We start from the raw sequence: 252,271 nt of genomic DNA, 5'->3' as shown, positions 1-252,271 counted from the left end.
CTGACCAAGTCCAGCCCCAGGAGCTAATAGCCGGGTATGGGAAGAGGCACAGGACGCAGGAAGGACAAACAGGTACAGCTCCCAATTGCCACTTGGGACCTCTGACCTCGCTCCCTTCCCGAGTGGACGCGGCACCGTCAGCTTCCAGCAAGAAGCTTGATGCCCTTCCCTCCGTTTAGACGTCGTCAGTAACCGAGTTGTGACGATTTGGCCTAAAATTTCCCTCAGAGCCATGTTCTTCTGCTCATGGCTTCCTCCTCCTGCCTAGCTCAGGCCTGTTCCCTGCAGATGACTGCGATGTCTTCACCCTGGCTCCCCTCCCTCACGCCCTCTACATTCAGTCGCCTCACCTCTTCCCTCCTAAGCGCCCTCTGTTAGCCTGCTAGGGCTGCGCAACAAAACACCGTGGGCCGCGTGGCTTCACAGAAATGTACTTCATCACAGCTCTAGAGGTGTAGGCAGGGTGGCTTGCAGACCGCCCCCTTCTCGTTGTGCCCCCCTATGGCTGTTCCTTGGTCTGTGTGTTGCCTGCATCCTAATCTCCTCTTCTTGTTAGGACGCCAGTCATTTCAGAGCGAGGCCCGCCCATGTGACTTCATTTTAACCTCACTCCCTCTTGAAAGGCCCCTTCTCCTCATCAGCCATATTCTGAGGTACTGGAGGTTAGGGCCTCAACCTAGGAATTTTGAGGGGACACAATTCAGCCCATAACAGTCGTCCTCAATGGGCTCCTCTCAAAGTATCAATATCTTTTGGTATCAAATGCCAAATTCAACTCCAAGCAGTGTACCTTTTGCTTAAGCAGAGAATTATTGCTCATGGAACTTCGTGGTCTGCAGGCGGAGGTACAGCTGGATTCGGGGCTCACTCGATGCCATTTGGATCTGCCTCTTAACTCGAGTTCTTCTGGGTTGGTGTCACATTCAGGCTGCACGTGGTGGAAGGCGCAGCTTAAGGCCACGTCAGAAGTGGAAGAGAGAGTGGGTCCCAGTAGTTAGAACAGATGTCCCAGAATTGGGTCTTACTGGGATTGGCTTGACTTGGGCCTCATGCTCTTCCCTGAACCAGTCTCAGTGGACTGCAGCCAGTTTGTATCCGCTCGAATCTCGGCTGAGCTAGGAGGTCACCAGTTTCCTTGGAGAAACGAAAGCACAGACATTAGTCACCCGAAGGACTGCAGACAGTGGCAGGTCTGCAAACAATATAGGAGTTCTCGAGAATGGGAGTCAATGAGTGAAGGAGATTTTCTGAGGTCTTCTCTTCTGTGCTATAGAAGTATGAGCTAGAGCTAGTCATCTGTAGACTTAATTTCCCAGTGTGGTTTGGTCCCACTGGCTTTCCCCTCCGATGCGATGTCTGCCCATCTTCCTTATTAAGTCGGCTTCGACTCCACCGCCAGGGCATTGCTTTGTCTCGAACCGGAGGTTTGAGAATGCAGAGGGACTGAGGGCAGACTAAGCGTCTCTGTTCAGGCTGGGGTAGGACCTTTAATGACTCCTCGCTCGCATTAAAAAGAAAAACATTTCTGCCCTGGCCAGGTTGGCTCAGTGGTAGAGTGTTGGCCCGCTGTGTGGAAGTCCCGGGTTCAATTCCTGGCCAGGGCACACAGGAGAAGCGCCCATCTGCTTCTCCACCCCTCCCCCTCTCCTTCCTCTCTGTCTCTCTCTTCCCCTCCTGCAGCCAAGGCTCCACTGGAGCATAGTTGGCTGGAGCACTGAGGATGGCTCCATGGCCTTCGCCTCAGGCACTAGAATGGCTCTGGTTGTAATGGAGCAACACCCCAGATGGGCAGAGCATCACCCCCTGGTGGGCAGGCCGGGTGGATCCTGGTCGGGCACATGTGGGAGTCTGTCTGTCTGCCTCCCCACTTCTCACTTCAGAAAAATACAAAAAAAAAAAAAAAGAGAAAGAAAAACATTTCTCAACCACAAAATACATGCAAGGAAGTCTATTTTCCCCATAAAGACTATTAAAATTCCAAATATATGTTGATCAAATTATTTTTAAGAAAAATGAAATTATTTTCTCCCGAGCCTCGGCTATGTCGGCTCCAGCAGGCGCTGTCTGCTGATGGGAAATCTGGCCCGCTGTCCTGGCCTGACCCTGGAGTGTGGGCCTCTGGCCTTCCCCTTGCTAATGGGTGGACTGAACACAGTTCCCGAACAGACTGGACACAGTTCCCCCTTCGAGCACTGAGAGCAGAGAGGCGGAGGCACCCACGTTCAGGCCACTCGCAGGCACTGTCTGTTGGGTAATGTGATGGTAGCAATCACCCTGGGTCACTGCAACCACAGTCTCAGGTTGGGGGCCAGGGCGGGGCACTCCTCAGGGGAAGTGGTGCATCCTGGCGGCCCCTGCTGGCTCTTCTGGGAAAGACAGAAGCAGCATCTCAGGAAATGGGCTGCTACCAGGCAGACACATCCCAAGTCCTTCCTGATGGATAGTCACAGCGCGCGGAGGAGAGCGCGGGAGGAGAGCCTGGAGGTCCGAGAGCCAGAAGGCCTGGTGCCATCTAGCACGGGCACTACAGAGCCCTGTCCTAGAGTTCACAGCAGGACAGCACGCCCACTCTCTGACACTGATTTCTTTTTTAGGGACCTCTCCTTTGAGATATACCTTCCATCCCCAGGGATGTTCATACTCTGTTGGCAGCCAGACATCCTTTGGAGCGACTCTGGGGTCCTTCCTACCCCCGTGTCCCCACCCCAACCAAACGGCCAGGGACTCAGGCCTTCTGGAGGCAGCTGTGCGTAGGACCGTGTTCTGCGGTGTGGTCTCAGGACCACGTATATCAGAGCCACCCGGCCAGACCTGCTGGGTTTCTGCGTTGGGCTCCCGAGCTGCTGAGTCACTGCACTGCCTGCTGAGTCACTGCACTGCCGGACTAGCTGAAGTATAAGCAAACGCAAAAACAAGCAGGCTCTGTAGTCAGCGTGCCCTGGGCTGCTCTGTACCCTTAGCCGTCCTAGGCCTCCTTTTCTGTAAGATAGGAATAACGTTTCCCTCAACAGAACTGTCAGCATGAAACACGGTAGTGTGAATAAAGTGGTAAGCATAGTGTCTAGCACACAGGAGCTAAATGCATGTTCCGCACGGTCATCTGTCCATCCACCCACCTGTCCCTTCCCCATCTAATACCACTGAATGCCTCCAATGAGCCAGGAACTGCTCTAGGCACTTGGAATGCAGCGGTCATCAAGAGCAAAGCCCCTTGTCTCCATGTAGTTTACATGCTAAGGGGGGAGAGGGGGAGACGGACCACACACAAACACACGGAAAGTGCCACGGAGAAAAATAAGTCAGGATCAAGGGCATCACCAGACTCCCCCAGCTAAAGCAATGATTTAATCTGAAACCAAGAGGCATTATTTATCAAACACTGGTGACAGGGACTTTGGGGGAGACCTTGGGGCTTGTAATTAAGGAGCTTATATATAGGACTGGAAAACAAACACGGAGCACACACAGGAAACAACGGGAAAACAACGAATCTCCTGGCCAACCGGGCGTCGCTGGTGTCTGAGGGCTGCTCGGAGGGACCGGTTACCGGGTGCTGGCAGTGAGGTGGACGGGAGTAGCTCCACCAGGCTCCTTGTCCAGGAACAAAGGCAGGAACTTGCTTAGGGGCCGTTTACCTGCCCTTCCTTATTCTGGAGAGGCTAGTTCATACCCAGTGCAAGTGGAAAAAAAAGCTTGGACGCTTGTAAACCTCTGCAATCTTTCGAACGTAACCAGGGCTTCTGAGAGATCGTGGCACAAGTCAGAGGCTGCGCACAGCAGGTCATGGGAATACTACTTGATGGGGAATTCTTTATCTCTGTCCAACTCTTTGCCAACTCCCAGCTCTGCGTAATGCCCAAGGTCTCTGAAGGTTATTAGCTTCCAGATGCAATTTTATTATAAACAAATCACTTTGATTTGGAGAACAATGAGTGCACGCAGCAAAGGAGCTGCGCAGACGCCCGCGGAAGGATGGGACATGCCCATTGATGAGGCTGCCGGAGAGCCCGTGGGTGTTTGCAGACTCCGCTTCTGTTTCTCTGAAATGGCATGCGGGCTTAGGGGTGTGCAGGAAGACACCACCTGGGCGGAGTGTGGATACAGGACAGGCAAAGAAACGGCTGTTTGCCATTTGTTGGTTGCCTTTGGGTCAAACAGGCCCAGAACCTAGGCCAGAGACCAGCTTCATGAGAAGATGAACTGAAAACACAACTGGGAAAATGGCTCTTGATGCAGAACAGGCCACCTCACTCTCAAGTGTCCTCATGTGTAAAATGAGGGGTTAGGCCGTACCGTTCTGATTCAAATAACATGATTCTCAGTGGCGTCCAGCTCCTAGTGAGCACTGAGTGATTCACAATTATCCTTTAATCCCTGCACCAACTCTGAGGGGGGCATAATTTCCTCTGTACAAATGAGGAAACCATTAAGGAACAAGATCAGGATCTGAACCCAAAAGTGCATCCATTATGCAGATTGGGCTAGAAGGGCCTTTAACTTTTTTTTTTTTTTTTTTGTATTTTTCTGAAGCTAGAAACAGGGAGAGACAGTCAGACAGACTCCCGCATGCGCCCGCCCGGGATCCACCCGGCACGCCCACCAGGGGGCGACGCTCCGCCCACCAGGGGGCGATGCTCTGCCCCTCCGGGGCGTCGCTCTGTTGCGACCAGAGCCACTCTAGTGCCTGGGGCAGAGGCCAAGGAGCCATCCCCAGCGTCCGGGCCATCTTTGCTCCAATGGAGCCTCGGCTGCGGGAGGGGAAGAGAGACAGAGAGGAAGGAGAGGGAGAGGGGTGAAGAAGCAGATGGGCGCTTCTCCTATGTGCCCTGGCCGGGAATCGAACCTGGGACTTCTGCACGCCAGGCCGCCGGTCTACCACTGAGCCAACCGGCCAGGGCCCTTAACTTTTTTTTAGTGAGGGGGGGGGGGGAAGAGAGAAAGAGATGGGAGGAGGAGAGAGATGAGAAGCATCAATTCATAGTTGTGGCACTTTAGTTGTTCATTGATTGCTTCTCATATGTGCCTTGACCAGGAGGCTCCAGCTGAGTCAGTGACCCCTGGCTCAAGCCAGTGACCTTGGTTAAGCTTTTAATTGTAAAAAATGAAAGAGCAGAAAAAGAACTTGAGCTCTAGAAACAATCAAGCTAAGCACCTGTTAAGGGATTTTCTGGAGAAAGTGGAAGTATTATCTCGTTTATGATGGTGAAGAGGGCTGGGGAGGGGTTTGGGACAAAGCCACAAAACCTTCTTTGCCCAAGGTCATTTTTTCTCATCTTATGCCAGCTAGAGTTCAGAGACACGGTCTTACCTACCCACACAAAGAAAAGCCAGGGTTCTCAAAGAGTAAAACCAATAGAAAAATAGCCCTCAGCAGCAGCGCTAGTCACAGCAGAAGAGGAACAGACAGACATTTAGCTCCCTGGGGACGCAGCTCGGAGACAGATAAATTAATCACCTCTCGTGTGCCCACAGACTGTCCCTACTGCTCTGAGCGCTGACTTGTGGTTTTCTCTGTTCTCGACAATACAGGTAGCCAGCAAACATGCGATCAGACACCATGTGCTAGGGTTACCACGATGAGCAAGACTAACGAGGGGGAGGACGGCCAGGTCAACTAGGCAACAGATGATGATATGGTGACGGGAACAACAGGGGGCAGTCCTGCGTGCTGGGAAGCCGAAAGACTATAGTCCACATCTGGGGGGCAAAACTGGGGTGGGTTTCTTGGAGGAAGTCTGTACATGGAGACCTAAGGACCTAGAGGGAGGGGGAATGAGATGTGCAGACTGGGAGATGCCCCAAAGCCCGAACCTCTGGAGGAAGAGAAAGTGGTTCCGAGTGGGGGAGGGGGAAGAGTGGAGAGAGGAGGCTGGAGAGGTGACGGCTTACTCCTGGTCATAGCTGTGAGCACACAGCGAGGTGGCTGGGCATCATTTAACAAACAACCGCTAGGAGACTCTAAGCCAGAGACCAATGTGACTTGCATTTTTAAAGGATCAATTTTAGAGAATGGATTAAAGTGGGCAGTCTAGAGGGAGATAGTTAAGTGCTTACACCAGGGGCAGTGAAGAGTGGGGGAGGGTGGGTGGACTGGACAGACCTCTGAGGAGTCCAGGGTGAAGCCTGGTTTCTGGTGTGGCCTGCCCGCTGGACGGGGCGTCATTAGCCCCGAGGAGGAGACACAGGGGCTGACAGTACTGTGGGTGTGCTGTTATAACTGCCGGGAGGCAGCCCAAATGGGGTGCCCAGAGGTTGGATACACACGCCAGCTCAGATGAAAGGTACGGGAGGGATATGGGTTGGGCGTCATCAGCACAAAGAGAATGAAGGTGAGGGGGGTACGGAACTGCCTGCAGAATGAGGAAAACCCAAGACCAAATTCTGAGAAGGCTCGAATTAAAAAGCAGCTTGAGGGAGTGGGACCTGCCAAAGAGGCCAAGAAGCCCTGCCCAGAAAAATGCTCAAATACAGCTAAATATTTAGTCGATCTGTTAAACAAAGGGGGAGGGAGTCAGGGACAGGAGGAAAAGACTGGCCTTGGACGCCAAGGAAAGGGTACTTACTGTTAAGAGGCAGGGCCAGCAGTCACTTACCTGCAGGTGAGGAGGAGAAAGATGACTCCAGGATTAAGTCCAGTTTAAGAAATCAGTTTCCTTCCATGTGCGCGCCCCGCGGGCCTTCACCTGTGAAACGATGCGCTACCACAGCTTGCGGAGTCACTGCTGCCACTCTCCTTTCTGTTTCTTCAACCGAACTGTCATTCTAGCTCCAGGCCTGTCTTCACCCGACTTAAATATTTGACCCTGTCCTATGTCATTTGGATCTCCTTGCTTCTGGGTCATCTCAGTGCTATGCATAGCCTAGGAAATCTAGGGGGCAAAGCCATCAGAAAAAGTCTCATATAATCTGATCCAAGTGGCCATTTTATAACTTGTGTGTGTGTTTTTTTTTAAAGCTAGAACCTCTAGATTTAAGACTAAAATATAAACTCTAGATTGTACTGCATACCAGGAACTAGTGTTGCCTGTTCCCTGAAGTTCAGTCTATTATTCTGGAAGAAATTTAGTAACTTTGGACAGAGGCCAGTGAATGTGCCACTTCTCCCAGACAACGCATTCTGGACAGTGACATCACTGAGAGACTTCTGTTTTTTAAACATTTCATATATTAAGGGAAATGTTAGAGACAATTCTGTCTGAAACACAAGCAATGTTAGGAGCTTGAACAGGAAGGACATAGCTAATTAGTGTCTAGGAAATGAAATAATCTCTTTTATAGAATCATCTGATATTGAGGAAATAAGGAATTCACAAAGGAGGGGATACAATGAAATTAACCAATCCTTTGGGAGCAGTAACCTTTAGACTCGGACCTAACAGCAAAGCTGTGGTAGGCCAATGTATTATTAGTGCTGATAAACTCAAGAGTTTGTTTCCTCTAAGAACAGTATTTTATTTTTCAGACACAGTAGGCTATATGCTACATCAAGTGAAAGAATCGATGCTGGAGCAAAGACCCATTCATGTATAAATGTTACCACCTATTTTTATACAATTGAAGACCAAGACCCCCCTGCCCCCCATCTAGCTCTTACTGCCACATCCCAGTAAACTAGAGATCCATTTCATATGCCAAGGACACAGGGGAGTTGTCAGAATGATGACAGCCCCTGCTTCATCCAAAAGCTCAGCATCTAAGGCCTGGTAACAGAAATCAAACGTGTACTTGGCAAACTCATCGAACTGTATATATATAAGGTCTACCAGAAGGTTCTGTCCGTTTTTGGAATAAAACAAAATACAAATTTTTCTTACCGTCAATAAACTTTATTAAATCATGTAATTGCCATTATTACTAATGATTTCTTGCCAGAGTGAGGGCAATTTGTATATCCCATTTTTGAAAAATGTTTTATCTTTTGATGTGAAAAATTGAACCAGTGCTTGTTTGATATCTTCTTCATTTTTGCATTTTTTGCCCTTCAAAAAGTTCTGTAAGGACAAAAACAAGTGATAGTCGGAGGGTGCTAAGTCTGGGGAATATGGTGGATGCGACAGACATGCTTCTGTAGCATTTCTTCCTTGTTGAAATTCGTAAAAATTACAGTGGCATAAATGAACTTTATCAGTAGCCATGGGTACACTATTGCTTCACACATAAGACTAACGTGAATCAACTTTGTTTAACTTAATTTGCTACGTCAGTATGTATACATTAAGTGATAAAAATAGAGGCACACATGCGCCAAATAAACATGTGCTTACGTGTCGAAACTTGTGACAGAAACGGACAGAAATTTCCGGTAGACCTTATACTTCACATTTCTGTGTTTTTATTATGTACTCTGATTTAAATTATAACTCAATTTAAAAATAAAAGGTAGAAAAGAAGAAAGGGAAAAAAGGTACATTATCAAATTCTGTAGCTAAGTGAAACTAAATAATTTATATTTATTGTCCTTAACAAGGTCAAAGGCAGGAAACAATAAGCAAAGCTTATTTAAAAAAATGCATCTGAGCTGCCTAAACAGACGACATCCTCTCAGCTCACTGGAGGGGCTTCTTCAGTAAGTGACGGCACCCCACACCCTCAATACCTTAAAACAAACATGGAAAGAATCCTTGGAGAGATGAACCAGGTTTTTTTTTTCTTATTTTTTGCCATTGTTTCTTAAATAATCTATAAAAATAGTTTAAGTTTATCCTCAATATAAAAGTCATGCATACTATCCCTAGCAATCAAGGATTTAGCTCTTTGGGCTTAGGCATTTCATGGTGGGGGGGGGAAGGGTATTAGATTCATTTATTGAAAATCCAGGCTGAAAAACAAACAAGAAGTCCTTGTCCATCTGGAGATTTTAACATATTTATTTGAAAACCAAGTTCTGTGAAAGAGCACACTGAATAGTCATATATCTTCTCTCAGCCGAAGACCTGGAGACCAGGTTCCTCGGGTCAGCTCAGAGGCAATGATACATGCAGTGAACAGCAGGTCTCCACGAATCTCCACCGGCATTCCAACACGAGCCTGGACAACGGACCGTCTTCAGACGAGCAATGGGATCCTGGGCAGGGGGGGGGGGGGGGGGGAGGGAAGCTAGAGTCATTCTTTCTTTATAAGACATTCTTTTTCTTTTAAGCAACTAGCTACTGAATCTGAAATAGCCCCTAACCCCGCCTCTGTAGTCCTGATGTGCCAGTTTGTGCTAGACTCCAATTTTCAAACTTCCATTGCACTAAATATTTTATCCTTTTGAAAACTAACAAGAATCTAATTTTCAACTAAAAACTTCTAAGCCCTCTTTGGGGGCTGCCCTGAAAGACGCAGTCAGGGACTGTGAGTAAGCACTGTGCGAGGCCCGGGGCTGACGGAGCCGGGGCCGCACAGACCGCGAGCCCGTGTGCAGACTGCCCTGTGCTGGCCAGAAAGCTTAGGACCATCAAGGGTTCCGGAAAAGAGATCGTCTCGGAAAGAGAGTTTTTAGGAGCAAGTTTAGATAACAAGAAAGTTAGTATAAATCACCCTCTCTCTAAGGTCCAAACTATCTCTCAGAGGTTTGAATATATTCCCCCACTAATGGCAGGGTCTCTGCCTTAACATAGAGCTGCAATTTCTGTAAAAGCTTTCATTAACTTCAAGTCAGTGTATAACACTGCTGCTAGATTTGCAACCTGACATTTAAATGTATTTTTCTTTTGTAATAAATGATACTGCTCTTATTTACTTTAAAGAGTTGAATAAATTCCTATTTTTCTGACAATGTATTTGTACTAGGGTGGAATTATGGAACCTTGCTTATACATTTTATATGCATCTTCAAATATGTAATGACCATTCAAAAAAATGGGAAACTATGAATGACAATTTTGTGAAATGAGATTATTCTAATCTTTTGCATCTAAAGGCCCCCTTTCAACATTGTTAGAACACTGGTATAATAATAACAATCTTTTCCAACTGGACAAAGCATTGTGTTATAATCTAACTCAGGGGTAGGGTAGTCAACCTTTTTATACCTACCGCCCACTTTTGTATCTCTGTTAGTAAAATTTTCTAACTGCCTACTGGTTCCACAGTAATGGTGATTTATAAAGCAGGGAAGTAACTTTACTTTATAAAATTAATAAAGCAGAGTTACAGCAAGTTAAAGCATATAATAATTACTTACCAAGTACTTCGTTGGATTTTTGCTAAGTTTGGCAAAATAAATCTTTATAAAACAACTTACTATAGTTAAATCTATCTTTTTATTCATACTTTGGTTGCTCCGCTACCGCCCACCATGAAAGCTGGAATGCCCATAGTGGGCGGTAGGGACCAGGTTGACTACCACTGGTCTAACTCAGGGGTCCCCAAACTTTTTACACAGGGGGCCAGTTCACTGTCCCTCAGACTGTTGGAGGGCCAGACTATAAAAAAAAAACTATGAACAAATCCCTATGCACACTACACATATCTTATTTTAAAGTAAAAAAAAAAGGGAACAAATACAATATTTAAAATAAAGAACAAGTAAATTTAAATCAACAAACTGACCAGTATTTCAATGGGAACTATGGGCCTGCTTTTGGCTAATGAGATGGTCAATGTGCTCCTCTCACTGACCACCAATGAAAGAGGTGCCCCTTCTGGAAGTGCGGTGGGGGCCAGATAAATGGCCTCAGGGGGCCGCATGCAGCCTGCGGGCCATAGTTTGGGAACCCCTGATCTAACTGATCCCAAAGCACCTATATGCCCCGTGTCTTACAGATATTGAATGTTCAATAGTTTCACTGAATAAATGAATGGTACGGCTTTTAGTGCTGAAATCTTGCCAAAGGAAAGGGAGAGAAGGACCGGTGAGAAGGCCAGACCTGTGCTACACCAGTACACCAGTACACCGTAGGTTTACGGACTGTGCTGGCCCACAAACTGTAACCAAATGTAAGTTGACAGCTCCGCTGAGCAAACTGTCAGTGTAGCTGACTTCTTCTGGGACGAGGGGAAGCAAGGCTTTTCCAATAAAAGCAGCTCCGAGCAGATTTACATTCTGAAGCCAGCTCTCTACTTCCCCACAGATGTATAAAAACAATTTGCAGACCAGCTACTGTGAACAGCGTTGTTAGTACACAATAGGGTAGAGTCAAAGAAGAAGGAAAAAGGAATTGGTGGTTAAGATTGCAAAGAGGTGAAAAAAGGGGGGAGTTTTACTACCGTTTAGGTAAATAGGGATTAAGCACAAAAGAAGGGAAAAGCGAGACAATGTCCCCACATAAAACAATTGTGAAGAACCAAGAGATTGTCTTTGATATACAATTTTGTTCCACACACACCTCTGGTCCTTAATCATCAATATACTCAAATGGTTCTGGGGGTTCCGGCTCTTGTTCCTCCTCCTCGATTTTTGGGCCATGGGCTGCCACAGGTTCCACTAGCTCCTCAATGTCTTCACTGGTGTCCTTCAGAATGATGATGCCTCCGATGGACAGCTGTCAACACAAAGCAGGGCGTAACGAGGCGCTAGCTCCACTCACTCTCCAAACTGCTGCCGATCTAGAGCACACGCTTGTTAAACGGTCCCGCGAGACTGCCTGAACAAGGAAGCAGAGAACTGGGATAGGGCTGCACTTTGCTAGGTGTCAGGAAACCTGGGCCTTTGTGCCTGTGTGATGCTACACTGCTGTCTGCAAGACGCGGCTAAAATCTTCCTGACCTATCCTTTCAGGTTAGTCTGAGGTTGAGTGAAGAAAGCCATGTCAATGTGCATTACAAACGATAGGGTTACTGTAATCTGTAAGGAGTATCTGCAAGCTTAACCCAGTGGCTCTGGATGGTACGAGTGGTACTGTTCTATTTGGATGATACATACCAATTTAAGAATATTTCCCAGTTCTAGCCGCACTCTGACTGCAGGGAGCATGTTTACTGTACAAATACACTCTAATGCCATATTCTAGGACCAGGCGTGGCGACTCAATGCTGGTCTTAGACCAGCAGCATCATTATCTCTTGGGAGCTATTAGAAATGCAGAGACTTGATCCTACCCTGGATCTACAGAACCTGCATTTTAACAAGATCTCTAGGTGAAGCGTGCTGGACTAATAGACACTTTATTATTTGTGAGAAAACCATCATTTTGGAGACAAAAGACAATCTACAAATAAAAAGTCATTTTTATTCTCCAGCAATTTCAGAATGACAGAGAGAACAACATAAATATGACAGATATCTGAGTATTTTTCACTTTAATCTACAAGTCCTTATAAAACAATGAAGAAAGAGCAATTCTATTAAGCCCTCCCCCAAACAGATTAGCAGAAGGTGAATTCAAACACCAAACTCCGGGGCACTAATCTCATTCTGTTTGCTCGCCTGTGTGAAAGGAAATGGGAAACTGCTCTCTGTAATTGAATCAGTCGCCAGTGGCAGGGCACATCTGGAAAAACCTATTTCTACCAAAGCACATTACTGGGAAGGAAAAGAAGCACAAGAACATTAGTTAAATGATTCACATATGTATAAGCATCTCTGCAGTTCAACCTAATCTGATTTTTTACTCATAAGAACTCTGCCCTGCCACGCTATAAAACTGGTGTGCCTTCATGAATCTCTAAACTATTTTCCTTCTCTCAACACACACATATCCATATCCATTAATCTAGAACTTTGCCCTTAAAAAAGGTGTTTTTTTTTTTTCTGAAGAGGAGCCATTTTATGAATGGACCCTACCTTTAGTACCAATATTCACCCAAGAACAATCAGAGAACACAGCCACTGTCCTAATCCTCCATGGCCTGAAAGTGCACTTAGACCTCAGTTCTAATCTAAGGGACCAAATGGAAATCCATTTTCTACTGAACAGAAGAAAATACCCACGTTCACAAAAGGACATTCTACAGTTTGGAAACATATGGTCCCAGTTATTGTTGTACTGTTTCATGCTGAAGTATAAAATCATCCAACTCAAATTTGCAATATAATCAAAATATGGAAAGAACTTTTTTATAGCTACATGGTGTAGTAGGCTGACTAATGCCTTTCATGTTAGTGAGGAAGTCCATCTCTCTAAGAAGAGAATAAGATATGTCACGTTTTCTGAGGCTAGTGACAACTGGAGACACAGACAAGGAACACTTCCTGCTGCCAAGCACGTCACATTCTCTTTAAGATATCTTTTAACATGGACAGGACACAGAACAGGAATGTTACCCACGTTCAAAACTACCACTGCCCTTTCCAATGCAGTATCTGAGGAAGGGTCTGATGACCTGCCGCTGAGGGAACGGGGACGAGGGGCACGGCTTTCCTCATTGCACACAGTCTCCGGGAGGGTTCCAGCTTCCCGCATCCTGGCTCACTTAGCCTACAAATCCGCCGTCTGCCTTTCTGATCACAGCCGTCCTAGTGGGTCTGATGTCCTATCTCCTTGTGGCTTTAATTTACATTTCCCTAGTGACTAATGGCATGGAACATCTTTTCATGTGCTTATTGGCTATTTGTACATTTTCTTTGGAGAAATGTCTATTCAAATCCTTAGCGCATTTAAAAAATATTATTTGTCTTCTTATTGATTTAGCAGTGTTTTTAAATGTGTTTTGGATACAAGTCTCTTATCAGATATATGATTTGGAATGATTTCCCCTATTCTGTGGGTTATCTTTTTACTTTCTTGCATGTGTGTGGAGTGGGGCGCATGCGGGAGTCTGTCTGACTGTCTCTCCCTGTTTCCAGCTTCAGATTAAAAAAAAAAAAAAAAAGACTATTCTTCCCCCAATGAATGGTCTTAGCATTCTTGTCATAAATCAACTGACTATAAATATATGAGTTTATTTCTGGGCTCTCAACTTAATCCATTGACCTGTATGTATCCTTATACCAATACCAGAGTCTATTTTTTTTTTTTGAGAGGAAGGAAGAGACAGACATTGATTGATCTGTTACCATATGTGCCCTGACCAGAGATCGAACCCTAACACCTCTGCGCATCAGGACGACACTAACCAGCCGAGCTCTCTGGCCAGGGATGCTTATACATATGTGAATCATTTCTAACTGTTCAAGTTGGAAAGTATGATTCTTGCAATTCTGCCCTTTTTCAAGGTTGGGCTATTCTGGGTCCCCTGCATTTCCACATGAATTTGAGGATCAGTTTGTCAATTTCTGTAGTCAGCTGGGATTTTGATAAGGACTGTGTTGAATCTGTAGATCAAAATGGGGAGTACTACCATCTTAATATTAAATTGTCTAACCCATAAACACCGATTATTGATGTACAGTTTTCTTTTCTTCTTCTTCTTTTTTTTCCAGTTTTCTTTTCTTGTAAAGTCTTTGCCTGGTTTTACTATCAGGGTAATACTGGCCTCATAGATTGTTTCTGTATGTGTCCTGACCAAGGATTGAACCAGCAACCTCTGTGTATCAGAACAATGCTCTAACCAACCAAGCCATCCAGCCAGGGCAACAATCCATTTCTAATTATAAAATTCAATGGTCTAAATACTTGTGCTTAATCTTTGCCACATTCCTATGAGGCAGGGATAACTTTTACATTACAGAAGAGGACACTGAGGCAGAGAGGTTTTGCACCTGACCTAAGGTCACACAGGTTATAAGTGTAGAATGAGGGTTCACATTCAGGCTCTCTGGCCCCAGAGTCCATGCTCCTAATCACTGTCGTGTATTAGGTACTTCTATGGTGTAAGCCTCTGGCAGATGAAGAATATTTACAGGGTCACACAAAGAGAAGTTCCCCAGAGCTATATGGAATCAAAGGAAGTGTTGTTTCTTTTGCAAAGAGATTAGCTTAAAGAGCTTTTCCAAAAGCTTTGGAGATCTATTCTTTTCTTCAACTTTCCACTGTCCTGTGGGTTAATATCCTGTGGGTTAATATCCTGTGGGAATAGTGCTAAGGGCCATCTAACTTACCGGTTTGAAGGGCTGGTATCTACAGGTCTCTGGCATAGTCAGAACCTTCAGCTGGGCAGGCATCACTCGGGCTGGGTTATCCAGTAACTGGAAGTTTGGCTCAGGTTCTTTTTTCTTCTCTTTTTCTTCCTTTTTCTCTGCCTCATCCTAGAAAATATAAACAAATAGCCCAAAAAAGGTTCACTTCTGTTCCATATCACTGAATAATACTTGATAAGTTTACTGAGCAACTATTAGCTACAAAAGGTAATTAGGATTAGATATAAAAGAGCTATATCAGGCTCGGGAGGGATAGGGTAACTCTACTTAGGAATAAGAATGGCATTTAACTTGGTTTTAAAGGATAAGAAGGTTTTTCTACCACCAGAGATCAGAAAAAAGGGTCTATTTAATAAATGGCATCTATTATGTTATTGTTTCCTCCAAGAACTTATTCCTGATTTGTACGACGCAACAGTCTAGTCTTCTCATGAATGGATATAATCTCTAAAGTCTCTTCCAATTAAAATTATGAGTCTCTATGCTTAGAACAGTATAATTAAAGGAAGCCAAGATCAAGGTGTGATAATGTTCAATTAAAGAAGAATCTAGACCAGGGGTCCCCAAACTATGGGCCGCGGGCCGCATGCGGCCCCCTGAGGCCATTTATCCAGCCCCTGCAGTACTTCCAAAAGGGGCAACTCTTTCATTGGTGGTCAGTGAGAGGAGCATAGTTCCCATTGAAATACTGGTCAGTTTGTTGATTTAAATTTACTTGTTCTTTATTTTAAATATTGTATTTGTTACCCTTTTTTTTTTACTTTAAAATAAGATATGTGCAGTGTGCATAGGGATTTGTTCATAGTTTTTTTGTTTGTTTTTTTACAGAGACAGAGAGAGAGAGTCAGAGAGAGGGATAGACAGGGACAGACAGACAGGGACAGAGAGATGAGAAGCATCAATCATTAGTTTTTCGTTGCAACACCTTAGTTGTTCATTGATTGCTTTCTCATATGTGCCTTGACTGTGAGCCTTCAGCAGACCGAGTAACCCCCTGTGCAAGACAGCGATCTTGGGCTCAAGCCGGTGAGCTTTAGCTCAAATCAGATGAGCCCGCGCTCAAGCTGGCGACCTCGGGGTCTCGAACCTGGGTCTTCCGCATCCCAGTCTGATGCTCTATCCACTGCGCCACTGCCTGGTCAGGCCCTAGTTGTTTTTTTTTTTTTGTATTTTTCTGAAGCTGGAAACGGGGAGAGACAGTCAGACAGACTCCCGCATGCGCCCGACCAGGATCCACCCGGCACGTCCACCAGGGGCGACACTCTGCCCACCAGGGGGCGATGCTCTGCCCCTCCGGGGCGTCGCTTTGCCGTGACCAGAGCCACTCTAGCGCCTGGGGCAGAGGCCAAAGATGGCTCAGTGCCCGGGCCATCTTTGCTCCAATGGAGCCTTGGCTGCGGGAGGGGAAGAGAGAGACAGAGAGGAAGGAGGGGGTGGGGGGTGGAAAAGCAAATGGGCGCTTCTCCTATGTGCCCTGGCCGGGAATTGAACCTGGGTCCCCCTCACGCCAGGCTGACGCTCTACTGCTGAGACAACCGGCCAGGGCCCTAGTTTTTTTTTTTATAGTCCGGCCCTCCAACGGTCTGAGGGACAGTGAACTGGCCCCCTGTGTAAAAAATTTGGGGACCCCTGATCTAGACCATACAGAGACAGATAAATCAACTCATGTGACCACCAAGTTATACCTACCACTTCCATTTTCTCCTCCTCTTTTTTTTCTTTTTCTTTTTCCTTCTTTTTAGCCTTGGCAGTAATAGATAACACAGCCGTGGAAACCTAGAGGAAGTGAAAAGGATTAATCATTGTGACCCCTTATCTACATACAAATGTAAAACTCCAAAGAGAACTCAGCCCTACAATACTATTCTGTTTCCTGGCAGTAAGTATCATAAAGAACAAAATAATTGAAGAATAAATGGAAAAAGCACGCAGGACATTTATGCACATAATTGCTACTATGGTCATCAGGTGAATTTAGTTCCTAGAGGTTTGTGCCCAATATAACTCTATTTATTTATTCATTTGATCTGCAGCTCACCTTGGATGTGGATTTTCTGAGATAGAGATATGGGTGCTGTACCCTTTATTACTTTACAGGGAAAGCACACATTCCCCCCAACCTCGCTGTAAAGATAACTCTCCCTGCACTAGCGCTACATTGGTAATATCCAGTGGGCAAGCGATCAGCCTGGAATTATGCTCCTTGATGGGTCTCAGTGAAATCAAAGGTGCAGCCAGGACTGTGAACGGCTGCACAGTATCGGTTTAAACTGACTTTGCTTCAGACCCAAAGGGCACAGTCTGGAACCTAGCTGATGAAACAAGATGTTGGCATTAAACAATATTATTCATTACACCCACTACCCTCAAATTAGGTCAATTATATATAATTATCCCTATGTACACAAAAATTTACAGCAAATAATCAATAGATGGCTACTATGAAGCATTATCTTGAGAGAAAGAACCAGTTTTCTAAATATAAGGTATCAGGAAGGGTAATTTTATTGAGAAAACTTTAGGGGCAAGTGTAGCTAATTCACCATAGTTTAACACATATCAGTGAGTGTCCTTATACACTGTTGGTAGGAGTACAAACTAGTTATATCCATATAATATCCATTTTGAAAGGAAGTTTAGTTAATACCTATAGAAATAAATAATGTATATTACTTTTGGTCAAGCAATTCCACTTCTAAGATCCTAACCTATAGATATACTTGTATAAATATTCATGTATAAAAGACTCTTGGTTCCAGCTTCATTTGTAACAGTGATAAACTAGAAATAACCTTCAATGTCTACTGGATAAGGAACTGGTAAGACAAACAACGGTGTACACGTACATAAAGAGACAGCTCTGCAGCTCGGGGAAACACAAGATCCATATACGCTTAAGTTTTAGCGATAAACTGTTTAAATGAAAATGATAAGAAGCAGAACAGTATATAGATAATTAATTCTATTTGTAGTAAGAAAGTATTGATCTATACAGCGAAAACACTTGGAGGAATTCACAAATTGTGATTCCTGAAACAGAAGAGAAAAAGGCTTTTACTTGATAGTCTTGTGCAATGTTATATTTTACCGAAAGAAGTATTACTTTAAAAATATCTAACTTAAAATATAAAATATTTAAAACAAACCCCAGTAAAACACTAAGTAGCCCTTATATATGTATAAGTACAAATATTGTTCCGAGGAACAAAGAACCTACCTTTTCCTTTTCTTTTTCTTTTGGTACTTCCAGAGGGGCAGGATAGGCAAATGTGGATGGTTTACAATTTGATTTATACTGAACTTTTGGCATCTAAAGAAATAAAACAATTTCCCTCCATTAAAATAATCAAAATCAAGATTTAAGTATTACATGCTCTTAATAAGCATACAAATGCAAAGGAATGTTAGAAGTTTCAATTCAGGTTAAATTTTCAATTACAGCGCTATTTTTTTAAGGTTTTTATTTATTCATTTTTAGAGAGGGGGGAGAGATAACTAGAAAGGGGGGAGGAGCAGGAAGCATCAACTCCCATATGTGCCTTGACCAGGCAAGCCCAGGGTTTTGAACCGGCAACCTCAGAGTTCCAGGTCCACGCTGTATCCACTGCGCCACCACAGGTCAGACCTCAATTACAGTGTTAATTATGTTATCAATTCCTCTCCTAAAGGCATCTGTTTTCTTTCAGTGAGTTAGTTTCGAGGGCTTTGTAGAACTCCCCATAGTTCCCTGTACTCGTCAAAGCTCTGTGCCTCTGAAGAGGCACCCTTTCCCTCCCCTTTCCTGACCACGCACTCCGCTCAGTAGGTGAAGGCCCACTTCTGGTGTGAGCAGATCAACTGTCGCTCTTTTGTAGAGTACTGTCTAGCCTGCAGACCTCACGGGCACATCCCTCCTTGTGCCACTCTAACAACCTGTGTCAGTCTGGATACAGCTTCCACATCATATAATCACACCTTACAAGAATCTAACATACGCCTAAAGGAAGAGTCAGCATCACATCACTTACCAGGGTTCAAGTTCCCTAATCTGAATTTTTCTCTTGACCCAGTTTGCATCAATAAAGAATGGTCATAAGCACATATATACCAGCACAGCACAGAGATCCTGTCTTTCCATCCCACTTTCACGGCAAAGAATGGAGCATCGTAAAGTTGTGGGCCAGAGGAAAAGGTCCTTAGAGAGTCTACTAGATGTTCAACCAAAATGTTCATGGTTAGGGATTAGGAAACCAAAAGATTCTCATTTTGAGAACTAAAACTGGTCAATATTTATACATGAGTAGTTTATTTATTTATTTTTCTAAAAGAATTTTTTAAAATTTTATTTATTGCCCTGGCCGGACACTTCAGTTGGCCTAGAGCATCTTCCCAAAGCGCAGAGGTTGCCAGTTTCATCCCCGGTCAGGGCACATACAGGAACAGATCGATGTTCCTGTCTCTCACTCTCTCTCCCTTAAAATCAATGAACATTAAAAAAAATACAGTAAAAATTCTATAAATTGATTGATTTTAGAGGAAAGAAGAAAGGGAGGGAATGAAGGAAGGAGGGGGAGAGAGAAAGAGAGAGAAATATTGATTTGTTATTCTACTTATTTATACATTCAATGGTTGATTCTTAAATGTGCCCTGACTGGAGATTGAGCCCACAACCTTGGCGTATTGGAACGACACTCTAACCTACTAAGCTACCCAGCCAGGGTACATGTGAGTAGTTTAATACTGAAACACTTAAAGGATAATTTGCTGAACAGCTATACTGAAAATAAAAATCAATTCAATAAAATAATCTTGATCAGTCTTTTTTTTTTTTTTTTGCCTAAAATTTTCCCACTCTGAAAACTTAACATTTTAACAACAGTGATGTCCAGATGTGAGCTATTTAAAGGTGAAAGAGGCCTCTGAGGTAGAAGAGCAAGAAGGTGATGGAAGAGCCACAGGACTGAGGAAGACCTAAGCACTAGCCCCAGTAAAAACAAAAAAAAAACACCCCAAAAAACAAAACAAAACAACAACAACAAAAAATACAGGATAGTATGTTAACAGGGGATGTTAAAGTTCTTGACTAAAGTGACCAGTTTCTGTCAGATTCCCTGGGTCCGTACTTACTGGTGGTTTTGTTTTCTGCCATTACCAAAGGGATGTTTTTCCCTTTAACAATAATGCTTTCCTCCATCAAATAATCCAGCATCAAGTAACTCTGAAATATGTCCTTGTCTCAAACCTTCATTCCTTGTTAAGATTTAGTTGCAGCTGCCTGACCTGTGGTGGGGCAGTGGGCAGAGCATCAGCCTGAACACTGAGGCTGCCAGCCTGACACCCAGGCTTGCCCGGTCAAGGCACACACAATAAGCAACAAGCAAGCAGTGAGCAGCCAAAGTGAAGCAACTATGAGCTGACACTCCTTGCTATCCCCTACCCCCATGTCTCTGTAAAATCAATAAATAAAATCTTTGAAGAGATTTAGTTTAGGTCCTCTTTCTTCCTTACCCAGATTATTGCAATAGCTTTGTAATGGATTTCCATTGATACCAAAATGATGTTTCTAGACTGTAAATGTCGTCATATACACTGCTCACAAAAATTAGGGGATATTGTATAGCTTCATATTCCTTTTTGAAATATCCCCTACTTTTTGTGAGCAGTGTATTTATCTGCATGAATTCCCTCAACAGCTCCCAGACTCTCAGTATTAAATAAAGTTCATCAGCGTAATCTACAAAGCCTTTTCATATTTTTATATTTTGTTCTTTTTCTTACCATTCCCTCTCAACTGATTTATCTAAGGTTATAATGTTAGTAAGAAGACTTGATTTTCAACCCTGGCAATCAATGCGGTGACAGATGTCACAACCAGATTGCCCTTACCTCCAAGACCTGACTTTTCAAAACTTCCACCAATATATTCCACTCAATAAGGTGATAACTTAATTTGACGGGGAAATACTTTCTTGATGGAATGCTAACTCATCTTTAAAATTTCATGGAAATACTCATGAGCAAATGAATGGTGAACAGAATGTGGTGAAGAAGATACACTGAGGTCTCACAGTGTATCTCAGAAGAAAACTGAGGTCTCACAAACTCACCTTTAAGTCCTTGTTAAGGCCGATGACACAGGTGGGAGTATAAGCCAATGACAGAAAGTGAGAAAGAGGGAACCAGAACCAGAACTGGGTAAAGACAAGGACGCCAACCACAGAAGGCATATGGGTGTGCCCCGTCCTGGACTGCAAGGAGATTGTGACATTATGACCACCTGTAGAAAGAGAGAAACCATGACCATGAATCCAGTAGGGCATTAATAAAGAGTTTTTAGTAGTGCACTAGGGAAGCATTTGGTGCTTACTTAAAAAGTACAGTTCATAACATCTAATCTGGAGTTGCTGGAACTAGTTAGCCAGTGAGCTATCTGGGGTCGCCAGAACTGGAGATGCTGTATTTTAACTGGATGGACTCAGGGTAAATGCAGACCTTCTCCCTATAGAGGTAGGTGTTTTCAAAAATCTAAGCCTGAGGACACCAAAAATGTAGGCTAAATTAAATATTAATCTTTATTATATATTGGCTTTTAATGAACTAATAAAAGATAAAATTTTAATACACATCATATTTGTAAACAATAGCAAAGAGGTGAGAGGTAGATACTATTTGCCTAATTTTACTTTTCCTGCCTTAATTGCATCTAAATACAGGCAGTTCCAATATTAACTAGCTTTGTGACATGGACAAGTCACTTTCCCTCTAAACATCTTTTGTCCCCATTGGCACAATGAGGGTTTGAACTTGAGCACTTGAACTACAGCACTACTACTAACCAAAGAAAAATTTTAATCTCCAATTCTTAATTCAACTGAAAAAATTTTTTGAGAAAGCACAATAAATACAAAAATGAAATCAGAGCTACTGCTAGTTAATCAGAAAAGCTGGGCTGTTGGGAGGCTATGTGGCTTGGAACCTGGCCTGTTCAGCTAACTACTGCCACGTATAGACCTTCCCTCGAGGGAGTGCAGAGAAAGTTTGCAAGCCAGCGAACAAGAGCTAAGAGCCAAGCATCAGTCAGACAGCTGGATCTTTACTGGGTCTTTGTGAGACAGAGATTCTAGGAAGCTCTTAGGTGCTGCAGACTTGAATGCGTTCAGGAACCAGTCAGGTAAGCAAATGAGAAAACTTGGGCTAGAAGCCATGGGGATTGCAGCAAACTGGAAAGTTCAGGTCCTATTCAAAGAGACATGTTACTAGGGATGTAGATCTAGGGTCACTAAGTAAGTTTGTTTTTAAAAATAGACTTGGATCTGGATTTTATCCAAAATTTTGTAAACTTTGCTAGGCAGACAAAACAAAACGTGTTGAAGTTAGATGTGGCCCATAAGTGCTGTGCTGCAGCCCCTGGTTTATATGCTGCTCTCAGTACTAGTGCTGAGCCCCAGCACTCTGAGACACAAGTCTTTTGGTTTATATAACATAGTCTATAAAAACGAGACTATCTGTGCTCAGTCACATCCTAATTTGAACTCCGGGTTCAAATGATCTCTATTGCCCACATTTTATTTCTCTTAACCTCAGTATCTCACATTTGCCTTCACATTTTGCTTGGAGTTAGTGAGTGAGTACTAACTTTGCTAAACCAAAAAGCATTTAGTTTTTATAAGAGTCAGGGTTCTTTTCAACCAAATAATCCAGATTTTCTTAATATTCCACTACCAGATATTTAAGATTTTATCTGGAAAAAAATCAGGTATACTTTAACTTTGTATTTCCAACAGGAATGATTTATATATATTTAGTATCTGCTGTACTGTTCCCTACTAACCCCCACATTCACTAAATCTTTACTATATACTGAGAATTCTGAACAAAGTGCAAAAAAGATCCCAAGAAGCCTCCAGTATATAGGAAAAGACAGATAACTAGAGTAATTAAAATATAGCATTCAAAGTATCAGAAAGATGTAATAAACCTGGGTGCTACTGGGCGCACAGCTAAGCATGACGCCTAACCAGGGTAAAGCTGGGTAGGACAGAGGAGGGAGACAGCTTCGCAGAGAATGTGATAGCGGATCGAAGTTTTGAGGCTAAATTCCCTTTTCTTCCGACTTAGAAACTAAACTATCCTCTTGTGCTAACAGTCTGAGATTTACTCAGTTTTACAAACTTCAATCATAAACCTAATCTTCAGCTTTTCTCCCTGAAAAGACCATATCATTGAATGAGTTCAAGTAACTTCAAGTAAGTTCAAGGAACTCCGTTCCTCTGAAGCTGTCCTCTGCAGACTGCCCCCACGACCGCCAACTTCCGAGAGAAGACGCAGGACACGGTTTTCTCTCGGGCAGCTGCAACACTTTTGTAGGGTAGGGTAGGATAGGGTAGTAACAAAGTAAGAAGTGGTGAGAATTACTTTATGCTTATAGTGGTGCACATGACAATACAGATTTTTAAGTACTAAACACTAAAATACCAAAGGCAAATCCATTATAAATAAAAAGAGAAACACTGGAAGCATCAACTTGATTGGAGCACGACAAACCCAACAGACACTCGGTAAAAGGTGGCAGGAGGGGGCTGAAGGAGGGAAGGAGGGGAGAGCGGAGAGGGGACTTCCTGTGAAGACTGAAGAAAGCTGAAGCACAGAATGGTCCTCCTCCAACCCTAACGAAAACTAATTCAGTAAAAACCAGCAAAAACTGTAGTTTACTAAGTGAACAAGTAAAGGGTTAGAGTCTAAATCTGCAAACTTCAAAAAGTGGCAGCTAGAAGCAAAAAAAAAAAAAAAAGGCTGTGGAATAGTAAAATGTTACTCCTAACTCTTATTTACTGATTATTACAAACAGCCAATCTGAAAAGGCTACAGACTATATGATTCCAATTATATAACATTTTGGAAAAGAAAAAACTAAAGCTATAAAAACAGTAAAAAGAATGTGGTGCCAGGGGACTGAGGGGAAGGAGGGAAGATAGAAAGGAGGGATGGGAGAAACGAAGGAGGGAGGGAGGAAGGAATGAGAAAGTAGACAGAATTTTTAGGGCAGCGAAACTACTCTATATGCTAGTGCAATGGTGGGTACATGTCATTATGCATTTGTCAAAACCCATGTAGAGCCTGCCCAGGCAGTAGTGCAGTGGATAGAACATCAGATTGGGACGTGGAGGACCCAGGTTTGAAACCCAGGTTGCTGGCTTGAGTGTGGGCTCATCCAGTTTGCGCACGGGCTTACCAGCTTGAGTGCGGGGTCACTGGCTTGAGCGTGGGATCACAGACATCAACCCATGGTTGCTGGCTTGAGCCCAAAGGTCACTGGCTTGAAGCCCAAGGTCACTGGCTTGAGCAAGGTATCACTCACTCTGCTGGAGCCCCCAGTCAAGGTACATATGAGAAAGCAATCAATGAACAGCTAAGGAGCCACAACAAAGAACTGATGCTTCTCACCTTTCTCCCTTCCTGTCTGTCTATACCTATCAGTCCCTCTCTCTGTCTGTCACAAAACACAACAAAACAACCCATGTACAGTGAAGCCAAATGTACTATAACCTGGGACTGATAAAATCCAGCCAATTAAACATGAAGTCTTAGGACAGATATCCAGGAAAAAGAAGCAGCAATAAAAAAAATAGTGGTGAGGTTGACCAGGTGGTGGCACAGTGGACTGAGTGAGTGTTGGACTTAAGACACAGAGGACCCAAGTTTGAAACCCTGAGGACCCTGGCTTGAGCACAGACTCACCAGCTTGAGCTCAGGGTTGCTGGCTTGAGCGTGGGATCATAGACATGACCCCATGGTCGCTGGCTTGAGCAAGGGGTCACTTACTCTGCTGTAGCCACCCAGGGTCAAGGCACATATAAGAAAGCAATCAGCAAACAACTAAGGTTCTGCAATGAAGAATTGATGCTTCTCATCTCTCTTCCTTCCTGTCCCTCTCTCTGTCTCTGTCTCTGTCACACACACACACACAAACACAAACAAACTTGTGAGTACTGAATCCATTTAAAAATAAAACTAAGACTAAAATGTGAAAACTATGATTTCACGAGAGGATGTAAATGTTGTAAGCCATGACAAGGTAAACATAATATAAGAATACTGGAGGTGAAGAAGAATGAGGAGGGAGAAACATGGTACATCAACGTCTATTGTTTATACATACATGAGAGAGAATTAACACCACCGAGACCGGAAAAGGCTTACTTTAAATTATCTATGGAGTATTTTCCTTATTTATATTCAGCTGCAAGAAACTGTCTTTAAATTAAAAAAAGAGAAAAACAAATTGTACCTAACACTAAAATTTAAGCAGAAAATTCTCAACTTCTTGGAAAATTAAAACAAAGCAGGACAAAAACCCCTCACTAGATATGAATTAAAAAGGAATACCTGCCTCAAAAACGTAGAAAAGAGAACCAATGTCCTAAGAAAGAAAAAGCAAATAAAATGTTTAAGCAAAAATAATTTAGAGAATAAAAGAGTAGCATCAGTATGTAAAAAAAACACCAACCTCTAGCAAACCTAATCAATAAAAAGATAAACCAAAATAGAAAGCAACAGAGATGAAAAAAAACCATATAAAGGAGATTATCAAAATTATAAAACAAGGACAATGAAAACCTTGACATAGTAAAAAAAAAACACTCAGCAAGTAGAAAACCTGAAAAGACTTAACAAAAACCTTTAAGAAAAATTTATTTTCCTGACTTCCTTCAGTATAAATACACGGACATTTCTAGCTGACCAAGACAAGAATGTCATAAATACAGCTACTGTGCTTTTATTAAAGAAATACAAATGGCTAAAAAAATTGAGAAAATGTTTATTTCATAACAGAACTACTATGAAAACCTTGAGTACTATTCATCTTTCAAATCAGCAAAGATTAATAAAAAAATTATCTTCTACATAGCTAAGGTATAGTAAGAAATGGAATCACATACTTGTACAATGAAATAGGTATGCTTGTTCTCTTATGCCCTATTTAGATGTTGCCAGTAAAAACAGTTAAACAATATGTCAAATGAACCCCAAGTCCAAGGCAGTATAAGCCCACCATCTTACCTTGGTTTAGAAATAAACCATACTGTAGCAGTGAAGAGTATGAATTCAGGAGCCAGATAGCATAGTGTGCTCTGTGTTAATTATGCAAATATCCCATGTGTCTTCTTTTAGATTATTTTGGTTGCTAGAATTTGTTTAAAACCTTATTTTTTTCCTCAAAAAAATTTCAATGTCAACTTGTTTAAAACTGAATAAACTAAGACAAATGGAAACAAAAATGAGCCAACACTCATTGAGCACTTGACTTGGTGACAGAGGCTATTCTAACTGCTTTATTTTTAATTCTCACAATAGCACAAGATACTTTACAATTTTCACAATACCTTACTTACAAAGCAAGAAAATAGAAATAGAGACAGGGAAATAACTTCTCAAGTTCTACAGCTAGTACAGTGAAGGAACTGAGACTCAAACTTTCATAGTATGGACTCTTCTAAATTATTTCTATGCACTTGTAGGCTCCAAATTTTCTCCAGGAATAATTTAGCCTAGACTAAATTTTTACCACATGATACAGTTATTTTATTAGACTTAGTGTAAACAGATAAATAAATCTGGAAGACTGAAAAACATTTACCTGCATCTAATATTCCCTGGGCCAGAATAGCGCCAAACTTGGCCATGACATCATCATGTTTATCATTGATGACTTTGGAATACAGTTGTCTGAACTGATTCACCTAAACAAGAAAACAAAATTGTAATTAATTTACTTGCTGTGGCATTTCAGAGCAGGGAAATAGGTTGCTCAATTGGTGACAAAACTTGAGTTCTGAATTTTAAACATTCGAAGAGGGATATGGACCATATTTGAAGGCCACCGAGTTCCACGGTTGAAATCGTGGCCTATGACTTTTCTGGTGAGGGAGCACTCGTTCTGTTTTCATCCTTCACGCCACAGGGAAGGACTCAGGCTCACAGGAATGCTGAGTCCACGCTCACGTGGCATCACTGTTAGCAGCTTTAACAGTTCACGGGAGCAGGACGGCTTCCATCACACTGGGAATCCCAGCTGTTCTGCTGACTGCCAGTCTTACAGATTTCTTCACGGGCACGGCCCTTCAGGTCCACTTTAAAGTAAACTTCCCTTCAGTGAAGTTGGGCGAGGTAGACTTGGGATTCAAGTGTATTCACATATACAGAGGCATTATGCACACACATTACTTTTTTGAGAACATGTCACAATAATTACTCTTGTTAAAAGGAACACACTAAAATCAAACATGTGCTAATTTAGAATGGGATTACTAGTAATCTGTTTGCTTCTTTATTCTTTCCTGCATTTTCTAAAATTAATATACAGGAATTCCTCAAGTTACGACAGTCTCAACATAGGACATTTCGTGTTTATGATGCTTACTCCCATAAAAAAAAATTGAGATGTTTCAACTTACTCATTTTTTGTCATTTTTTCTGTTACTACAGTACAGTGTACAGTACAGTATATATATGCCCTTTTCCTTTTTCTGTGGCTTAGTTGTTTTTTTTAAATTTTTTTTATTTATTCATTTTAAAGAAGAGAGAGAAAGAGAGAGAGAGAAGGGGGGAGGAGCAGGACGCGTCAACTCCCATATGTGCCTTAACCAGGCAAGCCCAGGGTTTTGAACCGGCGACCTCAGCGTTCCAGGTCAATGCTTGATCCACTGCGCCAACACAGGCCAAGCTTAGTTGTGTTTTTATGTTCTGGATAATAATTTTACAACTGTGTTAGGATAGGTAAGTGATTTAGACTAGGATGTGTTTCAACTTGCACCAAAATTTGGGTTACATCACTGTTGTAAAAACGGACGGAACTGTGTCGTAACCTGAGGACTCCATATGTGACTTTTTAATTTTATTTTTATTTATTTACTTTTATTTATTCATTTTAGAGAGGAGAGAGAGAGGGACAGAGAGAAAGAGAGGGGGGGGGGAGCAGGAAGCATCAACTCCCATATGTGTCTTGACCAGGCAAGCCCAGGGTTTTGAACTAGTGAAGTCAGTGTTTCCAGGTCGATGCTTTATCCCACTGTGCCACCACAGGTCAGGCCCGTATGTGACTTTTACAATTAGAAAATAATATTTATAAAATATATCAATATGTTCTGAACGTATTTGTGATTCTTTTAAAACGGTTTGGATGACAACAAGGGAACTATTTCATGCCTCTTCCACATCTTCCACCTCTGTTTTCCCACCAGTGCACTTCAAACTATAGGCATCAGGAAGAGTTCTGCTTGTGCAAGAACATCACCATGGAGCTCCTCAAATCTGTCCAAAGCAGAAAATGCTGAATGTGAGCTTCTTAATGTGGTGACACTATATGTATGAAATATTCTTTCAGAATCTCTTCCTGTCTTCATTCGCCCTGCCTGACAGGCACACTGTGATGCAGTGAACAGTACTATAGAATCAATCAGACAGCGCCGGCCTGTATATAGCTCTGCTGTAAGAAGCCGTGCCGAGTCTGTTTCTTCATCTCTACGGGCATTATAGCACCTACCCTGCGTGGCTGCTGTAAGGGCTATATAAGGTACTATATACACGTAATGTGTGTATAAAAGGCACTTTATCGTTCACTAAGCATGGCTGCCTTACCATACAGAGGCAGAATCCCACCCGTCCTCCTACTGTCTGTGCAACCTAAATACTGCTAACAAAACTAGATTCCTTCAGCACGGTTCTTGTTTTCATTCACAGGCTGCAACAGAATGTGATGGAAAAACAATGAACTAGCTACTCAGCACAGAAGCATTAGTAAGCTACTCACTTTTCAGTGTCAGTTTTCTTTAAAATTGATTTTCAGAGAGAGGAAAGTGGAGAGAGGGAGAGACGGGGAGGGAAGAGACAGGGGGAGGAGGAGGAAGGGTGAGAGGAGAGAGCGAGACAGAGAAAAACTGGTTTGCTGTTCCACACATTTAAGCATTCAGTGTCTGATTCTTGTATGTGCCCTGACTGGGCTGAAACCTGCGCCCCTGACACAGCGGGACAAAACTTTGACTAAGGAGCTGCCTGGCCAGGGCTACTCACTTCTCTCGGTCTTACTGTTTCCAAGTATAAGCCCAGCATGATTAGATTATCACAAATAACCCTGGTAGTTTTAAAAATCTTAAGTTTATTTTTTAATTAAAAAATTTAATTTATCATGTTAACATGGTTTTAAATCTTAAGTTTTGATGCTTTGATTCTGATTCAACAGGTCAAATTTCTTTGATTCTGAACTTACTTCAGATGAACACTGGCATTTCCTAATATAGGATGGAAATTTTATGTTGTAAAGGTTTATAAATATTTCAAGAACTTATAAAGAGGAATGCTGGGCATAGCACTGTATGTGCATTATAAGGAAAGATTTAAATTTAAAATTGCACCCCAAAGAATAAAAAAAATCCAGCAAAACTGAAAGATGAATTTAAAAATAATCAATGCAAATATATAATGGCTTTATCTAAGTATACTACTTTCAAAAGCTAGTTTTGAGTCATTTAAAAAAAATTCTTTTTAATTTTTTATTTTTTTTGTATCTTTCTGAAGCTGGAAACAGGGAGGCAGTCAGACAGACTCCTGCATGCGCCCGACCGGGATTCACCCGGCATGCCCACCAGGGGGGCAATGCTCCGCCCATCTGGGGCGTTGCTCTGTTGCAACCAGAGCCATTCTAGCACCTAAGGCAGAGGCCATGGAGCCATCCTCAGCGCCTGGGCCAACTTTGCTCCAATGGAGCCTTGGCTGCGGGAGGGGAAGAGAGAGACAGAGAAGAAGGAGAGGGGGAGGGGTGGAGAAGCAGATGGGCGCTTCTCCTGTGTGCCCTGGCCGGGAATCGAACCCAGGACTCCTGCACGCCAGGCTGACACTCTACCACTGAGCCAGGGCCTTAAAATTTTTAATTTTTTTTAAGGAATTCCAGGAATATTCTTTTTATTTTGTTTCTTCATTTTTAGAGAGAGAGAGTGAGAGAGAAAGAGAGAGAGAAGGGGAGGAGCAGGAAGCATCAACTCCCATATGTGCCTTGACCAGACAAGCCCGGGGTTTCGAATTGGCGACCTCAGCGTTCCAGGTTGATGCTTTATTCACTGCGCCAGCCCAGGTCAGGCTAATCATTTAAATTTTTTTCTTCACATTTTCTTACTTATGTAGCAGTAACTTAATTCTCATGATTATGATTCTTCATAAAGAATTATTTTTGTAGGCTAGGGTAGCACCTTAAAATTTGGAAGTGAACTCTGACGTCATCTGGGGTACTCTTCTATTTTCCCAGATGTGGACCGGAAATAAGAGGTGGAGCAACTGGCTTCCCAGCAAGAACAGAGGCTCACGGTAGTCATGGCTAGGGTCATGGTCTTCTGACTGAATCTTACTGTTGTGAACAGTATGTCCCCACATAAAACAAAGCAGAATCTGTAGGAGACAATCATATTAATGTCCCATTTTGGATTATAATAATCTCACCAAAGAGACAATTAAATTTTAGGCAATTCTGTGGCCCATGCATTCTGTTTGGTCTGATTATCTAAAAATCTACTTGCTCCAAATTAATGCATTTTTAGTATTTATCCTGTTTTGAATTCTATACCTGATACTGCTGGAAAAAGAACTACTCTTGGATGTCAGAGAAACAGTGAGGTGAGGAGAAGGGAATAAGGTTTCTTGGAGCATTTCTGCTGGCGCTCATCACCTGGTTGGTTGCGACTTGTCCATTTTCTTCTATTTTCCTGAATACAGAGCTATAGCTGCACATGAAGGATCAGTTTTGGAGTATTTTTTCCCCTCCTTCTATTATATCTGCTCTCATTACCTGAACTACTGCCCTCTAATTTCTTCCATGAAATCCTTGAGACCAGATGCATTTCAGAACTTAGAATTTGGAAAGCTAACATGGTGCATACACTATATATTATGTAATACAGTGGAGTGTAGAGGCAATACTTCATAATCAAATTATATTTCTGAAGCAGCAAAACGCTTGAATACTAACACTAAACAGAATAAAGGTTATAAAAGAGTTCATACTAGGTCGGGTTTTACAATCAAATGAGTCCTTAAAAACAAACCTCTTAGTTTTCAGAGTGTTTTGGCCTCTGGAATTGTACATAAAGAGCTCTACCCACTTATACAATTTCTCTGTGGCCAGTTCCCAAATATCTTTCTTCAGTTCTGTTTTGCTGTTCTCTCCTCTTATGTCCAGTGGACCTGCTATCATCGCAGACTCAACACTCCTAAAATTAAATTCTTTATTCTGCCTTCAAGATAGTTCTGCAGCACTGCCAGCATCTCCCCATTATCAATATTCTAAATAATACTGTTAGCTCCCTTCTCAATTTTATTAGTTTTATTTGGTCATGGTTAATTGGTTGCAGCCCTTTTTATATATTACCACTGACACTGTTAATAGTCCAAGTCCCTAGGAGGCAATAGTATGGTAATAAGATTACTATTTACAAATGTGTTAGGCTGTAAAATATCACTATATAATATAAAAATTTTATGCTTAAAATTTTTTTAAATTTTATTTACTGACTTTTAAATAGGAGGAGGGAGAGGGGGGGAGAGAGAGAGAGAGAGAGAGAGAGAAGAGAAGAGAAGAGAAGAGAAGAGAAGAGAAGAGGAGAAGCATCAACTCACAGCAATTGCTTCCCATATGTTCCTTGACCAGGCAAGCCCAGGATTTCGAACTGGCGACCTCAGCATTCCAGGTCGATGTTTTACCCACTGCGCCACCACTGGTCAGGCTATGCTTATACTTTTATCTTATAAAAGCTCACATATTTCCCCATAGACATATTTCTAGGTTACTGTAGTAGCTCACAAAAGCCTAATCTACTGAAAATTATTTTAGAACCTAAAAGCTTGACCAAATGTAATCCTACGTCAAAAAAGGGTACCTTCTCAGTGGTGGGAGAGGCTTCCCTGCAGCAGACCTCAAGGCAGATGATACCGGTGAGGAGGGGCACCAGGTCCACTCTTACACCGGTATATTTTTACCTGATTCTATAGATAATACTTACCGTGTACATGTTCAAATAACCACTAAAGGCAGATTTCATATAGCAAGAAAAACAAAAGACAGAGTCTTCATAAAGAGTAGAGTTTGGTTCTTGAAGAGAAAATAGCTCCAAGGAGTTAGTCAGTCAATGCTCAAAGGACATTATTCTAGTTAAGTGGCTCTGAGCCTCTGGTCTAAGGGTTTTCCAAATGGAGTCTGTAATCACCCAGGGGCGTATGCACGTGCTGGGTCTGTGTGAGAATGAGTGAGCAAAAAATTGGCAGAGGAAGAGCAAAGATGTGCTGGAGTGCTGGAGTTACTTAACTAAGACCACGATGGCAGAGCTCAGTGTGAAGATGGTGTTCTGTAAAAGGGTGTGCCCTGTATCATGACTGCACAAAAACATTTCCTTTGGAAATTTCCATTGTAAATCTCACAAAACATCTGAGAAATGTCTCTTTTGGATTCCTGAGGATGGGCTCTAGTTTTGATGAAATTAACACTTGATCTTTGATTTCAAGGCATTTCTACTTTATTTCATGGACTGGTTTACAATCTTGTAACTAGGACTCTATAGCCTTTAGAACTTCTCTTCAAGCTTGTTAACAGTCTTTTTTTTTTTTTTTTTTTTACAGAGACAGAGAGTGAGTCAGAGAGAGGGATAGACAGGGACAGACAGACAGGAATGGAGAGAGATGAGAGACATCAATCATTAGTTGTTTTTTTTTCATTGCGTGTTGCAACACCTTAGTTGTTCATTGATTGCTTTCTCATATGTGCCTTGACCGCGGGCCTTCAGCAGACTGAGTAACCCTTTGCAGGAGCCAGCCACCTTGGGTTCATGCTGGTGGGCTTTTTTTTTTTTTTTTTTTCTCAAACCAGATGAGCCCGCGCTGAAGCTGGTGACCTCGGGGTCTCGAACCTGGGTCTTCCGCATCCCAGTCCGACGCTCTATCCACTGCGCCACCGCCTGGTCAGGCAACAGTCTTTTTTTTTTTTTTTAATTATATTTTCCGAAGTGAGAAGAAGGGGGAGGCAGACAGACAGACACCCGCATGCAACCAACCGGGAACCACCTGGCATGCCCACTAGGGGGCAAAGAGCCATTCTAGCACCGGAGGCGGAGGCCATGGAGCCACCCTCGGTACCTGGGCTAACTTTACTCCAATGGAGCCTTGGCTGCCGGAGGGAAAGAGAGAGACAGAGAGAAGGGGGGGGGGGGGGCGGAGAAGCAGATGGCTGCTTCTCCTATGTGCCCTGGCTGGGAATCAAACCTGGGACTTCCTGGCTGGGAATCAAACCCGGGCCATTTTCTTTTTACCAAAATGTTACATAATACCCCAAAAAAATGTGTTATCTTATTAGCAATTATCAAATAAAAGAGATGATAGATACTATAGTCCACAAAGCTCTTATCAATGTGCTTAATAGCAGAAAACAATGAAACAGAACTATAAGAACTCATGAGCAGAAGGGATAGTGTTTCCAGAAAGACCATTTGATTTTTATACTGTCCTATAAAGTTTTGTTTTGTAGTCAGTGGGGCCACACACATCACTTTCCTCAGATTTATATTAGTGGCAAGGCCTGCTGGCTGTACATGTATTGTAACTTTCTAATCAAGATTCTGATACAACCTGAAGATGGAAGTGATCCATATATTCATGTCAGCTAAGATTTAGTTCAAAAATATTCCACAGAATGATTAAATAATAGTCACTATTAAAACTGCTGGTTTTTTAAAAGTGTTTTCTAAATATAAAAGTTTTATTTATTAGAATGAATAGTTGAATGCTTTTTCAAACTGCATAGTCTACCCTCCCCCACCCCTATTCCAAAGGACCCTGGTTAGTGCAGAGCTTATGATTGTAAAATCAATGGAATCTTACTGTAGAGATGGGAAGATGGTTCAACACTATCTTGTTCAAAATATAAATAATGTGAAACTGACATGTAAAGTCCAAGTGAATAAATATCTACAATATTACCATTAAAGGAGGTGCATTCCCTGGCCTCAATGTCCTTCTTTAATGATATTAGTCAGCTGGGATAACCTTCAACTGATAAAGATCAGCAGAAGATCCAAAAGCAAAAATAAAAGATGCGAAAGCTACTCATATAGTCTAATTGCTATATTAAAAACAAAAACCACCTGCCCTGGCCGGTTGGCTCAGTGGTAGAGCATCGGCCTGGCGTGCAGGAGTCCCGGGCACACAGGAGAAGCGCCCATCTGCTTCTCCACCCCTCCCCCTCTCCTTCCTCTCTGTCTCTCTCTTCCCCTCCCGCAGCCAAGGCTCCATTGGAGCAAAGTTGGTCTGGGCGCTGAGGATGGCTCTGTGGCCTCTGCCTCAGGCGCTAGAATGGCTCTGGTTGCAACAGAGCGATGCCCCAAGATGGGCAGAGCACCGCCCCCTGGTGGGCGTGCCGGGTGGATCCTGGTCAGGCGCATGCGGGAGTCTGTCTGACTGCCTCCCCATTTCCAACTTCAGAAAAATACAAAAAACAAAACAAAACAAAAAAAGTCCTAAAAGTATTTTCTTCATTAAACAGTGTTCTAGAGTATCTTATTTTGTTCTAAAATCAATAAACCACTTTCTCTGTAAAAAAAAAAAAAATAAAAATAAAAACAAAACCCAGAAAAAAATATGGTCTGTTTGAAAAAAATGTTTATGTACTAGAAGATGATACTTAAAACAGGATGAGAAGACTGATTCTATCGTTGCAATAATCTAATTTTTAGAAGTCTTAAAAATAATATTGACAAAGAGAAGCACTGACTAAAGATAAAAAAATGGTAACAACTATTTAGAAAGTGAAATCTATTAAATAAGGTTCCATAAAATGAGAAGGAATAATCGATGAGTTCTGGGAAATCTTCCCTTCTAACCTCACCCCCCACATCAGTCCACTGGGCTGCAAATGAGGATGCTGTACACGTGCATGATGGGGCAGAAGACAGCATGCCAATGTTTTCTTTTCTGTTGTCAATTTTTTTACTATTTCTTATATAGGAGAATTAGTACAGGTTGTTAACTGCCCTAATTTGTGTTAAGAATTAAAAGATCTGAAATGACTGCAAAGCTATCACATCTACTGTATTTCCCCATGTATAAGATACACTTTAAAAAAAATTGGGTCTAAAAACTGGGTGTGTCTTATACAGTGGTTGTGGATCTTTTTACTTGCATTTCCTGCTTTTTCTCGCTTGTTTTTGCACAATATATGAAGACAGTGATTCGTCATCAGATACAAAGGAGGACAAGCTAATGGATGGGTGTTTTGACAGTGATGAGGAGTTGTATGAATTTTATGATGAATATCTTGAGTTCAATAACTTTATGTAATACAGAGGTGCCTTGAGATACGAACAGATCAACATACAAAAAAAATTTTTTTTTTTTTTTTAAGATACGAGCTGCAACTTGGTCCGTATTTTTGTTCGAGATCTGAGCGAAATTCCGAGATATGAGTCGTGATTTGGGAAGCTGCCACTAGTTGGCGTGCTGGTGCATGGGTCCAGTATCGGCAGTTTGATATACAAGTTGACTGACTTACGAGCTCGATTACAGAATGAATTAAACTCGTATCTCAAGGGACCACTGTACTTTTTTTTTCTTCAAAAAGTGTCTTATACATGAGGAAATATGGTATTTAATGTCTATCAGACTTGGTAATTTTCAGTACATGTAAATAAGATCTATGCATTTTCCACTTCTCAACAAAACAGGTTTCAGAGGGACCACCTGGAGAGCTAAGTATGATCAGTGGTCACTGTGCACTGACATGTGGTACAAAAAGCAAGAGGCATTAGCTATCGTCTGAGACACTAACAGAGAAGGAGAAAGGGGGAGAAGAGAAGGAGGGGGAGGGAAAGAGACAGACAGAGAGGGAGAGGGGCAGGCAGAGAGGGGAGAGGATGAGAGACAATGGGAGAAGCAGGCAAAGCTGTACCGAGAGCTTATTACACTCCCACCTACACGAAGGGCAAAATATGCAGGAGTGTTTCTCTGAACAGATGTGGGTCAAGAGGGAAAGCAAGCTGTTCTAGAGCCATCTGACACCCTGCTTAAGAGATCACTCAAGAGGGCAATGACATTCTTACAGAGAATCGGGATGTACTCACTCCCACACTGAGATTCGATATACTATACAGTGACTGTAGGACTTTCTATTATCTCAGAAGAATTGATGAAAAAAGTCACGGACCAGCCCTGGCTGGTTGGCTCAGCGGTAGAGCATCAGCCTGGTGTGTAGAAGTCTCAGGTTCAATTCTTGGCCAGGACACACAGGAGAAGTGCCCATCTGCTTCTCTACCCTTTCCCCTCTCCTTTCTATCTCTCTTCCCCTCCCACAGCCAAGGCTCCATTGGAGCAAAAGTTGGCCCGGACACTGAGGATGGTTCCACGGCCTGCACCTCAGGCGCTAGAATAACTCCAGCTGCAACGAAGCAACGTCCCAGATGGGCAGAGCATCGCCCCCTGGTGGGCACGCTGGGTGGATCTTGGTTGGGCACAAGCGGGAGTCTGTCAGACTGCTTTCCCATGGCTAACTTCAGAAAAAAAAGAAAAAAAGAAAGAAAAAAAAAAGTCACGGACCACCCAAGTTCCTCTGTATCAGAGGAACAAGTTATCCCACTGAATAAATTTAAAAAGGACAGTAGGAGGCAAAAATTAAAGTTGATTTTTCTGACTTCATCAATGCATGAGTTCTAATTTTAATATGGCTATATAGTTGAATTAACAAAGTGATCATAAGTCTGTAAAAAAAATGAATTTAAAGAGTATTATGTATTAAAACTTTTCCCATTCTCTTATCTCTTTACTTCCTATGAGTTCAGTGTTCATCACATTCGAGGTAAAAATGTCCTTAAAAGAAGGTAAGTTATTACAGAAAGGCCTGAACCAGCTCTGTTAGAGAGAGCTGTCTGTTTGCTCACCTTTGGACAAGTGACTTCAGTCTGCTGGATCATGATGAGAGCCGAGGCTATGAGAGCTCCTTGCCTCACGTAGTTCACAGGGTCATTGGTCATTGGTTCTAGCAAATTAATTGCTTCCTAAAAAAACATTTTAAAAAAAGAACCGTTAAATAAAGTTGATATAGTTGGGTTTTCAAATTAGTTACTGCCAATCTAAGTCAATATTTTCCTGACATTGTAGTAACAAGTTAATTTAAGACTAACTGGATATAATAGTTCAGAACTGAGAATGCTTTAAATTTCAAAATAATTGAAAACTTGAGGTAAAGAGGTCAAAAAGAAAGAGAAAATGAGATGAATGTTTGTTAAGCACCTGTCATTTCCCAAACACAGTGGTAGGTATTTTAAATATACTATTTCATATAATTCTCTTAATCTAAAAATAAAACAAGAACAAAACAACAATAGCAACATAAGATAATCTTCATAAACAAAGAAACTGGAGAGAAAGATTAAGTAATTTGCCCAAAGTCACATGAGCAAATTTAGGTCAGTGTGACTCCAAGACCTGTATTAAGTATCCAACTTACTTCACATACCAGGGTATGGTAATGTCTAAGGTAATTTTACAAGACCAAATTTAAAAAGCTGTATTTAAACAAAGAAACAAAAAAACAAAGATAAACTCCCACAACAACAACAAATTTTACTTGCTAGTAGAATAGTAAAAAAAAAAAAAAAAAAAAAAATTAAATCAAATAGGACTAGAATTGATTTCATGGTTACACTTGACAAGACCACACGTAATAAGATTTCCCAAACTGTTTTCAAGAATTTCCCCAATACCAAGTTCTTCAGAATATTATCAGTACTATGAAAACTGGGTTCCTTGATTAAGTAAGTTTGGGAGTTCCTGCATATATCACCTCCTCTTGTAGATTCAAATGTATAGAAGCATATCAGAAGCCCTAGGGATGTACAAGCGCCAAGAATCTTCATTAAAGAAACTGCTGGAACTTTTGTTTTTCCCAGCATTGATTTGTCCATAGTATTTGATTAAGAACTATTTTGCCTCATGTGACTTCTACTAACACTATGGACAACATTAACTAACACCTGCTGTCAATGCTGCTACTTTGTAATATCCCTTATAAGATCCTTAGGTATAAACCTGAAAGAACAGAGCTAAGGGTTTACAAGATTATTAAATATATACTGGTATATATCTTTTTTAGTGAGAGAGACAGAGAGGGACAGATAGGACAGACAGGACAGGAGAGAGATGAGAAGCACCAATTTTTCATTGTAGCACCTTAGTTGTTCATTGATTACTTTCTCATATGTGCCTTGACAGGGGGCTCCAGCAGAGCCAGTGACCTTTGGGCCAATCCAATGACCCTGAGCTCAAGAAGGTGAGCCCCAGCTGATGCCGGATGAGCCTGTGCTCAATTTGGCAACCTTGGGGTTTCAAACCTAGGTCCTCTGTGTCCTAGGTCGATGCTCTATCCACTGTACCACTGCCTGGTCAGGCAAATATTTCTTAATCAGTATATCACTTCTCAAGTATACTTTGTTCCAAGGCAAAGGAAAGGAAGAATAAATTGAATTAAATTTTTTTCCCCATTGACTTGGGAGTGGGGAGGAGAGGGAGAGAAGCATCAACTCGTTCCACTTAGTTGTTTTATTTAGTTATGCACTCATTGGTTGCGTCTTGAATGTGCTGTGACCGGGGATTGAACCTGTGACCTGGCGCACCAGGATGAGGCTCTATCTACTGACCCACCTGGCCAGGGCCTAAACTGAATTCTTTTTTGGGGGAAATGAGTTTAGATTTCTCCTCTCCTCTCTCTTTTTTTCTAAAAATTTATTTACTGATATTAGAAAAGGAAGGAAGAGAGAAAGAGAGAAAGAGAAACATCGATCTGTTCCTGTATGTGCCCTGACTGGAGGTCGAACCTGCAACCTCTGTGTATTGGGGATGACACTCCAACCAACCAAGCTATCTGGCCTGAGCTAGATTTCTTGACATGTAGATTTATAGTCATGTACCATTTAATGCTAGAGGTATGTTCTGGGAAACATGTATTTAGGTGATTTTGTCACTGTGTAAACACAAACCTAGGTGGCACAGCCTGCTACTGTAATTGTATGTGCTATACTTTTATGACTGCTAGCACAGTAGGTTTGTTTATACCAGCTTCCCTACAAACATGAGGAATATGCACTAACCAATGTTACCATGGTTACAACATCACCAGGTGATAGGGATTTTTCAACTCCATTATAATCTCAGGGGACGCAAACATTGTTACGTGGTACATGACTGCATTTATTTGTTTTTAAAAATCAAAGCTATTAACAGATATTACACATACCAGATACGTGTTTTCTTTTTCCCCACTTCCCTAAAAAATGTAATGACACTGTGCAGAGGAGTAAGTTTTTCAAACATTACTCTTATATTGTCAATATTGTTTATGAAGTAGATATGATAAAAATACAACCAAATTTCCAACTTACAGATTAAAAGACACTAACTTGGCCTGTGAAATATGTGATATAACATCACAGGTAAATTTTAGAATAAACAGATGTTTCAGGTTTTTAAGAAACAAAATAAAGTATCAACTTCAAATAGGTATTGATATGAAGATCACACAAACTCAATATAAAGCAGACTTAGTATGAGTAACAAATTATTTTCACTGAATTAATTTGTCAGATGCCAAGTCTCAGAGAACATTTGGTCCAAGGTATTAAGTTTAGAATAATCTGGAAAGAAAGAGAAGTCTAACTGACATTTAACTTATAAGGCTGACCTAAATGTCTATCTAGACCTGAGGGGGGAAACAGCAAAACATCCAACTACATGAAGACCAATTTCTATAAACTGCATTTTATATACCCAATGACATTTCTAATAAAAGTGAGAGAGATTCTCTTAGAAGAATTCCTCACTCAAAAGAAAAGAAAACCTTAAAAAAAGAAAACTTTGAGGGGAGAGACCATGTCCAACCTTTTCACCATTAAATCCTTACAGGATCTTTCTTCTGTCATTCGTTTGACAAGTATTTACTGAATGTCTTCTGTGTGCCAGGTCTGACTTTAGATTCTAGCAGTGAACATACTGTTCGCAGGGACTTTGTATTTCAGTGGAGAGGAGACAAGACAATACATCAATAAAATAGGTGTAAAAACATGTCAGGTGGTGATAAGTGCTATAAAGAAAAATAGAGCCGGTTAAGGAGCCGGAATGAGAATATTCGAAGGGGCTGTCCCCATAAATATTTTGCACAATTTCTGCTGCATATAGCAAAAATCCTTATTTTGAGCCTATCTTCAATTATATTTTATGTGATCAGAAAAAGTTATCTGTATCTAATACTAATACTCTTTTCAGGGAAAAAGTCAAATAAAAATTTAATTCCAGGCCCTGGCCGGTTGGCTCAGTGGTAGAGTGTTGGCCCGATGTGTACATGTCCCAGGTTCAATTCCCAGCCAGGGCACAAAGGAGAAGCACCCATCTGCTTCTTCACCTTCCCCACTCCTTTCTCTGTCTCTCTCTTCTCGTCCCTCAGCCAAGGCTCCATTGGAGCAAAGTTGGCCTGGGCGCTGAGGATGGCTCCATGGCCTCCACCTCAGGTGCTAGAACGGCTCTGGTTGCAACGGAGCAACGCCCCAGATGGGCAGAGCATCGCCCCCTAGTGGGCATGCCGGGTGGATCCTGGTTGGGTGCATGTGGGAGTCTGTCTCTCTGCTTCCCCACTTCTCACTTCAGAAAAATACATAAACACACACACAAAAAAATTAATTCCAGGAATCAATCAATAAATGAGTAACTGTGGTTTTCTTTATTTTAGTTTGAATGAGAGATGATAAGAAATGGACTCTTTCTCTCCTATGTAAAGATACTGGGAGCATACCATGTTCACACAGACACACACAAACACTGTGCTGACCCTCTGCATATGTGCTATAAAAGGTAAAATGATGATTATGTTATTGCTGTCAATCAAAAATACTTGTTATGTAGCAATACTAGTGCATTTCTTTATGAATCTAATGATGAATTATGTTTTCAAATTATCAACTTGCCCAACCAATCTCTTGTCACTTTTGAGGGCTTACCAAATAGCAGATTACCTATTAAGTTCGTGAGGAGAAAACAGGCAAATAGCACTTAAATGATCTGCTTAAAACCAAACCAAACCAAACCAAAGGAATCAAACTGAATTGATTTTGGCGGCCTCACATGGGAACCCTGATTTGCACAATACTAATTCTGCAAATTCGACATGTAAAATAACCACGTAAAATGACGAGTAGTTCTTTAAAGAAAAAAACTACTTTATCTTCTTCCCCAACCACTGTCCCCCCCAAAATTAAAAGGTCAACGGCGTGTTTTTCATTATAGCCACCATATAATGTGGTAGTGTGCTCTTAAATGGCTCTGAGCCACCCAGCACAGTAAAGTAAGGAAGTTCTGGGAAGCTTTGCAAGTTAAGTCTTACAGATCACACAACACTTGTATTTTTACAGCTGTTACATAAACCTCTCTGTGAAGGAAAACAGTCTGGCGCCAGGAGGGCACTGGTCCCACTGGCGTTGGCTCTACCTTGTTTCCTGTCCCAGCACAGCAGATCCCCAGAGCCATGGCAGCGCCGTAGCGCACGTGAGGGTTGTAACTCTCCGACAACAAGGAGACAACGCTGGGGCACTGCTCAGGGGTCCTGAGAAGAAGCAGAGAAAGTGTACACAGTGTTATACATAACAGACTTCAAATCAAGGTGGAAGAATCTGAACCAATATTTTAAATTAATGGGAAACAACAGCTATGTTTAACACAGAAATTGCAGAATTAAAAATCTACAGAATTCTAATTATTGATATTAGAAATTTATCTTCAATATTTAGATAATATTTGCAAAGAAAGAGGAATGTTGAAAGAAAGAAAAAGAAAAGAAAAAAAGGAAAGGAAAGGGAGGCAGGGAAGGAAGGAAGGGAGGGAGGGAGGGAGGGAGGGAGGGAGGGAGGAAAGAGGTATGTATCAGTGATTCCTCAACAACAGGTATGGAATTCAGGTCATCCCCTTATGCCTCCTCCATAGTCAGGAATAACCATGGAGGTGCGGGATGCACACTGCTCTACATCCATTCTAATAGTCCCTGCTTCCTCTGTTTTGTTTTAGAAGACAAAAGTCACTTATAGAGATTCCAAGATGTTTCCAAAGCTGCATGAAAGATTTAAATCTCCCAGCATTACTCTGGCTGAATATTAAACTAATAAATAAGCCTTGGTGATAAGGAAATTCTGATTTCTTTTTGTCGTTAGCAATTATTTTTGTGTTGATAAGAATAAAGTAATTGTCCCTTTCTCATCTTCTTATATTTGTGACAAAGAAAAGAAACAGAACAACCCTGACCAATGAAGTATCTAAACTCTAAAAAACTACCGTATTATGGTGGTTACCCTTGAGGGGCAACAGGACAGGGGTAGCAACTAGAAGAGAGTGCAAGCAGAGCTTATGGGAAGCTGGTAATGATCTTGAACTAGGTGCTGGTTAGACAGGTGTTCAAGTTGCAGGGTAATGATTATGAGCACGTTTTCAGGTGTATATTGCACTTCAATAAAATCTCTTTTTAAAAAGACTGTCCCTGGCCCTGGCCGGTTGGCTCAGCGGTAGAGCGTCGGCCTGGCGTGCGGGAGACCCGGGTTCGATTCCCGGCCAGGGCACATAGGAGAAGCGCCCATTTGCTTCTCCACCCCCCCTCCTTCCTCTCTGTCTCTCTCTTCCCCTTCTGCAGCCAAGGCTCCATTGGAGCAAAGATGGCCCAGGCGCTGGGGATGGCTCCTTGGCCTCTGCCCCAGGCGCTAGAGTGGCTCTGGTCGTGGCAGAGTGACGCCCTGGAGGGGCAGAGCATTGCCCCCTGGTGGGCGTGCCGGGTGGATCCCGGTCGGGCGCATGCGGGAGTCTGTCTGACTGTCTCTCCCCGTTTCCAGCTTCAGAAAAAAAAAAAAAAGACTGTCCCATTGTTAATGAAAACAGTTATTACCTACAGACCAATTCAAATCTATAATCCAATGCTAAAATTGTTCTCTACCCTAAAACTCCAGTGAGTGGTAAACTCAGCTTTCAAATGGAGCAGAACCAAGTTTATGAAAACTGTCTATAAAAAGTGCATTTCACTATAAGGTAAGGCTGCATTATTTGCTCCTACAGAGTCTATCACCCTTTCTTAAAAATGTTCTCAGTTTGACTAAGTTTGCTACTATGAATAATTTGGAAATAATACTGATGGCAACAATATGGAAAACAGTTTGGTGTTGTGAAAAAGCAGTATTACCAAGCAGGAGATGTGGGTTATAGCCCTAGCTTTGCTAATTTCTTAGTACAGTGTACATGACATTAGGCAAGTCACTTACATTTTCTTTTCTGTAATTAGAGATAACTTTTATTGACTTAATTTTTCAAGAATAATATAAAAAGCAAATAACCGAAAATGTGGCAATAATTTATAAGTATACTTATATAAATAATAAATTATATCGGGGAAACCACAGAGGCAAAAACCCATGTTCAAGTTTCTATTTGGCCTATAAATAGCTGAGATAACTTAGATAAGGTTCAATTAACCAAATACTTTGGGGTTCTTCTCCTCCCCACAAAACAAATGGCATTAGTCCCATAAGGTCTGCTCTACTTTACAAGAATATTACGGCTTCATTGAGAAATATTCCTATGAAATAAAAATTAAATTTAAACTGATATTACACCAAAGAAACTGTTGCAGTGTTATTCTGAAACTTGTAGTTGACAGTACTTTCATTTAATTCCTGTTAGGGTAAGAACTTAAGGCTCTGTCCATAATTTGATACCTAAATTCTCTGACAAAATCAAGCATTTTATCTAATTAATTACAAACACCATTTATTCAAGATTGCACATGTGAGATTGTCTCCTATATTTCCATAAACTATTAGTACAGTGCTAGGAACTAAAGATAAAACTTTTTTAAAATCTTATTACTTAATAAAAGACAAAGGGAGTCAAACCAAACTTGTATTTAGAGACTCAACCCAACAAGTATTTTCTGCTAGGTCCAAGGCCTAATGCTGAACCACTGGGAAGAATATCAAGCCCTTCACTATTCCCTTCCCCCTTACGTTTATAATTCAGCCAGGCAATCAAAAGAAGGCAGAGTTGCCCTGGCCGGTTGGCTCAGCGGTAGAGCGTCGGCCTAGCGTGCGGAGGACCCGGGTTCGATTCCCGGCCAGGGCACACAGGAGAAGCGCCCATTTGCTTCTCCACCCCTCCGCCGCGCTTTCCCTCTCTGTCTCTCTCTTCCCCTCCCGCAGCCAAGGCTCCATTGGAGCAAAGATGGCCTGGGCGCTGGGGATGGCTCTGTGGCCTCTGCCCCAGGCGCTAGAGTGGCTCTGGTCGCAACATGGCGACGCCCAGGATGGGCAGAGCATCGCCCCCTGGTGGGCAGAGCATCGCCCCTGGTGGGCGTGCCGGGTGGATCCCGGTTGGGCGCATGCGGGAGTCTGTCTGACTGTCTCTCCCTGTTTCCAGCTTCAGAAAAATGAAAAAAAAAAAAAAGGCAGAGTTAACAAGTATCTGTTAGTGCAGGGGTCCCCAAACTACGGCCCACGGGCCACACGTGGCCCCCTGAGGCCATTTATCTGGCCCTCGCAGCACTTCCGGAAGGGGTACCTCTTTCATTGGTGGTCAGTGAGAGGAGCATAGTTCCCATTGAAATACGGTCAGTTTGTTGATTTAAATTTACTTGTTCTTTATTTTAAATATTGTATTTGTTCCCGTTTTGTTTTTTACTTTAAAATATGTGCAGTGTGCATAGGGATTTGTTCATAGTTTTTTTTTTATAGTCCGGCCCTCCAACGGTCTGAGGGACAGTGAACTGGCCCCCTGTGTAAAAAGTTTGGGGGCCCCTGTGATAGTGTTACTTTACAAAGGCTAACTGAGTATCTTTTAATTTTATGTGCTTTGAAGTTCCCAGTAGTAAGCCTACATATAGGTTTAGGGAAGGCCTACTTTAAAAAACAAAACACACACTGGAACAGGTAACCAAGTTCTGATTTGTAGTTTCCATAAAATTTCTTGGCTTGTAGCTAACAGTCATCTTGCCAGAGTTGCTATATGTACAAACCTTCCACAGAGCAGGAATTGCACAAGGGAATATGCATAAGTCACTGCTATCTCATTCAACCATGAACTGCACGTATGAATTCTGTTCTTTCAACATACTGGCTATTAACTACTGTTAACTGAGTATTTCCTCCAACATCAACATTAAGTCATATTAATTAATCAAGATCCTTTCAAGAATATGGTGTCTTCTTAAAAAATTCATCTTCACTAAAGGAGCAAAAGTACTGCAATGTATGTATGTAGACAGAAACACTGTTCTATGCACATGGGGTCCATCACAGTGGGAATTTGGCACAGCCGAAAGTCTCAGGGTAGTCCCTTGGTGGAATTATGAGTTTATAATTCTCATTAGGCAAGTGCCACATGATTAACACAATGACACAGGAATTAAGAATTTAATGTTAATACCTTTGTATTCCCTACCAACAACAGACTACACATATCTGAGCAGCATCCTAAATTTCAAAGTACCTACTGAATATCATTAACTAAAGATACCACGACCTCCTCAGTAACATACAGGTCATTCCACACAGAGGAGTAAAGAGCACGCCTCTCCTCAAGTGCTACTCCCACCACGACCATTCATCTACACCCCGGAAAACTCACATCTCCAATCATTTTATTCCCTCACTTCCCACATCTAATCTGCCACCAAGTCCAGTGAAACCTCAAACCTTGTTTCTGATTCCATTGCCTGTGTCAGGTCCCAATCATCTCTCACCGGGAATAATAGAGCGATTTCTTAAATTATCCTTCTATTTCTTTCCTCCCTCATCTTCAATTTGTTGTGGTAGAGAACATGGGCTTGGAGTTAGACCTGGGTACCAGTTCTAGTGCAGCCATTTATTAACTGAGTGGCAGTCACTAAATCTCTCTGAGCCTTAGTTGTATTATCCGTAAAATGATATCTGCTCTACTTTATTCATGCTGGTGAGAGTTTTGTGTGGGATAGTATAATACTATACTACAATCACGGAAATCTAGATGCAGAACCAGAAATTGTCTTTGGGTCAGAACCAGGAATTTGACTACTAGTATATTATAGTTTGGACTCTTATATTTTAAAAAGCCTGTAAGGTAACTTACGCTCAAAAGTTCATTCAAAACAATGTAAAGCAAATTGGATATAAACCCTAAAAAGCTGGTTATATTTGGGGTTCTGACTCCAGATTACCTTACCAACCTTTTAAAGGAGCTAATGGCACACAGAAGACGTACCCACTTGCCTCTAAGAAAGAACAGAATAGTCGAGGGAAAACAGATTCACAGCAAAGAACTTACCCTAAATGTATCTTAAAACTTCATTTATTTTTCACCTGGCCTATGGTGGCACAATGGATAAAGCATCGACCTGAAAGGCTCAGGTTGCCACCCTAGGCTTGCCCAGTCAAGGCACATATGACAAGCAAGCAATGAACCACTAAAGTGAAGCAACTATACTGCTCGCAAAAATTAGGGGATATTTAAAAATTAACATGAAGCAATAAAATATCCCCTAATTTTTGTGAGCAGTATATGAGTTGATACTTCTCACCACCCTGCTCCATAAAAGTAATAAATAAAATCTTAAAAAAAAAAAAAGTAACTTAAACAATCAAAATCACTTCATTTATTTCTTGATCCCCATTTGTTAAAAAAATAAATATTATACTTTGAACAGAACATTAACAATTTCATGAGATTTAGGAAAAAGTTTGCCTGGGAACATAAACACTGGGAGTTTAATACAGAGCTTTACCCAGTTGATAACTGTAAAGACTGAAGTAAGTTGTGAGGGCTATAAACTCCAGCACATAAAAAATCCTTGTAAGCTTCTCAGCTGAGTAACAGTTCCAACTATGACACATTCTTCAAGAAAGTGTTAAAGACAAGGAATGACACATTCTTAATAAATTAGCTTAGATATTTAATCTCCTCAAGAGTACAATAAAACTGTAACAGTCTTTAATTTTTCAGCAGGTAGCTCTAAAAGGACAAAAGACTCTTTCTAAGGAACGATAGGAATGAAAATATTTACTGAAGACAAAACTGTACATTAATCTTTATCTAAACATATAGATGCACACAGTGTATGTATATATAAAAAATTTTAAAGTAACAGTTAAGTGAATAAACAGTAAATTATATTACCATTTTGCAATTTGGAAAGAATTAATGAACTTCAGCGTAATCATCAATGACTGCTAACTTCATGAAAAAAACCAACCAGACCTTTTATGTGTCAAGCCTGTGACTCCCTGCTCAAGCTGGCGACCTTGGGGTTTTGAACCTGGGGCCTCAGTGTCCCAGGGCTATGCTCTATCCACTGAGCCACACTGGGCAAAAGTCCACTTTTAAGAGCTGATTACAAGCAATTACTTAAGACTTGCAGGGTTGAGCAAGTCTAAACCAAAGATATTTGGGCCCTTTATATCAACTATAATTCCAGGTAATAATTCTTTTGATTAAGGACATCATCATTTCAAGACATCACAGTTTCACTTATATTTTAAAAAATATTTTATTTTATTGTTCTTGACAAAAGCAGCTATAGTATGAGCAACTTTCTGGCAATAACTACCTGGTCAAACACTGTCAGGATCAACCTACAGAGATGCCGGAAACTAGTCAAAACCTCAAGACAAGCAGGGGGAGCTTCATGAAGAAACATGCGCCGCACTGGAGGAAGAGCACTAGGGGTCTTTCTCATGTTTTCAGTTGCCCGCCTCCCCCGTCCCCCCAGCGGCAGTGGCAGAGAAGCTGGCAGCCTGTGTTCCAAGCAGGACAGACTGTGAGAATACTTTCTCACAGAATCGTGGGTATGTGTTTCAACCTGTCTGGTGGATCCCTGAAGGACCACTATAATAACTTCCCTTTCTTTCACCCAATTTAAAGTGCCCCTCCCAGGGCTGGAACCACTTCTCAGGTGACATTTGCTGAAAATGTTTAAAGGCCAAGTGTTGTCCATGGCAGTCTGGGCAAGGGATAATCATCAGGACAGGCTACAAACAGACTGAGAAGCCCAGAGAGTAAGAGGCTAGGGAAGTGTAATTAAAGGCTTTTATTTAATAGCTCCCATGAATACCAGGGGAACTGAAGAGCCCACCTGCATGCTTAGGGCTGGACGCATGCTCAGAAAAGGCCTGAGAAAACCCTAGGCTTTCACCTCTGGCTCTGCACGAGTGGGAGTGGAGGTGAGGGAGAGGCAAAGAACTGGTTAAGCACTGAAGAAGTGCCCAACACACAGCCAATCTGCAGAGATTGGGAGAGGGTTCTTTCTTTCTTCTTTCTTTTCTTAGTTCCAGGCATGTAAGGAAACTCTGTGTAAACAGCAGCTGACCACTAAGCTTATGGAACATAGATTTCAGTTGCCATACATTAGAAATAATTCAGACTTTTAAAAACTACTTTATAAAAGTCACTAAACAACTTACAATTTACAACAGCAATAACAAACCCTTGGAAGGGGAGAGAATCTGATTTCATGAGTTTCTAAATTCTAATATCCAAAACATCCAGTTTTCAACAAAATAATTATGAGACATGCAAAGAAATAAGAAAGTACAGCTCATCCACAGGAAAAAGAAAAATTAACAGAACTGGTCTCTGAGGAAGCCCAGGTATTGGACTTAAATAAACTATCATAAATATACTCAAATGGCTAATGGAAGCCATGGGCAAATAACTAAAGGAAACAGGAAAACAATGTGTCACAAAATTGAAAACACCAATAAAGAGGCAGAAATTATATTAAAAAACCTACTAGGAATTCTAGAACTGAAAAGTACAGTAACTAAAATAAAAAATTCACTAGAGGGAGTTCAACAGCAGAAGTGAGCAGGCAAAAGAAAGACGCACACTGGGTTGAGATTAGCCAGTCTGATGAGCAGAGAAAAGAATGAAGATAAATAAATGAACAGACTCTAAGAGACTGTGGGACACCCTCAAACATACCAATATGCGCATAATGGGGGTCCCAGAGGGAGAATGAGCGATAGTGAGGCAGAAAGACATTAGAAGAAACAATGGTCAAAACCTTCCAACATTTTGTTGAAAGAGTAGAAACTCAACAAATTCCAAGTGGGGATAAACTCAAGAGATCAGTGAACAAACATGATAAAGACTATATTCTAGTAGGAGACAGACAATAAATAATAAATGATAAAGTAAGTAAAAGGATGAAGTACTATGAAGACAAAGAAGGTAAATCAGGGAAGGGGTTAGAGGAAGGGTCAGAAGAGAAGGGCATATTGCAGTATTAATTAGAGTAGTCAGGGTACACTTCAGTGCTAAGGTGATATTTAAGCAAAGACAGGAAGGAAGTGAGGAAGCGAGCCACATGGCTATTGGAAGGAGGAATGTTAGGTAGAGGAAACAGCTCATGCAAAGGCCTCATGGTGGAACAATGCTTGGCATGTCGGAAGAGTGGCAAGGATGTCAATAGTCTGACTGTAGTAAAAAGGGAAAAGAGTAGTTGAAAATAGGGCCAGCCTGACCTGTGGTGGTGCAGTGGATAAAAGCGTTGACCTGGAACACTAAGGTCGCTGGTTCGAAACCCTGGGCTTGCCCAGTCAAGGCATATATGGGAGTTGATGCTTCCTGCTCCTCCTCCCTCTCTCCCCCCTTCTCTAAAATGAATAAATAAAATCTTAAAAAAAAAAAAAAGGCAGTTCGATTTAAAAAGAAAAAGAAAATAGGGCCAGATCATGCAGGGTTTTATAGAAACTGGCCTTTCCTGTGAGTGAAATAAAGCCCATCAAAGGATTCTGAGCAAAGGAATAATATGATCCAACTTGTTTAAAAATGGTTATCTGGCTACTCTATTGGGAACAGAGGGAAAGCATAGAAGAAAAAAGGACCAAATAAAAGGCTACCTCAGAAATCCAGTCAAGATATGATGGTGACTTGGACAAGGTGGTAGTAGTGGATGTGGGGAGGGAGTAAGGTTTGAATTTGACATACATATATTAAATGTCAAGCCAACAAGATTTCCTGATGGATAAAATGTAGCATGTGAAAGGAAGACTGGGAGGATGCAATGGTATTTAACCAACATAAAGAAACCAACTGAACAGATTTGGGGGGTAAGAGCAGAAGTTACATTTTGAACATTTTGAGTTTGAGAATTTTTTTTAGATATCTAACAGAAATAATGAGTAGGTCACAGAACATATGAGTCTGGAATCTGAAGAAAAGGTCTAGATTAGAGATACAAATTTAGGTTACATAGTATTTATTACCATAAATGTCTATGAGATCACCAAGTGAAGACAAAGGAGAGAAGAGGTCCAGAAATGAGTCTCAGAGGAGCTCCAATATTAAGAGGTCGAGGAGATGAAAAAGAACAAGTAAAGGAGACTAAGAAGGAACAATGACGTAGGAGAAAATCCATCAGTGGGGTCTAGTAGAACCCAAAAGAAACTATCTTAAGGAAGGGGAAATGATCAACTGGGTCAGATAGTCCTGCAAAGTAGGCAGAGCAGGTTACATCCCCTCTTTTCACAAATGCAGAAGTTTAAACTCAGAGACATTGGTGTATGGGTCTCTAACAACACAGATGTTGCTTGTCTCATTTCATGACCACAGAATAATAGCCATTAGCCTAGAAAAAGTGTTTTACAAGCTTTCTTCATCAAGTGGATGAAAACCATATTAAAAGAATGAATGAAGAAAATGAAGAGAGAAATGCAGTCAACAGAAGACAGGAAACTGAAGGGAATCTGCATATTAAGAGGGTAGAATAAAAGTTAGAAGAAAAATAACAAAGATGGGGTGCTTTGAAGCCAAGACAAAACACAAGTTTTAAGGAGAAAAGCTTAGTCAACAGTGCTGAATACTGCAGAAAATTAGTAATTGGTGTTAATTAGTGACTTTCACAGAGTTGTTTTAGTAAAATGTTGGGGATAACAATCTGATTATAAGGATTATAAACTTGAGTAGTAAGAAGAGAAAAGGGTAGACAATTATTTAGAGAAGGTTGATGATGAAGGAAAAAGACGTTAGGAATAAAGAAAGGTTTTACTTTTCATTAACTAGACACCAGAACATGTCTGCAAGCAGAGGCGGATTAAGGTTGTTGAGACCCTTGGGCGCAGAAGAAAATATTGGGCCCCTTAAAAAAAAGAGCAAGAAGCCCTGGCTGGTTGGCTCAGCGGTAGAGCATCGGCCTAGCGTGCGGAGGACCGGGGTTCGATTCCCGGCCAGGGCACACAGGAGAAGCGCCCATTTGCTTCTCCACCCCTCCGCCGTGCTTTCCTCTCTGTCTCTCTCTTCCCCTCCCGCAGCCAAGGCTCCATTGGAGCAAGGATGGCCCGGGCGCTGGGGATGGCTCTGTGGCCTCTGCCCCAGGCGCTAGAGTGGCTCTGGTCGCAACATGGCGACGCCCATGATGGGCAGAGCGTCGCCCCTGGTGGGCGTGCCGGGTGGATCCCGGTCGGGCGCATGCGGGAGTCTGTCTGACTGTCTCTCCCTGTTTCCAGCTTCAGAAAAATGAAAAAGAGCAAGACAGGGAAAATAAAAATACAAGTTAATCATATTTTTAAATAAATAAAAAAATATGTACTATTAATGTTAAAATTGCACATATAAAACCAAACTTGGTGTCATTAGAAAAAAGTGTCCGGTTGGCTCAGCGGTAGAGCGTCGGCCTAGCGTGCGGAGGACCCGGGTTCGATTCCTGGCCAGGGCACACAGGAGAAGCGCCCATTTGCTTCTCCACCCCTCCGCCGCGCCTTCCTCTCTGTCTCTCTCTTCCCCTCCTGCAGCCAAGGCTCCATTGGAGCAAAGATGGCCCGGGCGCTGGGGATGGCTCTGTGGCCTCTGCCCCAGGCGCTAGAGTGGCTCTGGTCGCAACATGGCGACGCCCAGGATGGGCAGAGCATCGCCCCCTGGTGGGCAGAGCATCGCCCCTGGTGGGCGTGCCGGGTGGATCCCGGTCGGGCGCATGCGGGAGTCTGACTGTCTCTCCCTGTTTCCAGCTTCAGAAAAATGCAAAAAGAAAAAAAAAAAGAAAAAAGTGTCAAGTTGGGGTTTTGTGGGGCCCTTCAGAACTCGGAGCCCAGGGCGGGCGCCTGGTGTACCTGCCTTTAAATCCCCCTCTGGGCCCTGGCCGGTTGGCTCAGTGGTAGAGTGTCGGCCTGGCATGCGGAAGTCCCGGGTTTGATTCCCGGCCAGGGCACACAGGAGAGGCGCCCATCTGCTTCTCCACCCCTCCCCCTCTCCTTCCTCTCTGTCTCTCTCTTCCCCTCCCGCAGCCAAGGCTCCATTGGAGCAAAGATGGCCGGGGCGCTGGGGATGGCTCCTTGGCCTCTGCCTCAGGCGCTAGAGTGGCTCTGGTCTCAACAGAGCGACGCCCCGGATGGGCAGAGCATCGCCCCCTGGTGGGCGTGCCGGGTGGATCCCTGTCGGGCGCATGCGGGAGTCTATCTGACTGCCTCCGTTTCCAGCTTCAGAAAAATACCAAAAAAAAAAAAAAAAAAAATCCTCCTCTGTCTGCAAGAAAGAAGTCAGAACCGAGGAATGAATATTCAAGACATGGATTGCAAAGAGTGTAATAAAGAGGTGGGATCAAACCCTGGCCTGGTAGCTCAGCTGGTTTGAGCACTGTCCCAATGTGCCAAGGTTGTGGGTTCGATCCCCATTCAGGGCACATACCAGAATCAACCAATAAATGCATAAATAAATGGGACAACAAATTGATGTTTTTTCTCTAAAATTAAACAAACAAACAAACAAGCAAAAAAGAGATGGGACAAAAAAATTAAGTAGAAGTTAGTTTGGAAATGACAACATAATCCCAAAGAATAGGATGAACAAAAATAAAAAATAAAGACATTTTGAAAAAAGAAGGTAAAATGAGATAGAACTTTCTGATTGGTCTAAGTCTTTCATTAAAATAAAGGCTAAATTCAGTCAGTAAAGAGTGACTGAAGGAGTCTAAAGAGAACAGATTAGCCTGACCTGTGGTGGCACAGGGGATAAAGCGTTGACCTGGAACACTGAGGTTGCAGGTTCGAAACCCCAGGCTTGCCTGGTCAAGGCATATATGGGAGTTGATGCTTCCTGCTTCCTTCCCTTCCCCTCCTAAAAAATGAAGAAATAAAATCTTTAAAAAAGAAAAGTAAAGAGAACAGATTAAATTTGGAATAGTTATTCTTAGTTTTAGCTTTCTCACTGATTTTGTCTGAGAATGAACAAGAAATTAAAACAGAGCCTGACCTGTGGTGGCGCAGTGGATAAAGCATCGACCTGGAAATGCTGAGGTCGCCGGTTCGAAACCCTAGGCTTGCCTGGTCAAGGCACATATGGGAGTTGATGCTTCTAGCTCCTCCCCCCCTTCTCTCTCTCTGTCTCTCCTCTCTCTCTCTCTCTCCCTCTCCTCTCTAAAATGAATAAATTTAAAAAAAAATTAAAAAAAAAAAGAAATTAAAAAAGAAAAATAAAAGCCAAAAATATTTGAGTTGTACTGCAGGCCCTGTTGAAGTGAGCTAGTCTTAGCTCTACCATGTCTGTATTATAATAATTATCAGTAGACTTGTTTGTATCCCCATCAGATTATAAATTATAAGTAGAAAATGTTTATCTTGTTCATCCCTTTATCTGCACAAGCAAAAAGAAAAAAGAGCTCAATGAATACCTCACAAATGAATGAATATGTAATGAACAAAGTCTGCATATTGCTAAAAATTCCTTAATGGTTGGTGCTTGGTAGATATTATGGCTGAAAGGTAAAAAATGTCCTTGGCTGATATTTAAGTTGTCTTCCTAGGCCTATAAAAGACATTACACTGCCCTTTTAAATCAAAGATAGAATTTGTTCAATAAATTAAAAAGGCATCAGGGATAAAATTCAGTATTTTAGAAAAAATGCACCAATTAGGTTTTTTGGTTGTGGTCAAATTAGAGTCTAAACCTCACCTTTAAGCTACTTTAATCAGAATTTATCTGGAGTTCTTGGTATATGAGAAATTCTACACAAATGAAGTTTCCATGTATTTGAAATATCACTCTACCTTAATAATCATACTTTTATAACATTTTGGGAGGCAATCTTTTTCAAATGCATGTCACATATTCCTGCCACACAAAACAGAGCTGAATAAAGAAGATTTCACCTTTTTATTAGAAATGGGAAAGTCACCACTGTGATATCAATTACTGTATCACAAACAGCTGTGGAAGGCTGAGTTATATGAGCTGTAAGTCTCTATTCTGAGTAGATCCATACACCTATATGTTATCATTCCCGTTTCTTCAGTTGACTCTGTTTGCTATGATCAAAGTGCTTGTGCAATGTTTAATGTTACTCGACTCTAGAGTAGACAGGGAAATAAATGTGCGTATTAAAACTGTCTCCAGAGTGAATTTATCACTGATCATTCTTTTGTACTATTTAGATTTACCACCATGTACAATATTATTTTCATTAAAGAGGGGAAGAGAGTTTTTGTGAGTGTGTGCATAGAGCAAAAACGATCTGGAGTAGGAATTTCCAAGCTGCCTTCTATCTAATATAAATGAGGTTTTAGAGCACAGTTTAGTTATTTGCCAACTGAGATATTTGTCTACCCTTTTATTTATTATTATTATTTTGCTTTCTTTCTGATTCTCAGCTATTGCTTCTAATAACTTGAGGTTACCAAATATGTACATAGTTGTTCTAATTATTTCCTCAGTCATTAAACTAATTTAAAATTTCAAAAATAAAAATAATACAAGTATCAATTTAAACTACTTTAAGATTTTCTTTTTGAAGTGAGTGTGGGTGAGAGGGGCTAGTACTGGCAAAGTATTATAACAGTAATAATGGCAGGTATATTTATAATATACTTAATAAATATTTTTTAAAACTTTATAAACACAAATCAATGAAGGTTTATTTCATACACATATTTTCACTGAATATAATGGTGCTGCTGCTTTTAATATGATGTTATTTGTTTTGCAGACCCCTATCTAACTATAAGCACAGATACGAAATTGTGATTTCATAATAAAAAAGTATTTTAAAATATTTTCATATCCTAAAGAGAAACTGTGGCACATCAAATATGATTGTTCTTCAGTATTATATTTTTACCCCAAATTCTTAGAAAATATTTTTTCTAAAATATTGAATTTTGGGTTAAAAAAAAGTAGCAAATATTGAATAAAACCTGAAGTGCTCAGCAGAACTGAAATGAACCAAGTATTTTCTAATAACTTTCACATAGCTAAAAAATATAATTTAAAACATAAAAAGGGTATAAATGCTACTGTTGATCTAGAAGTAATTAAATGATTTTAAAATACAAGTACTCTATGATGACCTTTTAAAAAGGAAACAGAAAATGCTGAAGTTCTAGGACTAAGCTAGTGTTACAGTTTAGAGAAAACTTAGGTTATAACATAGCTGTTAAGATTTTTATACCCATTATCTGAAATAAGGCAGAAATATATTTTCATTACATATCATATACTTTTCCCAATATATCTGTGGGAAAGAAAACTACCAATGAACCAATTCTCAAAATCAGAGGAAACTTGTTTAAAAATAAGTAATGAGGAAGTTTCCGTGAAAACCTGTGTACACATGTAGAATCCAGACCTTTCTGTGCTCTTCTATATAAGGTTGCAACCAGAGCAAATTATGTTCCACAGCAAAGGCATGAAAAGCTGGTAAGAATCTTGTTCACTGCTAGAAACCGCTACACGGCTCACAGGGCAGACTCTTCACAGAATTAAAGCTCTAGAATCTCTAGATTTTATCTTATTTTTTTCTTAAATGGGAAAAACCCAGGGGTAATCTAAAATAAAACTATCTGAAGCTAAACGATAGTTTATTACAATTCCCCAAATACTAAAGAGAGCTCTTAAGAATATTACTTGAATCAAGGTCATGAACTGGTTCAACATATTTCACTGGTGGCTTTATGAATTATAATGAATGCTGCTACTCTCTAAAAATGAGTATGTCAGAGAGGAAGTAACCTCCTTGGCATGCTCACAGCTAGCTGTACAACACACTAGCTTCACTGCTTTGCAACGCCAGTGTTGGCGGCTCAGAGTGAGACAAGGGAGGAGGACTTCTGTCACAGCAGCAAGCAGGTCCCCTGAGCACATAAGGGGAACGAACAAGTAAGAGGTAAGTATTTAACAAATAAATATAGAGTTTATCTGTTTTTTTCTTTAAAAATTTTGCTACCATATTTTTTCACTTCTATTCAAAAATGAAAAGTTTCCCAATGTTAAAGGGGACATTTTTAGTATGGGATTTGTAGATTTTATGAAGAAATGGTTTAATCTTCCCCTTAGCTTTGTATCCTTTTCAAGGAAACTGGGAAAGTTAAAAAAAAGATACTAAAAACAAACAAACAAAAAACTGGTTCAAATCTGGCATAAAGTGATAATTTGGATTATAATTGTTGCAGAAACTTGTTTTCTTTAAAAGAAAATTACTAAAAACAATTATTTGGATCCTAGTAATACCTATAGTTCTTTCTTTCTCTCAAATTAAAGGCGTCCTTAAATGCTTTATGAAAATGGCATTTATATCAGTATTAAGCTAAACCTGGTCAGGAAAAAACCAACAACAAATAAAAATTCCTAGCTGGTAAGTAATTTTTTAAGACTTCAGGAGGGCTGAGCGCGTTTGTAGGTGTGTACCAAATAGCTATTTGGTACTTTCACGTTGCTATTCTTCTGTACATATTCTGAAGGAAAGGTAACAACTAGCTTTTTATCATAAGCACGGAATGTTAGGGCATGTTTGTGGGACTGGCTGCACTGTCACAAATGCAATCCACATATTTTATACCTAGGGGGAACTCTGACATTCAAATTCAAACACAGCTCTGCCACTATAAAGAGACAGAGAAACTAATAAATAAGTCTTTTTTCACAGCTATCGGTCTCCTTCACTAAACCTCCTGAAATCTAAGCCTCTGCAGAACACTCAACACTTGGGTCTTGTCTACAGACATGGACAGATGCACGTACGCTCTCATTCTAAAGAACTTGAAATTGTTTTTAAAGGAAAGAGTCAACTTTGGCTTTGCGTATCTGGCATGGGTACAACGCCTTAAAAAAGCAGATGACCAGCTTAGCTACTGACCATGCTGACCAGTATGTGGAATCGGATCAAATCACAGAAAAACAGCGAATGACTTTCTCTTACAAAACATCTGAACAAAGCACAATTCCTGAGCACATTCTGCAGAGCTCATTTGATCATTTAGTAACTTCTAACTGGTCTGGATTACAGACAGAGTCCATATCAGAGGAAATGAAACAGATTGGTGAGGAACAGGGAAACAAACCACGCTGGGCAGCTCTTCTGATACTCACCGTGATAATACCCACAATTGGTGGAAACATCCTTGTTATTCTGGCTGTTTCACTGGAGAAAAAGCTGCAGTATGCTACCAATTATTTTCTAATGTCCCTGGCAGTGGCTGATTTGCTGGTTGGATTGTTTGTGATGCCGATCGCCCTCCTGACAATAATGTTTGGTAAGTATTTCACTTTATGCCTGCTGTCAAATCACAGAACTATGATAAACAATTAGAAAAATAAATACTTACTGAATCTTTAAAGATGCAGTTCATTTTTCATCATTTTCTATGGTAGTTTTAAATAGCAAAATATAATTTCTTAGATACAATTCTATTCCCTCCTTAGCTATCTAATAAAATAATTTCCAAAGTCGTCCAAGTTAACAATATTTGTAGATTCTGCAGAAATTACCAAAAATTACAGTAAAGAACAGATATATACTTCAACCTTCCCAGTATTAATACTTTTTTTTTCTTGACAAAGCCATTGCTAGGACACTTGTGTAACACTTTTGTGCTGGGTTAATTATTAATGATAATGTCTTTAAATCACTAAATTTCAATTTACATCACTAAACCCCAATTTAAAATGAAAATTATTCTAAAAATTCTTGTTATATCTTTTTATAGTTTGTGTACTTCAGACTTAAATTCTTCATGTTAAGAAACAATTATATTTAGTTGCTGAAGGAAATGGTTAGGCTCAGAGTGTCCCAATAGATGACATTTTAATAGATGACAAATGCTTAATTTTTTATGGTTTCTGACTATCCATGTCCTTGATACATGTAAGAGGAATCAGACTTATAGATTATTAAAATAACTGACAAATACCTGAGTTATTACAGTAAAAAATGTAGTTTGCTATGGAACTCTTAGTTCGTTATAACAAAAAGATATTAAAATGATATAGTTTCTGATTTATATATATAATCTCATTTTAGAATTTGAGTAAACACAAATAATTCTACTGATAAATTATGAGGACTCCCAAGATTCAGGATTAAGAGGATATTTAACTTATTCAACGCTTGGTGTAAATTGATTTTCCATTCATTAAATGCTTGAGAAAAATGATTATTTGTAAGAGAATAGGGCTTCTTTGAATTATGTTTATGGTGAAGATAAAAATATTTCAGGCTATAGAAGTAAAATTTATTTAACTACAATGCTTATCAGGAGGTGAAGAAAAACTGCCATTCAAACTATTATATTCAAGTTGAAATGTTACATTTTTATAATTATAGAAAGATATCTAAAATTAAGTGCTTGATCTCCCAAATAGAATCAAATGGTAACAGGCTGAAACTTCCCATTCTAAGCCAACATTTACCCATGCTTTTTTGTTTTTAAATGTTCATTTTATTGATTTTAATAAGAGGAAGTGAGAGAGCAGGAAATAGACAGGAACATCTCTTTCTGTATGTGCCCTTATCAGGGATCAAACCAGCAACCCTTGTGCTTTAGGATGATGCTCTAGCCAACAGAACTATCTGGCCAGGGCTACCCAGGCTTTAAATTCTGTGGCAGAGCAAGCAGTGAATGAAGTTCTACTGCTTTAATAGATTCTCTAATCATTCTTACCGTCTTTCTATCTATATTTCTCCCTTTTATAAATTTATAATCTTTTGAATAACCTAGTGCTACAATAACCATAAAAATGTTAAGAAATCTTACTCTAAAGAAGAACATAAACAATTTTAATTCTCAATAAAGTTGAAAAGAAATAACAGTAAATAAGGATTATGCAGGAACATTTATGCATATTAAGTAAAGATTATGCAAGTATGGGATTCAAGTTCTCATCTCCATACACACAATAGTAGCTTAGGTATAAAATCATTCTCCCTAAGCTGTGCTTTGCTGGCATATAGATATTAAAATGGTTATCCTACATACTTCACAAAATTTAATTGATATGTTAAACAAATGAGATTGAGTTATGTAGAAGTGAATTTTAATTTTAAAATTCATGAGTCCATAAATATCAAACATCTACTATATGTAAAACACTGTGGAAGATACTTATAAATTAGCAGCTAAATAGTTAAGGAATCTGAAAAAGCAAAGTTCTATAGTATTAAAGTGAGGTACCAAATGAATACAAAAACAGATAAAAAAGAGATAATTCCATTTCCCACAGGAAAATAGTAGGGATCCAGCAGTGGAAAACAAAGTTTATATTATTTAAAGTTTTTGGGCCCAAGATATTGCTAGCAATAAAAGTTAGCAGGGAACCCAATATATATTTTAACACATGTAGAACATCTTTCTATTTATGTCCTAAATAATATATGTATTTTTAACCACATTACATTCTTTCAAATATTTGTTAATTTTAAATTACAAAATAAAATCTTTCATAGTCCCGAACACTTTTACTATCAGTAATTAAACTGTACAGTAAGGTTAGATTTTTAAAAAAGGAACTAACGTGGGAATTTAACCACTATTTAAAAGATTTCTGCATTAATTTATTATTGAAAACATTGTATTTCTATGAGAAAGTGTATGAAAAAAATGCATGCTGCCCTTCAAAAATCTTCAAAAGGATGCATTCATAAATTGGGAACTGCACATATTATAAATAGGGACCTGGAGTTCAACTAATACTAAGATTTTTTGATAGTCTTAGAACTTCTAAAGTCTAAAGAGACAAGAATATCTCTAGTTCTATTAACATAAAAAGTTAACTACCACAATGAGTGATGAGTGATTTTAGTTATCTCAGGGCAATTCAATGAAAGTAACAGAAACTTTATATTAGCTAATATTCTAATAAAATTCAGTTAAGTAGAAAAGAGAGCACTGAATTTTAAAAAGTGGGTCTTTTACTGAGGAATACTTTATTTTATCAGTGATTTACATACTGTTTGATTATATACTGCCTGAATTTTTATTTTACCAAGATGATGACCCCTGGCACCCATGGTCTTTCAGATGAGCTGTGCTCTGTCAACTTTTCTGTCACTTCTCCCTTTCTGGGCATGCTGACTTTAACCTTTACTAGACAGTTCTAGTTTTTAACTGTCTTGCCTCTAATTCCTAAAATCGACGATCATAGATTAGTAGATTATAGTTTAGGTCAGTGGTCCCCAACCCCCGGGCTGCAGACCAGTACTGGTCCATGGGCCATTTGGTACTGGTCCGCAGAGAAAGAATAAATAACTTACATTATTTCCATTTTATTTATATTTAAGTCTGAACGATGTTTTATTTTTAAAAAATGGCCAGATTCCCTCTGTTACATCCGTCTAAGACTCACTCTTGACGCTTCTTTCAGTCACGTGATACATTTATCCGTCCCACCCTAAAGGCCAGTCCGTGAAAATATTTTCTGACATTAAACTGGTCCATGGCCCAAAAAAGGTTGGGGACCACTGGTTTAAGTCTTGAAAATGCCTAAGTCAGAAATAATTGTGTAGGACACAAAGGAAAATGAAACATCATATGCCAATATAAAAAAGACAGGAAGTTCAAAGTTTAAGAATTTCTCTACACTTTTCCTTTCCTCATTAAATAAACAATTTAAAATATAAAGAGAGAATATATAGCATTTGGTCATCCACTGGTCAGTATTGGTTTCTTTATAACTTAAATTTTAATGCAGCACCATAATCTCTAATTTGAAACAGTATGTGTGGTCCGGTTTGAAAGAGGGTGTATAAAAGGGCTAAAAGGCAGGGGTTCGAAACAGTTCAATCACCTGTCTGTAACATGGAGGTTAAGCTGCAGTTGTCTTGTGAAATTGTCAAATACGGCCCAGAACGTTATAGGCACTACTAACTGGCAAATATTAGTATAGTGTGCAAAAGGGTTTATATACTTCAATACGTGATTTAGTTGAGATGTGAATGTGAACAGAAATGAAACAGATGTATAGTAGGAAAATATTTTAAAAATCAGTCATTCATTTATGCAACAACATGCTGCTCTACCTAATTCTTAAACGGACGGAGCAAAGCAATGAAAGGCACTTCTTTTTAGAAAGTGGAAAATTTAAAAATGAATAAAAAATTTTCATAAGTATTAAATCACTTGAAACATTTAAAGCACCATCACATCAGACATCTAACCCCAGAATATTTCATATGCTCAACTGTAATGGAAAAGCAACAAAAACAAAACAGGATCCTCATAATAAAAATTAAAGCACTTATCTACGTCTCTCTTTTCCAGAAAGTAAAAAGAGAAACATAAAAATTTCTGAGATTAAAAAAATGTATACTTGAAAATTACTATATCCTTCGTGGACATCAGACTGTTTAGGATTTGTCCTGCTTCAATCCATTCACGAACTAGTTATTTATCTCTATGAACTCTACAGGCACAGCCCTCCAGGGATGGCTTTAAAAATAGTCTTTTAAACCCTCATAAGGGAACTTATGCCTCAGATTTATAGATTAATGTGAATTACTTCCTAAACTAATGACGTAACTCAGCTTTCCAAATGAAAAACTTACCCAAAGGGTAAGCTGGTTTCAGATAAAATGAATCTGTCATCAAGAAACTATTTTGGTTTCTTGTTAAAAAATTCAGGTTTTTATACCAGGTAAAGCAAAAAATACCCCCCAAAACACAAAACAAAACAAAAAACGCTCCCCCCAAAAAAACAGACATAGCAATGGGTTGTGTTTCTTTACCATTTATATATAAAATAGTTAAACTCAATTTCAGTAAAGGTATACTTTTATAACAAATTAAATGTTAAACAGTTAAACATGTTCTCATATTCCTTGATTTGAAGTACAGCTTTAAGTGTAATGGGATGGAGACAAGAAGATAGGGCTTATTGTTTCTCCGTAGGAGTATTCAATGACTGGGCTAGTGAGCTAGTTTCTGTCAAACAAAAATAGTACATTTACTGAGTGCTTTCTCTATGCCAGACATTGTTTTAAACACTTTACATGTATTATTGCATTTACTCCTGAAAGCTACCCTATAAAAATGATATGATCAGCATCCCCATTTTATGAGAGGACACAAATAAATAAGTAGCAGAGTCATAATTTGAACCCAGGAGAACTGACTCTAGAATTTATACTCTTAATCTCTACTCCTCTACTTTCTCAAATAAAATAAGTTATTTCAACCAAAAATGTCATATCTGGCAAACAGCCAACATTTGTATCTTAAATAACTCTAACAAGAGGGCCATAAAAGTTTCTCTAGGGCAGCGGTTCTCAACCTGTGGGTCGTGACTCTAGGGACAAAGGCAGAACCTAGTATTTTTAAAAAGTTTTATTTCATAAAATTTTACAGAATAATTGAGTCTTAACTAATATGTATATAAATTCTTGAGATGACTGCCAGACTTCTTTTCTGAGGAAGATATTAATCCTGGACCCATGTATATGAGGTTGCTGAACCTTGTTTGGGAGACAAATGGAAACTTCTGTTAAGCATAAAAGTCCATATATATTTTTTAAGATTTTATTTATTCATTATAGAGAGGGGAGAGAGAAAGAGAGAGAGAGAAAGAGAGGGAGAAGGGGGAGGAGCAAGAAGCATCAACTCCCATATGTGCCTTGACCAGGCAAGCCCAGGGCTTTGAACCGGCAACCTCAGCGTTTCTAGGTTGACGCTTTATCCACTGCGCCACCACAGGTCAGGCCAAAAGTCCGTATTTTAAACAACAAAACACTTGTGCTACAAATATTTTCTTTAAAAAAATGGGTTAAAACTTTTTAACCTATTATTAAAATATGAATTTATTTTAAGAATATTTTTTAAAATTTTATTTATTGATTTGAGAGAGACAGAGGAATGGAGTGAGGAAGGAGCAAGACAGGGAGAGAGAGAAGGAGGGGAGGGAGAGAGAAAGGAAGAGAGGGAGACAGAGACATCAATTTATTGTTCTTCATTTATTTATGCATTCACTGGATGATTCTTTTTTGTTTTCTTAAGTTAGAAGAGGGGAGGCAGAGAGTCAGACTCTCGCATGCACCCCAACCAGAATCCACCTGGCAAGTCCCATCTGGAGTAATGATCTGCCTATCTGGGGCCATTGTTCCATTGCTCAGCAACTGAGCTATTTCAGTGCCTGAGGCAAGGCCATGTAGCCATCCTCAGCACCCGGGCCAACTTGCTCCAATGACCCATGGCTACGGGAGGAGAAGAGAGAGACAGAGAGAGAATGGAGAGGGGAAGGGTGGAGAAGCAGATGGGTACTTCTCCTGTGTGCCCTGACAGGGACTGAACCTGGGACATCCACATGCCAGGCCAGCACTCTACCACTGAACAACCAGTAAGGACCTCACTGGTTGATTCTTACACGAGCCCTGACCGGGGATTGAAAGTGCAATCTTAGTGTATTGGGACAATGCTCTAACCAAATGAGCTATCCAGCCAGGGCTTTTCTTGAATTTTTATAAAAATTTATTTGAGCCAAAGAAAGGATATACCTGGAATCAAGATCTCAATAGACAGAGATAAATGCTTCCTATGCTACTAATATTTTAGACAAATAATGAATTGTCTATAATCTAAGATTCATTTAAGACTTCTTTTGCTTCTATAATTATCAATTTGTAATTATTTCAGGCACCCACAGAAATGCCATCATTCAAACATTATTGAAATTAAATTCTTCTTTGGGTTTAATTTGGAAGTGGGTGGTGGAAAAAGGTGAAAAATGGGAAATTTTTTCAGAGAAATTTATGTGTTTTCTTTTTGTAGGACAACAACTGCTATAGTATCGAAATGTTTTCCCTCTTCTGTCTTACGTTTTTATGAAAAAGTAAAATTTATGCCTGACCTGTGGTGGCGCAGTGGATAAAGAGTCAACCTGGAAACCCTGGCTTGCCTGGTCAAGGCACATATGGGAGTTGATGCTTCCTGCTCCTCCCCCTTCTCTCTCTCTGTCTCTCCCTCTCTCCCCCACCTCCTCTCTAAAATAAAAATAAAAAAAAGAAAAAAAAATTTAGAGCCCCAGAATAGCAGTAATTTAGGTTAAATATCTGGTATCTTATTTCCCATAGATTGACTCTTAGACATACTTTTCTTTTTATGTAAATCTTAAACTGTTTCATTTTAAAGAATGAGTTCTTATGGAAAAAAAGCTGGACATAATACATTACAACAAGTAAATGAAATTATAAATCATTAAACTCTTAATAAAAACATTAAGTTTTGGAATAATTAACCTATCTTACTATAACAACTGAATCTTTTTTGTTTTTGTTTGTTTTTTTTTTGTATTTTTCTGAAGCTGGAAATGGGGAGAGACAGTCAGACAGACTCCCGCATGCGCCCGACCGGGATCCACCCGGCACGCCCACCAGGGGCGATGCTCTGCCCACCAGGGGGTGATGCTCTGCCCCTCCGGGGTGTCGCTCTGCGGCGACCAGAGCCACTCTAGCGCCTGGGGCAGAGGCCAAGGAGCCATCCCCAGCACCCGGGACATCCTTGCTCCAATGGAGCCTTGGCTGCGGGAGGGGAAGAGAGACAGAGAGGAAGGAGGGGGTGGGGGTGGAGAAGCAAATAGGCGCTTCTTCTATGTGCCCTGGTCGGGAATCAAACCCGGGTCCCCCGCATGCCAGGCCGACGCTCTACTGCTGAGCCACCTGGCCAGGGCAACAACTGAATCTTTTATAGTTATTCTGAATAGTAGGAAGCCTTTCTTATCTTGAGCCTATGAAATTAACACTAATTGAAAAGATAATTTTAGAATGAAAGTATCTGGACTAGATGAAGTCCCTTTAGCCTGACCAGAGATAGCGCCATGGATAGAGTGACAACCCAGAACACCAAGGTCGCAGGTTCAAAATCTTTAGGTTGCCAGCTTGAGCATGGCTTGCTGGCTTAAATGCAGGACTGTCGACACAATCCCAAAGGTCACCAGCTTGAATCCAAAGGCAGCTGGCTTGAAAAAAGCCTAAGGTTACTGGCTTGAGCAAGCAGTCACTGGCTACGCTTGACCCTGTGGTTCAATCTCTGGTCAAGGCACGTACGAGAAGCAATCAATGCACAACTAAAGTGAAGCAACTAGAAGTTATGCTTTCTCACTTTCTCTCCCTTCCTATCTGTCTCTCTCTCAAAAAGAGTCCCTTTATAAATTGAGAATGTCTAAAACTTTTTTAATTTGTATAAATTCTTAAATTACCTGAATCTATTGGGGCAATTAGATAAGTCTTTTTTTTCTTTTTGCTTTGTATAAAAGATTCTGTTATTTAATGAAGTCACCTGTTCCTTTTATGTTAGTTTCATAAAAAGTCTATTCAATTTGGGATTCATGACACATGGGATCATAAAGCTTAATCCTAAAGATCCATCTCTCTTACTCCTAAACCTGAGTCTCTTTCTTTTTTAGAGAAAATTCTCTACCATGCATCAGTATTTGTTATCAGTAAGAAAGCATTGACTCAACAAAATTTTAGTGATCTGAATTGATTTTTTTACTTTACTTTTTATTTTTAATTTATTGTGCTGACATGGTTTCAAGTGTCCCATTCTATATAACACTTTCCATACCACACTGTGCTCCCCATGTCTCACTTCACTATTTCTACTGTTAGCTGTAAGACAGCACTGACTCGACAAAATTCTAGTGATCTGAATTGATTTTAATATCTACTTCCTGTTCCAAAACTGGAGTTATAAATTTATTCTGATGGAAAATGAGGCTAACAAGGCTTCATAAGTTTAATTAAATCAGCACTAAAGTTTTCCCTCTTAGTCCACGATTAGGAATATGTGGGTCAGATACTCTAATTCCAGAGACATGTACGTTTTATATGAGAGTTCTACTGTGGCTTCCTGCTCGTGGCTACTAGATTTATGACTAGAATTTTCCAGACCTTAATTTTAAAAAGTATAACCCATAATTAGAACAGCTAAATAGGCAAGTTTAAGTTATTAGCAGCCCATTAAAATAGATGATACAGAAAGAGTGTGCATTTCTAGAAAGGGAGCCTAGGGTATGACAATTATCTGCCTTTCATAATCCGTAACTATGACCAGTATCTCCGGATGTAGCTCTAGACTCAGTATTGTTCTACTTCCTATTCAATCCAAAATCTAGCCTTCAGGACAGTTCTGAGCGCAGCCTCACTTTAAGCAGCTTCCACTGCCCAACCCTCATCATATGCGATTCTGTTCATTCTACTGAGACCACTAGTTGCTTAAGCTCAGGTCAAACTGCGTTACCTTTGAGTGTTCAAGGTCCTTTCCCACTAATTAACTGAAAATCTAAATCTGACAGCTAAAATGGAGAAAATTTAATTGATCAGATTCTTTCTACACACAGATTTCTGTTTTTTTGTGAGAGGGAGAGGGGGAGGAGAGAGATGAGAAGCATCAACTCATAGCTGCATTCACTTTAGTTGTTTATTGCTTGCTTCTCATATACGCCATATGGGCCTCAAGCCGAGCCAGTGACCCCTTGCTCAAGCAAGCGACTTTGGGATTCAAGCCAGCAAGCCTGTGCTCAAGCTGGTAAGCCAGCCCTCAAGTCGATGACCTCAGGGTTTGTAACAGGGGACCTCCGTGCCCAGGGTCGATGCTCTCTATCCACTGCGCCACCACCGATCTCTGCCATTCTTTTTTTTTTTTTTCTTTTCTTTTTTTCTGAAGCTGGAAACGGGGAGAGACAGTCAGACAGACTCCCGCATGCGCCCGACCGGGATCCACCCGGCACGCCCACCAGGGGCGACGCTCTGCCCATCTGGGGCGTCGCTCTGCCGCGACCAGAGCCACTCTAGCGCCTGGGGCAGAGGCCAAGGAGCCATCCCCAGTGCCCGGGCCATCTTTGCTCCAATGGAGCCTTGGCTGCGGGAGGGGAAGAGAGAGACAGAGTCTCTGCCATTCTTTGAGAGGCTTCCCATAAGTTTCTTTCAGAGGCAGTCTGAACACCTATCCTACAAATATCAAGCCAGATACAACCCTTCCCAGAAAGTCTTCTAAAGTAGTGTTTCTCAAACATTAATTTGCATACACATCAGCCGGGTATCTTGTTCAACTCCAGAGTCTGATTCAGAGTCTGTGATGAGGCTCAAGAACCTGCAGTTCTAGCAAGTTCCCACGTTATGCGAATCCTTACTGATCTGAAGAGTACACTTTGAGCATAAGGTTGGAAGAATACTTTCAAGCTTTTATAAATAAGTGCTCCTGCTCATACTTGAAGACTTAACTGTACTGAAATCCACTCATCTGCAGAATCAGTGATAGAATCTCTAAGTCCTTTCCAGCTCAGTGATTCTATAATCTATCTCCATCTCTCGACTCTGTAATTTATCTCCATCCCTAATCCTCACTCCCAAGTCAGTAAAGTAGGAATGATATAGTAATTTACTTAAAAGTATGAATTACTTCTTCCACTTGAGGCTTTAATCCTTTTTATAAGAAGCTGCTGAACATGGAACCAAGTACCAACCAATAATTTATCCTCTGAATGAAAATTCATACTGATTTTATTATTCTGTTCCTAAGAAGAAATATTTTACTATTCCTATTAAGAATGCCATGTACTGCCTGACCAAGCAGTGGCGCAGTGGATAGAGTACTGGACCAGGATGCGAAGGACCCACATTCGAAACCCTGAGGTTGCCAGCTTGAGCGCAGGCTCACCTGCTTGAGCCCAAGGTCACAGGCTTGAGTAAGGGGTCATTTGCTCTGTGGTAGCCCTTCAGTCAAGGCACATATGAGAAAGCAGTCTATGAACAACTAAGGCGCAGCAATGAAGAATTGATGCTTCTTATCTCTCCCACTTCCTGTCTGTCCCTCTCTCTATCTCTATCACAAAAAAAAAAAAAGAAAAAAAGAATGCCACATACCAACTCTGGAAACAGAAGGCACCAAAAAGTGGATGTCAGCCTTGCTAGCTTTTTTGTAAAGCATCCAGATATTTTTTATTAAAATCCTATTTGATTCTTAAAAATAAGTAAATAAGTAAATAAATAAAATCTATAAAACTTCTCTAATTTATGGTCTTTTTTTTGGTCAGGATGCTAACCTCTCTATACCCCTAGGCTTCTTGAATTTCAATAGATTACCACTGAAGGGTCTGTTGGTGCTCTGAAACGGTGAGATGTTATCTTGGTCCTCCTTCAATTATTCTAATCATTTTATGCCTGTCAAAGCTAAATACATTTGCAAAAGCCAGGAAAAGAAAAGTAGTTATATTTTATATTTTGTCAGTGGACATATGAAAAACTAAGAAAAATTTAGATGATCTCATACACATAACATTTGTTCTATAATGGAGTGATTTGGTCTTATAGCAAGTTTTAAAATTTGTGTGTATATTTTGGTAAAATGGATTCTAACTAAAATATTCTAGGGAAAATGCTAAAACAAATTTTAGTTTTGAAACTATAAAACTGTAGGTAGTGGGTATATGCATAACACATAATGTATCAAATCCCTACAGATATAGACACTTTTTTAAGTAAACTTATTGGAAAGCTATGTAGAGTATTTTCAATATCACATCCAAAACCTTAAATTTAAAAAAAGTTAATATTTCTAAATTGCTTAAGACTATATGAGGTATATACACAAGTATTTATTTATTTATTTATTTATTTTTGTGAGAGAGACAGAGAGAGTGACAGGGACAGGGAGACAGGAAGGAATAGAGATGAGAAGCACCCATTCTTTGTTGTGGCATCTTAGTTGTTAGTTGATTGCTTTCTCATATGTACCTTGACTGGAGGTGGGGGGACTATAGCAGACTGAGTAACCCCTTGCTCAAGCCAGCGACCTTGGGCTCAAGCTGGTGAGCCTTGCTCAAACCAGATGAGTCTGTGCTCAACCCAGCTACCTCGGGGTTTCGAACCTGGGTCCTCCATGTCCCAGTCTGACGCTCTATCTATTGCGCCACCGCCTGGTTAGGCCAGAAGTTTTTTTTTAAAAAATAAGAGTTTGTTAAATAAAGTCCATATGATGTCTGATCCTGATTTTCTTTTTAAACCAAAGGTTTGTATCACTTATTACATCTACACAACTTGCAGTGAATGATGCGATATGGAAGGATTTAACAGTGCACTCTGTCCTCAGCATACCCTAAAGCATTCCTTTTACAAACTTTATTCAAGAACTATTTCTGTCAAAAAGAAAACTCAAATAACTTCACTTAATTATTTCACCAAATGAGAATTTACTATAAATAAGGTTCATGCTGCTAGTTGTTGTCAGAAGTGAGTCCAAATCCCACACTTCACTGAGAATTTCACTCTAATATTCTTTTGCCACATGATAGTGTATGGTAAAAGGTTTTTTCCTTATAGAACAGCAGCTTAAAAGTACATTTTACTTGAGTAGCAAGGTTAAGTTCCAGGTGCAACATTGTGTAAGTTTTTAAAAAATCACAAAAGGAATAGACAAAAGAGCAAAGGCCAAAGTAATGCTAAATTGCTGGCTTAGAAAAGGTTGTAATTATTATTATAAAACAAAAAATATATTTAGAAGGTTCCATCTACAGAAATACATTTAATAGTGTTGATTCCTTATCTGAACTTAAGAGTTATCTTGTGGAGTTTAAGTCGTTAAATTTCAGACAAATAACAAAAAGGTTAAAAAATATATAGCATTTTGAAGAAAAACTACAGATTGAAGGTTGCCGTTCTGCAGAAGAAATGTTTCTGTTTTGTTTCTCTTTCTTTCAGAGGCTGTGTGGCCCCTCCCAGTTGTCCTGTGTCCTGCCTGGTTATTTCTCGATGTCCTTTTTTCTACTGCATCCATTATGCATCTCTGCGCCATTTCAGTGGATCGTTACATAGCCATCAAAAAGCCAATCCAGGCCAGTCAATACAACTCACGAGCTACAGCATTCATCAAGATTACCGTGGTGTGGTTAATTTCAATAGGTACGTGGGATTGTCGGGGTGGGGTGAGTGTATATAGCCTTTGGTTCCATTTGGCTAGAATTCCAAGCCTGGTAGACCATGAAACTCAGCACGAAAAGTCAAGGCAGCCTACTGATACACCAACACAACCTCCTATGCCATTAGAGTCCTCACACAGCTTCCAAACCTCCTATCAGCAAAAGGGGTGAGAGAGCAGAAAACCATTTTCATGTTTACTGAAGTATCTTCCTGCTTTGATTTTGACATGTAGGAAGAATAAGTCTAAAACTGTTTTCATACTTGTTAACTGATCATTAAGGTCTAGGTAGCATATAGAATCCAAAAATAATATTAAAATGATAACAAAGCATATTAAATCACACCTAAGAAGATAAATAGGAAAAAAATAATATAAGCATTTTGTTTGCAGTTATCAAAGATCATAAATTCATCTTGGAAGCAAATATGTGTACATACTAAAGGCAGTCAAATGTCTGCTTAAGTGTTTTGAATATGTTTAATTAGAAGTTTTAAGAGAGATGCAAATGATATTTGGAAATGATTTATAGCAGGGGTCGGGAACCTATGGCTCTCGAGCCAGATGTGGCTCTTTTGATGGCTGCATCTGGCTCACAGACAAATCTTTAATAAAAAAAAATGTTAAAAATATAAAACATTCTCATGTATTACAATCCATTCATTTCCTACCGCTCATGTTCATGGTTGTGGGTGCCTGGAGCCAATCACAGCTGTCCTCCAGGACAACACCAAATTTTTATTAGATAATACATAACGTACACAGGTCATTGTATGGCTTTCACGGAATTACATTTTAAAATATGTGGCGTGGCCCTGGCCGGTTGGCTCAGTGGTAGAGCGTTGGCCTGGCGTGTGGAAGTCCCGGGTTCGATTCCCGGCCAGGGCACACAGGAGAGGCGCCCATCTGCTTCTCCACCCCTCCCCCTCTCCTTCCTCTCTGTCTCTCTCTTCCCCTCCCACAGCCGAGGCTCCATTGGAGCAAAAGATGGCCCGGGCGCTGGGGATGGCTCCTTGGCCTCTGCCCCATGCGCTAGAGTGGCTCTGGTCGCAACAGAGCGACGCCCCGGATGGGCAGAGCATCGCCCCCTGGTGGGCGGGCTGGGTGGATCCTGGTCGGGCGCATGCGGGAGTCTGTCTGACTGCCTCCCCGTTTCCAGCTTCAGAAAAATACAATAAATAAATAAATAAATAAATAAAATAAAATATGTGGCATTCATGGCTCTCTCAGCCAAAAAGGTTCCTGACCCCTGATTTACAGGAAGAAAACATATTTCTTCTGAACTGTTTTATAGCCCTGTGCTCATCTTTAATGTGCACAGATAGCTGCTCTAATATAGTATCTTAGCATGAAGTACAGCATAAACAACTCAAACCTCTTATAAGTTAGTATCAGGAAAAAGCAGATTCACAACAATTACTATCATTCATAGTCTGATGAGCAGGTTCACTTCCTCATGGTACAAAACATTCAAAGAGGGAAAAAAGGTCAAGAGAGACCTAGAAGGCAAAAAGGAAAGCAAGAAAAAGATGACTTCTCTCTAATCAAAATATTAACCTTTATATTCCTGAAATAATGGTACCAGGCCAAATCTCCTGAAACGCCTGGAGGCAAAAGTAAGGCATGCTATTACTCTGGCTTGGGAAGAAAGCAGGGTCAAAGAAAAGTCGACTCAGAATAGAGAGACTTGCAAATAGTGAGAAAAGGCTAGTTTGGGGGCAGAGGCTGATTGACAGAGCAGAAGAGGCTCCCCAAAAAGAAGCCAGGGAAATGGCTTAGCAGACAATGTGTGACAATTACCAAAATTTAAAATGTAGAGGGGAAAACCTCAAGTAGTTCATGTCAAATAATCCACATCTTGTTGATAAATTCACTGCAATGGGGAAGAGAAAAGTTCGACAGTGGGAGGTGTGTATGTTGGGGGCGGGGGAAAACAGGCAAAGGCAGGAAGAAAATAGGAGAAATGGATTCTTAAGAATTAAAACATTTGAAACTATGAAATATGATCAGGCCAATATATACACAGCCTGTTGGTAGACGTGGTACCTCAATTAAAGCCAGATAACATAAATTTATAAACTGATCAATTTTTTATTGAGTACCTAGAATGTGCTAGGTACTAAGACTACAGAGGCGACTAAGAAAAAGAATCTTTACACTAAAGGAAGGGAGATATGTAAGTAAGACTAATATGAAGTTATAAGTGTGCAGGAATAAAAGAATAAAAAGACCCCAGATTATATAGCTTTGATAGTGATCTTACAAATCTATTCTTTTCTTCATAGAGAAGGAAAAAACCCTGGAGGTTTTAAATGGTTGGCTTAAGGATCTTACACCTTTTCAGCACCAAGGCCAAGATCAATGCTCTTCATTTTATCACACCTTGTCTGGTAGAACCAATGATACTTTAGTAACTTCGCAAGAGAAAAAGCAGACGATGGGGTTAGTTCAGTTTTTAAACTCCCCAAAGTGCTAAAAACAAAACTCACTTTCTCTTTTGGATTTATGGTTATCCTGGTAACACCTGGCAATAGTAAGGAATTAAAAGAGAATCAAGAAGGTAAGGGTACAAAAAGTACCAGGGGAAACTTCAATAAATGGTACTGCACTGACAGCAGTCAGCTGAGGTGATATGAGCCCTGATGAGGTTAATGGAATGTGACGTAGGAAGGAAGGATGGTCCAGAGGTCAGGATAACAGGAAAGAGAAGTTCTACAGCAATGAAGAATAAGCAGGACGAGAAAGGGAAGTATCAGAGCTCGTGATTTTAAAGACTTTTTTTTATATATATATTTCTTTCTTTTCTTTTATTTATTTATTCATTTTAGAGAGGAAAGAGAGAGGGATAGAGAGAGAGAAGGGGGGAGGAGCAGGAAGCATCAACTCCCATATGTGCCTTGACCAGGCAGGTCCAGGGTTTCAAACCGGTGACCTCAGTGCTTCCAGGTCGACGCTTTATCCACTGCGCCACCACAGGTCAGGCCAGAGCTCATGATTTTAGATACAGGATAATTCTAAGTGAACTTACAAATTGCTTCAGGATGCAGATAATAATAATAATTAAAGTTGAGAAGTTCAAGAAAATAAAATGAAAGTGTTAGAAGGATCAGCCATGGGATGAAGTCGTGGACGACGACAGCAATGGAACAGCGGAGAGGAAGACTGTAATGAGGAGCTATGGGGCAAGAGGGACCATGTCCCGGAGGCTGGTAGAAAAATGAAGAATAGACCAGTATAAATCAATTAAATAGACTTGAAAAGGAAAGTAAAAAAGGGGGGAAAATAGTGGAAAGATGACCCGGAAGTAAGGATATACAGGGGTCAGCTAACTACTCTGTCAAGGGCAAAAGAGTAAACATTGTGGGCTTGCAGGCTGTGTCACGGCTCTTCAACTCTGCAGCAGAACAAAAGCAGGCGCAGAAATACCCTAACCGTTAACCACGACTACGGTTATGTTCCAATAGAATGTTATTTACCAAACAGGAGCCAGGCCAGATTTAGCCCTCAAGTTGTAGTTTGCTGACCCCTAGTGTAGAACACTAAGTATACAGAATCCTCTCCCTGGTGGTGGCCCAGCAAAAACGCAGAAAATATAGTGGCTTCCATCAGAAAGGGTGTGAGGAAAACATTCTTGCCAAGGGCTCTTTTGCTACCACAGACAGGCTGTGCAGACAATGGAGCACTGTTAGAGTCACAAAACAACACAAGGATTCTAGAGCTTTCTAAAGATTAATTCAGACTTATTTTTAAATACTTGCTGTTTCAGAGGGAAAAGACCCAGGCTAACCCTTGTGTTACTTGTCTTCCTAATAAGCTATTCACCAAGGAAGATCATATTTAAACATTTACTTTATGGCATTTAAAGTATTAGAAAATTAGCATGAGGTATACTTCTTTCATATCTACTAGAGGAACTCAACCCTGAAAATGATTTTACAATTCACACACTCTCAAATTTTAAGTAGTGTTTATAAAAAACAGTGAACCTCTTAGTTTTCTGTAAGAAGGAAAGATTAAAAGACATTAACAAACATCAAAAGAGAAAACTATCTGTTAAATGAAACTGTGTAACGTAAAAGATAATACATATTGATTCAGAATTAAGACAATACATGAACATACTCTGAAGTCTGGATCAACCTACTAGATTGGATATAAAAGCAGCTTCTCTTCTGAATTCCTCTACCTTAAGCTGGGTAGATCAACAAACAAAATAGATGATGAGAAATGGAGAAGTGAAAACATTCTCTACTATTTCATGAACATACTACAGCTTTAGGAAGCTTTAATGATAAACCTAAAATCACTATCCAATATCTGTTTAAAACAACAGGTTTTCTTACTTAAGTTCCATGTATTTGTCAAATCTTCTACTGATTAAGTGCTTTGACAAATTCTGCATTGTGGGTACCAGGAATTACAATATATTAACCACACAGTCACTAAACTAAACTCTAAAATCTAGATGGACCTAATCTGAGAATTGAAGGTCATAAAATTAACCAAATTTATCTTGTTTCTTCCATAGGCATCGCTGTTCCAGTCCCTATTAAAGGGATAAAAACTGAGTTGGGAAACCCAAATAACATCACCTGTGGGCTGACAAAAGAGCATTTCGGCAACTTCATGCTCTTTGGCTCCCTGGCTTCCTTCTTTATACCTCTGGCGATCATGATTGTCACCTACTTTCTCACTATCCGTGCTTTACAGAAGAAAGCTCACTTGTTCAGGAACAAGCCGCCTCAACGCCTAACGTGGATGACTGTGTCCACAGTTTTCCAAAGGGATGAAACGCCCTACTCATCACCTGAAAAGGTGGCAATGCTGGATGGTTCTCACAAGGACAAAACTCTGCCCAGCTCAAGCGATGACATACTTATGCGAAGAATGTCCACAGCTGGAAAAAAGTCACTGCAGACCATTTCCAATGAACAGAGAGCTTCAAAGGTGCTAGGGATTGTGTTTTTCCTTTTTTTGCTTATGTGGTGCCCCTTTTTTATTACTAATATCACTTTAGCTGTATGTGATTCCTGCGACCAGACTACTCTTACAATGCTCCTGGAGATATTTGTGTGGATAGGCTACGTTTCCTCAGGAGTGAATCCATTGGTCTACACCCTCTTTAACAAGACATTTCGGGATGCATTTGGCCGATACATCACCTGCAATTACCAGGCCACACAATCAGTAAAAACTCTTAAAAGATGCTCCAGTAATATCTTCCGGAATTCAATGGCAGAGAACTCTAAGTTTTTCATAAAACATGGAATGCGAAACGGGATTAATCCTGCCATGTACCAGAGCCCAATGAGGCTTCGAAGTCCAACCATTCAGTCTTCTTCAATCCTTCTACTCGATACACTTCTTCTCACAGAAAATGAAGGCGGCAAAACTGAAGAGCAAGTCAGTTATGTATAGAAGAAATGGCACAGTACTCATCTAATATAATGATGAGGAGGATGAAGCAGATACATATAAATGTACCAAATATTACATAAAGAACTTAAGTCATGTATCTCATCATCTCTCTAAACTAAAAGTTATGTACTAAGATTATCCAACTTTCTTTATTTGAACACATTTCTTTATTTACTCCAGGAAAAAATTCACTTTGTACAGCTGCCAATTAAAATAATCCAGCACTCTGGTTAAATGGCAAGGCATTAAAATTATATTAATAAATTTCAGGCTTAAAAAATGTTTCCATAAGAATTTATTTAGTTCCTACTTGTAAGTAAAGCTGTGCTATAAGTAAAATAAGACAATCAAGAATTACCCTTGTCTTCAATGCCTTAAAAGCATCAGGACTAACAATAGTGATAGGAACAGTGGACTAACAAGTATGTAAAATAACGATCCCATCTGGAGATAAGTTAAGATTATCATTTACTGTTTGGCTTAGAAAGACAGTTATAACTTTGCCTTGATGGAAGAGGTACGGAGGACAGCAGGAATAGATTGTACTTCTTCAGAAGAAAAAAAACAAAACAACTTTCATTCTATTCCATACTTATTCAGTGGAGAGGAAAAAACAAAGATGTAGAAAAAAGAATGAAAAAGACAAAATAAAGTAAGAAAGTTACAGCACCCAAACAAAAACACAAGCCTGAGGGAGAAATAGAGAACCGCATGCTGAAAATATGTATCAAACTGATATTCAATTGTAAACAGAGTCATTGTATAACTGATTCTGCATCTGGTGGTAACTACTATTGTTCACTGCTAGGGCTCCCTCAAATTCTAAGGATCTATACATATAATGATGAAATATATATATATTTTTTATTTTTATTTTTATTTATTCATTTTTAAGAGAGGAGAGGGAGAGGGAGAGGGAGAGGGAGAGGGAGAGGGAGAGGGAGAAAGGGGGAGGAGCAGGAAGCATCAACTACCATATGTGCCTTGACCAGGCAAGCCCAGGGTTTCGAACCGGCGACCTCAGCATTTCCAGGTCGACGCTTTATCCACTGCGCCACCACAGGTCAGGCTAATATTTTTACTTTCGAGGAACCACTTTCTTTGTGGCCAAAAAATACCTGCACCAAGAATCTTGCTCTCATTTAGCAAGATCACGCATATCTGAAAACATACTATTGTATATATTGAGAATTCTTTAGTTGCATACTGTAACATCTGACCTCATAGCAAAGATGACCAAGAACCTCCAAGACTGTCTAATTTTTTATTTTTTTATTTTTTATTTTTTTACAGAGACAGAGAGTGAGTCAGAGAGAGAGATAGAGACAGACAGGAACAGAGAGAGATGAGAAGCATCAATCATTAGTTTTTCATTGCACGTTGCAACACCTTAGTTGTTCATTGATTGCTTTCTCATATGTGCCTTGACCGTGGGGCTACAGCAGACTGAGTAACCCCTTGCTGGAGCCAGCGACCTTGGGTTCAAGCTGGTGGGCTTTTGCTCAAACCAGATGAGCCCACGCTCAAGCTGGTGACCTCAGGGTCTTGAACCTGGGTCCTCTGCATCCCAGTCCGACGATCTATCCACTGCGCAACCGCCTGGTCAGGCAAGACTATCTATTTTTTTTTTAATTTTTATTTATTTATTTTTTGTATTTTTCTGAAGCTGGAAACGGGGAGGCAGTCAGACAGACTCCCGCATGCACCCAACCGGGATCCACCCGGCACGCCCACCAGGGGGTGATGCTCTGCCCATCCGGGGCGTTGCGACCAGAGCTACTCCAGCGCCTGAGGCAGAGGCCACAGAGCCACCCCCAGCGCCCGGGCCATCCTTGCTCCAATGGAGCCTTGGCTGTGGGAGGGGAAGAGAGAGACAGAGAGGAAGGAGAGGGGGAGGGGTGGAGAAACAGATGGGCGCTTCTCCTGTGTGCCCTGGCCAGGAATTGAACCCGAGACTTCCACACGCCAGGCTGACGCTCTACCATTGAGCCAACCGGCCAGGGCCAAGACTATCTAATTTTAAGGTCTATATCAGATCATCAACTTGTTCACCATAATAGAAACTGTTTTTTCAATTTTGTCAAGACCAATACTTCTTTTAACTTCTTTATTTTCCTTTTCAATGTTAGGTTAAAATAATTCCGATTCTGGTCAATTTCAATTGAGTTTCACTCAATGCCAAGCACAGTACTGTACAAAGAGTTGCTATAATTATAAAATATGCTGACTAGACTGATAACAATATTTCTAACAATCACCTAATTATTAGATAAAAATGTATCAGGTTCATTTCAACCTGACAAGATTGCTTTTCAATTTATTTTTCTATTTTTATCATATACATTATTAACAAATAACCCACAAACATTAGAAGAAAGAAATATTGAAAATACTACAAATCCCTGGACTATCCTGAGAATAAAAAAGATAATACACATGAGAATTTTTAGTTTCCCACAGAGACCATTTCATTCTAGCTGCTAAAGTACAAATATGTATTTACTGATATGTTAGCAATGTTCTGTTCAATAAGTATGCTTTTAAAAAAAGTTAAAATTAAAAAAAGAAATAAATTCTTAAAACATGGTTTAAGAAGGCCAAATCTCTGCAGTTGGCCCTGGCCGGTTGGCTCAGCGGTAGAGCGTTGGCCTGGCGTGCGGGGGACCTGGGTTCGATTCCCGGCCAGGGCACATAGGAGAGGCGCCCATTTGCTTCTCCACCCCCACCCTCCTTCCTCTCTGTCTCTCTCTTCCCCTCCCGCAGCCAAGGCTCCATTGGAGCAAAGATGGTCCGGGCGCTGGGGATGGCTCCTTGGCCTCTGCCCCAGGCGCTAGAGTGGCTCTGGTCGTGGCAGAGTGACGCCCCGGAGGAGCAGAGCATCGCCCCCTGGTGGGCAGAGAGTCGCCCCTGGTGGGCGTGCCGGGTGGATCCCGGTCGGGCGCATGCGGGAGTCTGTCTGACTGTCTCTCCCCATTTCCAGCTTCAGAAAAATACAAAAAAAAAAATACAAAAAATACAAAAAAAAAAATCTCTGCAGTTATTTTAAAAGCAACATCTAACAGGAAAGAAATAAGATGGAACACCATAAGAAAGTAAATGATGACATATCAGAAAACAAAATTCTCAAATATTAAAGTTAATGAGGAAATTGGAGAATACACGTGCTCGATCAGAGCCACGCAGGAAGACAGCGTCTGATGAAAAGAAATGGTGGAGGAAAGCACTGGTCTATCATGAAACCTATTTGAATTTCAGTTCTACCACTTGGCTCTATAACAATGGGAAAAATTTTTAAGAGATTTTATTTATTCATTTTAGAGAAGGAAGAGAGAGAAAAGAGATAGAGACAGAAGGGAAGAGGAGAAGAAAGTATCAACTCCCATATGTGCCTTGACCAGGCAAGCCCAGTTTTCAAACCAGCAACCTCAGTGCTCTAGGCTGACGCTTTATCCACTGCGCTGCCACAGGCCAGGCAACAATAGGAAATTTTATTAGCCATTTTGGGATTCAATTTCTTTCTCTTTTAAAAAATGAGATTATTGGTTAATTTATAAGTTCCTTTCACCTTTAAAAATTCTCACTCTAGGGAAACGATACTAATCTAAAATTTGGTTTTAACTGCAGCTCCTTACATCAGTTGATTGCATTTAACTTTCTTCATCTATGAAGTGCTAGACAAAACCATCTCTAAAGTCTTTTCCCAGTTTCTACTTCTTGTGCAAATTGTATATATTACAAAAAGAAAACACAAAATGGTCCCTTAGAAATAAGAAGCGCACAAACAACCAATTAGCTGGATCTGACTGCCCCAGGCAGATCTCAGCAGAGCCCAACAGCAGCTCTCGGGGGACACCTGCTGCTGAAACTGGGAGCTGGATACCTGTGAGCCAGAGGAACTACAAGGAAAAACGAATTTTGTTCATTTGAGAGCAAAGACCGAAGACCAGTCAGGTTAAAAAGAAATGAGAAAGTTTTCAATCAGCTCACCAACCTCCTCTGTGGCAGAACATGCACACTAGGCCACAGATTCACAGGACATGAAATAGAGAGAGAATAGCAGCTGACAGGAAACAAAATAGAGAAAGAGACCGTCATGAGTAGGATTCTTTACACAAACCAAGTTATGAAGAGTGCACTTAGAAGACAGACTGTTCACACTAAAAGTATCTGGTTTCCCAACAGTTTTGTTTTTTAAATCCAAACCTCTCTGGACAGCAATAATAAAATCATTTGTTTTTGAATTGTGTCTAAACTCTAGAGCAAAAATATGGGGAAGGTGAGACGCACAGCTTGGCTAGAATGATACACCGAAGATGACAGGAGGGAAACAGAGTTATTTAACTTCTATTTTGTTTCCTCCATCTTTTCTCTCAGGAAAATGATCTTTAGACCAGAAAGATAAAAAGTAATGTGAAGATGAATCAAAATGCAAAATAGATGAAGAGAATAACTGCTGTAAACGAGTCCAAACCCCTCAGCTACATGAACCACCTTCCCGGGACAAACCTGTCGATGTCATCATGGAACCAGTGCTGACAAATCTGAGGACAGACAGACAACGGCAAAGGTACAAAAGGACTGCAAGTGGCTGACTAAAATATTCCAATGTTCAGAAAGAAGCTTTTCAAGAAACAAAATTTGAGAAATTAAAAGTGTAAAGTCTTGCAGATCTTTTGACAAAACATAGAATAGCTTAATATATATTGGTTTAGTCAGAGCTTAGAAGAGGAATCAATGAACATTTGACAGACCTATAGAGTTACTAAGAAACAATGAGCAACTGATCACAAACCCTGTGTGGAGGTACCAGACCAGCAGGTCTGTGTAATACCGTCTTTAAATTTTAGTGAAGGCTCTCTAGTGTCTTTGTGAACAAGTATGACAAATGAGGGTTAAAGGATAGTACAGTGAATATTAGTATTTGGTTGAACCACCTCATTCAACAAAACTGGTATAAGGAAAAACCAATATGGGTCTGTGCTTTGATGTTTTATTCAACATTTTTATCCACAATAGGAAGAAAATCTTTTATAGCCTGCAGTAATTGGATAGCTTCTTATCTGGGATATAATGGAGAAAATCCTGTAATTAGTTCACAATGGATGTCCAATAAATATCTGTCGAGTTACATCACAGTCTTTACAGCAGAGGTTCACTTCCAGGAACTCGGGGTAGAAACTGTTTCAGAGATGAAAGGGACAGGAGACACCCGACACATCTAACATGCACTGGGAACTTCTTTTATTGTGTAATTATCACAAATAAGCTATAACAAGCAGGGTCCAAACAGTGCTTAAGAGAAGTACTTTTAGTTTTCCTTCATGCCAGAGCCTGTCCTAAAGGTTTAGATAATCGTCAGAAACACTGTTCTCAAATAAGCACTAATACGTTCATCTCACAAACGAATAACCTGAGGCTCAAGGATGCTGGGTAATAAGCCCGTCACTGAGCTGGGAAGTGGCAGAGCCAGGGTTCAATAAGCAGACTGGTTTCAGATACGCCCTCTTTTTTTCCTTCCTTTCTTTTTTAAGTGAGAGGAGGTGAGATAGAGACACAGACTCACGCACACGCCCTGGTCAAGATTCACCCGGCAACTCAGGTCTAGGGCCCAAGCCCAAATCAATGGAGCTAGCATCAGCGCCTAAGGCTGACACTCAGACCAACAGGGCTATCCGGCTTTGAGAGGGGAAGAGAGAGAATAGACAGAGAGAGGGGGGGAGGGAGAGGGAGAGGGAGGAGAAGAGAAGCAGATGGTCACTGCTCATGTGTGCCCTGATTGGGGATCTAACCCAGGATGTCTACAGGGCAGGCTGACATGCTATGCACTCAGCCAATGGGCCAGGGCCCAGATTTGTCCTCTTAATCACAACTACACTATATTGCCAAAGGCATCTCCAAATCTTCAAGTCCAAAATAATATTTTTAAATCTGCAAATATCTTTTTCCCTTTTGCATTTAAACAAAACCTATTATCTTTTACTTTCATGAAAGAGCTTAAGAACTCTATAAACCTGTGTAAGACATAGCATCCTATTTGAACAAACAATATACACGGAAAGAGGAATATTGAAGGTGTTACTCAGATATAAAAAATTATGTGAATAAGCTGAAAAGTTATGAAATATACAGAAATAATAAAAGTCATTTTACTATTTCTCAAATAGGTTCACAGAATCCCAAGACATAGTTACTTCTTTTTCAGGTGAATAGTACTAATCTTATTGTTAAATGGTCCTCACTCCGAACCTAGTACATTCTTCAGATATTTGAGTTCCTGTTAAGTTACTAACTACAAAAACAAATGCAATATAGATAGAATTGGAAATTAGAAGTTACCTGAACAGAATGAACCCAAGTGATTCTACTGCTGCCCTTCTGACGTCGTCATTAACATCGCTTACCTAGAAAAAAATGTAAAGGGTCATTACATTATACCATGAATTCTATTACCAGAGAAAACTGATACGGACCTCACATCACTCTTATGTAAATTAGACCTCCTTAATATGTCATTCCTTTAGAATGTCTTTCCCCAATTTAGAAAAATTCATCTGAGAATTACTTCATTTCAGGTTTTAAAAGTTTTAAAACTTGGTACTACTTCTACTTCAAGGCTACATCTAAAGACTGTTTCACCTGCAATATGGCTTTTGTGGGCTACAATGACAATCTAACCATACCTTCAACATTATTTTCAAAAACTTATGTCCTGGCCTGACCAGGAAGTGGCGCAGTGGATAGAGCATCGAACTGGGATGCGGAGGACCCAGGTTTGAGACCCCGAGGTCGTCAGCTTGAGTGCTGGCTCATCTGGTTTGAGCAAAGCTCACCAGCTTGGACCCAAGGTCTCTGGCTCGAGCAAGGGGTTACTCGGTCTGCTGAAGGCCCGTGGTCAAGGCACATATGAGAAAGCAATCAATGAACAACTAAGGTGTCGCAACGAAAAAATGATGATTGATGCTTCTCATCTCTCTCCATTCCTGTCTGTCTGTCCCTCTCTATCCCTCTCTCTGACTCTCCTCTCTCTGTCTCTGTAAAAAAACAAACAAACACAAAAACAAAACAAAAAACTCATGTCCCAAGTTTCAAGCAAAATACAAACACTTAGAATGTATCACATTCTTCATTGATAAAGGGTAAATTACTAATAAATACTGTGTGATGTAAATATCCCTGGGAAGGAATTAATGACAGTATAAATCCCTTTCTGCAGGGAAGATGACTGGGTTTCTTCTCCCAGCACCCGGAGAGTAGAAACCTACCGAGGTAAGACATATGTGGAGTGCCCACTATGTTGTCAGGCAATGTTATTTGTTGTTGATAAGCTGTACCTGGATTAGGAGAACTGAGTGGGAAAAGCCTCCTGGGGACCTTGGGCATTGGCTTTCCCGTGTAGCATGTCTCTTAGAATAGAGTATGTTCCCTGGGGGTATCTGAAAGCTAACTTCACAGGCTGTAAATAGGAGCGGTTTGTACTGCCCACTAGGTTTTCTGATCCTAGGGTGGCTACACACACTCACATGGTCTTGCCTCTTAAACAGAGGGTGCCCCTTGGAGCAGGGTGTCAGAGGCTGCACCTGAATGACTTTAAGGACTTTCATTTATACGGACATACCGTTATCCTGTCCTACATCCTCCTGAAAAGCTAAGTAAAGCTGGTGCCAAGATATGGCTGACTGTGACCTATGAACGAAAATCTGAACCTGAGACCACTGGTAGCGGTCACATGGGTGCGTGCTGCACTCACTGAGACACTAGGGTCCGTCTGCAAACTTCCCTTCCACTCCATCGCCAAGAAAGGTCACAGTACTTACAGCAACATGTAGCAGGCGTCGAATGGCTTTGTTGTTACCTGAGCCACAGTAAGCCATGGCTACGGTATACATTCCAGATCGTCGAAGAATTGGATCCTAAGAAAAAATAATTCAACATCAACCATCAGCTTATCATTTCAAACAGTAACTTCTATAGACTAACGGGCATAGCTGCATGCACTAGGAGAGTTTGTTTTAAACTCAAGAGTACTTTTGTGGTTGGTATTTTCTAAATGAATGGGGAAATAAGACTAACAAGAGGAATTAACGGTTTGCAAGTCCCAACATTCTGTGCAAACATGCCTGTGCTTCCTCACCCTTTCCAGGAATTACAAACTCAGTAGCAACACTTACTGCCCTGTGACACTCAGCTTCCATTTATCAAATGAACAACAAAGAAGCTCCCTTCTATTCACATTCTAACTTGCTTTTACTTTATCATTTAATTCTTGGGCACTGAATGGTGGTGGAAGAGATATGGAGGTTTGATAGTTGAGCGAAGCAATTAGTAGTTTTATCACTAAATTATAGCAGTGTTTCTTTTAATCAGATTATAGAGGACAGTATTACTTACTGTTGACTACTTATAATTGCCAAAACCACTGTGAAAAGCAAACAAAAGGCAACACAAAACCTCATCCAAGTAAGTAAGTAGAGATTGGCACTATTTTTTGGATGAAAAACAAAGAAGTAAAGTATCTTATTAAATGATTATGAAATCATTCCAAAAATACTGTTTCTAAACAAAATCAAATTGTAATTTCCTAAAAAAAATTTTTGGATCTCATTACCTGAAAATCTCTGATCTGAAATCTTCATTAAATTGAAAATCCTCAAATTACTCTGGTTTACATCTTCTAATCAGTGTTGTTCTTTTCTAAATTCTATTAGGTTTTATTAGCTTGTGAAAGGTCTTATCAGCAATATAGGTACGTGTTTGGAGGGGAACAGAGACAATTTCGAGTGAACCTCAGTGCTTCACAAATGGTGGCGATAACCGGAAGGTAAGGGAGTCAGGAGAACAGGACAGATGACTGTAACTCACCTTATCACGGCATAGAGATTCAATGAGAGCGTCGGCCTCTTCCATCCGCCCGTACATCACTAGTGCGATGCCAACTGCAAGACCACGAAGGATCTTCTCATGCTGAGTTTCCTGTGCATAGCCAACCATGTCCTCAATAGCCTGGGCATTTTTAGAGCCCAACATGACCAAACCAAGGGCCAGGCCAGCTGCTTCCCCTAGTGAGTAAAAAGGAAAATGTTGGAGAATAAGAGCTACGCATGTAAATGCAATAAAACACCCTCATGGATTTTAGCATCAACTATAGCTTCTGATGGCATTTTTTCAAGCCATCTGACAAAAAGGAGAGTATTATGTGGAAATACATCCATGTATTTATAGCTATTTTCCTTTAAATCTTGACTGAAGACACCACAGAATCCAAGAGTGATTTCAAAGGCAATGTTAGGACATTTTCCCTACATCACCAAGCAGTACAGATAGCCCTAGAATACAAGTAGAGCACTCTAATAAATTTTTATTTACAAAAGTCAGTTATGCAGAGACACACATGAGATAGCATTTTAAAAGCCTATTTATCACAAAACATATTTTTATAAGATAAGTTTGACAAATGGGGAAAAAATCCACTCCCTCTTCAAGTAGAGAAATTCATTAGTTTTTTGTTTTTTTTTTTTTCTGAAGCTGGAAACGGGGAGAGACAGTCAGACAGACTCCCGCATGCGCCCGACCGGGATCCACCCGGCACGCCCACCAGGGGCGATGCTCTGCCCACCAGGGGGCGATGCTCTGCCCCTCCGGGGCGTCGTTCTGCTGCGACTAGAGCCACTCTAGCACCTGGGGCAGTGGCCAAGGAGCCATCCCCAGCGCCCGGGCCATCTTTGCTCCAATGGAGCCTTGGCTGCGGGAGGGGAAGAGAGAGACAGAGAGGAAGGAGGGGAGGGGGGTGGAGAAGCAAATGGGCGCCTCTCCTATGTGCCCTGGCCGGGAATCGAACCCGGGTCCCCCGCACGCCAGGCCGACGCTCTACCGCTGAGCCAACCAGCCAGGGCCGAGAAATCCATTAGATTTTTAAGAGGCTACAAGTTATAGGTAGAAAATAGTAAGTTACACTAAGTCAGTGGTTCTCAAAGTGTACGCCAGGGCACACTGGTGCACCCTAGAAGATTTCCAGGTGTGCTCTATGGTATTCCAGAGAAATATGTGCCTGTTGGGGACCAAAAAACCAACAGGGTTTTTGGAGTTTAGATTTTTGGGGGACAGAGGTGTGGGGAATTGGCTGTAAGCTGACAGTCTGCTCAACCCCCCACCTCACTTACCTGATTAGGTTGTAAAAGGCTGTTAAGCTGTGGTGCTGGATTGTTTACACTACCCCCCATGTTCCCCAGAAAGACTGGAGGCAAGTTCCTTCTATCCCTTGTTTGGGGTAAAGTTAAGATGATATGTGTGGTGAGGGTTTTATGCACTCAACAATTAAGAGTAAAAAGAGAAAAATTCTTTAATGTATTGACAAGGAAATAAGAGTTTGCCTTTCAAATATATGCCCAAACATTGAAGAAATTGCTAGGACACATCAGGCTCATGTTTCTCATTAACACATAACTCAAAAAATGTAACATAGCCTGACCAGGCAGTGGCGCAGTGGATAGAGCATCGGACTGGGATGCAGAAGGACCCAGGGTCGAGACTCCAAGGTCACCAGCTTGAGTGCAGGCTCATCTGGTTTGAGCAAAAGCTCACCAGCTTGGACCCAAGGTTGCTGGCTCAAGCAAGGGGTTACTGGGTCTGCTGAAGGCCTGTGGTCAAGGCACATATGAGAAAGCAATCAATGAACAACTAAGGTGTCGCAGTGCGCAACGAAAAACTAATGATTGATGCTTCTCATCTCTCCGTTCCTGTCTATCCCTCTCTGACTCTGTCCCTGTGTAAAAAAAAAAAAAAAAAAAAAGGTAACATAACAATGTTTTTTAATGTCAGCATAAATTTAATTTTGTCAAATTTATTTCATTTAATTACCATAAAAGCACACTTGGACTTTATATTTTTTTCTTTGATAACATATTTCTCAGAAATTTGTATATAGTGCACCTAATATTATTTGTAGGACTTTAAATGCACCCTGACTTGAAAAAGTTTGAGGCCTGACCAGGCGGTGGTGCAGTGGGTAGAGCATCGAACTGGGATGCGGAGGACCCAGGTTCGAGACCCTGAGGTCGCCAGCTTGAGCACAGACTCATCTGGTTTGAGCAAAGCTCACCAGCTTGGACCCAAGGTCGCTGGCTTGAGCAAGGGGTTGCTCAGTCTGCTGTAGCCCCACGGTCAAGGCACATATGAGAAAGCAATCAATGAACAACTAAAGTGCCACAATGAAAAACAGATGTTTGATGCTTCTCATCTCTCTCCGTTCCTGTCTGTCTGTCCCTATTTATCCCTCTGACTCTCTGTCTCTGTCAAGAAAAAAGAAAAGAAAAAGTTTGAGAACCACCGTACTAAGTAATCTTCAAGTTCGTTGTCCTAGAAAGAATCACTTACCTGTCACAGCGTCGTCCTGATAAAGGTTGGTTTTCAGCAAGTCGTACACATCCTGGCGCGCAGTCCCCATGGCAGCCAAACCGAGGCCCAGGCTGCCACCATGTCGGACAATCTAGGGAAGAAGCACAGCCTCCGCTGATGGGGTACACTGTACTTACAATCCATGCTTTTATTCTAATTTCAAAATATATTTTGATATTAAATATGTAGAGCAGTTGGCCTAGTTAGAATGATCAAAGATCTGATGATCAGAAGGCCAGTGGTAACTTTAGCAATTTCAGTTTCAAAAGAATGGTGCTCGATGATGCAAGATAACAGTGAGTTGAGAAGTGAATAAAAGAAAAGAAGAAACTACAACTCTTTAACACGTTTATGTAAAAGTAGGAGGAAAATGACAACTAAGCAGCAGCAGCAAATGCCAGGTTTTCATGAAGACAGGTGAGACCGGAACGTGCTCCCGGCTGAGGGAGAACGGAAGCGCAGAGCGGCTGCGCAGGAGGAAAAGGTATCTGATGGAACACGGCTGTGAATGACGTGGGAGAAAGCCGAGTCAAGAGCAAAAGCTGGGCTCTCCTTGAAGAGGAACACCTGGTTATCTGCCATTTTTGAATGCACAGTATCGTTTTATTGGTGATAGCATCCCAATCTTGCTTGAAGAATACTCCTCCCCAATGATTAGTGTTGGTGGGGCTGTTGTTAAGAAGCTCCCATCTTCCTCTAGCCAGACCCCAGATAGGCCAAATGGATGTCCCTCGTGAATTTTAATCTTTCTTAAGTAGAATGACCCAAGAACCAAAAACATTCAGGCTCCCTCATCCTGACAGAGGTCCCTGAAGAGACAATTGCAGTAGTTCCTGTTATCTAGATCCCTAGAGCTGCCCTGGCTCTTAACCTTTGCGAGAACGGGATCAGCTTCTTTAATCACATAAGCTACTTCCAATAAACTTCTTGTTTAAGTTTGTAAACTGCTTTGTCTGATAAGTTTTTACCTGAGACCAGAGGAAATGAGGTAAAGGTATGTGTAAATGTAAATAAATCTGTGGACAGGAGGCTTACTACACTGCTCACAAAAATTAGGGGATATTTTATCGCTTCATATTCATTTTGAAATATCCTTTAATATTTGTGAGCAGTAAAGATGTTTCTATTGGTCTCAATCTTTTCACTGAATAGGAAGACAAAGTTTTTTGGCTGACTCAGGAACTTACTCAAAAGCTTTCCAAAGTCTAAAATCATAAAAGTCTAACATTAAAGTCTAAAATCATATTTCAAGGTATCTTAAAATAAGATAGGGCTACTTAAGTTTTTCCGAAAGTTCATATTTTGAAACTTATCAAAGGTCAAAACAAGCAAGAATTCTGATTCCTGAGAGATTATATGCAATTTCTTTGTGCCTTAGTTTCCTGTACAATGATAGGATCAGACTAAATGACCCCTAAGGTCACTAACAGCATTACAAGACTCTAAAGTGTGGGAATACAATGTGTGTTCTGCAAATACCAGGTACTTAATTTTGTTTGTCACAAGATTTAAAGGACTGAGAAGCATACTTTCAGTTTAAAGAGAAGGAAAGAAAATTACTTAAAAATTCTATTAGAATAGTACTGTTTTGAAAATTCCCAAATATAAAAATATAACAAAATTTCTGTTCACTAAAACAATTTGGCAAATATAACATTTTCCTAGACTCTTAACTAATGGACATTTAACTTCCCATTCCAACACTTACATCGTTGCTGGCATTCTTAAGCTGGTTTAGCAGATAGTCAATTATATCACCACCATGATTGGCATGAATGAGACCTAACGCATAGAGACCTCCACCTTCCTGATAGGCTGATCCGGGAGAGGTGTCCTTGGGAAGATATGTTGCCATTAACTGTAAAGCTTCTTTCTCATGACCCTGAAAATTTGGGCCACAACAAAGGTGTTAGTAAGAGAAAGTAAGAAAAGACCCAACATGTTCTGCGATTACTGCTTTTCTCCAGCATGTTCACTTGCTGAGAGAGAAAAGGAAGTGGCGCTCTCTCATACAACTGTATCACTTGAACAAGAGAAGAGCCTTTAAGTGACCCAGTCACTGCTTAGAAACAGGCTTCATTTTCCCCCCTTATTTTATCACATTTCTCCAAATTCATCTTACACTATGCAAATAATTGATTTCAAATTCATCCTTTGAGAAATGGCTTAATCTTCACAGGAAAAGGAATTCTACCTTTTATTTAAAACAAAGACGTATATAAGTCCTTTAAAAGCTTACTTTATCCTTCCCTATAAGAGGACTAATCTAACAAAATGTACTTGTCAATGAATTATAGTAAATTTTTATTTTTTATTAACTCCAGAAAAACTGCTCTGTTCTGCTGCCTATTCCCACTAATCAATGCATATTACCTTGTGAATTACACCCAAACTGGCTGTAGCTGTAAATTTTGCCCAGTTAGTGGCTCTGGCCAACCATTCCAAGTTATCTCTATAAGAAAAGAAAATTAAGCAATGCTATTAAAACAAATTCCACACAGCTTTTTATAATGCTAAATTCAAAGCATTAAAAATTTACCTTGAACTATTACAAATCATTTCACTTTATGGATCTCAAATTACTGCTGATTCTATTTTTCCTCCTGAGTTGTTCTTAATATTTTGGGGACTTTTAATATATAATTCCACTATGACCAAAGGCAAAACTGTATTAAATTTCTGAGGTTAATATAAGTCATTCAAAAGTTGATACTCAAACCAACTAATGAAAAGAAGTAATTCTGCCTTAAAACAAGTAGGCATAAACAATAAAAAAATATAGTATATAAAATGTAAAATTCAAGACTGACAGGCAGGGGGAGTTCTCCATATTCCTATAACAATGTCAAGAAAGTCTCTGTTAAAGATGATCATAAAAAATAGAAACTTTCAAGTATATTTACCTAAGAAACTGGTCGCTGGTAGTCCCACAATGCATAAAAGAATTTGCTATAACAGTTGCTGTGTGACATACAGAATTCCGTACTGCATCCTTACAAAAAGAAACAGATTTTTATCACTGGCAGAGTATTCACACATACGCAAGCTCACCCATGAACATATAACCAGAGTTCCTGTTTTGTGGTGTAATGTGAATAAACTAAACTGATATTTAAAATACTGGATCTTTGCTGTTTCTTTATAAAGATTAAAAACAAGCAAGACAAATAGAGCTTTACCTGTGGTTTTATATGAGGTCATTAGATTTTAGACAGATTAACTTAGGTATAGATTTTCTAATTTTGGGTATGTGAACACTCTAATTCACTAGTTCTCTAAGCCCAAGGCCTCCCAGGTGCTGCAGCAGCGCAAGGAGGCTGTGCAGCGGCCGGGGAGGCTGCCCGGCAGCCACAGGGACCCGAGCGGCAGCCCAAGGAGCGCGCAGCACCCCTTTGGCACTGCACCTCTGGCAGTCATCAAAGTAATTCTGTGTATTTTTAATTACTATATTATAAAGATTAGCTTCATATAATTATCATAAGTGCAAATTATGTAATTCTGTATCACTCTGTCATTTGTAAAAATTGTATTAAAAGTTTGGAGGAGTATTATTACATATGCTTCGATCAAACAACTGTTTAGTAATGGAATAGTGGAATAGTATATGAATTAAAAAAATGACTTTAGCCTGACCAGGTGGTGGTGCAGTGGATAGAGCATCAGACTAGGATGCAGAAGACCCAGGTTCGAGACCCTGAGGTTGCCAGTTTGAGCGCGGGCTCATCTGGTTTGAGCAAAGCTCACCAGCTTGAGCCCAAGGTCGCTGACTTGAGCAAGGGGTCACTCAGTCTGCTGTAGTCCCACAGTCAAGGCACATAAGAGAAAGCAATCAATGAACAACTAAGGAGCTGCAACGAAGAATTGATGTTTCTCATCTCTCTCCCTTCCTGTCTGTCTGTCCCTCTCTCTGACTCTCTCTGTCTCTGTCACATAAATAAATAAATAAATAAATATGCATTTACAAAATGACTTTAGGAAAAGGCTGCAGGGTAAATAAGACAGGGAAGGAAGATTTTTTCATGCTATATATTTTTTCATATTAAAATGCCTTTTGAAGTAGATGAATATATTGCCTGTTTAACAATTAAAATTAACGTTAATAATTGTTGTGATCAGTATCCCAACAAGAGTTACAACAATAAGGTAAGAACTTCTGCCCTCAAGTTTGCAGTCAATAGGAAAACGTACACAAACTACACCAATGTACTGACTGTACTTTCTGTCCAATCGCTACCTGTACATATTAAAATAAAAAGGTAGCTAAAGGAAATGATAAAATAAAAGAAAAAAAAAATAAAATAAAATAAAAGTTTAATGTCCTTTAAACTTCCCTATGAGAAATTAGCTCAAAAACAGGGGCTCGATCAATATACTCTTTCTTTTTTGACAAGTTTAAGAGCTTCTTCCATTGTTATTTTTACAAAAAATTACTTATTTCTTTAACCAGGAATAAAATGCAACAAAGTATTCAATAATAAATAAATGTAAGTACTTATTTTCAACAAAGAAATAAAATAAGAAAACACCTCTATTATAGATGAATTTCCTACCTTTGTATTTTTTAGAATCATAAGATCTGTGTTATTATTTCGTATTAAAAACTGCAGATGTAACTCAATAGCCATTTCGCCACTTAAAATTTTAATCATTTTCAAAGTCTGATCCTTGGGCTCTGGACTCTGCCAAAACAGATGAAGAACGGAAATTCATGTAATTCTGCTTTATCTTAACAGCCCTAAATCAGTGAAATTCATAGTTCAAATGCACAACACCACTTCTATTTTAACAGCAGACTCTAGAAAACTCATGCATTTTTTTTTTAGATGCCACTGAGAGGTGATACAAGCATGATAGAAAAATGCAATGCACTGTGAACTAGCTTTCAATGTAAAATATTTTAATATTTAAAAAAATCCAAAAACCCAAGCTGTATAAGAATAACTACATTGCTCACAAAAATTAGGGGATATTTTATTGCTATCATATGAAGTGCTAAAATATGCCCTAATTTTTGTGGGCAGTATACTTACTGATGATAGGTAAGAAACGCTTTGCTACAGAGCCAGCTTATACTTTAGGTGAGGAACCACCTAATCCAAACTGAGCAAGCCAAAAGCACCTTTAATCAACACATCTGTACAAACTCATGAACCACCACTCCACCAATAAAACTACCCATCCAGATGGAGAACAGCTGAAGTTTATACATGAGCATCAGAAACCAAAAGTCCTGATGAAGGAAAAGTTTATTAGTTTATATTGCTGCTCTAATACTTAGCCAACTCTTCCATACACCATTACTACTAATACTAAAAAAAAGGACAACTAAACTGCCCTCCTTGCTTGCCATTCATATCAAGGCCATACGTTTTCCCCTCTGTGACAGGTAATTCAGAGTTATTCTGAATAGAGTTCATTCTTTGGTAAGAATCTAGAATTGATTTCATCTAAGTTAGAAGCTTTCTAGAATTTTTACTTTTTAGAGAAAATCCATTTTTATAAAATGATTTTAGTATCAAACTTAATAAACCTCCATAAAAAAATGGTATGTAAGCTAAAACAAAGTCAATAGAAAATCAACTTTTAAAAATGACTAGAGTGAATAGGGAAAGAAAATAAGCCAAATCTTTTAGATTAAGGGGAAAAGTTGTCCATTTATAGTCATCAAGAAAACAGCCACCTATGTTAAATGTTCCATTAAGTTTGATAGCACTCTATAAAGAAAAAATGTATTTGTAGAAGTATTGTACTTTTTAAAAGATTTCTAGCCTGACTTATGGTGGTGCAGTGGATAAAACGTCAACCTGGAATGCTGAAGTCACCGGTTCGAGACCCTGGGCTTGCCCAGTCAAGGCACATACAGGAAGCAACTACGAGTTGATGCTTTCTGCTTCTTCCCCCTGCCTACCCCTCTCTCTAAAAAAAAAAAAAAAAAGAAGGAAGGAAAGAAGGAAAGAAAGAAAGAAAGATTTCTATATAGGAAAAGAACCTCAAGTCCAAGAGATGATTTAGCAGCTGCTTAAAATAGGCTTTCTATAATATTATGTGTCAACTATACTTTATTAGAGTAAACTTTCTTAATGAAATTAAAAAAAAAAACCACGTATGAAACATTTAAAAATAATTTACAATATACTGTGGGGCATACATGTTAAACACAGACCCCAACTTCAAAAAGCACACTTACCGCTTCTGGTGTCTTTCCTATAAGCACACTACCCGTCTTTTCTTCTGTTTCCATTGACTCACTAAAACGAAGAGAACCAACAGTTACTAATCCTTCCTGAATAGCATGTGTGGGTGACATGTTATCAGGTTGCAGACTGAACCATGTCCAAATGAAATATTTTACAAGGAAAAAATGTTTAATTACTTCATGACTACTGCTGTTAAGAAACAGAAAAGAGCCTGACCGCTGGTCACGCAATGTCTAGAGCATCGACCTGAGACACTGGAAGTCCCAGGTTCGAAACCCCAAGGTCACTGGCTTGATCTCATGGTCACTAACTTGAGCCCAAGGGTCGCTGGTTTGAGCAAGGGGTCACTGGCTCGGCTGGAGCCCCCTTCAGGTCAAGGCATGTATGAGAATCAATCAATGAACTAAGGTGCCACAACCACGAGTTGTGGTTCTCATCTCTCTCCCTTCCTGTCTTGCTAAAATAATAATAAAAAAAAGAAACAGAAAAGATTCTAGTAAGATGAAAGTGATCCAGTAATTAAATTTCCTCCAAATATATTTATAAAAATACACAAAGCCACTAAACAGGTTAGCAAAATGCATGAGCAACAAAAACATGTGACAAAGCATCCCCCAAATTCCCCAAGCCCAGCCAGGCGGAGACGCACCGACAGCTACAGACCGGTCTGCAAGGGAAGCGGCCAGGCTGCGACAACACTCACAGCTCAGCCGTCCACACTCTCTTCCAAGTCAAAGCGCCACACTTCGAGGAGAAAATGCTGAGCCCGGGATTCAAATCAAGAAGGAAAAAACAAAGGAAAAAGCCCCAAAAGTGGGAAAGGAAACAGAGCCAGAAGACCTCAGCACTAGCACTTAAGACACCATTTGTTTCCTACTCCACAACACAACAGAAGTTCTAGAGGGCAGTGAAATTACAGAAACTATCTTAAATGAGCCTTTGTAAAAAAAAATTATACAAGGTATAAAATAATATTACACACCAGAATTAGAAAAATTCAGAAATGAAACAGAACTGGGGGAAAATTAGAAATGAAAGGAAGACTGATCATTTCTAAAATGAATATTAATCAGAAGGAACAGGCGAGCAAATAACTACAACACAAGAAAAGGAGGCAGAAAGAAGAAAAAAAATTTTTAAGACTTTGTTTATTCGTTTTAGAGAGAAGAGAAAGAAGAGAGAGAGAGAAGAGGGGGAGGCCAGAAAGCATCCATTTCCATATGTGCCTTGACCCCGCAAGCCCAGGGTTTCAAACCAGCAACCTCAGCATTCCAGGTCGACGCTTTATCCCTTGCACCACCACAGGTCAGGCAAGAAGAAAAAAATTTTAAATCGAAAAGAAAAAAACTAAATGCTAACCCCCCTAAAACCAGGAAAAAGTAAAGATGTTCACTCTCATCACATCTATCTAATAAGTATGAAAAATTCTAGCCAATGCAAAAAGTAAAGAGGGAAAGGTATAACAGTTACAACAGAAGAAGTAAAATTTCTAGTCACAGATGACATGACTCCTATGTAGAAAATTCTATGAAAGGAACTATAAAAAAATTTACTAGACCTAGTGATTTAAGCAAGGTTGTGGAATCCAGTATTAATATACAGAAATCAACTGTATTTCTATATATAGTATTAAAAAGACTGATAGCATCTAATGTTGGCAAAGATGTAGAACAACTGGAATGCTCATACACTGCAGCTGGCAGAGTAAAATGGGCAACCAACCACACTGGAAAAGAGTTTGGCAGTTTTACCAAGTGAAACATATGCCTTTGTTCCACCTATTTCAATCCTAGGTATTTACCCCAAAGAAATGAGAACATCTATCCACTGGCCATGGCTGGGTAGCTCAGTTAGTGAGAGCAGTGTTTTTCAACTGTGGACCGCTCCACCAGAAATTTTGTGCTGATCTGTGAAAGTTAACCACCGTGATGTTATATAAAGATTAGACCCAATGATCTTAGTCGAATTAGCTTATGCTCAGGATGATTTCTGCCTTAGAGGTCCCTGATATAATTCTATTTTTACCAGTCCCCAAGTGTAAAATGATTGAAAACCACTGGGTTAGAACAATAAGGTGGCAGGATCAATCCCCAGTCAACCTGAGACATTTGTATATTTTGTTCTAATGGAAGCACAAAAACCTGAGAATGTTTCATATTTCCAAAAATCTAATTCAAATCTCTGAAATCTGGCCCATCTGCCCCACCTGAGGTTTGTAATGTACTGAGCTAGATGGCACACATGCTGTCAGGCAGGTCCTCCCCGTCAGAAAGTCACTTTCACTTTCCCAGAAGGCCCCATTTCTATGGTTTTCCTCAATCTATGAAACTAACGGTAAAACGTATTCTTAAAATACATAGATCATGAACATTCTCCCTATTCCCAAAACGAAATGAAGATTTTCAGTGAGTTCTGCTGCAGACGACGCTCTCATACCTGTCTTTCTCGGGCCCGGGGACCGTCCCCGTGTTGGTGGATCCAGGCACAGAAGCAATAGGAGTGCCAACGGTCCGAAGGTTCTGGATCACAGATGACAGAAACTGCTGGCTAGCACTTTCATACAGATCAAAACAAATCTGATAAGCCATCAGGAGGTTGTCTTCCTTCACCAGTTTTTCTAAGATATCACTCACAGCCTGGGGATCATCTAAGAAAATTAAGCACTGAAATGCAGATAAAGAACAATTACATAATAATCGGAAACTTTGTCTACAAGATACTTAGAGTGACAGTCAACATATAGGAGACCTTAAAACACAAGTGTAAGGCAAGCTGGGGCAGACGGCCCATCTCGTCCAGCACTCCACTCCCGATCCCGGCACTAGATCAAGTCTTCCTAAAAATAGCACCTGTCTCCCATAAGAAAATCCACATGAATATATGCACAGCTCCTAATACTGTACCTGGCAATGAGCAGTCCTCAATAAACTGGTTGGTGAATGAATCTTGGCTTTAAATGTTGTCCATAATTTACATTTAAGTGCCCCTTAACCTGTAATTTCTGCTTAACCATAATTTAAATATTTGCAATATTTAACACATATTATATTGTGCTGGACCAGGTAAGACACACTAAAATAACCATTTTGAAGCATTTCTCTAACTACTATTATGATCTGCCATTTGTTTTAACAAAATTATCCAACAATGTTAGAATTTTTCTTTTAAGAATGAATTTAATGTTTCTTGTTCCCTTTGATAGCAAATAACTCAATATTAAAACGAACACATAATCAAAGTTAATACAAATTAAGAATAGGAAATAATGGAAACAAAATAATTTGCTAGTAATAGGGGAATAAGTAAGGCAAAGCACTAAATGACTACTATGCAATCAAAAAGAACAAGTTTGTGAAGAGTCAGAACATTAAAAAATGTTACATTGAAGGACATATCTAATTGCCTCCAGGGAAGGGAACTTGGAAACTAGAAGAAAGGGTTGGAAGAAGGATTTTCACTACCATATGCCCTTTGGTTCTTTTGGAATTTCAAATCATGACAATGTAATTATTACTGGTTCAAAAATATTTTTTAAGAATATCAATTTAAAAGGAGTTTTAAAGGCACAAGGAATAAAACAGCTAACAGAAATAAAATTCCCTCTGAGGAATAAAACTAAACTACACAGAAGAACAGGGTAGAGGATACTGTTTCTCATTTAAAAATTTAAAAACTATGTAAAAATATTAAAAACTACTTAGAAGCAAACAAAAGTCCAAAAACCTATATAAAGAAAACTACAAGGAAATACACTAAAATGTTAAGTTGACTTTGGATGATATAAATGTGGTTATTTTTCTTCCAGCTTTTTCTGTTTCAAACGTGCTTTAAAAAGCATTTTTTATATAGCATTTAGCCTGACCAGTGCACAGTGGATAGAGCATTGTCCTGGGAAGCTGAAGTCCCAGGTTTAAACACTCAAGGTTGCCGGCTTGAGCACAGCATCATCAACATGATCCCAAGGTCCCTGGCTTGAGCCCAGAGGTCACCGGCTCGGCTGGAGGCACACGGTCAAGGCATGTATGAGAAGCAATCAATGAACAATTAAGGTGCGGCAATTATGAGTTGATGCTTCTCATCTCTCTCCCTTCCTGTCTCCCCCCTCCCTCTCCCTCAAAAAAGAACACATTGAAAGAACAGATGTAACAAAATAAGCTTTTAGATTTTAGAGATTCAGTTCCTTATAGGTAAAAAGGAGTATTAACTACACACCTTATCTTCACAGGGCTATTGTGAACATCAACTGAGATAATACGTATGAAATCATTACAGTAATGTGATGTAATGTTGTTACCTGGCAAACATTGATAAAATCAGGTTTCTCCAAGTTCATGTAGATTTTAACTAGAACTCTTAATACTTTATTCCGAAACTGTTTATTCTGCATCAAAGACATGCAGAGCTTGAGGCTATAAGCTAGCATTCCTGGGACATCATTCTGAAAGAAATAATTTAAAGTTATATCATTATCTGATTACTAAAGCATCAGGTTTATTTAAAAATCAATTATTTAATCTATGCTTGTTAGTCATTCTAAGCAGCCAGAGTTAAACCCTTTAAACAATAAAAGCTTTAAAAATGTTAGCCATTTTAGATACATATCTTAAAAGGAAATTACATTTTTCCCTGTCTTCAAGAAAAAATGAATTGAAAACAATTTAATATGTAATATATAGTGGTCACCCAGGATCATGAAGGGCTATATCAACACAGTATGCTAAAATAGAGTGATGCTATTAATTATTCTAAAAAGATGTAATAACTGTCCATATACTGAGTGGCTATGTTTTTTAATTGTGTCTGCTGAAGTCTTTCTGCCTCCAATATTGCTAATAGACTCCCTCATGACTTACTGCCTATACTCTCTGGCCAGGTACACAAAGTGACAGAACTGTTATTAAGCTCTGAGTGACTCAACTTTTGAGTGCTGCCACATCTGCTAGTGGGAATTTCAACTCCAGACTATGTACATTTCCATTATGGTTCTCCAAAGCATGCCCAATATTTGAGATACCAACTATAGGAGTCCTTCAAGCATACTGAAGAACTACAGCTATATTTCTCAAATAGCGAGATGTGACCCATCAGTGTCTAATGAAATTAAGTTAATGGGACTAGCATTTTTTTTAAATGAGATCCAAATTAAAAATAGCAGTTAAAAAAAAATACCAGTTAAAGTAGTAAAAGTAGGTATCATTTCATATAAGTTAAATCTCTATGAAGACATATACTGGGATATAAAGTAAGATGCATTTCTTACTCTGTTTCACTCTTTTAAAAAATATTTATCACCTCTTTATCTCATAAGCAGGAGTGGGCAAAAGCAAGTTTATAGTTTTAAGTACATGAAACAGTTCATTTCTGTATTATTATTAACTTATTATTATTTAAACATATGTGTATCTTTTTTATTTTTTAAAAGATTTTATTTATTGAGAGGAGAAAGAAAGGGGGGAGAGGGCGGGGCAGGAAGCATCAATTCCTAGTAGTTGCTTCTCCTATGTGCCTTGACCAGGCAAGCTCAGGGTTTTGAACCAGCGACCTCAGCATTCCAGGTCGACATTTTATTCACTGTGTCACCACAGGTCAGGCATTAATTTATTATTATTTATTTGTATTAGTTATTTTAGTATTATTATTAATCTTATTATTTCATATCCTTACTTATGATTTATCACTCAGGCAACGATGGCTGACAATTTAACAACTGTGTAAACCTCCTTTTGCCCACCCCTGTAATTATTTGCCTGGTTGCCTGTCTTCCAATGGATTGTTCCACTGAGGCAGAAGTTGATGTTGGTAGTTAGGATTCCTAAAATAGAGTCTGGCATAGAGTAGGCACTCAAAAAAAAATTTGTTGAATGAATGAAAACAAGTATTTTTCATTTTATTCACATGAGGACTAAGAGAAGCTACAACTCACAACAATGAAGTAGGGTAAAACAAGGGCCATTCTATTACACAGGGGTGGCTCATTAGTTTACTCATTTAAATAGACCTCACCAGTGCTACTCAACACTGTCTTGGCTTTGGGGACACAATGGCGAACAAGGCACAAATACCTGTCCTTATGGAAGTTATAATCTGGTAATAAGGACAGATGTTAACTGCCTAATCATACAATTACTATAGTGGTAAACACTACGAAAAAAACACAGGCCTCCAAGAGATTAACAGAAGAACTGCCTCTAGTCTCTGCAGTGGGGCTGAGGAGAGTGTGGGTGGCAGGGACTGATGGAAGGATCTATGAACAAGTGACAACTGAGTTGAACTCTGGATCTTGAACAGGAATAAAGCAGGCTAAGACAAACAATTTTGGCAGAGATACTATTTTTGGCAGGGGAACAAGGCAGAGCACGTCTAGGAGCTGAGGGAAGGTCCAAGCGGCTGGATCGCAGAGCTAGCTCTGGAGAAGGGTAACAGGTGGGCATGCAGATCAACTTACCTTTCTGACAACTTTGTTGGTGAACAATTGTCATAACTATTGCAAATATACCCAAATCATGAATCTATAGTAGTTTCTAGTTTTAGCCAAAATAAATAATAATATTGACAATAGTCTATATTAATCAATAGTCTTCTTAAAAAGGGCATAATTAATAGTCTTCTTAAAAAGGGCATGATAATTCAATTTCCCCATGCAAGACTTCAAAGGAATAAATGTAGTAAGATAAAAGCAGATATTTGATAAACACAAAACACGGCCAAGGTCCTTAAATAAATTTAAAAAACAAAACATTAGCCAAAAGAGCACTGTAATATTTCTAAACTAGATTTTCTTTTCACTACACGAGATTTTGTTTTAATAATCTGCTTTGCTGATTCTCCATCAAAAACAATCTCTAAAATCACATCATCTACCTACCGACTCCAGGATGGTCTTCTCAAAGACATCCAGCCTTCGTGTCTCCAGAGCAATGCCGATAGCCTGCTTATACTTGTGGTCATCTAGACATCGCTGGAACATTTTATTCACAATGCCTTCCAATCTCTGGTCAATTGGTTTTTTTTCTCCTTCGGGCAAATCTGCATTCTCCACACATTGTTTGGTGTAGTGGTCAATGCATTTTGCTAAGGAGAAAATAAAATAACTCTGATCACCTTGTAAAATGGGCCAAAGTACTAGAAAGGACAATACCAACACTTATAATCATAAAAACCTATGGGATGACTATAGAGTAATAAGCACATTTCAAAATTTTTAAATGCTAATAGTTACACAGATTTCAAGTAATATTGTTCCCATCATAACAGTTACACTGGAGGGCTATACACTAATTCCAATAAGGCTGATATTATTGAAAACATTCCTATTTTAAATTTACATTACTCAACTTCGACTAAGCTGCTTATTCAATATAGCTACAAACAGTTGCTGTTTCACTTTCAAAAAACAAACACTTGCTATTATTGAAGATAAATAAAAAGACCTATTGTCTCAATTATCACATGGCAATAAGTTATTAGACTTCTTTTTTTTTTTTTTAAGAGAGGAGAGAGAGAGAGCAAGGAGAGAGACAGAGAGAGAGAGAAGGGGGGAGGAGCTGGAAGCATCAACTCCCATATGTGCCTTGACCAGGCAAGCCCAGGGTTTCGAACCGGCGACCTCAGCATTTCCAGGTCGACGCTTTATCCACTGCGCCACCACAGGTCAGGCCTAGACTTCTTCACAGTAATGAAACTATTAGCTCCTTGAGAGAAGGGGCTATGTCTAATCATCTTTGTAGAAGAATGGTGAAATGACCCAAAATGTGCCACAGGTTTTGAAGATAATTCCAATGATTTCCAAAAGCCTTTCCAGCAATTGTTGCAAATCAACTGAAACAGTCACTGTCTCAATGGGAAGTGGGTGGAAGCTATTCACACCTCCCCACCCAGGAGTCTAAGAATTCATGCAATGGTATATGTGCACAATTTGGTGGCTTTCCCATTTGCAATGATTTGGGTGAAAGGGGAAGATGGGGCCATATACTGAAGGGTGCCAATAGCGTACTCTTAACTCTTAAATTTGTTTACAATTTACATTACTTTGCGATCACATCTTAAATTTCTAAGGAAAATACTGGAATTTCCCGAAGCTTTCTTCTACCTTCGTATGAAAGATAAACAGCCACCCATTTTGAATGACATATACGTTAGCATCCTCTCTATAACTCCTCAGCTTGTCACTTTCCTTTTTAAAGAGAAGAAGGGTACAAGGACAGTGGCAAACTATAGTCCCAGGATACGAATAATTTGAACTACTATAGGATAAAAAATTGCTGTCCACTAGATGACCGTGTTAATGGATTTATGTTTTGGGGGCAGCATAGGACTTTTATAAACTGGAATATACCACATTCAGGGTCTATTCAGGTAGAACTGTATGGTTCAGGTACAGTTAATAAGAACAAAGTTGCAGTCACAAAGTAGATCTTAAACAATTCTGGATGCAGAAAATCTTTACCAGGCCCTAATACAAGCTTTCTGAACCAAATGTAGTTAAGTGAGAAAACATTGCCCCTACCCCATTAAAGAACCTCAGAATTATCGAATTTAGGAGTTTTCCTTAGATTATAACTAAGAGGGAAAAAATGTACATCCCAGTTTTAAATCTGTGTTCTCTCTTAGCAGGTTTATATCATAACTATATCCCAGAACCTGAAGTCTTACTATAACTGGAGAAGATTTACTAGCCTTGAATTTTCTGGATGTGCTATTTATGATATTAAGACAGCAGGAAGCCTTTCCCAGTTATTGGTTTGTATATCCTCTCACACATCCCTGACATTTAAAATAACCCATTCCAACAGTCCCTATAATACTAGAAGGATGTGTATTACAGGAACGTGCACATAACGAAAAGCAAACAGAACTTGCCTGCGCTGATCAACAATCACTTTCTACAAGCGAAGGTGATAAATAATGTTTAGAGACAGGGAAGGCATCTACCACCTCACAGCCTTTTACAGACCACAGTCCTGTTTAAAACCACGACTGATAAAATGACAGCCCTGCAAGTACTTGCAGAGCACTGCTGGAAATGATCAACACCCATCAGAAAAATCCTTCCACTGAGAGAAAAGAGGTAAGTGTACAGAACTCCTCACCTCTAACTTAACGTAGGGAAAGTGCTCTAGTTTAAATGACATGTATGGTCTATTCTTGAAAACCATCTGTTTCTGCATAGGATCCACAAATGGAAACCCTAATTCAATGAGCATCCAACAGCAGTCAAATTATTTGCAATCTGTTCACACCATCACGGCGAAAACTTTAAAAAATAAGAAAATACAATCCTCCTTAGAACTTCAAGGACATTTGAAATCACTCCTTTGGACCACCTTGTCATTTGTCAACTTCTGAAAGAGAATACCTACTTCCTCCTTTTAAGGGTTCAGGTGAATAATGCCGTTTTCCTCTTAATCAGGAAATATTCTAAAAACAGCCACACTACACTACTCTACGGAGAGAACACACTCTTAGGCTCCCTGTAACTATGATCTAAAACTCGCTCTTCATAGAGACATGTCTGAATGGCATGCAGTCCCTTCTTTCATCGACTAGATCAGAAGTTTTCAAATACGTTTTAAAGCTACAAAACCCGTGAACAAAATCTTACAGAGTTGTTTCAATTTATAAGATATAGCAGTGATTTTCAAGTGGTGTGCTTCCAGACTTCTTTCCTCTTAGATGGTCAAATAAAGAAAATTACACTAGCCAACACAACACTAGCTCTCCGGTGTGAGTGTCCTGTCTTGAACCATAAATATATAGGTCATAACAGGGGTGCATCTTATTGGCCACATTGCATCTAACTGGTTAATTCTCTGCACCAGACATCTTACAAGCACCTGATTTTTTTAAAATGTCACTTTGGAGTAATAAGGGTGGTTAATTACTTTTATTATAATTATTATTTTTGTAAGTCAATCAAAATTATACCTATTTTTTTGTCAGATTGGCAAAAAATATTTTATTTTTGGTACGCCACACAATTGTAGTAATTCATTTACGTGTGCCATGAAATAAAAAAGGTTGAAAATCGCTGAGATCGAGTACCAGAAGCCTTTCCTGTGTGTATCCCCTCACTTCAAAAATAAAGAAACAAATGAGAAAGCAATGGCTACTAGTAGAAACAGTATGGATCTTGAAGTAAGCCTGGGTTTTAAATTCTGACCCTCCCATTTAATAGCCTTGTATGTTTACCTTCTTGAAACCCAAGTTTCCTCTCTTATAAAATGGGGCTAGATCCTGCCCCCCACAGCAGCTGTGGAATAAACCATAGTACAAAGCAGGACTGGTTCAGTGCCTAGCACAATGGAGACAATGCAGTAATGGTTTCCTGTGTTAGAACCAACACTATAAATTATTATATGTAATTAATTTGTTATTCATAATAACCTGATTTAACTTTTTAATATTACAGTATGCTCACTGGGCTAGAGATAACCATAATCACTGAGAGAACTATCTTTGTGTTGATTAAGTTAGCTGTTTCTGAGTCATTTCTTAGATTCATTCCCAAAATGTTTTGTGAGGTGCTCTCATTACTGTTATTAATGTTACTGTTAATTATAACAAAAAATAATAAGTCTCAGAATTAGAAATTAGACCTAAAAACTCAGCCTGTGTAAAACTATTGTAGAAAGATATGAACTTCCATTTAAAATAAAATTTGGCAACATCAAAAAGTAATTCAGGAAAAAGGATGCTAGATGCACTAGAGCTAGAAAGCTGACAGGGGAAAGCTTTGACAGACAGAAGATAATTACCTATAATAGTCTCCACATATTCAGAGTTATCATTGACATTGAAGAGGTCACCTGCTCCAAGTGCATAATTCAGAGACTCCTCAAAAGCCCCCAGGTGATAAAATACTTTAGATGCCACTAAGGCTGCAAACTGCCGACTCCGGAAACCTTCATCTTCATATAAAACTTCTCTGAAAGAATAGGAAGTATAGGCCTAGTTCAAACTGTGGTTTTCCTTAAAGTTCCAACTTTAAATATTCAAGCCTCAATTTAGTAGCAATAAATTTCTAAATGAATTTATACACCACATGACCCACATCTATAGATAAGTTAAGTTGATCTACTTTATCCCAACTTATAGAAATATAGTAATCTCTTACATTTTGTCTACAGACTCAGAAATTTCTGCCCAGAAGTCATTGACAACAGCATTCAATTTGTGTAGTGCAAATTCCTGTAGAAGATAAGGCCAAAATTCAATTTTGAGACACACTCACCATTACACTTCCTTAAAAAAATAGTTTCCAACAAATCAAGAGCCAAACTCACATTTATTAAAACTTTTAATCTATGACAAATATAAAAATTTACCAACTGACTTATATTTTCTCTTGGCTTTACACATTTCCTTTTTGTTTTCAACCATCAAACATCATGCAATTCCTTAATACCATGAATACTTTCTTTTTTGAATATACAAAACTGACTTAAGTTGCTAGTTTGAATATAAATGAATTCAAGTCTCTCGAGCTACTTGAAATATACTGCAAACTTCTGTTAAATAAAAATAATTTTATAATATGTAACACAGAAGCAACAAGTTTCTGTGCTGTTGACAAACTAAGGGGTGGGGTGTTCAGGAGCCACACTGAGGTTTACATGCCTTAGCTGTGTTCACCTTTAGGGAAACCCAGTCACTGATCTCGAAACACTGTCCTCTGGGGCTAGATTTCAATGGCTGGGTACAAGGCAGGATGGCGATTCTACTTATTTATTTATTTTACAGACACAGAGAGAGAGAGAGAGAGAGAGAGAGAGAGAGAGAGAGTCAGAGAGAGGGATAGACAGGGACAGACAGGAACAGAGAGAGGTGAGAAGCATCAATCATTAGTTTTTCATTATGACACCTTAGTTGTTCATTGATTGCTTTCTCATATGTGCCTTGACCATGGGCCTTCAGCAGACCAAGTAATCCCTTGCTTGAGCCAGTGACCTTGGGTCCAAGCTAGTGAGCTTTGCTCAAACCAGATGAGCCCGCGCTTAAGCTGGCAACCTCGGGGTTTCGAACCTGGTTCCTCCGCATCCCAGTCCAACGCTCTATCCACTGCGCCACCGCCTGGTCAGGCAGGATGGCAATTTTAAATGAAGGACAATATACAGACAGCACTAAGTTCAAAGAGCTTCACAGTATTCATACCAAGCCTAGTTAATTTTTCTTCAACTCATACCTTAAGCTGTGGTTCATCTTCATCCAGAAGAGAAATAATTCCAGCTATAAAACAAAAGGTAGATCACAATTATGAAATATATGCTGAGAGAAACTGACTTACTCAAAAACATATGATAGTTGGAAATAATTATTCCTTTGAGGGGTGACTTCATTAAAGGAAGGATTATTTTTCTTTATAACTATAAAGGTTTACATTTCAAAGTTTAAGAATTAACTTATCAAACCCTGCATATAGAACATTTTTTGCCTAATTCAGTGGTTTTCAAAGTGTGACCACTGGACTAATAAAATTAGCATTACTTGGGAACTGGTTAAAAATGCAACATTTGGCCCCATCCCAGATCTACTGAATCAGGAATTGTGGGGATGGGGTCCAACAATGGGGCCATAAGCCTTCCTTGTGATACTGATGCTCACTACAGTTTGAAAATCAAAGGCCTAACTTACTGATCAAAACAGAAAACTTTCCCATACAATTTAGAATATAATTATTCACAAAACATACTAATAGTTATACAGTTATATACAAAAGAAAGGAGTATTAGTCATTAACTTATTAGTAAACTATTTTAACTATTTCAAGATGCCTATATTAAGGAATCGCCTTCATCTCACAAGTAACCTAGGCTTTGCTAGATGAGCAATCTTATTTATTCTGACTTGAACTACCCAAGCACAGTGTTCTCCATATGATCTGGAGGTTTTAGCACTAACACTGGAAAGTAAAGGAAACTCTTCTAAAAGAATGCTCCTTGGAATACAGTCATAGGTCAAAAGATACTATTAGAAAAAAGATATGGGAACTGTGGACCATAAAGTAAACCCAATTGTCTCTTTGATACCATGTAGGTCTTTTTATTTTTTTAGGTGGTGGTGGGGAACAGTGAGGCAGACTCCCGCATGCTCCTGGACCGGGATCCACCCAGCAAACCCCATCTGGGGCTGATGCTGGAGAACCAAGCTATTTTTAACATCTGAGGCGGATGCACTCCAACAGAGCTATCCTTAGTGCCTCAGGCCAAGCTCAAACCAATGGAGCTACTGGCTGTGGGAGGGGAAGAAGGAGAGAAGGGGGAGGGGAGGGGAGAAACATATGATCGCTTCTTCTGAGTGCTCAGACCGAGAATCGAACCTGGGACATTCATATGCCAGGCTGACGCTCTATCCACTGAACCACTGGCCAGGGCCACCATGTAGGTCTTAAAATCATTCTTCAGTTGAAATTGTGATTTAATTAAAAAGTGTCAAGGCAACTTTACTTAGGAAATACAGCCATTTCTAACTGATCTGTGTAGGCTGGCCAAACAGCTCCAGCAGTCTTAGTCTTACATGAAAGGATACACAATTTAGCAAATACAACAATACTATGGTTCTAGCTAGGGGATACTACTATTCTAAAAGCATAAAAGCGATAGAAAGAGCTTCGTGGTACTCTAGGCTGGTATGACAAGTCCAGAACAGAGACTAAACCAACAGCATGAAAAGAAGACAGGTTCAAGAGTGAAATCAGTGGGGGGGGGGGGGGGGGGGGGCGGCTGCAAAGTCGTGATGCAGAATAGCTGATGAACGAGGATGCTTTAAATGTGGCACAGACTGGAAATAGCAGGACACGTCATCAAAATATGGAAAAGGCTATCCCATTCCCTATCATCAACCAATAATGTGTTTTGAATTGATTTTACCAAAAGAAGTGATAAATTCTTTTATACTCTCCCGTTTGATTTTACTTTTAATTAATTTGTTACAAAGTTGTCCTGGCTTAGAAACAAAACCACTGTTCATAGAACTAAATCAAATACTGTACAGTCCATTCTCTAATAGCTCCCATCTTAAAAACAACACAGCACTCTGCTTTAGATGGTGGTAGAGGGAACAGGGAACAGGGAAGGTTAAGCACGCTAAAAAAATCTTATAATCTAAAAATGTTGCATCAATTTATAACAATATTTGGATATTATTTACAAATATAGAGGTATGTTCCAGAAGAAACAGCTTAAAAGTTGAAAATGGTTGCCTCTGGGGATAAGGAAGGGGAGACTATTGTTTTAAAGCTTTTTATCATACTTTTTCTTTATGTGCCTATGTTGTTAAAACAAAAACAAATCAACAAAATTCCACTCTGTCACACATCTCCCTCCAGCAAACACCTATCACAATCTCTCCACTCCCTTTCTTTGTCAAGCCTCTTGAAAAACTTAACATCTGTATATGTTGACCTCTTATTCACCGCTGTGTTTTCAGTGCCTAGTGGGTAAATGAAAGAATTAACAGACTAGCCCACATCAGAACCATGTGGCTGGCCTGGTTAGCACCTGGGACAGATCCTAAACCAATCTGAGCCAAGGAACAGGAAACAAGGTGACAAAAGGTTTGAGGCAGAGGATGATACATAATCCAGTAAATGTAACAAATGATAGTAACAAATACACCTTACAGCTATCATCAGCATCTCAGGACAGGACCTAAAAACCGTTACTCCTGCCATACTGGATAGGTTTAAATCCTCTGTATAATATTCCCACCAAGGCTCTTCAGCCTCAACACAAATTTCCTAGAGACTGATTTCTTTATTCAACATGTACTTTTGAACTTCTGCCATCTGACAGGCAATGCTTCAAGAACTATGAAAACAACAGTCTCTCCCTCAAAATTCTACCAGAGAGAAAGACAGTAATCAGACAAGTAAACAAAGTAATTACAGGGCTGTGATGAAGGGAGGGGACAGCTAAGGGGGAAAGAGGCAGCATGTTGTAATAAAATGATCAGGAAAGGCTAACAATGGAGCTGAAGCTAATGACTGAGAAACACGAGGAAGAGGCATCTAGAAAGATGGAGCAGAATGTGCAGGATCCCTTAGGTAGGAGAAAGTGACACAGTCCAGGAAGACACAGAAAGAAGGCCAGTATGATTAGGGTGTGGTGAGTGAGGAAGAGAGTACAGTAAGTTCCCAAGTTATAAACATCCACTTTAGGTACCACTCATACTTATGACTGGGGTGCTCTAAGGGCTATTGGTAATCAACTGCAGTTGGACACCATTGGAAATGATCTCATAGAGGTACTAGACTCCCATGGCAAAGAACTAACCAGTGAAGACCGTATGGAACTAGAGCAGCAGATGGTAGCTTTCAGAGAAGAAAACAGAGATGTAGAAACTCCAGAACCGAAAAGGTTTCTACAGAAGAGGTAGCTGATGCTTTTTGTCTCATTGAAGCAGGAATGGCAAAGTTAGAGGAGCAAGATCCTGACCCAGAGAGGTTCCCCAAAGTGTATACCATACAGTCACCGAAGGCCTGAGATGCTACAGGACCATTTACAAGAAGAAAAAGAAAACCTCTGTGCAAACCTCCCCTGATGTCTACTTCAAGAAACTGACTCCAGCAGCAGAGCCAAACCCGGTCCCTCTAACACAGGCCCCACCCTCTCCAGCAAGTCCATCATCTTCTGCATCATCCACAATTGTTTAAGGTTGTATTTGAAAATGTTTAAATATTTATATGCATAGAAAGGTAAAAAGCAGTATATTTAAGACAAACAGCTTTCTAAGCTGCATTTAACAGGGAAATGTACCTGTTCTAACTTACATACAAATTCAACTTAAGAACAAACCTACAGAACCAATCTCCTTCATAACCCAGGACTGCCTGGAGTACAGAACAAGCCAGAATGCACGTCATGAGGTCTTTGGTGAAAAGTCTGGATTTTACTCTAAGCACACAATGGAGAGAATTGGAGGGTTTTAAGCAAAGAAATAATATCACGTGATGAAAGTTTTAAAAAGAATACTCCGACTACTACGAGAATGGACTGCATAGAAGTGTCCAGGCTGTTACGGTAACCTAGGCAAGGGAAGCAGTGGTAATTAATGGACAGGTTTGAGGTCGAAGGCGGCCTTCCTTTACAGGTAGCAAGACACTCAGTGCTTATTTTATCTTTAGAGAGCTGGCTGGTATAGCTCTTCTTTTTATTAAACTAAAACTCATCTCTTGGAGACAAACATCTAATTCCAAGTACAGGCCACAGCTCCTCAAACCTCTGAAAAAAGACTTATGTCTCCCAACATCTCCACCCATTTCTCTAAGCAATCTTCATAAAAATACGGTCGTGAGCTCCTTCCCAGGACAAGTTACTGTCTTCCGATCCCCCACTGTTGACAACAAAACACTCGTGGGCCAAGAGGAGAGGAAAACAGGAGGAGAAAAGAGAGGGGCGGGGGGCGGGCAGGTAGGCAAGGGGAAAAGGCCCGGAGGCGGTGGACAGCTCTCAGCACATCGATCCGCGGCGAGGGCGTCTCAACGTCACCACGTGGACCTGCTGTCTCCAGTTCATCCCGTCTCCAGGGGCTTTGCACGAACGTTCGGAGGCGACGGTGAGGAGTGTGCCCACCTATGCGTGCTTTCTGCGTGCAGAGCGCCGATGAGCACCCAGCCTCAGAGCACGCCACACCGAGCCCGCTTCTCGGTCTAACGCCGCCCTCAGTGCTGTCACCCCCGAACCCAAACGTTCCCTGGGCGCTTCCCCCGGACCTCCTCGGCCGGAGCCGCCCCGCCTCGAACCGAAGCGCACGTTTCCCTCTGCGGAGAAGGGCGCCGAGTCAGGACCCGGGCAGCGTGCGCGGGAGCTGACCCCGCACTGTCGGTCCGTTCCCGGGGGCCCCGGGGGCGGGGGTCGTCCCATCCCGATCCCGGGCGGGCCGAGGAAGGACGGGGCGCCGGCGGCCCCCGTCGGGAGGGCTGGAATGAAGGGGCTCTAACCTCGGGGTCGGGGCAGGACCCGGGAAGCCCCCCACCCTCCCGGGTGCGGGCATGGGGGTGTGGCGGGAGGGATGCCGAGGTGGGCGACCTGGCACAGTTCCCCCGAGCCGGAGGGCGACCCGGGGCCCCGCAGAGAGGCCCGGCCAGACTGCCAGCCCCCGGCCCGGCGGTGGGGCCCGGGCAGAGAGCGGCTAAACAGGCCGGCGCTCCGGCGGGAGGTGCCCAGTCACCGGCCCTGACTCAGCTAAAAGCCGGCGCCGCGGCTCCTCCCTTCTGGCGCCCGCCGCGGCGGCACTCACCGGCTGATGTGATCATGGCTGCGCCCTGCACTAGTGCGCCCGCTCGCTGGCCGGCCCGGCTCGGCAGTGTATCTGTCAGCTCAGACCCCGCTGGTTCTCCCGCGTCTCCTCACTGCCCGGTGTGCTGCTCAGTCAGTCGCCTCCTCCGGTCGCCGGCTCACGTCTCGTCCAGGACCCCGTCCGCCCCGGGGCTGTCCACGGCCCCGCCTGCCGCCCGGCACGAGTTTTCCCCCAGCCTACGTCTTCCGCGCTGCCACCGCCACCCCAGCCCGCGCGGAAGAATGCGTAGAGAGCTCTATTTTACTCTCTAACCCTTCTCGAGGTCAGAGCTCCCACGGGGTTAGGACAATAATCCACAACTGGGGTCAGGATTCAGCATGGCCACCACTAGAAAGAGGACCCCTACCGTCACCCGCCATTGCTGAGAAAGGGTTTTGAGAGGAAGTGCAAACGGTGCTTGCAGCGCCACCTGCTGCGCGGGAGGTCTCGTTGAAGCGCCCACCCAGCCAAGCCTTTGGGCTAAGGATATGTAGCAAAGAGTGTCTTCTTTAAAAAGTGATAATAATAAAAAAAAGTTGAAAAGCAGAGACCGTTTTCAAAAGAAATCCTCACAGAAATGCTTTATTATAATGACTCCATCATCACTTTATTATGATGTTGAACAATGGAAGTTTTTATTTACGTTTGGAACAGTTAATACTGTATATTTCTATGGTCGAAAAGTGTTAAGTATAAAAAGATATACAGTGAAAAATGTTCCAAAAAGGAAAAAAAAATGTCTTCTAGTTTTGCTTTCCATCTGCCTGGTTCCTCTGTCTTCCGTAGCAGCAGGTTTTTGATTTTTAATATATCTTCAGAAATTTGGATCGGCAGTTGGGATCACCTTGTGCAGTCTTATACCAGCTTCAATAGCCAATTTACTTCAATAGTGCTAAGAAAGCGTTGACAGATATTAATGGCAGATCATGACATTTTTAAGCCACTAGTCTTGCACTTTAATTGGACAGCAATTACTAAAGCTTATTTATCAAAACACTGTAACCTGGGGGCCCATGCCACGGACCAGCACAGCTAGAAATTCTGGGTCCTGAGGGAGAACAGTGCGGAATTAAGAAAATGGACTCCTCGAGAAAAGAGGATGGGATCGGGAGGCCTCTTCAACGCTGATGGCAATATCCGAAAGCCCTATAGCCCAGTTTGCTTTATTATATAGCCATATGCAAATAAGGAAGTCTTTGATACAGTCACACATCTGAGCCATAAACAGGAATCCCCCCACCATGCATAAGTCAAATCAACCAACATCTGAACAAAGGGTGAGAGGAAGGGCATGTAAATTGCTTCCAGCAACTTAAGCAAGTGAAGTGGGTGCAAATACTCAGCTTCATAGCCAATATGGAGGTGGGGGGTGGGAGAACTCAGCCTTTTGCTAAACCTCGAATCTACAAAGGCTTTTTGCCACTTGCAGTCTACCACAGGCACAGGTCAGTGTTTTGTGGTTGAGTTAAAATTTGGTTGATAATACATTTGAGTATACCTGTGAATTTTTGAAAAAATAGTATTCTTAAGCTATGGCTGTTAAAATATATGAAATAAATTAAACACCTTTGAAGAACCTGCAGCTCCGACTGAAAGGCACTTCCTTGAAACAGATTGAATGTCTGGGAGTGTGAGATTGCAGAGGCAACTGGCAATCCCTCACAGAGATACTCGCGTTCCCCAGACTATAGAGCAGGGGTCCCCAAACTATGGCCCGCGGGCCACATGCGGCACCCTGAGGCCATTTATCCGACCCCGCCGCACTTCTGGAAGGGGCACCTCTTTCATTGGTGGTCAGTGAGAGGAGCCTAGTTCCCATGGAAATACTGGTCAGTGTGTTGATTTAAATTTACTTGTTCTTTATTTTAAATATTGTATTTGTTCCCGTTTTGTTTTTTTACTTTAAAATAAGATATGTGCAGTGTGCATAGGGATTTGTCCATAGTTTTTTTTATAGTCCGGCCCTCCAACGGTCTGAGGGGCAGTGAACTGGTCCCCTGTGTAAAAAGTTTGGGGACCCCTGCTATAGAGGAATCACAAATGCCCAGGTAATGGGAGGGAGTGAAGTGGGCGTAGAGGAGGAGAAGGCTAGCGCAGCAGGATGGTGAATTGCAGCTGGCACCTAGGGAGGTGGTGACCGTGACAAAGTGAAGAGTGAACGCCCCGTATAGACAGCAGTGCCTACTCAGCTCCTGCAGGGTTGCCCTGCAAAAATGCAGGGCTGTTGCTGTGAGAATTTATGATTCTTACAAGCAAAGCCAAAAGTTGGAATTTCATGTGAAGTCTTATGAATGTCCAATGTTAGCAATTTGGGCAAAATGAGTGAAGATGATCAAAAGAGTAAAGATGACCAAAAGGTACAAACTTCATAAACTTCCAGTTGTAAGTCCTGGAGATATAACGGACAGCCTGGCGAGTATAGTGAACAATACTGGTGTTGCATATTTGAAAGTTGCTACAAGAGTAAATCTGAAAGGTTCTGACCACAAGAAGAAAAATTGTAACTATGTGTAGTAACGCAGTGGTCCTCAACCTTTTTTGGGCCACGGACAGGTTTAATGTCAGAAAATATTTTCACAGACCGGCCTTTAGGGTGGGATGGATAAATGTATCACGTGACTGAGACAGGCGTCAAGAGTGAGTCTTAGATGGATGTAACAGAGGGAATCTGGTCATTTTTAAAAAATAAAACATCATTCAGACTTAAATATAAATAAAACAGAAATAATGTTATTTCTTCTTTCTCTGTGAACCCGTACCAAATGGCCCACAGACCGGTACTGGTCCGCGGCCTGGGGGTTGGGGACCACTGTAGTAATGGATGTTAACTAAACTTACTGTGGTGACCACTTTGCAATCTTTATTATATGCGGCTTAAGTGTCTGTTTGTCGCCGATAGCTTATTGGTTGCTTGTGTAACTGTACTAGCCAATGGGGTGAAGTTGCCACGGCTGACCGCAAATTGAGCGGGTCAGGGAGAAGGTGAACATTTGTTTGCATTGGCAATCATCTGTTTTACATAAAAACTACGTCTTAACGTAATTTCTTTTAAGAATGCCTCCTAGAAAATACAGCACTGAAGAGGAGAGAAAAGGAGCTAAAGCTGCACAAAAACGGCTTTCTCGACAAAAAGAAACCACTGAGCAGAGAAAGACAGGCTTGCTTCAGTCGCAGAGCAAATGCATTTGGACATGGTCAACTTTATGTTGCCTGTTCAAGAGTTCGTGAAAGAACGGACGTAAAATTAAAAATAATTGATGGTCGCAAGGCGAGCTTAAAAATGATGGAAAGATCTACACAAGAAATGTTGTGTACAAAGAGATCTTTGACATGTGAATTAACATTTTATTATTTAAATCACCTTTATTTATTGAGCTAGCGGTGGCTCTTAAGAAATGTACCGCCAGTGGTTTCCTTCATTGCCCTCTACTTTAAGCAATTAAGCAAGTAGAAGGGGGAAACCCTGTGGGGCACTAAGCAAAGGGGCGTCCTCGCTGCCTGCCCTGGGTAATTCAGTTTGAATTGGCAGACACCTTTGCACAAATCATTTTTTTTTTTTAATTTTTTATTTTTTTATTTTTTTATTAAAGACTTTTATTTATTCAATTTTCAGAGAGGAGAGAGAGAGAGAGAGAAGGAGGAGCAGGAAGCATCAACTCCCATATATGCCTTGACCAGGCAAGCCCAGGGTTTCGAACCGGCGACCTCAGTGTTCCAGATCAATGCTCTACCCCACTGCACCACCACAGGGTCAGGCTGCACAAATCATTTTAATTACAATTTATAATATCTAGAACAGCGGTCATTTCGTATGACCGCCGGGCTTTCTAGTATGTACATATACCAAATCCTTATGTTGTGTACTAAAAGCTAATACAATTTTAAAAATTAAATAAATAAATGTGGACAATTCAAAATGCTTTACAATGGAAAGGTGGCCAGTTTGTCATCTCTGCTCTTCAAAGAGAAGACACTTTCTGTAGGAGGACATTCACGTCTCTGGCTTGGATGCTGTGCTTATAATGGCTGCTACCTTATGAGAAGCCCCTCTTTCCTTGGGGAAGCTCCTCCTCCCACCTGGATGGCTGTCCCACACCTGTGGCTCCTCCCTCTCCATCCCATTCTGTACTCTTCCATCAGAACAAGTCTTTCAAAACTCAACTCTGACCACTGCCTCTGCTCCTTGAAACCCTCAGTCCCATCTTGAGCTCTATTCTTCTGCTTTGCTCTTCTGTGTTTCTGTCCACAGCCGTCTGCTCACTCCCTGTGCTCCCTGGCAGAGAGTGATGCCTCTGATTGCGTCCACAGGTGGTACTGTGCCCTTGCAGCCTTGCCCTCTCTCTGGAGCACAGGACTCACACAGCTACCAGACAGCTCTGCTTGGTGTGCCTTACGACTTCCAAGCTGCACACACTTGTCTGTGCCTCCTGCTCCCCTGCGTGCCTCCTGCCTTGCTCTTAGTGTGATGAAGGGCGTCCATCAGCTACTGAAGCACGACCCTGGGACATACCCATGATGGTCTGCACCACATCTGGTCTCCCTAATGTCTCTCACACCAGCCCAGTTCCCATGTCTCTCCATTACTCACCGGTCACTCCCCCCTCTTCTTTCCCAGCTGCCACAGCTCGCAGCAGCCTTGACCTGTCTACCCTCTCACGATTCCTGGGTCCATTCTTCACAGGCAGCCAGAAGCACTACTGAAAATAAGGAAGATAAGGACTCTCTCCTCCAAGGTCCTCCAGGGCTTTCATCCAGCCCTACTCACCCTCCATCTTTATGTCCCTCCCCTCTGTGCTGGCATGCCACACTCCACCCAACCAGAACCATTGTGACTCCCAGACTAGCCATGGGGTTATGTACCTTGTCTCTGACCTTGGTACCTGCTCTTCCTTCTGTCTTCAAGGCTCTCTCCCACTCACCTCTGTCTAATATGCCTGGTTTTGAGTCCCAGTCAAGCAGCACCTCCTCCAGGAAGCCTTCCTTGACTACTCCACCATGTGTTCCCCTACAGCCTTTACCCCACTACAGCTATAGTCATCTCTCTTTGCCCATGTCAGTACTGAATCAGGAAGTACTCAAGAACATGGCCATATCTTATTCATCACAGTAACTAGCACAATATCAGGAACATAATAAGTACTCAATAAATCAGGGGTCCCCAAACTTTTTATACAGGGGGTCAGTTCACTGTCCCTCAGACCGTTGGAGGGCTGGACTATAAAAAAAACTATGAACAAATCCCTATGCATACTGCACATATCTTATTTTAAAGTAAAAAAACAAAACGGGAACAAATACAATATTTAAAATAAAGAACAAGTAAACTTAAATCAACAAACTGACCAGTATTTCAATGGGAACTATGGGCTTGCTTTTGGCTAATGAGATGGTCAATGTGCTCCTCTCACTGACCACCAATGAAAGAGGTGCCCCTTCCGGAAGTACATCAGGGACCGGATAAATGGCCTCAGGGGGCCGCATACGGCCCATGGGCCATAGTTTGGGGACCCCTGCAATAAATGTTTGTTGGCCGAATGGATGAACACAGGGTCAGTTAGTTATGACACAAGCTAGAACTCAGACTAATGTCTCGGAAACCCTTGCCCTCTCCAAGACTCTAAAACAACTTCTATTTATTTTCAGAGAGGATTTAAGACATAGTAAAATCACAGAAAGAATTCTTACCCAGTACTGCTTAAAAACAACTACCTCCTTCCAATTTTAGGAGTAACACAAAACGTCTCAGAGCCCAAAGGAGGACAGCAGTGGGCTCACACCGGTATGGGCTTGGCCGGGGGCCTCTGTGAGGGTGAAGGGAGCACCCCGTGAGCAGGTGCTTTATTTGCCAGTGTGTCCACTTTGGAAAGGATTGAGTTCTCTAAGATTTGCGGGAGCATCTCCCGGACCGCGAGGCGCCCTCTAGTGGTCACAGTGCTCCAAAGAAGGCGAGGAATTCAGGAAGGGACGTGGGACTTGTGACCACCCACCCCCTATACCCCAAACTCCTAGCTTCCTGGCATTTAAATCCTGGGTCTTAGGAGGACTCCGCCCACTGTCAAGAATCGGGCTGGCTTGCTTTTTGAACGATGAGGTGGAAAGAGCCAACGTCGGAGCCAGGAGTTCCAAATCAAATCCGTGTTCTGCCATTAGCAGCGCTGGGTCCGTTTGGTCACCCCGAGCCCTGCCATAGAGGGGGCGGCTCCACCTACTTTGGCAAGGCTGCTGTGAGCGGACGTGTTCTCTTTCAAGGTTCTGCCACAGAGCAGTGCTTAATAAGCCTCAGATTTGTATCACCGGAACTGGCCACGAGGCCGCCCTGCGATATGGTTCTGCTACGCTTTGAAGTAGAGACTGCTTTCAGGTGAACGTGGCTGTCACCCACCTTCCCCGGAGAGGCTGTGTCCTGGTCCTCAGTCTAGGGTAAAGGGGTTTGTTTAGATCCCAGGTTTGGAGGCCTCAGCCCTGGGTGCCTTTGCAGGTTTGCTTGGTTTTGGCTTGAAACCCAGGAACCCCCCTCTTGTGTGGTCAGTCTTGGAGACACGTCCTTTGAGAGTGGAAAGACTGTGACAGAGTATTATAAAAGGGATCTCTGAGACTCAGGCCATTTTATCTCGTTAAACATGTGCACATGTACAGAGCCTGACAGGTGGTGGTATAATGGACAGAGCACAGATCTGAGACGCCGAGGTCTCAGTTTCGAGTCCCACAGTCGCGGGCTTGAGCGCAGGCCTGCCATCTTGAGTGTGGGATCATCAACATGATCCCAAGGTCACTGGCTTGAGCCCAAAGGTTGCTGGCTTGAGCCTAAAGTCGCTGGCTTGAGCAAGGGGTCACTGGCTCAGCTCGAGCCCCCCGGTCAAGGCACATATAAGAAGCAATCAATGAACAACTAAAAGTGGCTCAGCTATGAGTTGATGCTTCTCCTCTCTCTCCCTTACTCTCCCTCTCAGAAAAACAAAAACAAAAAACAATGTGCATATATGCACAGGCGTATACCCCCATTCAATACCAAGTTAAATACTATATTTTTAAAAAGTACTTTTAAAAATATTTTATTTATTGATTGTAGAGGAGAGTGAGAAAGGGGGGAAGAGCAGGAAGCATCAACTCCAAGTTGTTTCGTAGTTGCTGTAGTTGCTTCCTAATTGCTTCCCGTATGTGCCTTGACCGGACAAGCCCAGGGTTACGAACCAGCAACATCAGCGTTCCAGGTCAGTGTTTTACCCACTGTGCCACGTCAGGCTAAATACTACCTTTTAAAAAAATCTTTAATGAACTTTTTATTTAGAAAGAAAAATGAAATGTAATGGGGTGACATTGATCAATAAGAGTACATAGGTTTCAGGTGAACGGGAGTTCCAAATCAGCACAACAAATGAGTGTGTTGTGTGCCCATCACCCAAAGATAAATCATTTTCCATCACCGTATATCTGTCCCTCTTTACCCCCTTCCCCCTGGTAACCACTTCACTTTTAATCTGTGTCCATGAGTCTCATTTTTATATCCCACCTGTGTGTGAAATCACATGGTTCTTAGCTTTTTCTGATTGACTCTTTTCACTCAGTATAATGTTCTCAAGGTCCATCTATGTTGTCGTAAACGGCAATGGGTCATCATTTCTTAACGCCGAGTAGTATCCCATTGTGTATATTTACCCCAGACAATAAAGTTGTGGAGATGTCACACAGGGCAGGACTGGGGGACTTTCAGGCCAAACTATTCCGGGGGTTCGCCCCATTGCAGAAACCTTGCTCCCAAAGGGCTCCTGCAAGGAACACCTCGAGAGAGCAAAGGGGAAGACCCATTCTGTATTCGACTAGACAGCAGTGAGGTTCTGTTTGGTTTTATTATCAATAGATATAAGGAATGATCAGTTCAAGTCAGAAGCAGTACAACTCCCATGTTAGAAATATTAGTACCCAAGAGCCCAGACGTGACCGGAGGCCCCTCGCCAATGGCTCCCGGCACCGCCGACCTACCGGGGCCTCCGCTCTCAGGCCTGCCTCAGCTTTCAGGCCTTATAACAGTCCCTGTAGGAGTCCTGCTACCAAGGTTCCTCCCAGCACCGAACTCTTCTGCTGTCAGCAAGGAGCCTGTTCCTAAAGGGTGGTGCTTATGTTCGCTGTGTCTCACGGCCGCCACAATGGGCCGGAAGGCTCTCAGTCCCATCTTTATCAGTTAGGAGGCAGGAAATCTGTCAAGAAAGACCTCTCTTCCGCTATTCGCAGGAAATACTGAAGGTAATGAAAAAATGTGCAAACCAGCCGTTACACCAGGGGCTTGCAAACTCAAATGCCCACCAGGACAAGAACCAGGCAGGGGCACATATGAGGAAAGTGTGGGAAAGGGTGAGCTGGGGGTGGAGAAGGGCTCACACGTGAGTGGGCTGGAATGACAGCTGGAATGGAGGTGAGGGCACGGCACACCCCACCCTCCACCCAGAAAAGAAGCTTTTGTACGTGCCTTCCCCCGGGTTTCAAATATTGGCAATGAACTCATCGGTTTTTAAAAACAGCAGAGGCTGCTGCCTGGTGACTTCTGCCTTAGACAATTTTCTAACTTAAGAAAAGTCCCTCCCGCCCTGGCCGGTTGGCTCAGTGGTAGAGCGTCGGCCTGGCGTGCAGAAGTCCCAGGTTCGATTCCCGGCCAGGGCACACAGGAGAAGCGCCCATTTGCTTCTCCACCCCTCTGCCGCGCTTTCCTCTCTGTCTCTCTCTTCCCCTCCCGCAGCCAAGGCTCCATTGGAGCAAAGATGGCCCGGGCGCTGGGGATGGCTCTGTGGCCTCTGCCTCAGGCGCTAGAGTGGCTCTGGTCGCTGCAGAGCGACGCCCAGGATGGGCAGAGCATCGCCCCCTGGTGGGCAGAGCGTTGCCCCCGGGTGGATCCCGGTCGGGCGCATGCGGGAGTCTGTCTGACTGTCTCTTCCTGTTTCCAGCTTCAGAAAAATGAAAAAAAAAAAGAAAGAAAAAAGAAAAATACAAAAAGAAAAGCCCCTCCCCCCCACCAAAATAATAAAATCCTAACCAAATCATGACAAAGAAATGAATGGCTACATATAAGAACATAGCAGCTTCAACAATACCAGTCCCTCTATTTTAAAACAAAATCAAGTCACTCGTTGAGTTCATTCTTGCGCAGGGGAAGTCATCTGGGTCCTTCTGTGGGTGAGCTGGCTTTGCATTATTGGAATGACACATGTCATCAACCCACCCCATGTAAGGTGTTATCCTACCTGCCCTCACACCAATAAGGATTAGCCCCCCTATTGCAGAAAATAAACTGAGGCATAGAGCAGAGGGGTCCTCCTTAACCACAGAGCCCCTCCACCACATGATGTCCCAGTCCACATGCGGGCACCATCACAGAGAGAGCAGAAATAGCTCAAGGCAGTTACGCAGCACCTGGCAGAATGCCGGGCAAACAGTAGGCACAACTGCATGTCCACGGAGTCAATCACGCGTGCATGCATGAATTGAGCTACTTCCTGTAGACAGTACTTCCTTCTAGGGAAAATCAGGAGCTGTCTTTGCCATTCCAAAGACTGAGCAGGCGAGGAAGGGAGGTGATGCAGAATTTCATCCCTGCGTGAACAGATAGGCTTCCCGGCTCTTAGGGGAACACCATTGACCCTGTCTGACTCATAGGTAGAGAAAAAAGGATTCAGGCACTCGGCACGTCTGGGCTGGGTTGGCTTTGACCTTGGGTTAGGACCTGAGATTAAGGGCACGTCCTATGTCTTGGTACTAATCCATAGCCTAACTTTCTATCTGTTTGTTGCCATGGACAGTTCCCAGCTTCCTTATTCTCAAAAGACTTGGCACAGAAAGTCGAGGTCAACACGAGGAAGAAAGAGGGCCCTTTCTTCTCACGGGTGTGCAGGGCTACTCCTGTCCTGGGCCTGCGGCACACAGAGCATCTTGCCTCTCCACCTCCCAGTCCCCAGGGGGCAGTGCAGGCTATATTCCGGCTTGCTCAGGAGCCAAGATCCCAGGAGGGTCAGGGCTCTCTGCTCTAAGGGGACTCTCCTAGAAGTTGACAGGGAGAAGAGACTGGCTCATCCAGAGTTTCTGGCCTTTTGAGTGGAACAATTCTGTGCTATTGGAGATTGTCCTACACAATGTGAGATGCCCACTAAGTGCCAGGGCCACCGCACAAAATGACCCTCCCAACACACACACACACCCACGCACGCACGCGTGTGCTTCCAGTGCTGCCCGGAGGGGTAGCCTGGCCCCTGGTTGAGTGACAGGTCCAAGGACTCCCCTCCCCCCCAATCTGATGACTTCCAGTCCAGAGATCTTTCCGGATGCTCCTGAAATGACGGATGCTCATGCGCACAACCACGGGATGGCACAGCACCGCAGAGCCTCCAAGTAGCCAACCATGTCTCCGTGGGACAGAGAAACCAAGGTACAGAGAGAAAGAACAACCTCACTGTGACCAGAGCGACCCAATGTGCGGTGGGGGCAAGTTTCCAGACGATACATTTTCCTAGGTCCGGCTTAGCTTGGTAAGTCCTGCTGCCTCGCTGGTGACTCCATGTGGCAGCCCCCTGGAAGCTGGGGCCTTTCCAGCGACCGCCATCCCAAGGTCAACAAGGAGGCCTGGGTCAGCCTGCAGAAGGAACCAGAGCCCAGCCTACAGGTTGGAGCTGGAGCAGCCGGGGGCTCGACTTCATCTGGAGTCTTCGGCGGGCTCAGCAGGCGTGTGGACAGCCCCATCGCAGGCTCCCGACCCCTTTCCCGGGTCCTCACAGTCTCCGTTGGGAAGTATGGCCGTCAGCGCCAGCCCGTCCTCGGGTTCCTGCGAGTTACCTGGAACAGGAGAGAGGGAATCAGCTCACCGTCGGGAGACAATCTGTGTGGGAGTGCATTAGCAATGACAGGGAGGACACTGGCCCTGGTGGTTTCTATTTAAAAAAAACACACACACACACAGATAACAAAATACACATCAAAAACCTTAAAAATGTACATACCCTTTGACCCAGCAATTCCACTTCTAGGATTTTATCCTAAGGAAGTAATTAGGAATAATTAGCGGAAGTGCTGCAGGCATCTTGCTACCAGACGAAGGATGGAACGACAGGAGGACAATCCCGCAGAGAGAAGGAAAGAGCTGGAGTCCCTGATGGGGTCGAGGAACCCACCCAGACCTTCTCTCGGGTGAGATAATGAACACCCTTGCTGCTTCCTCTAGTTTGAGTCACAGTGTCTTTACCTGAAACTGAAATCAGTTACATCGTAACTGAGTCAAAGTCCAACAAAGACACTGGATAAATTAACTGGCTCACCCACATAATTGGATTCAAGCCTTCAAAATGATGCCTGCAGTTCCATAGAACGAAACACACACGAAGATAAGCAATACTGGGGAACTTGGAAGATCTGTGGATTGTTTCAGTGTCGATCTCCCACTTGAGATATCACCCGATAGCTTTGCAAGATGTTACCACTGGGGGAAACCGGGAGAAGTATGTACAGGAGCTCTCTGTACGGTTTCTTACAAGTGCATGTGAATCTACAATTATCTAAAACAAAAAAAAAAAGATAAAAGATGTTGCTGATATAGTTATTGCCGTGAAATACAGCACCGTGATATTATTGATGAAGAAAGCAGACTCCAAAAATGCGTGTATAAATGTTTATATGTATGTACATATACTCCCATATTGTTATAGGTATTGTAAGTGCATATGTATAGTCTATTAGTGCAATTTGTTTCTCATACATTCACCATCTATAGGAGGTGAAGCAATTTGTAACATGCTACAGAGGGAAGTTATCAAAGATTTACATATTTTCCTTTGATTTTTTTTCCTTTAGTTTCCAGATACAACCAAAATGATAATGGAGAGGTCGAAGTTAACATTTTCCCAATTAAATATTTTAGATATCTGACACAGGTGATTTATATACTATATTGAGTAAATTTATTAAAATTTAAATAGCACAAGAAGATACAGATAGACAGATGGACAGAATGGTCCACCCTGAATATGGATGTGTATTTACCTTTGAGTGATGGATAGAATTGAATGACTTTTAAATATTTGTGTCCCTCCTGACCAGGCGGTGGTGCAGTGGATAGAGCATCGGACTGGGATGTGGAAGACCCAGGTTCAAGACCCTGGATTCGCCAGCTTGAGCACGGGCTCATCTGGTTTGAGCAAAGCTCACCAGCTTGGACCCAAAGTTGCTGGCTCAAGCAAGGGGTTACTTGGTCAGCTGAAGGCCCGCGGTCAAGACACATATGAGAAAGCAATCAATGAACAACTAAGGTGTCACAACAAAAAACTGGTAATTGATGCTTTTCATCTCTCTCTGTTCCTGTCTGTCTGTCCCTGTCTATCTATCTCTCTGATTCTCTCTCTGTCCTGTAAAAAAAAAAAAAAAAAAAAATCTGTGTCCCTTTGTGGAGTTTTCGACTGTGACAGGCAGAATTCTAAAATGGCCTCAGAAACCCCCACCCGTGGTGTGCTCACCCTGCACAGCCCCCTCCTGCGTGGGTGAGATCTGTGGGTGTGATAAGCTAGTCACCCCCTTGATGTGGGCACTTTCTATGACAAAGGTGACAAAGCATCACTCCTGCGATTTAGTGAAGTCGTAGAAGCCCAGAGAGTCCCCAGCAACTGAAGGAGCATCAGCCTGTGAGAGGAGGGACCTGGGGGCTGGGAGCTGACAGCCAACCAGAAGGCAGGGACCTCAGTCCTCCAGTGACAAGCAAAAGAACTCGGCCCACAACCACGTGAGCTTGAAGGAGGACCCAGGCTCCAGCAGGGAACGCAGCCTGCGACCTGGCGGCAGCTTTGGGTGGCACTGATGAGCCAGCCCAGCCAAGCTGCGCTCAGACTCCTGACCCTCGCAAAGTGTGAGGAATGAACAGGTGTTGTTGTAAGCCGCAAATGAGTTTGCGGTAAGTTGCAATAGAAGACTAATAACATCAACTAATGATCTCTTTTAAAAAGAGACACCATGAAAGTTCATTTTACAGCACTGCTCACTGTTTCTGTAATGAAGCTGTACTGTTCAGAACACTTTGGGGAATCATGGATATTCAACTGGTTACAAGCTGCTCCCCTGAACACAGTCACATGTCCTATAGCAACATTTCGGTCAATGACGGGCGCATATACAATGGTGGTCCCATGAGATAATAATGGAGCTAAGAACTCCCAGGGCCTGGTGGCAATGCTGGTGTGAACAAACCCACCGGCTGCCAGTCATATCAAGGTGCAGCCCATAAAAGTATGAACAGTACCTAAGACTCGACAATGTTAATAGACGACTCTGCTACTGGTTTATGTTTTCTACACTGCTTATATGTGATTTTAGAGTGTACGCTTTCTACCTGTACCGTTTGCTCTTGATTTAATCCTGTGTCGTTTTTACGGCAATGTGCTACACAGGCTCGGAGCACAGGAGTAACAGGCTCTCCCACACAGCCTGGGCGTGCAGCGGGCTAGGCCGTCCGGGTGTGCGTGAGTGCACTCCGTGATGTTCGCACAGCGACAGAATCACCTAAGATGCATTTCTCCGAACGTGTCCTCCTGGTTAAGCAGCAGATGATGGGAAGTCCCGTCTGGATCACAGCACACTCAGCCGACAGAGTGCCTCGTGCACCTCACTGTCTTTCCCTTTTCCTTCTCCCTTGCCTTAGAAATGGCTCCCGGGCTGACAGGCTCCTTCCTCTCCGTTCCAGCACATCTCCCTTGGGTCCAGAATGCTCCTTGTCCCTCTCGGGACTACTTAGCCCCCTCCCAGCGGGGCCCTGCCTCTGGCGGCTCCCTGCTCCTCCAGTCCCGCCACGTCTCTGAACACACCCCTGGTCCGTCCCCACACCCTTGCTCAGAAATCGCCAGTGGCTCACTGGCTCTGAGACTTGGGTCCGGGGTCCCCGTCTGGTCCCGACTCTCTGCTTCAGCCCCAGCCCTCACCTGTCTCCTTCTGCACCTCAGCCCTGGCGCTCTTCACAGGGGTCCCTTTTCTGAGCATGACATCATGCCGTCAAGCCTTTGTTTATGATGCCCCCTCTTTAAATATTCCCATTTCTAAGAAATGTCCCTCACCTCCACTCAAATGTCATTTGCTCCGTGAGACCACGCACCTGGCCCACGCCTGCAGAGCAGCTCTGCCCACACTGCTCTCACTAGGCGGGACTCCTGCGGCGAGAGCTCTGTTGGTTGCCTCTGTGTGCTGGCTTCTTGGTGGCGGGGCCCCTCATACTGTACCCATGGCTAGTGCCCCACGGATGTCAGTCCTCTCTCTCCCTAATGTCCCTATGTGCATGTGACCACTCCTATAATCCCAAGAACCCGGTCCTCAGATCCCAGGAGGTCAGGAAAGCGACACACTCACCGTGAGCTGGGCGACTGGGGGAGGTGGCATACGGGTCCTTTCCCCGGCTCCAGGGACCCCAGGAGAAGCACGCCAACAAGGCCGGGAGGCTAGGTCTCTCCCAGGCTCCTTCCGCTAGAAGGAGCACAAAGTCCCAGAGACAGCAGGTCAGAGGGTGCTAGACGTGGCACAGACGTTCTGTTCAGCAAACCAAGAGCTTTAACTGTCAACTGCCCTAGTTTCAACTGTCTGATTAAAAACAAAGATTCTGATTTGCAAAATGAGGTAGAGTTTTTGTGCTTAAGAAAAAAAAAAAGAACAGAATTGATTCATTTCATCCTCACAAAAACCATAGGGTGTAGGTTTTTCCCATCTCCCTCTCCCTCGCCTCCATTTAGCAGCTTCATGATTCTACCCTAGACGTGGCTCCCGGGCCATGCTGGGGAAACGATGGTGACCAGAATGACATGGAGCCCTGAACTGTGGTGGCTCAGTGGTAGAGCGTCGGCCTGGCGTGTGGAAGTTCCGGGTTCAATTCCTGGCCAGGGCACACAGGAGAGGTGCCCATCTGCTTCTCCACCCCTCCCCCTCTCCTTCCTCTCTATCTCTCTCTTCCCCTCCCACAGCCAAGGCTCCATTGGAGTAAAGTTGGCCCGGGCACTGAGGATGGCTCCATGGCCTCTACCTCAGGTGCTAGAATGGTTCCGCCAACACCCCAGATGGGCAGATCACTGCCCCCTGTTGGGCATGCCGGGTGGATCCCTGTCCGGCACTTGCAGGAGTCTGTCTGACTGCCTCCCCGCTTCTAACTTCGGAAAAATATGAGGGGAAAAAAAAGAAAAAAAGAATGACACGAAATGAATTACAATTACAAAGCACCAAAGAAAATACTCAAGGAATGGTAATTCCCCCTGATTTTTAGTTCAAACTATTTCTTAATATGAATAGACTTCATCTTTTCTGATAATCACGCACAAAACACTCATAGGCTGATTCTCGTTTCCTTATTATAGTACCACCGAAGTCACTGGGGACCACCTGAGAGCCCCCACCATCAGAATTAGGTTGCTCCAGCAGTTGTTTTTTTAAAGACTCCGGGCAGTAAAACACAGAAAATCCTCATTCATTTTTCTTTACTCGGGGCTTATGCACTCTTAATTTGTCCCCAGTTCTAACAAGACCAGATTCTTAGTTTTTCAACACAAAGGCAGCTAGCTGGATTAGGCATAAACTGGGTAAAAGGGCATGCCAAGAGGCAGCCAACCTAAAAGTATATGAATATCTACGAAGCAGTAAGGAAGGAAATTGGGAGACATTAAAAAGCTGGATGCAATTGCTAGCAAAACCTCAGCAATAGGAACGTCTGGTGGTGCCCACCGCAAAATCCCAGAAGAAATGAATGCAGGAGTTAAGAATTACACTCGTGGCCCTGGCTGGTTGGCTCAGCGGTAGAGCGTCGGCCTGGCGTGCGGGGGACCCGGGTTCAATTCCCAGCCAGGGCACACAGGAGAGGCGCCCATTTGCTTCTCCACCCCCCCCCTTCCTCTCTGTCTCTCTCTTCCCCTCCCGCAGCCAAGGCTCCATTGGAGCAAAGATGGCCCGGGCGCTGGGGATGGCTCCTTGGCCTCTGCCCCAGGCGCTAGAGTGGCTCTGGTAGCGGCAGAGCGTCGGCCCTGGTGGGCGTGCCGGGTGGATCCCGGTCAGGCACATGCGGGGGTCTGTCTGACTGTCTCTCCCCGTTTCCAGCTTCAGAAAAATACAAAAAAAGAAAAAAAGAATTACACTTGTGACCTTTCGTCCATATTATTTAGTGTGTTTTTATAAAAGTAGGAATGAGTTTAAGGTAGCAGAGATTGATTCAGTGTTTACAAAGAGGCAAGGATTCTGCGTGCTAGGCAGGTGCCCGGAAATGAGATTATGATTCAACTCATAAGGGAAAGTGACAGAACCCTGTGGTAAGAGATTAGAGAGCAGAGGTAGGTTTTGAAATTTCACTTTTGAATTTGCAAAGGAGTGTGTGTGTGTGTGTGTGTGTGTGTGGGGGTGTTAAGGAAGGCTTCCTGGAGGAGTAAATCCCTGTCTGAATGATGAGATGGGGTTGGGCAGGTGAAGGGAAGGAATGAAAGAAAAGGCTTTTCATTCCAGGCAACTGCATTGTGTGTACAAAAGCTTAGGAGGCCAGAGCAGGCTTGGCTCTGGGGAATTAAAAGCTAGTCCCTGGGAACGGGGAGCGCTAAGAAACTATGGGCCCAGGGAGTTTTCTAGACACCACCAGTTCATGAAGGGGGGGGGGGGTTGAAAATATTTTCACATGGGGCCAAGACAGTGAGTGAATAGTCTGGCATCAACAATCAGAATGACAATCCACCTCCGGACATCCCCCATGACTTTCAGGGTACAGGTTGTGGAGTTTCATATTTAGCAGGATTCCTCACATACACAGCAGAATGGGCTTGTGTGCAGGGAGGGGCGGGGATGGTTAGGGCAGGCTCCACAGCCGAGATGGATGGCCTTCACCCAGGCAGGCCAGGCTGACAGGTGGTAGGTCTTAGACATCAAAGGACCAGGTCTCTTTGCTGGACAAGGCCCTCTGCAAGTCTGGTATCTCTGGGTTGCTGATTAACACGGCAGTGCCCAGGGACAGAGCACAGCCTCTGTCTTCATAAGAAGGCTTGGCAGAGGCTGGAGGGCAGGCTCGGGGGCTTGGAGAAAAGGGGGGCCGGGCGTGGAGGGAGCAGGGCTGCAGGAGAACGTCCCCGCAACGCCTGGCTTTGCCGGATGGGCTGTGCTTCACGTCGTATTTTAATCCGAGGGCACTGGAAAGCTCCTGGAAGACCTTATGTACGGGATGGGGAAGATTCCCACCCTTCTGAGGATGGCAGCAGAAAAAGACCCCCACTTTCCTACCCACACTTCAGGGGAGGGTGCAAGGAAGGGAGGGAGGTGCAGCAGTTGCACAAACAGGGTGGGTGGCTAAGAGGGACTAGAAAATTCTGCGCCTTCGGTCAGTCCCTCACACCCTTTCCCCACCCCTCCAAGTCCCGCATCTGTTCCTCGCCCTCTTCCTATGACCCAGCGGCGCCCACACACTGAGTCTCCCGCATCTTCGGTTTCCTAGCAACGCAGCGTCCTAGGAGCTCCTGGCACCGCCAACTCCCTCCCCCCGACCCGGGTTCGGTCCTCATCCCGCCGTGAAACTTGTGAAACCTAAAGCTTTCTTACCTCCCCCTACCTCCTTCCCACCAGCTCCCAGATCTGCGACCAGCCCAGGACAAGCCTGTCCCTCCACCGATCCCCCTGTCTTCTGGCTCTCCTGAGCTCGTCTCCCACGCATTCAGGATCGTCCCTGGATAGACCCAACCCCTGGCGCGGGGTCTGCTCTGCGGAAGCTGGGAGGGTCAAAGCTCAGGACAATCCTTCGTGGGGCCTCGGTTTACCTCGGTGGACCAAAAGGGAGCTGGCCTAAAGAGTGGCAACTGCCCCCACTGCCACCCGCCCGCGCCCTCCCGGGCCTCACGCCCCCTCACCTGGTCGCGCGGCCCTAGCGGCTTGCAGGGCCCTGCTGGCGGCCGTCTGGACGGCCAGGCTGGAGGCGGGGTGGCCCGGGCAGTAGACGGCCGCCTGCACCGGGCCCCCTGCCTGGCGGCCGAACACCGTGCGCAGCAGCGTCTCCAGGAGCCGCAGCTCCGGCGCCACCGCGTCCTCGGGCGCGGCCTCAGTCACCAGCACCCCGACCAGCGCGGCGCCCGACACCCGTCGGTCGCGCACGTCCCGCAGCATCTCCCGCAAGCGGCGCCGTGGCTCTCGGGCGGCCAGCGACTCCGCGCGGCACAGCGCGAGGACGAGCGGCGAGCGGATCGCGCGCGCCCCCGCCGGCCCCGGCGCCCACCGCGCCCCTGGCGCCCGGGTCTCGGCGCCCTCGGCCCCCGCGGCGCCCGGCTTGCCCGCCGCGGGCTCCGGCGGGAACAGCGCGCGCGCGAAGTCCCGCAGCAGCGCGCGGCTCTGCTCACGCTCCCACAGCTCGCCCACCAGCAGCACCTGCCCGCGCCCACCCGCCGCCTCCACGAGCGCCCGGAAGGGGGGCTCCGCCGGGAGCGCGGGCCGCGCCGCCAGCGCCTCCAGCTCGCGCTCCATGCTCGCCGCCCGCCCTCTGCGGGCGCCGCTGGGGCCTCTCCGAGCTGTGGTGCCCGGCCCGGGAGGACACGCCCCCGAGGGCTGTGCCGGCCCGACCCCCAGCCGGCGGACCAGCCGTCAGCGCTGCAGCTGGGCAGCGGGCAGAGGGCAGGGGGCAGGGGGCAGGGGGCAGGGGCTTTCTCCCCAGCCCTCCAAGGGAGGCGCCTCCTGCAGTGCATGCGGCAGACCAGGGTGGGTTGGAGGGTGGGGGTCTGAGCCGTGTGTTCGCTTGCCCATCCCTCCTTCCCTCCCTCCCTCCCTCCATCCATCCATCCATCCACCCACTCTCCCATCCATCCAACAAATACTTATTGAGCACCTACTAGGTGCGGGGCAGCAAAACGGGGAGGAACCCAGAAAATTATCATGTGAACAAATATACCCTCACAAGTTAGATCGTTTTGAGACCCGGAGCAGATATGTCTGAGGAGTCCACATGGTTTTGGGACAGGAATTCTAGAGTCAGGGCCCAGCCCTAGCTGTGCTGCTTTGAGGTGGTGGCGGTGGGCACCAGAGAAGGGGGTAAGGAGGTGAGAAAAACCAGGAACCAGGGGTTTCTTCTATTACTTCTGCCACTTAACTCACCTTTTGGGCCATTAGCATTTATTTCAACAAACCCTTGTTACAGGCAGGGCACTGCCCTTGGCACTAGGGGTATAAACCAAAAACTCCGAGGGTCCTGCTGCGGGTGGAGCAGAATGTCTAGGGGCGGAAGTGGGGCACTGATGGTGCTCTGATCTCTGTCCGGGGAAGAAAGGGGGCAGGAGGGTGTCAGTAGGCCAAGTCAGAAGCAGGAATGCATTTCCTTTAGTGCTGAAGGTCTAGATCAGCTTTGGCAACAAAGCATTGTGATGACGGAAGTGTTTCATATTATCGGCAGTAGCCACTCGGAAGTGTTTCATATTATCTGCAGTAGCCACTAGCCGCGTGTGGCTGTTGCTGAGCGCTTGAAATCTGGCTAGTGCACCAGAGAAACTAAGTTTACCCTTCTATTTCACTTAAATTGAATGTAAATTACTTGCACGTGGTTAGTGGCTGCGGCACTGGACAGTGACCGTCAAGGCGCTTCACTTCCCCTCTATTACACAGTAGAGACAAAGGCCCTTGAGGTCAAGAACATACTAGCCTGACCAGGCAGTGGTGCAGTGGATAGAGTGTTGGACTGGGATGCAGAGGACCCAGGTTCGAGACCCCGAGGTCGCCAGCTTGAGCACGGGCTCAACTGCTTTGAGCAAAAGCCCACCAGCTTGAACCCAAGGTCGCTGGCCCCAGCAAGGGGTTACTCAGTCTGCTGAAGGCCCGCAGTCAAGGCACATATGAGAAAGCAATCAATGAACAACTAAGGTGTTGCAACGCGCAATGAAAAACTGATGATTGATGCTTCTCATCTCTCTCCATTCTTGTCTGTCTGTCCCTGTCTATCCTTCTCTCTGACTCATTCTCTGTCTCTGTAAAAAAAAAAAAAAAAAAAAAAAAAGAACATACTAATACTCAGCTCTGACCTTCACCCCATAACCCCCATCCTGCACTTCTAGTTACCTGGTCTCCTACTCCCTGTCATTATGCTGAGCCACCTCCTCTTGGAGAGTCTGTCTGTCCATTCAATAAAACAAACCTTTTTTGAGCACCTACTGTGCGCATGCAGTGAGGATTCAAAGATGCACAAGCAGCCCTGCCTTAAGTGTCCTGATCATCCAGAGGGTGTTTTAGCCAATGTTTGGAGGGAAGAGCTCTGTCTTTGCTGGGGTTCTAGTTAATATGACCTCTGGCCTCTGTGGACAGACTGCCTGGGGCAGAGATCCAGAGGCTTAGGTGGGTAAAGTCCAGGATTTGCAGCGGGAAGCCCTGGGCTGGATCAGGGTTGGGTTCCAGCACCAGCTCAGAGATTCAGCCGCTCGGCCTGTATTTGTTGAGGATCGCATCTGTATTCCAGGCAGCTGGGTAGCAGAGGGCTGGCGGAGGAACAGAAGCCGGGTTGGCTTGAGACTTCCTAACTGCAACACTGGGTTTAAGAAGATAGTTGAATGATATTTTTAAAGAATCAAAGAGAAGGAACTTTGAACCTGGGTTTTTGATTTCTAGCTAAATTAGAATCAGCAAGTTTAGCACATAGAGCCCTTCTTTGAAAACACTGTTAGAGGAAGCGTTCCAACTTGAAGAGAAATAACTACTTTGCAGGCGTGTTCAACAATAGCGAGTAGGAAGGGCTAAATCACTTGTTTAAGTAATGCTTGTCTAAGGAAATGGTTCAGGGCAGTGCCAGCAAAGCACAGCCTGGCTGGCACAAGCTGAGAGGGTGGCAGAGCCACGGGACTCCTACCAAGCCAGTGGGAAGGAAAGTGACCCCGTTGAAGTTCCCTCTTTGAAGAAGAGAGGAAGACCCAGTGGCTAACTAGGCAAGGAAGCCTCAGGGGTGCTGCCATTTTTGCGCTTTCTCACAAGGCTTGTCGAAAACCCACACATTCTGCCTTTTTGTTCTCTGACTCCAAATCTCCAGGTTAACAATTCCAAACTTTCCAGTGCTGGGATGGAGGGTGGATCAGAGAGGGGGTGGGTGTCAAACAAAGGTCAGAGTCCAGGGCCAGTGACATTTATCTTTACCGGCCTTATTTACATAGTGAAGGCTCAGGTATTAAATTAACAGGAAACTACAAAGACCTTAAATAAAAGTCTGTACGCCAAGAATATGCCTTCCTCCTTTCTGTCCATGCCTTCGAGCATGTCATAAAACAAATACTGTAGGCTTTTTCTGACTTCTGTGGTTTCCAGCATAGCTATAAAGCGCAACTAGGACTTCTGAGACAATTTGCTTCTTATCACTCAAGCAGAACTCGGTAGGAGAAGTGCTGACTTGGCTGGCTCTCCTTCTAGGGGGCAGGCCCTCGCCTTTCCCACCCCGCCCCTCCGTCTCCCCCTCCCCCAGGTGCATTACCTTTATCTTTCTTTCTCCTAAGCTCCAAGGGCCCTTCTTTTGCTTCTGTAATTTGTTCCCTGAACCTATTTCTTCTAGGGCTCACTTCTTAAAAAAAAGAAATAAAAGTGCTGATTTGGAAAACAAGGAATAATAATAACCTTGGTCTAGTTCAGGGGTAGTCAACCTTTTAATACCTACCGCCCACTTTTGTATCTCTGTTAGTAGTAAAATTTTCTAACCGCCCACCAGTTCCACAGTCATGGTGATTTGTAAAGTCGAGAAGTAACTTTACTTAATAAAATTTATAAAGCAGAGTTACAGCAAGTTAAAGCATATAATAATAATTACTTACCAAGTACTTTATGTCGGATTCTCGCTAAGTTTGGCAGAATAAATCTTTTTTTAAAATTAATTATTATTATTATTTTTTGTATTTTTCCGAAGCCAGAAACGGGGAGGCAGTCAGACAGACTCCCGCATGCGCCTGACCGGGATCCACCCGGCACGCCCACCAGGGGGCGATGCTCTGCCCATCTGGGGCGTCGCTCTGTTGCGACCAGAGCCACTCCAGCGCCTGGGGCAGAGGCCAAGGAGCCATCCCCAGCGCCCGGGCCATCTTTTGTTCCAATGGAGCCTCGGCTGCGGGAGGGGAAGAGAGAGACAGAGAGGAAGGAGAGGGGGAGGGGTGGAGAAGCAGATGGGCGCTTCTCCTGTGTGCCCTGGCTGGGAATCGAACCCGGGACTCCTGCACGCCAGACCGACGCTCTACCACTGAGCCAACCGGCCAGGGCCTGAATAAATCTTTATAAAACAACTTACTATAGTTAAATCTATCTTTTTATTTATACTTTGGCTGCTCTGTTACCGCTCACCATGAAAGCTGGAATGCCCACTAGTGGGCGGTAGGGACCAGGTTGACTACCACTGGTCTAGTTGCTAGTATCCCCTTTCTTCTCTTTTCTGCTTTTCTTTCATCCTATTCTCCTTCTTCCTTCTTCCATCTCCCACAACCTCTTTTCTCCCCATCCCTCCTCCTCCCCTTCTCCTTCTTTCTTTCTCTTCTCTTTCCCTGTCCCCACCTTTGACATTTTCCCCTTCCATCACTCTTTCTTTTCTTTTTTCTTTCCTCTCTCCACACTCTCTCTTCTTCCCTAAGACATTTTTTTCTGGGAGCTAGAAAAGAGGTAGGATTTGGAGAGACTATATGGGCTTCCTGGGGAGCCAGACAGGGGGAGAAAGCTCTTAAATGTGAGGAAGACCAGCCCTAGCCGGTTGTCTCAGCGGTAGAGTGTCGGCCCGGCATGTGGAAGTCCCAGGTTCGATTTCCAGTCAGGGCACACAGGAGAAGCACCCATCTGCTTCTCCACTCTTCCCCCTCTCCTTCTTCTCTGTTTCTCTCTTCCCCTTTGTAGCTAAGGGTTCATTGGAGCAAAGTTGGCCCGGGCGCTGAGAACGGCTCTCTGGCCTCTGCCTCAGGCACTAGAATGGCTCTGATAGCAGTGGAGCAACGGCCCAGATGGGCTGAGCATCGCCCCCTGGTGGGCATGCCGGGTAGATCCCAGTTGGGCACATGCAGAAGTCTGTCTGTCTGCCTTCCCCCAGCCCTGCTTCTCACTTCTGAAAAATACAAAAAAAAAAAAAAAAAAAAAAGGCGAGGAAGACCCTGGAGGGGAAGGAGACGGAGGGACCCATAGAAGAATGAGGCTGGGGTGGGGAGGTGTGGCAGCATGTTTTAATCCGACTCTGAGGAGAGACTGTGAGCTGCACGGTGAAGCAGCCCTGACATGAGGGAAATTAACAGGAGAAAAACAAATTTAATTACATATGTACAGGAACCCCCAAAAAGATGAGACTCAAAGGCAATTGAGGCCCTGGCCGGTTGGCTCAGTGGTAGAGCGTCAGCCTGGCGTGCAGAAGTCCCAGGTTCGATTCCCGGCCAGGGCACACAGAAGAAGAGCCCATCTGCTTCTCCACCCCTCCCCCTCTCCTTCCTCTCTGTCTCTCTCTTCCCCTCCCGCAGCCGAGGCTCCATTGGAGCAAAAGATGGCCCGGGCGCTGGGGATGGCTCCTTGGCCTCTGCCCCAGGCGCTGGAGTGGCTCCGGTCGCAACGAGAGCGACGCCCCGCATGGGCAGAGCATCGCCCCCTGGTGGGCAGAGCGTCGCCCCTGGTGGGCAGAGCATCGCCCCTAGTGGGCGTGCCGGGTGGATCCCGGTCGGGCGCATGCGGGAGTCTGTCTGACTATCTCTCCCCGTTTCCAGCTTCAGAAAAAAAAAAAAAAGGCAATTGAGGCACATAAGCCATCCTGAGCTCCGGGAAGGGAAGGAGGGCCGTTCACAGTGAGATGAGAAGGACAGATATTTGGCAATCAGCTATTTGCCCTGCCGTGCAGGCTGCTTTCAGATAAAGACATGCTGTCCCCTGGTAACAACTCTCTTGTTGGGACAGGCCCCCTATCTATCCTGAGTCTGCCGGGTCTTGATGGCTTTGGGCACAAAGTGACAGATTTTGAGGTGGGATAGTCTGCTCCCCTTCTTTATCTAATGGCCAGCACTGTCCCTTCAGGACCCTGGGAATGCTGTTCAGATGAGAGCCAATCACCTTAACTTTATCTGCACTTTAGGGGTTTAATGAAGGTCTGCTAAGAAGAGTGGGAGAAAACGCTGTGAGCCACAGCCCCTGCCTTACGCCCCTACTGTGGCCTTGCCCAGCCCAGGACGGGTCAGCAGTGTTAGGAAGAGAGGTCGGTGGGCCCCCCAGGGCATACCTGTACTGGCTGAGGGAGGTGGGGGATGGGGGCAGCCCTCCATCAATACAAACCTATACTCAGGTTGTGCTTGAGCCATCCTACCCTATCCCCCTCCACCCCCTATCCACTGCGGGACACATGGCAGAGGACCTTGGAGGAACAACTGCAAGAGCCTCTGGGCAAAGTGAGGGACCAGCCAGCTCCGCGTGGCATCCGGGAGCAGGTGACAAGCTCTTCAGAGTAGGAACAGCACTTCTGCATCTTCAGCCCAGGGCAATGTTGGCAAAACGCAGCCTCAGCACGCAGACTTGGAAAAGGTATTTGTTTGTACTGCCACCCGGCCCATGGCCTCGCGGTGACTTCATGGGGATCTGGTAGCATCTGAGTCTCCACAGAGCAGGGAAGGGAACAGCAGCTGACCTGTGCCGCGAGGGCCTATGGTGGTGACCTCAAAGCTACTCAACTTGGTCCTCCTTTGAAATCTGCCTGATTGGATCAGGTTAGAGCCTGAGCATGGCTCCCCCAAGCTCCAGCCGCTGGGAGAACGGCGTTGGCCCCCAGTGGCCAGGAAGCGGCCGTGGTCTCCCAGAGCTGCACTCTATCTCCCCCAGGGCACGAAGGTACCAACCTCACCCAGCCAGGCACCTTACCTGTCGCACCCCTCGAGGTCAGAGTGGATCAAGGGGTGGGCGATCACAGCCACGGTTCGGAATGAACACCCCTTTATAGACGTATGGCCAGTAGTCACCGCCGTCGTGGCCATTCACAGGCAGGTTCACGCTGAATTCAGACAGATGGTAAAGAAACAGTGGGTCCAAAAACTGACGGGCCATTCCTTGACTACAGTCTCACACCGGCTGACAAGCAACACACACAAAAGGAAAACACTTCCTTTTCCCCTCAGAGCTCACAAAGCTACTGACACATTCTCCGGTTCCACAACCTGGAGAATCTTCTCCGGTTTTTCCTAGAATCAAAAGCCCCACCAGTCTCAAAGGCCCTCCCCTCTGGTTCCCCAGCTGCACATGGTCTCCTCTCTGCACAAAACTAGCTTCTTCTCCAGCACCCGGCATTCTCTCTGCGAAACATAGCTTCAACTCATTTGCCCAACAATAAAGTATCAGATACAGTGTCAGCTGTGTCCACCGTGTGGACGTGAGGACCAGCACTCTCCATGGCTCCCTTCCCCTGCGCCCACATGTCTCATTCTCTATACTTCCTGCACCCTTCAGTCCCCAGCTGATGGCATACAGGAAGCGTGCTTCTTTTGGGGAATATAGACAGTGGGTGACTTCATGATCATGGTTCACAAGCTGTCTGGTATATATTCAATATTCATCTTCTGATAACATGACCTGCTCAGGCCAGCTTCCCGCCCGTGTCTCCCCTGCCGAGAGAGACAAATCAAGGATTCGGGCAGAGTGGGTTCAGTGAGCGTGTGGAAACAAGGGCTCCATGGCCAGATCTGTGCATTCAGTGGGACCCTGGCAGGTCAAAGGCTCCTGTGGTCACTGGCGTGGAGACTGCTCAGCTTGCCAATCTCAAGTTTCTCTGAGAGAAGGTACATGATGACAGCATTAGGAGACAATGAAACCCTGACGTCAGAGCGTTAGGAGGAGCCTCTTACTGCTGGTCAGGCAGCTGGAGAAGCCGTGCTCACCAGCCGGATCTTCTGTGGTGACGGAGGTGTTTCGTGTTTGCACTGTCTGTTCCGGTAGCCACGACCCACACGCAGCTTGAGCACTTGAAAAGTGGCTAGTGTGATTCAGGAACTGTATTTAAATTTTAACTAATTAATTAATCTGTTTGTTTATTTTAGATTTTACTGTGTTTGTTTGTTTGTTTTTCTGAAGTTAGAAGTGGGGAGGCAGTCAGAAAGACTCCCACATGCGCCCCACCGGGATCCACCCGGCATGCCCACTAGGGGGCAATGTTCTGCCCATCTGGGGCTTTGCTTTGTTGTGGCTGGAGCCATTCTAGCGCCTGAGGCAGAGGCCATGGAGCCATCCTCAGTGCCCGGACCAACTTTGCTCCAATGGAGCCTTGGCTGTGGGAGGGGAAGAGAGAGACAGAGAGAAAGGAGAGGGGGGAGGGGGGAGAAGCAGATGGGCTTCTCCTGTGTACCCTGGCCGGGAATCAAACCTGGGACTTCCACACATCTCGCAGACGCTCTACTGCTGAGCCAACCAGCCAGGGACTATTTATTTTAGTTTTTTTATTTTTATTTTCATTTATTTTTTGTATTTTTCTGAAGTTGGAAATGGGGAGGCAGTCAGACTCCTGCATGCGCTCGACCGGGATCCACCCAGCATGCCCACCAGGGGGCGATGCTCTGCCCATCAAGGGCTTCACTCTGTTGCAACCAGAGCCACTCTAGTGCCTGAGGCAGAGGCCACAGAGCCATCCTCAGCGCCCGGGGCCAACTTTGCTCCAATGGAACCTTGGCTGTGGGAGGGGAAGAGAGAGACAGAGAGGAAGGAGAGGGGGAAGGGTGGAGAAGCAGATGGGCGCTTCTCCTGTGTGCCCTGGTCGGGAATGAACCTGGGACTCCTGCATGCCAGGCCGACGCTCTACCACTGAGCTAACCGGCCAGGGCTTATTTATTTTAGTTTTGAGAGAGGCAGGGAGAGAGAGAGAGACAAAGAACATCTAGTTGTTCCTGTATGTGCACTGACTGGGGATCAAACAAACAACATCTGTGCTCCTGGACAATGCTCCAACCAACCAAGCTCTCCAGCCAGGGCTTAATTTTTACTGATTTTTCTTTATCTTTTTCTTTTCTTTTTCTTAATTTAGAGAGACAGAGAGGGGAAGGGAGATAGAAGGTTGAGGGAAGGGAAGCATTCATTTGTTTTTCCACTCAGTTGTGTGTTCTTGGGTTGCTTCCTGTGTGTGCCCTGACTGGGGATCAAACCCTCAACCTTGTTATTTCAGGACAACGCTTTTAACTGACTGAGCTAAAGGCCAAAAGGCCTCTTCCCAGACACCTCAAGTGAAAACACCACCAAGAAAGCATGTAATTTTCACTCTCCTGGAATCCAATCCCTGCCTGTTTTCTCCCGCCTTCATGGGGTCTTCCTTACCTTCCCTCTTCAACTTCAAATGCATAAAAGAAACCGTGAACTATAAGTACTGTTCTAATGAAGCTTTTTTTTTTTTTCAGTCTTTTGAGATCTTGCTTCTAGCTGAGTCCTCTGTTTGGCTCAAGTAAAATCTTATCAAAATTCTTTATAGGCTTGGATATTCTTACGTTGACACAAAATAGACACAGTCCCTCCTCTATGGTCCTACTATTGATCACACAGCCCATAAAGCACCAATACAGATGGGATCATGGTGTTCTGACACCTGCTTTTCTCCCTGAACTTGTATTCTGAATATCCTTTGATGTTAACACCTATGGACTGACATTTTTGTTTCAAAAATCCAAGTAGTGTTATGTGATTAACTATACTTTATTTCCACCCAATGCCCTAATGTTGTGAACTTTTATGCAATTATAAAAAAGCACTCCTTTGCACAACCTTGCACATACAGCCATGCACTGGTCTTACTACTTCCAGACGCTCTTATATCATCCTCAGGTGCACCTACATAAAAAAAAATAGCCCCAAGTCACCCATAATCTTTCTGCTAGTCCCCAATGTCTTCAGCTGTTTCTCGGTAATCTTTTTGTGTTTTAAGACTTGTTGGGTTAAAATAATCCCCAGGCCAAAGTGGCGTATTTTGGGGTGGCATATTCTGCCACCCTTTACAACCTGAGTTCTGTTGGCAGCCCTCTTACAACCACAAGGAAGGTCAGTCCCAGTATGAGGCTGACGTCATGGAAGACAGGGCGGGGAAAAAGAAAGAAATGAGATCTTTGGAGTAAGCCTGCCCCAAAGCCTGCACTATCTGTAGACTTAACAGGCCATGAGCCATTGTTTCCCTTATTGTCCAAGCCAGATGGAGCTAGGTTCCCTCTTTCTTGGAAATGAATCTAATATCACAGCTAATATTCATGGAGCAGTACTGTGAGTCAGCACTATGGTTAGCCCTGAAGTTTCATTTGATTATTGTGAAACAAATGATGGGACATCACACCACTGCTAAAAAAAGAAGATATTGTGGCCCTGGCCAGGTGGCTCAGTGGATAGGGCACTGTCCTTGCACGCCGAGATTGCAAGTTTAATCTCTGGTCAGGGCAAATATGAGAAGCAACCAATGAGCGCACAACTAAATGGAACAACTAAGTGTAACGAGTTGATGCTTCTCTCTCTCTCCCTCTCTCTCTCCCTCTCAAATCAATGGAATTTTGTTTTGTTTTGTTTTGAGACAGAGATAGAGACAGGAAGGAAGAGAGAAGAAAAGAGGAGAGAGATGAGAAACATCAAGTTATAGTTCTTTTACTTTGTTTATTGATTGCTTCTCATATTGACATGGCTATGACTCCACGATGACAAAGCAAAGTGTTTCACCTGTAACTGTTCCACTCTGCTTGCTAACACCAGGTTCGCTTTTGTAACCTTGCTTGCTTCTTAGCCAGGGTTATAAAAGGCCCCAGAGCACGCTAGTTGGGGCTCAGACTTTGGAGTGTGTTGGGCAAACGAGTTTGTAAAATACGATTTTTAAGTTTGCTCACTTTTATTGTTAAAAATGGTGCTGGGCAGCGCCAGGTATGTGGTCTGTGAAATTGCAAATCACCTTCCTGCTGGGGAAGGGCCATTGTTCCACTAATGTTTGCTGGAGGAGAGGTTTCTGCGCCAGAAAGTTTTGAGAAGGAAGAGAAGGGAGAAGCCATGTTGGCAGGGAAAGAGGGGGAAGTCCTGTTTGCAGAAGGGAGAAGGTGTGCAGATGGGGAACCAGAGGTGAGGGGCTTTGCGAGCTCCGCTGAGACTGGTGGGGCCTTTGATTCTAGGAGAAACCAGAGAAGATTCTCCTAGTTGTGGACCTGGAGAATGTGTCAGTGGCTTTGTGAGCTCTGAATGAAGAGGGAAGTGTCTTTCCTGGGTGGTGCTCGTCGGCCAGTGCGAGATTTTAATAAAGGAATGGCCCACCATTTTTTGACTCCACTGTTTCTTTACCGTCTGTCCAAATCCAATGAGAACCTGCATGTGCATGGCCACAACGGCGGCGACTACTGGCCGTACAGAGTGTTAACTCTTCTTGGCCTGCCGGCTTCATAAACTGGTTCTCCAACTCTCTGAGTGTTGCTTGGCTTCCTGGACACTCCAGTCTGCCATAACATGTGCCTTGACCAGAGAGTACAAGCTGAGCCAATGATCCGCTGCTCCAGCCAGCGACCTTGGGTTCAAGCAGGCAGCAACCTGACGCTTCAAGTCAGCAACTTTTGGGTTCAAGCCAGAGACCTTGTGTAAAGCCAGTAGCCACGGCCACCATCACAGCACCCTGACCCATGCAGGTTCGCATTGGATTCAGACAGTCGGTAAAGAAACAACGGAGCCAAAAACTGGTGGGCCATAGTCTTTAATCCTAGCTTGCACCCGGCGGGCAAGTAAAAACACACACTGGGCTCCAAAACCCACTCACATTCAGTGCTCACAAAGCTACTGACTTATCCGATTTTCCTAGAGTCAAAGGTTTCTAGCTCACCAGACTTATTCACCTCTGTTCCCCATCTCCTTCCTTCTCCCTGCACAAACTCTGCACAAACTGGCTTCTCACTCAACACTCCGCCATCTTGGCTGCTTCTCCTGGCCTCCTCCACGTGGCCTCTTTCTGCTCTCCTCTCTGCTCTCTCCTCTAATATTAATCCCAGGAACCAAGAGTGCAAGCTCCTGTTCTGCCCTCATTTTATAGTGTAGAAATCCAAACCTTTAATCCAATATACAAAACAGGGAAGTCTCTAATACAGTCACTTATCTGGGGCATAATGGGATTACACCACCCCACATCAAAAAGGGTGGGAAAGGCTTAATCCCAAAACCAAGCCCCAGGCTCCAAGGATCCTGCCTGCCCACAGCCCACAGAGACACACATTAATATCACCTGGGCAACGGCCTGCACGTAGGCAGCGCCATCTTTAACAAAGTGAGCATAATACATTTTATCTGCCCAACACCTTGGGATAATGTTGATGATCCCACGCTCAAGCTGGTGTACCCGTATTCAAGCCGACGAGCCCACATTCTATCCAGCGACCTCGGGTTTTCAAACTAAGGCCCTCAGTGTCCTGGGTTGACGCTCTATCCACGGTGCCACCACTGGTCAGACAACAGAAAAAATTTTAAAAGTGAGTTATTGCTTTTAAAGCAATAACTTTAAAGAAGTTATTGAGAAGTAAAAAGAGCAGATTACAGTGATACATTATGAAATCCAATGTGGTTAAGAAAAAAGTGTCTATTTTAACCTAGTAATCTGTTGTTCGGGGTGAAAAGGCAGTGAGGAGGGATGGGTCACGTTTTTCTCCATGGTCTTACCGTGAAGTTGACCTTCTGCCTGAGGGAGGAGAGAGCCCCGCTCTTCCAGGGAGACGGGGGCGGGGGGGGGGGGAGCATGGCCTCCCAGGAAGCCTGGCTGGAGTTGAGCCAGAAGCAAGGCAGAAGGGACCTAGTCTTTGAAATGCCAAAGTGGGGGGTGGGGGAGACCTGAGGAGGGGTATGTGGGACATAGACAGACATGCACGATTTGAAATGCTCAGTCCCCCTCCAAGTCATCGCAATGGAGGTCTGCTCTTCTGAGGGGGGACTGAGACTCGGCCCTCCTCCTGGTCCTCCGGGGTGCAGGGAGCAGGCAGACCCAGGGCCCCGGGGGAGGGGAGGGTTGGCCCATGTAGAGGCTTATGCAGGTCACTGGATTTGAGTGTTTGGTGGGCAACCAACTGTCCTGCTGAGCCCCCGGCCATCCCGGACTAACGTAGGCACCAGCACAGGGCAGCATGAATGAAAGACTGTGGGAGGCAAGGCCAAGGTGGGGGTGGAGCACCCAGCACCAAGAGGGGCTCCCCACGGGCACACTCCCAAGGAAGGGAGGCCCCGGAAACTGCATTGGCACCTCGCACTCGTCAAGCCTGACTTTGCAGCCGCAAGGCCAGTCTTTCTGGTCAGTTCAGAGCTTCTCCTTTAAATGTAAATATTATTTGTAAGGAGCCTCCAGCCCTGGGGAGACTTGGTCTGCTTCACTGCAGACCAAGTGGGAATCTGCAACGTTACAGCGTTTGGAAAGAACCCACTTCGGAGGAATTTGCATTTTCAGAAAGCTTTCCATAGAGGGCCAAGCCAGGGAGCCCGTGAATGAAGTCTTTCTGTGCTTGCTGCTCCTCGGACCGTCCAGGAGGAGGGAGAGAAAGGAGGCGCCCGGGGGAACTGGCTTTGCTGAAGGGCTCCGAGATGTTTTGTATTGCTGGCTGTCAGTGTCAGGCTAACCAGGTCAGAAAGGGGCTAAATTAAGGCCATAGGTAATCTAATCCTTATTTCGTTGAGTATAATCTGCAGATTCTGCATTCAAACTAACTCTTACCTGGGATATTTCTCTGCCACCTGTCAAGTGTTTTTCCAAGTAGCTTTGTATTCAAGAATGCAGCTCTGTGTGAGGGAACAGTCTAGTCATTTTAGATGTGGCTAGGGAAAAGGCTTGGGTGATGAAAGATTTTAGCTAACCTACATGCCATAGCTAAACATTTCCAAAAACACTGCGTAACCTGAACACAAAGTGAATTCTTTTTTGTAAATACTGGTTTCAGCACTTCAAAAAAAAAAAAAATCAAGGAATAGTATATTTATAGATACAGGAAAACTAAACCAAGAAGTGAACCATGAGTTGTTATAAAACCAGGATTCAGTGCTGCTGGGTTTCAATAAGTGTGGGCATATGGAACATAAGAGTATGAAGGAAGGCCCTGGCCGGTTGGCTCAGTGGTAGAGCGTCGGCCTGGCGTGCAGGAGTCCCGGGTTTGATTCCCGGCCAGGGCACACAGGAGAGGTGCCCATCTACTTCTCTACCCCTCCCCCTCTCCTTCCTCTCTGTCTCTCTCTTCCTCTCCCACAGCCGAGGCTCCATTGGAGCAAAGTTGGCCTGGGCGCTGAGGATGGCTCTGTGGCCTCTGCCTCAGGCGCTAGAATGGCTCTGGTTGCAACAGAGCAACGGCCCAGATGGGCAGAGCATTGCCTCCTGGTGGGCGTGCCGGGTGGATCCCGGTAGGACGCATGCGGGAGTTTGTCTGACTGCCTCCCCGTTTCTAACTTCAGAAAAATACCAAAAAAAAAAAAAAAAAAAAAAGAGTATGAAGGACAGGGCCATGCTGGACTCTGATACAGCGTGCAAGAACTTTCTCATTGTTTTAGGATGAACCATACTGAACTGCTGAGAGGCAACCATTTTTGACATACAAAACCGGCAATTTTATTTGGTTCAGACATTTTAGACACTTTGTCTTTTCCTTGTAATAAAGACTTAAGGGTTCGGGTCACAATATACCAGTCTTAAAATGTCACTGAGGTCTGTATCTCAATGGGGGATGGGAACTGAAAGAAAATAAATTGGAGTCAAGGTAATCAGGTATTCTTTTAGTCTTAGGGCACAAACATTTCCCAAGTATAAAACCCTGAGAAAACTGCAAGTTATCACCCTACTAGTAACTAGTTTTCATGCCCCATACCATCTGTCAGAGTGTTGTAAAGTACCAAAGAGCTGAAAATTGATATTGATATTCTGGGAGAAAAAGTCAGGCTTTCCTGTCTCATCCCTCCTTTAGGGAGGGGAGGGAGAAGAACATAGAAGTTTCTGGTTTGCAAGAACAATGGGTCATTTAGTTTTAAATCTAAAATAAAGGTTAACCAAGAAACTTCTTCCCTTTCAATAGGAGGCAGAATTTACATACCACCTTGCATTGATTGTAGTTCCTCCCCCTTCCTGGAATCTTGGGGGTAAAATACCTCTAGGCCCCTGAGGGAAGAGGAACCCTGAAAGATTTGTAACATCTTTTATAAGATAGTTTTTTTTTTTTTTTTTTGTATTTTTCTGAAGCTGGAAATGGGGAGAGACAGTCAGACAGACTCCCGCATGCCCCCGACTGGGATCCACCCGGCACGCCCCCAGGGGCGAAGCTCTGCCCACCAGGGGGCGATGCTCTGCCCACCAGGGGGCGATGCTCTGCCCCTCCGGGGCATTGCTCTGCCGAGACCAGAGCCACTCTAGCGCCTGGGGCAGAGGCCAAGGAGCCATCCCCAGCGCCCGGGCCATCTTTGCTCCAATGGAGCCTTGGCTGCGGGAGGGGAAGAGAGAGACAGAGAGGAAGGAGGTGGGGGGGTGGAGAAGCAAATGGGCACCTCTCCTATGTGCCCTGGCCGGGAATCGAACCCGGGTCCCCCACATGTCAGGCCGACGCTCTACCGCTGAGCCAACCAGCCAGGGCCTGTAAACATCTTTGATTGTGTTACCTTGAAAGTCTTAATGTTTCTGTGTATCCCCTAAACAAATGTTGCCAGCTCACACCATGATGTCATGCTCTCCCCTGCTGGTGTGTGATCAAGGGTATATAAACAGTCCCTGAACTACTTTTGGGACTGCAGGATTTGGGCCTGATGCCCCATGTAGCCATGTGCGGCCGGCATATTTAATAAATCTCCTCTAATAAAACTCTTCAAAATTCATCTGGACTGGGATCTCTATGTGAACCTGATGCAATGAGGCACAGTGCCTTTCAGCATCTGGGGTGCGGTACTTTATAACAAGAGAACCTACTGACTTTCAGTGATGTTTACAGTCTTACCCAAAGTTGACTAAATTTCTCATTTCTCAAAATGTCCATATCACCTTCTAGAAATGTCTATCACCAAAGGGGAAAGAGCAATTTTTAGTGATTCTAGTTACTCCACCAATTTGTTCTTGAAACCAGATTCATGTCCAACGACCCTTCTCCAAACTCTTATCTTTTTTGTTAAGCCTAATCCGGAGGGACCTGAAACATTGAAGACACGAACAAAGTCCGTTGATTACACACCAAAGCTTTATTGTCCAGCTAGCTTGGCCAAGCGGCGGCAACTCCGACAGAGGTCTGAGGGAGAGTGCGCCGGCCCTTTGTTCTACTTAGTTTTTATAGTTTTGTAAGTGGGAAGTACAGAAGCAAAAATTGTAATTAGGAGCCCCTTACCACTATTGGTTATAGTCATATGTCCTTTAACATGATAGGACCACGTTCAATTTGCAAGCCATACATTATTTTGGAGAAAACAAAATTTACAAGTCAACACAATGGTAGAAAGATGTCTTTTTACATATTAAAAGGCATTCCTATATTATCTGCCATCTCTCTGTCCAGAGTCACACGTGTTAACCACACGCATTTACATAGGAGAGGTAGTTTCTGTGGGGACAAATGCCCGCAAATGGCTCATTGCTATAAGAAAAGGTTTATTTTGGTTTTTCTCTCCCTGTACCTGGCTAGCCATTCACCCCTTTCCCCACAGGCATGGTGGAATGTCTGGGAATCCATGTTTTCCTTCCCTTTGCATTTACAATACAATGCCAAGGGCCATCCTGGTCATGCAAATCACAGAGTACAGGGACTATTTCTCACAATTTCTCTGCACACCTTAACCCAAATTAATAAAATGTTCTTCAAGCCTCCCAAAATATTAATATTAATTCTGTAGCTTTTGGTACTTTACAACACCTGCGGGTGAGGTGGCGCAGTGGCTCCTCACTTTTGGGGGAGATTTTTCGGTATCGCTTCCTACCGCGCCATTACTCTGACGTCATCTCCTGCTCCTCACTTTTGACCACTCATAAATGTTAGCATTTCTGCTTAGCAGCTGGCATATTACAGGGTGCAAACTATTCTGCAGACAGTGACACGTGGTATTTTTTTGTCCTAAACTAAATCAGATCATTTTTCCTAATCAGCAGTTTATAAAGAACAAGTGATAAAATTTGACCTTAGTGAAATAAGGTACATGAAAATATAGTAAAACTATCAGGATTTACTGAATATACTCAAACTGAGTGGCTAGGGTCTTAGTTATAGAGAAATCTTAGAGAACTTGGTATATTTCTCCCGTCCAAGTACTAACCAGGCCCAACCTTGCTTAGCTTCTAACATCAGATGAGATTGGGCACATTCTGGGTGGTATGGCTGTAGATAGAATTCGGTATATTTCTGACATTTAAGTCTGAAAATAGCATTTTAATATCTCTTTTTTAAGACTTTATTCATTTTTTTTTTAGAGAGAGGGGGAGAGAGAGACAGAGAGAAGTAAGGAGGAGCAGGAAGCATCAACTCCCATATGTACCTTGACCATGCAAGCCCAGGGTTTTGAACCAGCAATCTCAGCGTTTCCAGGTTGACGCTTTATCCACTGCGCTAGTGCAGGTCAGGCCAATAGCATTTTAAAGTCAGCTTTAAACAATTCCTACGCTTCCATTTTCTGACCTGTTTAATTGCTTGAAATCCTCAAACAACTTACATTCTGATCTAGTTTTACTGTATCTCCTTTCTCTCTGATATGTTTTACCTAATTTTTTCTTTCAATGTGCTTTTCCCCTTCTAGGCACAATAATGAACTATTTATTTGAAGATGCTAGCTAATGCACCATGCCACTGAGTACTGTGGCCATTGATGTTAAGTGTGATTAATTATCTTTAGGTTGAAAGGAACTTAAGACTAAGGAGTGCATCTCAGAGGCAAAGGTCAAACCACTCATGGTCAGGTTAAAAATGCTTCAAGACCTCACTATCAGAGTTGGTTGAAAACATCTAAGTTAGGGAGAGACATAAATGCTATGTGAAGAGAAGCGTTACAAAACACTCTAGCCATGTTTTAATTAAAATAGACTTTACTAGCTTTGGCAAAGATCTTTTTTTTTGTTTCAGCCAATCTTTGCCATCTTCAAGAGAGGAATAAAACAAAACAATTGTTTTGTTTAAATTTTTTATTTATTTATTTATTTATTTTTTTCTGAAGCTGGAAACAGGGAGAGACAGTCAGACAGACTCCTGCATGCGCCCGACCGGGATCCACCCGGCACGCCCGCTCTGCCCACCAGGGGGCGATGCTCTGCCCCTCCAGGGCGTCGCTCTGCCGCGACCAGAGCCACTCTAGCGCCTGGGGCAGAGGCCAAGGAGCCATCCCCAGTGCCCGGGCCAACTTTGCTCCAATGGAGTCTTGGCTGCGGGAGGGGAAGAGAGAGACAGAGAGGAAGGAGGGGGTAGGGGTGGAGAAGCAAATGGACGCTTCTCCTATGTGCCCTGGCCAGGAATCGAACCCGGATCCCCCGCACGCCAGGCCGACGCTCTACCGCTGAGCCAACCAGCCAGGGCTAAATTTAAAAGTTAATTTTTAAATTAATTAACTTTTTAATTTAAAATTTTAAGTTAATTAACTTTAATTTAAAAATTAATTTTAAATTTAATTAGCTCTAAGAAAAATAATTTTAAATTTAACTTTAATTTTAAATATTTAATTTTAACTGTAATTAACTTTACTTTTAAATAGTAAACTTTTTTTTGTTGTTTCAGCCAATCTTTGCCATCTTTGAGAAATGAAACAAAACAATTAAAACTAAAAGTTTAATATTTAAAATATCCAAAACTAAGTTTAAGAAAGTTTTAAACTTTCAAATGTTGTATAAGTCTGTAGTATTTATACCTTTGCAGAGTGCTCTGGAGGGGCCAAGCACACTATGTCAAAGCTTAAAAATGCGCTTGGGGAATACCTATTTCATTTCCTGCTTGTTCTCACTGGACCACCATGTTGGTTGAAATTATAAAAATATCTTTTGATACATTGATTTGACAAAGGAACATCATTAGAAAATGAGAAGCATCATTATCTTTTTTTTTTTTTTCAGAGACAGAGAGTCAGAGAGAGGGATAGACAGGGACAGACAGACAGGAACAGAGAGAGATGAGAAGCATCAATCATTAGTTTTTTGTTGCGACAGCTTAGTTGTTCATTGATTGCTTTCTCATATGTGCCTTGACCATGGGCCTCCAGCAGACCGAGTAACCCCTTGCTCAAGCAGGCGACCTTGGGTCCAAGCTGGTGAGCCTTGCTCAAGCCAGATGAGCAATCAAGCTGGCGACCCCAAGGTCTCGAACCTGGGTCCTCAGCATCCCAGTCCGACGCTCTATCCACTGCGCCACTGCCTGGTCAGGCTCGTTTGTTTTTAACATCCTATTATAGTTCTTCAGATATGAGTGTGATTTTTCAGCCCCTCATTTCTTCCTTAAGAGAGGACGGCTCGAGAGCGCTGAGTACCAGGAAGGTTATCCGCGCTGACAGGCCTTCTCAGAACATTTTTGTGCAGGTCTTTGTCTTTGCACAATCTGGAAATGGCCTAGGCAGGACAATCAACAGAACACAAGTACAATAAAAAAATACAAGGTTCCAACCTTTAAAAAAAGTGTCTCTTTAGCCCTGGCCGGTTGGCTCAGTGGTAGAGCGTTGGCCTGGTGTGCAGGAGTCCCGGGTTCGATTCCCGGCCAGGGCACACAGGAGAAGTGCCCATCTGCTTCTCCACCCCTCCCCCTCTCCTTCCTCTCTGTCTCTCTCTTCCCCTCCTGCAGCCAAGGCTCCATTGGAGCGAGGTTGGCCCGGGCGCTGAGGATGGCTCTGTGACCTCTGCCTCAGGCGCTAGAATGGCTCTGGTTGCAACAGAGCAACACCCCAGATGGGCAGGGCATCGCCCCCTGGTGGGCATGCTGGGTGGATCCCGGTCAAGCGCATGTGGGAGTCTGTCTGACTGCCTCCCTGTTTCCAACTTCAGAAAAATACAAAAAAAAAAAAAAAAAAAAAGTGTCTCTGATAGTATACACATTCACACTCCTTTATATGATTGATAGTTACTCCGGCTCTCGGTAGCTGACACTGCCAGGTTATGGTGATGCTACTTTCTGCTAATTCACTAAGGTGAGTCCTTTAGGGGCTACGATTAGATTGCCAGAGCCAAAGGGAACTAGAACTATTTTAAAATTGGGTTTCAAGATGTCAAGGTCATGACAGGCTCCCAACAGCACTATCATCTGCTTGTTCCTTAAACATAATGAACATACACTTGGGCAAAATCAGTGTTTACTCAGCTATTCAAATTCTACCCAACCTTCATCTCTAAGAACTGGAGAAATGGCAACTTTTTCATTAGTTGTTGTGCACTCTAAGCATGTTTTAATGAGGCATCCACGTGCTGTCATTTATCGGGAGGCCCAAAGGCTCCAGTGACTGAAGCACCGTAAGGAACTGTTTCACTTGCACGTTAATTATGGTAGAAAAACATCTGATTCTAAAGAACTACCAAAGTACCACAGACAGTGTCCATTTTACAAGTGTCTATTTCAGTTGTGAAGACTTCGCTGTATACTCACCGGAAGTCGAAACCATAAATATTATTTGTCCCGTGTTCGTCACCATTTCCATTGAAAACCCCTGCACTTTCTACACCCAGTACTTGACACACAGCACACATTTTCTGTCCCTCAGGTTAGTCACTAATGCTTTGTCTGGTAAATTCATGGGACTGAACCCTGACATATAGAAAAGACATGAATTTTCAAACTGAATTAAGAGTAGCAAGTACATTATATACATATCTTTAGTGATACATTTGTAAAAATTATTCATGTATGGTTATAAAGAAGGGAAGAGCTTCAAATGGAAAACCATTCACAGATTAAATTTGATTTAAACTATTCTGAGTTAGCTTGACGTGTGGTGGCACAGTGGATACAGTGCTGACCTGGAGTGGTGAGGTCGCCGGTTCAAGACCCTGGGCTGTCCGGTCAAAGCACAGATGGGAAGCAAGTTGATGCTTCCCATCCCCCTCCCCCTCCCCCATCCTTTCTCTCTCTCCTCTCTCTAAAATCAATAAATAAAATCTTTAAAATATTCTGAGTATGGTCACAAAAGAAATCTATAATTTTTTTAATGTGGTATCTTTGTAGAAACCATTAAAGGCCCCATATATATGATGCAAAAGGGTTAATAAACTCTTCTTCAATGTGTCAAATTTAAAAAACTTTCCATTTTTATAATCACTGCTTAATATGACTTGTCCCTAGATGTTGGCTTTGCTGATTGACAGAAACCCCACTCAGTGAGTCCACAGCCTTACCTCTAGCTCCCGTGCTCTTTCTTGGCTCAGAGGACGACAATAAAATAACAGGTCTTCAAATATTTTGTAACGGAGCTCAGAGTAGCAGGTGATATAATGTGCGTTAATAATATTATATTGCAGGGTAGCTCTTCCAGTTCCGCTACCGTCTCATCTCTGGGGAAGGAAGAGGAGACAAAAGCAACACAGGACAATTGTAGTCAACTGGGCTGTCTTCAGAAATACCACTCTAAGCTACGAGGATGGCTCTAAATTTTGTTCTGAAACAAAGGCTACTCAGTTGTGTCAATAACACTAATGTTCAGACAAGGTGCAGCAGTTTGTGGTCCTGTCTGCCTCCCAGCACTCTGAGTTTGGGACGAGGGCAGGAGGCTATGGCCCTCTTGTGCACTGTGCTGCTGACCCTGGGCACATTCTCCAGACTTCCATTAGTGCAGCTGTACAATTCACGCTCCCTACTCGCTTGCAAGGCCCCACTGTAGTGTCAGATGAAAGAATGATGTATGCTGTTTATCAGCTCTGAAGAACTTGCAGACATTTTCAGCGATAACAGGAAGGGGCTTATAGTAGAGACACACCAACAAAAGGAGTGGGCACATCACCACAGCAACAAGTGGATGCATCAAGAGCTACGGCTATTATCCCTGAGGGGAAAACTCTTGAGGCAGCAAGGATTCAGCTCAAATAAGTAAGTAAACAAGCCGCATTCAATGGGAAAGGGAACCCTTCCTGCTGCCCCAGTGCACGGGCTCCCGGCAGAGGGCATATGCTAGTTTCCATTCACCTTCATCTTACTGGGGTGGGGAACTGCCATTCTGACAGGAAAGGGTATACTTTTTAAACTGGAAGGCAGAAAGATTAATGATAGGTGCCTTGGCTGGACTAACCCCACTTTATGATACAGCCTCTGATACAGCGCTGGACTCAAAATCCAACAGTGTTTCTCCCGTGTTGGGAATGCAATCCTGAGGTGCTCACATCCACCACCCCTTGACAGACAGAACAGGAACACAGCCACCAGGGTGAGCTCAATAAAGTGGGGAAGGAAACCTGGAAGCAGGCCTTTGCTATGTGACCCTACTGCTGTCACCTGCCAAGTACTTACATGTAAAATTAAAGCACATTACTTTCACATTAATCCCTTGATAGAGTGAATTATATAAAAATGATATATACCTGAACAAACATGAGAGGCTTATTGGCTTATTTCGTTTTTTTTTTTGTTTTTTTTTTTTTTTACAGAGACAGAGTCAGAGAGAGGGATAGACAGGGACAGACAGACAGGAACGGAGAGATGAGAAGCATCAATTATTAGTTTCTCGTTGCGCATTGCGACACCTTAGTTGTTCATTGATTGCTTTCTCATATGTGCCTTCACCACAGGCCTTCAGCAGACCAAGTGACCCCTTGCTTAAGCCAGCAACCTTGGGTCTAAGCTGGTGAGCTTTTTGCTCAAACCAAATGAGCCCGTGCTCAAGCTGGCGACCTCGGGGTCTCGAACCTGGGTCCTCGGCATCCCAGTCCAACGCTCTATCCTCTGCGCCACTGACTGGTCAGACTGAGAGGCTTATTTCTTAACATAATTTGGCTTTTTAGTTTTAATATTTTACCCATTGGATAGGACAACAAAGGCTCAATGTTCTCCTGTCTGGATAGCAGTCAGAATATGAGTGGAAAGAGATTTCTTTTTCATTTGTTAAACTTTAATCCCAACTGAATCTGCTTCCAAAATTAACTTCCTATTCATATGGCCTAAGTCTATAGAAATGTAAATCAGGTAATGTTTTGATAATCAGCTAATCAGGACTTAATTTACTACAGGAATAATTGCACTTCACTATCCCTTTTATATTTTCTCCACTAATACATTTTTTTTTTTCCTGTATTTTTCTGAAGCTGGAAACAGGGAGAGACAGACAGACTCCCGCATGCGCCTGACCGGGGGATCCACCCGGCATGCCCACCAGGGGGCGACGCTCTGCCCCTCTGGGGCGTCGCTTTGTTGCGACCAGAGCCACTCTAGCACCTGGGGCAGAGGCCGAGGAGCCATCCCCAGCGCCCGGGCCATCTTTGCTCCAGTGGAGCCTCGGCTGCGGGAGGGGAAGAGAGAGACAGAGAGGAAGGAGAGGGGGAGGGGTGGAGAAGCAGATGGGCGTTTCTCCTGTGTGCCCTGGCGAACCCGGGACTTCTGCACGCCAGGCCGACGCTCTACCACTGAGCCAACCGGCCAGGGCCCACTAATACATTTTAATTGTGTAGAAATATAGTACTTCATAGAATTAACATGTCTATTAATAGAGGTTTAATCATGGAAGAAAATCATTATGTCTGCAGAATGTGCACCTTCTGGGTTTTTTGTTGTTTTTTTCAATGGCTAGATGGCTGAATAGCATACCATTTACAGGTACAGCAAATTTTCTGAATAGCAGCTGCTCAGTTTAACTTACTCTTTTGAAAAGAAATATATTCTAATGCTGGAAAATTTTAAGAAAAATCAGACACCAATTTTTCAATTTAGACTCAAAATGAGACCATTACAAATAGTCAACAGCAGAGAGATGAGACCAGTGTACACTAAACACTGTTGTAATCCCTTCCAATGTCCAAAGGTCATAAACAAAAGGCAGCCGGTTATAAACATCGCTCCTGGTGTTTTTCTGTTCATACGCAAAAGACATTGTTTACAACCGGGTCTTCCTATAGCTAGACACGGCCCCCGCTGCCCCTGGAGCTCAGGCCTGTGAAAACCCACACACTTCCCTGCCTGTTCTCTGATTTATAACTAGAGCCAGAGCCCCAGCCAGCTCAGCTGCAGGTTTTGAGGAAATGTCAGCTGCCACCATGGCAGGGCTAGGATTCATGATTACAAATTTTCCTTTTTTCACGGAGCAGTTTGTAGACTCACCACAGTGGCGATCAGTCATGTTAGCTTCTGCACTTACTTTTGGAAGTGTACAGATGCACTTTGGTACTCCGGAATGAGTCTGACCTAGAGTAACGAGCAAAGGAAACAAACTCTTGGCCCTGCTGCCGGGATCTTGCTTTTCCTATGCTGTTCAATACTATCAAGAGGTGTTCTTTCACACTTTCCTAAATACCACCACAAGACATTTTCCCTGTCACGTGGGCAGTTTGAAAGTCTGCTGGAAATACCTCTTTGGCTCATCCTGCCTGCCACCCTCGGCCCTCACAGGAGATCAAATGCCCTTGTTTAGTGCTTCTCTAACGTGTGCCAGCTATGTGGCGCGCCCTCGGGGTTGACCTATAGCCCCCACAGTGCACTGCTGTGGTTGCCAAGAGCCCCGGAAACTCTCAAATGAGATGAGCGCTTGTGAAGGCCAGTGAGGTACTACCCCCCCCCCCCCCACTGCCTGGGAGGGAGGAGCTTTCTAAGTCAGGAGACCTGTTTTTAAACACATGCAATTCTCTTAAAGGGGCAGGAGAGAGCACAGGGATGAAACCTTTATATGTGGCTAATTTTCTATTATGGCGAGTTTAACAACAGAACTTCAGATAGAAAGGCGGGAAAGACCAGTAAAAGCAAATATACAATATGTGACCCAGGTTTAAGCTATAACCTCTCAATAGTCTCGTGGCCCTAAGACCTGTGTAACAGTGGCCAAACAGTTATTTCAAGGGCCAAATGCAGGCCCCTTAAAATGGACTGGAACTCAGTGGTCCCCAATCTTTTTTGGGCCACAGACCGGTTTAATGTCAGAAAATATTTTCACGGACCGGCCTTTAGGGTGGGACGGATAACTTTATCATGTGACTGAGACAAGCGTCAAGAGTGAGTCTTAGACGGATGTAACAGAGGGAATCTGGTCATTTTTTTTAAAAATTTATTCATTTTTAGAGAGAGAGGAGAGAGAGAAGGGGGAAGGAGTAGGAAGCATCAACCCCCATATGTGCCTTGACCAGGCAAGCCCGGGGTTTTGAACCGGCGACCTCAGCGTTCCAGGTTGACGCTTTATCCACTGCGCCGTCACAGGTCAGGTGAATCTGGTCATTTTAAAAAATAAAACATCGTTCAGACTTAAATATAAATAAAACGGAAATAATGTAAGTTATTTATTCTTTCTCTGCGGACCAGTACCAAATGGCCCACGGACCGGTACTGGTCTGCGGCCCTGGGGTTGGGGACCACTGCTGTAACTGGTAGATGGCTTTAAGAAAGCATGGAGATATTTATTGTACTGCTGTTCTGGTCGTGAGCTTGTAAAATGTCTGCCAAAACCAGCAGAGAAACAATTATCTAACAGATTATTACAACAATAATACATCAAGACCTATTAAGTGATGAGGAATATGAATTGTTAGGTTACAAAAGAAGTATATAATTTTATCCCTATCTCTGCACAAAGTTACCTTTACAAATATTTAACATATAAGCTTTATGGGGGCACATGACATACTGGTAAATGGTTAAGAATCTCACCAAAACCTTAACAAACTCATATCTCCTTAATTGCAACGCCTACAGTTTTCTGGATGTAGTCCATATCCAACACATCCTGACCACCCGAAACCTTGCAGGCAAGGTAAGCCTCCCCAGCTCTTGGCGCAGATGTCAATTTCAGTGGAAGCTAAATGTCTTTTTATTTATTTTATTTTATTTTATTTTTTTATTATTATTTTTTTCTTAAGCTGGAAACGGGGAGAGACAGTCAGACAGACTCCTGCATGTGCCCGACCGGAATCCACCAGCCACGCCCATCAGGGGTGACGCTCTGCCCACCAGGGGGCGATGCTCTGCCCCTCCGGGGCGTCGCTCTGCTGTGACCAGAGCCACTCTAGCGCCTGGGGCAGAGGCCAAGGAGCCATCCCCAGCGCCCGGGCCATCTTTGCTCCAATGGAGCCTTGGCTGCAGGAGGGGAAGAGAGAGACAGAGAGGAAGGAGGGGGGGGGTGGAGAAGCAAATGGGCGCTTCTCCTATGTGCCCTGGCCGGGAATCGAACCCGGGTCCCCCACACGCCAGGCCGACGCTCTACCACTGAGCCAACCGGCCAGGGTCCTAAATGTCTTTTTAGAAGAACCTGCAAAAGTAGAGCACCGGTCTTTGATTTTAGTTCAGTTTAAGTCAGGGGTCTCAAACTCAACTCAGCATGTGGGCCGCAGAGCAAGATCACAGCCGTTCGGCGGGCCGCACTAGGTCTACAAAAGGCAACTGTTACGCAACACTTTTCTCACTGCAGTTGAAAACAAACAAACAAAAAAATCAGTACAAGCACAATCGTACATGCAGTTTACTCAGTGTCACAAAACGACCAGAAACTGTAGTTCGCATCACAACTGCTGTTAACTAAGCTAATATCTAGCTAGGATGCTAGAGAAATGAAAAATACAAGTAGGCCCCTAGGCTTACTTAATTTTATCTAAAATATTTTGAACTTCGTGGATTAGTCTGCGGGCCGCACAAAATTGTTCGGCGGGCCGCATGCGGCCCGTAGGCCGCGAGTTTGAGACCCCTGATTTAGATCTTCTTTTCATAATCAGTCCTTTTGTGGCACAAGCTAAAGATAAAAACTGGTGGTCAACAAAGCCTCCCAGTGGCTGTTGTGAGGTACAGCAGGACAGCGGTACAAACAGCTGGGCTTCGGGCTGGTCTGTGCAGTAGACAGTGTTCCCGTCTGGGAGCCTTTGTGAGGGACACACAGGCGTACAAAGGACAGTCTTTCTCAGACTCCTTAATGTTCACACCTCCATTATCATCTTATGAAATGCATCTCTGTCTCACATAATCTGAAGCTTTAGTCAATTCTGTTGGTTTCAGGTGGTGACAGCACTGCCAGTCTGTGTCCCTGACACTCCTCTAAACCTGCCGGTGACTTGTGAGATTTCATGACTTTTTTTTTTTACGTGTACTAAATGTCTATTCTACAAAGAACTAGGCAAAGTTAACAGCTGAGTAAAGATTATAGAGGTAAGCTTCGCTAGGTTGTTCCCTCAAAAGGTGCTTTGCAGAAGAGTTTATATGCCATTTGAGAAACGGGAAAGAGTTCAGTTTTAGAGAGTATGTTTACTATCTGAAGGTCCTCAGATTGACAGCTCAGATTTGCCCATGTTCTCCAAACTCAACTGTGATTTCCAAACAAATGATTACTGAACATGATATGTTCTTAGTGAAATTCTGCCTTCATTCCCTGAAACACAGTGCTCTCAGGTATCCTAAGAACAAACTCCTTATATGGTCCAACTGTCTATAGAAATAAGGCACTTATACAACACTGGCTTTCTCTCACCTTCCTGTCGTCTTTAAGGCAGACTTGCTATGTGCTGTTACTCCTTCATTCGTACCACTTGGCCTGCTGTGTCGGTGGGATTGAGATTTCTCTTCTCACCGAAACTAACTCGTCTATCACCAAATCGGTCCGTTTTACTTTCGCAGAACACTGCTCCCACAATGACCTTTTTGAAGAATCCTCTATCTGCCAGATATTTTCCCCAATGTGACTGTGTTTATGTTGTTGCCACCACACCCTCCACAACTCCCAGAATGCCTCCTCTCACCTCGCTCAGTTAGTGCCCTCACGCTGCCTCTCATCTCCCTCTCTCTCCTTAGCCCACGTTAGTCCGCCCGCCATCGTCACTCTACTCCAGGGGTCCCCAAACTTTTTACACAGGGGGCCAGTTCACTGTCCCTCAGACCGTTGGAGGGCCGGACTATAAAAACAACTATGAACAAATTCCTATGCACACTGCACATATCTTATTTTAAAGTAAAAAAAACGAAACGGGAACAAATACAATATTTAAAATAAAGAACAAATAAATTTAAATCAACAAACTGACCAGTATTTCAACGGGAACTATGCTCCTCTCACTGACCACCAATGAAAGAAGTGCCCCTTCCGGAAGTGCGGTGGGGGCGGATAAACGGCCTCAGGGGGCCGCATGCAGCCCACGGGCCGTAGTTTGGGGACCCCTGCTCTACTCCAACCACTACTACTAACTGAGGTGCCTCCTCGCATACATGCCAACTCCACTGGTCAGGCCTGCCCTAAAAACACGAGGGACACTGCCATTTGCCTAGTTCCTGGGGCCAAGAAACCTCCATGTGAGTCAGCCCGCTCCAATCTATTAACAATTCTTGTTATCTCTACCTGTCACTGGCGATCTGACTGCTATTTGTTGCTTCTCACTCTCTGCCAAAGGTTTCCCATCAAACAAAATGTTAACTTACGCACATGGCCTGCCAGCTACAGGCTCTACAGGACAGGACACCGGCCTTCTGTGCCTCGCGTCCTACGAGCTTTCCCTGTCTCACGCTCTCACTGCGCTGGCCAGACCTCCCTGTCCCTGGAGCACACACAGCACGTTCCTGTCCGATCCGAGGTCCTGCACTTCCCCCTCTGCCGGTAATGCCGGAGCTCCTTGTCCTCCTCAGTTCAGTCAGCTCTCGTTCTAATGTTCCCTCTTTACAGAGGCTCTTCCTGATCATTCTACCTGAAGTAGCGAGCCTCTCTAATCACTGCAGCACTGTACTCTGCTTTATCTTCTTTTTAAAAAAGTATTTATTGTATTGATTTTAGAAAGAAAGAGGAAGGGAGAAAGGGAGGGAGGGAGAGGGGAAGGGACGGGAACATCAATCTGTTCCTGCATGTGCCCTGACCGGGGAGCAGACAGGCAACCTCTGCGCTTCTGGACGATGCTCTAACCAACCGAGCTATCCAGCCAGGGCTGTTTATCTTCTTTTTAAAACACTCATTTAAAAATGTATACTTATTTTCACTAGATATAAGCTCCATGAAGGCAAGAACTCTGTTGAACCTGCTCTCTCCTCTGTCCTCAGCACTGAAATCGGTACCGTCAGCACTCGGGGACAAGTCCGCAGGAGCGGCTGGAGCGGTGGGAAGACTGGAGCAGAGTCAGAGAAGCTCAGGAAAGGGAGACACAGGAGAGTGTGTTCAAAATGCGAACGCCGTCAGGAAGTTACTCGTTCCATAAATAACCGCTGAGCACCTACTCTTTGTCACTATTCTATCTTCTATCCACTTTTTACTTAAATGCTTTCTATGCATTTGAACAGCCCTTGACTCTGTACCCCTAGCTCAGATTCATGCTCTAATTTCATATATTCGAATGATGATGACATTGCCACTCTGCTGTCGCAGGTACATCAAGCTTAACGTGTCTACGAAGAACCCCCCCCCCCTTCCAACCCAGATGTTCTCTTTCCTGTATTACCCAGCTCTCCATATGGACATACCATTCCTGCCTCTCTCCAGAAGGTGCTAAGCACTGCAAATGGTTGGTAGCTCCATGAAACAGCCTGCATCCCAGCCAGTGCCCAATGGGGGGAGGGGGGCTCTATTCAAAAGCACAAGCTGTCTCTTCAAAATTTTAACCGGATACTGAAGAAGGAGGCCCTGATCTAAGTATTCTTTTCCTCGAGACCAGGCCGTTGACTTTTCCCTTTAGGTTTGCTGCAGGGAGGAATAATATAATCCTAACCACTTCACGCCAGAATAGGGCTTTTATTCCAAATAATAAAATCTTACCATTGGAATTCTGACGGACGACACAAAGGTCCTTACACAGCTGTAGCGTAGCAGGCAGCTAGCAAAGCCTTCTCGGGTACTACTGGCACAACACCCCTGGGCAACGTCACGGGCAGCCATGCGAGGACCACAGCGATGGAGTGACACCCACCGTCCAAGGAATAGAGAACTGCGGGCTACAGTGTGCAGTCAGGACACACGTTCCAAGTGCCTGGGGAACACAGCCTGGATGCAGCCTGGACCTACACTGAGTAAGTCTGCCTGGGGACCAGATGGTTCTGTTGCCGCCGCCATCCTACCCACCAGCACAGCGCGTGTGTGTGTGTGTGTGTGTGTGTGTGTGTGTGTGTGCGCGCGTGCGCGCGCACTGCGTGCGTGTACATGTGTCTCCTGAGGTGTGGAGGGAAGAACCAGAAATCTCCTCTCCTGCCTCTAATACCAATTGTTTGTGATAAGAAAACCAATGACACCATTTTAAATCACAATGGTTATTAAGCTTAAATGTGTATTTTCCTTTCTTTGATAGGTTTTTCTTAATAAATTCTGATGATCATTTCAGAAGCCTAGTTTTATTTGGAAAAAGATCATACCCTGTTTACAAGACAGGGAAGATGCTTTATGAAAGAACTCTCTTACCGCAGTTCATACAGCACGAAAAAGACTACGGCCAAATTTTTGAATATACTTGTATTTTGGGTCCTTTTTAAAATAGTCATGTGGAAATTTTTTTTTTTTTTCTGAAAGGAGAAAATAAAACACAACAGTAAGTATCTAGGGAAAAAAGTTATTTAAGTACTCTTATGACAGCAGTCTTCTACTGGTGCCCACATGCCCCTTAAGATAATTTTTATTGGGGGCCATGTCTTTTAGTCTTTTAAATACAAATAATGGGGTCTTAAAAAATAATAGTGATTCAATACTAACCATTCATTAAAAAAAAATACAGACACAACCTCACAAGACTTGTATGTTCTTTCCTACTTCCTACTTCAGAATTCTATCCACATGTAAACTCAAAATTCTATCCACATGTAAGCTCAAAAGTCTTGATCTCCATGCCATGCTTCTCTGCAATCAGGTCTGAAAATACATTAAAAACATTTTTTTTTAATTTACAGATTTTAGAGAGAGAAATGAAGGAAGAAAAATATCAATTTGTTTTCCCACTTATTTGTGCATTTATTGGTTGATTCTTGTATGTGCCCTGACCAGGGATTGAACCCTCAACCTTGCCATGTTGAGATGATGGTCTACCAACTGAGCTACCTGGACAGGGCTGAAAATACATTTTCAGTTTCTGTAACCATGAATTCTAAAGACGTGCTGTCTTATACAGTAGTCACTAGCCCCATACGCTACAGAGCATCTGAAGAAATGAATTTGAAAATGTTTGTTATTTTAATTAATTTAAAATGTAAACTTATTTAATTTTCTTAATAGAGATGTTAACATCTCTATTAAGTTTACTTACAATATTTACATTGTTTGATGCTACTGAAAATTATCTTTTACAAAAGATACCTTTCTGGGTTTTTTTTGAATATATTTCTTATCTTAGCTCACTAATTAGACAAAGCTCGCCTAACCAGGCAGTGGCGCAGTGGATAGTGTTGGACTGGGACACAGAGGACCCAGGTTCAAAACCCCAAGGTCTCCGGCTTGAGCGCTGGCTCATCTGGTTTGAGCACAGCTCACCAGCTTGAACTCAAGGTCACTGGCTTGAGCAGGGGTAACTTGGTCTGCTGTAGCCCCCTCTCCCCCAACCCACTCCCATCAAAGCACATATGAGAAAGCAATCAATAAACTAAGGTGCCAGAACGACAAAGAATTGATGCTTCTCATTTCTCTCTTCCTGTCTGTCTGTGCCTATCTGTCCCTCTCTCTGTTTCTTTCTCTGTCTCTGTCACACAAAAAAAGGGTTTATACATGAATAAAACTGTTAAAAAAAATTAGACAAAGCTACAACTCAGTTCTTACTGACATATCCCTTATACAACACTCCTTTTATAAAATAATTAGATACAACATGGGCTGGGAAGAATATTTAAAGGAAGATAATTTTTTACTTCAAGCTGCAAGTAGTAATTTTCTTCTAGTAATTTCAAAGCAAATCAGCATGAAATGAACACAGGTGTATGAGGGAACAATGCAACCTCAATAAAACTGATACTTACTGAAAGTGGATAAAACCGCTCATCAAAAGTATCCATGGATCTATCTGCAAGTCTAAAAAATAAAAATATGTTTTTAAAAAGCCAATTCAGAAATTGTTAGTATGTTAGGGACACATCTGCTGGGAGTAGAGACAGGTGGAGGGGAAAGCTTAAACTTCCACAAAGCAATTTTACAAAGTCTTCTGTATTCCATAAGAAGGGTTCCTGATCTCTTTTTACTCAGTATATTAAATTCTGTGAAATCTTTACTCCAATGTCAGCCCAGTCGCCTTTATAAGCACCGATCCTCCCTAACAGGCAAGGCTAATAAACCAAGTACATTTCCACTCCTCTGACCTCACACTGGAAGACACAAGAACATTTTATAAAGCACTAGTGTAGGCAACGTCTTGAGAATTTTAATTTATGTGAATATGAGATTCATGTTTTCCTGTTTTTTTCTCTCACTAGTTTCCTAGATTATATTCTTATTATGTGTTTCTTTGTCTCTTTTAAATAGTTTGAATTAAATACTTGCCGTTCTATTTTAAAAGTGATCAGTCTTTTGATTTAAAAGTTCACCACACTAAAATGCTCTGCTCATTGAAACAGAGGTTCTGCACGTATGTTCTGCAGACCTCCGGGGTCCCAGGGACAGACCAGGCCTGGCCCCACGGTGAACCTCCCGCAGGCCCCACGCTGGTCTGAGTCCCAGGGCCAGACCCGGCCTGGCCCCACGGTGAGCCTCCCGCAGGCCCCACACTGGTCTGAGTCCCAGGGCCCTAGTAGCCCCCCAGCTGTGAACAAAGGAAAGGAGGTAGAATACAAGGAGCCCTGCAGACATGAGGGATCTTTCCAGAATGTGCAGACCCTCCCTCCAAAAAACATTTGAAGTTCGCTTGGACAATACATGAAGCTGGCCATCTGGGAAGGCCTGCCTGGGGGAACACAGGAGCAAAGCCTCCCCGACCCCTTCCAGGCCCCCGCCACCAGAAGACCACCCCCCTCAACCTCCAGCACACCTACAGGGAGACTGACCAGCCCTTAGGTGTCCACAGCAGGCCTGCCCAGCCAAGCTGTGTCCTGCACAGCAGCTGCACAGGTCTTGTGTAAGAGCTCAGAATTTGTGGATTCAACTGAGAGTAAGAACACACAGGGTTTAAACACTTAATTAGGGTTAATATCTGAGACAATCACCACTGTTGTCTGAAATACCCAGACTAACCGCAACAAAGTGTCCTAATGAGGACACCCACAGAAATTTAAGAGTAGATCCCAAGATGTGCGGGCAAACCTATCAGGTGTCCTCACAGCTGTGTGGACAGATTTTAGGATGCAAGGTTTAGCACAGGGGTCGGGAACCTATGGCTTATGAGCCAGATGTGGCTCTTTTGATGGCTGCATCTGGCTCGCAGACAAATCTTTAATAAAAATAATGTTAAAAATATAAAGCATTCTCATATATTACAATCCATTCATTTCCTACTGCTCCTGTTCATGGTTGCGGGTGGCTGCAGCCAATCACAGCTGTCCTCCGGGACAACACCAACTTTTTATTGGAGAATGCGTAAGGTACACGGGTTGTTGTATGGCTCTCACGGAATTACATTTTAAAATATGTGATGTTCATGGCTCTCTCGGCCAAAAAGGTTCCCGACCCCTTGTTTAGCAGAAAAGCAGCAGAGCAAAGTATGACACCCTGACGCAAATCACACGCACACCTGACACTGCGTGTGTCTGCAGAGACACCACCTGCGGCTGGGGACCACCTCCCAGTGCCGTGGAACTGGGCTTCCTGGGTCATCAGGGGACTCACCAGCCCCTCCCCCACGAGAACACTCTGGGACTGGGCACTGCCCGCCACGGCGACCTTCCCACGTGGTCTCCTTGCTCACTTCCTCCCACTGAGACCACTCACTCTCTCCTCACTGTCCGCCACGGCGACCTTCCCACGTGGTCTCCTTGCTCACTTCCTCCCACTGAGACCACTCACTCTCTCCTCACTGTCCGCCACGGCGACCTTCCAGACGTGGTCTCCTTGCTCACTTCCTCCCACTGAGACCACTCACTCTCTCCTCACTGTCCGCCACGGCGACCTTCCCACGTGGTCTCCTTGCTCACTTCCTCCCACTGAGACCACTCACTCTCTCCCCACTGTCCATCCCCGAAGGCTCCTTTCTCCAACGCCTGCCTGGCCCCGGGCCAGATGCCCCTTCCTCTGGGCCCTGGCAGGTGCTGTCTTATTCCTGGACACGTCCCGCCCCTCTGGCCACCACAGCTCCGGCCTGCAGACCCTCCACAGCAGTGTGTCCGTCTGTAGCCCTGGTCTCCCACCTTGGCTCAGACTTCCCTGCCCCTGGGCTGAGGGCCTGGGCACCCTGAGCACCCCCACAGCTCAGAGACCCAGCTGCCTTTCTAGGGGTGAGTTGTGGCACCATTCACACGGAAGGGTTCCATGATGTGCGTATACACCTGACATCGCCAACGCCCTGTGCCTGAGGGACGGAGCACGCCCCACCCCCTCCAGGGGGACCCAGAACCTCTCTCCCACATTCTTCCTATGGTTCTGCCTCTGAAGTGTGTCCTAAACCACAACAGCTGAGCTCTGCAAACCTGAGTTACGCAGCAAGAACAGAGGAGAGGACAGGAGTGCCTCTGAGGTGACGGCTCCAGCAGAGGGAGTCCCTGGTCACACCCTGACGTCAGTGTGCCCAGCGGGAGCTGGAGCAGGGCTCAGGGAGCAGAGCACCTGGCAGGGCTGGGGACGGGGCTGGGCTGGGCGAGCAAGCGGCTCTGGATGTCCTTCTAAGCTCACAATGACCATGTCCACTCTAGGGCAGGGAGACCTGGGTGGTGGAGTGAGCCCAGCAGCAGGTCTGGTGAAGCAGGAGCTGGACGCCAGGAGAGGAATCAGAGGGGATCCCGGGCTGGCCCTGGGCGTCCCGGTCCACTGGCACCCGACTGATTGGGGGAGCCAGCCTGGCGGGCGGGCTCTCAGCCACACTGCCCCAGCAGTGCCGACACCTCCACCAGGTGCACAGGCCCCCTGGACCTGCCTGCTGGCTGCGGGGATGGGGCTCTGTGACAGCTGTACCTGGAATGTCTGTCCCCCCGAGTCCCACATGGGAACCCTTACGCCCAACACGATGGTGTCACGAGGACGGAGGCCTCACGAGTGGGATTAGTGCCCTTATAAGAGGCCCCATGGAGGTCCCACCCTCCCTCCACGGAGGACACTGTGAGAAGACAGCCACCGTGAACCAGCAGAGGCCCTGGGCTGGGACGCGCAGCCTCTGGACTGTGGGCGGAAAGTCCCTGCTGGTGGTGGGCCCGCCTGCTGTTCTGTGAGGGCAACCAGAACCAGCAGACGAGGATGGACCCTGCCTGTGCCCAGGGAGCCAGCCAGAACCAGCAGATGAGGACAGACCCTGCCTGTACCCAGGGAGCCAGCCAGAACCAGCAGACGAGGATGGACCCTGCCTGTGCCCAGGGAGCCAGCCAGAACCAGCAGACGAGGACGGACCCTGCCTGTGCCCAGGGAGCCAGCCAGAACCAGCAGACGAGGACGGACCCTGCCTGTGCCCAGGGAGCCAGCCAGAACCAGCAGACGAGGACGGACCCTGCCTGTGCCCAGGGAGCCAGCCAGAACCAGCAGACGAGGGTGGACCCTGCCTGTGCCCAGGGAGCCAGCCAGAACCAGCAGACGAGGGTGGACCCTGCCTGTGCCCAGGGAGCCGGCCAGAACCAGCAGATGAGGACAGACCCTGCCTGTACCCAGGGAGCCAGCCAGAACCAGCAGACGAGGGTGGACCCTGCCTGTGCCCAGGGAGCCGGCCAGAACCAGCAGATGAGGGTGGACCCTGCCTGTGCCCAGGGAGCCGGCCAGAACCAGCAGACGAGGATGGACCCTGCCTGTGCCCAGGGAGCCGGCCAGAACCAGCAGACGAGGATGGATCCTGCCTGTGCCCAGGGGGCCAGCCAGAACCAGCAGACGAGGACGGACCCTGCCTGTGCCCAGGGAGCCAGCCAGAACCAGCGGACAAGGACGGACCCTGCCTGTGCCCAGGGAGCCAGAACCAGAACCAGCAGACGAGGATGGACCCTGCCTGTGCCCAGGGGGCCAGAACCAGAACCAGAACCAGCAGACGAGGATGGACCCTGCCTGTGCCCAGGGAGCCAGAACCAGAACCAGCAGACGAGGATGGACCCTGCCTGTGCCCAGGGGGCCAGAACCAGAACCAGAACCAGCAGACGAGGATGGACCCTGCCTGTGCCCAGGGAACCAGCCAGAACCAGCAGACGAGAATGGACCCTGCCTGTGCCCAGGGAGCCGCCTGACTCCCTTCGTTCGGGGGGTCCTGTCCCTGCAGCCTTGAGAGAAGACGTGTGAAGGGGACACCTCTGAGCTGCCTGCCTCACCTGGCGCTGACCAGCAGCCTGGCTGGACACACACGACCAGCTGGAGTCCCGTGGCTCCGCAAGGCCTTGGCTACCGGCCGACGTGGTGCTGATTCCCAGACCAACGCTCTCGGGACCTCAGCATCCTGTCTGTCCCCCCCATCTGGGTTCTCCGAGGCCACCACCGGCGTGCGGGTTCTGTGGCCAGAGGTTCGTCCTGCCTTCTGGGACCTGCTTGATGGCCCCAGGGGCTCTCTCCACGCCCCTCTGCTCGGCTCTCTCCCAGGGCCTGCTCTTCGGGCCCTCGTCCCAGGACAGGCCTGCCGCCCTCCTCCAGCTTGTCCCGGCTCTCCGCACTCCCGCTCTGCCTTCTCTGAGTGGACACAGTGCGTCCTCCAGCCCGAGGGTCCCCATCTCTGAGGTGGGCCCAATGTCTTCTTCCCCGGGCGCTCTCTGCCCGCCTCTCCACTGGCACCTGTCCACGCAGCCCGAGCAGCAGCCCCTGCTCCAGGCTGCTCCACTGCCTGCCTCTCCACTGGCACCTGTCCACGCAGCCCGAGCAGCAGCCCCTGCTCCAGGCTGCTCCACTGCCCGCCTCTCCACTGGCACCTGTCCACGCAGCCCAAGCAGCCCCTGCTCCAGGCTGCTCACGGCAGTGCTGGCTCTCCTACTGTGCCCTCCACTGCCCGCCTCTCCACTGGCACCTGTCCACGCAGCCCGAGCAGCCCCTGCTCCAGGGTGCTCACGGCAGTGCTGGCTCCCCTGCTGTGCCCTTCACTGCCCGACACCTGCCTCTGAGCTGCTGTCCCGGGCTGTCTCTGTGCAGAGCGCCTTCCCAGACAAGACAGTCCTCTGTCCTCGCTAGCGACTAAGAGCAAGGACCTAGAAGGCCCTGGAAGCTCCAGCACACAGTGGGCTTATGACCCGAGAGCCCCACTATTGGGGACCTTGGGGGGCTATTTGTCAGGGTGCCCCTGGTGTCAGTGTCCTTTGGGCTGGCTGCTCAGTCCCCGAGAGGGGCCTTCGGTATCTGCTGTAAAGGTCAACATGCTGGAAGCCCGGCAGGGAGGGCTGGGGCCCCTGACCTGCTGTGTGGCGTCTGTGCAGCCCAGGGGCCCTAGGCTCTCTGTCCTGGGCTGTGGGCTGTGGGCGCACCGCCTCTCAGACGGCTGCCCAGGCCTCGCCAGAGCCCCTGTCCGGCTCCTGGTGCCAGGCCCCCGCAGCTGCCGTCCTGGGCTGTGGGCTGTGGGCGCACCGCCTCTCAGACGGCTGCCCAGGCCTCGCCAGAGCCCCTGTCCGGCTCCTGGTGCCAGGCCCCCGCAGCTGCCGTCCTGGGCTGTGGGCTGTGGGCGCACCGCCTCTCAGACGGCTGCCCAGGCCTCGCCCGAGCCCCCGCCCGGCCCCTGGGGCCAGGCCCCCGCAGCTGCCGTCCTGGGCCGCCCAGTCTGGTTCCCCCAGCACCGGCTCAGAACCTCCTTTCTGACACCCGCTGTCCACACCGCTGTCCACACGCTCTGCAGTCTGGACACTGTCCGGCTGCTGGCTCCTCACGGCCCCCCTGCTCTGTCTCCGCTGAGGCCTGGCCACGGACCCCGTCCGTCCGTCCGGAGCCTGGGCACAGGCAGGGCGTCCAGCCCCGAAGACCTGCTCCCTGGCGCATAAATAAATAAGCAACGCAACTCGGCCGCGCTGCGGACCCCTGCCAGCCGCCCCGCTGCCCGCTCAGGAGCTGGTGCGGGGCAGGGCGGACTGTCCCCGCAGCTGCCACAGGACAGAGGACACGGCGCCCCTTCGCCCTCCCTGCGGGTGGCCCGCTGCCGGTCATTCCCAGACTCTCTGCCCAGTTTGGCTCCAGAGCAGGAGGGAACAGAGGAGCTCCCCTCCCCCGAGGAAGGAAACCGTGGTGGTGACCGTCCCAGTCAGGCTGGCTGGGGCTGTCTGTGAGTCCCAGGAGGGCCCTGAGGACCTGCGGGACCCTGTGTGTTGGGTCCTGTGTCTGCTGAGAGCCCCCAGGTGACTCAGCGCCCCAGGCAGGACAGGCCTCCCAGGAAGCTCCTTCCCCAGGCCCCTCTCGCCCCGCCTGTCACACCTGCTGCCGCCAGACCCCAATCCTCAGCCGCTGGGAGGCTCAGGCACCGTGCCTGGCCTCTCCCCCCACGAGCCCTAAGGTGGAGCTGAGCCCAGAGCACTGACTGCGAAGGCGGCGGCGGACGGGAGCCAGGGTACCTCCCTCTGCGGTCTCCAGACAGGAGCCAGGGTACCTCCCTCTGCCGTCTCAGGGTCCGGGAGACCTGAGGCCCCCAGACCACCACCCTCCCGACACACACTCGCCCGGGGGACGCCGCGGCCGGGCTGCTGAGGTCACAGCTCCTCCTCCAGCGCCGCACCTCGGAACCTCCCTGCCTGGCGGCCCGGCAGCGCTGGCTGGGCAACACTCACTGTCTGGGCCAGGGCCTCGGCGGCCGGCTGACCTCCTGTGACCAGGCAGAGCCGCCGTGAGCGAGCACAGGGCTGGACACAACCGCGGGCAGTGAAGGTAAGAAGGCCTCGGAATACCTAGCCGTCTCTCACTGTCCAGTTTCTGCCGGCTGAGGGGGTGTGTGCCGTAGAGCAGGGTGTGTGCCTCCGAATGCACCGTCTGCAGCTCCTCCCTCCGGAAGGGTGGCCTCCCGTCCGCGGATGCACTGCGGGGACACAACGCGAGAGGCCGCCCTCGTCTCCGTGCGCACAGGTGCCGGGGAGACTGGACTGCACGTGCGCAGGAGCCGGGAATTACTTGGTTATTGCAGGACGAGAAGCAAACAGTTACCCAACACGGTATTTAAAAAATGTTTTAAGAGCGTCGGCCTAGCGTGCGGAGGACCCGGGTTCGATTCCCGGCCAGGGCACACAGGAGAAGCGCCCATTTGCTTCTCCACCCCTCCGCCGCGCTTTCCTCTCTGTCTCTCTCTTCCCCTCCCGCAGCCAAGGCTCCATTGGAGCAAAAATGGCCCGGGCGCTGGGGATGGCTCTGTGGCCTCTGCCTCAGGCGCTAGAGTGGCTCTGGTCGCAACATGGCGACGCCCAGGATGGGCAGAGCGTCGCCCCCTGGTGGGGGCGTGCCGGGTGGATCCCGGTCGGGCACATGCGGGAGTCTGACTGTCTCTCCCCGTTTCCAGCTTCAGAAAAATGAAAAAAACAAAAACAAAAACAAAAAAAACGTTTTAGAACATTTCAGAGGGTTTACACTTCAATTGTAACTTTGAAAACGTTTAGAGGGTCATCTGGCCTCTAGTGCTTCGACCTCCGCTGTCACGCGGGAGGGCAGGTGACGTGCCCCCCCCCCCTCACGACTTTGCCCCCACCACCAGGCTCTGTGAGGGGTCTGCTGAGGGCAGCGCTCAGGGTAGGAGTGCTGGGAAGAGGCCCCCTTCCTGCGAGCCCATAGATACCTCACGTTAGTCTTAGATCTTCGTCTGCCCGTCTGTCTGTATTTTGAGTTGGTTTAGAAATTCCTCAAATCAAGACTCCAGGGCTGCTTTCAGATTTCCCCATAAATTAACATAAAAATTACTATTCCTTAACTAAACAACATTTATTCAACCTTTTAGCAAAAAGGGGGTTCAACGTTCTACAGCAGAGTGGCTTTCTGAGGGTCAGAGGGACAGGAGGAGGCCCTGGTGGTGGTGCCCAGGGGACTCTCTGAGCAGTGGGCCAGCAGCCGCTCTCGCCCCGGAACCTCTGGGGTCTGGAGCTGCTCTGGGCAGGGCGCCCCAAGACCCTGCGGAGGTGGGGAGAGCAGAGGGCGCCTGCGAACCGCCCGTCTCTGAGGCCAGGCCCCAGCGTGGAGGGCATGAGCTCCCAGGAGCGTCCTCCCACGCACGTCCCCCAGCACTGCGCTGGGCCCGCCTGACGTGGCACTCGAGGGGGAGCCAGCCCCACAGGAGCCCACGGCCGTCCCCGGGAGCCGGAGGCCCCACAGGAGCCCACGGCCGCCCCAGGAGCTGGAGGCCCCACAGGAGCCCACGGCCGTCCCCGGGAGCTGGAGGCCCCACAGGAGCCCACGGCCGTCCCCGGGAGCTGGAGGCCCCACAGGAGCCCACGGCCGTCCCCGGGAGCCAGCCCCACAGGAGCCCACGGCCGTCCCTGGGAGCCAGCCCCACAGGAGCCCACGGCCGCCCTGGGAGCTGGAGGCCCACAGGAGCCCACGGCTGTCCCCGGGAGCTGGAGGCCCCACAGGAGCCCACGGCCGCCCTGGGAGCTGGAGGCCCCACAGGAGCCCACGGCCGCCCTGGGAGCTGAAGGCCCCACAGGAGCCCACGGCTGTCCCCGGGAGCTGGAGGCCCCACAGGAGCCCACGGCCGCCCTGGGAGCTGAAGGCCCCACAGGAGCCCACGGCCGTCCCCGGGAGCTGGAGGCCCCACAGGAGCCCACGGCCGTCTCCGGGAGCCAGCCCCACAGGAGCCCACGGTCGTCCCCGGGAGCTGGAGGCCCCAACTAGGAGACCGAGGAATCCCTAACCTGTCCTGCAGGGGCCGACTCCTCGGTTCATTTTCTTTTCTTTTCTTTTTTTTTAAATTTTATTTATTCATTTTTTTTAGAGAGGAGAGAGAAAGGGAGAGAGAGAGAGAGAGAGAGAGAGAGAGAGAGCAAGGAGAGAGAGACAGAGAGAGAGAAGGGGGAGGAGCTGGAAGCATCAACTCCCATATGTGCCTTGACCAGGCAAGCCCAGGGTTTCGAACTGGCGACCTCAGCATTTCCAGGTCGACGCTTTATCCACTGCACCACCACAGGTCAGGCCCCAGGGGCTGACTCCTATACCCATGTCCAGTGTTGGGCCCTGTGTTCTGCCGCCCAGGGAGCCATGAGGGAGGAAGAAGTGAGGGGTAATGACAGGGACCTGGCAGTCCCTTGGACTGAGTGACCACGTATCACCCTGAGCCAGGAGGCAGCCTGAGGCGAACGTCTCACACACCAAGGGTGCACCCACATGGGTCCCTAATGCGTGCTGTATGGGGGCCACAGGTGTCAGCTGAGTCTCCTCCCAACCATCCTGCCGACTGGGGTCTGAGCCCATGACCCACAGGCCCGTCACCCTTGGAACCAGAGTCCTACAGGTCTAGGGGCCCCTGCTGCCAAGGGCCGGGACAGGTCAGCGCCCCCCATGGTGCCAAAGAAGGTGGAGGAGACGGGTCTTTATCTCCATGTTTTCACGTCTCACCCCACCTCGCAAAGTTGCTTTTCTGCTGAGAAACTACCACAGAGACTTCTGGCCTCAGAGACCCTCCTGGGGACAAGGTGGGGGTAGGAAGCTGGTCACGGGACTTTAAGACGCCCCAGCAGCCCTGAGCAGGAGGAGCAGGGCAGGTTACAGCCACATCTGCTGTGCGGTGCTGCCCCCCAGTGGTGAGCTCCGGCTGGTCGGAAGCCGGTGCCATGCTCCACTCCTCACCGGCAGGGGTCACCATCCTCCCCAGAGGGCTCTCCAGGACAGGCTCCTGACAGGTCCTCTGGGCCTCTTTCCCTCCAAGAACCATGTGTCACAAAAGCTCTGTAAGGACGGGAGACTTGAGCCCCTGAATAGTCAGTCTAGCTTCTAGAGGAGCAGGTGGACTGTGCAGGGAAGTGGGGGGGACCCAGGCGGGGACTCAAGCAGGGTTCTGGATGGGCTGGCTCTCCACGACGTCCCTGCCCTGGCTGTGACACACGGTGCCAACTCTCAGGGTCACCGCAGAGCCATGATGCAGGGATGTGGATGGTTTGTCATTCATTGACTGCAGGGGGCCAGCTCTCAGGGTCACCGCGGAGCCATGATGCAGGGATGTGGATGGTTTGTCATTGACTGCAGGGGGCCAGCTCTCAGGGTCACCGCAGAGCCATGATGCAGGGATGTGGATGGTTTGTCATTCATTGACTGCAGGGGGCCAGCTCTCAGGGTCACTGCAGAGCCATGATGCAGGGATGTGGATGGTTTGTCATTGACTGCAGGGGGCCAGCTCTCAGGGTCACCGCGGAGCCGTGATGCAGGGATGTGGATGGTTTGTCATTCATTGACTGCAGGGGGCCAGCTCTCAGGGTCACCGCGGAGCCATGATGCAGGGATGTGGATGGTTTGTCATTGACTGCAGGGGGCCAGCTCTCAGGGTCACCGCGGAGCCGTGATGCAGGGATGTGGATGGTTTGTCATTCATTGACTGCAGGGGGGCAGCTCTCAGGGTCACCGCGGAGCCATGATGCAGGGATGTGGATGGTTTCTCATTGACTGCAGGGGGCCAGCTCTCAGGGTCACCGCGGAGCCGTGATGCAGGGATGTGGATGGTTTGTCATTCATTGATTACAGGGGGCCAGCTCTCAGGGTCACCGCAGAGCCATGATGCAGGGATGTGGATGGTTTGTCATTGACCGCAGGGGGCCAGCTCTCAGGGTCACCGCAGAGCCATGATGCAGGGATGTGGATGGTTTGTCATTCATTGACTGCAGGGGGCCAGCTCTCAGGGTCACTGCAGAGCCATGATGCAGGGGTGTGGATGGTTTGTCATTCATTGACTGCAGGGGGCCAGCTCTCAGGGTCACCGCAGAGCCATGATGCAGGGATGTGGATGGTTTGTCATTGACTGCAGGGGGCCAGCTCTCAGGGTCACCGCAGAGCCATGATGCAGGGATGTGGATGGTTTGTCATTGACTGCAGGGGGCCAGCTCTCAGGGTCACTGCGGAGCCATGATGCAGGGATGTGGATGGTTTGTCATTGACCGCAGGGGGTCAGCTCTCAGGGTCACCGCGGAGCCATGATGCAGGGATGTGGATGGTTTGTCATTGATTACAGGGGGCCAGCTCTCAGGGTCACCGCAGAGCCATGATGCAGGGATGTGGATGGTTTGTCATTCATTGACTACAGGGGGCCAGCTCTCAGGGTCACCGCAGAGCCATGATGCAGGGATGTGGATGGTTTGTCATTGACTGCAGGGGGCCAGCTCTCAGGGTCACTGCAGAGCCGTGATGCAGGGATGTGGATGGTTTGTCATTCATTGACAGCAGGGGGCCAGCTCTCAGGGTCACCGCAGAGCCATGATGCAGGGATGTGGATGGTTTGTCATTCATTGACTGCAGGGGGCCAGCTCTCGGGGTCACCGCAGAGCCATGATGCAGGGATGTGGATGGTTTGTCATTCATTGACTGCAGGGGGCCGGCTCTCAGGGGCACCGCAGAGCCGTGATGCAGGGATGTGGATGGTTTGTCATTCATTGACTGCAGGGGGCCAACTCTCGGGGTCACCTCAGAGCCATGATGCAGGGATGTGGATGGTTTGTCATTCATTGACTGCAGGGGGCCAGCTCTCAGGGTCACCGCAGAGCCATGATGCAGGGATGTGGATGGTTTGTCATTCATTGACTGCAGGGGGCCAGCTCTCAGGGTCACCGCAGAGCCATGATGCAGGGATGTGGATGGTTTGTCATTCATTGACTGCAGGGGGCCAGCTCTCAGGGTCACCGCGGAGCCGTGATGCAGGGATGTGGATGGTTTGTCATTGATTACAGGGGGCCAGCTCTCAGGGTCACCTCAGAGCCATGATGCAGGGATGTGGATGGTTTGTCATTCATTGACAGCAGGGGGCCAGCTCTCAGGGTCACCGCAGAGCCATGATGCAGGGGTGTGGATGGTTTGTCATTCATTGACTGCAGGGGGCCAGCTCTCGGGGTCACCGCAGAGCCATGATGCAGGGATGTGGATGGTTTGTCATTCATTGACAGCAGGGGGCCAGCTCTCAGGGGCACCGCAGAGTCGTGATGCAGGGATGTGGATGGTTTGTCATTCATTGACTGCAGGGGGCCGGCTCTCAGGGGCACCACAGAGCCGTGATGCAGGGATGTGGATGGTTTGTCATTCATTGACTGCAGGGGGCCAGCTCTCAGGGTCACCGTGGAGCCGTGATGCAGGGATGTGGATGGTTTGTCATTGATTACAGGGGGCCAGCTCTCAGGGTCACCTCAGAGCCATGATGCAGGGGTGTGGATGGTTTGTCATTCATTGACTGCAGGGGGCCAGCTCTCAGGGTCACCGCAGAGCCATGATGCAGGGATGTGGATGGTTTGTCATTGACTGCAGGGGGCCAGCTCTCAGGGTCACCGCAGAGCCATGATGCAGGGATGTGGATGGTTTGTCATTGACTGCAGGGGGCCAGCTCTCGGGGTCACTGCGGAGCCATGATGCAGGGATGTGGATGGTTTGTCATTCATTGACTGCAGGGGACCAGCTCTCAGGGTCACCGCAGAGCCATGATGCAGGGATGTGAATGGTTTGTCATTCATTGACTGCAGGGGGCCAGCTCTCGGGGTCACCGCAGAGCCGTGATGCAGGGATGTGGATGGTTTGTCATTGACTGCAGGGGGCCAGCTCTCAGGGTCACCGCAGAGCCGTGATGCAGGGATGTGGATGGTTTGTCATTGACTGCAGGGGGCCAGCTCTCGGGGTCACCGCAGAGCCATGATGCAGGGATGTGGATGGTTTGTCATTCATTGACTGCAGGGGGCCAGCTCTCAGGGGCACTGCAGAGCCGTGTGGCCCTTAGTGTTGCGGGGACTCTCAATGTGTGTGGGGGAACGCAGCAGGTCCCACTGAATGAGTCCAGGGACCACTGTCCCAGAGCACCCTGGGAGGTGGGTGCTGCCAGTCCCCTCCACAAAGGACGCCAAGGGGCCCCGAGTTGGGGGCCTTCCTCGTACACACTGGCAGGGCCTCCCGAGAGCTCACCACCCGCAGAGGACCGTGCCGCAGGGCAGGGCAGGGCAGGGTGGGGGCTGGCTCCTGGTCGAAGTGCTCTTCCCCCGTAAGGACACAAGAACTTCCTTCAGTCAGCACAGGGCCTTCCTGTCCTCACGGCCCGGGGCCCACTGCTGCCACCTGAGGGCTAGAATCCCGCTGAAGGCGAGGAGGTGGGGACCCCTGTGACTGAGAGCAGCCTGGCCTCCATCCTTATCCTCAGCAGTGAGGACCGAGGACCAGCAGAACCCTCTCCCTCCACTCAGAGGGCGGGGAGTGCTGTGCTCGTGAACCCAATGCTGACCAGGCTAGAACCTGCTCCCCACATTACCCGCTGCCCTGTGCGAACCGGATTTGGAGGGGTACCCCAAACATGACACTCTCCGCGTCCTGGGAGAAGCTTCCAGAATATTTGAGAGAGAGAACACTGAAGGAAAGGCCCCAGGCTCCCTCCCCTGTGGGCCTCCCCTCCTGCCTGCAGCCGGCAGAGCCTGAAGGTGTGCACCTGTGCTGCCTGCTGGGCAGCCCCACCTGGACTGGCTCCTCCACGAAGAACCAGAAGGAAGAGGGCAGCCATGGGGTCCAGCAAGAGTGTGCTGGGAGCAGTGTGCCAGCGGGTGTGGGGCAGAGGGGGCCCTCCTCCAGGGAGGAGCACAGCCCCAGGCACCTTCCAGTCCCCAGGGACTGGACATGCTCACTGCCAGTCCCCATCGTGGAAACGGCACAGGCGCCTGCCCGCGCTGCTCGGCAGCGCCCTGCACTGGGGGGACCCAAGCACTTCGCATTGGCCTCGAAGGCCGGTCTCCTGCAGCCGGGACCAGATGCTCTGGATCCTGCCGGTGTGCTCCGGGTGGCTGTTGCTGTTCCCGCAGGCGCACTGGTGCTTCGGCATCAGCGTGTCGTAGACCAGGCCTGCAGCGGGCACACACGCGGTCAGAGCAGCAGGGGCCCAGCCGCAGGCCACCCAGCAGCCTGGAGGGCGCACACCGCCACTCCCCAGAGGGGGACAGAGGCTTGCGGCTCAGCCGGCCCTGCAGGACAGTCCCCATGAGAGCCGGTTTACCGGAACCCTCAGCTGCAGCTCAGAGAAACGGGCGCTGAGGCCGGGCTGAGCAGGCGGCCTGGGCGGCGGCTTTGGCACACATCTGCCCAGCAGTCCAGCTGACAGCACCTGCGGGGGCAGCGCCCAGGGTTGCCTGCGGGGGTCGGAGGGCGGGGGGCGGGGGAGGAGGGGGGAGCAGGTGGCCTGGGCGGCGGCTTTGGCACACATCTGCCCAGCAGTCCAGCTGACAGCACCTGCGGGGGCGGCGCCCAGGGTTGCCTGCGGGGGGCGGGGGGGGCGGGGAGGGGGGGGAGGGGGGAGGGGAGGAGGGGAGGGGGGGAGAGGGGGAGGGGAGGGGGGGAGGGGAGGGGGAGGGGGGAGGGGGGAGGGGAGAGGGGAGGGGGGGGGGGGGGGAGGGGGAGGGGGGGAGGGGGGGGAGAAGGCGGCCTGGGCGGCGGCTTTGGCACACATCCGCCCAGCGGTCCATCTGACAGCACCTGCGGGGGCAGCGCCCAGAGTTGCCTGCGGGGGGCGGGGGAGCAGGCAAAGGAGACAGGAGGGAGGCTCCACCCTGAGGGCTCAGCTCTCGGGCTGCACTCCGGGCGGCATTCGTGTTGCAGAGGACCATGGTGACATCCAGAAATGAGATTCTGGTCCCCAAATCCAGGGTATCCGCCAGAGACCACCCTCTGGAGCAGCAGTCCGAGTGGACGGCTCCTGGGGCTTAGTGGGGAGACAGGCCGGGTCTCTGCTCTGAGCTGTGCTAGGGGCTCACCCGGCCAGTGGCCAGGGCTTCGTCCTGTCAGGAAGAGCCAGCTGCTGACTATGTGCACCTGCGTCCTCTCTGGTTCCCTTTCTGAGAAGCAACAATTTAATTTCTGAATTAAATTTTCCTCTGAGTGTGAACAATATCCTTCTAACAGCTGACAAAAAAACACTAAGTTATATTTACCCACAACTGTGAAAAAAAATTTTTTTTACGAGAACAGTTTGAAGGATGGAACCATTCTGTATTTACATAACCTTTTCTCAACATACTGCAGGAACAAAACATTAGGTGGCAACTGTGTTCAGAGGGATCCTGCCTGCCCTCCCAGCCCAGGCCGGGGGTGGCCGGGGCAGCTGCACACTCACGAGCCTGGTGGACTCCTGGCTCGACCACCCCCATTCCTGACTTGTGGTGTGGAGCCTTGTAGGCGGAAACCAAGAGTCCTGTGAGCAGATATGTCCCAGCTGTGGCGTGGCGTGGGGGTCAAAGGGGGCAGCGTCGGACAGCACGGATAGAATCACGACCACTGGCAACATTTCCCAAGGCCTCTGAAAACACGGCTGGAACTCGGAGAAGGAACAGGACCCCGCAGCAGTCAGCCACACGGGGTCCCCATCAACCCAGCCCACCATGAACCACGGTGGAGGTTAATGGGGCTTAGGTTTGCGATTTCAGCACGCCCGCTTCCAAAGGCAATTTTCAGTCTACGTTCAGGAGTGTGTGGAAGAGTGTGGGCAGGAAGCAGGCGGCGGGCCGGTCAGGCAATGTCTGTTAAGACTGTGCTCACCCACGGCTCCTTGGCAAGGTTGCGGGGCCTACGCCTGGTTCATCCTGGAAGGAGAAATGGGGTCGCCCATGGCACAGACAGGAGAGCAGCCACATGAGACCAGCCGGGTAAATTCTCATCCACTCGGTCCACAAAGGACTTTCCGGCAGCACTGTTTCCACGCCTGCCCCGCCTGCAGAACAGGAAGCAGGAGCCCGGCGGCTGGAAGGACACGTGGGCCTTTCTCAGGGAGCCCAGTGCTCTGTGAGCCCCTCTGTCCTCGCCCGTCCCTCAGAGAAGAGGGCACAGCGGCCAGGGCTGGCAGGCTCAGTCTGTAAGAGGGACGCGCTCAGCTAAGGGCCCCAGGGTGCCCATCCTGCATGGGGACGGTGGGACTGTCACCCTCAGAACACCTCCCACTTCGTCCCTACTTGTCCTAACAATGGTAGGGACACCCCCATGCTGTTTGTGGCACGGCTGCCTCAGAACTTTCCAGGTTCGGAGAACACCCAAGTCGGACTTCCCTCTCCCACCACACAACAGACCAGAGGGACAGGGACAACAGGGCAGCAGCCGAGGGCCCACTAACGCCAAGAACTGACGTGACCCTGCAGCCTGGCCACCTCCCTCACTGCTGAGGCCCCTGCCCCAAAGCTGGCAGCACCCGAGGGGGGGACACTACTGCCCCCGTTAGCTTCGGCACCAGGCCCAGCCCCAGCGCAGGCCCCTGACTCCCAGGGGACAGGTGGCCCTTCCCACGCAGGTGTGCGCTGACCCCAGGGTCACCACTGCCCCCGTTAGCTTCTGCACCAGGCCCAGCCCCAGCGCTGCCCCCTGACTCCCAGGGGACAAGTGGCCCTTCCCACACAGGTGTGCGCTGACCCTAGGGTCAAGCATTATCTCTCAGAGAAAATCACAGCTTCTAACAACCTTCCAGGGCTTTCGTAAACACAGCCTCTGAAAGCCTTCCTTTTCACACCTGTGATTTCTCAGTAAACGTAACAACAGACCTCTTTTATCAGGAAATCACTCTGAGACAGTCGCTGGGTGTGGTTTAAAAAAATTCACTCCTCCAAAAAAGCCAGGGGCTCACCCTCAGAAATAGGCCCTAATGTGGTAAGGTACCAAAGAATTGCAAAAAAAAAAAAAAAAAAATTAATTTTTTAGGAGGAAAAGTCAGGCTTCTTGTCCCATCCCTTCTGTGGAGAGTGGAGGGAGAGGAATGTGGAAGCTTCCTGGCTTACAAGGACGCACTATGTACTGAGATAAGAAACCCCCTTTTACTAAGAAGCTTAAAAGGCATTTTATAATTTAGGCCAAGCATTCAGAGAGATTTTGTAAATACAATTTTTATACTTGTGTGTAATTTACACCACCTCAAGATGGCCCTTGCATTCATGCTTAGGAAGAGCTATTATACTGTAAATAGAAAGGTTTTTGGACTGAGTTTTGAATGAAGAGGAAGGAGATTCTGACACCTTCCACACCTGCGAGGAAGGAGGTAAACAGCTAGCCAGGTGCCGGGAGAGGGAGGAAAGATTTGAGTGGTCCTTTCCTCTCCCCCTTCTTTCTCCTTAATGGGCGATTTACAAAGGCTTATCCTCTGACATCATGTAAGCCCCTCCCATCCTGGTACCTGTGATTGATGTATGTACCAGCGGTTCTCAACCTGTGGGTCGCGACCCCAGCGGGGGTCGAACGACCAAAACACAGGGGTTGCCTAAAGCCATCCGGACCCGCCGGGGTCGCGACCCACAGGTTGAGAACTGCTGGTCTAGACAAAGGATGGCAGGTGGACACTAAAAGATTTGGGGATGTCTTTTGATATGTAAAATGACATTTTCCGCTATTGTGTTACCTTATAGGTTTTAATATGTAGGAATGTTTTTTATAAATCCTAGAAACGAATGTTATAAGCTTGTTAATGACTGTGTCATGCTCCCCCCAACCTGTAGGTAGTCAAGGGCATATAACCAGCCTCAGAGTTATATTCGATTTGGGTCAGCTGTATCCTGTGTTTGTCATATGCAGCAGGTTTAATCAATAAAACTCCTTAAAAATTCATTTGGACTTAGTGTCTCTATGTAAACCTGCAGAAGTAAGGTACAGTACTTAACAACACTAAAAACAAAGGAAAACCCCACTGCCAGCCCACCTGGGCACCAGCCTTCAATGCCCTGAAGCCAACCGCCTGGCTCTCCCAGGTGCCCCGGGCAGCCCCAGGTGCAAGAAGGAAGCCAACCAGGCGGCCACCGCCTCTGGGCCCGCCTCTGTCCCAGTTTGGACAAGCTGTCTCACTCGCCCTGGCCTCGGTGGGGACGCCCAGACTTCATGTAAAAGCTGACCAAATCTGAAGGGCATTTAGTGCCCCAGAGCCTCTGCCAGAGGCACCACATCACCGCCTGACCACCTCGCAGGGCTCCACAGTCAGCAGAAACGTCCTCCACTCTCCAGGACGTCGTGCAGGCAGCAAACACCTGCAGCTGTTCGTGGAAGTGCTCCCTACACCACAGCTATCAGAGTCGTACACGCAAGCTGGCCACTGCCGGAGCAGCAGACCACAGCCCAGGAGCACTCTCTCAGGAGGAGCACTCCCTCAGGGTAGGGGTCACTTCTAGGGGGGAGCACTCCCTGAGGTGAAGGGCACTTCTGGGAGGGGAGCACTCCCTCAAGGTGGGGGCACTTCTGGGGGGGGAGCACTCCCTCAGGGTGGGGGGCACTTCCCTGGGAGGAGCACTCCCTGAGGGTGGGGGGCACTTCTGGAAGGGGAGCACTCCCTGAGGGTGGAGGGCACTTCTGGGAGGGGAGCACTCCCTCAAGGTGGGGGGCATTTCCCTGGGAGGAGCACTCCCTGAGGGTGGGGGGCACTTCTGGGAGGGGAGCACTCCCTCAGGGTGGGGGGCACTTCCCTGGGAGGAGCACTCCCTCAGGGTAGGGGTCACTTCCAGGGGGGAGCACTCCCTCAGGGTGGGGGGCACTTCCGGGAGGGGAGCACTCCCTCAAGGTGGGGGGCACTTCTGGGGGGGAGAGCACTCCCTCAGGGTGGGGGTCACTTCCAGGGGGGAGCACTCCCTGAGGGTGGGGGGCACTTCTGGGAGGGGAGCACTCCCTCAAGGTGGGGGGCACTTCCAGGGGGAGAGCACTCCCTGAGGGTGGGGGGCACTTCTTGGAGGGGAGCACTTCCTCAAGGTGGGGGGCACTTCCAGGGGGAGAGCACTCCCTGAGGGTGGGGGGCACTTCTGGGAGGGGAGCACTCCCTCAAGGTGGGGGGCATTTCCCTGGGAGGAGCACTCCCTCAGGGTGGGGGCGCTTCTGGGAGGGGAGCACTCCCTCAGGGTGGGGGGCACTTCCCTGGGAGGAGCACTCCCTCAGGGTAGGGGTCACTTCCAGGGGAGAGCACTCCCTCAGGGTGGGGGGGCACTTCTGGGAGGGGAGCACTCCCTCAGGGTGGGGGGCACTTCCCTGGGAGGAGCACTCCCTCAGGGTAGGGGTCACTTCCAGGGGGGAGCACTCCCTGAGGGTGGGGGGCACTTCTGGGAGGGGAGCACTCCCTCAAGGTGGGGGGCATTTCCCTGGGAGGAGCACTCCCTCAGGGTGGGGGCGCTTCTGGGAGGGGAGCACTCCCTCAGGGTGGGGGGCACTTCCCTGGGAGGAGCACTCCCTCAGGGTAGGGGTCACTTCCAGGGGAGAGCACTCCCTCAGGGTGGGGGGGGCACTTCTGGGAGGGGAGCACTCCCTCAGGGTGGGGGGCACTTCTGGGAGGGGAGCACTCCCTCAGGGTGGGGGGCACTTCCCTGGGAGGAGCACTCCCTCAGGGTAGGGGTCACTTCCAGGGGGGAGCACTCCCTCAGGGTGGGGGGCACTTCTGGGAGGGGAGCACTCCCTCAGGGTGGGGGGCATTTCCCTGGGAGGAGTACTCCCTCAGGGTGGGGGCGCTTCTGGGAGGGGAGCACTCCCTCAGGGTGGGGGGCACTTCCCTGGGAGGAGCACTCCCTCAGGGTGGGGGGCACTTCCCTGGGAGGAGCACTCCCTCAGGGTAGGGGTCACTTCCAGGGGAGAGCACTCCCTCAGGGTGGGGGGGCACTTCTGGGAGGGGAGCACTCCCTCAGGGTGGGGGGCACTTCCCTGGGAGGAGCACTCCCTCAGGGTAGGGGTCACTTCCAGGGGGGAGCACTCCCTCAGGGTGGGGGGCACTTCCGGGAGGGGAGCACTCCCTCAGAGTGGGGGGCACTTCCTTGGGAGGAGCACTCCCTCAGGGTGGGGGGCACTTCCGGGGGGGAGCACTCCCTCAGGGTGGGGGGCACTTCTGGGGGGGAGCACTCCCTCAGGGTGGGGGGCACTTCCAGGGGGGAGCACTCCCTTGGAAGGAGCGCCAGGAGCATGCAGGCAGCCACACACCCTTGCACGGGAAGGCCTGCACATGAGCAGCCCTGTACCCCATGTGCTCACATCAGGGTGATGGGGAAGAAGCCCGCACGGGGCCTCCGCTCCCTAGAGTAGGACCAGAGTCCGCTGGAGGTCAGCTGGGTGGTCTTCAACGTTAGGTCTACCGTCTCTCACTGTTTCAAGCTTCTAGATTTTTAGATAATTCTAAACACGGAGTCTTCCAAATGCCACCTCATCTAAGAGGGAAGGCGCTCTGTGCATATATCAGAATTTGCTCTTATCTAAATTAAATCTAAGCTTTACCAAAATAATCAGAAAACATTTGTCCGGCGGTGACCCGTCCCGCAGGTCGAGCAACGGAGACTCTAAGTGGGGAGTGAGGATTCTACAAGGCAAGAGGCACAAAGAATGGAGACAAGACAGGATTCTGATCAAGTCTCATACAGACAGGTTACAGATTATATAGGGGAAAATACGTGAGAATAGCAAACTGAGGAATGAGGATGTGATTTCATGAAAGCTAAAAAGACAAAGCCTATTCATAGAAAGGAGTTTTCTGCACAAACAGGCAGTGAGAACTACCTGCAGGTATGCTTCTGTGAATCACCTCAGGGCGTAATGACCTCAGGACACAATGAGGCTTGAACTGCAGGCAAGTAAACAGCCAAGTTTCACTTAGGCAAGCTGTTCCTTTTACAGCTCCTCGGGGTATCCGCTGACCCCAACACGGCGGTCATTTTTAAATTTGTCTAATTCTTTACTTACTCCCTCTGCCGAGCGCCTCCCTACCAGGCGGGAATGCGTGCTGGAAGAGGCAGAGAAATCTCAGCAAGCCCCACAGTGCGGTGGCCCAGACTGGGACAGTGAGCGGGGCAGGCCAGGCTGCTGACGGCCCACTCCGGGCCTGAGCCTCTCCCAGGACGGGCAAAGGGCCTACAGAGAGCGGCTGGCTCCGCACCTCGAAAAGAGAAAGCAAGCCAAGAGATCGCAGAGATGGGAGGAAGGTTTAGAATTTCTCAGGGTGAAGTGTGATTTTGAAAAGACACTACGTAAATAAGCCACATGTCAGGGAGATATTCATCCTGACAGTGAACACATTTCTCTCCAAGTTCTGACTTATCATTAAAAAGGAATCAGAAGACTTGGTCAGCTCTGACTTCTCCCAAGCATCTCAGCGCTGCCTGGGGAAGACGGGGCCCCACCCCCTTGGTTAAGAGGCACCCACAGGCCACAGGAAGATGTCCGTGTATGTGGGGGAGGGGGAGGCCCTAGGAGGTGATGGGGGAGCCAGCCTACCGCCCATTCTCCCGTCCCAGATGTGAGGGTCCCCCCGAACGAACGAGATTTCCCCGGAAACTGTGCAGACCAGGCTGTGAGCGCAAACTTCTTTACGCTTTTTCATCCACCATTAACAAGACAGAATTAACAGAGAAGGAAGAAAATGACAGGTCCTAGGAGGAAACAAGCCTTGGCTTTTCTGCAGAGACGCTCCCAGGGACCCCGGGACCCCAGCAGGCTCAGGGCCACGGGGCTGGTTGGTGGGCTGTTATCAGAGAGCACCCACTGCCCAGAACTCAAGCAGAGACCTAAGGCACCCCAGCCCTCGTGAGCCCCCCGAGTGGAAGGGACAAAGCAGCAGCTGGAGGGTAGGCTGAGCCCAGCTGCTGTGAAGGGAGCCACTGGTGCTGCCAGGGAGCCGTCACCTGCGTGCTGGGCTGCAGCAACTGTCTTCTCAGCCACCGTGGAAGTTTCCACGTCAGCACTCAAGTTACTAACAGAGGAATCGACCAAGCACCCATCATCACGCACACAGACACACACACATACATGGGCACGTGTGGGTAACAAACACAACGGGGGTGTGCAGGCCCAAGCAAGACTCGGGCCACCTCCCGGCCTCTCGGCTCAGTGCCCGTGCCTGCTGAGCGCGCCCTCCTTCCGCTCGGGGTCCTGGGCTCAGCCAGCAGGGACGCCCCTCCGGCCCGCTCAGGAGAGCCCGCAGAGGCTCCCACTGGCTGTCCACCGGGACCAATGCCTCGCAGGCTCCGCCAGCCCCCGTGTTCAGCAGCCGAGTCCCTGCACTGAGCACAGACGCTGCAAATCTTACATGCCAGCTACAAACAGGGAAGGATACACGGTGCGCACGCAACACAGGGCAGCTACAGGGCCAGTGAACCGGGGGCTGCGTCCCGCCGCCCTACTGGGGTCCCCACTGGGGCCTGCCGAGGCCTCCCAGGCACATGCTCCTACTGCCCTACTGGGGTCCCTACTGGGGTCCCCACTGGGACCTGCCGAGGCCTCCCAGGCACACGCTCCGACCGCCCTACTGGGGTCCCCACTGGGGTCCCCACTGGGACCTGCCGAGCCTCCCAGGCACACGCTCCTACCGCCCTACTGGGGTCCCCACTGGGGCCTGCCGAGCCTCCCAGGCACACGCTCCTACCGCCCTACTGGGGTCCCCACTGGGGCCTGCCGAGCCTCCCAGGCACACGCTCCTACCGCCCTACTGGGGTCCCCACTGGGGCCTGCCGAGCCTCCCAGGCACACGCTCCTACCGCCCTACTGGGGTCCCCACTGGGGCCTGCCGAGCCTCCCAGGCACACGCTCCTACCGCCCTACTGGGGTCCCCACTGGGGCCTGCCGAGCCTCCCAGGCACACGCTCCTACCGCCCTACTGGGGTTCCCGCTGGGGCCTGCCGAGCCTCCCAGGCACACGCTCTTACCACCCTACTGGGGTCCCCGCTGGGGCCTGCCGAGCCTCCCAGGCACACGCTCCTACCGCCCTACTGGGGTCCCCGCTGGGGCCTGCCGAGCCTCCCAGGCACACGCTCCTACCGCCCTACTGGGGTCCCCGCTGGGGCCTGCTGAGGCCTCCCAGGCACACGCTCCTACCGCCCTACTGGGGTCCCCGCTGGGGCCTGCCGAGGTCTCCCAGGCACACGCTCCTACCGCCCTACTGGGGTCCCCGCTGGGGCCTGCCGAGGTCTCCCAGGCACACGCTCCTACCGCCCTACTGGGGTCCCCACTGGGGCCTGCCGAGCCTCCCAGGCACACGCTCCTACCGCCCTACTGGGGTCCCCACTGGGGCCTGCTGAGGCCTCCCAGGCACACGCTCCCACCGCCCTACTGGGGTCCCCACTGGGGCCTGCTGAGGCCTCCCAGGCACACGCTCCTCAGACAAGCACGCCTGGCCTCTACCCGTGGACGATGTCCTTACGTGACAGAACCGGGCGACTCCCAGGAAAAGAGCGCCTTACAGGTGGCCCCGAGATCACAGAGGCCCCCAGCCTTTCTGAAGCCCGGACACCGCAGGGCAGTGGACGGACGGGGAGGCTGGCCCTGGAGGTAGAGCCGCGGGCTAAGCAGGAGCCGCTGTGCAAATCCAGCGCCACGTGAACACGCGCGATGACAGCAGACACGCTCGTGCCCGCGCCGATGGAGGCTCGACGGGGACGGAGAGGCGAGTGCTGGTAGACGGAAGGGGCACAGCTGTGTCCTCATGGGACACTCCTTAGCTGTCCCGTGTATTCCACCGAAAGGGGAGAAGAACAAGCTGACGACATCAGGACTTACTGCAGCAGAACAGAGCGAGGGCAGTGACAAAAAAAAAGGAGATTTTAAATGAGGACCGAGAGTGTGACACTACCGGGGCTGAGAGACCAAACACTCACACCCTAGCAGGGCTGTGGTAATATGTTTATGTCCCCTGCTCCTGAAATACGTTCACCAACATTTTCATAATTTAGTGTGAAACAGAGGGAACCGTCTGTGTTTATAAATCACTAAACCAGCCACGCTTAATGGCAAGAAGAAGACAGCCTGCTGATGCCGTGTTACCTGTGAGCAACACCTGGAGGGTTAGGTGGCTCTCACTTCAGAGCAGGACACTTACAGGGACCTTGAACAAAGCAAACAGAGTCAACTCCCTCCTGGGGGATGGGGCTGGCAGCAAGGAAACCACAAAGTGACCCTTCCTCACTGGGAAACGTGACTATCCGGACTGGTACGAAATAGACCCTGATTAGTAAGATGGCTCAAGAAATGCTTGTAAATCAAAGGACTGGGTTTGTCTGGCAAATGGTACCTGAAGGAAACAGAAGAGTCTGAATTAAAAACCATTGTACTACGAAGGTTGGTGTTTAGTATGTCTTGTCTCTAAATGCCCTAAGTCTTAAGACAGGAGCGGCAGACCGTAGCGGCCTAAGGTTTCCGAATTTCACGAGCTGCAGTAAGTCCTGACGTGCACCTGTCGTCAGCTTGCTCTTCTCCTCTTCCAGGGGAATACACGGGACAGCGAAGGAGTGTCCCAGGAGGACACAGCTGTGCCCCTTCCGTCTGACAGCCTATTTTGCAAAGAAAAGTTCTCAGTATGGAGACACATCTCCTACAACGCGTCCAAGTAGCTTGCCGAGGATCTTGACTTGCTTTAGCTTACCTGCTAAGAAGCTACTTTGCAGTACCGGTTGGCAGGGGGTGGGGGTGCGCTGGAGACATCATGTGATGCTCCGAGTCTCCGTGACCGGCTGTGTGAAATATCACAATGTAGATTATCATCTACATGTTATTAATGTATGTGCTGTCCCTGCATATACAGAGGAGGAGTTGCCTGGGGACGGAGGGTCTTCTTGAGTCTCCGGTGAAGCCTAAACTTGCAGCAGCAGCATGAAGGGCTGTCCTAACTCCTATGGGTGAACAGCGACTTACAGGCCTGGGTTACTGCCCTGCCCAACATGGCACTGGGCCTGGCACCCAAGTAGGAGACGGAAGAGGCTGCACTTCAGTGTTTCACCTGAGTTCTACAACTGGACTTATCAGTTCGGTTCCCTGGGTCCTTGTTACTATAGCCCACCCGGCTCCCTGGCTGTCCACTAGAGGTGGGGATGAAAAGGATGGAGACCACAGGAGTGTCAGAAGAGCTCGGGACCTGTCAGCTGGTCCTAGGCTTCTGGCACCAATAAGCTGGATGGACCAGGGGGGCACCTGCAGGAGGATGGGGTGTCTCAACTTGCCTCTGCCTTTCTCCTCTTGTACCCTAACCCTGTGTAGCTCTCCCACCCCTGGGAGTCGGATCTGACTTTCTCAAGAAAAACCAGTCTGTGGTCTGGAGGCCACGTGCGGGGCTCAGGTCCGAGTCCAGCCTGGTGAAGATGCCCATAGGCCCGGCCTCAGCCAGGTGGTCCCCAGACTCACAGCCATGGCAGCCTTAGCTGTTGTACTGTGTTCAGGAAGATACTTTGTCACGCTTCTTTCTAGCTTTCACTATCCTTCGTGGCAAGTACTGGGAGACTATGAACGCAAGGCGTAGGGGAGGAGCCACAGGCCAGTGCCAGAGGCGGTGACTGCCCATGAGAATGCTGTGGGCGTTCTGGGTGGATAAATCGGTGAGGGGTCCATCCTGGACAGTGTCGTCTTGACATTCCCCACCAACAGCCTGTAGTTCACCCCCGGTACTGTGACAATGACAACTAGCACTGCCTATACCTTTCTCTAGGGGTGGGAGGGTAGTACTGCCCAGGTCACCACTGCCCTGGGGGCCCCAGCCACGAGGGGTCTATGGCCCCAGGATACTGTGAGTCCTTGTCCCCTGGTTACTCAGGCACTCCCTGTGGAAAGGGGTGGTGGAGAGGACAGGGAGAAGCGAAGGGCCCTGGTCCCCGGGCAGGCAGGCCCACCTGGAGGAGGTAGCTGCTATTTTTAGCAGCCTAGCATCCACCCCCACTACTTTTGGTTACCCAAAGCTTGGTCTCTTCCCTGCTCTCAGCCCTCATACTTTCCGTGGACTTGACCTCAATTCCAAAGCTGGTTGTGCAGGCCTCTCTTGGCCAATCAGAGCACTGCATCCCCCTGAGCAGATCATGGGTTCCAGGAGGAACGGACACAAGGCATAATCAGAGCCTGATCCTAGGCCTTTCACTGCTGGGAGACGGGCTGCCTTCCCTGCCAGACTTCACCGTCAGAAGCCGGGGGCCGTGGCTGCTGCAGCCAGCTGGCCACCTCGTAGGAAGAGCCTGCCTGAGCATGGACCCAGGGCTGCAGAAGGAGAGAGAGAGAGAGAGAGAGGAATGGTTCTGGGCCACGGCCTGCGCCCCTGGAACAAGCCGCAAACGAACTGGAGCTCTTTCTCGACTTTTATAGGAGTCGATCCATCCTCCTTTCGCTCAGACCAGTTTGGGTTGGGCTGTCCAACATCTACAGCAAAGGGGCACCAAATCCACAGGCCAGAAAAAGGAGCTACGCGTCTCCCACCAGAGGAGCCAGGACGACGGAGGCAGTGGTCACGGGCCCTTCCCCCTGACCTGCGGGGCACGACCGAAACATGGCCCCCTCCACCCAGACGGCAGCATTTTTCTTTGCCAGGCGGGCATCCCAGACGGGTTGGTGTCACTTGAGGGATACCCTCTCCCGACCTACCAGCGCCTGTTAGGAAAGGAAATTCTGGGCTTGGGCGGTGGTGAACGGACTCCGGGTTCTTGGTCACTGGCGCGGGCCCGCTCGCCCCATCACCTGCGCTGTCGCCCCCGGCCTCCCCAAGGGCGGTCCTGCTGCTGCTGGTTGCGAGCCTGAGCAGCGTTTAGAGGTGCAGCAGGTCCCGTGGGCATGGCTCTGTGCCCTCCCTTCAGGTCAGGGCTGCAGCCTCACAGGCTCCTCATCTCCCCTGGCCTTTATTTCTGCTTTAGACATTCTGCATTTCCTTGCCCGGGGCCTTCCTCTCCATAGTGGCCAGAAAGTCCAGGGGAATTAACCACCTCCCTCCCAGCTGCCCTTGACCACTGACTGACAGGACCAGGACGCAAACCATCCCCCTGGGTGGGATGTCTCCGAGGTGTGTGTTCTGTGTCCCCTACTTGCCCCAGCAACTAAGTTGTCCCTTCTCTCGTTTCTCCTGTCTTTCCCCCTATTGGTGTTTGCAGGGGTCACCATGAACCAAGACCTCTGCCTCAGTTGCTCAGGAACTAGGCTCCAGGCTGATCGTGTCTAAGTCAGCAGGACGGGCCCACAGGCGGCAAGCCCGCCTCGCAGCCCCTGTGCTCCCCCATCCCAGGGGAAGCTGAGCGAAGCCGTGCCCCAGAGCCGAGTGTCCGGGCACAAGGCCTCTCTCCTGCGAGGCGCGGGCCTGGACGGGAGCCTGTGTGCCTCTGCCGCTCCCGCTGGGATTTCCCAGGACGGAAGGAGAGCTGAGCTGGGTAACTCCTGCTTTCAGAACAGGAAAATCTGAAACGGCTCGTTCTGGGGGTGCGAGTAGAGAAAGTGGCCTCCGCTGGGGTCTGCGGCCCCCACCAGGTCCCCCACCCCCTTACCTCCCTACCAAGTCCAACTCGTGTGTCCCTGGGCAAAACACACTAAAGAAACAGATATTTTTTGTTTGTTTTTTCTTCTTCTATTTTGGTGACGAGAGAGATCCCTGATGGAAACTGGATCTGTAAGAAAAATCGGAGGAGAGCCGTTAGCTTCCGCAGGGTTCCATGACACCACAGTTTGGGGGGGGGGGGCTTTCATCTCACAACTGCGTGGGGGAGAGTTCAGCAGCTAAGGTCTTTTTTTTGTATTTTTCCGGAGTTAGAAGCGGGGAGGCAGACAGACTCCGCATGTGCCTGACCGGGATCCACCCGGCACGCCCACCAGGGGGCGATGCTCTGCTCATCTGGGGCATCGCTCTGTTGCGACCAGAGCCATTCTAGCACCTGAGGCAGAGGCCACAGAGCCATCCTCAGTGCCCGGGGCCAACTTTGCTCCAATGGAGCCTTGGCTGCGGGAGGGGAAGAGAGAGACAGAGAGGAAGGAGAGGGGGAGGGGTGGAGAAGCAGATGGGCGCTTCTCCTGTGTGCCCTGGCCGGGAATTGAACCCGGGACTTCATATGCCAGGCTGTGTCGCTCTACCACTGAGCCAACCTGCCAGGGCCTAGCAGCTAAGGTCTTTTTGTGGAAAAATAAATTAATCTAGGATTTAAATTTCTTTCATTTCTGCATCCACTCTTCCTTCTGTCCACACACAGCCACACGGAGACTCCCGTTTTCCCTTGTTCCCCTCATGGCTGTAAGGCGCTTATGCAAAGTAAGGCGCATATGCAAATGCCCAGCGCATTCTGGCCCAGGCTAGCCCTTTCTGTCCTTTCCCCATCCCCCTTCCTAAGCCCCCAGCAGCTAAGATGAAGCCTTGCGCCCCCAAAACTAGGCTGTGGTGGGAGTTTTGCTACGTTCCGTGCCCCCCAAAAGAGAGGGGAAGCGGCCTTTTGCTTTTAGTGCCTCATCCTTTGCCGGTGAGATGCTGAGAGCTGGCAGGACACGCACCAAGCTTTAGGAAAGAAAATTCTAGAAATATCTTTTCCCAGAGAGTAGCCGACTTGGCCGCCACGGTCTTTCACGGTCTAGACTGAGAAGGACACCAAACTGCCGGTCTCCTCTCTCCTGAGCCTACACACTCAAGAGGACTCAGTGCAGCCCCACAATGTCCCCCTCGCCCCACGCACACTGACTCTCACCCTCAGGGTGGCTTCCAGTGGCTAAGCCGACAGGCGTCCAGCCTCTGAGCCCACGGTCTGCGTGATGAGGTTCACCTTGCACGGCCCCCACATCATCACCTCCTAAAACACCCTTGCCTGCCGCCAGCCCCCTCCGCTCTCACTCATTTCCCGGCAGGGGCCCTGGTTAACGTGGCTGCTCCGGCCCTTTCCTCCGCCTCGTCCTGGGCGAAAGCAACCCCAGCCCCAGCCAGGGGACCGGAGCGGGGATGGATCTGGACGGATCTAATCCAACCATCATAAAAGTCAACCCTTGTGCTATTAATTTGCTTAAGAAGAGGGCATGAGACCCAATTCAGGGACATGTCACCCCAATGAGAGGGCAAGTAGGCTGGGGAAGGGGACTCCTGGGAAGAGTTACTTAACTCAGGAAGAAACACCTGAGTTAAGGAGGTGGCCTTTTCCCTGCTTCTGGCTGTCAGGATATGGGGCTGTGATTCTGAAGCTTCTCTAGCCATCGGCCCGCAGGAGGGATTAGCCTGCCGGCTGCTGAGGGTGCCAGAGCTGGAAGCTGGAACATCCCTCCGCCCAGTCTCTGATGATACTGTTGACCCTAACCAGCCCTGACTGACATTTCCCAACTGTTCAATTGTTATGTGAGATCATCTCCTTATTACCCTTTCGAATTAGATTTTCTGAAGTTTGCACCAAGCAATCAAACTCATAATCCACTTATCAAAGCAATCTTAAAGTGCCTCTTGGCATCTGGAAGCCTGCCAACCCACAAGTTCTGAAAACTGCCCCAGGCCCCAGAAACTGAATGCTGAAGGGGCCTAGGACCCAAGTCTGCCTGGCCCCAGAACCCGGACTCACACAAGTGGGCTCTGCTGTCAGGAGACGCTGGAACAAAATACACAAGTGCCGTCTTCACATCGCCAGTTGCCACCATCCACCCAACCTGTGACCAGGCCCCGCCTGCCTGCACATCCTCCATCCTCTCTTAATCCTCACAACTATCGCCCTTGGGGGTACTTGCTCTTCCTCCCTTTAGAGACGACACTGACAGGAGTTACGTGTCCCTGACACCCAGAGTCACGACAGAACCTACAGCTCTGACTCCAGAGCTAGTGTCTTATTTTGTGTGTGTGAGACATGGGGAGGCAGACAGACAGACTCCCACATGTGCCCTAACCAGGATCCACCCAGCAAGCCTCCTAGGGGGCAATGCTCTGCCCATCTGGGCCACTGCTTTGTTGCTTGGCAACTGAGCTATTTTAGCACCTGAGGCAGGCCGTGGAGCCATCCTCAGCACCCGAGGCCAACTTGCTTGAACCATTTGAGCCACGGCTGCAGGAGGAGAAGAGATAGAGAGAGAAGGGGAGGGGTGGAGAAGCAGATGGTTGCTTCTCCTGTGTGCCCTGGCCAGGAATCAAACCCTGGATTTCTACACGCCGGGCCGCTGCTCTACCACTGAGCCAACCGGCCAGGGCCCAAAGCTAGTGTCTTTCCAACCACCACGACCATAACAACAGTAACTAGATCCCAGAGCTGGCCAGCTCCGTCCTCTAAGCACCTTTCCTTGTACTCTCGACAACCTTGAGAGGAAGGCACTGTGATATTCCTTATTTACTGATGAGGAAACTGAGGCTCCGAACTGCTGTGCGTTTCGTGAATAAGGTGCTTCTACTCTTCCCTGAATATCCCTGGATCAGGCAACAGAGCCCATGAGCAGATGCTGGGCTCTCACTGGAGTTTATTTTCTGGGTTGGGCTTTTGAGGTGCTTTGAGCATCTGTTCACTCTGCATGCTCTACTGTGGCCACTCCCTGTCCACTCACTGCTGTGGCTGGTGGAGGTCTGGGGGCGATGGAAAGACTTACCCCCTTACCCCCCCCCCATTGCTTACGAGGCACTCGCTGTGGGTGGACCTGACATTGGGGACAGTTGTGGGTGTTCTTGGTGCCCGGCCAGATCCCCTTTCGGGGCTGGTGCATTCTTGGTTCAGCCTCTGTGAGTCGTGAATGTTGGCTGCTCACGACTTGGAGAGGCCCCTTTCCCCAGGGACTTGTCCTCGGCCAAATGGGAGCACTTTTCCACATGTATGTGAAACAGTCCTCCACAACACAGGGCAGAACAGGCTGGAGACAGCAGTGGTTAAAGAGATGGGAGAGGTCACTGGAGCGCAGTGGGGGAGGAAGGCTTTCAGGAAGAAGTAGAAGAACAGATAGGACTTGAAATGTTGGGAAAGGGGAAAAGCTTTCTCGGCAAGAAGAGAGTTCCCAGGAAAGGCTCTGAGATGGGTAGGATCTGCTGCAGGCCCCCGGGATCTGCCCTCACCGCTTCCGTTTCCTCCTGTCTGGTGACTGGGACTGGGGACCGTCCCAGGTGGGCGAAGGGGAGGGCTGGAGAACTCCCTTACGACAGTTTCAGTAATGGATCTAGCATTGTCCAAGAGCAGGCAGGGCTGCTTAAGAGAGACATGCAAGACCTCCCTGAGTCCAGGAGGGGCTCACTCAGTTCCCAAGCTTACCCACAAGAGGCTGGGGGGGGTGGTAGTCCACCTGGAGAGACCTCCCCCCTTCCAGAGAAGGAATGGACGCTCCGTCAGCCCTGTGTGCAGGACTGGCAAGTCAGCGGGCCCGAGGACCACGTCTGCCAAGGGCGGTGGGCGCGAAGGGGGTCCACACACCTGCTGGACTGTGAGCCTGGAGGTTCGTTCACAAGGATTCAACGATGTAGTAGGCAGCTCCCAGGGCCCCCAGAGCCATAGCCACAGTCCCGAGGGTTCGGAGCACGCGAATTACGATGACTGGAGTGTTTCCTTGTAGGTTTTCTGTGAAGCAAAGTCGAAGGCACACAGGTGGGGGGAGGTTGGGCTTTCGTTACTGTCTATGGGCAAGGGAAACTTTCCCATCGTTGGGGGGTTCCCTCAGGATGGCAGGAATACCCATCTCCCCTCTACTGACCCTTCTCTCAAGGGGATACAACTCTCCCCACCCCTTCCCCAGGATCGGAGGATGGGCTGGCCTGGGACGCCGGCTGCCCTGGACACTCAGGGAGCCAGGTTACAGGGGTGGTGGAGGCGGCTGTGTACCAGGCCCCGTGCTGAACCGTCACACCCTGTGTCTCCTCAAGTCTTGCAACAACCCTGTGAAGGTTCTGGCATGTAGCTCCATTTGGGGATCAAAAATCGGAGGAAACATATTACAGTCACCACAGAGGGAGGGAAAACTATGTGAGAATGATAATTATTGTGAGGAACGCTTTCTTTCACCAGTGCCGTATCCATTTGCATAAAAATCCTGTTCAAGTAGTAGTGGTTCTTGCTTAACGTGAGCATGTATTTCAAGCCAAGAGCCAACATCCTTCTCCACTGAGAAGCGGAATGCTTATAGAAGCAGGTGCGACAATTTGAACAGAATATGTCTAAGCCTGGCCAGGTGGGACCCCTGCCCCTTCCCTCACACTTTTCTTTTTTCAAAATGTTTATCTTATTGATTTTAGAGAGAGCGGAAGGACAAGAGAGACAGAGATGGGAACATCGATCTGTTCCTGTATGTATCCTGACTGGGATTGAACGGGCAACTTCTGCACTCAGGGACGATGCTCCAATCAACCATTCCTGTATGTATCCTGACTGGGATTGAACGGGCAACTTCTGCACTCAGGGACGATGCTCCAATCAACCATTCCTGTATGTATCCTGACTGGGATTGAATGGGCAACTTCTGCACTCAGGGACGATGCTCTGATCAACCGAGCCATCCGGCCAGGGGCCCCTCTCGCTTTTTCTAATTCTCAATGTTGCTTTTGCCTTTTCTTCCCTCTAAATGCTCTCCCTTTAAAATAAGCCACAGAGGGTCCCAAGGTCCTTGGAGACTCAGCTCAGATGCGACGGACATCATCACACAGTCTACCTGGACCCACCCCTGTTTGGGAGGGAGCGCTCCCTTTCTCTGAAGCTCTGAACACCTCCCATGGGACACGGATCGTCTGGCTCACAGCTGAGTTTCCACGCGGAAGTCTCAGCTTACCATGCAGGCTGTACGGTTTTTAAGGGTAGGGCCCCCTGGTCTGGGTTCCCTCCTAGCATCCTGGGCAGATTAGGTTCCCCTCCTTGTCGGTTTTAAAGGGAGAGGAATCCACGGCACAACCCGCCCGCCCGCAGGTGGACAGAAACACTCGGCGTGCGGGAGGACAGTGAGTAGTGGTGAGTGGCAGGCGGCCCTTCCTGGACTGGACTGACCAGGTTGTGCACCATTTTTAGCTCTAGGCATGTTCTTCCAACACACCCGGGTATCTGTTTCGCTTCATGGGTCTAAGAGATGGTGCTTTGCAAGAATGGATAGGAAAGGGGACCTGGGAGTGGGGGCTGGGAGGTTGGGAAGAGGAGTGGGGGGAAGGTGGGAGATGGGTGGGTTCTGTCCCTCCCTTATTGGTATGGGATTCTCAAGTGGAAGGCCTCTGCCGTGGACATTTGTGAGACGCTGCGTACAGGCAGAGCTGCTCTGGGCCCAGAGCTGGGGGCGGGTGGAGGCCCCTTGCCCAGCTCTGTCACCAGGGGAAAAGGTTCCACCCGGTGGTTTCTAGGAAAAAGTCAAAGAGAGCAGATACTTTGGATGATGCTTGGGGGACGGGGGGTGGGGTGGGGGGGGTGGGGGGCTGTCCTGTCATGAACAGACCAGCCTGGGGCACTGTTGCCTGTCGGGGCTGTTAGAAAAGGCCGGGAGTCCCTTTATGTGGGGTGGAGGTCTTGCTATCACCAAGGGAACATGTAAGTTACAATCAGTATTTGTGACTAAATTCCAGGGGAAATTCTGATGCTCTCAGCTGCGGTACGGACCTCGGAAGGAGGCCGGTAGCCAAACAGAGCATTTAGTCACAAAGCTTTCGAGTGACACGGCATTTATGAAGGGCTGCTCTCTGAGAAAGGCAGGTGCCTTTGAGGAAAAGAAAAATGACCCCCCACCTCTGAAGAAAATCGGCCCCTCTCTGTGCAGGTAGGGTACCCTGGGTGGGGTGGGTCTGCCCAGAAAAGCCGGTGCCGAACCCTGGACTGTGGCCACCCAGAGAGAGAGAGGCTTTCCCTCTGGCCTAGGATTCCCAAGAGGAAGTGACACATGACTGCTAGAATAAGGAACCGCACGCCCCGCGGGCCCAGCCCTCCGTGCGCTCCAGAACCTGTAGAAGGTGAGGAGGTTTGGGAATCCTCTCCCCGGCACGGTCAGCCAGGCCCGAGGCAGAAGGACGTCGAAGATGCGGCTGTGACACAGGCCCAGACGACGCCAGCAAGCGGAGCTGCCGGGACACGCGGTGCAGGAGCAGCAGGGGCGCGGGCCCCCTCGCGACACAGGCCCTGGGTGGACAGAGAAGGAGAGCGGTGAGGGACCCACCTGTCCCCGGGAGGCTGGGGGAGAGCCTGGAAGACCCGGGAGGGGAACGGACCGCGTGGGAAACGGGCTGCTTTACGGGCTGCTGCTGCTACCGGGGGTGGAGGGGTGGGGGGGGGACCAAAACGAGGCCGTCACGGCGTGCACCTGGACGGTGCCCGGTCCCGCACACCGTTAGCCATCCCGGCTCATTGTCCCAACAGCCCTGTGAAGCGGAGGACTGTTATTCTCAGTTTACAGACGAGGAAATGGAGGCTCAAATAACACGAGGTCGTGCCCGGAGAGCAAGTGGGCCTCAGCTCAGGATTCTGTGGGCAGGGGTGGCTGCAGAGGACGCCCCACCCCAGGGGAGGTGGCGCTGCCATTCCTGTGCCTGGAGCTGCCACGTTCCATTTTTTTGGGGGGGGGGGGGGCGGGGCTCACTGGCCCACCCAGAAGACGGGCGCTGCTCCAGGGTACATACAGCCCTTGGGATGCTTTCCTAAACGTGTGTTCGTTTCTGTCGTGCTGTGCGGTGGATCCCAGCGGAACTCAGAGATGGCGCCCTCTGCTGTTTAAGAGTGCTTCTGGCGCAGAAAGTCCTCCCCTTGCGGCGACTCTGGCCTCCACTTCTCGGAGGGAACTGTCGACTCCTTCAACCAAAGCACCATGAAGCCAATGACTAACCTTGACCGACTCAGTCCACGTCCTGGTTAGACCTGCCCAAGACGCATACTTTTCCTGGACGGAGGAAGGTAGGTCTTATCTTTGTTTCTGTTTTTAGTTTAAAAATTTTTGGAAAGGACCTATAATTCCCATACCATAAAATTCACCCCTTCAACCTGTTCAGTGGCTTCTCGTATGTTTACAGAGAGGTGCATGACCATTATCACTATCTAATTCTAGAATATTTTTATATTTCCCACCAAAGGAACTCTGTACCATTAGCTGTCCCTGCCTATTCTCCACTCTTCCCAGTTCCTGGCAATAGATCTGCCTAGTCTGGCCATTTCCAAAGTGGAATAATTCGATATGTGGGCTTTCGGGGCAGACTAGCTTCTTTCACTTAGCCTGATGTTTCTGAGGTCCATCCACGTTGTAGCGTGTATCAGCATATCTTTTTATTGTCAAATAGTGTTTCATCGCACGGCCGGACCACATGTTGTTTATCCATTCCTAAGCTGATGGACATTGAGTTGCCTCCAAGACTTGTTGGCTGTCATGAGTAGTGCTGCTGAGAGCATTCGTGTGCAGGTTTTTGTGGCGACGTACATTTTTAATTCCCTTGGGTGTATACCCAGGAGTGGAATTGCTGGGTCCTGCAGTAACTACGTGGTTAACCTGTCAGGGAGCTGCTAGACCTTCCCACAGAAGCACCCCACTTTACACCTGCTCCAGCAGAGGATGGAGCTGCTGACTTCTCCACAGCCTCACCAACACGTGTCACTGTCCATCTTTCAATTAGAGTCATCCTAGAGGAAGACTTGTATTTTTTTTTCTTTTCTTTTTTTTCCAAGTGAGAGGAGGGGAGATAGAGAGACAGACTCCCGCATGTGCACTGACTGGGATCCACCCAGCAACCTGTCTGGGACCAATGCTCTGCCCATCTGGGGCCATGCTCACAACCAAGCTATTTTTAGCACCTGAGGTGGAGGCTCCACAGAGCCATCCTCAGTGCGTGGGGCCAGTGCGCTCAAACCAATCGAGCCATGGCTGTGGGAGAGGAAGAGAAAGAGAGAGCGAGAGAGAGAAAGAGAGAGAAGGGGGAGGAAGAAGGGTGGAGAAGCAGATGGTCTCTTCTCCTGTGTACTCTGATTGGGAATTGAACCTGGGACGTCTACACGAAGACTTGTATTTTCTTTAGCTCCAATATTTTCTGCGTACAAAACATTCGGACTTTAGAAAATGGCATCCTTTATTTAAAAGGCCCTCATCCGTCATTGCCAACATTTGTTCCCACTCTGGCTCAACGGGAGGAAACGCCTTTGCAGAAGGGTGGGTGTCCATCGTAACCACCGAAGAGCCACCACCATTTTCTGCGCTGCCTCCTTAATAAGCAGAACTCCTCCATGGCGGGGTGAGTCATGTGCATTTATGAAAAGATTTAGTAATGTACAGTTTTGCATTCGACAGAGAACAGTTCTAAAGGCCACAATCCAGAAGTGGTTAGCTCAGTGGTTGATGATCATGACATAGACGATATATATTGTTAACACTCGAAACAATTTCCAGATGTTAAGAACGGATTACTTTCTAGCCAAAGAACTATTGTGTCACACCGATTCCTTGGATATATTGCTTCCGTTCACACTTCTTATTTATATTATGTCCATACCTTCCCAGAGGGATACGCGGTGGCCTCAGGAGTGTGGTCTGCTCAGGACCACAGAGCCACGGGCACTGGTTCACGGTAGATGGAGGAGAAGCTGACAGAAGGGTGTTTTTCATCATGGGGAGACCACCAGACCTCTTGGGATCAGATGGAAGGTTAGGAGTGTAGGTAAGAGCTAGCATTCTGGAGTCAGGATAGACTGAGGCTCCCTCCTCAGTGCCACCAGCGCCTGCTTGCCAGTGAGTTGTTTGAGTTCTTTGGGCCTCCGTTTCCCCATCTATAAAACGGAGACGATGATACTAGCATGTTCTTTATAGGGTGGTCAAGTGAGAAGAGTGACGCAGATGGCTGAGCAGAATGGGGGGCGCACATACATGCTTGGTGATCAGTGTTATTAGTTATTACCATTAGTAATCGTGGTATTAACCAGCCCACCTCCTGCGCTCCACTTGAATTCCCTCCCCGCCATCCAATGCTCATTCAGACTCTGGCTACCCGAGAAGACGGGGGACCACTTTTCCTGGATGCCAATTCCATTGTCAGAGCTCATCGTTAAGAGATCTTTTCATGTTGAGCAGAGAAATCTGCCTCTGACTCCCATAGGTAAGAGGGCCAGACTCAACAAATACAAACACAGGGCACTACTTATGAAATATTTGAGACACGCTTATACTAAAAAGTCTTTTTAAATCAAAATTCAAATTTAACTGGGTGTCCTGTACGACACTGGCAACCCTTCGGCCTCGGGGGAAAGTCCACCCACGTCTCCCACCTGACAGGCAGATTTGCTCCAACTCCTCCTGCCAAATCCCAACACCACCTGGCTCTTGCCTCTCCCTGCTTGTCTCATCCCGCAGCAACCTGGACTTTCTTCTTTGGGTTGGACTATGGGGACCTCTCATAGCACACAGGATAGACCGTGAGGACAGAGCAAAGCAGCATGACCACCGCCCTCGTCCTGAACAGAGTAATTCTATCAACACGTCCTTGGTGTTTCCTTCCGCGCGCCCACGCGGCACCCTGAGTCCTGAAGGGCGGGTACTAACCCCGAGCCGTGTTAACCGTTCCCGTGTACGTGTGGGCTCAGCCTTCTTCAGTGAGACTCAGCGTGCTGAGTGCCTGGGAATCCTAGTCTCTTGGGTGAAAACAAATCCCAAACCCCTCACCCTCTACAAGCACAGCTCCAGAATACATGTGAACAATGCATCGCGCGTCCTAGGAGAACCAGCTTCTGGGGTAACCCTGGGGCTCCAGCAGCAGCAAGGCTAGAGCTGCTAAGCCCCAGACCTGCCCACCTGTTTTCTTGGATCCAGAGGATGCTTTGGTGCCAGAGTGCTGAGACTGCGGGCCCCGAGCCGACTGTCTGGCTTTGGGGTCCGGGAGGGCCTGGTTCCCAGGCTGCTGGGTGGTGCACCTCGGGCTGGGCTGCTGCTGTGGGGTGGACCCCGAGCTGGGCTGCTGTGGGGTGGACCCCGAGCTGGGCTGCTGTGGGATGGACTCTGAGCCGGGCTGCTGGGTCGTGGACCCCGAGCCGGGCTGCTGTGGGGTGGACCCCGAACCGGGCTGCTGTGGGGTGGACCCCGAGCCGGGCTGCTGTGGGGTGGACCCCGAGCCGGGCTGCTGTGGGGTGGACCCCGAGCCGGGCTGCTGTGGGGTGGACCCCGAGCCGGGCTGTAGTGGGATGGACCCCGAGCCGGGCTGCTGTGGGGTGGACCCCGAGCCGGGCTGCTGTGGGGTGGACCCCGAGCCGGGCTGCTGTGGGATGGACTCCGATCCGGGCTGCAGTGGAATGGACCCCGAGCCGGGCTGCTGGGTCGTGGACCCCGAGCCGGGCTGCAGGGGGGTGGATTCGCAGCTCCGCTGCTGCTGGGAGGCGCAGTCCGAGCTGCTGCGCTGTGAGGAGGAGCCCTGGCGTCTGGACTGTGACTTCTTCTTTTTGCCCTTCTTCATGGTGGGTCCTTCCGACCTCCTTTCAACCTGCACGTGGACCTACATGGAGCTGCCGAATCTCCCGGCTCCCTCCTGGGGGGGCCGTGTGCTCCTGCCCTGGCGGGATGCTCTGCCCTTGGGCTGGACCCAGGCACCACAAGGAAAGGTCACCCACACCCCTCCTGTGAGGTCACAAAAGCCAGGGCGGCTCCTATGGCAGTGCCCTGGGGACAGTCTTTTCTGCCAACACCAGCTTGCTTGACCTCCCTCTTCCCTGGTTACTGGGATGGGCAGAGGGCAGCTGCCAGACCCCTCACCAGCCTGGGGCAAGCCTGGCTGTGACAACCTGGATCCCCATGGCTCTGCGACTAGAGCGCCTTCTCCAGGCCCCTCGCTGCTGGCGCACTCCTGGGTGTCTGTGCTGTCAGCTCGCTCTAACCTGGCTGTCATACTCAGCTGTCACCGGTCTCCACATATCAGAACAACAGCAACAAACCCTAAAAACTACCTCATCGTGCATTCTGTGTTTTAGGTAACTTTACGGAAGATTTGGGGGGGGGTCTCTGGAAAGCCCGCGGCCTCCTGCCATCTCAGCTGTTCCCCAGATTCCCTTACAGACAGTAGCTTCCACCTTTTCCCAAACCTGCCTCCCCCCCCCCCCAGCTGTGGGAAGGTGTTGGGGGTCTCCAACTTCAATAAGAACCCTTGCATCGGGGAAAAGAACAAACACCCTCCTGCCGTGGACCAGCGCGGCTCCTAATTCTGGGTCCTGAGGGAGAACGGTGCGGAATTAAGAAAATAGACTCGTGGAGAAAAGAGGATGGGATCAGGAGGCCTCTTAAACGCTGATGGCAATGTCTAAGTGCCCCATAGCCCCAGTTTGCTTTATTATATAGCCATATGCAAATAAGGAAGTCTTTGATACAGTCACACAGCTGAGCCATAAACAGGAATCCCCCCACCATGCAGAAGTGAAATCAACCAACATCTGAACAAACAAACAGTGAGAGGAAGGGCATGTAAATTGCTTCCAGCAACTTAAGGAAGCAAGTGAAGTGGGTGCAAATACTCAGCTTCATAGCCAATGTGGAGGTGGGGTGGGGAGAACTTAGCCTTTTGCTAAGCCTGGAATCTACAAAGGCTTTTTGCCACTTGCAGTTTACCACCCACATCCTCTAAACTGTTTGGAAAACCATTTTCCTCAAACTCATTATGCCAGTCACAACGGACTAGGACTATCGTTCAAACCCCAAACATGGCGAATCAATTAGGAGACTATGAGTCTTACTTGAAGTTAACAATGTGATTTTCCTTTTAGGATGGGAGAGAAAAAAACCCCCAACAAAAACCCTTTTGAAAGACAACCTGAAACTTCATATTTTGCCTCCAACATAACATGTGTTTGTTCACAGTAGAAGACAACACAGATGCAGCAACACCAGGTGGGTGTGTGTTCCACTGTTAACCCTGGCGTCTGTGGGGGGTTAGGGCAGACCTAGCGAGGCGGCATCCCCACGCGAGGCGGGACCCGATGTGCTCTGTGAAAGGACAGGCAGTATTTTAGGGAAGTCAGGGGCCTGGAAAGACCTCGCTGATTCTCTTTCTGCAGAGGAGAAACTGAGGCTCAAGGTTAAATCGCCTTTCCAAAGTCACACAGTTCTAAGATGCCATGGGGGGCATCGTCGAAGGGGTTAAACCCCCTTCAGGGCTCTCTCTTTTCCTGACTCCAGAAGGCAATAAGGAGTCAGATAATTATACAGGCTTTAAAATCAATGAATTAATAAAAAAAAAATCCCCTGCGCGAGAGGAGTGGAGGAACGAAAGGCAGGAAGAATGAGAAGTGAAGAGAAGTCAGATCAACCAGGCCGGGCGGAATTTGGGCGTGAGGCGGTTCAGGGAGCCGGCGAGGCTATGAGAGGGCCGTGACCCCCTGACGGCGAGAGCGGCAGATTGCGGGGGGCCTCACTTTAGACCAGAGAGCCTGGAGCCCGGTCAGGAACCCCGTCCAGGATTAGCAGGCAGGTCACACCTCCTAACGACTTTCTCTCTGCAAAACCAGATTTTCAGGCACCAGTGGGCTTTTTGATTGAGGGCCTCAACCTGGTTTAAGTCAGGGTTTCTCACCCTCAGCCCTATGGACACGTGGGCCAGAAAATTCTCTGCTGCGGGGCTGCCTTGGGCACTGTAGGAAGTCTAGCAGCAGCGTCCCTGGCCTCTGCCCGCGAGATGCCAGTAGCAACTACTGCTCCTTCCATGTTGTGAAACCAAAAATATCTACAGACATTGGTAAACATCTGTGTGTGTGTGTGTGTGTGTGTGTGTGTGTGTGTGAGAGAGAGAGAGAGAGAGAGAGAGAGAGAGAGAGAGAGAGAGAGAATTGCCTCTGGCAGAGAACCACTTGTTTAAATGAATTAAATACATAGGTGCAGACGCATATCGGTAGAATATCCTGGTAGAAATGAAAGAAGCACTCCATTTCACTCCAAGGAGCCAAAAAGGGCACAGAAAAGAGGTCCCCGTTCCCTAGAGAGCAGTGTCAGGCTTTGGGAGGGCGGGAGACTTTCTACGGCAGTAGAGAAATGCGTGGGGGTTCCTTAGTGGTGCGGTACCCAGATGCCAGGGAGGGCACCTGCAGAGTAACAGGTTGGGCCAGGAGGACGAGGAGGAACGGAACTGCCATAGTTCTTTGCTAGAGCATCTTCCCTGCCCTCTGCCTTCCGGCTGGGACACAGTTTCCTAGCCTGAAGTCCGACTCCTCTATCACAGTCACCGCCCACGGTCCCGGGCTGACGCGACATGCGTGCGTCTAGCTGGAGTCCAGCAGGAGCGCCGGAAGTCTGCTGAGCGCGCCTTGCTTCCCTGCATTTGTGAAAGCCCTTCCCCTCCATCTGGGCCTCTCCCTCTGTGTCAGAACACTTCCCATCCCCCAGATGCAGCTCAAGTGGACCCATCAACTCATCAAGCCTCTCTCAAGATCTCTAACTGGAAGCCATCTCTCTCTCTCTCTCTCTCAGCCCATATCCCACTCAGCATGGTGTGAGAATGGCTTCTACCCTTGCCTTCTCTCGCGCTCCCCACTCCCTGACTGTGGGGACCGTGAAGGGCCGAAGTCCAGAGAAAGGGCTCAAAGTAAGCTGCTTGAGAGCGAAGGCAGAAGGCAGACAAAGAAAGCAGGACACGTTGATGGCGGTAAGCGTGGACAATCGATCGGAGATGAGGCACCTCGGAGACCGCATCGCTCGGGGGTTGTTTTTAAAGGTGGTCTGGGGCTTTCTGGCCTTGGCTGAGGGTCACGGTTGGAACAGTCCGTGGTCAAGGCTTTCCTAACCAGGCATGGTAAGCATGGGAAAAATCTCATGGACTATTGAGGAGAGTGAGGAGAATGAGTCTAAGGGGAGGCAAAGTTAGGTCGTCAGCATGAGGTTCTGACCAGATAGTCCCTAGTGGTTCTGGCCCTCAGGGTTCATCCTGGGCACCCAGAACAAGTGTGTTGACATTTGTTCTGAAACTAGCATCTTAGAACTGAATGTCACCTCCGACACCAACTGGCCCTTGGCCTTCACGTATAAGGAGGGCAACCAACCCGCAGAGGGGACAACTTGCTCTGGTTGTCAGCAGGAGTGGCACAGCCTCCAGTCACCGGGCTTCGGACTAGGCTGCACAGAGCACCTCCTTCTTCCCCACCGCGGCCCCGAGGGGCTTCGGGAGACACAGGCATTTGGTGCTCATTTCAGAGCTCTCTGCCTTGGCCCCTCAGATCCGCAGATGAACCTGCGGGGTCACAGACTCAGATTCCTCAGTAGGAAGGGTCGCAAGGGCTGTGGAGGGCCGGCACAAGCCCTGGCTGGGGGGCGCAGGTGGTTAGAGTGTGGTCCCGAAATGCCAAGGTTGTGGGTTTGCTCCCTGGTCAGGACACAGACAGGAAGCAACCAAGGCATGCACAACTACGTGGATCAACACATGCATGCTTCTCCCTGTCTCTCTCCCCCTTCCTTCATCTCTCTTTCTCTCTAAAATAAAATTAAAAAATTAAAAAAAAAATTGTGCATGGCTACTCTAAAACAGTACCTTCCTGAGAGCGTTGTTGTGAGGATTAGACCTGAAAAATCCTTAGAACAGTGCCTGGCTCACACTAGGTATGCTTTGATTGGAATTCTGCTTCCCTTAGAGGAGAAGACGGAAGAACCAAGCAAGGAACGAATGGACTGGAGAGGAGGGGGTGGGTCTGGGCCCTGCGAACCCCCAGACTGTACCTTACAAAGGCTGATTCCCCAAGAGCCCCCCCCTGGGGGCGGGCAATAAGTCAGACGGACGGGTGAGTAGCGTTAACTACAAAGTAAGGGAACTTGAACACTTTTGACCTAAGATTGCCACTTCTCGGTGAAGATGAACTAGACTTCTGTCCCCAGGGGTGCTCACTGGGAAAGCATTAGGAGAGGGACCGTGACATCAGGGACCTGTCCCCCACCGGGACCAGCCGTGTCGGGGCCCAGGCCTCCCTCCGTATTTGAAGTTCCCCCCTTGGGGACGCTCATGGCAGGCAGCCTGGCGTTCCCACCCCTCGCCGTCAGGCCCCTCACCATCCGTCTGAGTCTCTCCATCCGCTAAGGGGACGCTACCCCGCGCCGCGACACTGTGCGCTGGGTCGGCGGCGCGCTGGACGTCCAGGGTGCCCTCGGGGCGGCTGGGGCTGAACACGGCGGTGTGCACCTCCACGTCGGGGCTGGGCGTCGCGAAGGCGCTGCGGAGCAGGCTCTCCATGCGGCGACGCGCCTCCGCCTCCTCCTCGCGCCGCGGCTGCACCACGATGCCGACCAGCGCGGCGGGCGGTTGGCGGTGCCGGGCGAGCACCTGCCGCAGGAGCAGCTGCAGCCGCGGCAGGTGCGAGCGCAGCGCCGCCTCGCGGCACAGCACCAGGAGCAGGCGCGCGCCCGGCTCGGGGGGCTCGGGGGGTTCCGGCGGCGGCGGCGGCGGCGGCGGTGGGACCCCGCAGCTCAGCGCCGCTCCGGGCCCGAGGGGCCCCGCCGGAGCTCGCGCTGCCCCGCGCTCACACGCGGGCTCACTCTCGCGCTCGCACGCGGGCTCACTCTCGCGCTCGCACGCGGGCTCACTCTCGCGCTCGCACGCGCGCTCACACTTGCGCGGATCGTCAGCCTTGAGCCTGTTATCCGGCAGCTTCTGGGTGGAGCGCTTGGACTTGGCGGCCCGGCAGTCGGCGCCGTTCGAAGAGCGGTCGCTAGGGCGCTTGCGACGCCGCCAGGCGCAGTTGCTGGAGCTGCTGTGGCCGCTGGTGGCTCGGATGGACGAGGGCCCGGTGAGCCTATTGGTCGCGGCCTGCTCCAGAATGTCCCGCAGGGTCAGGCAGCTCTCTTGCTGCGGCCAGAACTCGCCCAGCAGCAGCACCCGGCCGTGGCCGTCGATGGTCTGGACCGGAGCTTGTTGCTGCGGCTCAGCCTCCCCGTCCTGTGGAGTGCTGGAGGGCTGGGCCCCAGGCTCCATGTCCCATCCCGCTCTCTCGCACCTCTGGGCTCCAGCCACCCTTGGCCAAGAGAAAAGCTGCCCTTCCCTGGAACATGTCACAATACCCCTGCACCCTGCCTCTTCCTGTTGGCACCAAGGGTCTCTGCCTGCTGTTCCTTGGAAATCTTCCAACACAGGGACGTTGCTTTGGGGTGCTGGGGTGATACCGGCTGTGTTTACTTGGTCATTTTGTGTGTCCTTGGTGTCGAAAGGACAAATCCTTTTATCCCATGGAGGGACTGTAATGCCAAAGTCTCCAGGTAAAACAATTTTGTGGAACCAGGACATTTAAAAAGCAGTGGACCGGCCCTGGCCGGTTGGCTCAGCGGTAGAGCGTCAGCCTGGCGTGCGGGGGACCCGGGTTCGATTACCGGCCAGGGCACATAGGAGAAGCGCCCATTTGCTTCTCCACCCCCCCCCCTCCTTCCTCTCTGTCTCTCTCTTCCCCTCCCGCAGCGAGGCTCCATTGGAGCAAAGATGGCCCGGGCGCTGGGGATGGCTCCTTGGCCTCTGCCCCAGGCGCTAGAGTGGCTCTGGTCTCGGCAGAGCGACACCCCGGAGGGGCAGAGCATCGCCCCCTGGTGGGCAGAGCGTTGCCCCTGGTGGGCGTGCTGGGTGGATCCCGGTCGGGCGCATGCGGGAGTCTGTCTGACTGTCTCTCCCCGTTTCCAGCTTCAGAAAAATACAAAAAATAAATAAATAAATAAATAAATAAATAAATAAAAAGAAAGCAGTGGACCTGGATGCTCGCTGCGCCTGGAACGTGTGGCCAGTAGTGAGGAGCAAAGAGGCTGGTTCTGGACGGCTGCAGCCTGGGAGACAGGCCCTACCAAGCCCAGCCCCACTGCTCTCTGGTGATCTGGAAGCCAGAGTCCTGGGCTGTTGGAAACCGATGGGGCCGCAGGAGATGGTCTGGTGGTGGTCCTCTTCCGTGGGGACGCATTTGAAAATCCAGTCTTTCCGCTGTATTCCCTTACGACTCACACAGAACACACCATTGCTGACGCTTCCGGGCGTTCCACAGGTTTACTCAATCCTGACACTATCCACCTGGAGAAAGCATCAGGTCCCACAGGTGAAGAGCTCAGTCCCACAGGACTGCCCCCCTCCCCCCTTCAGACAACAGCCCCGAGTCCCGTGTGGTTCTGACCCATCTGCTGTAAATTGGAGGTTCTCACAATCCACTCGTCAGGTTCTATTAATTTGCTAGAGTGGCTCGTGGAACTCAGGACAACAGTTTACTTCCTGTTTACCAGTTTATTTATAAAGGGATCTAGGATAAAGGATACAGAAACACAGCCAGATGGAAGAGGTGTGTAGAGCAGAGTATGTGCAATGGAGCTGGGCGTGCCCACGGGCTCCCTGGGGTACACCCCTCTACCCGCACCTGAGTTCACCAACCTGGAAGTTCCCCATTTTCCATATTATGGGGATTTTCATGGGAGCTTCCTCATGTAGGTATGATCAGTTATTAACTCCATTTCCAGCCCCTTTCTGGACGGTGGGGGTGAGCTGAAAATTCCAAGCTTCTCATCATGGCTTGATCTTCTGGTGACCAGCGCCCACCCAGGAGCCAGCCAGGAGCCCACATGGAGTCGCCCCAATAGAACAAAAGACACTGCTGTCACCCAGGAAATCCCAAGAGATTTAGGAGCTGCGTGTCAGGAAGCAGGGCCAAAGACCCAGTGGTGGAACAAAGGCGGCTCCTAGCGCTCTTATCACGTGGGACATGACAAGGCAGTCAGGAGCTAGCTCCGCACCAGGAACTGTGCGTAGAGACCAGTTTATATTTTCTGTTGTCTCACTGGGTACCACAGGCCTGTCAAAGTGCCAGGAAAGACCTTCAGGAAAACCAAACAAAATCTTTATTTGCCCAGCACGCAAGGTGAGCAGAGAGCCCTGGGCAGGTGGGACGCAGTACGCAGGACAGCCTCAGTGACTGGGAACTCAATGATGGGAACAAATTCTTCCCTTTGTTAATTAAAAAAAAAAAAAAGAGCTTTAACTATGTTGTTTAAAATTATTTTGAAAAATGTATAAATTGGAGACTCTTAAGTCCCCAGGCCAGACAGCCTGGTAAAGGCAGGAGGGCTTTGTTGACAAGAGGCCATTAATTGGGGTCCTTCTGTGTGCTGGGTGTTTACATATGTCATCTTTACTGTAGCCTAGCAACAGAGAGGGCATTGTCCCCAAGTTGCATATGCAGAAGCCAACGCTCAGAGAGGTTAAGGGACTTGTGTGAATTCAGTCATTAAGTGGTAAGTCTGAGATCTCACCACAGGCCTGTCTGGCTGCAAAGTTTGGTGGTTGCCAGGATGTAGTAAGTGCTGCAGCCACCTGAGACCCAGAGGGGGGCTGGCCTGTGTCAGGCCCGCCTCTGAGGCTAATCCTGAGTGGGACGGAGGGTGTGCAGGGAAGGAAGCGGGAAGGTGGTTGGAGGACAAGCCCCCACTTGGTTTAGGCTCTTGGGTTGCAAAACATTCTGGGCACACAGCTCTAAGGGCACAGCGAGTAAAGGTGGGGAATATCTATTCAAACGAAATAATTCATCTTCTCTTCCTTCCTTTGAAGGTTTGTTACTGTCAGACTAAAAAGAAATTTAAAAATGGAATGTTTTCCTAACAGAGGGTCATCGGAAATAGAAGACGCTGGGAAGAAGGGAGAGTAGTCCTTTTACCGTTTCGAGTCTCACAAAAGCTCTTATTTCCAGCTTTGCAAAGTCAGGGAGTTCCTGCTCAGATAGAAGGCTGAATCCAGAGGTTTGTAAACCGAGGAACGAGAAGTGCATAGGTGGTCCCCAGGCCTCCCGTCCACTGAAGCCACCTGCCCTTATATCTGGTTGCTAGTATTGTGATTCCCCGGAAAATTTCATTTGAGAAGAGGATTCCGCTGGTAATGCTTGGAAACTTCTGAACAAGTAACGTTATGAGTAATTTTTTTTTTCAAGAGAGAGAGAGAGAGACAGAAACAGAAAGGGAAAGAGATGATGAGAAGAATTATCAATTCATAGTTGCATCACTTTTTAGTTCATGTGATTTATATAGAAGACCATTAGAGTGTTTGAAGTTTCTTCAAAGGGGCCATGAACCAAGGAACAAGGGCAGCATCTGGAATCTGGAAAAGACAAACAAAGAAACTGTCTTAGCTCCGGCTGCTATAACAAAACACCACAAGCTGGATGGCCGGGAAGCAATAGAAATGTATTCCTCACAGTTTTGAAGGCTTGCAAGTCCAGGATCAAGGCACTGGTCGATTCGGTGTCTGAGCAGGGCCTGCTTCCTGGATCTCAGCCACCTTCTTACTGTGTGCTCACAGTGTGGAAGGGACAAGGGTCTTTCTGGAGTCTCTTTTATTAGAGCATTAATCCCATGCATGAGGGCTCCACATTCAAGACCAAAAGGCCTACTTCTTTTTTTTTTTTTTTTTTTTTGTATTTTTCTGAAGCTGGAAACGGGGAGAGACAGTCAGACAGACTCCCGCATGCACCCAACCGGGATCCACCCGGCACGCCCACCAGGGGCGATGCTCTGCCCACCAGGGGGCGATGCTCTGCCACTCCAGGGCGTCGCTCTGCCACGACCAGAGCCACTCTAGCGCCTGGGGCAGAGGCCAAGGAGCCATCCCCAGCGCCCGGGCCATCTTTGCTCCAATGGAACCTTGGCTGCGGGAGGGGAAGAGAGAGACAGAGAGGAAGGAGGGGGGGGGTGGAGAAGCAAATGGGCGCTTCTCCTATGTGCCCTGGCCGGGAATCGAACCCAGGTCCCCTGCACGCCAGGCCAACGCTCTACCGCTGAGCTAACTGGCCAGGGCCCCAAAAGGCCTACTTCTAACCACCATCACATTGGGATTAAGTTTCAACATGCATGTGAATTTTGGGAGACACCGACATTCAGTGTGTAGCAGAAATGTGTTTGCCCCTCTAGCCTTCAGGAAGGAACACACAGCTCAGCCAACATACTGATGTGAGCCCAGAGAGAGCTGTGTCGTCCTACTGAACTGTGAGGTCACAGATTCAGGTTGTTTTAAGCTGCTGAGTGTGTGGTTATTTGAAGCAAGAAGAGACTACCCAAGGTCTCATAGCCAGAGAGCAGCAGAGCAAGGATTCAAGTCTGACTTGAAGCGCACCCTCCCCCGTCCCACCCCGGCTCCCGGGGGGGTGGGAGTCTCATCTTCCCTGCTGCAGAAGGAACTCGGGGCCTTGTGGACTGAGCTGAGCGAGCAGAAGTGTGGGGAGTTGTCTCACCCGGGGAGAGGGCAGGTGGGCCCCTCGGGCTGCTCAGGGGCCTGCGGCTAAGACACAGGTCACATCTGGTAAATTAATGCAACAAGGAAGCCATTAGACCGAGATGGCTGTAATGTCATGGTGGCTTATGCAAGCTAACCACAGCCTAAGCCTGTAAATGACTCAGAGATACAAAATCTAAGTGCTAAGGACAACCGATCACAAATAGCCAAGGTGGCTTGAAGCTATAGTCATTTTTTTTTTTCTTCAGCACTTCCTCTAGTCTTTGTCTTGGCTCCTATCGATTGAGAGCTCCCAACCTCTTCCAGCTAGGGGCTGCTGCATTCGAGTTGATTTTTTGCTCAAATAAACTTTTAAAATTTTGCAGATGCCCCAGTTTGTGTTTCAACAGATCCTAACGGCGCTGCACTATCTCCCCCAGAGTGGACGGTCACACCCTTTCCTCTCAGGCAAAGACAATCGTCGTTTGGTTATTTGGTCAGGATGTATTTTTGCCTGTGATGCCCGGGTACTGAGCATGTTCTCTGAGGATGACAAGGTGACTGTGGTAGACAGGGACGTTTCTCATCCAAGCAGAGGTTGCCATCTAGCGGGGAAGAGAAAGACTAATCCTCACAGTATCATGCTCACCAGCCCCACTTTGCAATGAAGAGGGCTGCCGCTGAGCCGTGCCCAGCCATGGCCAAGGCCGTGGAGCTACTGAGTCAGGAGCACCAGGGAAGGCATTCGACCCCACAGTCTGATTCCTGAGCCGGATCCGTAATGCTCAGGAATCCACAGGAAGGTCCAGCTTGCTGCTCTCCAGGGCTGCAGAATTCAGACCTGCCTCTGTCACGTGTGGCTCAGAAGGGCTGCAGCAAGGTTGGAGGAGAGGGAGCTGCTTGGTGGAGGACTGAGAACCAGAGAAACGTCGAGGCAGTTTGTGCTTGAAAAAAAGAATAGAGGATCAGGAAGCTATGACGGTCTCCAGATGTTTAAACATCTGTACGTCAGCATGGAAACCTGGGCTGTGAAAGAACATTGGACGTCATGGAAAGGTGTTCATGGGATATGGTTAAATGGAGGAGTTTGGTTGCAGAGCAGTCTTATAGAGCCCACCTATGTAAATATACTTCAATATGTTAAGTAGAGCAGTGGTCCCCAACCCCCGGGCCGCGGACCGGTACCAGTCCGTGGGCCATTTGGTACCGGTCCGCAGAGAAAGAATAAATAACTTACATTATTTCCGTTTTATTTATATTTAAGTCTGAACGGTGTTTTATTTTTTAAAAATGACTAGATTCCCTCTGTTACATCCGTCTAAGACTCACTCTTGACGCTTGTCTCGGTCACGTGATACATTTATCTGTCCCACCCTAAAGGCCGGTCCGTGAAAATATTTTCTGACATTAAACCGGTCCGTGGCCCAAAAAAGGTTGGGGACCACTGCTCTAAAGTAGAAAATAAATCGGCCCTCCCACCTTTTGGCCCGGCCCTGGTGGAGTGTCGGGAGCTGTCTGACCACCAGGTGGCTCTGCAGGGCTGGGAGGGAGTCCGTGATGCCCGGGATCGCAGCATCAGAGAGGAAAGGGAAAGATCAACAGTACCTCCAACGGGACCCAGGTGGCCGCACGGAGTCCCCAGGGCAGGACCAGGGTGCAAGAGGAGCTGGGTGCAAAGTTGGAACCCTTCAAATCACACCCCACACCCTTTCCTCTGCGAAGTCCTAGAACTGCCGTGACTGCATGGGTCTGCAGGGCTGAACTGAACTCCCTGTGCCCTCCTGTGTGTCCTGGTCCCTTTCCTCCCGCTAGAGCCCAGGCATCTCCCCATGGACACAGCTCACATTCCTCCAGCTGCCGCGTGGGGCTCAGTGCACTCTCCCACACGTGCAACATTTAACCGGCATCTACTCTGTGTCGAGCGAGCTCTGTGCCGGGTGCTGGGCACAGTGACTCTCTGCGCATGGCTGCCGCCCGAGACTCCAGAATTGGACGGTGCGGGTCCCTGTCTGTCCCTGCGGTGCCTTTGGATGTATATTTGGTCCAGAGGGTAGGCACTGGGCTTAAGCAATGAGTTGAGAAGGCCCTCTATTGTCAGCTCACCCCAGAATTCCTCTTGGTGGGAGCAATCTCTGGGAAATTACCTCAGAATTACTTGGAGTAGTGAGACCCACAGGTGTGGGCATCAGTCCCCTTTCTCCCTCCTTTTCCTCAGGCCATAGCCCAGCACCTGCTGTGCCCGGCCGTGCACAGCCTGCTCCCTGGCCCATTCAGGGCAGAGGGGGGATTCCTTCCTGCCATCAGGGAGCTTATAGTGAGAGTGAGTCATTTATGAGAAGAATAATGAGTGGCCGCACGCATGCCTGTAACTTAGGAAAGCCAACCAGAAAATCTGGAGATGGAGAAATAAAAGAGAAACAGCCTGTTAACGTATTTCCCTCTTCCCTCTCCCCACCCCCCACTTTCAATCCAATCTGTCCTCGGGTTGGGGAGACCCTACTATTTATTGCACAAGGCAACAAGCTGATTTTTGCTTTTGAGCTTCACAGTCTGGTCTCCATGGTTAAAAGGCTATCTTTGAATGTGGTTTTTGTCAGAAAGATTTTAGTTTCTTGTATTGACTTTTGGACTTCCCACTCACAACCTCCGCCTGCCCCCCATAAGTCGGGGGATTCACAGGACCAGCCCAAGGCTAGCCTGCCAAGGCCGTTAGCAGGATTCATTGCCAGATGTGTGTTCCCTTAAGCCTGGGGCCTGGCATGGTGTAGGCAGCCAGCAGATGCTGGTCAAGGGTTCAAACAGGATCAATGCCCAGAGTCACAGGGTCCAATAGAGGGCAAGACAGCTGGGGTCCCGGGTGGCTGCAAAGGAACCTTAGACCCGGGGGCTTGGAAATTAGGCCTTAAGGAGGGGATATATTTTGCATTGCTGGAAAGGGGTTTGGGGGTCCACCAGCATTTCCCAGAATGCCTCTGTTCTCAAAAAGTGGTGAGAGCCTAAAGAAGTGATAGGTTTCATTTCAGTTTTAGAATGAGTGACCTTCACCACAAAGCACCAGTCAGTGCCAAGTCAGAAAGCAAGCAAGCTTAACCGCTGCCTCCCCCTGCCCACATTCTCTGAATATCTGATCCTGTAGTGGGTTGAATGGTGGCCCTCCCAAAAGATAAGTCCATGTTATAATTTGTGGGACCAGTGAGTGTGACTTTATTTGAAAAAGAGGTCTTTGCAGATGTAGCTGAGGATCTTCAGATGCAGAGACCTGTGGGATCATTACTGCATGGACCCTAAACCCAGTGACAGGTGTCCTCAGAGGAGAAGTCGTGAGAAGAGAGAGACAGAGATTGGAGTGACGCAGTCATGAGCCAGGGAACAGCTAGCGCCTCTAGAAGCTGCAGACACAAGGAGCAGAATCTCCCCCGGACCTCCTGGAGGACGCGTGGCCCCGTGGACGCCTTGATTTGGGCCGTCAGGCCGTCAGAGCGGTGAGAAGATACGCTTCTGTTTTTGGAGTCACCAAGTGTGTAGAAATTTGTTGCAGGGGCCCCAGGAAATGAATACACATCTCAACCCACAGTTCCTGCTCACCCCTGACCATCCGCACTCCGGAGACTTTCCACACGTGCCCTGTTTTGCTCCATGTCCACCTGGAAGTGAGGCTTCGTCCCCTTATCTTGTGCCATGTAAGACGCCCCAAGAATTTCTTGTTTTTTAGGAGACTGTGGGTGGTGGGGTTGGAGGCAGCAGTGTAGCAAAGAAGGGCTCCAGTCTGCAGTGTAGATACTGGGTTTTCCCTGAACCCATTTTGGGCAATAAAGTGATCTCCAACCTCTGCAATGCTGACTGGACACCCCTGGGTAACAAGTCCCGGGAGCCAGACTACCGCACATGACCGTGAGTGTGTCTGTGTGTCTGTGTGTCAGTGTGTCTGTGTGTCTGTGTGTCTGTGTGTCTGGGGGCGCGGGGGCAGAGAGCATGCTTGCACGCCTGTCTTGAGCTGTCCCCTTCCTCCCCACGCCCCACTCTTGCTTGCAGAGGAGAAAGCGAAGGCACCTTCCTGGCCAGCACGCCAGGGGAGGCTTGTCACCTGGGACGTGGGATGCTGCCCAGAATCTGCTTCTGAGAACAAAGAGGACAGAGGACAAGGAGGCTGCACCAGACTGAAGACTTTGTCCTGCGTGTCCTCCTGGGGGCGGCAGAGGTTTCCGGAGTTCAGAGGCAGGCTCTGGCCACGCACGGCCTCTGTGATGGCCGACAGACCACGGCACAGTCCAGGCCTGTCTCCTGTGTGCCTGACTGTTGTGCGGTGGCCTGTGATGTCTGTCACCTCCCTCCGCTGCAGGCCTCTTCTAGGACGTCCCAGGGAAAGTCACCACCGTCTCTGCAGTGATACAAGCCTGGGAGCCTCCCTCGCCACCTTCTTGTCATCTCCCAAATCCACCCCGTCCTCAGAGCCTGTTGACTGTACTTTCTGCTTGTCTCTCAAATGTCACTTACAGAAGTTCCTCCCATTGCCAGCTGTTGGCACCTCGTTCAGCCCGTTATGGCACCTGTCACTTTGCAATTTGTCCGTGAGCTCTGCGAGGGCAGATAGCATGGCTGCTTGTTCATTGGGGTGTCCCTACTGCCCAGAACAGTGTCTGATGCTCAAGAAATATTTGTCAAATAACCGAACAAATGAGTAAATAAATGAAAAAGTGCAAATTTGAGCTTGGATGGTGCTGGGGACAAATAGAACCTTCCCCAGCAGAGCCGGAAGTCCCCTTAGGAATAGCCCCAGGTGTCTTGGATAAGAAAGAAGAAATCCTGATATGGAAGGTGGACCCCTCACCACCACCACTGGAGCAGAGGGCTGGCACAGCCGTTTGCTTCACTGGGTGAGGGAGCCTCATCCCCGTGTTTGGGGCATCGGAGAACTCCCCCTCTCTACCTGCATTGTGTCTGACAAGTGTGGTTTGTTTTAATTCGTCAGACTTTTCTGTAAGTGGTGAGGTTTTACCAGAAGAATGGGGGGCAAGGGAGTTCAAGAAACATGCGACGTGGACCTATCTTCCTTTCAGGAAGACTTAGGAGAGTGAAACTAGTATAATTTAGGGAGTCATTCTAAACTCCATCTGTGGGGGGCCAGCTGCTTTGGGCCTGGCGAGCTCCATCACATCTGTGCTTCGGCCATTTCTCTCCTCCCCACAGTCTATCGTGTAGTTGTCAAGGCCTCAGGAAGGTGGTGGGAGAGAGCAATGGTCACCCTGGAAGAGAACAGCGAACATTGAACATCCGACACCTCCCCCTAGGCTCTCCACCTGTTCACACCTGGCCGTATTTGCTTTCTCTCTCTTCCTCTCTCCCTCTTCCTCTCTCCCTCCCTCCCTCCCTCCCTCCCTCCCTCTCTCTCCCTCCCTCTCTCTCTCTCCCTCTCTCTCTCCCTCTCTCTTCCTCTCTCTCTCTCTCTTCCCCCCTCTCTCTCTCTCTCTTTTTTTACATGCTTTTGTTTTGCTGAACAATTTAAAAGCAAGTGGCTGACACCTTGCTGACTCACTTCTAAATATCTCAGCATCTCCTAATAAGGATGTTCTCCCACAGAACCACAATACGATTAGCATAACCATAGCAGCATCCAGTGTACTATCTGTATACAAATCTCCATAACTGTCTCTCAAATGTCTTTCATAGCTGCATTCTTTTTTTCTATTTAAGACCCAATCAAGGTTCATGTATATTTGGTTTTGTCTCTTTTGTCTCTCTCTTTTTTTTTTTTTTTTTTTGTATTTTTCAGAAGTTGGAAACGGGGAGACAGCCAGTCAGACTCCCGCATGCGCCCGACCAGGATCCACCCGGCATGTCCACCAGGGGGTGATGCTCTGCCCATCTGGGGCGTCGCTCTGCCGCCATCAGAGCCATTCTTGCGCCTGAGGCAGAGGCCACAGAGCCATCCTCAGTGCCTGGGCCAACTTTGCTCCCATGGAGCCTTGGCTGCGGGAGGGGAAGAGAGAGACAGAGAGGAAGGAGAGGGGGAGGGGTGGAGAAGCAGATGGGCGCTTCTCCTGTGTGCCCTGGCCGGGAATCGAACCCGGGATTCCTGCACACCAGGCTGAAGCTCTACCACTGAGCCAACCAGCCAGGGCGGTCTCTCTTTTTTTTTAATTGATTTTTTTTTTGAGAGAGAGAAAGAGGAACATAGATTTTGTTGTTCCACTTATTTATGCATTCCTTGGCTGTTTCTTGTGTGTGCCCTCACCACCTCACCAGGGATCGAACCTGTAACCTTGGTGTATCAGGATGATGTTTTTAACCAACTGAGCTACCTATCTGGCCAGGGCCACTTTCCTTTCAATTTCTCACCTTTTTGTTGTTGTTAGTGCTATTTGATTTTTTCTTTTGTGTGTGACATTGGCTTTTTTTTTTTTTTTTTTGAAGAGTCCAGGCCAGCTGTCTTGTAAGATGCCCCACATGCTGGGTCCATCTGGTTGTTGACTCATAATTAGACTCAGGTTTCATACTTTCAGCAAGATCACCACCTGAGCCATGTGTACTCAGCAGTGCCTCACACCAGGGGGCCGGTCATGTCAGGCTGTGCCTCGTGGCGGTGCTAAGTTGGATCACCAAGCCTCTCTCCACGTTCTCCTCTGTCATTGGTAAGAAATTGTGGAATTGTCACATGGTCACAGGATCAACTGAATATCCAGCTGACCTAGTAGTTTCAGCATCGATGAGCTTCGGCCTGAATCCAGAGCTGCAAAGGCTCGGCTTTTCCTTCTTTGAGTCCTTCCACATTTTACTAGCTGGCATTTTCTGTAAGAATTTCTCCCACCCCCACCTTGTTCTATTATTTTTTTTCCTAAAAATTACTGTGAATTTGTGGATTTTAATGCATGCGTCATAGCCTGAATCTATCATTCTTTTTTTTTTTTTTGGTGACAGAGAGAGTCAGAGACAGGGACAGAGGGACAGATAAGGACAGACAGGAAGGGAGAGAGATGAGAAGCATCAATTCTTCGTTTTGGCACCTTAGTTGTTCATTGATTGCTCTCATATGTGCCTTGTCCGTGGGCCTACAGCAGACCGAGTAACCCCTTTGCTCGAGCCAGCAACCTTGGGTCCAAGCTGGTGAGCTTTTTGCTCAAACTAGATGAGCTCGTGCTCAAGCTGGCGACCTCGGGGTCTTGAACCTGGGTCCTCCACATCCCAGTCCGATGCTCTATCCACTGCGCCACCGCCTGGTCAGGCTTATTATTCACTTTTTTTTTTTTTTTTTTTTTTTCATTTTCCCGAAGCTGGAAATGGGGAGAGACAGTCAGACAGACTCCCGCATGCGCCCCACCGCGATCCACCTGGCACGCCCACCAGGGGGCGATGCTCTGCCCCTCCGGGGGCGTCGCTCTGCTGCGACCAGAGCCACTCCAGCGCCTGGGGCAGAGGCCAAGGAGCCATCCCCAGCGCCTGGGCCATCTTTGCTCCAATGGAGCCTCTGCTGCGGGAGGGGAAGAGAGAGATAGAGAGGAAGGAGAGGAGGAAGGGTGAAGAAGCAGATGCGCACTTCTCCTGTGTGCCCTGGCCGGGAATCGAACCCGGGACTTCCGCACGCCAGGCGACGCTCCACCACTGAGCCAACCGGCCAGGGCCTCATTATTCACTTTTGATGTTCACATTGCCCCACACAGAACGGCTTCTGAATCCCTTTGACAACATGGCGTTTACCTGTGCGGACATTTTTCCTTTCTGGCACGACAAGGTATTCCAAGCTCACGTTGTATATGTTCAGCTCCAGATCTGGAATTAGCCATTTCTCCACAGAGTCCTGACTCCCTTAACGGTGAACAAACAAGAACTGGCTCTGGCTGGGTGGTTTAGTGGATAGAGCATGGTCTCGGTGCACGGAGGTTGCAGGTTTAACCCCTGGTCAGGGCATGTATGAGAAGCAAACAACGAGTGCACACGAAATGGAACAACCAAGTGGAACAATGAGTTGATGCTTCTCTCTTTTTCTCTCTCAAATCAACGGGGGAAAAAAAATACACAAAAAAACGAGAACTGAGAGTGACGTGTGCTCAGTGCCACAGGAGTGTTCGCTTCCAGGCTCGCTCGTCGGTGAACAGAATTAGAAAATTCATTTCTAAGATAATTGTGAGTTTCAGCTGATATTTCTACCTCAGATTTAACATGAGAGGATTTTTCTTCAACTTCTTTTACTCAGCACTGCATTCTTTTTCTCTCACAGTAAAGTATGTGTTTGGCTTTAATATTCTACTGCACATAAAAGATTTTCACAATTACCAGACCAATATTATTACTCATGGCACACCTATTCAGTGAAGTATAAGATTTTTTCCCCTTTTTTGGCAGTTGGTTTTGTTCTCAGAACAGATCCCATTAGGGATGTACAATCCGAGTTCTCAGATTAATTTCTTGCTCTGTGTGGTTATGTTTATCAGTTTGATACAGAATCACTTTGTTTTGTTCCTGTTTCCACTTTATTGTAGGATTTGTTTTATCCATCCTTTTAAAACTTAATTTAAGGCCCTGGCCGGTTGGCTCAGCGGTAGAGCGTTGGCCTGGCGTGTGGGGGACCTGGGTTCGATTCCTGGCCAGGGCACATAGGAGAAGTGCCCATTTGCTTCTCCACCACCCCCCCCCTCCTTCCTCTCTGTCTCTCTCTTCCCCTCCCGCAGCAAGGCTCCATTGGAGCAAAGATGGCCCGGGCGCTGGGGATGGCTCCTTGGCCTCTGCCCCAGGCGCTAGAGTGGCTCTGGTTGCGGCAGAGCGTCGCCCCGGAGGGGCAGAGCATCGCCCCCTGGTGGGCAGAGCGTCGCCCCTGGTGGGCATGCCGGGTGGACCCCGGTCAGGCGCATGCGGGAGTCTGTCTGACTGTCTCTCCCCGTTTCCAGCTTCCAAAAAAACAAAAAAAAAATTTAATTTAATTTTTTTTGGATACATAAAGCATTGATATGGCTCAAAGTTCAAAAGACACACAAGCCAATTTCCACCCGCCCACCCCAGCCCCGAGCCCACAACCCCAGATGACACTCTGAGCCCAGCAAGTCTGCAGCCCCAGCCCTGGGACTTGAGGGCGGGCGCCCAGGTCCTGATCTGCTCTCCGTGTACAGTCACAGGGAAACATGGGTGGATAACGACAGGAAATGGGACCGGAACAGCGGGAGCCGGCGATTTTGCATAGCGATTTCGGGAGATGTTGTTTGCTGTAGTCTGCCTGAAATTGGAACAAAATTGAACGAACAAGACGAGTTGGGTGCTTTGCAAAGTGTGAACGCTGCTGGTGAACTCCATGCTCCTCTGTCAGGAGCCGTAACTGAAACTCATGAAGCTCTGGCCGAAAACCCAGTGTCAACAAACCTTTTTACCAAGATGGTTGGCTGACCAAGATGACACTGGGTAACCTTTCAGAACTAGCTGAACGGATGAGTGAAGAAGCATATCAAATCTATTGAAGAGTGAAAACGGAACTCCCTAAATAAAGCAGCATGGAACAGAACAAAAGGACCCACCAGGGGTTATAAGAGGTGTCGCCATCATTTCTGTACCTTCTGTGCTGTTCCCTCCCACCTCCATATGAACCCTTTCTGTTCATTTCTGTTCTACTTCATGTATTTATTTTCGTGAAAACAACATCGTGTCTCTTCTTTCTTATGCAAAAGCCAGTGGAATATATTTCTTTTTTTAAAAAAAACTATTGCCCGGGACGTTGTTCCCCATTTAAGCAGAACTCCGGCGCTCAGGTTCTTCTTCCTGTTTTAGAACGTTCCGCCTCCACGTGGAACCCGTTCGGTGGTGGCTCTTGTCTAAGAAGTCAAGGCTGAGTACCTGGGAGGAGCCTGTGTTACCCTTGATGCCAGGGCCTTGGGGACACTTGGGTCCTTATGGGGCTGGCATGACCTCTGGATGTGACAGTGATGAGAAGGCAACAGGACAAAGGTCCAGAGGAAGGCAAAGGTTACACGGCAGGTTGATTTCTCCCTCCCATTTGGCCCTCAGTCCTCTTTGTGTCTCTTGGGGTTTAGGTGGCTTTGGAAATGGGTTTTGAAGAAGCGGCTTTGACATGGGTGGAGCATGAAATAGTGCCAGGAGAGAAGCAGTTTCTGTGATGAACATTTCTCTCAGTCAAAGTGTTACCAGTGATGTGGGCTCTCTGTTCTTGAGTTCGGCAAAGGAAGAATTCAGAGCCAAGAACTCGAGCACAAGAGGAAGTTTATTTAGTTTAGTTATAAAGTGAAAGTACACTGGTAAGAAAGATTCAAGCAGGCTGCTTGGAGAGCTGCCTTGGCTTTTAGCAATAAAGTCACAGCGCTGGCTGGTTAGCTCAGTGGGTTGGAGCATTGTCCCACTGCGCCAGAGTTGCGGGTTCAATCCTTGGTTGGGGCACATGCAGCAGTCTACTGGTGAGTGCGTGGGTGAATGGAACTACAAATTGATGTTTCTCTCTCTCTCCCTTCCTTTCTCTCTAAAATTCATTAAAAGAAAGAAAGAAAGAGAGAGAGAGAGAGAGAAAAAGGGAGAGAGAGAGGAAGGAAGGAAGGAAGGAAGGAAGGAAGGAAGGAAGGAGGGAGGGAGGGAGGGAGGGAGGGAGGGAGGGAGGGAGGGAGGGAAGGAAGGAAGGAAGGAAGGAAGGAAGGAAGGAAGGAAGGAAGGAAGGAAGGAAGGAAGGAAGGAAGGAAGGAAGGAGTCACAGAGGCAGGAGTGAGCCAGCTGGGTTGCTGGGCTCAGGAAACAAGTTACAGAGGTGGAAGGCCCCTGGAGCCAGGTTCCGGGGTTAGTCCAGGATGCACTGCACTGCCTGCTGGTACCCTGGTTGCAGGTCTCCTGGGAACCTTTAGAAGCTGAGAAAAGGGGGGGGGCACAGATGTATTCCAGGGAAGGTGCACACTGGGTCTTTTGTCTTAAGGGTTTTTATCTGTTTTCTAAAGATGGGGATTTTAGGGGAGGTTTCAGGGGAGGATCTCAACAGAATATTCATCAGCTTTACAGGCGTGTCATTTTGATGCCTCAAAATGAGCATATAGGAATTTTTCTGGCTTTTTACTAACCTGACTCATAAGTGCATATTTAAAAAAAAAAAAAGTGAGGAAAAAAAATTGAGGGAAATTTTACTTAACAGGTCCAGGTTCAATTCCCCGTCAGGGCACACAGGGAAAGTGCCCATCTGCTTCTCCATCCCTCCTGCAGCCATGGCTTGGTTGCAGCAAGTTGGCCCTGGGTGTTGAGATGGCTCTATGGCTTTGCCTCAGGTGCTAAAATAGCTCAGTTGCTGAGCAATGGAGCAATAGTCCTAGATGGGCAGAGCATCGCCCCCTAGGGGGCTTGTCGGGTGGATCCCAGTGGGGGCGCAGGTGGGAGTCTGCCTCTCTGCCTACTCGCTTTTCACGTAAGAAAAAAAGCTTGGCCTTACAAAATTTAACACTTTTAGCCATTTTAAAGTAAGCATTGGTGGTTTGAACACAGTCACAGTGTTGTGTAACCACATTTGCATTGTCCCAAGGGTAAATGTACTCCTTTAGCAGTCTCTTCCTATTTCCCCCTTCCCCAGCCCCTAGAAATCGCTAATCTGTTCTCTGTCTCTATGGATGGGCCTATTCCTGACATTTCGGATAAATGGAATCAGGGAGTATGCGCCTTTTGTGGCTGGCTTCTTTCACTGAGCATGCTCTCACGGGTCATCCACGATGTAGGCATATCAATAGTTCATCCTTTTCAAGACTATTGGGTAGATGTAGTACATCCCGTTTACCCATTAATCAGCCCGACAAGCCACTGGGCTGCTTCCACGTTTTGGTCACTGTGAACAGTGCTGCTGCGAACACTCTCACATAAGTCTTTGAACAGCTGTTTTCTATTCTTTTGGGAATCTACCCAGGAGTGGAATTGCTGGGCCGTATGATAACTATGTTCAACCCTTTGAGGAACCACCAAACTGTTTTCCACAGCAATTGCAACATTTTACATTAAAAAAAATTTTTTTTTAATTTATTTATTGCTTTTAGAGAGAAGAGAGAGAGAAAGGTGGTGGGGAGGAGTGGGAGGCATCAACTGGTTGTTGCTTCTTGTATGTGCCTTGACTGAGTAAGGCCAGGGTTTTGAACCAGTGACCTCAGGGTTCCAGGTCAACGCTTTATCCACTGTTGTCACCACAGGTCAGGCCCATTTTACATTCTTATCCAGCAATGGACGAGGGTCCAATTTCTCCAGATCTTCGTCAACACCTATTTTCTGTGTTTTCTATTGTAATCAGCCTAGTGTGTTGGAAGTGGTCAAAACATACACTTTTTTTTTTTTTGTATTTTTCGGAAGCTGGAAACGGGGAGAGACAGTCAGACAGACTCCCGCATGCGCCGGACCGGGATCCACCCGGCACGCCCACCAGGGGGCGATGCTCTGCCCCTCCGGGGCGTCGCTCTGCAGCGACCAGAGCCACTCTAGCGCCTGGGGCAGAGGCCAAGGAGCCATCCCCAGCGCCCAGGCCATCTTTGCTCCAATGGAGCCTCGGCTGCGGGAGGGAAAGAGAGAGACAGAGAGGAAGGAGGGGGGGAGGTGGAGAAGCAAATGGGCACTTCTCCTATGTGCCCTGGCCGGGAATTGAACCCGGGACCCCTTGCATGCCAGGCCGACGCTCTACCATTGAGCCAACCGGCCAGGGCAAAACATACACTTTTGACACAAGCTTCAGATGCCCTGTTATATGCATGGGATGTTGCCATTTGGTCTTTTGAGGCTACTTAAATCTTCTACTTTTCTGTCAATCAAATGAGTCTTTGCTGTCTCTACATTACGTTGGTGACTCAAAGATTTGCGGCTATTGGAGGAGAATCCAGATATATACTAAGCATAATGTGAGCTGAATGCTTGCAAGAAAAAGAACAACAAATAAGCCAGAAAGAAACCAACTGTTCCAGCACATAGCCACATTCACAGTGTACTGTGGGAGTCCAGAGAAGCAGAAGTAATGTTAATTTAGGGGAGGGGCATGAAATGGTGAGACAGGCGACCTTTAAGACCCGTTTTAAAGCTACAGTATGTGGGGTAAAGGTAACCTCGCAGCCAGGCCGCCTGAGAAAACCACATGAATGTGGGGAATAACCTTTTCTGCCATCAGCCCCACCAGGGAAATTTTTCAGTTAGGAGCCTTACTGTGTTATTCAGGGTATTAGTGACATGGAGACCCGGGCCCCTTGGCTGGGGACCCCAGTAAGTCAGAGCCCGAGCCCAGCATGAGTGAGAATGACCGCTTCCTGTATCTGAAACACACTCAGTTCCCACCACGGCCAAGAATCAAGTCAGCTTCTTTCTCCATCCCTGGTCGTGACACCCCCCACACACAAACTCCTGGCAAAACCAAGACGCGACCCGTGGAGTTGACGTGGGGAGGTCCAAGATCGTTTTCCTTATGGCTGGTTGATAAATCGAATTATGGTCCTTTTTCAGAACCAACAGCCAAGCAGACTTCAATAACATTTTTTTTCAATAATTTAGGTTTTTTTCTCATGCTGGCCTCCCGCCCAGTGAAGTACCATCGAACCTGGAAGTGGAGGATTCCTCCTGGTGGACCAGGAAAGGCTGAAGTGAGGAGGGGGCGCTGGGGCGGTCCTCCCTTACAGACTGGATACCACTGAGATGGAAGAGGACAGGGGAGGAAGGCAGAGGCGTGTCCCATGTTGGGGACCGAAAAGCCAACAGGGTTTTGGGAGTTTAGATTTTTGGGGGACAGAGGTGCGGGGCACTGGCTGGAAGCTGACAGCCTGCCCACCCCCGCCCCCCACCTCACTAAGTTAGTAAAGGCAATTTCCATGCCCTTCCCCGCACCCCCACGTTAAGCTGTGGTGCTGGATTGTGTCTACGCATCCTACTCATCCCCATGTCCCCCGGAAAGACTGGAGGCAAGTTTCTTCTATCCTTTTGTTTTGTGTGAAGTTGAGACGTTATGGATGGTGGGGGTTTTCCGCGCTTGGTAAAATTCCTGGGTTGCCTTGGAAATGTGATCAATGATCTCTGATTTGCTAATGGCCCGCTTTGCCCTATAAATAAAGCAAGAAGCGGTTGTGGAGCGTGCTCTGTTCTTGCCAGCAGCATTGCAGAGCCCTCTCGACCCCATCTTTTATTTCTTTAAGCCTATTTTTTTTAATTCTGCACAGTTCCCACTCAGGACCTGGAATTACTAGGCATGCTGGTTCATGGCAGTCCCATATACACATGCTGACGGCCAAGTCTGGAAACCGAATGTGAGCGTCCAAGAAGAGCATGGGCTTCTAGGATAAAACCATAAATCTGAAATCTATACAAAATTTATATTTTAAAAGTTTAGTGGCCAAATTTTAAAAGTTTGAAAATTTGGAACAGAAATAATTATTTCTTGGCACTGGTAATTGTGAGATTTCCTCCATACTTACTCCAGTGAACATTTGCCAGATGAAAATTTTCTACTGAGGCAGGTAGATCTTTTTCTCTGAGGCAGAAGCAGAATATTTTAGGACACCTGGGCTACCCAGGACAGTCACATTTATCCCCGGGGTCCAGGTGTAATAATTAAAAGCATCTATATATTTTCACAACCCAAAGTGTCCCAGTTTGGGCAATACAATCCCCAGTCAGGGCACATACAAGAATCAACCAGTGAATGTATAAATAAGTGAAACAGCAAATTGGTGTTTAGTCTCTTCATCTCTCCTTCCTCTGTCTCTAAAATCAATAAATAAACAACATATAAAAAAATAAAGCTTTTCTTTATTGTGGTAAAATACAAATAACATAAAAATTACCATTTTAACCATTTTTTCCATTTTAACCATTTTTAAGTGCACATTTGAATTGTATTAAATGCATTTACATCATTGGGACTCTATCACCACCATCCATCGCCAAAACTCTTCATTTTGCAAAACTGAAACTCTAGATCCATTAAACAATAGCTCCTTACCCCACCCCCGGCCACCACCATTCCGCTTTCTGTCTCTATAAATCTGACTGATATATCACATGTGTGGCATCATATGTAACTGGCATTTTTGTAACTGGTTTATTTCACTTAGCATAGCATCCTCAACATTGATCCGTATTGTAACATATGTCAGAATTCCCACCCCTTTAGTTTTAATCTCTCTGTGTTTTCATATTTGAAGTGATTGTCTTGTAGGTAACATACAGTTGGGTCTTGTTCTTGTATCCACTATGACAGTCTCTGTCTTTTAATGAGTCTATTTATGACATTCACATCTAAAATGATTATTTATATAGTTGGATTAATATCTATCATGTTTGTAATTGTTTCTATTTATTGCACTTGTGGAAAGCCAGTAGCCATGGCCACCATCACAGCCGCCTGGCCCGTGCAGGTTTTCATTTGATTCGGACAGATGCTAATGAAACAACAGAGCCAAGAACTGGCGGGCCATTCTTCATTCCTGCTCGCAACTGGCGGGCGAGAAAATACACACAGCGGTTGAGCACTTCCCTTTCCATTCAGGGCTCCCAAAGCCACTGACTTTCTCTGTTTTTTTTCCCTATAATCAAAGGCCCCACCAGCCTCACTCTGTCCCCTCTGCATGCCTCCATTTTGGCTGCCTCCTCCCCTCCAACCACGTGGCCTCTCTCCTCTGGAACAATGTGGTCTCCTCCTCCTTCCAAATGGCCTCCTAGCTCCTCCTTTTAAAACTTTTCAGTTCAAAAGCCCTCCACCAGCACACATTAGCATAACCAAGCCCCTTCCCAAGCAGGAAGGTAATTAATATTTATATTATCACCTAGGCGACAGCCATCCACCAAGTGAACATAAAATTACAGTTTACAAACTTATCTGCCCAACAACTTGTGATTAGTTTCTTTTTAAAATCTTCCACTCTTGGCTCGGGTAGTGCCAAACATCAGTGAACTAACTCCAGGCAATGGTGACCAATCTGGACACTTTTATTTTGATTCCCTGATAACAGCCTTTAGAATAGGCTGCTGGATGGTCTTAAAAAAACTGGGCCCTGGCTGGTTGGCTCAGTGGTAGAGCATCGGCCTGGCGTGCAGGGGACCCGGGTTTGATTCTCGGCCAGGGCACATAGGAGAAACGCCCATTTGCTTCTCAACCCCCACCCCTCCTTCCTCTCTGTCTCTCTCTTCCCCTCCCGCAGCCAAGGCTCCATTGGAGCAAAGATGGCCCGGGCGCTGGAGATGGCTACTTGGCCTCTGCCCCAGACGCTAGAGTGGCTCTGGTCACGGCAGAGCGACGCCCCGGAGGGGCAGAGCATCGCCCCCTGGTGGGCAGAGCGTCGCCCCCTGGTGGGCGTGCCGGGTGGATCCCAGTCGGGCGCATGCGGGAGTCTGTCTGACTGTCTCTCCCCGTTTCCAGCTTCAGAAAAATACAAAAAAAAAACCCACAAAAAACAAAAAAAAACCCTGAAATTTGTGGCTCCATTGTGATACACACTGGTGATATAAGGATATATAAAACATTGCTGTTTGCCTCAAGGAGTTCATGGTTCAATAAAAAAAAAGAAATCACTTAAAAATAAAAATATAAATGTAACACATGGACACAGATAACAGTGTGGTACATTGCTGTTTGCCTCAAGGAGTTCATGGTTCAATAAAAAAAAAGAAATCACTTAAAAATAAAAATATAAATGTAACACATGGACACAGATAACAGTGTGGTGGCGGCCAGAGGGGAAGGGGTCTGGGCGTAGGTGGGAGCGGGCAAAAGCTGGGAAATGGGGCGGAGAGAGCCTTGGCTTGGGGTGATGGGCGTATGATTCAGTGTGCAGATGAGGTTTTGTTGAGTTGTACACTTGAAACCTGTACCCCAAGAAATTCAGTAAGTACATTAAAAAAAAAATCTTCCGCCTGACCAGGCGGTGGTGCAGTGGATAGAGCGTCGGACTGGGATGCGGAGGACCCAGGTTCGAGACCCCAAGGTCGCCAGCTTGAGCACGGGCTCATCTAGTTTGAGCAAAAACCCACCAGCTTGAACCCAAGGTCGCTGGCTCCAGCAAGGGGTTACTCGGTCTGCTGAAGGCCCGCGGTCAAGGCATATATGAATGAGAAAGCAATCAATGAACAACTAAGGTGTTGCAACGCGCAATGAAAAACTAATGATTGATGCTTCTCATCTCTCTCCATTCCTGTCTGTCTGTCCCTGTCTATCCCTCTCTCTGACTCACTCTCAATCTCTGTAAAAAATAAAAAATAAAAAAAAAATCTTCCACTTTTTTTCTACCTTTTCTGGTTTTAATTGAACATTTTAAACGATGTCCTTTTCTTGTTTGTTTTTTTTTAGCATAGCAATGATACTTATTTTAGTGTTTGCCCTGGAATTTGCAATAGACATTCTTTTTTTCCCTCCCTTTTTTGTCTTTTTGGTTTCCCTAAGCACTGCGTCTTAAATAGAATCTGTGTCTTGCCACTCTCTCGGTTGTAATTTACTTTTTCTTTTTTTAAATTTGTAATTCACTTTTTATTACATTGGAGTCTGTACTGGGTTGAACAATGTGCCCTTAAAATTCATGTTCACCCAGAACCTCAGAATGTGACCTTACTTTGAAATAGGGTCTTTGCAGATGTAATTAGTTATGTTAACAAGCTCATACTGCATTAGGGAGAGTGCTCAATCCAAGGACTGATGTCCTTCGAAAAAGAGGAGAGGACACACAGGGATACACACAGAAAGATGCCGTGTGATGACAGAGATTAGAGAGATGGCAGCTACCAGCCAAGGGATGCCAAGGATTGCCCGTCAACACCAGGAGCTAGGAAGAGGCAAGGAAGGATTCTCCCCTAGTACCTTCAGAGAGAGCTTCCCTCTCGCCCCCCAACACCTTGATTTTGGATCCAGCTTCTAGAACAGGGGTCCCCAAACTTTTTACACAGGGGGCCAGTTCACTGTCCCTCAGACCATTGGAGGGCTGGACTATAAAAAAAACTATGAACAAATCCCTATGCACACTGCACATATCTTATTTTTAAGTAAAAAACAAAACAGGAACAAATACAATATTTAAAATAAAGAACAAGTAAATTTAAATCAACAAACTGACCAGTATTTCAATGGGAACTATGGGCCTGCTTTTAGCTAATGAGATGGTCAATGTCCGGTTCCATATTTGTCAATGCTAGCCATAACAAGTGGTATGACACGCTTCTGGAGCCGTGACGCGTGCGTCCCCTTCACCAGAAGTAGTATTGTGCGTGAGCGATGCCGCACTTTGCAGCGCCGGTGGGGCCACATACAGTGCTCCTCTCACTGACCACCAATGAAAGAGGTGCCCCTTCCCGAAGTGCAGCGAGAACTGGATAAATAGCCTCGGGGGGCCGCATGCGGCCTGCGGGCCATAGTTTGGGGACCCCCTGTTCTAGAACAATAAATCCCTGTTGTTTAAGTCACCCAGTTTGTGGTACTTTGTTAGAGTGGGATTAGATACAAATACAGTCAGGTGATGGGGAAGGGAAGTTCTATAAACTTATGATTAAATCTCGGTGGGCCTGCGATCCTGAGCCTGACTCTCAGAAGCACTTCCTGGCTTTTCTCCCCGCCCCCCATGTGAGAACAGGAGCCTGGAGAGAGCTGGAACGGTTTTGCTGCCCTTCTCCCCTGGGCAGATAAGGCTTTGGATGAGCAGTTTAAGGAGAACAGAATGCTCTGGGCTTTCGAAGTGGTTACATTTCCTCTGAGTATTATTTTAAAATGCTATCTTTTCTCCTCCCCTTCCTTGAAGCAAGGATTTTTTTTTCCCTTCCCCCTTCACAGTGATAACCTGGTGGGACTCCCGCCCTAAGACCGTCACCCCAGGATTTCAGAACTCTCAGGCCAGCCCACATGCAGCCTGTAGCTATTCACCAGATCACCGAACTCTTCCTACCAGCTGGCGGTGGCGGTGGCGGCTTCTGCTCCTGGTAAGTTACGTGATTGTCTTTCTTGTCTCTTTGGATTTCAGGGTGCTGGTTTTACCCTGTGACCTCAGTTCTTCCAAGGATCTAAGAAAAGTTGGTGACTTTCAGATTGCTCAGCTTTTTTTCTTGTGAGGATGGAAGTTAAGACTTCTGGGCTCTTTCGATGTAAGAGCTATCTTACCGGGGACTTTCTGTTATTTAGAATTACGCATTGTTTTGTATTTCTATTCAACCTCCTTACCAATTCTCAACCTTAGAGCCATTTTTCTCTGCTGAAGACTGTAAGAAAAAGACATGGGGAAACAAAAATGAGAAAGAGAAGAAAGTTATAAAAGCCCAGAATCTTATAAAATCTCTCAGAGCAATGACTTTTTGGTTTGTGACTTTTGACTTTCCTTCCAGAAATTTCTTGAAGCCTCAATAACCTCTCCTGTATCTGACCCTGGTAGATGATGCCAAGCCTTTCTTATCTTGTCCTTCTCTAAAATTGTTTCTTGTGTGTCTCCTTGTCTTGCTGTTACTTTGTAAGTAACCTGAGGTCCCAGGCTCAGTCTTCTTTGTCCTTGACAACAGTCCACAGTCCCACACAAAGCCAGTCTGTGATTAGGACTCTGGGAAAAGGGACCGCTGGTTGAATTGGATTCCTTCCCCCAGCTGGTTTGGTGTAGAATGTATCATATAGATATATCACTAAGTAGCCACTGACTGGCACATAAGCCAGTGTCCATCCTGTGAGCCATGTTCCCATCCTGGCTCTAAAAGACACAGACCACCCCTAGGAAGAGCCTTTCCGCAGCTGACAACTATACATTTGCCCAAACCATCGATGCATATTCATTGTAGAAAACTTGGGAAACACAGATGAGTAGAAAGAGGAAAATTAAAATGACCCATAATACCATAGACACTATTTAGCTACAATTCCTGTGGCCTTCTTTACCAAGCAGTGCTAACGCTCAAGGGGAGGGTGAAGTGTTCTCTAAGAATCAACAAAATCGAGGATTATTATTGCTGCGATTGTCACGTATGTATTCAAAAAGGGATAACACAGTGGCTTGGAGTGTGGCTGGCCAGAGACAAAGCCTTTCAGTCAAATGCGTCTGGGGTCAAGCTGTGACTTGCTGGGTAACCTTGGGCAAGTTGCTTTTCTGCCTTTAGGGTTCTTCAGCGGCAAAAGGAGACTCATACTATCTACCTGCTAGATGGTTGGGAGGAATCAGTGGTCCAGTGTACATGCGCAGTTGCCACACAGGGCTGAGAACAAAGGCAGAGCAGCAGCTGCAGGGAAGGAGGGGGAGGAGAAGGAAGCGGAGACCACAGCATAGGCGTAACCATTGTTCATTCCAGTGGGAGAGTAGTTGCTGTTTTAAATGTGGTTTGTGAGGGTTAAAAACCCAGGTCTCAGCTTGTCTTTCCCAGAAGAATGCCAGCTAATAAATAAAAAAGGAATGAGAGAATGTGATAGCCACTATTTTGCAAAGATTCCCCCAAATAAAACTGATTCAGTCAATATCATCAACAGATGCTAAAGGCATAGGTGAAAGTTTCCTGGGTACAAGAGAGGCGCATGGTGTCCAAGTATCACTCTGGAGATTATGTATTCATTACACTGGAGAGATCTGTCAGGCATCACCTAACTGAATGATCAAAATTCGGTTCATAAATGATGAGACAAACTAACATGATGTGCCTCCTGATGTGATATATTAGGAAGGAAGGATGCAATATCCTCTCAGTCATATTCTTACCAATAACATTAATTAGAATTACATCATGAGGAAGTAATTATGCAAACAGAGGTTGGAGAATAGTTCATAAGACTCTTAAAAAATGTCAATGTCATGAAAGACTAAAAATGTGAGGAGACAGCTCTAGATAAAATATATATTAGACAGTCAAATATCATGAAATCAGGATAAATAATGTTTTTAAAAAAGAATGTAAAGATATTGTGGAGACAATGGGGTGATTTAAATAAGGACTATTAGATAGTACTATCGTGTCCATGTTAAATTTCTTTGGTGAGAAGATGATAATGTGTTTATATGAGAGAATGTCCTTCTGTCTGTAGATGAGGGTGAAGTACTGTATTAGGAGGTAAAAGTGACCTTATGTCTACAACTTACTTTCAAGGTTCAGCAAACACAATATCATTTAGTAAAAGGTAAAAGTATTTAAATGTCTGTCGATTTTTCTACAAGTTCAGTATTAGAAAAAAAAAAATAGGACCTGGGTGGTGAACTCAGTCGGTCAAGAATGTTTTCCTGAAACAATAAGGTTGTGGGTTCAATGCCTGGACAGGGCACACATGGGAAGCAACCAAAAACTACACAACTGAGTGGGACAACAGTTGCTTCCCTTGCCCTTCCTTTCTCTGTCTCTCTAAAATCAATAAAAATTAAGCCCTGGTCAGATAGCAAGGTTGCTTGGAGTGTCTTCCTGGAGTGCGGGGGTTGCTGGTTCGATTCCCTGGTCAGGGCGCACACAGGAGCCGCTTGATATACCTGCCTGGCTCTCTCTCTCCCTGCCTCTCTCAAAACAAAAAAATAATAAAAAGTAAAATAAAATATAAAAGTTGTGGATAAAACTGCCACGAACGAGTATTAGGACAAAACCTTCCACTGGCCTAAGCATTGGGACTGACTCTCAAGGAGCATTTGAGAAGTTCTGGCTTAAAGACACCAACATAAACTCCTCTGCCTGCCTTTTGCTATAGGTCTCCGTTATGGACGTCTGGTCTACCGAGGGACGTGTATAATCATTCTCCACACTTGAATTGTATTTGGTTTTGCTCTACAGTTCTAAGAAAATTTTCTTCGAGCTGGTATTTAGTGACACTACCGAAGTGCTGCTGATTCAGACACCGAGACTGTGTTGAAGAGAGGCTCAAGAGGAAGTGCTGTGAGAAGGAACCTGCCATTCGGTTGTGGGACTTTCACAATTGTATGGGGAGGATAAGAAGTCTGTGCGGAAGCCACTTTCTATCCCAATAAACATCCGATCCCTTGTCACACCTGCCATAACAAGAACTGAGACCTATTGCCACATCAAGGAAGTAGGAGGTTAAGATTTTGGGGGGGTTTTGTGTTGTTTTTTTTTTTACTGGATAATCCTTAAAGAAATAATATGCAATAATTAGACAACCCATAGTGTAGTGTGGTTTGTATTGTCTTACATAATCTCAACAGTGGACTGTGAATTCTTTCCTTTGCCATGAAAAGCAGACGAGGGTTGTTACTTCATAGAGTTGTGAGGCCAGCTCTTGGTGACAGCAGAAATTACTGTCCCACAGTAAACAGGTAAGAACAGAGTGTGAGGGGGGTTGGGGGGGTAGTTCAAAGGATGAATCTGTCCCCAGATGCAACTGCATCAAGGGGCAGCACATACATTTCTTTTCACCTGCCACTTCCAGGTGTTTGCTGCGTTGAGGGGGTTGCCGGCTCAGGGAGAAAGAAGGCAGTAACTGATTAGCGCTCTCTCTGTTACAACTTTTTGAAGGTATATAATGGCATGCATCCCATATTTACCACCTTTGAATTTCCACCATAAACTAAACCGGATGCTTGAAAAACACTAAAGCCTTCAAAAAACCATTTATTAAAGCCATGATACTAACAATAGCTAATATTTATTAAATACTTGCAGTGGACCGGGCAATAATCTAAGTATTTTATGTGTCTCAGCTTATTAACTCTGACAATTCGATGAGGCAAATACTATTATTATTATCCCCACATTACAGACAAAGAAATGAAGTCATCTTCAGATCTTGCCCACCTTCTCAGAATGGCCTTTACTGGCCATTGTATCTCAAATTTCAACCTTCTCTTTTTCACTCCCAATCTCCCTTCCCTGCCTGGATTTTCTCTTTGGTACCTGTCCCCACCTGATTTATGTATATTAGTCATTTGTTTGTTGTCTGTCTCCTCTCACTAAAATGTAAGCTCTCCTGGACGAGCATTTTTGCGTATTTTGTTTACGGCACTATTTCTAGCAACTTTCCTAGGTCCCTGCTTGGCCCTTAATCGGTGCTCAATCAATCCCTGTGTTTGAAAGAGCGAGGTTTAGGGGAGTGAGTGCCTTACCATAGGTCACACAGCTGCGTGGCGGTGAAAGATGGGTGGGTGAGGGGGAGTCCCGGGGCTGTCCTTCTGTTGGGAAGGATGATAAAGCCCCAGAAGTGACAGAGAATCTGAGGATTACAGACTCCGAGAGTCCAGTGGAAAAGGAGCAGCTTCTGCAAGCAAAGAGGCTTCCAGACCGACCGAGTAGGTGCCACTTGGGGAGGAGGTGCTAGGTCATTGCTGGATGGAGACGGAGGACCACGGCCGGCCTCCCGGAGGGCGCCCAGAGCTACAGCCACACCCTTATCTGCAAAGATTTTGGGGTGGTTTTTTTTGTCTCAAAAACAAATAGGTTGGGAGTTGTTGTCAACGCATAGAAACCACGAGGAAGCTTCTGCCAAGGAAGTGGGAAGATGGGAAACAAGGTTGTGGTCTGAAAGCTAAGCTTTAAAATCAACAGGTAGTGGATCGTAAAAGAGTTAAACCAAGTGCCCTTCAAGAGACACACGGCTCCCTGGCCAGAACAAGGGCTTGGTTATCAGGGCACACTGGAAAGGGGCTGTAAGGTTCTCCGGCAGTGCTGGCTAGAGTGGCAGGAGGGGAGGTCTTGGGGACCCGTCCCTAGGATGTGTGCTGTGTACTTGGTGCTGGGAGCTCTTGTGGACATGGCTGTGGGGCTGTGAAACATTCGAGTCACGAAAGTGGCTCAGAGCTTGCTTTCTAATTATGATTTGTCTTCCTGGGTATCTTGGCTCAAGCGAGATAAGTTTCTTTTGATCAGATGCTAGCGAGCCATCCGCCTTGGGAGCTGTGGTTCTCAGAATAAGCTTGGCTGATGTGAGCTCACTCCAGAATAGCCATCCGTCAGATCGCTAAGCCTCCAAGACCTAGGACCGGCCGTGGGAGTCCCCGAGGGCAGTTGGTTCCCTGAGATGTGGAAGACTGCCAGCCCTTTCTTCCTGGTGGAGTGTGGATTCATACTAATCACCCTCAGGGTCCGTGTATCCTGGCTGTTTCCAGCCTCTACAGCCTCCTGGCTGGTTGTGTCTTTCTTTCTTTTTTTAATTGAATTTATTGGGGTGACATTATTTAATGTAATTATACAGATTTCAGGTGCCCGATTCTACAACACATCTCTGTGCACCGTATTGTGTTCACCCCCCGCACAAGTCAAGCCGCCTCATCACCGTTTATCCCCTTAACCCTCATCCACCCCTCCCCCCGCCCTCTGGCAACCACACCATTGTCTGTGTCCATAAGTGTTTTCTTTGTTGTGTGTGCTTTTTTGCTCAATTCCTCTCCCCGCTCACCCAGCCTCTTCGCCCCACAGCAGTCAGCCCGTTATAGCTGCATCTCGATTGTGACTTTCAATGTCCTCATTACAATCCCAGCGATCCAGACTTTGCCAGGCTATCTTCCCCTGATAGTGTCTATGAAGCTAGAGTAGCTTCCTGTGACTTCTGCAGCAAATGACCACCTAGTCAGTGGCTTAAAACAATTCCAAATGTATTGCCTTACAGTTCTGTAGGTTAGAAGTCCGACACAGGCCTCCCTGGGTTAAAATCGAGCTGTCAGCGGGGCTGCATTCCTCTTGGAGGTGCCAGGGGAGAACCTGTTTCTGTATCTTTCCTGGCTTCCGGAGACTGGCTCTGCCCACAGTCCTTGGCTCATGGCCCCTTCCTTCACCTTCAAAGCCAGCAACAGTGGGTTGGGTCCTTCTCACAGGGGAATCTCCCTGTTTTAGGGCAGCAGACTGGCAGCATTAATCCCATCTGTAACCTTAGTTCCCCTGGCCATGTAATTTAGCATATTTGCATAATCTGGGGATTAGTATGTGGACATCTCTGGGGGAGTCCTTATCCTGCCCACCCCAATAGCCCTAAGGAACGTTCCAGAATCCCAGAAACCTTCTGGTGGCCGCTGGATACCTGAGCCAGCATCTCTCCTTCCTCTGACCACTTCAGAGCCAGCTTTCTGGGGTGCGGTGCATTCCTCCCTGAGCTCTGCACCCCAAGTGTGGGCACAGGCATCACCCTAGCTCCCCGAGGTGCAGTTGAAATAGGATGAAGACATCATGGCGACACCTGGCACCAGACGTCCTCACAGCTGGGGAAGCTTTTCAACAGCAGATGGAACCTGAACCACAACCCAGAGGCTTCAGGTTCTCCGTGGGAGGCGAGGGGAGAGGGGGGAGGGGAGGGGCGGCAGAGGGGGGAGAGGAGCCGGCCAGGAAGAGGCCGGGGTCCCAGTGGGGCCAGGACTGAAGCCTGGGGCCAGCCCAGAGACAGGGTGGCCTCAGGCCATTTTAGCTGTGAAGATGCCTGACCGACAACAGGCTGAAGGTGGCATTTCTGTGACCTGAATTCTCTCGTCTCCCTGCAGTCCCCCAACTTCAAAAAGGCCCAGGGTCCTCACGGCTGTCTGCAGGCTGGAGGTCTTGATGGAACTCTGAGAAGAAGCTGGCATGCCTGGTGGCCAGGAGGAGGCTATGGAGATGGCAGACAGCTCTGCCCGGGAAGCTTGCAGAAAACTTGGGAGAGCTTCGGGTGTCCTTCATTCAATGGAGCAGGCCACCCAGGAAGGGCTTTGTCCTCCAGCCCCTCGAGGTCCAGATGAGCCAACCTCATCCAGAGCTCGAAGGTGGCGAGACTCTGGTGAGACTCCTGCTGACTTCCGGATCTCATAGCTGAGACCAGCCTGTACCTCTAATCCCTGTCACTAAAGGCTGGGGGAGAACAGGAGGGCGTTCCAACACAGCACACTCAAAGCAGTGGCCAGATTTCCTGGCTCCGGGCACCCAAGCTGTGCCCCCCCTCCCCACCCAACTTTCCCCTGCCTGCTGTCCACTGGAGGATCTGCCTTTACCCACATCATTTCTCTCTGGAGTCCAGTGATCCCCTCCCTCCCTCCACAGTTTAATCTTCTCTGGGCGCAAAGACAGGGGGACAAATTCCTCCTAAGTCTCAATTCTCAGGCTCTCCGGCAATTCCAAGTTGCCGCTGGCACGAAGTGCACTGGACGGTTCCCACTCGTCTGGGTCCAGGGTAGGCTGTGTTTACGGTTCTCGGTCCGTGTGGCCGGAACGCCTTCTAGAACCCACAGGAGGATGCCCTTCGCCCTAGACGTCTGCCAGCACTGAGAATCGCCATGTCATAAATCTCTGCCAATTCGACATGCCAAAAAAAAAAAAAATCTCATTTTCATTTTCAGTTCCTGGTTACAGGTTATGAAGATGTGTTTCAAAAATACACACATTACCTCTTTGGGATGGGATGAGTAATAACAGAAAAACCTATTTGAGATGTCACGATGTTTCTGTTATGATATGGAAAAATGTCAGTTTATGTGAAGAAGGTGTTGATATGAGTGCAAATTTTGTTATGAGAGTGGGGGGTGGGGGGAAGAGGAGGAAAACAAGAGAAAGGCTAGGAAGAGGGGAAGGGGAAGAGCAGAAGAAAGAAAAGCAGGGAGGAAAATGCCCTGGCCGGTTGGCTCAGCGGTAGAGCGTCGGCCTAGCATGCGGAGGACCCGGGTTCAATTCCCGGACAGGGCACACAGGAGAAGCGCCCATTTGCTTCTCCACCCCTCCGCCGCGCTTTCCTCTCTGTCTCTCTCTTCCCCTCCCGCAGCCAAGGCTCCATTGGAGCAAAGATGGCCCGGGCGCTGGGGATGGCTCTGTGGCCTCTGCCTCAGGCGCTAGAGTGGCTCTGGTCGCAACATGGCGACGCCCAGGATGGGCAGAGCATCGCCCCCTGGTGGGCAGAGCATCGCCCCCTGGTGGGCAGAGCGTCGCCCCCTGGTGGGCGTGCCGGGTAGATCCTGGTCGGGCGCATGCGGGAGTCTATCTGACTGTCTCTCCCTGTTTCCAGCTTCAGAAAAAAAAAAAAAAAAAAAAAAAAAAGAAAAGCAGGGAGGAAGAGAGGAAAGGGAAAGAGTGTAGACTTGCTTTGCATTTTGTCCCTGGGACCTTGCCTGGCAGATAGTCTAGAAGTTACGGTCAAAATAAGCCACATTTAGCTGACCTTGCGCTTGGCCACATCACGTCCGCCCAGGGGTTCTCAAACTATATGACCCCAGGACCCCTTTACACTATTAAAAATTATTAAGGACTCCCCAAATCTTTTAGTTTTGTAGGTCATATCTATCAGTATTTACTATATTAGAAATTAAAACAAAATCTTAAGATATTTACATAAATAAAATGTTTGTGAAAGATACATTTTCCAAAACAATCAGAAAAACTAGTGACAAGAGAGGCGTTATTTTTGTAGTTTTGCGACTCTCTCTGATGTCTGGTTTACTAACAGACGGCTGGCCTCTCCTGTCTGCTTCTGCCTTCAGTCTGCTGCGATACCACACATCACGAAGCCTCGGGAAAACTCCATTCTACACTCAGGAGAGCACGAGTGTGGGAAAGACTATTGTGGTTTTATAAAAACAGTTTTGACCTTGCGGATTTCCTAAAAGTATCCCAGGAAGCCTCCAGGGGTGCTTGGACCACCCTTTGAGGACCAGTGATTTAGGCAGGGGACCATGGAAGGGATATCTAACAATTTATCAAGGGCCATCTAAACCTTTGACAAACTAATACCCTTTGACACAGTGATTCCCTTTTAAGAAATACATATATATATATATATATATATATATATAACATTTTACTTATTAATTGATTTTAAAGCGACAGAGAGAGGAAGGAAGAGAAAGAGAGAAGCATTCATTTGTTGTTCCACACGATTGTGCATTCATTGATCATTTCCCATTTGTGCTCTGACTGGGGATGGAACCTGTAACCTGGTGTTTCGGGACGATGCTCTAACCAACTGCACTACCCAGCCAGTACTAGGGAATGTGTTTTAAAAGCAAAATCTCCAAAAGAGGAAGAACTGTTTAAATGATTTACAATTGGGAAATGGTTAAATAAGTCTGCTTAATGGAATATTTTGCAGTTTAAAATGACAGTTACAAAGACTATGGACTAGCATGGGAAGCACATATATAGCCTTAAGTGAAAAACGCAAATTATAGTCTTTAGTATACCTACTGGCCTCGGGAGACTGGGCGCCTGTTGACAAGACCTTGAAGAGGGGCAAGAGCAAGCAGGGTCTGTCTGATATATGGGCATGGGTTTCTGGGAAGTTTTTAATTTGGTCCATGTCATTTCTCTTTTTCTTTTCTCTCTCTCTCTCTCTCTCTCTCTCTCTTTTATTTTTTTTTAATTTTTTGGTATTTTTCTGAAGTAAGAAGCAGGGAGGCAGAGAGATAAACTCCTGTGTGTGCCTGACTGGGATCCACCCGGCATACCCACTAGGGGGCGATGCTCTGCCCATTTGGCATGTTGCTCCGTTGCAACTGGAGCCATTCTAGCACCTGAGGCAGAGGTCATGGAGCCGTCCTCATCACCTGGGCCAACTTGCTCCAATGGAGCCTTGGCTGTGGGAAGGGAAAAGAGATACAGAGAGAAAGGAGAGGGTGAAGGGTGGAGAAGCAGATGGGCTCTTCTCCTGTGTGCCCTGATCAGGAATCAGACCTGGGACTTCCACACACCGGGCTGACACTCTACCACTGAGCCAACTGCATATTATTCCTATGTTTACTTTTTTTTTGCAGTAAGTGAAAATAAAAATAAGAGCTCTCTAAACCATTTTGCTCTCCTAGGTCAGTGTGGCCAGGCAGGAGCGAGAACAGAGCCACCGAGGGCCCTGGGGTGGGGAAGAGGTGGGGGGCCTAACGAGGAGTGCTGGTCAGGGACGAGGTCTTTATGGCTTCAGCTCATGTGCGTGGTGCCCCTTCAGTGGTGATGTGCCCTTTCAGTGAACCTGTGGCTCAGCGGCTGTTATCAAAGGCTTGCGGGGGAAGGGGTGACAGAAGACCAGGTGTGGGGGCCGTGCTTCACTTCATAAAGGGGAGGGAGAAGCTGGTGAGGGCAACTGCCGAGCCCGCCGCCTGTGGAGAGAGCCAAGGGCCAGGGCCACACTGGGTCTACAGGAGCCGGGGGAAGACCGCGGGAAGGCGCAGTGCTGGGTGGGACTTGGCCTGGAGGAAACAAGACTGCAGGGCCCGGCGGAGAGTATACTGGACACCAAAGCTGCTGGGGCCAGAGAGCTGGGACGCAGAGACTCCACGTGGCCAGGCCTGGCCAGGTCTGTGTTTTCGGAGGCCCTCCATGAGAGCCTTCTGCAGGCTGCGTGAGACTTGGGGGAGACTAGTTGCACTGAACGCAGTGGGACTTAAAAGATAACACTGAGATCTTCAAGTCTAGCAACAAGAGTCAAGACTCGGAGTCTAGACTCAAGTCTAGACTCAGAGTCAGAGGCAAAGGAATAGGACAGGTGGAATGGGTTCTCTTCCCTGAGGCGAACACACAACAAAGTCTCTAGTTACCCCTTGCAACGCAGATGCAATCTACCACTAGGCATATGCTCTTTGATTGTGATCTTGCCCTTGACATTGGCGCGGGGCTGGCTGCCTTATGTTTAAGGTGCAGCCAACTGAGGCTTGAGATTGGCTGCTTCAGCACAGCTTTCCACTTCTGTCTGTCTCACCCTGTTAAGGTCATTTCCAACCACTGGTAGCATGCTGGTGTTTTTTCATTCGCAGTCATAAAACAATAAAGACTAACTTCAGTAAAATGCGCCATGACCAGTATGTGGTCCAGAGCAAGAGAGGCAGGTGCAGAAACAGCTGTTGGTTACCAGGCAGGTGTTCCAGGCGATAGTCCAAAATGTCGATTTGACAGCTAATGGATCTCTCTGGATTGGGTGTGTGTAAGGGGTAGAGGGCGTGTGCTCGTCTGTATTGTGGCCAAGAGGGGTTGAGTCCACCAAAATCAAACACGGGAAAATTGACAATAGGTTAGGCCAAGCCCCTCCGCGGCTGGTGGCAGAAGGCATGAGGGCCAGCTGCACAGTGACAATTCTTGCTCCTGTTTCTCGGAGGAGGATATGAGGGCATTGTTCTGTGTTCAAATATCCACCTTCTTCACCAGGCAGCCAGTGGGGTGAAGTAGGATGTAATATATATATATATATATATATATATATATATATAAATTACATATATATATATGTAATTTATATATATATAAATAAAATTAAATGAGAGGAAGGGAGGCAGAGAGACAGACTCCTGTATGCACAGGACAGGGATCTACCCAGTGAGCCCCCTATGGGGTGATGTTCCATTGTTTGGCAACTGAGCTATTTTTAGTGCCTGAGGCAAAGGCCACAGAGCCATCCTCAGTGCTTGGGCCAACTCGCTTGAGCCATTCAAGCATGGCTGCAGGAGGAGGGAGAGAAAAGGAGAAGGGGGATGGGTGGAGAAGCAGATGGTCACTTCTCCTGTGTGCCCTGACCAGGAATTGAACCTGGGACATACACACACTGGGCTGACGCTCTACCACTGAGCCAACAGGCCAGGGCCGGGATGAAGTCTTAATTTATCATTGCATCTGCAGGGTCTAGCACAGTGCCTGTCACTTGAGGGCATCAAGAAGGATTCCTTGTCATGGGCACGAGCTGTGGGCCTTCTTTGTTATCTTTGGGAGGGTGGCCTGTGCCCGAGGAGTCGTGATAAAGAAGCCCCACGGCAAGTTGTGACACAGAATTCAGTTATATTCTTTCTAGTCCTGAAAGGTTGTCTCCGGCTCCGGCTGAGGCAGACACGTTGCATGACATCGATGGTGAGTCATTCCCGGGGCTCCCACACAATATCGATGGTGAGTCATTCCCGGGGCTCCCACACGTGCGGCGTTCTCGGTTTCACTCTGACAGCTCACGCTTGTGCCGTGTCACAGTCATCTCGGTGCAGACCTGTCCCTCCGAATCACCAGCAGTGGTTACTGGCATGCGAGTCCCCTCTGACCCTGGCTGCACGCTCTCCTCGCTCCTGCTCCCGGCTGGTGGGGTTTGCCCACACTGTGGAGGCCGGGACACATCTCAGTTCTTAAACTCGGCTGTGAGGGGCGCACATAGCTGCTTCGTTTTCGCCAGGGCTTAATTCTTGTTTTGAGGACCTTTGGTCTTGGTTAACTCGGGATTCTTGTCCTCTTTCCCCAGGATCTCAGTGTGTCAGGTGGGGCCGCGTAGGGGGTGGGGCAGAGTCCGGCCCTGATCTCAGGGGTCTCTTTGATCCACTCTGAGTGACAGGCCTGGGAAGCCCTGGCCTGACACGTCCCAGGTTCTCAGCTCTGCAGGCTGTGCGGGCGAAGTCTTTTTCTCAAGACACCGTGCCTCTGGCGCCCTTCTCCGAGATGCAGGTGTTTGAAGACCAGGGGCGCCCGAGCCCTCCTGCCGAGGGCCCAAGTTTGCAAACGTTTATCAAGTGAATGCTGCCTGCCGGGGAACCCCAGCCTTGAGCTCCTACTTCTAGGCCAAGAGCAGGTGAGGAGAGAGGCAGAATTGGCGGCCCCCCTGCACAAGACCCTTCCTGAGCGGTTAGCCCCCTCCCTCTCTCCGTCCTTCTGCTCCGGGGCTGGGTCCTACCCGGGTTCAGGCACAGGCCGAAAGCCTGTGCTCCCAGAGGCTCCAGCGTCCCCAGGCCCCCCCCAGGGCAGGACTCCAGGGCTGTCACCCAGATCGAAGTGGGGGAAGGCTGGCTTTTCTGGGGTGCCTCCCTGCTGCAGCCTGCGTACTGTAAGGTCAGGGGAGAGCCACAGCCTGAGCCTGCTTTGAGAACAACGGTCTGCCCTGCCCACCGTACCCACCTCTCACCTGCCTCACCTGACTCGTGGCCCAAGTCCCTCCTGTCCGTCTTCTCACCCTCTCCACACACACACACACACACACACACACACACACACACACACACACACCAGTTCTCCAAATCAGATATGGGTCACCTTTGTTCACTTCAGACCACACACTGTTCTATACCCCTGGCCCTCCCCCTGGTGAGGTAAATAGACCCATCTGGGCCTGTGTTACTGCTACAGACTCTCAGACACCTGTCCTTGGGGTTGAGAAGCCCTTTGGGCCCCAGCTCAGTGACCTCGAAGATGCTGCTGTGAGTGACTCTGGAGCCAGTGGTCTGAGGCCCGGACCTCTGCGGCCCAGGGCAGCCCAGAGGACACGCAGTCTTTCAGGCCCACGGCAGTGGCCCCTTTACGAACACCACTGTGGACCGCACCCACCTTTTTTTGGTTTGGAAACTGCCCTGGCTCCAAATACCTGTACTCCTGTGGTCCCTTCTCTCCACGATGCGTGGTCCCCAGGCACCACATCTCAGACAGGACTGACCACAGACAAAGCCGTGCAAGGTCCACACAAGTAAGGAAACCAATGACCAGCTCCTTGGGGCCATGAGATGGGAGCCCTGTAGCCTAGAGTGACCAGCCCCCTCGCCCGGGGCAAAGGGAAGACTGGGTTCTTGAGGGCGAGGGCTCAGCCCAGGGTTGCAGGGCGACAGAGAAGCCTGGGAAAGACGTGAGGAGGGCTCATCGCTGGCTAGTCCCATTGCTCTCCATCTTGACAACCTGTCCTCTTAACAGGTGCGTCCGACCCCCAGGTGGGGAGCTGGGAGCCATGTGTAGCCAACTTTCCTTCCCAAGTGACACTTGGGAGCAATATTTAATGAGCTCTTAAGAAAGTCTAGGCCCTTCCTATTGAAACTGGAAGTTATTTCCCAAGACCTGGAAGAGAGGCCCCTGGGGTCCACTTCCCATGAACACATGATCGGACTGGGAGGCTTTATTTCTTCCCACCTCTTCCCACCCAGAAGGACAGCCTTCAATTTCCCCAGGGACATTAAAAAAAGAGGCAAGGTCATGGGACATCTGGAGAGCTTCTGGCCGCCCCAGGGCCACCGAAGGAAGGTGACTGGGGCGAGGGCCCAGACCTCTTCTGAGCTCCGCCCTTGGCCTGCCGCTTGGGGTCCCGGAGAGTGTCCTATTTTCCTAAGCTGGTAAAACCAAGCCAGAGGAGTGCCGGCAACCTTCACTGACTCGCCTCCTCATTCCACAGCCCCAGCCCCAGTCTGCCTTTCTCGGGAGGACCCATCAGGAAACAGCCTGCATTTGGTACAACAATAGAAAATACCTGTTAGAGCCATTTCGCAGGAACACAGGCCAAAAGACCAGGCTTTGCAGGGCTGGCTCATCTGGTTACGGAGAGATAACTCTGATGGTCCTGATATATTTAATAATGAATAAATGGCCTCAAATGTTTTCTAGTAAAGACAACCGTTTCTGGATGGAGCCCGTTCCGACAGCTTCACTTCCTCAAGTGGCTGGTCAGCAGGGACTTGCCTGAGTTTTTGCGAGACCTAGCCTGTTATCAGTACGAGCATGACTAACCAACTTCTAAATGATTCAAACACTTTGCCCTCCTTGGTCCATTTCCTCTGGTCTGTTTGGTAATCAATCCCATGGCATCTGGGCTGCAGAGTTTACAAAGTTTAAAAATCAGCATTAACCCTTCTCCTAGATGAGGCCTTTGTCCAGTGATTTTTGCTGAATGAGCCGGGGCAAGATTTTTTTTTTCCCCAATGGCTTAACACTTTTACCCAGAATCTACAAAAGAGGTAGTTGCTAATTATTATATACTATATATATTTTTAATATTTATTATTAAGTCATAAGGCTCAAAACTAAAATCAGGGTCATCTCACTCAAGGCATCCAATTGAAAAATTTGTTACATTCGTGTTGAACTTGTTAACATATGTTTTAAAATTAATTATTAAAGTTAGGAGACTAGGGAGATATAAGGAAGATGAGGGAAACATTTTTGGCAGAGGAGATCTGCTCCGTTTAGGCAAAAATAGTCACCACTTCTATTCCTTTACATAAAAGCATAAGAGGAACCATGATAAATATTGATTATATGCTACTTAGCTTCTAGCCAAACCTCTTAAATAAGCCCATGATAACTCAAATAAGCGATACGCTTGATAACTGGAGTGATAACTCAAATAAGATTCTAGTAATTTATTTTGGTATGATGAGGAGCATTAACACATTTATCTGTGGGCCTCACCCTGGACTCAAAGCTTTTTTTTATTTTTATATATAGACACTTGGTTTCTGTGAGCTGAGATCACCTGTTCGATGCTCCCTGGTCCTCTGTACCATGCTTGTAGGTAGAACTTCTGTGGACATCACTGCTGTCAACAGGATGGCCTTGGAGTCCCTTCCCAAGACGCAGGACTGGCCACTGGTTTCCCAGAGTTAACCCGTTGACTGCACATTATTTCCTGCAAACCCACAAGCTTTCTCCGCTGTCCTTACTCTGAGGACTCCCCATTCTGTGTCTCCAAGGGTGAGGCACCCTCTTCGAGAATCCAAACCCTCCATTCCAACAATGGAACCCCTTTCCTCCGGGCCCAACCCTGGAGCGCCCCCTCCCGATGTGGCCTCTCCTTGTGAATCGCCCCACGAGCCATCGAGTCCCAGTTTCGAAGACGATGGAGTCACTCTCGACTCCACGTCGTTCTTCCTCTCACCGACTTCATTTGGGCCCCCGGCCGGTGAGTTCTCCCAGTCCCTCCTGGAATCAGCTTTTCCTTCTTTGTGTCTCCTCCACCCTCGGTTCAGGCAGCATCTCCGAGAAGTATAAGGCGTGTCTTGTTCGTCTTGGTATCCCAGCTGCTGTGCACATAGCAGGTTTTCAGTAAATGTTTTTTTTGTTGTTGCTTTTGTTTTTTTGTCTTTTTTTTTAATCAGTGACTTAAAACATAATATTTAAAGTTGAACTTTTCTGAAATGACAAATTAGCAAGGGTGTGTCCACCGGGTCAGACTCAATAAACCTGACTGGTTTGGCTTCTACAAAATTCCATTCTGCTTCTGTGAAGAAGATATCAGATGCTTGAGGTAGTAACTTATTCCCTGCGCCTAGTGAGATTTTGATTACAATACACCTGAATTTATATGCCCATTTTACAGAAGTATTGGACAAAAGAATTTCCCACAATGCCATTTTCCTCCCCAGCATTTTATTTCCTGTATATTGTTCCATTAACGTGTCCAATGCTTGTTTATTGGCATAGTGGCAATCATGGTAAAAAAAAAAATTTCATCCAAATTGTTTTCCTAAGGTTATATATATTATAGCTTATGTGTTACTCCACACAGCTAAAAATCAAACTCACAATTCTTCCACGCAGGACACACCGTAATGAACCGTGTGTCTCCCTTCCGTAAGCAGCATGTTTGCCGTTCCTCACGTGTCCTTCTCTGTAGGATTTACTCCCTCGTTGTTTTCACTGGGCCTGGGACTCTTTGAAAACTCATAGGTTAATGACTTTCCAAATACAAGCTGCAAGAATATTGGTACATTCCCCGAGTGGTTGGGAGGTCGGGAACTCCATGCTGGCCAGGGGGCTGCAGGAAGCATGAGGATGGGGCCGTGTAGAAGGAAGGGGGCTCCAAGTTTGCGGGCACCCTGACTCTGTCCCCCCCTCCCCCGGAGTGTCTCTCTTGGACAACCTTTCCTGCTAAGGGCCCTTGGAGCACGTGGAGGCCAGGACGGGGGGCCCCGGGGAAGGCCAGGAGGTCACGTACCAGATGTGAGGTCGTGGAGCCGCGGAGGGTCTGTGCTCTCAGGGCTTAGCGGTGTGTCTGTGGGAGCGCAGCGTGCGTGGGCGTCCCTGGGGGTCTGTGTGTGCGACTCTGGATGTTTCCGGGTTGGGATACGCCCTTGGGTGTGTGTTTGGGGGGGTAGGTTTCCACATTGCCAGTATCTCTGTGTATGTGTGTGCGTGTGCCTCTCGGGGTGCGTGTGCACGATTCTGCCTGCGAGCCTGTGAGGGTCGGCGGGAAGACCGCAGCACCCGGCACAGTGATTCTGGACGCGGGCACTGGCCTGACTGGGCGGAGCCCCTTCATGGCCAGGCGGGCTGTTACTGCTGTGAGGCCCCCTCGGAGGCAGTAAGAAGGGGAGACTTCCTGAAGGAGAAGGTCACGAGCAGACATGTGTGTCCCGTCACCTCTCGCTGCCTGGGCCCCCCAGACAGGAGGCCGAGCTGGGGCTGGGGGGGCGCTGGGCCCCGGACCACACTCTCTAGTTTCCCGGGACAGGCCTTCCTGTGTACCCGAAGCCCTTCTCTGGCCCCCCCCTTTTACAATCCTCCCTTCTCCGGTCCTCCCTTTTCCCCCTATCCCTCCTTCTCCAGTCCCCCTTCTCTGATCCGTTCCAGACACCCCCGCAGGCTGGTGTCCAAGCACAGGCCGGGGTAACACAGCCCCTTTGTCTGACCACGGCCTGGGAGCCTTTTCTTGAAAATGTGGTCACTATGGTGTTGAAGTTGGGGTGCCTGCCAGCTCTCCCTGAGGGAGGGGACAAGTACTGGCCTCTGCCCCGGGTGTCTGCTCTGAGAGACCCAGGTGCCCCTGTGACAGATGGGCCCGTGGGCTCATTTACCCGGGTGGAGAAAAGGGGGTACCTGGGTGCCTCCCGGGGGCCAGGGAGCAGCTCTGCATCCTGGCACAGTCAGCTGGAAGCAGGGACCTGGGCCAGTAACCCAACAGGACAATGTCCTTCCCTGGGGGGTGGGGTCAGGGAGACACACCCTCAGACTGAAGAGAGGGCTCCCTAACCGACCTGCGGTGGCCAGTGTGTCTGTTTGTCTGGGAACTGTGCTGAGTAACCAGAAGGCCAGTGTCCCAGGAGCCCCTGCAGCCCTGGGCGCTTGGGGAAGTTGGCCACCAAACCCCACCCGGGGAGCCGACTGGGGCTTCCTGAGGGGCAGCTGCCTCTTGCCCAGGAAGTGACCTCCGGCCCCTGAGTGCACTGTGTGGGGGCCGGGACCGGGTGGGGCGTGGGGATTAGGCCCCCCGCCCCCGGACTGGCCAGGGCTGTGTTCCCGCTGCTTCCGGCCCACGGCAGGCCACCGTCCCTGCGCCAAGAGCTCAGCGTCGGGCTGTCAGAGGAGTCACGCTGTTAACAGCTCTTGGTCACCTCACATTTGGTCTCCAGGCCTACCCACCTGGCCAGCCAACGAAGCCGGGGGCTGGGAGCGTGGCTGGGGCCCATGAACCTCCCGTCTGAGCTCATGCACTGTTTCTGGTGAGGGGGGTGAGGAGAGTCTGGCCGTGTGCAAACCGGTTCTAGCGCCGAGCCTGGATCAGAAGCCTCCGGGTTTCGTCGTCTGAGGAGGGAGGTAGTCAGCCTTTTGTGGTAAAGGGTACGGAGAAGAGACAGCCAGGGCAGTGGTGCCCCCCACCCCAAAAGGCAGCGCAGATGCCAAGGCCGGGACCCTGTGGAGGCAACTGGGTCTGTTGGTTCCCAAAGGGAGAGTGTCTAAGGTGACAAGGAGAGCACCTGACCCCAGGTGACCCTACGGACAGACAGGGTGGGAGGGTCCAGATGGGCTGGCTGGGCCGGGCCCAGCACCTCTGGGCTGCAGGGTGCTGTGGGGTAGCAGTGACCTGGGAAACCTCAGTCAGGGGCTTCTGAGGCTGAGCCTGTGTAGGGACAGCCTGGTAATGCCACCCCTAAGGGACCCAGGTCCCGAATTCCCTCCCCACCCTTACAGGCTTCCACCCCCCAGTTCTTCACAGCAGCTCCCCCCCCCAGCTGCCAGAGCTCTCCCCCCCCGCCCCACCCAGGCAGCCTTGGCTCTGCCAGCGGGGCCCCAGGCGCTGTCTCCTGCGGGGCACTGGCAGGGACTCCAGGCCCCGGGAGAGTTTGCAGGATGACTGAAGGACGGAGATGGCGGGAGGTGGTGACAGGAGAGAGCAGGGGCAGGCGAGCCGTGTGTCCAGGTCGCTGGAGGCCAGAGCAGGGCCACAGGGGGACTCAGGGTAAAGGAAGAGTGCAGAGCAGAGAGGGGCCCGGGGGGGGGCAGGGATGGAGGGGAGGAGAGGAGGGGGACTGGCAGGGCAGAGAGGGGGGCAGGGGGCTGGGATGGAGGGGAGGAGAGGAGGGGGACTGGCAGGGCAGAGAGGGGGCCGGGGGGGAGCCGGGATGGAGGGGAGGAGAGGAGGGGGACTGGCAGGGCAGGGGGGCAGGGGGCCGGGATGGAGGGGAGGAGAGGAGGGGGACTGGCAGGGCAGAGAGGGGGCAGGGGGCCGGGATGGAGGGGAGGAGAGGAGGGGGACTGGCAGGGCAGGGGGGGCAGGGGGTCCCAGGGGCCTGTGGAGCCCGCTGGTGATAGCTGGGAGCCAGGCTGGGTGCGATGGGTGAGCAGGTGGGAAGCCAGGCCCAGGGCCCAGCGTGGGGACCCTCAGGAGGCAGGAGTGCAAGGACACAGGTGAGGGGGAAGAGACAGGGGAAGGGAGTTAGGAGGGTGTGTGTGGGGGGGCAGTGGGGTCATGGTGAGGCTGCTTTCTCTGCACTGTCACCAGCAAGCAGAGTGAGAGCCTGACCCACCATGGGGTTCTGGCGTCTACGCTGTGTCTGCCTCTGTCCCCTAAGACCTTAGGGCGGTCAGATCATCCTAGAGAGAGTATGATGGCCGAAAGCCGGCCTGCAGCATAGCTGTGCCCCTTGCAGAGATGAGGCCACCATGCCCCGACAGACGGCCTCTAGAGCCGGACGCCGCAGCTGGCTTTTTCATGGCAAGGCCTGGGTCAGGACGCAGGGTGGGACTTAGCTAGAGACGGGCAGCTGCGTCCGGGCAGCTGGCAGGGGCAGGGCCAGGCCCCCTTGCAATGGCCAGTAACACCTTCTTTGAGGTGTTGTTTAGTTGAGGCCTCTGGGCTTTTATCTTGTAAATACTCACACCTATGTTCTTTTCACCTAGAAGAGGTGTATGTAGACTCAATTATTTTAACAAACATTGGAAATCTTTTCTTCCATCCTAGCTTTCCTTTCCTATACCATGTGCATTATGTAACAGCAGTTAATGGACCTTTACGGAATCTCTCATTTACAAATTATAGAATGCATAATTAAGACTTTTGGTCACCTTACCTTATCGTATCCGTCCAATTTTGTGAGTCATTTTCTGTCTTCCAAAACCAACGACGGGGGAACAAAGCTGTGTTCTTCTGACATCCTCTGTCACCCTCTCTGCCCTGTGGGGACTTCCCTCAGATACAGCAGTGACGAGGGGATGGGGCGGGTTCCGGGGCAGACAGGTAGCAGGGGCTGCAGGTGGGGCGCGGGCTTCTCGAAGCAGCAGAAACACCCGTGTCTGTTGGTTGGGTGCAGACAGCACCGGTTCCAGGGAAAGAAGCCAGGAGTTCGTGCCTGAGAAGCCAGATTTTCTCTGTCAAGTGGGAGACAAAGGCTCTGAACGGTGGATCCCAGGGAGGGGCTTAAGGAGAAGTGGAGAGGCTGGGGGGGGGGGGGCAAGAGCAGAACGCACGAGTAGGAGGGGTCACACTGTGCGAGGACAACGTGGAAATGTAAACGAGGCCAGAGTAGCAGCTCCGGCTGGGGCTCTCGGACTCAGGCAGCATGGTCTGCGTGGCTGCTCAGCTTCTGAAGGACGGGGCTGTCGCGGGCAGGTCGTTGAACTTCTCGACCTCTGTTTGCACGCACATAAACCGGTCCACCACGGAGCCAGCCGGCCAGGGCCACCCGTCAGTCTTGATGAGGCTCATGAGCAAAGCTCAGCAAGAAAGGGAGGAGGGAGATGAGCAGACCACGTAGGACTCAAACTTCTGTGTTAAAACAGGGAGAAACCTGACCTGGGGTGGCGCAGTGGGATAAAGCGTCCACCTGGAAGGCTGAGGTCGGCGGTTCCTAACCCTGGGCTTGCCTGGTCAAGGCACATATGGGAGCTGATGCTTCCTCTCCTCCCCCCCTTCTCTCTCTCTCTCTCTCTCTCTCTGTCTGTCTCCTCTCTCTAAAATGAATAAAATTTTTAAAAAAGTAATAGTAATAATAATAATAATAAAACAGGGAGAAAATAAGAACACATCTGTGAGCTTGTTGGCACAGAAGCTCTGGTCTGGGCGGAGACACTGGACAGTGTGTCTTTGCGTTGGTATTTGAATTGCGTGCATGCATTCAATAATTGAAATAAAAATCAACTGCAATATATCTAGAAATAATCTTTTTTTTTTTTTTTTTTAAAGAAGACAGCCAGAAGGCGGAGGTGGTGGTGGTGGTGGGGGGTGAGGCTCCCTTTGAAGAGGAACTGAGCGGTGTGAATCGCTCTGCGGGCCCTTTAGTTCCAACCCCTTTCTGGGCCTCCCAGGCCACAGGCCCCGGAAACCTGCGTGTCCCCTCCTGCTGCCTGTGGACAGGTCCCCGGCTTCCTGCAGCTGCACCCAGGGTGCCCAGGCCTGGCTGCCTCACCGGGGCCTAGGGGGCCTCTCTTGGGGAAGGACTGCCCAGAGCCCTGTTCTGAGCCCAGGTCAGCTTGGGGCTCTGCAACCCAGGGCGGGGAGTGAACCCGCTTCTACCCTGCTCACAACATGGGTGCGACCTGAGCCAGAGACAGCGAGAACCTAAAAGACCACCAGGGCTCCGTCACCCTCTTCGCCGGACGGTGGGGACCCCGTGCTCCGGCCGGAGGGTCGGCCGCCTTCCCCGCAGTCCCACACGAGCTGTGATTTACAGAGACGACCCGCATGCTGGCATGAAACACCCCACCCGGCCTGGGCGAGTTGCTATTCCTGGAGACACCCGGAGGCCCTAGCATGCCGCCTGTGAAAGGAGCCTGAGCCCGGGGGTGAGGGTTCTCCGAGGATCGCTGGTCCCGTCTGTGCACGGGGGCTGGGTCTGCCAGGCTGTGTGTCAGCCCAGACCTTCCTGAGTGGCTGGGATCTGTAAGAGTTCCCTGCTGAGGGACACCCCGGGTGGGCGCGTGAGGGAGTCTCAGGCCCGCAGGCCGGACTGGGGAGGCCCTACGGAAGCCTCTGCTTGCGGGGCCCCTGGAAGCCCTGCAGCCCAGGGCTGGCTGACCCCAACTGCTGTGGGGACCTGGCCTAGAAGCCGGGGCCAGGAGCAGTGTGGGGCCCAGCATGGCGGGGACACCCTGCTGATCATCCTTGAAGACACTCATGCAGGGGCTGGAGGCGTCCCTGTCCCCCAAGTCACCAATAGGAAGGTGTGCAGCACCGCCCTCCTTTCTGTGGGCAGTTCTCAATCCTAAGCCCCAGGAGCGCTGGAAGCCACGAGGCCCTTTTTCAGAGACCGGCTGTCCCTGCGTTACAGCCGGCTTAGGACATCTGGTGTGCGAGATGCCTCCCTCTTTTCCAGAAGTTTCTCCTGCCTCTGCTCATGCAGTGGGTCTTCATCGTTGGTGTGTCTGGAAGTTGGTTGAGCATGCCGACCCCCTGAGAGGGTGCAAAGTGTAGAGACCCTCTTCCAGGAAACGGGTCCCCCACTCCCCATTCCAGTTCCACCGAGAGGGGAGAAACTCCCACAGACCTCCCCGCTCCGGACCCGAGAGAAGAAGCCCCCAGCTGGCCCCGGATGGCGCTGGAGCCCGTTGAGGTGCCTCTGGTCCCACCCCCTTATTTCACTGGTAAGGAAGCTAAACCCCAAAGGGGAAGTGACTCTCCCCAGAGCAGGCTGGTGACCAAGCGGAGGAGAGATGACATCTCACGGCTTGCTCAACTGCACAGGACCGCTTGCTGACAGGTAACAACCCCGGGCCACTCAGAAGGACCGAGGGAGAGCCAGGGACTGACCTTGCTCTTGGGGACTTCAGGTGACGTTCCTGAGGTCGGCCGGGCCTCTGTCCACACCTGCCCTGGCTCAGCGGACGGTGCCAAGTGGCAGGGGCAGGGGCGGCCCTGGCAGCCTCCGTGACAGCAGCAGGACGGGTTGGTTCCTGGTTGTCAGTGACATTGTTTACAAACCCTCAGTTTCCTCCTGATTTGACTCAGGGTTGCAGCATCGGGCTGGGGTGGGGAAGCCTTACCGTAGGCAGCCCAGGGGAGCTCGGCTTGCGTGCCACCCCCTTTCCTGCCCGCTGCCCGCTTCCCTTGAGTCGGTCTGGGAAAGCACCCAGAGCCCGAGAGCACGCACTGGCAGGAGTCACCCTGCAGCCTCTGAGCCAGGTGCTGGTGGCCCGCGGAGCCGTGCTCGGGAGCCCGGGCCAGCCTCTACCACTGGTGTGACTTCCCTGGCCTCAGTGTACCTCTCTGGGCAATGGGAGCAAGAGTAGTTTCATCCTCATGGGGCTCTTGAAAAGCAGCAAGTGATGGAAGTGCTTGCCCCCCTCCACCCCCAACACAGCTGGGAAGCTCTGCACCTAGATTATTCTTGAACCCTGGTGTCTCTTGGAGAGGCTGGGAGGGAAGATACAGATACCCCCGAGGGCTCTAGATTCTTTCCTGAAAGGGGAGGTGGAGATGGGGAGCCAGGAATTGTCTGCCAGACTGGCCTGGGCTCGGCTTGGTGCTGCCCGGGGTCATGAGGCCGGGAGGTGGGGGAGGGCTGGGGGCGCAGGGTGCTGCCCTGAGCTCCGTGGAAGGCTTGGCCATCCCAGCTCCCAAGGGAACGTCTGCCGCAGACCACACCATTCACCCGTTCCTCCTCCCACTCACCTTCCCGGGGGCCTGGTTTGAGGAGGATGAAGGAGACATGGTTCTTGTCCTGGGGTTGCTAGGACATTCACTCAAACACACAGATGAATTCAATGGTCCTTAAGTGGGGGCGGGGGCAAAATGAAAGAGAGACTCAGAATGTGAGGCCCAGCGAGGCCCCTCACTGCCAGTTTCACCTTGGGTAGACTCTTTAGCTTCCACGAACCTCTCTGTCTTTATCTGTAAAACGGCCATAATCATAACAACATCCCAGGAATGTGCCGAGTGTCCCCCTCCCGGGGAGCACTTCGCAGGGGACGGCCACATCCCAAGTCCCTGAGCTGGCCCCTCCCCTTCAACCCGCCAAGCTCAGGGGTCCAGCTTCAGCAGAATTCTGGGCTCGGGGAGATTCTATGAGTCGGTCCCCCCTGTGTCTTGCTCCTTGCAGAGAGTCCCCCAGAAGCCCAGCTCAGGTGTAAACGGAGGAGTTTCTTTGTGGTGTTGGCGGCAGGTAACTCAGCTGTGTAAATATGACATCCTAACCGTGGCTCTCGGCACTGCGCCCAGGAGGAGACTGGGACTGCAGGCCAGAAACCTGGGTGTGCCGATGCTGGGGGGTGGGGTGGGGGTAAGGTTTGGGGGGGGCATTCCTGCTCAAACACATCCCTCCAGCTGCACCCACTCCGCTCAGCCAGGCCTGGCCCTCCCAGCTGCGGCGTTCCCCGCGAATGAGGGATGCGGCCGTGAAGACAGGGGTGCCTTCTCAGCCTGCGAACCTCCTAAGGTGGCATTGTGCTTTCTGGAACGTCCAGTCTGCCGAGCCAAGGAAGGCTGGCTCGGTCCGAGCCACACACACAGCTGGGTTTGAGTGTCCCGGCTGTGCAGACGTGGGCTTGGGTCTGTCCCAGCCCGGCTGCTGGGTCCTTGACGGCGTGGGCAAATGGGCGCTCCAGGGGCCCAGGCAGCGGCAGGAATCACAGCCCAGAGCAGGGCCGAGCTGGCTGTAAGAGCCCCTCCGGGAGGCCACAGGCTCTGGGCTCACAGGGCCGAACCGTGCTGTTCACAGGAGAGACCCGTAGAGGCCCACAGCCAGAGAGAGAGAGCCAGGGGCAGAGTGAGGCCTCCGGACCCCCGGCCTGATTCCTTTTCAAGCACATGATGCTTTCTTACCTCTTCACTGAACATTCATTTATTGGCAGAAGATTCCATTTCAGGGTTTGGCTCTCTCTCTTTTTTTTTTTTTCCTTAAAAGCATCCATATGTGTGAATTCCCTCGACAACATTCTGGATAAATGACTCTCCAGCCCTTGCTTGCAAACCTCTGGTGGCAGAGAGCTCACCGAAGGGCGAGGCTGTTCTCTCTGCTCTTGAACACTCTAGTACAGTGGTCCCCAACCCCCGGGCCGCGGGCCGGTACCGGTCCGTGGGCCATTTGGTACCGGTCCGCAGAGAAAGAATAAATAACTTACATTATTTCCGTTTTATTTATATTTAAGTCTGAATGATGTTTTATTTATTTTTTAAATGACCAGATTCCCTCTGTTACATCCGTCTAAGACTCATTCTTGACGCTTGTCTCGGTCACGTGATACATTTATCCGTCCCACCCTAAAGGCCGGTCCGTGAAAATATTTTCTGACATTAAACTGGTCCGTGGCCCCGAAAAAGGTTGGGGACCACTGTACTAGCAGGAACCCCCACTTTCCTTGACGCTGTGACTGCCTCAGGGTTTTGCGTCTAAGTACTTGT

The 252,271-nt window shown here is 47.2% G+C and overlaps 5 protein-coding genes across 7 annotated transcripts in view; 2 read left to right on the top strand and 3 right to left on the bottom strand.

Annotated features, from left to right (window-relative positions):
* Positions 1-8,849: 8,849 nt before the first annotated feature.
* Positions 8,850-110,552, bottom strand: PSMD1 (proteasome 26S subunit, non-ATPase 1). 2 transcript variants are annotated; one of them, XM_066345344.1, is made up of 25 exons: positions 110,388-110,551; positions 105,334-105,377; positions 104,266-104,339; positions 103,907-104,076; positions 100,018-100,223; positions 97,447-97,590; positions 95,589-95,815; positions 93,143-93,203; positions 91,506-91,634; positions 89,859-89,947; positions 89,329-89,407; positions 88,664-88,837; positions 86,935-87,046; positions 84,424-84,620; positions 83,379-83,474; positions 81,901-81,965; positions 41,477-41,591; positions 36,883-36,999; positions 26,562-26,664; positions 21,031-21,200; positions 18,162-18,254; positions 16,634-16,720; positions 14,906-15,052; positions 11,313-11,468; positions 8,850-9,064 (listed from the first exon to the last, which is right to left on the bottom strand). In XM_066345344.1, the coding sequence occupies exons 1-24, from the start codon at positions 110,401-110,403 to the stop codon at positions 11,322-11,324; spliced, it is 2,862 nt and encodes a 953-aa protein (XP_066201441.1). In that variant the 5' UTR covers positions 110,404-110,551; the 3' UTR covers positions 8,850-9,064; positions 11,313-11,321. The 2 variants fall into 2 exon arrangements, with proteins under 2 accessions (XP_066201441.1, XP_066201442.1); XM_066345345.1 differs by lacking the exon at positions 97,447-97,590 and having other exon boundaries at positions 110,388-110,552.
* On the top strand, positions 56,065-75,775 carry HTR2B (5-hydroxytryptamine receptor 2B). The gene is made up of 4 exons (XM_066345393.1): positions 56,065-56,135; positions 56,895-57,501; positions 69,930-70,130; positions 74,675-75,775. The coding sequence occupies exons 2-4, from the start codon at positions 57,084-57,086 to the stop codon at positions 75,562-75,564; spliced, it is 1,509 nt and encodes a 502-aa protein (XP_066201490.1). The 5' UTR covers positions 56,065-56,135; positions 56,895-57,083; the 3' UTR covers positions 75,565-75,775.
* Positions 110,553-117,688: 7,136 nt separating the features above from the next.
* Positions 117,689-128,942, bottom strand: C7H2orf72 (chromosome 7 C2orf72 homolog). Of its 2 annotated transcripts, none has more exons than XM_066345618.1 (3): positions 128,291-128,941; positions 124,785-124,898; positions 117,689-121,241 (listed from the first exon to the last, which is right to left on the bottom strand). In XM_066345618.1, the coding sequence occupies exons 1-3, from the start codon at positions 128,895-128,897 to the stop codon at positions 121,102-121,104; spliced, it is 861 nt and encodes a 286-aa protein (XP_066201715.1). In that variant the 5' UTR covers positions 128,898-128,941; the 3' UTR covers positions 117,689-121,101. The 2 variants fall into 2 exon arrangements, with proteins under 2 accessions (XP_066201715.1, XP_066201716.1); XM_066345619.1 differs by lacking the exon at positions 117,689-121,241 and adding an exon at positions 121,407-121,441 and having other exon boundaries at positions 128,291-128,942.
* A 62,638-nt stretch (positions 128,943-191,580) lies between these two features.
* On the bottom strand, positions 191,581-198,504 carry SPATA3 (spermatogenesis associated 3). The gene is made up of 4 exons (XM_066346516.1): positions 198,464-198,504; positions 197,850-198,112; positions 194,035-194,209; positions 191,581-191,686 (listed from the first exon to the last, which is right to left on the bottom strand). The coding sequence occupies exons 1-4, from the start codon at positions 198,502-198,504 to the stop codon at positions 191,581-191,583; spliced, it is 585 nt and encodes a 194-aa protein (XP_066202613.1).
* Positions 198,505-249,539: 51,035 nt separating this feature from the next.
* GPR55 (G protein-coupled receptor 55) overlaps positions 249,540-252,271 on the top strand; it is a 10,274-nt gene continuing 7,542 nt past the window's right edge. The window contains exon 1 of the mRNA XM_066345399.1: positions 249,540-249,632. The gene's annotated coding sequence lies outside the window, so the exon portion shown is untranslated. The remainder of the gene's footprint in view (positions 249,633-252,271) is intronic.

The sequence above is a fragment of the Saccopteryx leptura genome, chromosome 7, assembly GCF_036850995.1.
Source record: "Saccopteryx leptura isolate mSacLep1 chromosome 7, mSacLep1_pri_phased_curated, whole genome shotgun sequence".
Lineage (NCBI taxonomy): Eukaryota > Metazoa > Chordata > Mammalia > Chiroptera > Emballonuridae > Saccopteryx > Saccopteryx leptura.
This window is presented reverse-complemented; position numbering and strand designations above follow the sequence as displayed.

Bases quoted from the DNA above. Each gene is read 5' to 3' on its own strand.
- C7H2orf72 (XM_066345618.1), bottom strand. From the start codon at position 128,897: ATGGAGCGCGAGCTGGAGGCGCTGGCGGCGCGGCCCGCGCTCCCGGCG. The intron at 124,899-128,290 runs GTGAGGGGGCGT...TGCTCCTTCTAG, and splicing joins CGCTAGGGCCGCGCGACCAG to CGGAAGGAGCCTGGGAGAGA. The intron at 121,242-124,784 runs GTGAGTGTGTCG...CTCCTGTTCCAG, and splicing joins CCCCAGTCGCCCAGCTCACG to GTAACTCGCAGGAACCCGAG.
- HTR2B (XM_066345393.1), top strand. From the start codon at position 57,084: ATGACCAGCTTAGCTACTGACCATGCTGACCAGTATGTGGAATCGGAT. The intron at 57,502-69,929 runs GTAAGTATTTCA...TCTTTCTTTCAG, and splicing joins CCTCCTGACAATAATGTTTG to AGGCTGTGTGGCCCCTCCCA. The intron at 70,131-74,674 runs GTACGTGGGATT...TTTCTTCCATAG, and splicing joins GGTGTGGTTAATTTCAATAG to GCATCGCTGTTCCAGTCCCT.
- PSMD1 (XM_066345344.1), bottom strand. The intron at 91,635-93,142 runs GTAAGTGTGCTT...CTGTTTTGGCAG, and splicing joins TAGGAAAGACACCAGAAGCG to AGTCCAGAGCCCAAGGATCA. The intron at 16,721-18,161 runs GTAGGTTCTTTG...CACTTCCTCTAG, and splicing joins AAGAAAAAGAAAAGGAAAAG to GTTTCCACGGCTGTGTTATC.
- SPATA3 (XM_066346516.1), bottom strand. From the start codon at position 198,504: ATGAAGAAGGGCAAAAAGAAGAAGTCACAGTCCAGACGCCA. The intron at 198,113-198,463 runs GGGCTCCTCCTC...ACAGCAGCCCGG, and splicing joins AAGTCACAGTCCAGACGCCA to TTCGGGGTCCACCCCACAGC. The intron at 194,210-197,849 runs GTGGGCAGGTCT...CTGTCCACCCAG, and splicing joins CTCTGGATCCAAGAAAACAG to GGCCTGTGTCGCGAGGGGGC.